The sequence below is a fragment of the Stegostoma tigrinum genome, chromosome 40 (assembly GCF_030684315.1).
Source record: "Stegostoma tigrinum isolate sSteTig4 chromosome 40, sSteTig4.hap1, whole genome shotgun sequence".
Classification (NCBI taxonomy): Eukaryota; Metazoa; Chordata; class Chondrichthyes; order Orectolobiformes; family Stegostomatidae; genus Stegostoma; species Stegostoma tigrinum.
In genome coordinates, this window is record NC_081393.1 from 6,140,258 (window position 1) to 6,390,312 (window position 250,055).

General features: G+C 45.6%; 2 protein-coding genes across 3 annotated transcripts; one reads left to right on the forward strand and one right to left on the reverse strand.

Annotated features, from left to right (window-relative positions):
- Positions 1–3,016: 3,016 nt before the first annotated feature.
- Positions 3,017–152,809, forward strand: LOC125447911 (anthrax toxin receptor 1-like). Its single transcript, XM_048522695.2, has 18 exons — positions 3,017–3,598; positions 34,197–34,268; positions 34,412–34,483; positions 36,086–36,167; positions 37,946–37,979; positions 38,818–38,897; positions 43,986–44,054; positions 51,073–51,153; positions 54,994–55,054; positions 60,943–61,041; positions 68,684–68,753; positions 75,726–75,804; positions 91,306–91,401; positions 93,773–93,811; positions 111,446–111,544; positions 118,216–118,386; positions 124,911–124,991; positions 151,844–152,809. Exons 1-18 carry the CDS (start codon positions 3,459–3,461, stop codon positions 152,093–152,095), a joined length of 1,677 nt encoding a protein of 558 aa, XP_048378652.1. The 5' UTR covers positions 3,017–3,458; the 3' UTR covers positions 152,096–152,809.
- A 17,076-nt stretch (positions 152,810–169,885) lies between these two features.
- On the reverse strand, positions 169,886–241,791 carry gfpt1 (glutamine--fructose-6-phosphate transaminase 1). Of its 2 annotated transcripts, XM_048522952.2 has the most exons (20): positions 241,650–241,791; positions 229,082–229,189; positions 228,148–228,255; positions 225,905–226,030; positions 219,765–219,823; positions 218,652–218,786; positions 216,544–216,605; positions 213,576–213,655; positions 211,748–211,798; positions 209,272–209,377; positions 208,772–208,935; positions 205,181–205,276; positions 199,136–199,233; positions 195,820–195,940; positions 193,664–193,821; positions 189,910–190,024; positions 187,145–187,272; positions 177,640–177,807; positions 174,011–174,172; positions 169,886–172,336 (listed from the first exon to the last, which is right to left on the reverse strand). In XM_048522952.2, the coding sequence occupies exons 1-20, from the start codon at positions 241,654–241,656 to the stop codon at positions 172,292–172,294; spliced, it is 2,097 nt and encodes a 698-aa protein (XP_048378909.1). In that variant the 5' UTR covers positions 241,657–241,791; the 3' UTR covers positions 169,886–172,291. The 2 variants fall into 2 exon arrangements, with proteins under 2 accessions (XP_048378909.1, XP_048378910.1); XM_048522953.2 differs by lacking the exon at positions 211,748–211,798.
- Positions 241,792–250,055: the final 8,264 nt, after the last annotated feature.

Genomic DNA, 250,055 nt, shown 5'->3' on the forward strand with positions numbered 1-250,055 from the left:
GTGTTTATGTGGTGAGTCCAGTTGAATTTCTGGTAAGTGGTAACCTCCAGAATGTTAATAGTACAGGATTCAGTGATGGTAACGCCATTGAATGTCAAGGGGTGGTGATTAGATTGCCTCTTATTGGTGATGGTCATTTCCTGGCATTTGTGTGGCATAAATGTTACTTACCATTCGTCAGCTCCAAGCCTGGATATCGCCCAGGTCTTGTTGCATTTGCACACGGACTGCTTTGGTATCTGAGGAGTTGTGAATGGTGCTGAACATTGTGCATTCATTGGTGACCATCCCCACTTCTGACCTTATGATGGAGGGAAGGCCATTGCTGAAGCAGCTGAAGGTGGTTGGGCCGGGACCACTACCCTGAGGAACTCCTGCAGAGATGTCCTGGAGCTGAGATGATTGACCTCCAATGAATATGGTCATGAGCCTATTGGTCAGGTAAGACTCCAACCACCTGAGCGTTTGCTCCCTGATGCCACACTTGGTCGAATAGATCCTTGATGTCAAGGGCTGTCACTCTCACCTGACCTCTGCAATTCAGCCGTTTTGTCCACGTTTGAACCGAGGCTGTAATGAGGTCAGGAGCTGAGTGGCCCTGGCAGAACCCAAACTGGGCATTACAGAGCAGGTGCTGCTGAATAGCACTGTTAGTGACACTTCCATCACTTGATTCATCGGGCAGTAATTGGCCAGCTTGGGTTTGTCCTGCTTTATGGGTACAGGACAGACCTGGGCAATTTTTCACATTGTTGGATAGTTGCCATTGTTGGAACTGTATTGGAAGAGCTTGGCGAGGGGAACACACAGGTCAGAGGACATACTTACAAGTTTCTCCTGAAACTGACGCAGCCAGATGGATACAAACATGAAGGTAAGGCAGTGTCAGACTTGGATGTGTGAAGGGTATGCAGAGGGTGTAGACAACAATGGTAAGGGAAATTTCTGTGGTTAAACTACTGCCATTTCGTCTCCAGTCTCCAGTCTGTTGCCATAAACTATCCACCAGGTTTTCCCTGAAGAAATTGGTTGTAACCTGGTGTGGCTCTATTCACTGACCATTCAGAGTGTAGGGGAAAGGAGAGCAGCAGATGATTTCTCAGTCTGGCTGTTTTTCTCACTCACCACACTACAGACCAGTACAGTATACAAAAGACGGCACTAAATTAGACAAAACATTTACCAGGCTGTTACCGGGACTGGAGAGTTTGAATTACAATGTGAGGTTGGATAGGCTGGGCCATGTTTCACTGGGACGTTGGAGGATGTGGACTGGCCTTATAAAGGTTTATAAATTCATGAGGTGCAAGGATGCAGTGAATAGCCAAGGTCTTTTTCTTAGGGTGGGGCAGTTCAAAACTAGAGGGAGTTGTTTTAAATTGAGAGGAGTAAGATTTAACAGGGACATGAGGGGAGACTTTTTCACACAGAGGGTGGTGCGTGTATGGAATGAGCTGCCTGAGGAAGTGGTAGGGGCTGGTACAGTTACAATATGTAAAAGGATTTTGGACAGGTACGTGAACAGAAAAGGTTCAGAGGGATATGGGCTAAATGCAGGCACGTGGGAATAGTTGAGTTTAGAAAACCCAGTGGGCATGGATGGGTTGTACCAAAGGGTCTGTTCTTGTGTGAAATGACTCTATGACTGTTATGCTGTTCCAAAAAATACACTTATATAAACCCAAGTTAGAAAACTAACTTAGACTCTCAAAATTATAGCCAGGTTACATTTGCTGGGATGTTCTGTGTGTTCTCTGTTGACCTACTGTGAGGAATATTCACTCAGGCTGTTCTGATGCCTTTATTTAGATGATGCTTTCTCTAAGAGCTGAAGAGCTGATCTCTTGGCAGATGGCAGTTCGCTCTCTTGCTGATTTTGCAACTGTTGCCATCTTCAACAGCCTTGGTGACATTTCAATTTCTTACAGTAGGATTGGTCCGACGTTGTCAAAACCATCAGATTTGAATTTAATTGCTTTTTAGTATACAAGTGCTTGGTTTAAAGTAATTGGCTACATCGGAACTTATTGTCTTGATAACAAAACAAAAATGTGATTTGGCTTGGTAACCATCCAGCCTTTGGGCACAAACGGTACAATTCTGGTGCTCTGTCAACCTGCAAACCCACAAGCTGCCCACTGACATTTTTTTAAAATCGCCAAGCCGAGAAAAAGCACATCATCTTTTAAAGGGACCACACACCACTTTCCTCCACTTTCATTTTATAAACCTCAATATTTTACAAACACTAAATTCTAACTTCCTACACATACACACACAGACAAACAGACACACACAAAAACACACACATACACATACACATACACAGACACACATACAAAGACATACATACATACACACACACACATAAACATACACACACATACACATACACACACACACACAGACACATATACACACACAGACAGACACACACACCCAGACACACACACACAGACACACGCACAGACACACGCACTCACACAGACAGACACACACATACACACACACGCACAGACACACACACACATAGACACACACACACACATACACAGATACACAGACACACACATACATACACAGACACATACACACATAGAGACACACACACAAATACACACAGACGCATGCACATACAAACACAGACATACAGGCACACAGACACACACACACACAAACACAGGCACAACACACACATACAAACACACACAGACACATACACACACAGACACAAACACACATAGACACACACATACAAACACACACAGACACATACACACACACATAGACACACACACAGACACATACACATACACGCATAGACACAAACACACACACATACACAGATACACACAGACACAGAGGCACAGACACATACACATACACACACACAGACACACACATACACACAGACACACATACACACACAGACATTCACACACACTCAGACACACGCACGCACGCACACACACACACACAAAGCCACTTGGTGGCGATGGGAGGAGCGAAGACGCTGAACTTTTTTGAAGTTCGCTCGGAATCAGTGCGGTTTACTTCTGTCTCCACTCGGAGTGACTAAGGCATCAGGATATTTCCTTTCTCTCTGCTCTGTAACCACCATCATCCCCCGTTTCCTCTGTGTGTCTGTGTGTGTGTGTGTGTGTGTGTGTGTCTGTGTGTGTGTGGGGGGGTCTTTGTTCCGGCAAACACTGAGAAGAGCAGCAGCGGGCTTTTTTAGCTGGTTTTCGGGAAAAAGAAGCTGCGAGGAAGCGGCGGTGGGATCACAGACATAGACAGGATTCCTGCTGGATCTCCTGGAAGGGAGAGAGAGGGAAGGAGCGAGGAGGCTTGGGGGTTGCTGACAGTGACAGCTTGCTCCCTGGGGTCGCTCCCCCTCCTCTGTGTGTGTGTGTGTGTGTGTGTGTGTGTGTGCACCTCTTTGTGCCTGTGGCTGAGCGATGGGACGCTGTGAACAGCGGACGATGCTGCGGTACCTAACCGCCCTCACCGTGCTCTCGCTAGGAGCCGGGAGCAGTGACCCAGCCGGGAACAGCCCTGCGTGCTACGGCGGCTTCGACCTCTACTTCGTGCTGGACAAGTGAGTACCAGAGGCCCTTCCCCAGCCCAGGCCGGGGGCAGGGGCTGCGGAGGGGGGTGGAGGGGGCACTTAAAAGCCCGACTTTGGCAACGTTTGTCATCACCATTTGGGGCAAAACTTGGGCATTCGGTCGCAGTTGGAACGGGAATGCAGCCCGAAGATTTTCTTTGTAAGCCTTTCTCTCTCTGTCGCTCTCACTCTATTTGTCTCTGTCTCTCTCAGTCTGTCTCAGCCACTGTCTGTCTCACTCTCTGTGTCTCTCTCTGTGTGTTCCCTCTCTCCCCGCGACTCTCGCTGTCCATCTCTACTCTGTTCCTTTGTGCGTCTCTCTCTCTCTCACACTCTCTCACACACTCTCTCTCTCACACACTGTCTTGCTATCTCTCTCACATTGTTTCTTGCTCGCGCAGTCTCTCTCACACACACACATACTCTGTCTCTCCCTCATACACAGACACACACACACCCTCTCTCTCACACACATACACAATTTCTCCCCCACACACAAACACAAACACACACACACAGACACACACACACAAACACACACAGGCACACAAACACGCACACAGGTGCACACACAAACACACACACACAGGTGCACACACACACGCACACACACACACACACACACAGGCACACAAATACTCACACACGCACAAACACACACACAAATACTCACACACACACAGACACACACACAGACACACACACACAGACACACACACACACACACACAGACACACACACACAGACACACACACACACACAGACACACAGCCTCTCTCGTGATCTTGGTCTAATTCGCTTTGGGCAATCGATCTCTCTGTGCCCAGTAAAGGCTCCAGATGTGGACCCACTCTCTCTCTCTCTCTGTTTTTCTTTTGTGAGCCAAATACAACTGCAGCGCAGCCCTCTGCTTGTCACATCAACCCTTCCCCCTGCAACTTCCCTGGCTACCCCCCCACCCCCACCCCCACCCCCACTTCTATCCCTTGGAACGAACCAGATCCTAAACCATTCGTCTCCAGGCAGACAAAGCTCAAACCAGAATCCAACACAGTGTAGCCAAGAGAAAGCTTGATGCAAATAAGCCCCACTCCATTCGCATTCCCCACTTCTCCCCTCCGTCCCTTCCACCTACTCCCCCAACCCATTTGAGAAACCCAGTGGCAGATTTATGGGGGGGGGGCGCGGATTGACCTTGTTGGTCAATATAACTTTCCCACACACCAATTCCGGAACTTCAAACATTGCAATGGAAAAATTGCCAATTTTCCTGGATTATTCTCTGTCTTGTGTAGATTGTAGGTTGGAATTTAGCATTTTGTGTCCTTAGCTATTTTTTAACCCTCTGTAGAGCAAGCTTTGCCCTCAATATGTGTGTTTGAGGACCATGTGTTATCTTTGAGGCAGTTTCAATCTCATAATTAATGTCTTTTATTTAAACAGCATTGCTTCTTTAAACTCCCTCTGCCTTTGACATCTGTTCGCCACATTAGATCAGCCCTGTTGTGCTCTGTGTCTGAAAAAGTGTTGTCAGTTCATGCTTTCAGCTGTTGAAAATTGTCCAAAAGTTATAATCCTTTCACCTCTCTGTCCTTGCTTTAACTCTAACTGTGCTCTCAGGGGAAAGAGCCCTGAAACAGCCAAAAAAAAACAAGATTTGGGATTGAAAAGGACCGCAGATTGAGAATGAGGCTGAGCTGCATTGTTGGTGAAGAGAGGAAATTTATTTCTGGTTTAAAATGCCCAGTTGGAGCAAGACATAAAGGAAAGATGTTTCTACTTTCACATTAGAGAGAGAGAAGAGAGAGAGGAGAGAGAGAGAGAAAGAGATAACAGAGTGGAGAGAGAGAGAGAAGAGAGAGAGAAGAGAGGAGAGAGAGGAGAGGGAGAAGAGAGAGAGAAGAGAGAGAGAGAGAGAGAGAGAAATATACACAGAAGATTAGTTGCTGCATCTAAACCGAGGGTCACCCTACCTCAGGTGACAGGCTCAGTCAAGAAGACAACTTGACCAGTTGGGATCTGAACCCCCCCCTTGTTTGCACCATCCTGAGCAAAGAAATGTGAGAATGGAATTTTTGCTCTGGCACCTTTCATTTTAATCCTGCATTGATCCACAAATGTGAAACTGGGAGTGATCACAGACTCAAAGTCACAGCAGGAGGCCATTCGGCCCACCACATCTGTGCTGGTTTGCTGAAAGAGCTGTCCAGCTATGGAATCTCTACAGTGTGTAAGTGTGCCCTTTGGCCCATTGAGTGCACACTAACCCTCCCACCTGGACACATCCCCTAACTTATCCCTATAACCCTACATTTCCTGTGGCTAATCCACCTAACTTGCACAGTACAGGTGATTTACCAAGGCCCTTCTACCTAATCTGCACATCTTCAGACTGTGGGAGGAAACTGGAGCACCCGGAGGAAACCCACGCAGACACAGGGAGAATGTGCAAACTCCACCCAGTCGCCTGAGGGTGGAATTGAACCTGGGTCCCTGGCACCGTGAGGCTGCAGTGCTAACCACTGAGCCACCGTGCTGCCAAGTACTTACTGTCCCCACTAAGCAGCAACAACTTGGCATTTTCAAATCTGCGTGGCATTCCTTTGAAACATTCACTGCTTTTCCTGCATTCCAGGCCACAACAAGTGAGTGTGTGAATTCTCCCCATTTCCATTCTGGACTTCTGAAATTTCAGCCCTGGCAGCTTGCTGACCAAGTCAGAACCAGTTCTGTCAATGGTCTATGGTCGCAATGGTCAGAATAACTACCCCCAGATCAGTTCCAACATCACGAGGAAGTCTTCTCCCACTTAGAAACTCCTCTGTTCCTGGGAGAACCATCCCTGCACTTGCAGACTGTACCCTGCTAACATGAAATTGGTCATGGACGTTTTAATGATGAGATGGGCTAGACAACCCAGAATGGAGGGAGGGAGGGAGGGTTAGAGGGGGGGCAGTGGTAGTATCCCAGCCTCTATGCTAGGAGACCCAGGCACCTGTTGTCATTTGGCTCCAATTGACACATACTGGATGTCTGGAAATAGAGTCAGTTTTGAATGGCAGTGTGCAAATCCACGGCTAGCAAGGGGACTCCATTTCTACTGTGCCTTTGCCTTGGCAGGGTGGGATATGTGACCATGGGGGAGGTCAGACTCACCCTGGGGGTCTGCAAAGCCAACGCTCAAACCCATTTCCTTCAGTCCATGAACCTCTCTCAGTCCTTACACAAGAGGCTAAGACTGTCGTGCCTGTCAGGAATTCTAAGCTGCAGGACCATCTCCCAGAGGGAAGGTTGTTGAGTTGATATTTTTGGCGTCCAGGTAGCACCCTCTCCTCAGTGCCTCGGCAGCTTGAGTAGGAGGAGACATGGAGCAAAATGTTGACATCGCTGCCAAGTTCCTGATGTTGGAATGTACTGTTTGTATCGTAAAGCACAACACAGTCCCTGTAATACAGTGACCACCGCTGGTGAGGCTGAGGAATTTCCTCTCAGGGACAGATGGGAATTTTTGACCTGTGCCCCATTGTGTGGGTGAATTTGGGCCAAAGAGTCTGTGATGTGGACTATGGGAATAAGAGTGTGTGAATCTGATCAGTGACAGTCGCCCTTCGTTTGGACACTTCTTGGTCTCATTTTCTTAGCTTGGTCAAGCACAGGGGGCTATATGTGACAGACGTTCACCGGCCTACACTGGCCTCTGATTGTAATCATGCACAGTGCAACTCAGGCAAGGAAGAAGTCATTTCGAAAATGATCCTGCATCTCTCAGCCTTCCTTGCAAATCCACCTGGCTTATCCTATCCCACTTCATGTGATCTCTTCGTGACTCATGTTCCCACATCCCCACCCCTCATCTATCGCTTCCTCCGACGTGGCATTAACATTCAACTATTCAGTTCAATCCTCTGCAATGTTCTAACCTGAAGCTGCCCAGCTGACCAACTCCTGTTTGCTGTTTCAAAAATACTTTCAAGCTCTCATCCAACACTTCCTACTCCTTTACAAAGGTGACCTTTCCTCCCAGTTACAAATGCTCACAAACCAACTAGTACACATGGAATAACAGAAAACACAATATAAATGTGCTCTCAATGTTCCTTTGGTGGGCAGAAAATGAAACGGGCATTCATTTTTAAAGCTGAGAGAGGTTTGTAGGTGTCGGCTTGGTGCCCCGACAGATTTGGTCATCTTCCTAAGAGAAACCCATCAGGTTAGTGTGCAGGGACAGCAAGCAATTAAGAAGGAAGAGGAGAACAGTGGAAAAGGATTGGAGTACAAGAACAAGGAAGCCTAGCTATACCTGTGTAACAGGGACTGTTTTTACCTTATCTAAGAAGGAAATACTGACTTTGGAGATGGTGCAGCAAAGGCTCACCAGATTAATTCCTGGATGAGACAGCTGTCCAGCCCCTGGATGTTGAGTAGAGCGGACCAATGCTCTCTGCAAATTTGGACACTAGGAGATAATTTTAGCGAAAACTGGATGCTCGAACAGGACAGATAGCAAGAGGTTTCTTTCCTCTGTTTGGACAGCCTACAACAAGAGCGTCTTGTCTCAGTTTTAGTGGCTCATCATTTAAGGCTGATGGGAGGAAAGATGTCTTCACTCTGAAAGGGTTCAGGTTCCTTTTAAATCTCTGCCCTAGGAAACTGTGGAAGCTCAGTCGTTGAATATATCCAGGGCAGAGGTCAATGGAACATTCATAGAATGAGAGGATATTTGAATGGGGGGGGGGGCGATAGGGGAGTTTGGTAGGACACAAAGTTGAAATCAAAGACTAGCTGAAAACTCAAAGAGATGGAGAAAATGTTGAAGCTTGTGTGGTTGACAGCTGTCCCTGTTACTCGCACTGTTTCCCCAGCTACGGAGCTCCATTTTAGTTGGGACACAGAGTCGCACTTCATGGAAACAGACCCTTCGGTCCAACCAGTCCATGTCGCCCATAATCCCAAACGAAACTAATCCCACCTGCGTGCACATATCCCTCCAAACCTTTCCCTATCCATGTACTTATCCTTTTAAATGGGGAATTGTACCCACATCCACCACTTCCTCAGGAAGTTCATTCCAAACGTGAACCACGCTCTGTGTAAAATATTTGCTTCTCTTGTCTTTTTCAAATCTCTTTCGTCTCACTTTTAACGTGTGTCCCCTCGTCTTGAAATCCCCCACATGGTCAGGAAGAGACAACTAACCATTAACTCTATCTATACCCCTCATTATTTTGCAAGCTTCTATAAGGTCACCCCCTTAACCTCCCACGTTCTGGGAAACAAAATCCCAGCCGTTCTTTATAATGCAACCCTTCCATAATCTGTGACATTTTCGCTTTCGCTGAGTGTTGTTGTGTGGGTTCATCTGTTTTCTGGTGAAGTTCAGGCCAAGCCTCAAGGTGTTTTGACAAACAATGTTTCTGAACAATGTCATGGCATTGACTGCAGCAAGCAACTCTGTTCTCAGCAGCCTGAACTCTGGCCCTGCAGCACAGTCTCTCTCTCACATTCACTGAGGCCACAGTTCCACTATAGTGTGTCTTGGAGGTGCATCAGAATAATCGTTAAACCCTAACTCTGCATTGACAGCTTTAGTTCTTCTGGTGAGCTAGGATGGGTCAAAACGCTAGCTTTCTGCCTTGTACTCACTCTTAAATAACCGGGCAATTTTAAACTCTCGACCCGCAAGAAATTGACTACAAAAGAAGTGGCTGGGCCTCAGCTAGTTATGATTTTGAAACTGGTCAGAGCATTGCCTGAAAGATCGTTGAGCCACTTTGGATAATTACTGCTGTGGGTTGTGGGTATCAGAGAGCTACCACTTTGTGAAGTTAAGCTTTGCAATCATAGTATTTTTATTGATGTAACTGTGGAGTCCCAAGGATCCTGATTCTAGATTTAAGGACTAAGTTTTGACCACAACAACAGTTACCCCTCACTTCAAGGGCTAGTGATACCTTTTGATCAACCTTCTGTTTGATTCTCATGGGAGTCACATTACAAATGGATCTATAGTCCTCCTCCAAAGTGTCATTCCGCAGACACTTCTTCACAAAGCCAAAGTTCCCTTTGTCCCACTCTTTGGGACCACTTTCCGAAATTCCTCCAGCTCCTCTAGCCTCTCTTCTTCTTACAAACATTTCTGAAAATTCCTCTCTGCAGCCAGAGCTTTGTTTAGCTGCCTCCAGGTTCCTCCGTGTGTGTGGTAGTTTGCATTTCTCTGTTCAGTTCCATTGGTGATAAGCCTTGGGCTGTTTCCAGAAGTCATGACATGAATCCAACTTAGTGCTTCAACTATCTCCAATCAGACACAGTGCAAACCACCTTTCGCCTGTATCTCTGTTTCTTCGGTTTCTCTCATCTGAAAATGCCAAGAGTGTGATGCAATTCTGTTCTCCATGTGGTTGTAAAATGCAGGCAGTTATGAAATGATGGAGCAGGTGAGAAGGTTGCTGTACTTTTTTCTCCCAGTCTGATGTTAATGTTTTGGCTCAAATGTGGAACTACAGCACTGCAATCTCGTTATTTCAGCCGAGGGATCAGTGGAAAATATGATATCGCTGGGAAAGTAACTGAGTGTTTTAACAGCCTGCACTGCTCAGGTCTTTGATGGTCTGTGTTTTCTGCTGAAGTGTGCTGGTGTGGCATGTTGGACAGGTTGTACATAATGTTTAAAGTGCTCCATTAAACTTTACTGGAGGGAGGTGGAAGGCTGGTGCCTGAATCCGAGATTTTGTTTTCTGTAATAATACAGTCCGTGGTCTCTCTGTTGGGGAAAGGGACTGGAATTGAATGAGACATTGGGCTTGAAGGTAGACCTCTCCTTCACTGTGGAGGCCAGTGTATAGAGAGGGTTGAGCGAGGGGTCAGATCTCCAGCTGGTCTGTCAGGGATGGTGGAAGCAGCAGAGCAGGACTGTGCAAGGGGAAGGATACTGGCTAATCATCAGAGTGCATCATCTTATGCTATCAGGGTCAGATAGGACTAGGGCCGAAGGGTGGCGTGTTAAAAATGGAGCCTCGCTGATTCACATCTCTGATGTAGTTTGTCACTTTGCACTCGTGTGGTTTCTAGTCCTCATCTGTCAAACACTCCCACACTGATACAGGCCTCCCTAACTGTACTGTGGGACCATTCTCAACACTGTGGATTCAGTCACGCCTTGGGTGCTGAGGTGAAATACAAATGTTGCATCATGGTTTATGTTCAGCACCGCTGGAAAGCGAATGGCAGTGGTCCGAGAAATCTTTGTAAACCTTGCTTTGTGGTTGCAATTCCAAACCATGCAGATGCATGCCATATGAGGTGAAACAGGGATAAATGTGAGTTAGCAGGAAAGAAACAGGTCGGCAGATGATTACCTGAATGGTGATAGATTGGGGAAAGGGCTGGTGCCAGGAGACCTAGGTGTCCCTATGTTAGCCACTGAAGGTAAGCAGATGGTGGAATTTGAATTCAGTCAGTATCTGGAATTCAGAATCTAATGATGACCATGAATCCGTTGTCGTTTGTCAGGAAAAACCCACCTGCTTCACTAATGTCCTTTAGGGAAGGAAACTGCCGTCCTTACCTGGTCTGGCCTGCAAGTGACAATGTGGTTGACTCTTAGCTGCCCTCTGGGCAATTAGGGATGGGGCAATAAATGCTGCCCCTAGCCAGTAATGCCCTCATCCAATGAATAAATAAAGAAAAAAAAACATATAGGCACAGCAGACAGCGAAGGAGGCAAAATCTGTGTTGACCAGCAGACTGAGAGAATTTGAGTACGGGAACAGGGAAGTCTTGTTGCAGTTATACAGGCTTTAGTGAGATCACGCCGAGAATATTGTATGCAGCTTTATTTCCTCTTTACAGGATGATGTTCTGACGACAGAAGGAGGGGTAGTGAAGGTTTACCAGACTGATTCCTGGGATAGCAGGACTCGCGTATGATGGAAGACCAGGTCCATTAGGACGATATTCACTGGAGTTTGGAAGAATAAGTGGGGTGGGGGTGTGGGTGTGGTGGGGAGGTGGTGGTGATGGTGTGGAATCTCATAGAAACCTATAAAATTCTAACATCCTGCTTCTGGGTAAACACAGGAAGGATCTCCCTGGATGACCAGGGAGCCCTGCATCAAGAGGGCACAGTCTAAGGATCTGGGGTAGACCATTTAGGACTGAGAACAGGAATAATGCTTCACCCCGAGTGTGGGGAGCCCAAGGAAATTCCCTGTCACGGCCGAGGTCAAAATATTGAACGTTTTCAAGGAGCTCAGTAGAGTTCTTGGGGCTAAAGGGATCAAAGGATATGGGGAGAAAGTGGGAACAGGGTGTGCAGTCAGATGATCAACCGCAAACACAGAGAATAGCAGAGCAGCTTCAAAGGGCTGAATGGCCTACTCCTGCTCTTATTTTTTTGTTTCTATGCCCAAATGGTGAATTCGGACTCTCATTTAGGCGTCAGCTGTGACTCAGTTAGTGACAGAACTGTATGGCTCTGAGATTCTAAGGTTCAGTCCGGGATTTGAGTCCTATTCATCCATGATGAAGCTGCCTTGCAGTTTTGAGACAGTGCACTGAAGCAGTTTGGGAGGACGGAGAAGGAATCCCACTGCTTAAGAAAAGAAAGAGGGAGATAAAAATGATAAGTACACATCTGCTGGCCTGATGTCAGCAGCAGAGTTTGTTATAAGCCGGGCGCTTAATTGGCATGAAGTGAAGAACTGCCTGTTTCTGGACAGAGTTGACATGAACAAATGAAGGGGAAATCATGCTTGGCAAACCTGGTGGAGTTGTTGGAGAACGTTTCCAACAGAGTCGATAGGGGGGATCTGGTAGATGTAGTGTATTTGGATTTTCCTGTCTGCTTTTGACAGAAATTCACACAAGCAGACAGCAGGCAAAATACAAGCGCATGGGATTTGGGAATATTATACTGCCAGGTGGAGTACCGTATGCGGACCTGGGCAGTGCACCTCAGGAAGGACGTCCTGGCCTTAGAGAGAGTACAACGTAGGTATGAGAATGATAGCTGGACTGCAAGGGTTAAGTTACAGGGCGACATTACACAAATTGAGCCCATTTTCTCCAGAGTTTAGAAGATTAAGGGGTAATTCGATCAAAGTCACTGTGGCATTAATGGGAAGAGTCAGGGGAGATAAAGATAAATTGTTTCCATTGGTCAGGAATTCTGGAACTAGGGGACACAGTCTGAGAATTAGGGCCAGACCATTCAGGAAAGAGGTTCGGAAGCATTTCAATTCACACAAGGTGGGAGAGGTTTGGAACTCTCTCCCACAAGTGGCAGTGGGTGCTGGATCCATCGTTTTCATCGGAGATAGATGAAATTTTGTTAACCACAAGGTGTTTAGGCGATATGGGCCAAAGGCTGATCAGTCAAGATCTTATTGAATGATGGAACAGGCTCAAGGGGCTGAATGGCCTCTTCCTGTTCCTGTGTTCCTGTGTATAAGCTTGGATCGAGGGTTGATTAACAGGCAGAAAGCAGAGAGCAAAATGAGATAGTGTTAATCTCTGATTGGTTGGTTGCGACTGGCGTGAGGTGGGGGAGTACCTCAAGTTTAGCTTGGGGACGCAGCTCATGACGATCGCAGTTTGTATCAGCTATGGGGACAATGTTTCCAAGTTACAGATGACACCAAACTTGGGGGAAATGTGAGCTGTGAGAAGGATGCAAAGCAGATTATAGACTGGCTGAGTGAATGGGCTAGCGCATGGCAGGGAGGATGGAATATAATGTGAATATGTGTCGGGGGAAGTCACTTGGGGAGGACGAACAGTGCCAAGTGTTTCTTAAAGGCGAAGAAATTAGGAAGTGTTCCTGTTTAGAGGAACCTCGGTTTCCTTGTTCATGGTTCACTGGAAGCTATTTCTAGTAGCAGACGACAGCAATTCAGAAAGCAAATGGTATGTTAACCTTTATAACTAGATGATTAGAGCTCATGGCAAGAGGTTAGGGCAACACGCTGGGACTAGTGATCATCATTCCATTGGCTTTAAAATCGTTATGGAAAAAGATAAACCCTCCAGAAAAGTTAACGATCTGAATTGGCATAAGGCACATTCTAATGGTAGGAGACAAGAACTTTGAAAGGTTGATTAGAGTAGACTGCCGGCAGGATAAGGGACGACTGACAATTGGGAAGCTTTCAGAAGTGTGGTAGCAAGTAGTCAGACGCATTGTGTTCCTGTTAGAGTGAAGGGTAAGGCTGGGAAGAGTAGGGAGCAAGAGATTAACGGTGGACATTGAGATTCTAGTCAAGAACAAGGAAGAATCATATATTTGATATAGACAACTGGAATCAAATGAGTGTCTTAAAGAATATGTGGATTGTGGGGGCATTTTCAGGGGGAATTCAGGATGGCAAAGACAGGATCTGAGATAGCCTTTAGCAGATAAGGTTAAGGATGATCCAAAGAGATTCTACAAGTACTCGAGAGAGAATAGGGCCCCTTAAAGATCAACAAGGTGGTCTATACTTTGAACGTCTGTTGATGGGAGAGATCCTAAATGACATTTGGCATCAGTTTTTCCTAGGTGGAAAGAAATGGAGGCAAGAGAACTCAGGGAAATAAATATGGATGTTTTGGAAACAGTTCCTATTACAGAAGAGGAAGTGCTGGAAGTTTTAGAAAATATAAAGCTGGATAAATCTCCAGGATCTGATCAGGTGTACCCCAGGACATTGTGGGAAATCAGGGAAGAAATTGCTGGATCCCTAGCAGAAATATTTGTACCATCTATAACCACAGGTGAGATGCCAGAGGATTGGAGGATGGCTAATGTTATGCCTATCTTTTAGAAAGGCTGTAAGGAGAAGCATGGGAACTATGGACCCATGAGCCTTACAATGGTGATGAGAAAGCTGTCGGAGGTTGTTCTTAAAGATAGGATTGACATGCATTTGTTGAGGTCAAGAAATGATTAGGGATAGTCAGCATGGTTTCGTACGAGGGAAATTGTATCTCATAAACTCGACTGAGCTTTTTGAGCAATGTAACCAAAAAGATTGATCAGGGCAGAGCAGTGGACATTTTTTATATGGACTTTAGGAAAGCCTCTGACAAGGTGCCGCATGATAGACACATCAGTAAAGTTAGGTCATATGGGATTTGGGGTGAGCTCGCCAACTGGATATGCTACGAGACAGAGGGTAATGGTTGTCTGTTAGCCAGGAGGACTGTGACCAGCAGTGCTCCACAGGGATCATTCCTTCCACTTCTGTTTGTCATGGATATAAATGATTTGGATGAGTGCTTAGTGAGTTTGAGGATGACACTAACACTGATGATATAGTGGACAGTGAAGAAGGTTGTCTAAGACTAGAAAGAGATCTTGATCAAAGTGTAGAGCTGGATGAACACAGCAGGCCGAGCAGCATCAGAGGAGCATCAGAGCTGTGTTCATCCAGCTCTACATCTTGTTATCTCACATTCTCCAGCATCTGCAGTTCCTACTACCTCTGAGATCTTGGTCAGTTGGGTCAATGGGCTAAGGAGTAGCAGATGGAGTTTAATTTGGATAAATGTGAGGTATTGCATTCTAGTAAAACAAACAAGGACAGGACTTACACAACTTATGGTCAGATAGTGTCGTCAAACAGACAGACATAGGGGCTCAGGTCCGTACTTCTTTGAAGTTTGTGTCACAGGCAGGCAGGGTGATTAAGAAGGCCTTTAGTATATTTGCTTTCATTGCTCAGGCCTTCGAGTAGAGGAGTTGGGGCGTTACGTTGACGTTGTACAGGATGTTGGTAAGGCCTCTTCTGGAGTAGTGTGTGCAGTTCTGGTCGCCCTGTCGTAGGAAGGATATTGTACAGTTGGAGAGGGCTCTGAAAGGGAATGGAAGGTTTGAGTTATAAGGGGAGGCTGGATCGAGGTGGGACCTCTTTCACTGGAGGGTAGGAGGTTGGGGAGTGGTGAGCTATCGAGGTTTATTAGATCATGTGGGACATAGATGAGGTGAATGACAAGGCTGCTTTCCCGAGGGTGAGGGAATTCAAAAGTAGCTGGCGTATTTTTAAAGTGAGACGAGCAAATTTGGGCAACTTTTTTTTACACAGAGTGTGGTTTGTGTGTGGAATGAACTGCGAAAGGAAGTAGCAGATACATTTACGACATTTAAAAGACATTTGGATAAGTACATGAATGGCAAAAGTTTGGAGGAAAATACAGGCAAGTGGGAACATGGTTGGCATGGCCTAGTTGAACCGAAGGGCCTGTTTCTGTGATGTTTGACTCTAATACCTTGGGTTTTGCTTCCCTGGTACAGACCGCAGGTGAGGGCACAGCTGGGGCCCTGTGTGCGATTCTGGCCCCTTGCCTGAGCGAAGACATTCTTGTCAAAGAGAGAGTCCAGCAGAGGGTCACCAGACTGGTTCCTGAGTGAGTGGGATTGTCCGATGAGAAAAGGTGAAGCAGACTGAGCCACTATTCACAAGAGTTTAGGAGGATGAGAGGCGATCTCATAGGGATTTACCAAATTACTGCAGCGACACACAAAGCAGAGGCAGGAAGCACGTTGTGCCTGGGCTTTATGGTCCAGAGGCAGGGGAACAGTCTCAGAATAATAAGGCAACTAATTCAGGCCGAGATGAGGATGCAAGTCTTTGCTCGGAGGGTGGAAAATCTTTGGAATTCTTTACACTAGAGGGCTGTGGAAGCTCAGCTGTTGAGTTAGTTCAAGATTGAGACTGAGAGATTTCTGATTGCTGATAGCATCAATAGACAGGGGGATAATGCAAGAATGTTGCACTGAGACAGATGCCATGAACAAAAATGTCAGCAGACCCGAAGGGCTGAATAGCCTTCCTCTGCTTCCTTAAAAACTGAGGCTATACCTCTTCCGACTCCATCACAATGTTAAGAAATGCCTAACACAACATGACAATGGCAACTTTCGAGGCAACTCGAGAAGTTGGTGAGGAGGACGATCTCAAAATAGTTTGAGGCAAGGACAGACAAATGGAAATGCAGTAGGTAACTTCAGTTCAGGAACCAGAACCAATTGATCTTCTGTACAATCATTTATATCTTGCTGTACTCTGACCCCTCCTCATGTAAAATGATCTTTTGCAACAGCAGGCTGAAAGGCACACTGCGATTTTGTTTAGAAAGAGGTTCTTTTGTATTGCATGTGTTGTGTTGTTGCATTTGAAGAATGATGTGTATGGGCAGTGATTCAGTTCCTGTACTGGCTGGGGTTTCACAGATGGACCTCATAAAATCTTGATTATCGCGTGTCCACGGACTCCTGAGGGAGTGCTGCAGTGTCAGAGGCGCTGATCTTGGCTGGATAAAGTAAGCTGATGTCCCCGCTCGCTATAGTGAGATCTGACGGCATTATTTGAAGAATGGTAGAATGATGACAGTATGTGAGGAGGCGATTCGGTTTGTCTTGGCTGTGCTGAGCCTCTGCAACAGTGATTCAGTGCATTTTCCACCATGCTTCAGACGCTTATCCTTTTAGAACCTCACAGTCGTCCGATTCTACCACACTCCTGGCTAGTGCAGTCCAGATCTAAAACATTTTCTGCATAAAGAGGTTTTTGCTGAGTGCCATCTGGTTTTGACCTTTGTATGACTGGGAGCAGCGACTCCAGAGTGGCTGTTTCTAAACCTCCCTCAATTTCAGAGACCTCTGCCAATCTCCTCTGAACTGCCCTGTCTCTGAGGGGGATGGAAGCCGAAAGTTTTCAAATCTGTCTCATCACTGCAACCTGCAACATTCATGTTTTTAGCGCCATCCCCAAAGCCTCGTGCAGAAAAGCAGCAAAGTCCTGCCTGGCATTTAATCCTCGAGCCAAGTCCATCAGGAAGGGTGAAACGAGCCATTTCTTTGGTCCGCTATGCATAATCGAAATAACTCGCAAAAGTAGTTCTTACATCTTCGACAGGTGCCCTCACTGTTTTGCCACTGAAGAGGGCGACCCAGCTCCAGGCCACCTCACAGAATGACCCGATCATTGTGCTCAGCCCTGGTTGTGTAGCCCAAAGATGTATATTCTTGAATTCCCCCTCTCATGACAGGAACTCCTGGCATCTCCTGGCTTGTTCTTGGGCTTTTTTTAAAAAAGGATTTGTCAGATAGCATGGGTGGATGCATGCATCAAGCAAAACACGCACAGAGAGAAATAAGGAACGGGGGAGGCCATTTGGCCCATTGAGCCTGCTGCGCCATTCAATACAATCCTGGCTGATCCTTCAACTCAGTCCCTCGTTCCTGTTATCTCTCCATCCCTTTTGACCCCTGCAAGCCTAAAGTGGAAGCAGACACACCAGCAGCATTCCGGAAACACCTGGATGAATACATGAACAGGAAGGGAATAGAGGGATATGGATCCTGTAAGTGAGGACAGTTTTAGTATGGAAGGGCAAAATGTGTCAGCACAGGCTTAGAGGGCCGAAGGGCCTGTTCCTGCGCTGTTTTGTTCTTTGTTCTAACTCTTTCTTGCTATGGTCTCCGCCTGTTTGTGTGACAGAGAATTCCACAGGCTCCCACTCTCTGTGTTAAGACATTTCTCCTCCTCTCAGTCCTGAATAGTTGCCCAGCCGGTATCACCACACAGTGAGCCTGGGTCTGGTCTCCCTGTGCATAATGAACATCCTTCCTGTCTTTATGTTGTCTAGACCTGCTGTGATGTTATTGGTTTCTATCAGGTCCCACCTCTTATTCATTCAAGCTCAAAGAGTAAATTATGTTCAGACATAATTGAGATCAGTTTTTGACATTACTGTTACAACATACGGCATCTGGTTTACACACATGGTGTGATCTGAGAACTGCACTGTAACAGCAGGATAATCACCGCAGGCGTCAGTACATTGAGACAAAGCTGACTGCTGGACTCCTGCGGGTTTCTATCCACCTACCCAGGAGCTTGGATGGAGAATCAAGATGGACCCCGCCTCTGTGAGACCACACCTTTGACAGTGCAGCACTCCCTCAGCCCTGCATCGGGAATGTCACCCAGATCCCTGGAATGGGATTTGAATCCATTCTCCCGCTGACCCAAGGCTGATGCGTTTTGGAGGCCCCTCTCCTGCCATCAATTGCTGTGGTGGAGTTTGCAGCTGGCTTTGGGTCCCAGCTCATCACGGGACAGTTATTCTTGACCCAAATATTCTCCACAAAAGAGAGAAAACACCAAGAGACAGTGGGAACTGCCGATGTTGGAGTCAGAGATAACACGGTGTGGAGCTGGATGAACACAGCAGGCCAGGCAGCATCAGAGGGGCAGGAAAGCTGACGTTTCGGGTCGGGACCCTTCTTCGGAAGGAAGTGAGGAAGTGAATTTCTGAAGAAGGGTCCAGGCCCGAAACGTCAGCTTTCCTGCCCCTCTGATACTGCCTGGCCTGCTGTGTTCATCCAGGTCCACACCTTATCATATCAGAGAAAACACAAAATTGTTTTACAGTGCAGCTTGGAGGATTGTAAATATGACAGGGGCAATTATTCAGTCTGTTTTACAATGGACCTGCTGTGTTACTCAGCGACAGTCATTTGCATCGATAAAATCACAGAACTCAGGCTGCAAGCCAACCGACTCGGCCCGCTGTGGCCCATTCCAAATTAATGGGGCTCATTCAGCACTGCCATGCCAAAGCGTACGCTGTTCTCAGGAGAGAAACAACCCAATCGCTCCAAATCTCTCAGCAGTGACCAGCATCTTGTCAACAGAAAGCCTTGAAATGAACCACAACTCTTCTCATTGACTGGTGCTGCAGGGTCTCCTCCTATTTCTTCAAGGAGCGTGCGTGTGTGTGCAAGAGTCTGTTTGTCTGTGCGTGTGTTTGAGATAGTGTGTGTGTGGAATGGCTGTCCTATGTGAAGTGTCAGCAACACACATTGTCCCGGGAAATGGCTTCACAATGAGATCTGGTCTTCAATGCAGGTGATGGCAGGGTTCTGAATGGCTCATAGAATCTCACAGTGTGCAAACAGGCCATTCGGCCCAACAAGTCAACACTGCCCTCTGAAGAGCATCCCACCCCAGCTCATTCCCAAACCACTGCCTTTCCCTATGTCTAACCTACGCATCCCTGAACACTACAGGCAATTTAGCACGGCCATTGCAACCTAAGCCACACATCTTTGGACCGTGGGAGGAAACCGGAGCACCCAGAGGAAACCCACGCAGACACAGGGAGAATGTGCAAACTCCACACAGACAGTCGCCCGAGGCTGGAATCGAACCCGGGTCCCTGGCGCTGTGAGGCTGCAGTGCTAACCACGGAGACACTGTGCCAGCACTCCTTCTCGTTCCCCTGTTATCTGTGGTGAATAAAACATTGCTGACAGTGATGGTGGGCTGTAGTTTTAAACATCACTGCACCAGTGATCCTTTAGGGAGGGAAATCTGCCATCATTACCTGGTCTGCCCTAAATGTGACTCCAACTGCCCTCTGGGACACTGGGGATGGGGAATAAAAGATGGCCTGGTCAGCGGTACCCACATCCCGTGAATGAATCAGGTCCCAATCCCAGTCCAGAGATCTGTGGCTGCAGATACGTCACTGAGGGAGTCCTGCCTCTCTCTCAGGGCTGTCATCCAGTCGAGGTGTTGTGCTATGGACGGATGAGGAAGATCTTCACAATACGGTTCAAAGAACAGCAGTGGTCAATATTTATCCCTCAGACCACACTGCTTCACCAACAGGAGAGACCGCTCACTACTCATCCTAATGCCGGTTGCGGGATCTTGCTGTGTACCTCAGCGACATGAGGAGCAGGGCCACTTGCCATTTCTTTGAGTATAAACGCAAGCTCCTGGCTCCACTCTCTTGGGCTGGTTTGTGGTGCAGAGTGACACTAACAGCATGGGTTCAATTCCCATCACTGGTTGATGTTACCTTGAAGGGTTCACTTTCTCCACCTCTCCCCTCGCCTGAGGTGTGCTGACCCTCGGTCCTCTGTCTGTATGCCCCTGGCTGTGATGAGAGGGCAACGCCATGGTCTGGTCAGTCTAGGGCAACTGTAAAGTCAGCTTTGAGATGCAGTCTGCCAGACGGTCTCCTGTCGAACGCAGGATGAGGATTAATGGACATGGACTGGAATACATCTGCTTCCAAAATTAAAGGGAAAACTCCATGCAGGATTTAAGAGAGAGAGAGAGGAAGAGATGCTGTGGAATCACATCAAAGAGCCGCTAAAACAATTTGGAAACCAGGCAAGGATGATGGTGGGAGCCTTCCCTACTGAAGTCTGAGCTGGCTGCAAGTATCTGTGTCATCTTTTAGAATCCAGAGAGTTTGCAACTTGGGGGATGGATTCTTTTGGGCGAAAAAGAGAAGAAAATCTCCTGACACGCGAGAGCAGAGTTGGGAGAATGAGGAAGACACCGTGGGGAATGGTTCTGACAACTGCTTTTGTAAATTTCGGTCCCTTTGCTTGACACACTGGTTCATCGTGGCTTTCTGTGCAGCATCAGTGACTTGCCACTGAAGAAGCCGGTTCCCTGACACCCCTTTATTTACACAGCGGAGAGTGCTTGACACTGGTCCCGCTCCCTTCCAGCCAGCTGGGGACATTAGGAGGGAGGCTGCATAGGCTGGAAGCAGAAGCAAGAGAAAGTAGGGAGGTAGGAATAAGGACAAGGCCTGCGATGAGATGCAAGGGAAGGGACATGGAGAGACAACTAAATGGAAAGGTGCAAGGAAAGAAGGAGGTGGCTGCAGACACGGAATTCTACAGCGAAGAGAAAAGGCCCTTCAGCCCATTGAGTCTGCACCAATCAGACACGACCAGCTCACAATTTGAATCCCATTTACCAGCACGTGGCCTGTCGATGTCTAAGAGATACATGCAGAAGAAGTGGCAACACCCGTTTGGAGAACTGAGCCACCCGGAAAATGGGAGCAGGACTGAAATAGAGAATGGCTATGCAGCTCCCACTCGGAGGAAGAGGGTCTGGCTCCTTCTCCTTGCATCCAGCTTCATTGGAAGAGCGTGGGACAGAGGCTGCGGATCTGCCAGAATGGGGCTGCGCAGGGCAGGTTGTCACTTACCAAGTTAGTGCCCCCTGTCGGGGGGCGCTACTGGAGAACTCCCAGGTCATTCATCAAGTGGGTGAAGGGGTGAGTGTCGGAAATTCCACCAGTAGGGTATCCAGGCAGGAACAGTGCCCGGACATTTTTTCAAAGAGAGCTGAGGAAAGGAAGTTCTTCGCAGTCCCAGCCCTTAACTGACCACAATTCACTTCAGAAAGTTGTAATCTGAGAGAGAGAGAGAGGGAGAGCGTCTCTGTGCCTTCAAAGCATTACTGAAGATTATTTTCATGTATATTCTCTGTGGTTGTGTGGAAGACTGAACACAAGCTGTGCAGGGAGGCAAGGCACGCATTGCAGCACCAGGAATGGGCTATTCAGACCATTGAGTCTGCTCTGCCATTCACTGAGAGCGTGGCTGATCTGATCATCCCCAACTCCACTTTCCTGCCTTTTCCCCATAATCCTTGATTGCCCCTCACACATTAAAAATCTGTCTCTCCCAGCCCCGAATACACCTGATGATCCGGCCTCGAGAGCCCTCTGTGGGACAGAATCCCACTGATTCGTTCCCCTCTGAGAGGGAATATTCCTCCTTATCTCTGTGTGACATGGGTGACCCCTGACTCTGAGATTAGACCCTCTGGTCCCAGACCCTCCCCCACGGGGAAACACCCTCCCCACATTGACCCCATCAAAGCCCCCTCAATATCTTATACGTTGCATAGGTAAGGTCACCACAGATTCCTCGGAAATTTACTCCAAAGCCGGTCCCTCTGTTTCTGTTTGTAATTGTGTGTGTGTGTGTGTGTGTGTGTGTGTGTGTGTGTGTGTGCCTGTGTGTGTGTGAGAGTGTCTGTATGTGTGTGTGTGTATGCGTGTGTGTGTCTGTGTATGTTTTTGCGTGTATGTCTGTGTGTATGTTTTTGCGTGTGTGTCTGTATGTTTTTGCATGTGTGTCTGTGTGTATGTTTTTGTGTGTGTGTCTGTGTGTATGTTTTTGTGTGTGTGTCTGTGTGTATGTTTCTGCATGTGTGTCTGTGTGTATGTTTTTGCGTGTGTCTGTGTGTATGTTTTTGCACGTGTGTGTCTGTGTGTATGTTTTTGCGTGTGTCTGTGTGTATGTTTTTGCGTGTGTCTGTGTGTATGTTTTTGCGTGTGTGTGTCTGTGTGTATGTTTTTGCATGTGTGTGTGTGTCTGTTTTTGCGTGTGTGTCTGTGTGTATGTTTTTGCGCGTGTGTCTGTGTGTATGTTTTTGCGCGCGTGTGTGTATGTTTTTGCCCGTGTGTGTGTATGTTTTTGCGCGCGTGTGTGTATGTTTTTGCGCGTGTGTGTGTATGTTTTTGCGCGTGTGTCTGTATGTTTTTGCGTGAGTGTGTGTATGTTTTTGCGCGTGTGTGTCTGTGTGTGTTTTTGCGTGTGTCTGTGTGTATGTTTTTGCGTGTGTCTGTGTGTATGTTTCTGCGTGTGTGTGTCTGTGTGTATGTTTTTGCATGTGTGTGTGTATGTTTTTGCGCGTGTGTCTGTATGTTTTTGCGTGAGTGTGTGTATGTTTTTGCGCGTGTGTGTCTGTGTGTATGTTTTTGCGTGTGTCTGTGTGTATGTTTTTGCGTGTGTGTGTCTGTGTGTATGTTTTTGCGTGTGTGTGTGTGTCTGTTTTTGCATGTGTGTCTGTGTGTATGGTTTTGCGCGTGTGTCTGTGTGTATGTTTTTGCGCGTGTGTGTATGTTTTTGCCCGTGTGTGTGTATGTTTTTGCGCGCGTGTGTGTATGTTTTTGCGCGTGTGTGTGTATGTTTTTGCGCGTGTGTCTGTATGTTTTTGCGTGAGTGTGTGTATGTTTTTGCGCGTGTGCGTCTGTGTGTTTTTGCATGTGTCTGTGTGTATGTTTTTGCGTGTGTCTGTGTGTATGTTTCTGCGTGTGTGTCTGTGTGTATGTTTTTGCATGTGTGTGTGTATGTTTTTGCATGTGTGTGTGTATGTTTTTGCATGTGTGTGTGTATGTTTTTGCGCGTGTCTGTATGTTTTTGCGTGAGTGTGTGTATGTTTTTGCGCGTGTGTGTCTGTGTGTATGTTTTTGCGTGTGTCTGTGTGTATGTTTTTGTGTGTGTCTGTGTGTATGTTTTTGCGTGTGTGTGTCTGTGTGTATGTTTTTGCGTGTGTGTGTGTCTGTTTTTGCGTGTGTGTCTGTGTGTATGTTTTTGCACATGTGTGTCTGTGTGTATGTTTTTGCGCGTGTGTGTGTATGTTTTTGCGCGTGTGTCTGTATGTTTTTGCGTGAGTGTGTGTATGTTTTTGCGCGTGTGTGTCTGTGTGTATGTTTTTGCGCGTGTGTGTATGTTTTTGCGTGTGTGTGTGTCTGTTTTTGCGTGTGTGTGTCTGTTTTTGCGCATGTGTGTCTGTGTGTATGTTTTTGCACGTGTGCCTGTATGTTTTTGCGCGCGTGTGTGTATGTTTTTGCGCGTGTGTGTCTGTGTGTATGTTTTCGCGCGTGTGTGTCTGTGTGTATGTTTTTGCACGTGTGTGTGTGTATGTTTTTGCGCGTGTGTGTCTGTATGTTTTTGCGCGTGTGTCTGTTTGTATGTTTTTGCGCGTGTGTGTGTCTGTTTTTGCACGTGTGTGTCTGTGTGTATGTTTCTGCGCGTGTGTCTGTGTGTATGTTTCTGCGTGTGTGTGTCTGTGTGTATGTTTTTGCATGTGTGTGTGTATGTTTTTGCATGTGTGCGTGTATGTTTTTGCATGTGTGTGTGTGTATGTTTTTGCGTGTGTGTCTGTGTGTATGTTTTTGCGCTTGTGTGTCTGTGTATGTTTTTGCGCGTGTGTGCGTGTATGTTTTTGCGCGTGTGTGTGTCTGTTTTTGCGTGTGTGTGTCTGTGTGTCTGTTTTTGCGCGTGTGTGTCTGTGCGTATTTTTTGCGCGTGTGTGTGTGCATGTATGTAGCATCTCTATCCATTATGCCCTGACGATACAGGCTATGGGAATTGAAACAGTTACTGTGCACAGAGCACGAGATCAGAGCAGCAGCAATGTCACTCCTTCTCAAGTCAGTCATTCATTTATCCCCAGGCCCTTCCTATACCATACCTTTGATTCAGGTCCCAGTGATATTGCCGGCTGAGGCAGCATTGCCGGTCTGCTCCTCCTTACCCTGCTGAAGCAAACAGTGAGCTGCCTTCTTGATCCACAGCTTCCTCAGTCTGAGACAAAAATTCCACTGCACTCGCTCCATATCAGATACACCCTTCACAACAGGCAGAGACCAAAGTGGTCCATCATAATTTGTGTGCATGAAGTACACACCTGCATCTTCAGTCTTCCACTGGACTCCCAGTGCAAGGAAGGCAAACATTCAAATTTGAATCACATTGAAATCCCTTGGGATGACAATATATTGCGTGCTGAGAGGCTGCTTCCTTCCCTAGGCTGCACTTTCCAAGTCCAGGGGTTGGGATCCTGCATCAAGACCATTTCAGGCAGTGAGAGCTAAGGTGAAATCTCTGGACACAGCAGGCAGTGAGCTGTCAGAATCCTCCACCCACGGCAACTGTAAATATTCTGTAGTGAGTCTGTTCAACACTGTGGCTCAGCAGATTGCTGGGTGAGAAGGAGCCCTGGCTGCGGGAGGCCTGGAGGACAGATTAAAGGCTCTTTTTGGGTGGTACCCAGCCTTGCTCCTGCCTTTCGCTCAGGTATTTAACACTTGTGGGTGGTTTCTTGCTTTGTCTTGCCCTGTCAGCTCAGAAGGTGAGGGACCCTTTCAGACAGTGAGAATGTTGGGTGCAGGCCGGTGGCTTTCTGGGACCACAGAGGAAGTTAATGCCTGTGTATCTAACACAGATGTACCTGAAGATATACCTGTTAATGCTTGTGTAAATGTGGCATCTGCTATCTCATTTATGCTGGGGTTTGGGATAGAACACGGACCGACGAATCACCATTGCATCTTCAAAAAGCGAAGAACAAGAGCAGCCAATGGTCGTGTGTGCAAACAACACTTTGACCAAGTCTGAAAGCTACCTCTCGTTCAACAAAAAGTAGAGATACAACATTTCTGATTGAAGTAACCTCTGCTAACTAGAAGGTCAAGGGCAGCAGATATACGGGAACCCCATCCCCTGCAAGATCCCCTCCAAGCCACTCGCCATCTTGATTTGGAAATGCATCACTGTCCCTTCACTGTCGCTGGATAGAAGTCCTGGAATTCTCTTCCGAACAACACTGAGGGTATGCTAACAGCACGTGGACTGCAGCGATTCGTGAAGGCAGCTCAGAACGAGTTTCTCAAGTGGCAGTTAGGCCTGGTCAGTAAAGCTTGACCAGCCAGCAATGCCCATGTCCCAGGAAAGAGTGACAAAAAGGGAATGTGCTGTGCGAAGCGAACTGCCTTGTTGTTTCAATAACAGCACTGCGGGGAAGTGAAGATTACTCAAATGATGGATCACCTCCACAGCTTTTCACAACGCTGCAATGAGGACACACACTTTGGCCTTTCAGATGGTCATCGGAGAGTACTGCTTCGTATTTCTAAACAAAGGACTTGCTGCCCAGGAGGTTCGGTCCTCAGTTTTCTGGTGGAGCTTGGAGCAGTAACACGGTGGCTCAGAACTCGCCAGAACTGTTCCAAGTTGGATCCACAGAGGGCAAACTATCCCTCCTCTCTTGTGATTTATATGGGCTTGAAAACGATAGCAGTCTATGATTCTCCACAAGCAGACAGCAATGCCTGTAAGCCCCATTCAGAAACAGAAATTGATAGTGTGCCCAGCATGGAACAGTATGATTGCATTGTCCTTGAACAAGGCTCCCATTAATAGCACCATGTCCAGCTGCTGTCATGGAAACTCCCAGAAAAAATAAGTTGCCCCAAACAATGGCCCCCTTTCTTATCCTGGTCAAGAAAGAAAGGCCAGACTGTTCTGAGAGGGATGCATTGAAATGGGGCAAAAGATGGTTTCCTTTAGCTGTGGGAAGACAGATGAAGATTGGTGAATTGAGACAAAGACTAGATAATTAGCCCCATAAATCTATGCTTGACTTTTGTTGAGTGGTGGATTGTAGTGTGAAAAACAAAACTTACAGCCATAATAATTGGTGTGAACTTTGCAATAGTTACTGATTGTATCAGGTCCAGTGAGATGCTTTTGCATTATCAGCTGGACGTGTGGATGGAACAACTGGAATGAAAAGCACCCTTGGTGCCTTTGGAGAGAACTGGCTAAAGCAGGCCCAGGTGGAATTCCATCTTTACCCCTCCGAGCTGACCTGCCTCTCTCCCTGCCTTCCCCTCACTTTTCATGTCATTGCACTGCCTGGGTTTGGCTATACCTGTGAACTGCACCAGCAATGTTTCTGAAGGAGTTGGCAAAAGCTAAAGGCAGAAAGTAACACAGGCAGTCTCACGGCGGCCAAAAAAATCCATGTAACAGCATTCCTTCTTCAACAAAAGAGAGAAAGTCAAAGAAAATGAGAGTACCAGTGTAGTAGTGTGATGTCTACGCATGCAGCGTAACCATTCACAGAGATGTCTGGAGGGGACATCTTACTTGGAGCCCTGCACACCCAGTGAGCTGAAGTCACATGCCCATTAGCTGCCCGTTAAGGAAGGATACAATTCTGCTAACTCTCCAACACTGTCCAATGTTAACTGTTTCTGGGTGCTGATGTTGTGGTAGTCCTTGCTCCTGGGTATATAGCAGATCAAGCAGCTAAGGGGAGAGGACGTGATGACCTCATGTTTTTACCACTCGACTAGATTCTTTTTGTGGAAACTCAGCTAACGTTCTGGGGACCTGGGTTCAAATCCCATCATAGCAGATGGTAGAATTTTAATTCAATTAAAAAATGATCCGGCATGAAGAATCCATTGTTGATTGTCAGCAGGGGGAAACCCATTCGGCTCACTAATTTCCTTCAGGGAAGGAAATTGACCATTCTCATCTAGTCTGGCCTACGTGTGACTGCAGATCCACAGGTGGTTGACTTCTATTCTGCCCTCTGAAATGGTCCAGCAAGCCATTCAGTCCAATGGCTATTAGGGATGGGTAATAATTTCAGTAACGCCCACATCCCACAAGTGAAAAATAGTGGTTGGTATTGTCAGAGAGGGACTAATTTTGAAAATGAGAGCTCTTGATTAACCTTGGATTATTCACTTACTGCCATTGGAAATATCATAGTCAGCACGGTTTTCTATAGTCAGCACGGTTTTTATAGTCAGCATGGTTTTGTATAGTCAGCACGGTTTTGTATAGTCAGCACGGTTTTTATAGTCAGCATGGTTTTGTATAGTCAGCACGGTTTTGTATAGTCAGCACGGTTTTTATAGTCAGCACGGTTTTGTGAAGGGAAGGTCGTGCCTCACAAACCTTATTGAGTTTTTTGAGAAGGAGACCAAACAGGTAGATGACAGTAAACCGGTTGATGTGGTGTATATGGATTTCAGCAAGGCGTTCGATAAGGTTCCCCACAATAGGCTATTGTACAAAATGCGGAGGAATGGAATTGTGGGAGATATAGCAGTTTGGGTCGGAAATTGGCTTGCTGAAAGAAGGCAAAGGGTGGTAGTTGATGGGAAATGTTCATCCTGGAGACCAGTTACTAGTGGTGTACCGCAAGGGTCGGTGTTGGGTCCACTGCTGTTTGTCATTTTTATAAATGACCTGGATGAGGGCGTAGAAGGATGGGTTAGTAAATTTGCAGATGACACTCAGGTCGGTGGAGTTGTGGATAGTGACGAAGGATGCTGTAGGTTGCAGAGAGACATAGATAAGCTGCAGAGCTGGGCTGAGAGGTGGCAAATGGAGTTTAATGCAGACAAGTGTGAGGTGATGCACTTTGGTAGGAGTAACCGGAAGGCAAAGTACAGGGCTAATGGTAACATTCTTAGTACTGTAGATGAGCAGAGAGATCTCGGTGTCCATGTACACAGATCCTTGAAAGTTGCCACCCAGGTTGACAGGGCTGTTAAGAAGGCGTACAGTGTTTTTGCTTTTATTAATAGCGGGATCAAGTTCCGGAACAATGAGGTTATGGTGAAGCTGTACAAAACTCTGGTGCGGCTGCACTTGGAGTATTGTGTACAGTTCTGGTCACTGCATTATAAGAAGGACGTGGAAGCTTTGGGAAGGGTGCAGAGGAGATTTATGAGGATGTTGCCTGGTCTGGAGGGAAGGTCTTACAAGGAACGGCTGAGGGACTTGAGGCTGTTTTCATTAGAACGAAGAAGGTTGAGAGGTGACTTAATTGAAACATATAAAATAATCAGAGGGTTAGATAGGGTGGATAGGGAGAGCCTTTTTCCTAGGATGGTGATGGCGAGCACGAGGGGGCATAGCTTTAAATTGAGGGGCGAAAGATATAGGACAGATGTCAGAGGTAGTTTCTTTACTCAGAGAGTAGTAAGGGAATGGAACGCTTTGCCTGCAACGGTAGTAGATTCGCCAACTTTAGGTACATTTAAGTCGTCATTGGACAAGCATATGGATGTACATGGAATAGTGTAGGTTAGATGGGCTTGAGATCGGTATGACGGGTCGGCACAACATCGAGGGCTGAAGGGCCTGTACTGTGCTGTAATGTTCTATGTTATGTTCAATGTTATCATGCAGTACATATCAAAATTCTGTATGTGAACTTCTACCAAACCAAATGCATTTGAAGCAACATTGCTGGGCATTCAGTCATGCATATTCTCCAATGACCATTGCCAATTCACTTCAAAGAGTCATTCTACTTTTGAATGAAGGTGATGATTGGCCTAGCCATTTGGAGATTTAAAGCAAGAGAGAAAAAAAACCATGTTGTCGGATGAAAACAGCATTTCGTTTGATTTTAGTGCTTTACATTGCAATTATTATTGCTCCTTGTGGAGATATCACTGATAAATTTGACAATGTCAGCTAAAATGCTCTGCAGTTTGACACAAAATACATAATATGAAGCTTCCCTTAGACTTCTGGATAAACTCAGGGCAGCGAGTCACAGTCAGATCAAGGGTGCATTTGAAACAGCTACAGAGGCAAAGTGAGGACATGCCATAGGACATCAGTCCAAAAATATTCCAACTGCACCACACTGCATTGTGAAATTTTCTTTCTTCTTGAATTATTTTCCCGTCTGTGTAGTGACTTCCCAGCTCCTCCAGCACTGCACTTGCCTGTGGCAACAAGGCATAATTTCTGCTTTGGGAAAGGTCTCTGTTAAACTTGAACAGCTTCAATGTCAAAACGAGGCTGGTTTCCTCTCTTGGATTAACCTTGTTGTCTAAGCAAAACACCAGTTCCCATCTTCATCTCCTTTCCCTCTTCCTGGTCACATTCAGACTCACCCACAACACAACCCTGCCACAGGACCAGCTGTTATAAGTTCCCTTGAGTTCAGTTCAACTGGTCCATACCAGACCATGCCCTGCCTCCACCCTCAAACATTGCACAAGGTTACCCATAGTCTTTCTTTGCCTTAAATACTCTTTAACAAGCCAATCAGTAACGATACAAGCAATTTGCTTTACTCAGATTGCATCGCATTTGTTGACAAAGTTGCTTGTTCTGAAAGTAGTTTTCAGTGCATCTCCCAGTGTAACTCTCAACATGACTGAAATGAGACGGCTCTTCAAATGTAGTCGGCATGTTTTTAAGTTTTGGATACCCTAGCACTGTAAAACCTACCTCGTTGAATTTCCAACTATCCAACCATGTTCCGAAATAAGATGAGAGTGAAAGAGGCCACTCGGTCCATCATAACTGCACCAGCTCTCTGCTGAGCATTCCACTCCATGCCATTTGTTATGATCCTGAAGCACTCCCTAAATTTAGAGGTTTTACACAGAAAAAGCCTGGGAACCCACTGAGCAAATAAAGCCACGAGATTCCACAGTTTTGAACAAACAGAAAAACCTCCCTGCGCAACATTGGGACAGGGATGCAATCTGAATTACGAACTCCTAACACTTTTAGGCCCAGAGTTAACATAATGTTACCTGGGTGACAGACTGTGCTTAAACACTATACAGTACGCATTAAGTAGCAAATGAGATCATATTTCTTCACACTCTCCAACAGAGTGGGTCATCAAAACTTTACCGGGGGTTAAAATTCTTCACTTTGCTGTTCTTACCTTGAAGCCCCCTCTCAAGAGGCATGCTGTTGTGGACGACTCAACAGCTGCTTATGTTCCAGTCAATCACATTCTTCCCCTGGATTAATATTCCTCTACTCTGAAACTGCTTTCCAGTACTCATTAACAAGCATTAGTGCAGCTCTTCACCGACAGCGAGCTTCACCAAAACAAGGTGTCCCTGGGTTTTCCCTGAGACTTAATTTTACTCAGTTGTATTAATCAAATATTATTTATGGGTCTTTCAATCACTCAGCTGCACTGATGCATAAACCTCACGATTTCCTCCTAAGCATTTTATAGCTTCCTGGAGCACAGAGTCAGCGACCTTCCCACGTTTTTCAGTTCCCCACAACTCCTGACTCCCACTCTCAGCTGTTTGCTCATTCCTAGAAGTTCTTCCTGAACTCATTCTAACAGTGAACCTGTCCGCTCTTGGTGACTTGGTTCCCCCAGGACAGTGATAAACCAGCACTTCTAACATGGAGTCTTTGCCTCTCAATCTCTCTCGAACCTTCGGCGGCCTTGGAACTGCTTTTTTTGCTGACTCTGAACTGTCCTCAGTGACCCACTGAAACCCTTACATGTGCAACCCTTACAACCCTTGTGCAGGGCAGAACGGCATGTTACTCTTTGGCAGAACGCTGGCTTTCAGTTTCAGTACTGGCAAGGTTTTGGCACACTGTTCTGAGGAAGGGTCACTGGACCCGAAATGTTAACTCGGCTTTCTCTCCACAGCTGCTGCCAGGGCTGGGGCATTTCTCCAACACTTTCTGTTTTTGCTTCTGATTTCCAGCATCCACGGTTCATTGGGTTTTTTTTTACAACACCTTTTCCCACACTCACCCCAAAGCCCTGGACACTGACTCTATGCAATTAATCATTGAAAGCCCACCCTTGAAAAATTATCTCTGACTGCAGATCACTTGGAGGCAGTGGTCTGAACCCTGACTACTCACGGTTTGAAAATTAGTTGCTTCTCACCTCGTATTTTCATTTTTATTTAATGTCATTTCAAACTCGTGTGCTCTGGTTCTCAATCCATTTAAGAGTGGGAACAGTTACTGCCCATCTGCCCTGCCCTGACCTCTCATGCTCTTGGAGCAGATTTCCTCTCAGATTTCTTCTCCCCAGTAGAAATAGTGGAGAACTCTCATAGCTCGGGCTTCTTGTCAGTGCAGGAAATGAAATGGAGAACTGCGAGTACCGCAAATCTGAAACAAAGGTAGATCTTGCTGGAGAAACTCAGCAGGTCTGGCAGCATCTGTGCAGAGACAAAGCGCTTCTCTGCACAGATTTCTCCTGAAATTCCTGTTTTTGTATCCGTACCAGAAATCTCTTCTGTGCACTCGCATCTTCCCAACCTGCTGCCTAAGAGGTGGGCACAGTTGTGCAGCTGAGGTCTCATTGTCTCCGATCTGGGAAATTTCCTCTCCATGCCTTGCTGTCTCTCTATCTCTCTCTGCCTCTGAGGTGACCCTTCTAACACATCTCTCTCTGTCCAAACTCATGGTCAACTGCGCTAGCATCTCTGTCAAATGTGGCTGGGGTTTGATCGGACGTGTATGGAATGCTTTGGGATGTTTGATGAGATTGAAGCTGATATACATTGCTGCCATGTGTTGTAACAACACTCAAGATACTTGACACCACGCAGGGCAAAGCAGTGAACCTAACTGTCCTGGCTACTGAAGGCCCAGGGACCCTGTAGCTGCCCTCAATACCATTGAAAGCACATACACCAGTCATTGGTGAAGGTTACCAATAGAAACTAAGTGGCAATTTGCTTCAAGAGAAAGTCAGATGATGTCGTGTGTACTCTATACTTCCTACCAAACTGCTTAGCCTCACACTTTCCCACATTGTATTCCCTCTGCCACTTCTTTGCCCACTCTCCGAGCCTGTCCAAGTCCTTCTGCAGCCTCCCGGCTTCCTCAAAACTACCCTCCTCGACCTATCTGTGTATCACCCACAAACTTAGCGACAATGCTGTCAGTTCCTTCGTCCAGGTCATTAATGTATAACGTGAAAAGTTGTGGTCCCTACACTGACCCCTGTAGAAATCCACCCACCACCTGCTGCCATCCTGAAAAACACCACTTTATCCCCACTCTCTGCCTTGTCATCTTACCTACAGTGTGGAAAAAGGCTCTTCGGCCCAACAAGTCCGTACTGACCCTTGGCATCCAACCAGACTCATCCCCCTATAACCCACTGAATCTACACATCACTGAACACTACGAGCAATTTAGTATGGCCAATCTACCCAGCCTGCACACCTTGGGCTGTGGGAGGAAACCGGAGCACCCAGAGGAAGCCCACACAGACACGGGGAGAATGTATAAACTCCACACAGACAATCACCCAAGAGTGGAATTGAACGCAGGTCCCTGGCACTGTGACGCAGCAGTGCTAACCACTGAGTCACTGTGCCAGCCTTTAGGCCAATCCTCCATCCATACCAGCACATTTCCCCTAACACCATGGGCCCTTATCTTATTTAGCAGCCTCCTGTGTGGCACCTCGTCAAAGGCCTTCTGGAAATCCAAATCAATCACATCCACTGGCTCCCCCTTGTCTAACTTACTCATCAGCTTCTCAAAGAATTCTAACAGATTGGTCAGGCATGACCTCCCTTTCTCCAAGCCCTGTTGACTCAGCCCCATTATACTGTGCAATAGTACAGCACTGTTGACCATCTTTCAGCCAGTTTCTTGACTATAACTGGGTTTTCACTCCCCACTGCCATTCCAGAAGCTAAACTGGTTAGATTTCGTGAGGGGCTTTGTCAAAAGATTTTTGGTCGGTGTTCTTAGTTCTCAGTTCCTGGAACAGGTCAAGGAAATGTTAATCAGGCAGAAGAGCAATGTTCTATTGGGCCAGTGAGTCCACAAGTGAAGGTTACTGGAGTTCAGTAGGATGATGGGAGAATGTGACAGAAACCTGTGAAATTCTAACAGAGTTGGACAGGGTAAATATAAAGAGATGTACCTGATGACCAGAGAGTCCACAGCCACGGGTCACAATCTAAGGACACTTGGATCTGAGATGAAGAGAATCACCCTGAGGGTGGGGAGCCTGTGGAATTCTCTTCACAGAAAGCAGTTGAGGCCAAAACATGGAATATTTTCAAGATGGAATGTGTATGGTTCTTAGGGCTAAAGGATCAAAGGGCTTTGGGGAAAGCAGGAACAGGGGACCAAGTTAGAGGATCAGACTACATTGAATAGCAGAGCAGGTTCAAAGGGCTGAATGGCCTAGCTTCTATTTTCTGTGTTTACAGATGACATTCAGTCTTCCCCTCGATAATTAATCCCATAACTTGACAGTGAGTGGAAAGAAGATTAATGGATGACAGATGAAGCCTGATGTGCCAAATGTTACTTTTGCGCAGATCACTTTGAAATGTCCTTTAAAGAAAGAAATGATAAATAATGAATTCTTAAAGAATGTGTCTGGAAGACTAATCAGTGAATCTGAATATGTCCTTACAGGTCGGGGAGTGTTCAACATCACTGGAATGAAATATTCTTCTTTGTCGATCATCTAGCTCACAAGTTCATCAGGTAAAATACCTTTGCTGTGTTTCTCCATCATATCCCCCTTTCGAGAGAAATCCACCTCCTCACACACTGCATTGTAACGTGTTTTGTTTGGGGTCCTGCTGAGGTACCAGAAAGAGATGACCGACCGCTTTGTTCTTTTCCAGCCCCCAACTGAGAATGTCTTTTATCGTCTTCTCGACCAGAGGGACCACACTTATGACCTTAACTGAGGACAGGTGAGCTGTATCCACAATATTCTTCTGTAAAGGCTTCCAACAGTCTGCAGAATGTGGGCACTCCCAAACAATGCCATTTGGGCTGGAGTTTCTCTGCTGTCCCTTCCCAATTTTGTCTCTCTCCATCCCCATGCCCCCACTCCCATGTCTTCAACCACAAACCTGCAACCTATTGCCCAACTGAGATTTTTTTAAATTCAACTCCCTTGGGTGACATTATCCAATTCCGTTTCGAGAGTCGGAAGGTGCTGACTGAGGATCCTTGGTGAATTTCTGCAGTGCATATTGTAGATAGTACACACTGCTGCTACTGAGTGTCAGTGGAGGAGCGAGTGGATGTTGAAGATCTGTGCTTATACTTGGCTTCAGCCTCCATCCATATGTTCTCATTTAAGACTGCCTTCTGAACTCCCTAATTCATTCTACCTCACTTTTTTGTCAAGCTTGCTCATCGATGCCAGCTGCCCCATTCCCTTTGAACACTCCCCGATTGTGAGAGGTTGTGCATTGTCATCACTGGTTCTGAATCTGCATTGAATTTCTGGGTGACTGTTTTATTTGCCTGGCCAGAAGTGTTTGCATTCTCTCTGGGCCTATTTGATCACCCCTCCGCTCAGCCTTGCTTTTTTTTAAAGACAAACAGGCTTGGATTTTGATTTGTTTTGATTTATTATCATCACATGTACAGTGAAAAGTATTGTTTTGTGTGCTAACCAGACAAATCATCCCTTATATAAGTACATCGGGGAAATAGAACAGAATGCAGAATATGAGATAATGGCAACAGAAAAGGATCAACTCTAATATGTTATAAGTCTGATAACAGCAGCGAAGAAGCTGTTCTTGAATCTGTTGGTTTGTGTTTTCATACTTATGTAACTTCTGCCTGATGCTTGAGTGCTTGTGCTCAACATTTTTCAACTGCTGGACCCATTTTTTTTGGCAGAAATGCATGAAATCAAATTTAATGTTTTTCAAGCAAATCATAGCAGCCCTACAGTGTGGGAACAGACCATTCAGCCCACATTGACCCTCCAAAGAGCATCCCACCCAGACCCACCACTCCACCCTGTCACTCTAACCCTGCATTTCCATCTAACCTTCACGTCTTTGGACAATGGAAGGAAGCTGGAGCACATCCATGCAGACATGAGGAGTATGTGCAAGCTCCACACTGAGAGTTGCCCAAGGACAGAATCGAACAAGGCCCCGTGGCTTTGGAAGGCAGTGGTGCTAACCGCTAGAGTGTTACCTGGTGTTACTTCACCCTCACCCCATTGTGTGAGATCACGGCCTCAAAATCCAAGCTTTGGGAACATTTGGTTACCACCAAATATCCTTTAGCTGTCCTTCGAACATATTCCCTTCCAGTGAAGTAGGAACAGATTTCAGCCATTAAATGTTAGCCTGTGGAGAGATCATTGCAGCAGAGTGAAATTCGTCGCACCAGTAACCCCCTGGAGAACAAAGTTAAAAGTGTCCAAGAAACACCCCTTTGAAACCCACCCCCTGAGGTGATGTTTCTTCTGAGGTGGTGAGAACAGTCCTGAAACCCCTCACCTCTTTTCAATCCTTATTTTTTTTCTTGTTTTGTTTCAAAAGGGAACGAATTCGCAAAGGACTGGAGGAGCTACAGATGGTGCAGCCTGGCGGTGACACGTACATGCATGAGGGTTTTGAGAGGGTACAGTTACCACGTGTGTTGTTTTATTTCAAACGGGAAAGCTGGTGTGGGCGCTGGGGGAGGTAACATTCCTGGAGAGTGAGCAAACTTCCCGGCGGGTAATTCCAGATGGTTTTGGAAAGGGGATGTGGTCACTGAGAACAGTGCATGTGATGAGCAAAACAAGGCAAAAGAAATCTCTGCTGCACTTTAGTACAGCTCAACACAGTCACCAGACAAATGTGTGGGATGTGGGGGTTCGGTCACCCCAGTCAAAAGCCACCCTGAAAGGCAGGGCTCAGTTTGTGAGCAGCAAGGTCTCAAATACCTGGTTTTGCAGGGACTCTGGTCCGTCTGATCCAGATCTATCTCTGGTCCCATCCTGTGCTCTGAACAGCAGTGTTTTTCTCCACCCTCTATTCATTCAGGGGATGAGGGTGTTGCTGGCCAGGCAGCATCTATTGCCCCATCCCTAATTGCCCAGAGGGAGTTAAGAGTCAACCACATTGCTGTGGGTCTGGGGTCACCTGTAGGCCAGACCACCTAAGGATGGCAGCTTCCTTCCTTAAAGTGCATTAGTGAACCAGAGGGCAATTTTCCTGACAATTGACAATGGATTCGTGGTCATCGTTAGACCCTTAATTTCAGATTTTTTTTACCATTGAATTCAAATTCCACCGTCTGCCACAGTGGGATTGGAACCCTGGTCAACAGACCTTTATCTGGGTCTCTGGATTAACAGTCCAGCCACAATACCACTAAGCCATCGCCTCCCCAAGCTGTGCTACAAGGACCAGAAGAACTGAGAGCATGCGTAAGCCATTCTAGCCTGCTCTGCCATTCGATCACATGGTGGCTAATCGGATATCCTCAAATTCACTTTCCTGCCTTATCCCTTGATCCTGTTCCTAATTAAAAACCTGTCTTTCTCAGCCTTCAGTATATTTTTCCGGGTGAACAGGTCTGAGATCTTACAGTCATGGTGAAGTTTACAGGATGATTGAAGCTGGGAACTAAATATTGCGGACTTTGGGACCTCTTGAAAGGACAGGGGGGAAGCAAAGGGTGGTGATGGGTTGGCGTTGTTGGTATGAGGTAGAATGAGGAGGACTAACACAACTGATCTTGAACTGGAAGACGTAGCGTGTATCCAGGTGGATGTAAGGAAGAGCCCAGGGGTTCAGAAGCGGTCAGTAAACCCGGGAACTGTTTGATGGGACAGAGCACACACACTCATTCCTCTGATGATACAATTTCGCGAGTGGCCAGCTTGTTAGAAACAGGTTTTAAAACAAAAAATCTCAGACGCGCAAGTTTTTGCCCATGGATCTCGGTCGTAGTTGCATTCGTGATTGGTGGCTTTGAGGATTGACTGCAAACCAGGAGTTAATGATGGTGTGTAGCAAAGGCAGTGCAGTGAAACCTGGGTGACTCTAATCTTCAAGATAATAAAATGTGAGGCTGGATGAACACAGCAGGCCAAGCAGCATCTCAGGAGCACAAAAGCTGACGTTTCGGGCCTAGACCCTTCATCAGAGAGGGGGATGAAGGGTCTAGGCCCGAAACGTCAGCTTTTGTGCTCCTGAGATGCTGCTGCACCTGCTGTGTTCATCCAGCCTCACATTTTATTATCTTGGATTCTCCAGCATCTGCAGTTCCCATTATCTCTGACTCTAATCTTCATCCAGATTGCAATTCAGCCTCAGGGCTAACCCTGCAGACAGCCTGCGGAATAAACATCTCCTGATTCTGACTGAGCGTGAGGGCCCCGGGTTTGAACCGTGTTTCATTTCTTACAGGCCAGCGAACAGATCTACTACTCCAGTGCTGAGGGTGAGTTAGATCATCACCGGGCGATACGGACACTGACCTTTACCGGACTGGCGGCTCGCAGTTCCTTCACCACCAGCCGCTTCAGCCAACAACAACTTGCACTGATATGGCACCCTCAGCGTCGCAAAGCATCCCAAACCGCCGCACAGCGCGACGCTGAGCTGCAGAAAGACACCTCCCCGAGCGTCCTCCCGAAGGCGAAATGTAGATTTTAAGGAGCATTTTCTCAAGGGCACAGATAAATCGGTGCAGAAGGAGGCCATTCAGCCCGTCAAACCTGCTCCTGCCATGCGATAGGATCGTGGCTGATCATCCGACTGCTCGGGCAGATCAATCAGGATCTTTTATCCACCAGCAGAGTGGGCCCGAGGGGCCGATCGGCCTACTTCTGCTTGTTACTGGTTTGTTTTGTGAGCAGCGAGGATATTTCGAGCGCAGTCTGGTGCTTATTTGGAGCTGGGGTGGGGGAGAGAGGGAGAGAGAAACACACCAGTGACCCTCCTTCAGAACAGAAGCCGCCGGCAGACCTGCTGAGTTTCTCCAGCGACTTCTGCTTCTGAGCCGGAGCTGAAACTCCGTTCTCCTCCGATGACTGTCACCTTTTGCGGGAATTTCCTGTGCTGTTCGCCCCCGTACGCAGCAGTCTGCCCTTAGCACTGCGGCCGCCAGCCTTCCATTGCAAGGCTGCTGGAGAAACTCACAGCTCGAAGGGCCGCAGAGAAAGACCATTACCAGCAGCTCAAGGGAAGGGGGTGCGGGGGGATGCGGTCACTGGTTTTTATTGTGTTTTTGCTTTGAGAGGGCTCCTGAAGTAATTGAGTCCTGTCTGACCCTGCAGGTTACAGGACTGCTAGTGTCATTATTGCCCTGACCGACGGTGAACTGATGGAGAACCTTTTCTACTACGCAGAGAGAGAGGTGAGATGTCAAATTCTGCTGAGTGGCTAAATCGCTTGTGTTGGGGGGCTCTGGGGAAGCATGTGCTCAAAATGTGCTTCAAGAAACGAGTGGAAAACCCGCAGTCAACCGGTAGGAGCGGGCAGGAATGATTACAACTTCACCCTCCTTTCTCAAATCTTTGTTTGGGCTCTGGATCACTGGAGTTGACTGGGAGTGGCATGGTTTGTGACCTTAGGTTAGTAGCATCCCCGACAGTGCAGGGAGAGGCCGGTTAAGACTGACCCTGTAGCCCTGCATTATCCCCATGGCTAACCCACACACTACGGGCAATTTAGCACAACCTGCACATCTTTGGACTGTGGGAGGAAACTGGAGCACCTGGCAGAGACACGCGGAGAATGTGCAAATTCCCCACACAGACAGTCGCCCGAAGCTGGAATCGAACCCTGGTCCCTGGCGCTGTGAGGCAGCAGTGCTAAACACTGAGCCACTGCACTGCCAGGTTGCCCTGGTCCTACTTTTGTTTGCCAATGACATTTTCTGAGCTGCTGGTTGAGTCCAGCCAGTTGTCCCTGCTGTCAGCAAGGCCTGTCCCAAGGTAAGCTGCGGTTTCTGGCCATCCCCTGCCCCTCTGGAAGGGAATATCTGTCAATGTGAGAGATCTTATCAAGACTGGGAGCATTGAAACTGTGACCTGGCATCTCCTTCTGGTCAGCTGGCTTTGTCTGCACTTTACCCGAGAAACAGGCCACCCCTTTCAGTTGAATCCTGCCCTTTGCGGTTTACCTCACCGTCCCTGAAATGTTTATCGCTGTGATTTGACTGAGCTGCAAGCTGTTGGAACTGTGCCTGGAGATGGGGTATGGGTCTACGACACTGCAGCAGAAGGAGATCCCTGACTGATGACCATGGACTAGGTTCTCCCAGACATGGATCACCATGTGCACTGCGGTGATTTCCTGTCCCTTTGTTAGCCCCTGCCGTTTCCAACAGTGGCCATTGCTTGGACAAATCAGGGAATGATATTCTGTGCGTTCAAAAGGCTCCATCAGGATACATTCCTTTCAGCAGAAGTTGGAATGACTAGGAGATTTCCAGTGCACACTGCGGTGCTGGAGACCTGAAACAAAGAATTAGAAAAGATAGTGACAAGTGAGTGAGCAGGAGAGGGGGCTTCTGTGGAGAGGAGGAATGGGGCAAATGTTTCATTTCCATGAGCTTAACCAGAGGTGGGACAATTTTGGAAAGCTGCAGATGTTTAGAGACTCCAAGAGTGGGAGAATGGAAAACAGGGAAGTCTGTGACTGGGTGAAAGACGAGGCACGTGCGGTGATGAAGGAGATGGTGGGCTAGGGGAAAGAAGTGAAGATGTGTCCGGGGAGGTGTGAACAGTGGAGTGATCAGCGTCTGTCCGAAACCAGAAGCAGGAGAAAGACAAGATGAAGATTAAATCATGCACAGGCAATAAAGATAGGGGCTTGAAATTCTTGAGCCACCTTCAGGTTTGGCTGCCATGTGGAACAGGCCGGGATTATTGGCATCGATCTGTTTGATCCATCCCCAGGTCAGTTCATCTTTGTGCTGTTTTTCTCGACAGTCCCGCTGACAGTGTTATCTATTAGCCTTCCTGCTGAATTGTTATTCCCCACGGCCAATCAGCCAGCCGCACTGTTCTGAACTGCCCCATTGACTGGATGTTCCCCCCATCCCGCTCCTGAGCCATGTGCTTGAAGAAAATAACCTGGTTTGAGTGACACAAGCTGAGCCCAGTCCCAATGCCAGGGACTTTTGTTTTGATGAGCATTGGCACGGCCCAGTAATGCTGGGAGGGGAGGGGGTGGTCACATCATTCCGGAGAAACAGATGCTTGGCACAATGTCACAATGAAGTCATTCAGTCAAAGGTTATCATCCTGCTGTAAATCATCGCAGCTCAGTGCACGGAGGGTTTTCTTTTCGAGAAATATGGTCAGATTCCTTTCTCAGCACTGCGACTCTGTTCTGCTTGGCAACCATTTTCCACTTGTTGCAGCCTCTGTGTCTGCAGCTGCTTCACAGTGGATCAGGTCTGAGGTCCTCAATATTGAGTAGCTTCTCAACATTTTCTCCCCCTTCACCTCTGCCATCTCGGTATGCTTCCGAGAATTAGGGCGATTGTGGTGAAAGATGACAGCTCTGCCTCCACAAGTTCATGACCAACGTCATGAGTGAACTGGGGTCACTTTCCTTCAGCTCTCCTGCTTTCCACTTCTCTCAGCAATTCTCTGGATGGATCCCATTCATTTAGAAACTGAAGTCAGAAAACCCCAGAGATTGCAGCCACAGCTGCCCAGAGGCTGCGAATCCTGAGGCGAGTAACTCTCATCCTGAATCCCCAAAGTCTGTCCACCATCTACAAGGCACAAGTCAGAAGTGTGATGGAATACCCCCCACTTGCCTGGATGGGGACAGCCCCAACAACACGCAAGAAACTCGACACCATCCGGGACAAAGCAGTTCCGCTTGATCGGCACCGCGTCTGCTCCTTCCACCACCGAAGCCGATTAGCAGCAGTGTCCCACCTACAAGGTGCACTGCAGAAATTCACCGATGCTTCTAAGAGAGTACCTTCCAAACCTATGACCACTGACATCAGAAGCAGGTACATGGGAACAGCGTTCCCCCTGCAGGCCACCCACCACCCTGACATGGAAATATATCACTGTTCCTTCACTGTCGCTGGGTCTCAACAACACTGGTGTTCATTAACTCCCCCCATTCAAGGACTCTCACCTCCACAAGGGAAATGAGGAGGTTCCCATAAATGCATGAACAATTAAGAATACATTTTTCATCTTTGTCTCGTTCTTTCCATCTGACTTCCTCACATCTCTTTCACTGGGACGGAGCTTGAGGTTAGTGTTAGTGTTTTCAAAGCTGATCATTTTGATTGGGAAAGGTCTGCCTGATCACCTGATAACCTTGTTTGAGACTCAAAGGCCAAGGAGACTTCTCAACACAATGGCATGTGCAGTGGACATCCAACTGGAGGCCGTCCTGTGACGCTTCAAGTTAAGTCTTTGGGAGATGGGTACAGGAAACAGTTGGTGAAAGGGGCAGACTAGTCAGGATAAATTAAACAGTGGCCAATGTGGGATCTCAAGGTCTGTGTTCAGTCAAGTACAAGTGGGAAGAAAGCCTGCAAAGTGGGGAGATCCTGTTTGATGAGATGCTAATACAGAAAGCACTCAGTCCCAATTCCGACAGGACAAGGATGTATTGAGAAGGAATACTCAACAGGATGCTTGGAGAAAGGGAGCCTCAAGGTGTTTTGAAAGGTCACCAAATAACAGCCAACAGGCATGCAGAAAATCCCAAATAAAAACTGTATCCTCTTCTATATTTTCATGTTTACATTCTGCCTCTTCTTGAAATGGACAATGTTTGCTGGGTTTGTGAAGTAGCTAAGGCTGATCCTATTTCTCAAAGTTTCTAAACCTCTTCGCATTGGGTAGATATTCCAGCTGAAGCTGATGAAAAAGGCACATCCTCTGCTTCCAACATCTTCTGGATGAAGGAAAACACTGTGCCATCCTGTTCAAATGGAACGCTTATACAGTTACCTGGTCACCCCCTGGTGGCAACTCAAAAGGGGAGCTGAAGCTCCAGGTACTTCTGTCAACAATATCAGGCAAAGAACTGCGGATGCTGAAGATCTGAAACGAAAACAGAAATTGCTGGTGAATCTCAACATTCCCTGATGGAGAATCACTGGAGTTGAAATGTTAACTCTGCTTTCTTCCCCCAGATGATGCCTGACCTGCTGAGTTTCACCAGCAATGTCTGTGTGAGGACTTTAATTACCCTGGTCAGAGATGTTGCAACACTCTTCCAGAGCAAGTAGGACTTGAACCTGGCTCCCCTGCCTCAGAGGTCGGAACACTGCCACAGCACTATGAGAGCTCCTCTCACAAATCACTGACATGTCTGCCCAGTTATCCGACTGTGATGGGTCATCAGTACCTGAAAAGCCTGACCTTATCAAATGGCTGAAATTGAAGTGTATAACAAGAGCTTCCAACTCCTCGAAGCAGGAGTTGGCAATCTGCCTCAGCCTCTCCATTTCTGTCTTCAAGTTATTGGCTTGAAACCAGCCCACATTCTGTCTGAGAGAATGAAAAGTATTAGGTCCAACTCACTGAGGAGGCTATGAGAGGACATTGACCTCTGGTAGATGTAACTCTTGTGAGTTCATTTGTAATATCTCTGGACTTACGACACTCATCATTGATAACCCAACTCCTCTCCTGTTCTGTTTCACCTCATTTCCGGTCTGTATGTCCATGTAGCTGGAGTGACATAGCAATTCTCCCAGCCCCACATTTTGGGATGTCTTGTTTAATAAACCCTAATTTTGACCTCACTACAAAGGGTTTTTGCTGTGCATTTGTTTCCAAAATGGGAATCATGAAACTAGGGTTTGGGGAAAACTAAATTAAAAACCAAAGGAACTGCTAATACTGTAAATCAGAAACAAAAACAGAAGTTGCTGGAAAAGCTCTGCAGGTCTGGTAGCAGCTGTGGAGAGAAATCAGAGTTAATGTTTCAGGTTGAGTGACCCTTCCTCAGAACTGGGCAGATTCAGGGTTAGGGTGAGAACTGGGCTGTTCTGAGGAAGGGTCACTCAACCCGAAACATTGACTCTGATTTCTGTCTACAAATTCTGGCAGACCTGCTGAGCTTTTCCAACAATTCCTGTTTTGTTGGGGATATGGTATTTGCCCTAACTCAGTGAAGGACGGAGATAGTAGTAACCGCAGATGCTGGAAAATCTGAGATAACAAGGTGTAGAGCTGGATGAACACAGCAGGTCAAGCAGCTTTCCTGCTCCTCTGATGCTGCTTGACCTGTTGTGTTCACCAGCTCTACACTTTGTTATCTCAGTGAAGGATGGGTTGTGAAAGGGGAGAGGGGTCAATTGAATGATGCCTCACTCTCCTGGCCTTAAGGTGAGGACAGCAGTCACATTATAACTTCAGCCCCATTCCTCCTGGCTCTGTGACAAATGCGTTGATGTATCGATTCTGTTTCGGACTTTCACATAATCGGCCCTTTCTTTTTGACTCAGGCTGACCGGTCACGAAGTCTGGGAGCAACGGTCTACTGTGTTGGTGTCAAAGACTTCAATGAAACTCAGGTGGGTGAGAATCATTTGCTTACCGAACTAGCTCCCAGCAGTGTGCACTGTCACACACAGACAGTGACGATGTGTGTAACTGAAGTGAGACAGAATCAGCAGAGATTTGGGGCCTGGAAGGCTTGGTTAGCCAGCTTAGTTAGCTGGACACCTGTTGAGCAATACCAACAGTTTGGGTTCAATTCCTGTCTCTAGCTGAGATCACCATGACAAACTGTCCTTCTCAACTTGCCCCCTCACCTGGGGCATGGTAGCCCTTGGGTTAGACAGCTATTAGTCATCTCTCTGTTTCCCACAAGAGAGGAGGCCTATGGTCCAGTAAGACTGTGACTTATATTATTATTATCACATGTACCAAGGTACAGTGAAAGGTTATGTTTTGTGTGCAATACAGGCACTTCGTATCAAACAAAGTGCATTAGGGTAACAGAACAGAGTGAGGATTGCAAAGTTACAGCTGCATAGAAGGTGCACAAAGAGCGAGGTCAACATTAAATGTTAAATTTGAGAGGTCCATTCAGAAATCTGTTATCAGAACAGAGGGGAAGAAGCTGCTCTAGAACCTGATGGTCTTGTGTGTTTAAGCTTTTGTATTTTCTGCCTGATGGATGAGGTTGGAAAAGAATATAACCAGGTGGATTTACCTTTCACTGGAGAGTAAGAAGACCCTACATTATGACTCATTTAACTCAAAGGAGGGGACAGTGATGGCCTAGTGGTATTAGCCCTGGACTGTTAACTGAGAGACTCTGATAATATGCTAGCAATTACGGTTCAAATCCTACCATGACAGAATTTGAATTTTAAAAAACCTAGAAGTCTAATGTTAACCATGATCCTGTTGTCAATTGTCAGGAAAAATCCATCTGGTTCACTAATGTCCTTTAGGGAGGGAAACCTGCCGTCCTTACCTGGTCTGGCCTACATGTGACTCCAGGCCCACGGCAATGTGGCTGACTCTTAACTGCCCTCTGGGTAATAAATGCTGCCTCGCCAGGGATGTGTGCGTCCTGTGAATGAATAAAACAGAATGTTGCCACGATGGTTGCAAATCTTCAGTCCATAATAATTGCAGTTCTTTAACTTCAAAGTCTGCACTCTGTAGCAGTTTGTCAATTTGATGGAGAAGCATTCCATTCATAACCACCTGATAATTTGTTCCATTCGACGCTGGCTTGCAACAGACTGTTTCACTTGAACTGAAAACAAACTCAGTGAGATCATCCCCTTTGGAAGCTCAGAGCAATTTTACAGGCAGACCACGTTGTCCTATTGAAGTGTCTGGTGTTATCAACTGGAGTGGACAGATCAAATGATTCACTGGTCGTTCCTCTGCTTTGTCTTTCTAAGCCCCTAAAACAAAAACTGTTCTGTCCCTTGTGTTCGAATAAGGACCCAGTCCAACATAAGACCCTTCCTCACTCCTTTGGCTTCCAGGGCTCCACATTCCCATGTAGTATCCGCTGCCGTTCTAATGTCAGTGTTTAAAAGCAATCGATAATCCCGAGTACTGATCAGAATCCAGATTCAGGGACAGCGGCACCAGGTTTATCCAGCAACACAGCGCTGACCTGTATTTCTGTTTCAAACAACAGGACTGATGTACAAAGCAGATGGGGAGAAACAGGGAATCGAAGCAGGCATTCCAATAATTCTTTGAATTCAAGGAATTGAAACTTGGCCAAATTTCAAGCACGGGGCTCCAACGAAAGCTCCACGAGCGTTCGAACGCATCTCCTTCATTGGCAGAATCAGAGTAGTCGCAGAAATGGTTCCATGAGGCCTTGACGAGTGGGAGGTGGGGCTGGGGAGTGATGTTCAGCCCGCCCACTCCTTTCCCACACCCGCTTCTGTCCTGTGCTGCGCACCTTTCCCTGGCTCTTCAACCACCGTCACTCTGCGGGAGGTTCTGTCCCAAATGGAATGTTCCTGGACTTTCCAGGATAAGCCACAAATCAGGTGTGATCCCTGCCTCCAGTTGTGTGAATTAAAAGCCCGCTATGCTTTCAGTTTGAGCCACTCAGCATTGCTTCCTTGGGTGGCCACTGGAAGAGATGCTGCTGTCTGCTTAATATGGGAAAACATGGGGGAGGCTATATTATTGTCACTGGGCTGGTGATCCAGAGAGCCAGGCTCTTTTCCTGGGACCTGGGTTCGAATCCTGCCACGGCAGAATGTGGAATTTAAATTCAGTAAAGAATCTAGAATTAAGGACCTGACAGTGATGGAATCTGTTGTCAATGGTTGGAAGCCCCGCCAGGGAAGGACATCAGCCATTCTCCCTTCCTATCTCCTGACCTTTGGCGACTGACCAGGTTTCTGGTATATGATATTCAGAGAAACCCCATGCTGATTCCAGCCCAGAGTGGTGGCTTTCCAGGTGAACAAATGCAGTCAGAGTTTCCACTGACCACCACTGAGGAGAGGGCTCTGTTAGCATTGGAAAGGACTGCAGAGGGTTGTGTGCTGAACCCTGGTCACTAGGGAATAGCAGGGCTCCTGGTGTAGCGGCTAACATGCCTACGCACAAACCAGGTTCAAGGCCTCTGCAGGGCTTGATGACCAAGGTAGTCACTTTTGAAATAAGACAGTGTGAAGCTGGGAGAACACAACGGGCCCGGCAGCTTCAGAGGAGCAGGAAAGCTGATGTTTCGGGTCAGGATCCTTCTTCAGAAATGGGCGCTGACTCCAACACCTGCAGTCCTTTCTATCTCTGAGCACTTTTGAAATGCAGCCTTCCATCCTCCTGACAAACTGAAGAGCAGGACAGGTTCCTGGTCTATAACGCAGAGTGGCACCCTCAGACCGTAGCCTCCCAACCTCAGCTCAGGAGAGCTGCTCTAGGAAAACAGTGGTCCCCATTGATTCTTGGAGGCAACTCTCCTCAATCTGAGCAACCCTCAGAATCACAGGATTGTTCCAGTGCAAAACGAGGCCATTTGGCCCAATGCCAACTGCCTGCACCAGTTCTATTCCCTATCTCCCAACCATCTCCCTACACACCATTTCTATCCAAATCACCATCCAGTGCCCCTCTTGAATGCTGCTCCTGAACCTGCCTCCACGACATTTCCAGGCAGTGCATTCCAGGCAGAGGGAGAAAAGGTTTTTCACCTCATTTCAAACCTGTTCTCTTCTCATTCTTGTTCCTTTTCCGAGGGGTAACAGCATCTCCCCGTCTCCTCTGAGCAGCCTGCTCCTGTTTGAATACCTTGCTCGGATTTCCCTCTCAGCTTTCCTGTCTCCAGGGAGAACAGTCCCAATCTCTTCAATCTATCCACATCGCTGAAGTTTCTCATTTCAGGAACTACCTGTGCAAATTGCCTCCTCACGATCTGACTCTCCTCCGGCAACGTAACTTTTCATTTCATAACATAAATTCTCTGAAATAATTGCCCAGAGGCCGGTATCCTGTCACCGAGACACCCTTTATTTACTTGTGCACCTGCCAGAGGCTCCGATTTAGTCCCGGAAGTCAGGAAACTCTCTGACACTCCATTTTATATCTGTCAGCCAGGGCTCCCTGATTGGCCCAGGTTGAAAAATTCAATCACAGATCGCAATGTCAATGAGGTCCATTTGGTTCCAGTCACTGCACTTTCCTTTCAGGAATACAGATCAAGAGAGTCAGTCAAAAGATAGGTCTAGAGGATACTAGAAGAATCAAAGGTTTAAGCTGAGGGCTCTGTATCTGAATAAACACAGCATTTGACACGGACTAGATGAACTGAAAGTTGAAATGTAATGACTGAGTACAATCTGGGAGCCACAACAGTGACATTTAGGGAGGATAAGAAAATGTGGGAGGGTGGTTGTGTTCGCACAAGAATGAAGGATGACCTCAGTTCAGGAAACCAGCCTGTGGAAACAGTTTGTGTTGTGGTGAATCAATGGCAAAGAGTTGCTCCTGGGAGCCCTGAACAGTAACCAATTTGTAGGATGGAGGAGAAATAATCAGAGGGTACAGAAATAATCACGGCAGATTTCAATCTGCTTACAGACTGTAAAGGTCAGAAAGGCACAGATCAATGGATGAAGATGAGTTTCTGGAAAGTTTTGGGGCAGTTTCTAATAAGAATGTATCCTGGAGCCAACTGGTTAGTAGGTGACATGAGACCTGGGATTCAGCAATGAGATAGGATCAATTTGTGACCTCAAAGAGAAAGCACCCTTCGGTAGCAGCAATCACAATTTGTTTAAATTTTGCCTTTGATTCGATGGAGAGAGAGGAGTGGGTCCAAGACATTTTTTAAAAAAAAACTTTCAAAATGGTAAATATGTGGGAACGAGAACAGAGCTGGCTGCAGTGAATTGGCAAATGATGTTAATAGGTAGAATACACCGAACAGATGCATTCTCTGATGAAGATGTAAATTTGGAGAAGGTTTATCAATTTGGGATGAGAGCATGGTTTTCTGTGGAAAAATCAGACAGGCTAGAATTTAAAATAAGTAATGGGCAGCTTGGTTGAAGCAGGTAAAATTTTGAGGGGTCTTGACATGATCGATGTGGAGAGGGTGATTCTTTCCATGGAAGAATCTACAACTAGGAATCGCTCATTAAAAATTGGGAATCATCCTTCATTAAACAAGGTGCTCAGAACTGAACACGACATTCCAAATGTGGCCTGACCAATGATGCGTAGAGGTGCAGCATCACTTCCTCGCTTTTATACTCTATGCCTCTATTTATAAACACAAGGATCCTTATCAACCTTCTTAGCAACTGTTCCAACTTGCCTGGCCACCTTCGGAGAATTACGCATGTGCACCCCAAGCCCCCGTGTCCCCTCAGTGTTGTACCACTCAGCCTGTATTCTCTCTCCAAGTTTCTTCTACCCAGATGCATAACGTCACATTTCTCTGCATTGACTTTCCTCTGCCAGGTGTCTGCCCATTTGGTCAATGCCCCTCTGAAGTCGTTCAGTGTCATCCTCACAATTCACTTTTCTCCCTAGCTTAGGGTAACCTGAAATATTAGTGATTTTGCCCTCAACACCCATCTCCAAATTATTTATATAAAGCAGAAAAAAACGGTGCCAACACCAATCCCGGGGATCACCAATTTCAGCTCGTCTTGAGTCTGAGAGATGTCCACCTAACCCTAACCATCCTTTTAGCCAACTTCCAATCCCTGCTACCGAGGACCCATCAATCCCAAACTTTTCTAATTTGCTAACCGTGGGCACCCTGGCAAATGCTTTTGAACGTCTCTATAAACCTTCGCAGCATGAGCCTCTCTCGTTGTCTATGAGACCTTGTCAAAGAATTCCATTACATTTGTGGGACGTGACCTCCTCCTGACAAAGCCATGTAGACGGTTTATTTGAGAGAGAAGTGCGCAAAGAAGAGAGAGGCACAGTGCTGTGGACAGCTAATGCCCTGAGTTTGGGGTCAAAACACACAACCTCGAGAACCTCCCTCTCCTTATGACCCATCCAATTGGGTCAGAGGTTGACCCCCACAGCCACACACCACCCCCCCGCCACCCCGCTCTTAACTAATGTGCTGTTCAGTAAAATCCCTGCTGGTCTGTTTGCAATTTGAATTCCAGATTCCCATCTAATTTCCTCTCACTCCCCTGCCTCATTGGATTCTTCCTAACTCTGCCTTAATAATATTCAGTGGCCCTGTATCCACCCCCTTTCAGAGGCAGAGAGTCCCAAAGTTGCAGATTGAGAAAAAAAAACTCATCTCCGTCCTGTAAGCACAACCCCTACATTTTACTGCCGTAGCTCCCAACTCTGACTGACAGGCTAATAGCAGCAGCATGTACTATCTACAAGATGCAGTTCAGAAATTCACCAAAGTCCCTCAGACAGCACCTTCCAAACCCACGACCGTTTCCATCCAGAAGGACAAGGGCAGCAGATACATGGGAAGACTGTCCCCTGCAAGTTCCCCTCCGAGACCCTCACCATCCTGACTTGGAAATATATTGCCATTTGTTCAGTGTGGCTGGGTCAAAATCCTGGAATTCCCTCCCCACTGGCATTGTGGGTCAACCCACAGCACATGAACTGCAGCAGTTCGAGAAGGCAGCTCACCCCCACCTTCTCATGGGGCAACTAGGGACAGACGATGTATGGTGGCCTGGCCAGTGATGCCCACATCCCACAAGGGAATGAAAGCCATGAGGAAATATCGCGTGCGTCCCCACTGCGTGTGGATGACTCGGGATCGCACACAGTGCAATCAGGTCGCACAGCCGTCTTTGTAACTCCTGCGGAAACACGCCCAGTCCGACCCATTCCTACAGCACAACATGGAAAATATTCCTGAAGCTCAGCACCTAACGTTGGAGACACCATATCCCCCGTGCTCACTGCTCGCCTCAGCTCTTCAGATCGAAAACGAGAAACAAAGCATTTGCCAAGGCAGAAGAACTCCTGCCAGTGTCTGCCAGGTAGTGACTTGGGCCTCGGAACCCAACCTTCCCTATTTCTGGAGCCGCTAAGGCATCCTGTGAAACATCGATAGTTTCCCAGTTCTAACTGAGAGAAGGCAAATGTGGAATTGAACTGACATTGCTGTCAAAGCCACTGGACTTGAACCATCTTGAGCTCTGGTAGCAGTCTTGGGTAAGTGGTGGGAAACTGACTACAGTTCTTTGTGCAATATTTTGTCGAACCCCTACAGTGTGGAAGCAGACCATTCAGCCTATTGGGTTCATGCTGACCCCACAAAGAGCATCCCACCCTATCCTTGTAACCCTGCATTTCCCATGGCTAATCTCAGTTCCCCAAGGCTGGAATTGAACCTGGGCCTCTGGCAGTGCTAACCACTGAGCCACCGTGCTGCCCTATTTATTCATATTTATTCACTGATAATCGTGAGATAATGATGCAGTTATGTATGATATTACAATATATTTAATATTGATTTGTTAATATTGATTTAAAAGTTGCAAACTAATGGTGTAAATAATGAAATAATTTCTTTGCCTCCCCTGAATCTGACCTCCTATCCCCACCGTAATTGCCCTCCCCTGCCTGTCCCTTCCACCTCCCCGGTTGTAGCTGGCCCGAATTGCAGACAGTAAAGACCATGTTTTCCCGGTGAATGACGGTTTTGAGGCACTCCAAGGCATCATCGACTCGGTGAGTGCTGTACAGTCTCCTAGTGAACGTGGCTGCCCACTGCAGTGAATGACAGCAGGAATTGCAAGCAGCTGCTAGCTATTAAAACAAAAAAAAAGCTGCTTCCCCAGCTCATTTTCAAAAAGCAGCCTGGGAAAAGCTGGATGGAAACGAGGTTTGGGATCAGAGAGCCTTTGTCGAGATGAACTGATTGTGGTGGGAGTGGGGCAGTGGGCAGCGAGAGGAGGTGGGGTCATCGCAGGACAGTGAGAAAGCTGACACTTACTGTGTACTGCACCAGAGGAACAGGTCCGGTGCAGGTAACATTTCCCAGGTATTGCATCGGTTTCCATACCCTGGTTGGGCTCTATTGATTGCTTTTCCTGATTGCTCCACTGATGGTGATTTTGCTGCCCAGAACTTACAGCAGCTTACTTTTTGAGCCAAAAATGAGTTGGCTGCACGCTACCTCGCTCTGCCCGGACAGAAAGTGAATGCTCCTCCCACACACTGTCAGATCTGGCCCCACTGGACGTGAAGCCTCACAGAAATAACACCACCAATTCCAACTGCACCAGTGAGCAAACCCAGTGACCAGCACCTACAGACCTTTTGAACAACATGAACAGAAATGAAAGGCAGGGACTTCAGACAGGGGCGTATATTTGAGGATGGAGGACCATAAGACGTTGAGGTAGAATTCGGCCATTCAGCCCATTCAGAGTTTGTTCCGCCCTTCATCGCTGATCTGATGGGCCCTTGCTCGACTCTCCTGCCTTGTTTCCCCCATGAATTTAAGGCTTGGGAATTTCCGACCGGTGAGGAATTTGTCAGCTGGACAAAGACTGGTATAGTGCTATCACAGGGGATACTCTGGGTCACTGGGGTCACCCTATATTGATCCCATTGGGAGCTGCAGGCTGATTGCTCGACGTTTACATACAGTGAACCTGGAGGTGTGTGGGGAGGAGCCGGTAAGCTGTTGGCAGTAAATCTCACTGTGTATCTTCCGTTGCTGATTGCTTTCCATCTCAAACACCACAAGAAAGTAGAGTGATCCAAGAGAGACCCACATTCCAGAGGGAACACTGTGTGCTCAGGGAAGAGATGTTTTATAGGCAGCAATTAAAACAGTGAAACGCTCCAAACCTTTTTGATCAGAACGGTGAGAACCAACTGATCCTCTTTCAAACTCAGTCTGCACAAGTCTGCTTATTGTAGTCCGTAATGATCATCAGTCACTCCCTGTCACAGGGTCTGAGTGACCTTTGGCCATTCTGTATTACAGGGTCTGAGTGACCCCTGGTCATTCAGTATCACAGGGTCTGAGTGACCCCTGGTCATTCATATCACAGGGTCTGAGTGACCCCTGGTCATTCAGTATCACAGGGTCTGAGTGACCCCTCCTCATTCACCATCACAGGGTCTGAGTGACCCCTGATCATTGTGTATCACAGGGTCTGAGTGTCCCCTGGTCATTCTGTATCACAGGGCCTGAGTGACCCCGGTCGTTCTGTATCACAGGGCCTGAGTGACCCCTGGTCATTCATATCACAGGGTCTGAGTGTCCCCTGGCCATTCAATATTTCAGGTTCTGAGTGACCCCTGGTTATTCAATTTCACAGGGTCTCAGTGACCCCTGGTCATTTAATATCACAGGATCTGAGTGACCCCTGGCCATTCACTATCACAGGGTCTGAGTGACCCCTGGTCATTCTGTATCACAGAGTCTGAGTGACCCTTGGTCATTCTGTATGACAGGGCCTGAGTGACCCCTGGTCATTGTGTATCACAGCGTCTGAGTGACCCCTCCTCATTCTGTATCACAGGGTCTGAGTGACCCCTGATCATTGTGTATCACAGGGTCTGAGTGTCCCCTGGTCATTCTGTATCACAGGGCCTGAGTGACCCCGGTCGTTCTGTCTCACAGGGCCTGAGTGACCCCTGGTCGTTCTGTATCACAGGGCCTGAGTGACCCCTGGTCATTCTGTTTGTTTCTGCTTTATTAGTAGACATATCTCAGTTAGATCTCCACTCATCCTTCGCAACTTTAATGTATCGGTCTGAACTGCTCAATTTGTCTTCGAAAGAGGAACCTCTAATATCTGGAGTTAATCTGGAGTCAACTTTCTTTGAACTAACTCCAATACAATTACATTCTTGCTCAGCTGAGGGCACCGAAGCTGTAAGCAGTACAGAGTTGAGTGAGGCATTTGGGATTTTGTTTGGTATTGATTGTGGGTTATAGAGTGAAACACTTTGTTCTGGTGGCGAGATTTCGGACAAGGTGGGATAGTCTTCACATTGGCTTCAGACCACTCAGGAGACATTGAGTCATAGAGCTGTACGGAACAGAAACACACCCTTCAGTCCAACTCGTCCATACCGACCAGATACCCTAAATTAATCTCGTCCCATTCACCAGCATTTGGCCCATATCCCTCTAAGCCCTTCCTATTCATGTACCCATCCAGATGCCTTTTCAATGCTGTAATTGTACCAGCCTCCACCACATCCTCTGGCAGCTCATTCTGTACACACACCACCCTCTGTGTGAAAAAGTTGACCCTTAGGCCCCTTTTAAATCTTTCCTCTCTCACTTTGAACCTACATCCTCTAGTTTTGGACTCCCCCATCCTGGGGAAAAGACCTTGGGTATTTACTCTGTCCACACCCCTCATGATTAGGTGACTTGGTGTCAAAAGCAGCGTCTCTAGCCTCAGACCATTCATTTTCCACAAGACCAGGGCAGAATCAATCCGGGGATTGGATAGTTGGATAAATTGGGGCAATGGGACCTTGGAGAGGAGAAGACTAAGAGGGGGACTGGGCAGAACCAACAGAGAGAAATTGCTCCAGCCTGGTAAAGAATTGGGAATGAGATGGCAACAGGTCGAAAACATTTTGCGAAAGAAGCTAGTGCGGGGTGTCAAAGAAAAGGTTTTTCTTCAGCAGTGTGTTAGCATTAGTAATGCTTTGCCTGGAAATGCGATGCAGGCAGGTTCAAGATGAGGGTATCGCCTGATTAACTAAATGTGCAGGGTTGTGGGGAAAAGGGCTGACAATGGCACTCATTCGTGGTGCTCATTTGGGCTGTAGGCGGAGACACAATGGGCTGAGTAGCCTCCTGGCTGAATATAACATCTCTGTGATTCTGTAGAATTGTAGTGGGTGGGGACATGGATAAGGTGAGTGGCCAGGGTCTTTTTCCCAGGGTAGGGGAGTCCAAGGGTAGAGGGCATGGGTTTCAGGTGAGCGGGGAAAGATTTGATGGGAACATGAGGGGTGGGTTCTTCACGCGGGGGAGGGTGTATATATGGAATGGGCTGTCAGGGACGTGGCGGAGGTGGGACAGTTCGAACATTTGAGAAGCATTTGTGCAGGTACATGGATGGGAGAGGTTTAGAGGCCAAACACAGGAAAATTGGACTTTGTAAAATTGGAAACTGGGCCAGCATGGGCGAGTTGGGCTGAGGGACCTGTTTCTGTGCTGTGTACCTCTGTGACATTATGTCTGAAGGATGTAGAACCAAGACTGGTGAGAAAGGATTGAGGTCACACCCAGATCGTACGCGATCTCAGGTGAACTCAGTCAAGGGGCTGAGTGGCCTGCACTTGTGTGAGTAAATCTGTCATCCACTTGATCTCCCTCTGTCTGAAACTCCTCAACATTTACTTGGACAATCAGCAATTTGTGTCTTGAACATTGGCTTGCCCTGTATGTTTTGGAACCTGACCATCCTGCAGAAAGATGTGCCATTGTTTGGTCAGTCACATGTTAATGTTTATTCCCAGTTCTGGCAGCACACTGGAAAGCATTGCTGGATTGCTAATTGTTGCTTCTTTCTCCCTGGCAAATAGATCTTGAAGAAATCCTGCATTGAGATCCTAGCTGCTGAGCCATCAAGCATCTGTGCTGGAGGTAAGGATTTGCAGCCAACTCCAAACGCATTGAATATTTATCCTTTGTCAATCTATTCCAGAATGAACCCATTCCAGCAAAAGCACGCATGTCAGTTCATTTCCTCCCTTCGTGCAGTTTCATTCCATCAGAAAGTTTCCATTCTGCAGGAACAGCAGAAATCCCATGCAAGAGAAAGTGAGGGGGAGCGGGATGTGGGGAATGGGAAAAGAAGACGGGATAGACGGTTTTCCGAAAGATCCAGTATGGACTCAAAGGGGTGGGGTTTGGCCCTGCTCACTTTGCGATCGAGGTGCGAGTGTCAACAGGCAACTGTTCACACAATCCACATTCACTGGGCATTGTGACGAGCTGCTGCCCCCCGCCCCCAACTTCCATCCCCATGGCTCTGTCGAAGGTCGAATCAAATGTGGACTTGCATTGGCGTAGCGGCCTCCAGCGTGAGAGCCAGTGGGCCTCAGGCCCCTCTGCATGACCAAGCAGTGGTATTGCAGTGAGCTAGTGAGACGGGGATGTCATGGTCCACCATCAGAGGTAGGTTTTTTGAGGCGTGCCTTCAGGTAGGGGAGTGAGGTGGGGGCTATAGCAGAGAGCTGGTTGCGGGGTATTCTACAGCAAAGGGAGCTGAAGGCTCGTACACTGATTCTGGACTACAGGGAGATGTAAGAGGCCAATGAGCACAGATATCCCGGAGCCTTGACAAGATGGAGATAGTTCCGGAGACAGGGAAGGGTGACGTGATGGAAGGCTTTGTCAGTGCGAACGAGATTTTATAATAGAGGTGTTAGTGAAGCTGGAGTGAGCACAGGGGTGACAGGAGTGCACATGCTTTGGTGTGAGTAAGCTTCAGCGTTCTGGGTGACCCGGATCTCTTAGCCCTTCCCCACTCTGAGCCGGGAAATGATGGTGGTCCCACAGCCGAGTAAGGCCAGAAGTAAAATGAGGAGTTCCTCAGGTCCCAGTGGAAGGCACTGCAGGATCCCAAGAACGGCTGTCGGACACATCAGCTCACGGGATCATGCCCCTCACATTGGTGTGTTGGTTCCAATCCAGCTGAGCTGTTCAGGAGCTGGTATACAACGTGCCCAGGAAGGGAGTCTCCCCTTGACTAGTTACTCTCTGACATTACCTTGGTTATCACTGTAGCCAAGTTACAGAGAGCTGAGGCTAGGCCTGGCATTGATTCATATACTGGTGACGTATGAAATGGACCATGTCCAACTGGAGTCTCGGGATTTTTTCCTGTGAAACATGCTCGTGGCATTGCATTCTTGGAGCGGTCAAATTTTTCTCGAGTGCAGTACTTAAATGGTAGTGAGCGCCCATGTGCTCAGTGTTCAAACAAGTCCTTTCCATTTCTTATCACTGCCTCGAACACCTAACGCCAACCCTCATCCTCATCATCTCCTGCCCCCTTTGCCCCTGGCCTTGCTCAAGATCTATGGTCAAGAAATGTTTCAGCTGATAAAATCTCACCCTTTTTTTAGCAAATCCCTCGGCACCCCTTGTCCCCTTCCCACCTCTGGAGCCTTTCCCATCACACTCCCATCCCTCTGAGATCTCTGCACTTCTCCAATTGAGTTAGTCCAGGGCTTCTGGCCGAATCTTCCTTTGGGAGTTCCTCCATCATGTCTCAGCCTCTGAACTCCCTGGTTAAGGCCCCATTTAAAACCCACCCCCTTGCTCCTTGCATCCTCTGTGGCAGGATCAGCTGGGATCCTTTTACACTGGAGTTTAGGAGGCTGAGGGGGTGACCCTGTTGAGGGTTATAAAAATCATCAGGGGTAGAGGTGAAGTGTATGGCAGGTGACTTTTCCCCAGGGTGGGGTATTTCAAAACTAGGAGGTGAGAGGAGAAAAATTTGAAAAAAAAGGGGGCAATTTATTTTTATACAGAGAGTCATTTGTGTGTGGAATGAACTTCCTGAGGAAGTAACAGATGCAGGTAGAGTATTAACAATTAAAAGGCATTTGGATAAAATCACGAAGAGGAAAAGTTGAGAGGGATATGGGCCAGGAGCAGGCAGGTGGGACTAGTTTCGTTTTGGATTATGTTCAGCGTGGTTTGGTTCGATGGAAGGGTTATTTCTGTGCTGTATGATTGTATGATACTATGGCTTGGTGTCAATGTCAATCCGAGAGATCAAAGCATTACAGATCAAACTGAACAAGCCAGGCTCTTTCGTAAGTAAACAGCCTCGAAACTGGGAAGGGGGAATGCTGGTTTTATTGAAGTTCACAAGGCAATTCTTGCTCCTGTTTGAGAGATCCCAGTGTGAAGAAGGAATTCAGGATGAGGCTGTCCCCAGGTGAAGGAATTGTGCTGTTCCCATGCTTTGATACTGGGGATTGTTGACAGGAGACCACAGTGAGCAGAGCCTTTCCCAGTGTGTGGTCACCATCCATGCGTGGGACGAAAACAAAGGAGCTGGATCCAACAGGAACACTGCCTGGTTTCCAAGCTGTACTCGCCAAAGGACAGTGCCTGGCTTTCTTCCATCTATACCCCCATCCCCCCCACCCCAACGGCCCCCAACATGAGACCCTTCCAACTGAGATATCCTGAGGCAGTCTGGCTGAAACCCCAGTGTTTTCCTCATCCAATTCCCCACTCCAGGAAAAGCAGAGAAATGTCACAGGATTCACTTCCAGGATCCTCAGAAGGATGAGGGAGGAATTTGGATTTGTCTGGCCCTGAATCACATCCCACAGTGCAGTCCTAGAGTTCGCATTGAGGCAATTCCTTTGTTCAGAGCACCAAACCCCAGGGAGCAGTGACATTGACCAACATGTGTCTTTTTTATCCCCTACAATTCAGTTTGAGGGGAAAATGTTGGCTAGGCTGTGCTGAGAACTTGCTTTACCTTTCAGGTGGTGAACCAGGACAGGAACATAGGAACAACAGCAGAGCATTGCTCGAGATTTTACATTGTGGATGATTGCCTTTGCTCCCCACTATTCCTATATCCCTTGATGTCATTGATGTCAAGAAATCCACTGATCTATATCTTGAACCGACTTGAGCTTCCACACTCCAACAGACGTAGACAGTTCCAAAGATTTAGCCTCTCATGAGTGAAGAAATCGCTGCTCATCTCAGATCGCTGAGTCTGAGGCAGTGTCCCCTGCTTCTGGAGTGACCAAACTGCGTGAACAACAATGCAAAAGAGCTCTTTCAGGTCTTTCCAAACCCACCCACTGGAACAGATTGATCTCAAATCTGAGATCTCACCCAGACAGCCCACCGCTCCTGCAGTAACAAGTGAAAAATTCACACAGGGGTCTTCAAAGTATACAAACACCTGAGGAACTTAACCGAATCCTCAGAATGGGAAGGGATCTCAAGTTATTTGCCAAATGAGACCGTTGGAGGGTGAACCAAAAGCTAGGTCCAATAAGTGTCTGACAGAGGATCTTGGAGGAGGACAGAGTTGTCGAGAGAGTGAGGTGTTTGTGGATTATGTATGTTTTATGGATCTTCGTATGGTCCATGCCACCAGAAGGCACATCACTGACACTGGGGGAAAGGAGAACCATTTAGAGGAGGGGAAAGGGTTCGAGAGTTTGGAGGAGGCCAGTTTGGAGGTTTCTGAGACAGGTAGGAAGAAGGTCAGGCATGCACTGCAGTGCAAGGAGGAGAACATTGATTCTGCGTTGGACTCTGGGTGTCTGTCTTGGTCCATGAAGACAGGGGGTAAAGGTAGAATGAGGAGGGGATGGTGTGGAATAGGGTTGGGACAGCAGACCTAACGGATATTATATTGTGGAGCGGTAGAATAGGGGCAAAACCGAGAAATAGTCAGGTATTTCAGCAATAAACTAGTGAAGCGGGGGCAGGAGGCAGGAGCTGACACAAAGGCGGATATTGGTGGTTGGAATAATGAAAGGATATGGATGAGTCCAGCTCGGACTCAGTGACTTGGTCCTCAAGCCAGGTAAAAGCTGGAGTTCCAAGCTTGTACACAGGCTGACAAAGGTGGCCTTTGGTGCTCTTAGTTCAGAAGGAAATTCATAGAATCCCTACAGTGTGGAAACAGGCCCTTCAGCCCAACAAATCCACACCCAGCCATGGAGCTTCCCACACAGGCCCATAGCCCTTGAACCCACATAATCTACACACCCCGAACACTACAGGCAATTTAGCATGGACAATCCACCTAGCCTGCAGATCTTTGGACCATGGGAGGAAACCAGAGCACCCAGAGGAAACTCACACAGACTCGGGGAGAATGTGCAAACTCCACACAGACAGTCACTTGAGGCTGGAATTGAACCCAGGTCCCTGGTACTGTGAGGCTGCAGCGCTAACCACTGAGCCACCGTGTCATCCAGATTGTGCCCCAGCCAGAAGTGGGCGTGAGATAGTCTGACAATACAGAGAGGTGGAAGTGAGTATCATCTGCCAGAGATGACTCTACGTCTGTTGGCAATGTGGGGCAAAGGAAGGGGTTTACAGTACATTCTTGGGAAGCCGTTGGGTACGGGGGAGGAGGTGGCATGGTGGTAATGTCATTGGGTGAATTACCCAGAACTCTTGGTTCATGTCCAGGGGAATTGGGTTCAAATCCCACCACAGTAGATGGTGAAATATAAGTTTGATTAAAAGTCTGGAATAAGTACCTAGCCCAGTGGTAACTCTGTAGTGACTGTTAGTCATCTTGTTTCAAAAGCTGTGTGGTTCATGTACATATGTCAGGGAAGGAAATCTGCCATCCTCACCCAGTCTGGCTGATAGCCTCAGGTGACACATGCAAAGCAGGGGGCTGCAGTTTGCCAGGGCAGACAGGAAGAAGCAATGGCACTGGAAGGAGGGGTTGGGGACAGTGGTGGTCTCACAGAGAGGGAGGCGTTGACAAAATCAGTGGAGTGTTCCCATCTGAGGTGGACTCTCACAGACACTGACCGACCAGAGAATTTTGTCTCACATTTGCATTGTGTGCAGTGACCGTTTTATAACCTTCCCAGTTCAAGTGAGGGCTTGTGACTTGTCGAACAGTTTCTCCTTCATGGACCCCTTCTGCTCCAGGGAAGTGACCCAAAAGTTTTCCAACCAGCATTCTGACTGTGGGAAAACTTTGATCAAACTGCCCCGAAATGACTGGGCGTACCGTTGCCATATATTCTCTTCGGCAGGAACCTTGAGGTTACTTCCACATGGCTGGGTGTGCTATGGATATAATGCAGAGCCTCTTTACGCATGACCCATGAGCCTTAAAACCTGATGGGACACAGTTACACTGAGGCTCCAAATCAGTAACAGTAACTTCCAGTGTGTTAAATACATGAATATTTGATCTCTCCTCATGCAAAGCGAACATTATAAGTCATGATGTCAGGGCCTGGAGCTTACTCCAACTCCTTGTCTTTTGCTAATATGATGAGAGTAATGAGTCAATTGAAAACAGAGAAGGGAGAACAACTTTTGGAAGGCAAGAGTTCCAAAAGCATGCTTTCCATCAGGGATTTAGAACTTTTTTGGAATTTGAATAGAAAACAGCACGGGCTATCTGCCACGTTTGAGGAAATTTAATCCACCAACTCCAACAGGAGATTATCAAACAGGCTGTAGATTCCAAAGAATACACAATGCAATTGCTCCATTTGGGTTGGTTTGAGTGAAATGGCTGAGCGCATGGAGATTCTGGTTTCTGGAACATCCCTGAGCTGGGGCATTAGCATGGATGTCCCCATTCACTGCTGAGGCAAACAGCAGCAATGCGAAGGGTTCCAGGGTAGGTTCAAGGTTCAGAGAACATCGTCCCTACTTCGACCAGATCCGGGGACTGATTGCAACACTGGATAGTGGGGATGCACTGCACTGACTGGTAATCACGTGACTCAATTTGTTGACACCTGGGACTTCTCTAACCTGCATTTTCCCTTCTCCAGAAACGTTCCAGGTTGTTGTGAAGGGGAACGGATTTTCCCATGCGCGCAGTGTGGATAAAGTTCGCTGCAGCTTCAAAATTAATGACACAGTCACCCTCAGTAAGTATCCAGGATGACCTCCAGGATATTTGAATAGACAGGGGTCTTCCTTTTGGCACTGGGATGGGGGGGGGCAGGATTTAGGGTGATTTCGGTCTACTCCCCTCCGATTCAAGTAATAAAAAAACACAAGGTGCAAGAAACTGTCAAGGCTTTGCAAAATCTTCAACATTGTCCAAAGGAGACCAGCTTTTCGGCTTGCACTCATCAAAAATAAAATACGAAAAACAGGCTTAGAGAATGAAGCAGAGACAGAAGGTGCTGGAAAAGCTCAGCGGGTCTGGCAGCATGCGTGGAGAGAAATCAGGGTTAACGGTTCAGGTCCAGTGACCCTTCCTCAGAACGCATTCAACCTGAAATGTTGACTCTGATTTTCTCGCCACAAATGCTGCCAGACCGGCTGATTCTTGTTTCTGATTTACAGCATCCGCAGTTCTTACGGTTTCTATTGAAGAAACAGACACCATTTCACACAGCATGAGAAAAGGTTGCTGATTGGTTGGCTTATCATTGGCATGAATAGGCAGCAAGAGCAGTTAACTGTCAGTCTTCAGTCTCAGAGCAGGCAGGTGGATTCTGATTGGTCAGAGTGTCACTATGGAGACACAGCAGAGTTTGGCTTCCTCCATGTTGGCTTTGAGTTAAAGAAAATGTGCAGTGGCACCTGCAAATCCCTGTCGCCTCCGAATGATAGGGTCCTACACGTTGATGCATGCAACTTTTCAAAATCACAGTGCTCCAATGCTACCTTTGGACTGGAGTTGACCCTGATCATTTCAGTCTTTCTGCCTGAAATGAAGGTGTACAACCTGAAATTCCTTAGTGTCTCTGTGACGTGGGCTCCTGCCAAACACACTCTGAAACAGCAGCCGTGTTGGGAGTGTGGAGTTTCTGCTCCTGGTGCAATGAGCTAAACTTTGTGAAAGGGAAAAAAATTTGTGGCAGATCGGATCTGTTGCTTGGGACCAAATGAAACAGGACCAGTGATAAAGGCTGAAGGAGGAGGAGGCGCTGATGATAGAACACCCTCCTTCACCTTCCCCCAAGGGCAGCCAACTGGACAGGTTTCATCAACAACTGAGACTAAACTCTGATCCCATTCGGCACCCATCTGCTGCATGCAGACATTATCCTCCCAACAACTCCTGCAACACCGCCCCCTTAACTCTTCCTGGCTCTAGTGCAATTGGAGAACAGCAAAAGCGCTGATCCCAGTTGAACCAGAGGCTATGGAATTCAAGGGGTTACACTGATACTCATGATGTGTGTCATTGACGGAGTTACGTTTGTTCTGGAATCCTTCCATTTATGCATCTCTAATTCTAGTCCCCTGAGTGCTCCCTTCTTGTTCTATTATCCACTGCTGGGACTACAGTTGCCTGGGCCCTGAGTTCTGAAATTCCTTCTGTAAACCTTTCCAATTTTATCCACTGTGAAAGCACTGCTGTTTGACTGAATACCTCCTAAGGCAGCCTCATATTTTATCATGTTTTTATAACACTCCTGCATGTGCCTTGGGGCATGTGTGTATGCTGGAGTTGTTGAGGGTTTTAATATGTTAAGTTCACTGGAAGCTATCAAGGGCTCTTCATAGCTGACTATGTTGTGAATTTGGGAAGTTCCATGTTTATTTTGATGAAAGAGATGATGATGTAAATGGTGTTTGTAGTGATTTTGACAATATACTCAATGATTATGGTGAAATACCTTGTGGTTCGTGTGGATGTTATGGATGATTCTGACAAGGTGTGATGACATAAGTATATAAGTATATAAGTATAAGACATAAGTATATAAGTATATAAGTATAGGGGGAGCAGCCCCAAGTCGTGGTCCGCATTGGCACCAACGACATTGGTAGGACGAGAGACGGGGATTTAAGGCAGAAATTCAGGGAGCTAGGATGGAAGCTGAGAGCTAGGACGAACAGAGTTGTTGTCTCTGGTTTGTTGTCCGTGCCACGTGCTAGTGAGGTGAGGAATAGGGAGACAGAGGAGTTGAACACGTGGCTACAGGGATGGTGCAGGAGGGAGGGTTTTGGATTCTTGGATAACTGGGGCTCTTTCTGGGGTGGGTGGGACCTCTACAAGCAAGATGGTCTTCACCTGAACCAGAGGGGTACCGATATCCTGGGGGGGATATTTGCTAAGGCTGTTCGGGTGGGTTTAAACTAATTCAGCAGGGGGATGGGGACGAAAGTTGTAGTTCGACTATAGAAAAGGTTGAGAGTAGGGTGGTCCGAAATAAAGTTTCAGGGAAGCAAGATGGCACCAGCAAGCAAGAAGTTGGATTGAAGTGTGTCTACTTCAATGCCAGGAGCATCGAGATTAAGGTGGGTGAACTTGCAGCATGGGTTAGCACCTGGGACTTCGATGTTGTGGCCATTTCGGAGACATGAATAGAGCAGGGACAGGAATGGTTGTTGCAGGTTCCGGGATTTAGATGTTTCAGTAAGAACAGAGAAGATGGTAAAAGGGGTGGAGGTGTAGCATTGTTGGTCAAGGACAGTATTACAGTTGCAGAAAGGATGTTTGGGGACTCGTCAACTGAGGTAGTATGGGCTGAGGTTAGAAACAGGAAAGGAGGGGTCACCCTGTTGGGAGTTTTCTATAGGCCTCCGAATAGTTCCAGAGATGTAGAAGAAAGGATAGCAAAGATGATTCTCGATAGGAGTGAGAGAGACAGGGTAGTTGTCATGGAGGACTTCAACTTTCCAGATATTGACTGGGAACACTATAGTTCGAGTACTATAGATGGGTCAGTTTTTGTACAGTGTGTGCAGGAGGGCTTCCTGACACAGTATGTAGATAGGCCAACAAGGGGCGAAGCCACATTAGATTTGGTACTGGGTAATGAGCCCGGACAGGTGTTAGATTTGGAAGTAGGTGAGCACTTTGGTGATAGCGATCACAATTCTGTTATGTTTACTTTAGTGATGGAAAGGGATAGGTGTATGCCACTGGGCAAGGGTTACAGCTGGGGGAAAGGCAATTACGATGAGATTAGGCAAGATTTAGGGAGCATAGAATGGGGAAGGAAACTGCAGGGGATGGGCACATTAGAAATGTGGAGCTTATTCAAGGAAGAGCTCCTGTGTGTCCTAGATAAGTATGTACCTGTCAGGCACGGAGGAAGCTGTAGAGTGCAGGAGCCGTGGTTTACGAAGGAGGTAGAATCTCTGGTCAAGAGGAAGAAGAAGGCTTATGTTAGGATGAGATGTGAAGGCTCAGTTAGGGCACTTGAGGGCTACGAGGTTGCCAGGAAAGACCTAAAGAGAGAGCTCAGAAGAACCAGGAGGAGACAAGAGAAGTTGTTGGCGGATAGGATCAGGGTAAACCCTAAGGCTTTCTTTAGGTATTTAAGGAATAAAAGAATGACGAAAGTAACATTAGGGCCAATCAAGGATAGTAGTGGTAAGTTGTGTGTGGAGTCAGAGGAGATAGGGGAAGCGCTAAATGAATATTTTTCGACAGTATTCACTCTAGAAAACGACAATGTTGTCGAGGTGAATACTGAGATATAGGCTACTAGACTAGGTGGGATTGAGGTTCACACGGAAGAGGTATTAGAAATCCTGCAGAGGGTGAAGATAGATAAGTCCCCTGGGCCAGATGGCATTTATCCTCGAATCCTCTGGGAAGCCAGGGAGGAGATTGCCGAGCCTTTGGCATTGATCTTTAACACGTCATTGTCTTCAGGAATAGTGCCAGATGACTGGAGGATAGCAAATGTGGTTCCCCTGTTCAAGAAGGGGAGTAGAGACAACCCTGGTAATTATAGACCAGTGAGCCTTACCTCAGTTGTTGGTAAAGTGTTGGAAAAGGTTACAAGGGATAAGATTTATACTCATCTAGAAAAGAATAAATTGATTAGCGATAGTCAGCACGGTTTTGTGAAGGGAAGGTCGTGCCTCACAAACCTTATTGAGTTCTTTGAGAAGGTGACCAAACAGGTAGATGAGAGTAAACCAGTTGATGTGGTGTATATGGATTTCAGCAAGGCATTCGATAAGGTTCCCCACAATAGGCTATTGTACAAAATGCGGAGGAGTGGAATTGTGGGAGATATAGCAGTTTGGGTCGGAAATTGGCTTGCTGAAAGAAGACAGAGGGTGGTAGTTGATGGGAAATGTTCATCCTGGAGACCAGTTACTAGTGGTGTACTGCAAGGGTCGGTGTTGGGTCCACTGCTGTTTGTCATTTTTATAAATGACCTGGATGAGGGCATAGAAGGATGGGTCAGTAAATTTGCAGACGACACTAAGGTCGGTGGAGTTGTGGATAGTGACGAAGGATGCTGTAGGTTGCAGAGAGACATAGATAAGCTACAGAGCTGGGCTGAGAGGTGGCAAATGGAGTTTAATGCAGACAAGTGTGAGGTGATGCACTTTGGTAGGAGTAACCGGAAGGCAAAGTACAGGGCTAATGGTACGATTCTTAGCAGTGTAGATGAGCAGAGAGATCTTGGTGTCCATGTACACAGATCCTTGAAAGTTGCCACCCAGGTTGACAGGGCTGTTAAGAAGGCATACAGTGTTTTAGCTTTTATTAATAGAGGGATCGAGTTCCGGAACCAAGAGGTTATGGTGAAGCTGTACAAAACTCTGGTGCAGCTGCACTTAGAGTATTGTGTACAGTTCTGGTCACCGCATTATAAGAAGGATGTGGAAGCTTTGGAAAGGGTGCAGAGGAGATTTACGAGGATGTTGCCTGGTATGGAGGGAAGGTCTTACGAGGAAAGGCTGAGGGACTTGAGGCTGTTTTCGTTAGAGAGAAGAAGGTTGAGAGGTGACTTAATTGAAATATATAAGATAATCAGAGGGTTAGATAGGGTGGATAGGGAGAGCCTTTTTCCTAGGATGGTGACGGCGAGCACGAGGGGGCATAGCTTTAAATTGAGGGGTGAAAGATATAGGACAGATGTCAGAGGTAGTTTCTTTACTCAGAGAGTAGTAAGGGAATGGAACGCTTTACCTGCAACGGTAGTAGATTCGCCAACTTTAGGTACATTTAAGTCATCATTGGACAAGCATATGGACGTACATGGCATAGTGTAGGTTAGAAGGGCTTCAGATTGGTATGACAGGTTGGCACAACATCGAGGCCCGAAGGGCCTGTACTGTGCTGTAATGTAATGTTCTTTGTTCTATATATTATATAAGTAATGCAGATGATGAATTTGATGATACTTATGGTGACGCATGTTGTCACTGTAGAGATTTTGATGATACAGATAGTGAGCTGGATCTTATGTATGATAGGGTGATAATTATATATGTGGATATACATTTGACTGGAATCTTGTGGCACTGGGATGACAACTCACAAGGGAGCATGTCTTGATGAATTACAAGTGACCCACTGAGAATCCTGGAGAGGTTCCCTCACCCACAGGTGACATCCTTGACTATCGAGAGCTGGACCTTCACCTTGAGTTGAAAAGCCAATAAAACATTGCACCTCACTGGAGGAAGGGGCTTGTGATGTATCAAACCAAATTCAAGACTCAATGCATGAATAAGGCAGTGACATAGAATGGAGCAGAATCTGAAATGAACTCTCACTCAGATCCCAATGGAATTAGCCTTCCATGAGGTGAACATTTTCTCCCAGAAACTCCTCCAACAATGGAATCATATTGGAATTCTGGGGGAGAATTGTCTGGAAGCTTAAAAAGAAAACCCAATGACTGGTGCCAAAAGGAGCAGTTTTCCTGCTTTGCAGAGGCATTGGGGGGGGCGGGGTGGGGCACGGGTGGGTGTGTTATGCCATCTGGAGTGATTGGGATGAGGTCAGCCAGGCTGACCTCATAGAACCTGAGTTCCCTGATTGGACCAGATTAACAGCCCCAATCAGGGAACCCTGGCTGACAAAGAGAAACAGGGGTGTTTGGGGTTCTGTTTACTCTGAGAGCTGTCTCTGAGTGAGCTGGATTAGTGTCAAGGAGTCTCCATGTGTAAATAAAGGGTGAGTTGGTGATGGGATACCGGCCTGTGTGGAGCGGTATCACTCTCCAGTGATGATATCCTGCTCAGTAGATTACAAGAGGTGCAGGTATCATTGAACAGCTACAGTGAGATACAGTTGAGCCGATGACATTTTCAGACAAGCAGTGACCCTCAGCTGCTTTCCTGTACACGATCCCAGGGATGCAACATGACCTGGGATCCCCATGCCCTATCACCAGCCTCGGATGTTCCCAGCTCAGGTGGGTGCCAAGTAGTTCTTCCTCTGCTCTCATTTTCCATTCCTCCCACGAGCCACACTGTGAACTCCATCCTGATTCTGAAGGGACGCCCGACTTGACACCAAGTAGGAGTGAGATTGAAACTTTATTTAATGTGGAGACACAGATGGGCAGGGAGAGAGAACCTTCTTTCAAGTCTTCACTTTGGCTGAATTCCAACCTGGGTCACAGAAGATGAACAAGGGCCATTGCTGTGACCCTCTGGTAACAGACTGTGCTGTTGGCACCTCCTTTGGCATTACCACCCAGGATTGTGAAGCGAGCCATGATCTTGCAGCATTACCATGCTAACAGATGAAGCTGTGCCCCCAGAACAGAGGTGGAACCTGCGCTTTGGTATCTCTAAAGCGTGGGACATGATCACAAAAGTAGCTGTCTTAACCTCCAGCCCATCTCCAAAGTGTCATTGATGCATCTGGGAAAGGACCACAGTTAAATTCCTGGCTCGCTCATGCCGTGTGTGTGGCAGGAAACGGAACATTAATTGCCGGAGGGAATGGGACTGTCTTAAAACAACATCGGGATCAGAAGGGAAATTTTCAACATTAACGTTCATTTAACTGGTGCTGGAAGCAAAATCAAACATCGAAAATGTGCTTCTCTTCTCCGGAACATAGCACAACAGACACCGAGATATGTGAAGAGATATTTCAGGATTCAATTAAAATCTTGATCAAAGAGGATAATTCGTGTTTCACCAAGAGGAAGGAAAGACACAGAGGTTTAGGGAGAATATTTTAGAGCTTAGAGCCAGCACCTCAAGTCATAGCATCTGATGTTGGGGCAAATAGAAATGAGGTTTCACAGCAAGAGGCTAAGAACTGGAAGAGCGCAGTGATGATGGCTGATTGAAGGAGGTGACTGAGATAGGGAGGGATGTAGATATGGTGGAATATGAAGGCACAGATGAGAATTTGAAATTTGAGACACTAACTTCAGAGCAGAGCTGATCCTGGGCATTCCAGGCAAAGACCAGCAGCTAAGGTTAGTTGTTAGCAGCGATGGCAGGAGAGCATATTGCACCATTTAGATGAGGTCTGAGGACATTCAGTCCCCAGGGTGGAAATGAAATTCTGCGAGAAAAATCAAACTGAAGGCAGCCGACCCAGTGGGCTGCCTAAACGATCTCTCACTAGGAACGTTACGGCCAGTATGTTCAGAGTAAAGGGTCATTTAGGGATGCAATGAATAACTGCAGGAGAGTGGAGAGTTCTTTTTAGCACAGGAAGTGAGCAGCAAAAAGCAGTTACAGTCTTGTGTGTGGAGAGGCACTGACGAAAATATTTTCACCACATAGGTAGCTCATAGCTTGTGTAACAGCAAGAGTGTGTGAATTTCCAAAATGGCCTCAATTGTATCTGTTTCTCTTTTTGCACCCCCTCTCTGTGTCTTGCAGCTAAGAAGCCGTTAGTGGTTGAAGACACCTATTTGCTCTGTCCTGCACCAGTGCTACAGGAAGTCGATGGGTATGTTGAGATTTTCTATTTACGTCCCGAACCGCACCCGCACCTCCAAATGTCTGGCAGCCTGAATTGATGCCAATGGCCAGGCACAGTGTTATGAAGCTGAGCACATCTGAGTGACTGAATGCATCTCTCAGTGAAACACCACTGCCAGAGATATGAAGTCACAGCTTATTGTCTGAAATTTGAACTTCTGTTGTGATGCGGGTGAGACTTCAAGGTTTAGCAGCCTACCTCGATAAGCAACGTTAAATCTTTGTACCGCCAAGTTACTGCTGGAAAGCAGTGCAGAGGCCAAGGTGAAGAGAAACAAAATGGAAGAGAATACAAGATGTCGAGCTGGGGGAACACAGCAGGCCAGGCAGCATCAGAAGAGCAGGAAAAGCTGACGTTTCAGGTCTTCAGAATAATCTTCCTGAAGGTTCGTTTTTCTGAAGAAGGGTCCAGACCCGAAACGTCTACTTTGCTGCTCCTCCGATGCTGCCTGGCCTGCTGTATTCATCCAGCCCCACACCTTGTTATCCCAAACTCCAGCATCAGCTGTTCCTACTATATCCGACAATAAGAAAGACTTTTGTTGCGTATCGTGCTTTGCACGGGGCCTATGCTACATCTAAGGTGGATGTGCAGTAGAGGATAATGGAGGAACAAATGATGGACTGATATGGCCTTAGAAAACCAGTAGTTGGCTGTGGCTGGTATCCAGCCCAAGCCTCTGTGTTTTTTAAACTCTGTATGCTCTAAAGACTGACAAAAGCTGCTCAAGGCCAGTGAGGCAATAAACACAAACTGGAGAAAGCATTTTCCAGAAGCTCTCAACCAGAATATCAATGTTAACTTCGAAACCAGATCTCCCAGAGATCCCATGCAAGGTGACACGGGAGAACCTCTCAGTGTTACTGAAGAAGTGACCACCGAACGCCTCAAGTGGCTTCTAATGTCACTGTTGCTGGGTAAGTGACGTGCCAGGAATTAGTGCACGGCAAGCTTCCACAAGAGTCAGTTCAGTATATTCTCGCAGTGTTGGTCCGTGGAAGGGGGAGAGCTCCAGTGTTCTCCTTCAAAGCACTCCACCAAGACCTTTCACACCCCAGGCCCCACCCCGGGCAGCAAAGCAAGGAACCATGGCTCATAAATGTCTCACTGTGTGGTCGAGACCTCCGACAGTGCAGCACCCCCTCAGCAGTGCAGTGGAGGCTCCCCTGGAACCTCTGGAGTTCAGACACCGGAATGGGACCTACCCCCAGATCCGTGAGATTCAGGTCACAGATTCTACCCCTAAAGTGCTGCGCTCTGCCACCTCAATGGGTGGGTGGGGAGAGACTTGGCGAGTGAACCAATTCAGTTCAAAGCACCAGGAGCTGAAGGACAGCTATGATAGGAAGATGTCGGGTATGCAGGGTAGTCTGGTCGTAGTAGGATAACAGGTTGGCGCAACATTGTGGGCCTGTACTGTGCTGTACTGCTCTATGTTTTTTTGTTCTATGTCCAAACCCTCATGGCAATGAGTGCCCCAGAAAGGTGCAATGTCAGGTGCCCCCTCAAATTCAGAACTCAGCAAGGCATCGAGGTTGGGATAGTGAGGGACATTCAAGGGACAGGAAAGAGCCGGTGGGGCTGAGAATCTTTGCATCAGTTTTTTCGAAAAGCTAATCTGGTGTCAGTCCACGCAGTCAGGAGACTGTACTTGAGTTAAGTTCAACTGAATCCGGGCTTTTTCATCCCCACAATCATGTTTATTTCTTCATTTGGTTCGCGGGGTGTCTGCCCAGGTCAGCATTTATTGCATGCCCCTAACAGCCCTGGAACATGGTAGCTAAGAGACAACCACACCTGGAGTTACATGTAGGCCAGATAAGGGAAGGACAGCAGAACAAGGAAGTGAGCATTTTGACAACAGTCAGTTATCTGGTCACCAGTACGTTCTTTTGTTAATTCCAGATCTTGTTTGTGATTGTTGAATTCAAATTTCACCGTCCAGTGTGGTGCAATTTCCCCAGACTGTGAATTGAGGCTTCGGACATTAGCACTATGTTAGTAACCTTCCCTCCCGTGACTCCCTCCAAAAGCAGATAGATTTCCACGAGAAGTCAGTCAACAAAGTTTCCCCCAATCAGCTGCCTGACCGAGGGGGGTTCGCTGTGAGGACTGTCTGAATGAATCAGGTCAGTATTCTCTGCAATTTAGAAGGATGAGAGGCAATCTCATTGAAATACACATGTTTCTGAAGATAGAAGATAGACCCTGGTGGCAAAAGGCTGCAGATCTGCCAGGGAGAAACAGAGTCCGGAATGACTCCATAAAATCCCTGCAGTGTGGAAGTAGGCCATTCAAGACCACACTGACCATCCAAAGAGCATCCCACCCAGACCTAACCCCCCCTACAAACTGACCTTGATCATGCTTCCCTGGACACTGGGACAATTTAGCACGGCCGATTCACCTAACTGGCACATCTTTGGATTGTGGGAGGAGACTAGAGCACCCAGAGGAAACCCACACAGACACAGAGAACATGCAAACTCCACACAGTTACCTGACGCTGAAATTGAACCTTGGTCCCTGACAGTATGAGGCGGAAGTGCTAACCACAGAGCCACCACGTCTTTAGGGTCCTGCAGAAGAGGCCGACTGCACTTGAAATGTTGTCTGTTTCTGTCTCCCTAGATGATACCAGACTTGTTGAGTTAGACACAGGGTTTAGCGCCCCCTGGCTGGAGAATTGAGGTTTGATGGGCGGGAAAGGGCGAAGAGATGTCAGAGACGAAACAGCAATGGGGATCTGACTCCAGACTTCTCTGCAATATGCTGCCCTCTCAAACAGCCCAAGAGGCACTTTATTGTAGACAAGGAGGCATCTTAAAACCATGCCCACCGAAACGCTCACAGGGGCACTTGTGACAGGCAAGAAATGCTGGCCCTCCCAACGGCTTCTGATGCCAGCATTCCAATGCAATGGAAAACCAATGCAGCTTTCAGGAGGATGTAGATACAGGGCCTGACATCTCTATGCTGAATATCTGGGCACAGTTGTATCGGAATTGGTTCAGTGGCAGGCTGTGACAGGAGCAGAACTGGTGGACTAATTATATCTCAGCCAGTCTCCTTGGTGTACGGCCCAGCAGTGAGGGTCCAGCCTGCTCCTCCATGATGTCTTCCGGATCTAATTTCCCCACCGTACACATCTCATTCAGGAGGTGGAGAAGCCTCGCGTCCCAAGGCAGTGAAGGAAGTTTGGATTTGAAGGCCAGCTGTCAGTCGTCCTGACCTTGAACCCTCTCTCGACTGCCACAGGAAACCTCAGCGTGCCCACGTGGCGAGGGAATCTGTTGGCCCATCCATGTGACTCCAGGCCCAAGTGGTCAACTCTTGACTGCCCCTTTCACTCCATTAAAGGGGCAAATAGAGGAGGCGATGGCCAAGTGGTATTATCATTGAACTGTTAATCTAGAGATCCAGGTAATGTTCTGGGGTTCGAATCCAGGTGGTGGAGTTTGGACTCAGTAAAAAAAATCTGGAATTAAGAGTTTAATGATGACCATGAAGCCATTACCAATTATTAGGTCATTAAAAAAAAACTCATCTGGTCCAGTAGTATCTTTTAAGGAAGAAAGTTTGCTATCCCCACCTGGTCCGGTCTAAATGTGACTCCAGGCCCACAGCGATGTGGCTTACGCCCAACTGCCCTCTGGGTGATTAAGGATGGGCAAGAAATGCTGCGTAGCCAGTGGCAATGCCATCCCACGAATGAATAAGGAAACATTGGGGAGCGGGGGCGCGGGATAGGCAGCAAACACTAACATTGCTGGTGACGACCAGCTCCCGAGAGGGAAAGGAGAAGACCCTGCCTCAAATCACATTGACTAGGACTGTCCTGCTTCTCTCCCGTCTCCACACTCACCCCAAGGTCCTTCCAAAGAGCTTTCAGTTCTGCGTGCCTTGGTGCACGATGAACCGGCCACCCCCCCCACAACCCAACATATCCCTGAAACAGCACCACCCGCGCCACCACCCGCACCCCCCCCCCTCCCAACCCCACACACCCAACCCCGTGGACAATTATCCCCTAAGGGCCGCTCACGAAGCTGCACCCAGACAAGCGAGGGCAATGGGCCGGCTGTTTAGGACCAGGTTTGGGTTGATGGTGGGTCACTGACTCTCCCCCCCACCCCCACCTCAAAGTGACCTCAGTCGGAAGCAGGAGATCTACAGGCTGGGTGTGTGCGTGTGTGCGTGTGTGTGCGCACGCGCGCGTGTGTGTGTACGTGTGTGTACATGGAAATTTGAGAGTGTGTGTGTGTATGCATGTATATATTAGTGTGCATGTGTCTGTATCTGTGTGTATGCATGCGTGTCTCTGTGTGTATGTTTGTACATGTATATATTTGTGTGTGTGTGTGTGTGTGTGTGTGTGTGTGTGTGTGTGTGTGTGTATGTAAGAGAGACAGAGTGTGCACATGTATATGTGCAAATGTGAGTGTGAATGTGTGTGTGTTTCCAGGTTCAGACTTGGCAGAGATTTAACCTTTCCTATATTTCCATATCAATTCCATTGAAATGGAGCCAGGTACAAGCTTCCAAGCTGAGGGTGTGGGTCCCAGTGGAGGGGATTCACAGAACTTGGAGTTCAGGTGGAAGGGATGGTTTTCTGAGTGAGTGAGTAAGTGATACTCTGGCGTTTGGTGTTTTGTGTTTTGTATCGATCAAACGGCTTCAATAATGACCCAAAGATCTGGCATGACTGGAGATGGGCTGCCAGATTTTGTTTTTCCTTTCTGAACTTAAAATGGAACAACTGGCATTTGCAAGAGGAAAGTTCCACTGAGACAACTGTTCACTCGCTGGGAGGCTTAGGGAAAAAATACACGCCTTCTTGATTGAAGGATTTATTTTCTCCCCCCCCAAGTCTCCTCTTGTGAAGGGCTTGCCTTCTCAGACATCCTTCGCCCTGAAGAGGAAGGGTCTGGAAATTTCCTTAGACATATGCAAAAGAAGTTAGTGTTCCGCAAGTGAATCTCTTCACCACTTATTCATGCGATAGGTGCGTCACTGGTAGTTTCTGACCCATCCCTAATTGCCCCCTGGGGCAGTTGGTCACATTGCTGCTAGTTGGTCATACTGACTTGGAAATGTGGGAGAGAGAGTCAGAACTGCGATCACTGGTGCTCTGTGATGCTAACCAGCCCACACCATGCAGAATCAGCATCAAAATGAAAATCTCCCTGCACCCCCCCCCCCCTCCCCGGCCGCACCCCAGAACCAGCCCAGCTAGTACCCGCCTCCCTAACCATTCCTCCCACCTCAAGTCCAACCCCCATCTTCTACCCACTAACCTCATCCCGCCTCTTTGACCTGTCCGTCCTCCCTGGACGGACCTATCCTCTCCCTAACTCCCCCATCTACATTCACTTTTACTGGCTTCAATCCGCCCCTTTGACCTGTCTGTCTCCTATCTTCTCCTTTATCCATCTTATATCCGCTTCCCCCTGTCTCCCTATTTGTTTCATAACCCCCTACCCCTCCCCCATTTCTGAGGAAGAGTCTCGACCTGAAACATCAGCTTTCCTGTTCCTCTGATGCTGCTTGCCCTGCTGTTTTCATACAGCTTCACACGGTGTTATCTCAGGTTCTCCAGCATCGGCAGTTCCTTCTATCTCAGAATCAGTGTGCAGCTGGGTTGGGACAGGGCGTTGGAGGCGGAACACTGGCGAGGAAGTCTGACCCTTTCTGTTCACAAGGTATTGATGCCTTCATGACAGGCTCCTGTCTAATTTCTCGCCCTTCCACCAGCCTTCATCTGTAATTGCAATAAGTTCTCAAGGGATGGCTAAGAAAATTTGACCTCAATTTGTTCAAAACATTCCATCAATTCTAAACTGTCTGCTCCAATTGCACAGACCTTACCACTTAGGAATTTCACTGGAAAGTTGACGACCATGGATTCAGTTACTGTATTGAAACTCTTGGGTTACACTCCAGGCTCTGACTGACTCCCAGGTAGCTATAATTCTATACAGAAACTACCCTAATCCCATCATTTATGTTCCAGTCTGTAATTCACTCTCAGGTATCTGTTATTCTATATATAAACCAACCTGAACCCCTCGATTAGATTCTAGTCTAGTGTGTGTGTGTGACTGCATATGTTCGTGTGCATGTGTTACTGTGTTTGTTACTCTGTGTGTGTGTGTGTGTGTGTGTGTGTGTGTGTGTGTATACATGTTAGTGTGTGTGTATCTGTGTGTGTGTCTGTATATGTTAGTGTGTATGTTACTGTGTATGTTACTGTATGTGTGTGTTACTGCCTGCGTGTTATTGTGTATGTTACTGTGTGTGTGTGTGTGTGTGTGTGTGTGTGTGTGTGTGTGTGTGTGTCTGTATATGTTAGTGTGTATGTATGTTACTGTGTGTGTGCTTGTGTGCGTGTATGTGTGTGTGTATGTGTGTGCACGCGTGTAGGCTTTGCTCTCACAGATCGTGCTGAGAAGATCCCAATAATAGAACAGAGTGCTCTTCCACATTCATTTGAGTCAGCACTCCCATCACAACTTGTTGTACTCTAAGGAAAACATCGGAAAATGACGACTCTCTTGGTTTGTGCTCAGCTCAATGCCAGATTATGATCCTGTGGGGCGACCCTGTGGTGTTTCACCGAAAGCTGGATGCAGTAGTTCAGCTCTTCAATCTGTTAGGAGATAGGAGTGTTTTAATCACTGTCACAATCTGAAGCTCACTCTGAATCGTTATTATCTTTTCAGGCGTGCAAAGAAATCCAGGACTGTTTTACATCTAGTTTCAATTCTTTATGTCCCCACTTTATCTGTAATAATCACAGCAATTGATTGCACATCACAAACTGCGGGGGCTTTTGAAGTGATCTGAATAATTCCAAGAACACTTTCATTTCCTCAGGAATTTGTTTCTCTCTCGGTTAGAGTGAGAGTCTAATGTAAAAATGTGTTTGTCTTTTTGCAGAGCGGTCTTCCTGCAGGTCAGTATGAATGAGGGTCTGAGTTTCATCTCCAGCTTCGTCACCATCACAACAGTCCACTGTGTGAGTAAAAGCAAAATAACCTGTCGGTATTTATTGTCTGTGGAGAGATGAAATCGTGGCATTTTTCTCTTCCTCATCCAATCTATCAGGGGCACAATGATCCAAAATCAATCTGTTCACTGACCTTAACCTTGGCCACGACTTCCAAGTTAAATCCCCCTCCCTCCCAACTCTCCCAAATAACAACCTGTCCCCTTTTGAATCTATGCGACATTGAAGAATTCTCTTGGATTGTTATGATCTCAGCTGAAGCAAATAGTGGACAAGTCAGATTTCAGAGCGCACCCTGGTGAGACAGATCAGCAGTCTGATTTGTGCATTTGGTAACTAGTTGTTCATCACCAAACTTATTCACACGTCTTTTAACACAAGAAAGCAGTTTGCTCCACGAATCATTACAAAAGCTGTATGTATTTCAATTTGGAAAGATCTAAACCAAAGCAGCAAAACAAAATTTTAACCCTTTTCCTAGCATTACCCTTTGATGGATAGTCAAACCCAGAAAAATATCACTCTGTTCTTTCATTGAAGACTCTTCCCACTTCACTGCTGCTGAGATAGCTTTACTGCTTTTTCCCTGTTCTGCTGATCTGTTTCAGTTCTGACAACCTGAAAACTTCAACACAAACCCACACAGGTGTGGTGAGGTCTCAAATCTTTCTAATGAACTGAAAACTTGATTCTCCTACACTCAAGTCAAACTGGTGGCCTGTGATCTGAGATAATGGGAACTGCAGATGCTGGAGAATCCGAGATAACAAAGTGTGGAGCTGGATGAACACAGCAGGCCCAGCAGCATCTCAGGAGCACAAAAGCTGTCGTTTCAGGCCTAGATCCTTCATCAGAAAAGCTTTTGTGCTCCTGAGATGCTGCTTGGCCTGCCGCGTTCATCCAGCTCCACACCTGTTGTTTTTTTCTGTCAAACTCAGCACTCTAAAATATTTATAATTAACACCTCTGGTGTCCTGCAAGGTACTGAATTGTGTCAGATGTTTCTTGGAAATGATGTCTTCAGATGACTATTCCAAATGAATTTGTGACCTCTGAACAAAAAAAGATATCTTTACAGACCCGAAACCAAAATCCATCTGCCTGTATTTTAAAAATCCAAATTCTGAAATGAAAACACATTATTCACTTGAATCACAGGATCAACTTTGTCATTTCTTGGTGTTGATTTATTTATAATTTCTGGATAATGGGGAAACAGTACCTCACTGTTCTGGGAAATTAGTGAGATAGGATTGCGATTTCATCCCATTTGCTTCTTCCCCAGCAGTGTCAGCACTTTCTTTGTGTCTACTGAGGCCATAATAGAGAAAGGAACAACCTATCTGACTTTTCTGCCGCAATATTGCAGAGTGCAATTGCTCTGACATTATTGTGTTTTTCTGAATGAAGGAGGCATGCTTCCTTCTGGTACAATCCCTATGCAGACTGACAATGTTTACGAAGAGATGTGTGTTGCTAGGCAACCAATGGAAATAACCAAAATTCAACTTTTCACATTCCAAGCCTTTAACGAACAAACTAAAATCAGCATTGATGAACATTACCGAAAAGGCGTCAGATACACCAAACACTAGAAAAGGGCCACACATTTAGGAATCTTATTACAAGTTCCACACTTCCGAAAGATTTGAAGCAACACGCAGTTGAGTCAGAATTCAGTCTTAGCTTCCAGCCGGATCACATATCCCTGCTTGTGCCTGGTCAAAGTTTCCACTGTCTTGATAAGATGATCCGAATATTCCAGAATTGAATTTCACCAGAAGGCCCACCTCGGCCTTTAAATGTCCAGGAATTCCACCAGCCTTGCCCTCATTCTTTTGAGCGGATAAGCAACTCTTCCAAGCATTCTGCACAGATATAGTTCACCCTGGTCTTCACAGGCAGCCATCAGCTTTCTTCCTCTCCTGTGTCCCTTTTCCTCTTTCAATTCATGAAAGTAGACTCTTGATTTTCGACAGGGCTTCAGTTTGGCTTATGTTCCTCACGACAAACGGATCCCATAGGCATGTCTCCAGGCACAGGGCTATTACGATTGATGCTGTCCCCTGTTCAGGCCATTCCTCTTCAACTGATAGGAGAGCAGAATTTTAAAATGGGATTTGGGATTATGAGCAATCTCCCAATGGATTTTTATTGTTGCTGAGTGAAACCATCCAGGCCACAACACTTATCAAGGGGAGAAGGGGCATGACTGCATTTCTTTCGAGCCTGTCACTGCTTACTTAGTATGTTCTAAAGTACTTTCCAGCCAATTCATATTTGTGTGGTCACTATTGTAAAGTAGGAAGTGTTAGCAGCCAGTTTCTTCACAAAAAGCTCCCAGAAACAGCAATGTGATATTGATGCCATACTAAGTGCTTCCGTTTAGAGGATAAATATTAACCAGGGGGCATTGGGGAGAATTCCTCAAAGTTCTAGGGTGTAATGGCATGGGATCATTTTTATCCAAGTGAGGGGAGTTGCGGTGGCGGGGTGGGGGGGGGGGGGGGTCCTCCAGCAGGTCAGCACTTCCTTGGGATGCACTGCAGGGTCAGCCTACGTATACAGAGCAGGACTTGAACCCACAACCTTCTGATTTACAGGTTGAATGAGCCAAGGCCAAAGTGGGTGGAAGTGCCTCACTCAAAATAAGCAGCCTCGGTTTTGACGAGCCCAAGCAATGTGGTTCTAGAAATCGGCGAGAAAGACTGTGGAATCATTGAAAGAGTGAGCATGGGCAGAGAGAAGTCGCCCGGCAAGCTGACAAGCAATTGAACCAATAGGGCTAGATGAAATGCATCCTGGGTTCTTGAGAGAGACAAGGGAAGAAATAGAAGGGTTGCATGGAAGCATTTTCAATTGCTGTCTGGCAACCTGAGAAGTGCCTGAGGATTGAGGACTGCCAATGTGGGAGCCATATTCAGGAAGGTAGCAGAGGAAAAACCAGGAAACAACATGTCAGTCAGTTGAACCTCAGTGGTGGGGTAACTGCTGGAAGCAATTCGGAGGGACAGAATTAATCTGCATTTGGAGAGACAGGGATTAATCAAGAACAGCCAGCATGGTTTTGTGAAGGGGAGGCCATGTTTGACCAATTTGATTGATTGAATTTTTCAAAGAGCTGGCCAGGGATGTCTACAAGGGCACTGCTTTTAACGTGGGCAGCATGGACTTCAGCGAGGCTTTTGATGAGGTCCCGACAGCAAAAGTAAGAGCGCACAAGATGCCAGGAAATTTGGCTCATGGCAACCAGAATGGACTGAGTGGCAGGAAGCAGCGGGTGATGGTTTAGGGGTCTTTTTGTGACGGGAGGGCTGTGTCCAGTGGGGATCCACAGCTGGGCCCTTGCTGTTTGTGGTTTATACAAACGAGTTAAACTTGAATGTAGGAGGGTTGGTCAGTTGGATCATGGACAATACAAAAGATGGTAGGGTGGTAAACAGTGAGGAAGACAGCCTTAGGCTACAGGAGGATATAGACAGGCCAGTCAGTGGCAAATAGAATTTGATCCAGATAAATAGGATGTGATGCAGTTGGGCAGGAGACAAAGGTTAAGGTTAAGGTTAAGGTTCGGGCCATAAAGCAAGGGAATACATGATGATTGGTAAGACCCTGGGAAGCGCTGAGGATCAGAGGGACCTTGGTTTGCATGTATACTGGTCTCACAAGGTGTCAGGATAGGCCAATGAAGTGGCTCAGAAGGCACGTGGGATACAGTTTAAGAGCAAGGAGCTAATGCTGGGACGGCATAAAATGTTGTTTGTGCCACAGCTGGAGTACTGTGCGCAGGTTCTGCAATCCACATTATCGGGGGGAAAGTGATAGCACTGGAGAGGGTGCCGAGGGAGGTTTACCAGGGTGGTGCCTGAGCTGGAGGGTTTCAGCGATGTAGAGAGATGGGACAGACTGGGGCTGTTTATCTTAGGAGAGAGGGGATTGAGAGGGAACATGATTGAGATGGATGCAATGATGAGGGACATGGGCTGCACAAGAAGAAAGCTTTCCCGTTGGTGGAGGCATCAAAGACCAGGGGAGGTGGGGCATGGGGTTTGGGGGGGTATAGATTTAAGGGAAGGGACAGGAGGTTTAGAGGGGATGTGATGAAAATCGTTTTCACCCGAGAGAGTGGTGGGGAACCTGGAACTCACTGCCTGTCAGGATGGGAGAGGCACAGACCCTATCACATTGAGGAAGTATTTAGATGTGCACTCGCAATGCCACGTAATAAAGGCCATGAGCCAAGTGCTGGAAAATGGAATTAAACTTATGAGGTAGCTGGTTTTGATAAAAAGGTGGGCCTTTATCTGTGCTGTAGACCTCGAAGAATGTCTGAGCCCCTGATGGAGCAGTGAAGCTGTTTTTCCTGATGAGTTCATGTGATTTCCCTAAAACAATATGTGAAAGAGAAACATTGTTTTCAGAATCCCTTACCAAAAAGCAGAAGAAGTGTACCTCATACAATTATTCTCTGTCAGCTTACAAAGGCAATCGTCTGTGTTCTAGTCATTGCAGTGTATTGGGACAGTGACTCCCTGCACAACAGAACAAGTTCCTGCCCTCAGCAATATGCTTCAAATCCTCAGAAACACTGAAAAGAGTGTCTCCTCAAAAACAAGATCCAGCCCTGCACCTCCCCCACCCCACCCCACTAACAGCTGCCCTTGTCAACTCAGCTTGAATCGAAAGGTTCTGTGGGCAATTAGTCATTTTTGAGAATCTTGTGTTTTGCTAAACAGCAGATTAAACAGTTTATCTCCAACCAGACCTGAAGCATTCTGTGCCAAGTGAAATTTTGTGTCATTTGGTCTAAAAATAGTTGAGGCCTGCACAAAGTGAAGCATATCATTCGTTGTAGGAGTCCGGCTCTGCATTTCCTCAGTGTTGTCCCAAAGGATATAAAGACACAGAAGGACCTCCTGTTAACACCATCTCCCACCATTGTCTGAGGGACTGTCGCACTGCCCTGTCTCCCATGTGCAATGCCCCAACTTACTGGTCACACAAAATTCAGCTCATTTTTGTTTCTCTCGCACTCATTTTGTGGTCAGTACAGTTCATGAGGCTAAGGAAGTACGCCAAAAGTTAGTAAACAGAGTACAGTGTGGGAAAATGTGACGTTCCTTTTGGAAAGGAGAACAAAAGACAGAATCTTATTTAAATGGAGAAAAACTGCAGAAAGTCACTACACAAGGAGATTTGTGGGGTGCGGGTGGGGTGTAGCTCATGCACTGAACACAGGAAGTTAGCACCCAGGGGCAGCAGGTAATCAGGAAGGGCCAATGGAATGTTAGCCCTTATTTGAAGGGGGTTGGAGTGTAAGAGTAGGGTAGTCTTACTGCAACTGGACAAGGAGCTGGGGAGACCACGTCTGGAGCATTGTGAACAATTTTGGTCCTCCTTATTTAAGGAAAGATATTGTTTTGTGGGAGGCAGTTCAGAGAAGGTTCACTAGGATGATCCCTGGGATGGAGGGATTAGCTCATTAGGAAAGGCTATACAGATTGGAACTCGTCCCCAATGGAGTTTGTCACTGAGACATACAGGATTCTTAAGGCCCTTGCCAGGGTAAATACTGAGAGGATATTTCCCCTATCGGGAGAGTCTGGGACCAGACGACATAGTCTCAGTAAAAAGGGGCACCAATTTAAGACTGCGATGAGGAGGAATTTCTTCTCTCAGTAAGTTGAGAGTCATTGGAACTCCTTACAACAGAGTTTGAGGGCAGAGTCCTTGTGTATATCCAAAGCCAGGAGATTCTTGATCAGATGGGCGATGGAGGGTTACGGGGAATGGGCAGGACGGTAGATATGAGGAGTGTGGGATCAGCCATGATCCTACTCAGTGGTGGAGCAGGCTTGAGACGCCACATTAGCCTACTCCTGTTAGTATTACTGATGCTCTCATGGTCGTTGGGTCTCACTTGAACACTTCAGATGTACAGAAAGCTCCATATGCTCACCTAACCAAGCAGAACTGTGCTGTTCTGATTGTTGACGATCTGAGTAAAGTGACTGGGGGCAGGACTGACGATGTATGTTTGGAGGAAGTCTTTACCAAATACTGGGTGGATGGGGGTGGGGGTTGTGATACAAAGCAGGAACTTTCAGGGGGAGAAGGTCCCAGAGTTGGTGTCTCACATGGCTGAGAGGCATGGGAACTATACAGGCTGAGCTGAAAACATGAGTATCACACAGGAGAAACTTGTGAAGCAGAAGACAAGGCAGCGAGAGAGGGGGAGTGGGGGGGGAAGGCAGCGAGAGTGGGGGAGTGGGAAGGCAGCAAGGGGGTGTGGGAAGGCAGTGAGACAAGAGGAAGATAGTTAGGTTGTATAAGGAGGTCTCCGATTGTGAACTCGAGGAGGACCAAACGGATTTCAAGTGAGGGCAAGGTGACGATGTATTGTGCTAAGTTCTGATGATTTTGAGTTTGTGAGGAAATGAAGCCAGGCAGAGGGAGGGCTGGGGGCACCGTGAGCTCTGAGATGTTTGTAAATCCCCTAGTGCCTGGGACACTTCCATACAGTGGTGGGCGAACAAAGCATGCTGAACCTGTCTGTGCTTGCTGTCACCACCCTGCGGGGATCTTCAAGGGACTGCGCACTGCAGGAGATGGCCACACCTGGATTAAGAGGGATTACAAGGCATCACTCCTGGAAGGCTCGGAAAACTGTTGAACACAGAGATGATCTATTTGAACTTCCACTAGATCTTCACTGCACTCAGGAGGTTCTACAAACACCTCAGGAATGAGTAATAGCAGTATCCAGCCCCTCTGAACATGCTTTGCCTTTCAGTTCGAGCCCAGGTGTTAATTCAATAAGCCAGAACATTGAATGATGTGTCAGTAAGTCACCCTTTATTTCTATGTGGAGAGTCATTGACACTTATCCAGCTCCGTCAGGGCTAGCTCTCAGAGTGAACAGGATGTCTGACACTCCTGTTCTTACCTGTCAGCCAGGGCTCCCTGATTGGACCAGATTAACAGCCCCAATCAGGGAACTCAGGGTCTATGAGGTCTTGTTGGTTGACCTCGTTACAAAATCTAAATTGACAATCCCCCATCTTCACCATTATAGAGATTGTCATGTTTCTTGTGTCATTGGTAACACAGATCAAGTAGTGTTGTGGATTTGGTTGACTGGATAATCTCCCACAGGTTTACTTAACAGCTCAGATTCCAACTTGCAGTTATCTATCTCGGTGTGCACATGGGAGCTGGTCATGTGGTATCTTTGGCTTATGAGCATCCTCAACTCTTAAATCAACACAACTCTTAAAGCAATATCAATGAGATTAGAGTTTCACACAGATGAGTGGTTACCAGGAAAGAATTACTAGCCTGCAGCCCTTTTGAATCTTTTAACTGTCCACTTTGGGTCAATCACTATCTGGTTGATACAGTTTCTGGTTTCTTTCTGAAGGAAATGCTCCAGCAATTTTAGGGGAATGCGCAGCCAAGATCCGAAAGGATGATACAAGGAAGTAGTGTACGGAATAGGATAAAGTGAACAGCCGATCAGATGGCACATCTTGACACAAGTCTAAGAGATATTAAAAAGCTTTGATAGGTTATGGTGTTTATGAAAGGTTTCCACTTTGTGTGGGAGATTGGAACTAGGGGGTCATAAATATAATCAATGTAAAACACCATGGGTGTTGAAAATCTTAAACAAAATGTAGCAAGTGCTGGAGAAACTCAGCAGGTTTGGCAGCCTTCATGTAGAGAGGAAGAGAGTAACATTCTGAGTCTATTATGACCCTCACACTCAAGACATTAATTCTGTTTCTCTTTTTATCAATGCTACCAGACCATAGATCCAACACAAACAAAAAAAACAGAAATTGTTGGAAAAGCTCAGCGGGTCTGGCAGCATCTGTGCAGAGAAGTCAGAGTTAATGTTTCAGGTCGAGTGATCCTTCTTCAGAAATGACCATCAGTCATAAATCCAAATGGGAATCCAGAAAGACCCTTTGTACCCAGAGGGTGGTGATAATTTGGAACAGCCTTGACCATGGTATGGTCAAAGTGCTTCGAACAAATGAAAGGAACAGAAACAGAAATTGTTAGAGAAACTCTGCTTTCTTTCCAAAGAGGCTGACAGGCCTGCTGAGTTAACATTTCAAGTCCAGTGACCCTTCTTCACCTACTAGCGAGGGAAAAGTGGTAATTATGCTGAAGAAAGATGGTGTGGTGTAGGGGGGGGAGCAGTGGGTGAGGGGGAAGGAGTGAGGGAAGGCAGAGATGGAGACCAGAGAGAGAAAGCAGCTGTTAGGCAGACAGAGTGATGGACAGTAATAAGCCAGGGAGAAAGGAAAGATATTAATGGGGACTGTGAGTGGGCTGGCTTTGATGAAAGCTGCCCATATCATTGACTGGACCTGTGGTGTGGGGATGGCTAATGGACAGGGAAGACAAAGCATTCAAGTTCTGAAATTATTGAGCTCGATATTACATCCAGAAGGTTGTAGAGTTCCCAAGCAGAAAGTGAGGTGCGGTTCTTCCAGCTTGTGCTGAGCTTCACTGGAGCACTGCAGCAAGCCTGGGACAGAGATGTCGGCCAGGGAACAGGGTGGTGTGTTGAAGTGGCAGGCAACTGGAAGCTCAGGGTGACTGCTGTGGACAGAACATCTACAATGAAGGGAGGCTGGTAAACACATGAAGGAGATAGGGAGATTCAGCTTCTTGCTTGAGCTGAAGAGAGGAGGCTTGGGTGCAGCATAATGACCTGCAGTTGGGCTGAATGGCCTACATCTGTGTTGTCACTCCTCTGAAATCTTATGGAACACCGAGGAAAAGGATAGAGCAGTGAGGTACAGATACAGATCAGACTGATTTAATCCTCTTTGGATTTTGTCCTGCAAGGGCCAGGGTTTGTTTGCCACAGGAAGTGACCCTCAGCCAAAGGGAATGAGTCTTTAGAATTTCACATAAAACTCTTTGCAGCTTTCTCAAAAAATATTGAACAGAGATGGTTGAGAGTTCACAAGAGAGCAGAGTTATCTGTGGGAACGATGTGTCTGGATTGACCGCATCTCTTGCTCTCGTTTCACAGAGCAGAAGATCATTAAATGTCAGTGATACAGCCAGTGAAATCCTCTCCCTGAGCTTCCAAAGTAGAAGACTCCTTGCGAAACAGCCCTTCAGTCAGAATCGGGTTTGTACTCTATCAGAAACGAGGGGCAGCTTTGCACTCGGGTGCCAACCAAGCTGCTGTCCCCTGCCAGCAATTACAGTGTGAATTTCTCATGTTGCCCAAACAGAGAATTGTTTGAGCACAGAGACAGAGAGAAACTGCCTGTGTTCAGTTACACACAGCCACTCTGCCTGGCCCAAAGCTGCTGACTGTACAGCCCCTGCAGTTTCCATCCCTGCTTGATGTTTGAGGTGCAGCATTCCTCTCTCTCTCTTGCTCGGGCATCTTTTGGTGATTGAAATCACATGTGTCTCCTCACTGCAGCATCTCCTGTTTCAGTCCCAGGCAGGAAAGGAATCAGAAGTCACGTGATATCTCTGCTGCAAAAACAAAACATTGTGACTGTAACCCTGTGTGAGTCACTCGCGTGTGCAACGTATGTGCTGCTTGTGCCCTGCCATACAGAGGGACAGGGACAGTGGATTCCCTCCCTTTGTGTGGGTGGGTGGGAGGGGGTGAGGCAGGAGGTGGAGAGTTGCACAGACCTCCTGAAGAGGCTCGATATGAAACAAGAAGGTGGCTTCAATGATACTGGCCTCATTGCTTTGCTTCAGTCAAGGCTCTATTTCCACGCTGATGCCCAGGACAAACTGCTTTTAAACCAGCGACTTGCGGTTTGAAATCTTCTAAGGCTGGCCTTTTACTTCTAACCCTTGCCTTCCCCCTGTCCCTTAGGACAATGAGGGTCACAAATTTAGCCTTTGAGGATACATTGGGCCTTTTGTGAGTGACTGCGGCCTCTGTACCACCCTTGGATGCCAGGGGGAGGTGATAGCCTTATCTCTGGGTCACGCGTGCCCTTCAGGGAGGGAAATTCGCCATCCTTACCTGGTCTGACCTCCAGACCCACTGCCAACGTGGCTGACTCACAGCTGCTTTCTGGGCAATCAGGGATTGTTGACCAAGACAACGATGCCCACATCCCATGAATGAGGAAAAACACATGGTCAGTCGCAGGGATCTTGTGGCACCGCGGTAGCATCCCTACCTCTAAGCCAGGAGGCCTGTGTTCAAGCTCTCCCGACTTGCTCCCGAGGTGTGCAGTAACATCTTTGTCCAGGTTGTTCAGGGAAAAACCTCCAATGCTTGCGAGAGCTGGGAAAGCAGAATGCATGCGAGAAATATTTATACTGGTGAAACTGTTTGAGTCAGGCAGCCACACGATCTGTGGGCCTATAATCCCTGAGCTTCCAAGAAACAACTGGAACTTCTCAATAAAAAAAACACAAATGAACACAATGCTTTTTAAAGGGATTGCCAAAAGGCCAACAAAAATAAACAACGTTAAAATAAGCAGACTGCATTTGCTGGCCATTAAACAGAGGGAGGAAAGCAGTAAGATCTGGAAGTGCATCTGATTGAGAGATGGCAGCTTATGCTTTGGCCAGTCAGCATTTTCATTCACTGTGGATAAGTTGGTCTGGGTGTCAGTGGCCAGGGTCATAGCTGCTGGCTAGCATCTACCATCAAAGCCTATCCTGCCCCATTCCAGCTGAGAAGCTTGGGACGTGGACATCCCTTTCAGGACAAATGATCATGAGGCTAGACTCTAGGTAGAGGCCATCAGAGATAAGGAAGAATTTCTTCTCTTGGAGGGGAGTGAATCAGTGGGATTCTTTACTGCAGAGGGCTGTTGAGGCTGGGTCATTACGTGTGTTCAAGGCTGAGAGAGACTTCTGATCAGTGAGTGGGGGCGGGGGAAATGGAGAGCTATGGGAAAAATAGGACAGCAGGGGGGCTCAGTGTTTAGCAGTGCTGCCTCACAATGCGAGGGACCTAGGTTCGATTCCAGCCTCGCGTGATCACATTGAGTTTGCACGTTCTCCCCGTGTCTGCATGGGTGCCCTCTAGGTGCTCCGGTTTCCTCCCACCAACTCAAGATGGGCAAGCTGGGTGAGTTAGCCATGGGAAATGCAGGGTCACGGGAATAAGGTCGGGGGGATGCTCTTTGGAAGGTCGGTTTGGATGCGATGGGCCGAATAGCCAGTTTTCACACTGTAGCAATTCTATGAGACTGTGAAGGCAGGAAAGTGGAGTTGAGGATGATCAGATCAGCTGCGATCCCATCGAATGGTGGAGCTGAGTCAATGGGTTGAATGGCCTACAACTGCTCTGCTCATTTCTCCATACTTGCTGCATTCCTCTTCACTTTAATAGGAGGTCATCTCAGCTGACGGATCACTCAAGGGCCCAGGCGCTTTACTCTGGTGACAACGCTTTACAGTCCCAGATTGGCAGCTGGTGGAATGTGAAATCAATTAACGCGGAATTGAAAGCTAGGCTCAGGCGTGGGGACCACAGCACCTATAGTTCCAATAACATCTCATCTGGTTCATCAGTGTCCCTGAGGGAAGGGCATCTGCCCTCTTGTCCTGACCCTCTCTCTTGTCTCTGTGCATATCCAGATGGACAGCAATGCTGCTGACTCTGAAATGCCCTGTGAAACAGGAGAGAGTGACTCAGATAGTTAGTTCCAGAGCAAGAAGGGACAGGCAACAGATGCTGACTTTGTTCTTTCATAGAGTGCAGGTCCCAGCTGGCAAAGTCAAAGTTGCTCATAAAAGCCTCCCAATGTTCGATTCAGTCGAACTGTGTGGCTTGGGAAAAGAATACATAAGATGCTTTCCACTTCACTTCTTACCCTTTGCTGGAGGGAGACACTTTATCCTGAAGAACCTCCGATCTGCAGGTTCTAACAGTTCCACCAATGCCACTGAGGGATTTGCTGTTTCCACTGTCAGCTCTGACTCCTAGCCCTGAGCGTAGGATCCTTGCCAGGTCAACTCACAAAATGGTGAGGACAACCATTCCCCTCCCATTCTCAACATGAAACATAGAAAATAGGTGCAGGAGTAGGCCATTCGGCCCTTCGAGCCTGTCCCACCATTCAATACAATCCTGACTGATCTCAGTATTCCATTCCAGCACTCTCCCCATACCTCTTGGTCCCTTTAGCTGCAAGGGCCATGTCCAGCTCCCTCCAGAATATAGTTAACAAAGTGGCCCCAACAGCTTCCTGTGGGAGAGAATTCCACAGGTTCACAGCTCTCTGAGTGAAGGAATTCTTCCTCATCCCATTCCTGAATGGTTATCCCTTTTCTGTCTCTTTTGACTCCGAGTTCTGGATTTCCCTAACATCAGGAACATGCTTCCTGCATCTTGCCTGACCAATCCCAACAGGATTTTGTATGTTTCCAGGAAACCACACTCCCGCCCCCATTCTTCTAAATTCCAGTGAATACAAGCTCAGTTGATCCAGTCCTTCCTCATATGTCAGTTCTGCTATCCTGGGAATCAGTCTGGTGAACCCCGGACTCCCTCAATAACAAGAATGTCCTTCCTCAGACTAGGAGACCAAAACTGCTCACAGTACTCAAGGTGCTTGGCCTCACCAAGGCCCTGTGTAACTGCAGCTAGACATCCTTATTCTTATCCCCAAACCCTCAATTAAATACCAGGCATTTAGCGCTAATGAGACAGAGACGCCAGGCAGATGCTTTTCCAGTCAAACTTCTGTTTCCACGCATCCTCCCCAAACTCCCAACTGCTCTGATACTGAATGTAGACCTCGAGACTGTTACTCAGCCAAATTCTCACCCAATTGGCCCGGTTAGCAGGGAATCAGCACTGTTTCTGTGTCCCCCCCCCCCCCAGACCCTGCCAGACCATGAGCTTCGGTCATCCCCGTGGTATGAGAAGACCCGTTCTTGCAGGGAGTCACGTTGCTGGGGAGGGGGAGTCAAGGATGAGGCTGGGTCGGAGGGTGAACACAAATTTCTTCACTTCATTAAAACAGGGGCGGTTGGGGTTGGGGTGGGGGGGTGGGGGGGGGGTGTTTTGGTGGTGATGTATTCTTCTTGGTCTGCGTTGCATGGGGCACCACTGCTAGGCCCAGACCCTGTCTGCTACTGCTGGCTTCCGCTTGGTTAAAGATTTCATCTTTTGTCTCTGTCTTTCACAATGTTGCGGTGATCTCAAAGACCATCAAGTCCTTTGATGCTGTGAGTTGTTCTCACTTCCTTCCCGGCTGGGAGAGACAGGCCAGTCCCCACAGAAGTTAAAAAAAAAAGACAGCTGGAGAGCAAAGGGAGAAAGGAGAATAAAAAATCCTTGAGGAATGATGAAAAAGGCTCTCTTTTTTGTCACAGCTGCCTGTTCTCCCCATCCTCAAAATAAACAGCAAACAAAAGGTGGACCTTCTGAAGGAATAAGATTTTCAGCCATTCTGTGCAGCCGTGAAACGAGGATGGCCGCTGGAGAAAAGAGGAAAGTTTTTCAGTTTTGGAAACTTCATTCCCTGACATTGTTGCAGATCTTAAATTACCCCAGTGATACTTGGCAAGCACCTTCTGGACGTAGGCCACAGCTCGTTTCTGATTCATTTGCAGTGAGGGTTGAAGAAAGCTAAAATCATGGAAATAAAATGTTTGTTTGCTGGACTCTCTCTTTTTTTAAAAGCAACACAAGTGGTAATTGTGCCGCCCCCTTGAGCTCGATTGAGTTGTTTTACTCCGAATGCTTAATCCTATGCATGTATATTGCAAACTTCCTGTCCCAAAGCCAGCCAACATGTTCATTTTTCAGACCCACACAAAAACCACAAGGATTTCACTGGATGACTTTCCAACACAAGACTTAACTCTCTCCTCCTTTTTCCAAATCTGTTCTCTGGACTTGCTGGTCATGAACCTCATGGCTTTCAGCTGGAGCTGTTTTGCCAATCAGTTGGGCCTGGTTGCCCACACTAGGCAGTCTGGTGGCTCAGTGGTTAGCACTGCAGCTTCACAGCACCAGGGACCCGGGTTCGATTCCACCCTCGGACGACTGTCTGTGTGGAGTTTACACATTCTCTCTGCATCTGCGTGAGTTTCCTCCGAGTGCTTCGGTTTCTTCCCACAGTCCACAGATTTGCAGGTTAGGTAACTGGCCATGCTAAATTAACCACAGTGTTCAGGGGCACCTGGGTTAGCCATGGGAAATGCAGGATTACAGGGATGGGATGGATCTGGGTGGGTTGCTTTTTGGGCAGTCAGTGCGAACTCGTTGGGCCAAATGCCCTGTTTCCACACTGTAGGGATTCTATTGACTGGCAGCGAGCAGGAAAATGGTTCAGCTTCCCAAAGCTGCTCACTTTATACAGTCCATTCCAAAAGAAAAGTCACACACATGGATCTCCATACCGTGAAGTAATGCAGCGACTTGCATTCCTGTAGCACCTTTCTGGAATTAAAGGGAGGCAATAGTATCTTATCACTGGTCTTACTATTCGTACCCCAGGCTAAATTTCTGAGGACGCAAGGCAAATGGGTGGAATTTGAATTCACTGAAATCTGAACGAGAGAGCTGGCCGAATGGTAACCAGTCAATTTTTGGTAAAACGCCCATTGGGTTCACTAATGCCCTTGAGGGAAGGAAATCCACTGTCTTGACCTGCACGTAAATCCAGACCCACAGCAATGCGGTTGACTTGTAACTGCCCTCTGGATTGTTAGGGATGGGCGATAAATGCTAGCCTGGCCAGTGAATGAATTGTGAAGAAACCCACGTGGAGACAGTTTGTCTCTTTGAATCTCTTTCTCTCTCTTCTTCAAACATCTTTTTTGTGGATTGTGGGTGTCATTGTCTAGGCAAGCATGGATTGTCCATCCCAGTTTGTCATTGGCACTTGTCTGTCCCTAGTTGCCCCTTGTGAAGGTTGTGGTGAGCTGTTTTCTTGAAATCACGACAGTCCCTGAGCTGTGATTTGACGCACAATGTTATTAGGGAGGGATTTCCAGGATTTGGACCCAATGACAGTGAAGGAATAGCGATATATTTCCAAGTCTTTTTGGTCATTGGCTTGCAGAGGAACTTGCGTTGGTGGATCAGGGGGTTAGTGTTCGACATAGAAGTGGTCATGGGTTTGGAAGGTGCTGCCAGAGGAGCGTCGCTTCACTTAAATGCTCCAGTTAATCCACTCTCCTGGCTTGCTTCTCACACTCCGCAGCCTGTTTCTCCTCCAGACATGTTTCCCATTCCATTCTGTGGGGGAAGAAACAGGGGAATTGGGATTAGCTGGATAATTGGCCTGAAGGGATGACACAGGCGTGAGGGCTCAGTATATTTACAATGTGCGAAAGAGACAAAAAAAAGGACAAATTTGGGCCAAACAGGGGACTCAACAACAAAATGAGGATGGAAGCCTGAGAAGGCAGGCCCGTAGGATGTGAGAGTGCATCTGCTTTTCATTCTGCCCATGGTAACCAACATGGAACTCTCCTGTGTGTTTTGATGAGGATTTCCCAATCACACTCTTCCTTTTGTGTTTCTCTTTGCAGTCGGATGGAACAATTCTGGCGATAGCGCTCTTAATCCTCTTCCTGCTTCTGGCGCTGGTCCTGCTCTGGTGGTTCTGGCCTTTATGTTGCACTGTGGTAAGTCTAACATCAGTGCAGGCAGAGCCTTGCAATCTCATTGTTTTAAGCCACGCGACAGTCAGCACGGGACTGGGAGGAGGCAAATTAATTAGGCTGAAGTGACAAAACAAATAATATCACGTCATGGGGATGAGTTCAGCTGGACAGCCACACACACACAAAAAAAACAAGCTTTGGACAGCCCTGGGTAGTCCAAGTTACAAACAAAGACCCTGATCTGATGCCCAGAAAAAAGTGCTTTCATCTTGTTTAGAAACATTATGACTGGAGGCACACTTTGTACACTGTGCAGCCAATTTCAATGTCACTTCAGTGCTATGAACAGGTCAGAAACTTTGATTGGCTGAACCCAAGCATCTCAGTGAGTGAGTGAGTCACTCCGTCCAAGATCTTGAGCAATCTTTCATTTCATCTCCCTGCGGCAGGAAGCACACAATATGTGTTCATTCCTAAAAGTGCGAGGAGGGATGGGTGATTAGATTTCTGAATGAATAATTTGGAGGCCTCCGCTCCTGACCCCACGGTCACGAATTCAAACCGCACAAAGATACAGAAAATAGGAACAAAAGGAGGCCATTCAGACCCTCGAATCTGCTCCCCCATTCAGTCTGTCCATGGCTGATCATGCAACTCAATCCCTGGTTCCCATTTTCTCGCCTACCCTCTAATCCCTTTAGCCCTAAGAATTATATCCAAGTTCTTCTTGAAAATATGTTTTGGCTCCAACTTCTTCCTGCAACAGGGATTTCCACAGACTCCTCACTCTGTGGTGGAAGACAGTTCTCCTCCTCTCAGTTCTAAAAGGCTTAACCTCTGACCCCCCTGGTTCTGGACACCTGGTCATCAGGAACATCCTTCCTGTGTTTACCCCTGTCTAGTCCGGTTATCTCAGTCCTCCTTATCTCGGTCGCCTTTCCCATACCCTTACACTGTTAATCCTGGTTCCGAGCTACCAGCTCCTCGGGAACATCCACCCTGCATTTGCGCACTCTAGTCCTGTTAGAAGTTCTTCCCCCTGAAATTCATTGTCAGTTACTGGGGAGAATTTGGAGTGGAGGCCATGGTCACATAATCCATGATTTGATTGGAGGGCAGGACAGGCCAGAGGAGCCAAGCAGCCTTATCCTGCACATAACTAAGTTGAATATAGCAAATGAGGAGGAGGTAACCCTTCAACTCTACAGCCCAATCAACACTGAAGAAGCTCAACGCCATCCAGGACAAAGCAGTCCCCGCTTGATTGGCACCACATCCACAAGCATTCACTCCCTCCACCACCGACGCTCAGTCGCAGCAGTGTGTACCATCTACAAGATGCACTGCAGAAATTCACCAAAGATCCTCAGACAGCACTTTTCAAACCCACGACCACTTCCATCCAGAAGGACAAGGGCAGCAGATACATGGGAACACCGCTCCCTGAAAATTCCCCTCCAAGCCACTCACCATCCTGACTTGGAAATATATCGCCGTTCCTTCAAAGTCGCTGGGACAAAATCCTGGAATTCCATCTCTGATAGCACTGTCAGTGTATCTACACCCCAAGGACAGCAGTGGTTCAAGATGGAAGCTCATCTCCACCTTCTCAAGGGCAACTGCGAACAGGCAATAAATGCCACTCCAGCAAGAGAGTCCCGCATCCTATGAATAAATTTAAAAACTATAACAAGACTCAAGTCCCAAGTGGGGTTTGGGTAGAAGATGTCTCAATAAGCAGTGTCACAGAAAGTCAGACGAGACTGGAAAGTAATTTTTAAAAACAGGGGAATCCATTTACAGCATGGAGAGAGCCCAGTTGGCCCATCATTGCCCTGCTGGCTCGAGGAATGAACCACGCACCCAGCTTGGGGTGATCACAGTCCGTCAGAGATTCTCCTGCTTTAGTGGCCCAGTTCCATTCAGAATGTTTCTGTTCAACCTGCATCTCCTTCTCCTTTCAGGCAGGGAGTTTTCAAGATCAGAACTCACCCAGTCCCAAACAAATCCACACCTTCTCTCTTACTCCCAGTCACCTTAAATCTACATCCCCACAGTCAGTGGGAGCTTTACCTACTGATTTACTGGAATAGAACGCCTTGGTGATTGACAGTATTGTGTGTCACAAAGCCGCTGAAAAAGGCCAGTCAGCCCATTGAGTCCGTGCTGGTCAAAAACAGCTTCCTCATGGGTCTAATCCCATTTTCCAGCACTTAGCCCTTGGCCCTGCACGTCCTGGCATAGCAAGTGCACAGCTCAGTCCTTCCTCAGGGTTTTCTGCCTCTTCCACCCTTACTGTCCGGATTCGGGGTGACCTTGTACAGTTCGAATGGAAATACTTGATCAGTCAGTGAGGTTTCTAATTCCTCTTCTGTCTTCTCTCCTGCTCCAGATCATCAAAGAGCCCCCTCCACCTCCCATGGATGATGAGGTAAGTGCTGTGTTTTCTCAACTACCCCGCTGTGGTGATGTTAAACAGAGAAACCCTGGTGGGGGGGGGGCGGGTTGGGGGGGAAGAGTCCCTGAAGTTTCATTCAGCAGCTGGCTGGGTGTGAGAGGGAGAGAGAGGAGACGCATTGCGGTGCTGAGTTTGGACTTGAAGTGTCTTTTTCTGATGACCTGAGACCTGTAAACCTGGAGGCTTAGGGTGATCAAGGACAGGTGGTGTTGAGCCTTGGGAGGGTGGGGTGACATCCCCTCCCCCACAGTGCAGGGTCGGCTAGGAAATTAGATGCCCATTGCTTGCTCTCTACTCCCTGCCAAGAACCCTGCAATCAATTGAAGTGGATGGGAAAAACGAGCTGTGTGTGTGTGGGGCCAGGGAAATTGCGCTTGGTGTCAACGGAGGGAGGCTGAAAGGATAGCATTTTCAACATTGCTGCAGCACCCAAATTCATGAAGGTAGTAACCGCTGGACATGAAACGAATAGGAACAGCTCCTGCTCAATTTCTAAGCTCTGCAGCAGCCATCACACGTGGGCAAAAGGCAGGGAACTGCTCCGACAGTCTCGAATATCATCTTTGCCTCCCGTTGTCACTGCCTGTTTGAATCTGTTCCCAGTGATGCCTATCCATTCCACCTATTGGTTTGGCAGCTCATTTGTCGAGTACACCATGCACCTACTGCCAGGCTTTACCGTAGACTTACTGATGGTTTTATTCAGAGCCATTACCCCAGACCCTGCACTGTGGGCTATTCTCTCTGCAAACAGCGGGACATGTCACACCTGTGTTGTGCCCACAGTGCCCCGGATGATCAAAACATGCCAGTTTGGGGCAGCTGATGATGGACGCGGATCTTGTTGGTGTGGATAGGCAGTGCAGACACGCAGAATGGCTCCCTTTGTGCGGTGAATCTGAGGTTCTGTAAGATCTTGATTTGCACGTATCCAATTTCTTGTGCTTGAAATGGGGCCCTTCACTTGGTGTGTGGCGACTCATGTTGCATTGCAGTAAACAGCTCATAGATACGTTGGGGATTTTACAGAATAATTTATAGACACACCCCCTTTCATAGAATCTCTCAGAATAGAAAATAACGAGTTGGACCACACAATGTGTTATATAGATTTGATACCAGCCATTGCACTGTAAACCACGCAGTTACAGGTACAGATTACAGAAAGGGAGATCAGCAGTAACAGCAAAGGAGAGTTGTAAGCATGCTGTTTCAATCCGTTGTTGATGCTCCAAGCTGCAAGTTGAGGTCCCAAGCAGCTTTCAGGCCGGCTTCTGATCTCAGTAACATCTTGCTAAAAGTCATGATAAAATCTCAACCCAACTGTCTGTTCTGGTTATTGACAATAGAACGCAACAACCAATCCGAAGTGTTGTGTAGATTTACATACCCCTCTTTAGCTCATCTGCACAACACAACCCTCGTTTCTCCTGTAGCTTGTACTTGATTATCTCATCTTCTCCCAGCTTTCTCAGAAGAAATTCAGACCGGATTTGTGACATTGAACCTGTTCTGCCACTCAATGAAATCGTGACTCAGCACTGTAGCTTGATACACCTGACCTTTCCCCAGATCCATTCATATCTTTGATTTTTGTCAACCACTCTCAAGTTTACAATGTAGCTATTAATTCAGCATCAACTGTTGTAGAACAGAAGACCTAGGGGTTCAGGTACATAGTTCTTTGAAATTTACATCACAGAGTGGTTAAGAAGGCATTTCGGATGCTTGCCTTCATTGTTCAGATCTTTTGAGTACAGGAGTTGGGATGTCATGTTGAGTTTGTACAGGGTGTTGGTGAGGCCTCTTCTGGAATACTGCTCCCCGTTCTGGTTGCCTTGTTAGAGGAAGGGTGTTATTAAATGCTGCAGTCAAAGGCTGAATATGTCTATTGTCTGATAGCTTACTGTTCGGTGCTGCAATAGTATGTAAACACATGATAATCCTGGTTCCTAACCAAGGAGCATTTTCCTTCACAGCTCTGTGTTCAGATTTAGTGGGAACTGCCGATGCTGGAGATTTTTCTGAAGAAGGGTTCAGACCCGAAATGTCAGCTTTCCTGCTCCTCTGATGCTGCTTGGCCTGTTGTGTTCATCCAGCTCCACACCTTGTTATCCCTGTATTCAGATTGTTTTATTTCATACATATATTCTCCCACAGAAAGTGGGTCAGCTAGCATTTATCACCCATCCCTAATTCCTATTGAGGAAGTGTTGGCGGAAATGAGCTGCCTTCCTGAACTGCTGCAGTCCATGTGATGCATGGACACTCAGAGTACCGATGGCCAGGCATTTCCGGGATTGCGACCCTGGGAACACGCAAGGAACAACAGTATGTGCTAAGAAGACAGTGTAGACTCTAACTTTTTCTTATTTTAAAGGTAAATGTCAGGTGTTGCATTCCAGGTGTAATTCGATTGGACAAACTATTCAACAAAAAGTGTGAAGTGGTTCATTTTGGAAGGTCGAATTTGAATGCAGAATACAGGGTTAATGGCAGGATTCTCGGCAGTGAGGAGGAACAGACGGATCTTGGGGGTCCACGTCCATAGATCCCTCAAAATTGCGACCCAAGTTGATAGGGTTGTAAAGATGGCGTATGGTGTGTTGGCTTTCATTGGCAGGGGGATTGAGTTTAACAGCCAAGAGGTTATCCTGCAGCTATAAAACTCTGGTTAGACTGCACTTGGAATATTATGTTCGGTTCTGGTCACCGCATGACAGGAAAGATGTAGAAGCTTTAGAGAGGGTGCAGAGGAGATTTACCAGGATGCTGCCTGGACTGGAGGGCAGGTCTTATGAGGAAATGTTGAGGGAGCTTGGGCTTTTCTCATTGAAGTGAAGAAGGAGGAGAGGTTACTTGATAGAGGTGTACAAGATGATGAGAGGCGTAGATAGAGTAGATAGTCAGAGACTTTTTCCCAGGGTAGAAATGACTGTTACAAGGGGGCATAATTTTAGGGTGATTGGAGGAACGTATAGGGTGATATCAGAGGTAGGTTCTTTACTCAGAGTGGTAGGTGCAGGGAGTATGCTGCCAGAAGTGGTAGTGGAGTCAGATACTTTAGAGACTTTTAAATGACTCTTGGATAGGCACACGGAGGACAGTAAAATGTAGGATATGCAGGGTAGATTGATCTTAGTAGGATAATAGGTCGACACAACATTGTGGGCCAAAGGGCCTGTACTGTTCTGTACTGTTCAATGCTTTTTTTTAAACTTTAAGCCAAAAACAATGCATTTTTATACTGCAGTTAAAATACAGACAAAATAAAAATAAAAGAATCTGCTTAACTATAACTCTATAGAAATGCTTAACAAAATATTGTATTCATATTAACTGCTCCCCTTAACTAACTGTTCCAATACAGTAACATCCCACAAACATACTTGATAAAAACTAAATGAACTGCAGATGCGGTACATAAACACACCCCTGGCAAAGGCAAATTCGGTAAAGCAGATTGTCTCACATGCAATTCTAGCATCAGGAAGTGAATCCCTGTTCCAGGCTGGAACAGAAAGTGGAATAACAGTTTCCACATCAAGCTTCAATACCCCAGTAATTGCAGAAAGCTAAAACTAAACATCCTGGTTCTGTGGGAGCTCAACCCCACCCATTCAGGCTGCTTCTATTGTTCCAACTTAAAAAAAATGAGCTGTTAACTTTACTGGCTTTGAAGCAGACTGCAGCACCTCTGTCTCAACCTTTCTTCATAAAAAAAGGGACAAAATATACCTCTTAAAGCCATTGTATTGTCACATTAGTTACAAGTTAGGATGGTGTATGGCTTAGGGGGAAACTCGCAGGGGATCGTGTTCCCCTGCATCTACTGCCCTTGTTTTCTGCAGGGATTGTGTTCTTGGGCTCAGATGGTGTGCACATCGCTATGACTCTGTGTCATTGACAAACTTTTCATCCAGGCATAAAAACTTAAGCACAGCATCATTAAGATACTACTACAGGACCTCCCACTTCTGTTAGCACACAGTGTGGTTACAAACACCCTGTAATAACAGCCTTCCACGCCAAGGACACAGAACACACTGTGCCAAGAGTTCACAATGTGTATTTATGACAAAAACCACTGGCATCGCATGAGCTGGAAAGACTTCAGCTCGATTTCTTCGCAAGCTACTCACTGTGATGTCTTGCCTCACAGTAGACCTCATCATGAAATGGGTTCCAACACATCTTGAACAACTTGACTTTTCAGGCAGACACTGAGGAAGCTCCATGCATTCTCTTTCCCTCATTTCCCAGCCTACTCATGTCTGCCCACTCCTTGTCGCCTGGGCTGTTACAGCAAAATTTTATAGTCCCTCATTCTATGCAGAATGGGCACGCATTGTGCAACTGAACGCCAACACAGATGGGATGATACGTTTTGTGAGGAAGAGCGAGGAATCTGTGAACTCCGTGGCAAATAAGTGGTCAAGAAGGGATCCTTGTTAGCAAAATGACTCGTGGTGCAGTGGTAAACTCTTTCCTTCTGTCTGCAGCCGGAAGATGAGGGCTCCAGTCCAAGGCTAGGCTCTTTTGACCTTGAAAGGTCTGTCTGTGCTGTGGTCAAACAGGTCGAGTCCCGATGGCATGTGGTGAGATTGACAGAGTGTCCAGGTCAGGTTTCCTTTGGAAAATAGGGGCAGATCCATGTTCTGCCCAACAGCGTGGACCATTCCAGTGAAAGCCTCAGGTCCAGTCCTCAGAAACCAGGATGTGGGAAAAGACAGATGGGTTAATCAGACTGGAAAAGGGGCAAAGAAATAAGCAAACCAGCATGGGCCCTTCCGGGTCAACAGCCACAAAAAAGTGGGGCTGTGCATAATGTACATTGAATTCTAGGCAGATATCACTTGGGGACACCAAGCGGGGGGCAAGAATTATGAAACTCAGTGTGTTCAGGTGTCAAGGAGACAAATAATTCTGAATGATTTCAGGGGACGTTAGCTCAGTAAATGCGCGGGAGAGAGGAATGCAGAAGATGTGGACATAGTAAGGATAATCAAGCAGATTGAGAGACTTGGTGTGGAGAGCTCAGGCAGCTGCATGGGGGCTGAATGGCCTGGTGGTGTGCTGTCAATGTGATGTAATAAAACATCAACTAAGTTCAGATAATTCAAGCCAGCTGACAAGAAAGACAGCACGCTGCATTGCCTTGTTGGATTGACTTGCTTGGTTTGATGTCTCCAGCCCACATCGAGAGTGACAGCTATTGCTGACTTAAACGCCAACTCAGTGATTATCCGTTCCTGTTTCCCCTGAACTCTCAGCACTGGGCTGATCTGCTTCTTAGCTCAATAATCTCATTTCTGACATTCCTGGGTTTGGTGGCAGAGGGGTCATCAGACAAAGGGCTATCAGTGAAATAACCCCACAGAGGCCAGTTTCCCATCACCAAACCAGATTTTATTTACACATGAGCAGTACTTGACAATAGCACAGCGTCATACAGAGTCAGGTCTCAGAATATCAGCATCAGTGTCATTTATCCTTTAATGTCAGCTAGGGCTTCCTGACTGGACCAGTTTAATTACCCAATCAGGAAACTTGGAGTCTATGAGGTCTAGCTGGCTGACACTGTTGCAATCAATACACTTTTGGCCTGGTGCTTCTGCATGTTTGGTCATCACAACTCCCATGTGGTTGTTATCTCAGGCATCTTGGCAGTCAGAGCTTGCTCAGGAAATACAACATTGGGGAAACCTCTCAGTCACTCTTCCTGGAGAATGATCAGGTTTCACACTGAATTCATCACAAAATGTGCTTCAGGAACAGTAAACACACGGGTAGCTTGCTGCATAACAGCTGCCCCCACACCCCTCCTCACCCAGTACCCCACTGCCAGCACCACAACCACACGAGCAGAATATCACAAAATACACCTGAAGTTCCACAAATACTGTTCGAACAAATTAGCCTGAAATCCAGTCGCTAAAGTCGTCTGGTGTTTTCCCTGAGTTTGAGCACGAGGCAATTATCTGGTAGCATGCAGATTCTCAGAACTGCCTTGTATAAAAAAGAACTTGCAATGTGTCTTTTACTGATCTTTGAAAGAGAATCCATGCAGTTCCTCAATCCTTCAAACTCAGGTCCACAAAATGACAAAGCATCGAGTGCCTCTCATGTTTCACTGGATTGATTCCGGAAGTGTGGGCTGAGAGATCGAGCAGTTCGGGTCTAAATTCTGGAGTTTATTAGGAGATCTAATTGAGGTACACAAGATGCAACAGGGAACTGACAAAGTGGGTTGGAGGTCTCCTCATGTGGGGCAATCCAGAGCAAGAGGTCACAGTTTCAGGATAAGGGTCTGGGCAGATTTCAAACAGAGAAGAGGAGCAATTATTTCTGTCAAAGAATTGAGAATTGACTCCCTCAGAGTGTGGCGGATGTTGGGACATTGAGTAAATTTCAGCAGGAGAGATGTTTAATTTGTTACAGGTTGAAGAGTTATGGGGGGTGAGCAGGAAAGCGGATTCGAGGCTGAGATGAGATCAGCCATGTTCGTATTAAATGGCAGAAAAGGCTTGAGGGCCTTAAAGCTTACTCCTGCTCCCAGGTTTATATGTTCTTGGTCACAGTGACCATGAAAACTATCATTGATTGTTACAAAAACCCATGATTCTTGAGGGAAGCAATATGCAGGACTGATCCAGTCTGGTATACGTCTGACTTCAGATCTGCAACAATGTGGCTGACTCCTAACTTCCTGAGCGAGCCATTCAGTTTAAGGGCTTGGGCACCAAATACAAACATGAAGACAGATTTGAAGAAGTGAATAATTTTCTTTTGATTATGCTGAACTTCAGTGTAATTTGATATTCAAAAGTGATGAAGAAGGGGAACAGCGTGGATCCAGACAGGCTGTTGCTTGTGAGTGCTGGGCTCAGGGATAAGTGGATTTAGAAACACCATTAAATCTAAGAGGTTCAGGAGAAGGAGTAGGAGAAACCCTACAGTCTCTAAATTGTGAGACTAAGCAGCAATCGTTAAGACAGCGATCTTGTTACTGTTTTATAGATTAAAGAGGTGTTTGAATGGAAAGAGATTATAAGGGAACAGCTGAGACAGTGCACATGGATGTGAGGCACAGCGTGGACTGTTTGGGGCAAATGCTGTTTAAAACATATGTCCTCTCAGTCAAAGGGCTGGGAAGTAATGACGCAGATATCTCCACATATCTGCAGTTTGTCTACTGCTGGAATACTGTGAGCAGTTTTGCACAGCACAAGTAAGGAAGAATACCAAGATCTTGTATTGAGTGTAGAGATTAACCTGTTTTTATCTTTAGAAGTGACAGGATGGTGTAGACATTATAGTCCAGTTAAGAATTGTTGTGTCTGCATGGACCCACCAAAGATCATCCCATCCAGACCCTCTCCCCATAACCTCACATCTCCCCACAGCCAATCCACCCTAACCTGCGCATCTTTGGACTGTGGGAGGAAAACAAACAGCCATGGGGAGAATGTGCAAACTCCCACATAGAAAGAGAGTCACCCAAGGCTTACCCAAGATTCCACCTTTGGGTGGCTGTCTTTCTGCATGGGTTTCCTCCAGGTGCTCCGGTTTCCTCCTGCAGACTAAAGATGTGTAGGTTAGGTGGATTGGCCATGGTAAATTGCTTACAGCGTCCAGTGATGTGTAGGCTAGGTGGGTTAGCCATGGGAAATGCAGGGTTATAGGGAGAGGGTGGAGGGGAGAGGTTGGGCTGAGGTAGGATGCTCTTCAGAGGGGCCGTGTGGACTCAATGGGCTGAACGGCCTGTTTCCATACTGTGGGGATTCTATGAAATCTGTGCTGACTGTCCCTGATTTGTCCCTGCTGTTCCAAATGTTGATTAGTTTTGTTCTTCAGAATTTTGTTCCCAATAAATTTCCCTAACCCTGATGTCACACTGACATGGTCTGACCCTGCTTGAACAAAGGAAGCATATTACCTATCCTCCAGTCATCTGGCATCTCATCTGTGGCCAGTGCAGTGTAAAATATCTCTACCAGGGCCCCAGCAATCTCCTCCCTTGCCTTCCAGAGCTGCCTGGGATCCATCTGATCAGGCCCTGGAGTGGTATCAGAGAATGAGGGACTTGGATGATGTGGAACCTGGAACAAGTTGGGATTTCCTTTCCCCCTTGAAGCAGTTGAAGGTGAGGTGTTTAAAATCATACATAGTTTTGTAAGGATAGAAAGGAAATGGTTGTTTTTACTGGCACTGTGGTTGGTAACTGGAGAGCAGAGACTGAAGAGGGTTGGCCGTGAGTCAGAGGCTGGTGGAGACGGACCCGGGAGATTAGTTTCTGTGGAGAGACTCCTTGCATTTCATAATGCAATGTGCTGTAGAGTTGGTGGGCAGTGATTGTGCAATGGCTTTCAGATGGGAATTACATTCACCCTGGAAATGGGAAAAAAGAAATTGCACAGTAACAGAAAATGAGCATGGGAGGAGGGGTTCGGGGAGTGGGAGGGTGCAGGGAACGTTTAGACCACATGGGCACTGTGGGTTAACATCTCCGTTGTCCTGTCTGATGGCCCGGGTGTTTTCATTTTGATCATTCAGCAAGCTTTCTTTATCCCTTGGGATAGGAAGGGATTGCATCGCGCTCTGAGGAATGTGGAGAGAGTGAGAGAGAGAGAGAGACAGACAGACAGACAATGTGGGGAGGTGCAGGAGGAGAGAGAGAGAGTCAGAGAGTGAGAGAGAGAGAGAGACAGACAGACAGTGTGGGGAGGTGCAGGAGAGAGAGAGAGAGAGAGAGAGAGGAATGCCTCACCAGAGTGTTTCATCCTCAGCTTGCTTCAGCTGATTCTGACAGGATTTAGGGCAATGACAGATGGACTGAGAGAGGAAGCCCTTTGCAACATCCCCAAAAAGGGAAGTGCTCGGTCCAACCCAGGCTCCAACTTGGCTGATTCTTTCTGCACAGATTGATGTCCATGTTAGCCTGAACTTCAGATGTCTGGGGATGGGGCTTGTAAAACTTCAGGCTCCAGCTCTGACAATCTGTCTGCACCTCTTGAAGTAATTTATGGAGTGTTGTAGGATTGAATGCAAGAAGAAACTCACATGGGATTAGGCTGCTCCAGTTGCAGACAGAAGGGATCTCTCTCTCCCACGTGTTGGCTCCCTGGTGAGTGAATTTCAGCATATCGGTACAGAATGAGATGCAGCCCCCTGGAAATTCGACTGGGAGTTATCCTGACTGGTTGGAAATGCGTTGGAGACTGTGACTATCCTTTCTCCTACTGAATCATGCCATCAGATCATAAGATGTTAGAGCAGAACTAGGCCATTCAGCCCATCAAGTTGGCTCCACCATTCAGTAAGGTCACAGCTAATCTTGCTTTGTGGAAGATATTCATATTCATATTCTGCATGAAATTTCTTCATCAACGTTCCCTCATGTTGCAAAATTCAACTTCTAACCCTGCTCAGATGGCCCCACTTCCTGCAACAGCATTTCCAACGGGCAGTCCCTCAGTTTGAGTGCATGCTCTGGGATTTCTTGTTTGGACATCCTGGACAGGTCAGAGCAGGTGAAAGCGCAGTAAGCCTGGATTTCTCAGAAAGCCAAGTATGTGCGTTGACATAGCACCATTTCAAGAAGTTTCCCAGTGTCTTACACCCAATGAAGAAGCTGCGACATTGCAATGTGGGAATTGCCGCAAGCAACATGCACACAGGAAGATCCCACACACAGCAATGTGCTGGCTTTCCAGGTCAGCCAAGTGATTGCTGCATTTAGGGATGGATACTGGGCAGGATCCCATTGAAGACAGTTGCATGCTGTCTGCAAACCTTCTATTGAAAATGACACCTCTGGCAGTGCGGCACCACCCCAGCACTACACTGTCCAGTCGACTCAGGGTCTGTCCTTGGGGTGGAGCTTGAATCCAGTACTCCTGCTGGCTCCAAGGTGAAGCTGGCCCCCTATTTAAAAGAATGCAGAGGGGAGAAAAGGTGCACAAGATGAGGGGTATGTTGTTTTAGGAAGATGCAGAGGCAGAGCATTGCAGGGTCGAGAAGATCTTGCTGACTAATGTTGAAGGTTTTACTTCCCATGACACTGATGACTGAAATGATCCAACCCCTTGGCCACTGCCTGCTGGCTGATTGGTGGCTTGTAGATAAGACTCATTAACAGTGTTGCAAATATCACTGTCATTTATTCTGAATAAACAAGGGGGTGGGGGCGGAATGGGCAAGGTAACACGTGGCAGGCATTTTCTTGTAATATTTGGGGCGTTTGATTGAAACGATCGGTTTTGGTTTTAATATTGGCGAGCAGCCGGCAGCAGGAAAGCAAAACAGACACAGAATAAAATTAAGCAAACCTCGGGTCATTTGCGACACGAACATCCTGCCAGGTGAACCGAGCAGTCACATGCCAAAGGCATGCTAACACACGGTGCGGGCGCTGAACATTCATTTCCGTTGACATAGCGCCCAGATCTTTCAGTTTCAGACGGACAATTTTAAACAGCAAGGTCCCTCGCCTCAGATAACGTGATAAAAGCCACAAAAATGCAGTCACTTATTTGCACGACCCTGAAAGAAAACTACATATGGGAATTACTGGAAGAAATATGTTACACAACAGACCTGGAATTCTCAGTGTGGTTTACCCGTTTGAAGCATCACCATTCTTGAAATGTGCCTTTTGTCTGCACGTATATGTAGCTTCGCAGATGACCATATATGTCAAGCTCATAAGCTTTGAGTTGAATTTAAAATAAATAAGGAATTCTCAAAGCCAAAGGTTAATGGAGTCACCAACAAGCTCAAACTTCCACGGGGTATTCTTGCTCAATTTCACTCCTGCTCAGGCATTTCACTTCCCATGAAAAGGTCAGGGACCTTCCATGCTAAAGATCCATCAGAAACAAACGCAGCAGGAGGTAGTGGGTTAATCACATTGTTCGGTTGAATAGACTTCTCTCGGAAGCAACTGAAAGAAATCGGAGGATTGTCGGCACATTGTTTGATATTGAGACATCAGATGGCTTAGGGAATGCTGGAGAACCTCTGGTGGTATCTGTGGAGGGAGGAACAGAACTGGTCTGAAGAAGAGGCCCACCAGACTGCAAACTCTTGCTCATGCTGCAGACGCTGATGGTGCTGAGTTTCTTGGGCACTCTCCATGCCTGGTTTGAGATTTCCAGCAGCTGCAGTCATTCTGCTTCGATTCAAATGTTACAGAATGTCTTGTGAATAGAGCAGGGAGGTAGACGGTGTCTCTGCCACAGAACTACTGACGTCCAGGGACCAAGTTTAACTCCAGCCCCGAGCCAGCTGCCCAGTTTGGACAAATGCTGGGCTCCGCAGCTACTCTTAACTCGCCTCCCTTAATCTCCTGCCATCCTGCCACTCTACCCAAACCCCGCTCCAACCCCTGCCATCACCACACACCCCGATTACAGCCTTTGGGGATGGTGGGGGCATGCGGCTCAATAGAAGAACAAAATGGCAAAGCCGTGCTGTCTGTGCACTCCGCAGACACCATGGAACACAGCTGTGCAAAGAGCATTCGGAAGACAAACTATCACTTATTCTGGCGGCAATCAGTGTAACAATTTATCTTGAACACTGGTTGACACTCCTATTCTGCCTATTGGGTCAAGAATTAGAAAGATTTTGATTTGAAATGATTTGTTTTGTGTTTGTCATATGTACCTACGTACAGTGAAAAGTTTTGTTTTACCTGCAGTGCAGGCAGATCATATCATCCAAAGTGTATTAGGGTAATAGAACAGGAGTAAGGAATACAATGTTATGGCTGCAGAGAAAGTGCACAAAGAGTGAGATCAACAGATTTGAAATTTGAGAGGTCCGTTCAGTAGTTTAATAACAGCGGGGAAGAAGCTGTTCTTGAAACTGTTGGTAGCTGTGTTTAAGCTTTTGTACTGTCTGCCCAACCAGAGAGGTTGGAAGAGATTATAACCAGGATGGGAGGGTCTTTGATGTAGGCTGCCATCCCGAGGCAGCGGGAAGTGTAGATAGAGTGAATGGATGGAAGGTTGACTTGCATGATGGATTGGACTGTGTTGACAACTTTCCGTAGCTTCTTATGGTCCCGGGCAGAGCAATTGCCGTACCAAGCTGTGATGCATCCGAATAGAATGCTTTCTAATGGTGCATCTGTCATAGTTGGTTAGAGCCAAATTTCCTTAGACTCCTGAGGAATGATGTGGAGGCGCTGGCGTTGGACTGTGGAGGACAAAGTCGGAAATCACATGAAACCAGGTCATAATACAAGTTCATTTGAAATCTGAAGTTTGGGAACACTGCACTTCACCTGGTGAAGGAGCAGCGCTCCAAAAGCTTGTGATTTCAAATAAACCCATTGGACAATAACTTGGTGTCGTGCGACTTCTGACTTTGTCCACCTGAGGAAGTAGAGGCATTGTCATGTGCTTTCTTGACTGTAGCATCCTGACCAGGACAGATTGTTGGTGATCCCTGAATGGGAAAGCGGCTCTTTGAATGCAAGTTTAATCTTCACTATTCAATTTCACAGTTTGTAAACTTGGATTAGATCCCCAAAAGTTTATTTTTGCGTTTGGCAGGTACAAAATGCAACAGAATTATTCCATTGTTACGTGAAAAGAATGTACTGTTTCACCACTACAGTGTTAATATGGAATAGCTCACTTGGATGAGATGCTTTGGAGATGCTAGACAACAAAATGTGAGGCTGGAAGAACACAGCAGGCCAAGCAGCATCTCAGGAGCACAAAAGCTGGCATTTCGGGCCTAGACCCTTCATCAGAGGGTGCTCCTGTGCTCCTGAGATGCTGCTGTGCCTGCTGTGTTCATCCAGCCTCACATTTTATTATCTTGGATTCTCCAGCATTTGCAGTTCCCATTATCTCTGCTTTGGAGATGCTGCTGGCCAAAGGAATTGGATTCGGGCCTTGATAGCTCACTTAGGGAGAGAAAAAGGCTAAACAGCCGGGGTTTAGCCCTGAACTAACCTCTCTAAAGCAGGTTGTTATCCCGACATTGGCCACACTGCTGTTTCTGAAACTTTCCATTGAGCAAACTGGTGGCTGCTTTTCCACGGACACCAATTCAAACCTGCTTCACTGGCTGGAAAGCACTTTGAGACGTCCTCAGGTTATTTAAGGTGCTACGTAAATGCAAGCTGTTTCTGCCTTGTCTGAATGTGAGTGCACGGTCCACAACACACGCCCTTTTACTGCAGGAGCCGTCCTTCTGTCACACATGAGGTAGTAATTGTGGCTCAGAGAGTCACAAATGTTGATAGCACGGAAAAAGACCTTTCAGCCCACTGGTTAAAAAAAAATCCACCATACGGTTCGTATCCAACTGTCCAGCATTTGTCCCATCGCCTCGTAGGTCTGGGCATAACAAGTGCACATCTAAATGCCTGTTCAATGTGATGAGGATTTCTGCCTCTCCCCCCCCTTACAGGCAATGTGCAGTCTGTTGAACATTAGCATCTCCACCTCTGAGATGGACCGATGTTAAGTGATGTTCTCTGTTGGGCAACATACTTTGAAATGACTCTGGGAGAAGATCCCAATGTAAAACCGTTCCCAGATTTGATACGAATACACACAAAACGCAGCAAGACTGTCAGGAATGATGGAAAAGTGTCACAGAGGCATGTTGTGGCTTGTGTCCAATGTTGAGTGAAGACACTTTGCTGTTAGGGCATAGTGAAGGGCACAAACAGATAGATGGTTGGCATTTCCCAACAGCACCTGTTGGTCTCAAATGGGCACCATTGGAAAACTACTTGTTGTTAAGAGTGTGTCCAAGTTTGAAGCAACTTTATCCAATGCTGTGGGTTCTCTCAAGGCCACGGTGAGAACTTTTTCTTTTTAGTCATGGGCTGTGGGTATCTGTGGTTAGGATATTTATTGTCCCACCCCTAATTGGCCAGAGGGCAATAAAGAGTCGACCACATTGCTTTGGGTCTGGAGTCACGTGTAAGCCAGACCAGGCAAGGATGGCAGATTTCCTTCCTTAAAAGGATATTAGTGAACCAGGTGGGGTCTGACAATTGACTCTGGGTACATGATTACCATTCAAAGTTAGATTTCACCATCTGCCATGCAAGAGTGTGTGCTGTCCAACAGTCAGCAAAGTCTTCACAGTTACCATGAGACCAATAATTCCAGATTCTTTATTGAATTCAACTTCCACCACATGCCATGTCTAGATTCGAACATGGGTCTCCAGCACATGAGCTGAGTTTCGTGGGTTAGTAGTCCAGCAATAATACCACTCAGCCATTACCCCCACATTAGCCATCCATGTTGTCTCTGTCAATGGTGGTGGATCACCTGCAGCTCCTCCTCCTCTGGACATCCTCTGGGAATGTCCACTAATTAGAGTTTATTGCAGATGGCCATCGAAATGCCACCACCAGTGGTCAGTCACCTTCAATATTTTCACAAGGTCTGTGTCACTCAAGTTTGGAATGACGTGTTTCTAGCGATTATTCTTTCTAACCAAGAGCGTGCTTGCATTGTGCTGGCATGACCCCCTCGGATGTTGCTATCCCAGTTCATGGGTCGGGTAGCAGAAGGGGTACTGAGTACAAAAGCAGCCAACAGTGCCATTCCTCAGCTGACCAGATCAGTGAACCTTCAACGAGGCCACAGGCAGCCTTCCCCAGATTAGAACCTCTGTGTTGGGGCTTCATTGACAGGACCCTAATGGTGTCCTCAGAAAGCTCCAAAGTTCAGGTTCACCATGAGTTTCTCCTGCAGTCTGCCTGACTATTTCAAAAGCAGGAAGGTCAGAATGTGGTTTTCAGGGAGAAGGTCAGCATGGACTTTGTGAACAATGGATTTGTCTTGAGGAGCTTGATGGTCCTTCCTTTGTTCATTCCTGGGACGTGGGTGTCACTGGCTGGGTGCAGCATTTATTACCGCGTCCCTAGTTGCCCCTTGAGAAGGTGGTGGTGAGCTGCGTTCCTGAACCCCTGCAGTGCATGTGCTGTATGTCGACCCACAATTCCATTCGGGAGGGAATTCCAGGATTTTGACCCAGCAATAGGTGAAGGAACAGCAATTATTTCCCAGTCAGGATGGTGAGTGGCTCGGAGGGGAACTTGCAGGGGACAGTGTTCCCATGTATCCCCTGCCCTCGTCCTTCTAGATGGAAGTGGTCGTGGGTTTGGAATTTGCTGCCTGAGGAACCTTGATTAATTTCGTTAAATACCTAATCGGTAGTACATACTGCTGCTACTGAGAGTGGCTGGTGGTAGGAGTAGATGCTTGTGGATGTGGTGCCAATCAAGTGGGTTGCTTTGTCCTGGATGGTGTTGAGCTTCATGAGTGTTACTGGAGCTGCACTCATCCAGGCAAGACGGGAGAGTTCTGTCACACTCCTAACTTGTGACTTGGAGATGTGGACAGGCCTCGGGGAGAGAGGAGTTGAGTTTCTTGCTACAGGATTCCTCACCTCTATGCTTGTCCCATGTGATAGGAAATTGCATTTGCCACCTATTGTTCTGTTTGATTCTTTGATCCACAGTGACAGGGTTGAGCTGACAGTGAAATCTTTAATGTGCAGAGTAGCTCAAGGCTCTTACTGCTTGATGTTATCAAACAGTTAAACCCACCAGAGCTAATTTATAGCAGCTGGCTTTTGTTCATCATGTCCAGCTCAGCTCACAAATGATGCAGCTCAGAGTCTTGGTGATCTGAATCGGTCCTGCACCAGGAAAATGGAAGAAAATACTGCACAATTTGGAGTCAACAGAGTGCCAAACATAACTCGGGATGCTTGTCCACACCTGATAGCTTTAACTGGAAACCATGTCCCAAACTTGCTGGGCATCCTTACTGGGTCACTTGCAGAAAGATGGAACAGGAAATGTTTTATAGCAAGAAAGGCAGCCAATCGGCCCGCCGTGCTTGCACCAAATGATGAGGAGCCATCCAGGTTCATGCCAACTCTTGGACAGTAGCCCCGTGTGTTCTAACAATTCATTCCAGATTCATATCCAACTGATGTGGTAGGGGCTTCTCTATTTGCCCACCCTCTGAGGCAGTGAGTTCCAGTGTCCCATGTCCTACCTCTGAAATCCCCTCTATAAACTGTTGCTTTAAATCGCTAAAATGCACCCCTCAAACAATAAGGGAATAGGTTCTTCCTCCCCACTCTTCCTAGACCTCCTTATTGTACCCAGCCTCATTCCCCACTGCTTCAGGAACAAGCATCCCTGACAGAGCCAGCCTTTGGTCGTCACTAACGTCCCAGTTCCCTTGGTCAATCTCTGCTTCACCCCCAGAGCCTGAGAAGCACACTGTGGGTTGGCCGATTGAGCGACATGCACCAGTTTGCAAGTTCCTGGGAGTGGATGTACTGTTTTGTGAGAAGACGTCAAGGAGGGTGGGCCTGTACTCACGGGAGTTCAGAAGAATGAGAGGTGACCTTCTTGAAACATACAAGAGTCTTAGGGTTTTGACCAGGGGTGACGTGGTGACGTTGTTTCCTCTTGTGAGAGAATCTAGGACTGGGTGTGTTACCACTGAGTAAAGGGTTGAACATGTAAGACAGAGATGAGGAGGAATTTATTCTCTCAGAGGGGAGTGAACCTGTGGAATTCTTTACTGCAGAGGGCTGTCGAGACTGGCTCCTTTCGTATATTCAAAGTTGAGACAGACAGATGTTTAAAGGGAATCACGGATTGCGGGGAAAAGACAGGAAAGTGGGGTTCAGAGTTATTATATCAGCCATGATGCTGCTGAGTTGTAGAGCAGGCTCGATGGGCCAAATGGCTTTCTTCTGCCTCTCCACCTTATGGATTTGTAGTATTGGTTCAGCCAGAATGATGTTGGCTGGCTAGGAGGAGTGCAGTGCATGGTTCCATTGTGCCCTAGACCTGAACAGCTAATAGGCAGAGTGTTTGGGCTGGAAAATCAAGACCAAGTTCAGGCCTTTCCTTGTAGCAGAGCTGCTGTTGAATCAAGTGAAATCTCCAAGAGACCAGATGGCGAGAGACAGTGCTCAGAGGGATAAAGAAACCCTGATTAACTATCACGCTCGAAGTCAGAAAAAATTAATTTGATGAAACAACTCTGTTTTTATGTGATTGTCGTCTGTAAACACAGAGAGGGTGATTGCAAAATTGAACAAGTGTTATCAATCTCCTCTGGCCTGCTCGAACATCCATGACGTCAGGATTCTTCCTGTTTTTATATTTTCAGGCAAGCCAGACTGAGACTTAAGCAAAATATATTGTGTACAACTTCAATTCTGTTGGGTCTCTGCTCTGTGTTCTTCTGTCTCTCTCTGAAGCAGCCATGTGCCTGTTAAGCATTGTTTCGTTGTTGCTTTCCAAGTCAGAGGGTTCTGTCAGGGTCAACCTTGAAGGATGTCTATTTTTTCAGGGGCGGGGTGTGTGTGTGGTTTCACTGGGGATGGGGGGGAGGGGGTGTAGGGGGTGGGGGTGGGGGGTGAAGAAAAGCTGTTGGAGCTGAGGCATTTCCTGTTGTGAGACTTCCAGTCAGGATTGAGACGGGGTTTGGCTGAGCATGAGGCAGATCATTTTTGGACATGTTCTCTCACCGCCTGTTCTCTCTCTCTCTCTCTCCCTCTCTCTGTCTCTCTCTCTCTCTTCTCTCGTAGGAAGATTCCGATTCTGAAGGCATGCCCAAGAAGAAATGGCCGACTGTCGATGCCTCCTATTATGGCGGCCGAGGTGTAGGGGGGATCAAAAGAATGGAGGTAGGAAGACACCCCTCATCCACTCCTGAATTGAACGGAATTAGCTTTATTGTCACATGTACTCACGTGAGTAACAGTGAAAAGTTTACAAGTTGCCTCTTACAACACCATCTTAGGGACGAAAGGTACACAGGTACAGCTTCTTCTGTTCCTAGATTAGTCACGGTGTAACAATGTCACCAACACATGGCACCAGCTCAGACCTTACAGCGTACCTAGGGACAGTCTTTGCACTCTTTCTTTAAGAACATGATAACAACAAGCTGTAGAGCTGGATGAACACAGCAGGCCAGGCAGCAAAGGAGCAGGAATGCCAACGTTTCGGGTCTGAAGAAGGGTCCAGATGCAAAATGTCGGCTTTCCTGCTCCTCTGATGCTGCCTGGCCTGCTGTGTTCATCCAGTTCTACACCTTGTCATCTCAAATTCTCCAGCATCGGCAATTCCCACTATCTCTTGGTTAAGAACATGCCTGGTGATTCAGAGGTGGGTGACACTGAACTGAGAAGGAAAGGCCCACTGCAATCGAAAAATGTTGATACCCCATCAGGAAATCATTGGCCTGTTCAGAAAGACCCACAGGTGGCAATTGGTGATGACAACGCAGATGAGACAAGGGATCATCATTCAGGAGATGACAATCATTTTTGTGTTGAGATACAGTATGAAATAAGGAAAGGATTGTTTAGTTATGATACCCATATGTTCCAACAAGCGCGCCCTCCTTAATGCATAGAAAAGTCATACAATCGTACAGTTCAGAAGAGGCCGTTTGGCCCATTGACTCTGTGCCAACAGGCATAAACAAAGCCCACCAGGAAAGGTCTGCCCCCAACATTCTCCCTTAATGTCCAGAGATTGGGAGATTGCTTGGTTAAACTCTCCATTGTGATCACACTGTTCCTGAGTCTTGTACAGTAGGGAATTGTGCTTCCTTCATTAGTATCTTTTCTCAACAATATCTTTCCTCCTTTATTCTATCGTACAGAGTCATGCAGGTATACAGCACAGAAACAGACCCTTCGATCCAATTTTTCCATGACAACCAGACATCCTAAATTATTCTAGTCCCGTGTTTAGCCCATATCCCTCCAAACCCTTCCTATTCATGTACCCGTCCAGATGCCTTTTAAATGTTGTAATTGTACCAGCCTCCGCCACATCGTCTGGCAGCTCATTCCATTCACGTGCCATCTTCTGTGTGAAAACATTGCCCCTTTGGTCCCTTTTAAGTCTTTCCCCTTTTACCTTAAACCTATGCCCTATAGTTCTGGATACCCCTACCCCAGGGAAAAAGACCTTTGCTATTCATCCTATCCATGCCCCTCATGATTTTGTAAACCTCTTTGAGGTCACCCCTCAGCCTCTCATACTCCAGGGAAAATAGCCCCAGCCTATTCAGACTCTTCCGATAGCTCAAACCCTTCAACCCAAGCAATATCCTTGGAAATCTTTTCTGAATCCTTTCAAATTTCACAATATCCTTCCAATAGCAGGGAACCCAGATTGCATTCAGTATTCCAAAAGTGGCCTAACCAATGTCCTGTACAGCCACAAAAAGATGTTCCAAATCCTATACTCAATGCACTGACTAACAGAGGCAAGTAGACCAAATGCCTCCTTCACTATCCTGCATATCTGGGACTCCACTTTCAAGGAACCATGAACCTGCACCCCAACGTATCTTTAGTCGGCAACACTCCCCAGGATCCTACCATTCATTGTATAAGACCTGCCCTGACTTGTCTTTCCAAAATGCATGTGTGGTTTTCCAAGACACTGTGGCGATGGAGTTGGAGGGGGTGTTGGGTGGAATTCAAGCCTTTCCGCATAAAGTTGAAATGGAGCATTTTCTAGCCAGTAGTAGGGAAAAACATCTTGCGGCTCGATTGTGCCCAAGTAGCCTTGCAGCTAGTTACCTCGGATGTGGCAGGTCTTTGGCCTCCATGAAGTCACCTGAAGTCTTGACTTCTAAAGCTGTAGCAGCTGCTCAACACAACACTTCAGCATTAATCCCCAGACAGACTGTGACAAAGATGCACTCCTGCTATTTCAGAGAAGAGGGGTCATCCCAGGTCACCTCAAAGAGATACTCTTGTTAAATGATGTGTTCTCAAGTGCACGCTTCAACCTGATTGCATTAAAGATCATCCTTGTGTCACCAAGCCTTTAAGAACCTGGGGTTATTTTGGGCAAACAAATTTTATAGGATTATAAAGGCATATTCCCTTTAACAGAGCAAAATGTAGAGGATAAAGGGTAAATTTATCATTTCATTGACCAAAGTGGAGTTGTTCCTCACAGACTGTTCAATGTCACTATCACTTGTTGACACTACTCTTATCCAACAGAAGTGGACAGGCAGAGTGGCCAGAGACCAGTCCCATGAATCTCTCAAGACCCCCAGTGGTTTGGAGGCGCGGGGGCAATTGCTTTCCCTAAGCCTAAACCTCACATTATCACCAACTGTAAAACTTAACCCCAACCCTCATCCGACCCTCAGCCTCAATCCAACCCTCACCTTAACCCCAACCCTCACCAAAACCGTCACCCTAACCCTAACTCTAACCCTCACCCTAATCCTCACCGTAACCCTCACCTTAACCCCAACCCTCACTGTAACCCTCACCATAACCATAACTCTAACCCTCACTGTAACCCTCACCCCCAACTCTGACCAACATGAGCACATAGTTACTGAAGGGACAAGGACCCAGTGTTTGACACCCCAGAGTGGCGTTACACATGCGGGTGGGGTGGGGGTGTGCGACAGAGGCTGGTTGCTGCTGAGTGGAAGGAGACAGCTTTGAGAAATAGCAATAGCAAAATGGGTCATCGGAGAGCACTGGGAGTTCGAGGGGGAGCCAGAAATATTAGATTCTCCCTCGCTGCCTGACCTCTGCAAAGGCTGTGAGTTGAGGATGTGTGAGCATTTGGCAAGACCCGAGAGATGATGTTGTTGGCCTGGTAGCCGTAATGGGTGCTACCTTCCTGAGCTAGTCCCGTCTCACCTTCACCAAACCCACCGCCATCATCACTGACTCAGTTGCCTGGAAAGTGCCAAGGGTGGCCTTGAAACAGCTGGGCTGCATCCTAGTGCCACAATCTGACACCCTGACCATGACTGGCAGGAGAAGCGTCCCTGGTACAGGGTAAATCTCCCCAGAGGGGGCACCAATTGAGAATTGTCACGGGCCATATTTGGATGCCAAAGGAATGGGTAAATACCCTGCTTCCATTGCTATGACCCTCGCCACCTCTTTCTATCTCAGTGTTTACAGGGAGCAGGATCACATTTGGGTTTCTCTCAGACCTTACCGTGCTCAATGATGACACTCTTTTGTCGTTGCTACAACCTTCTTCATGCTAAAAGAGAGATCTCCTACACTTGCTTGATCCTTTTCAGCACACCCCGAGAAATTCCCTTCCTTTGTGGGATTGTTAAAACATTCCTGTCTCTCTCCTCCCTCTGGAGAGGAGCCTCAAGACATAGTGACCTTCCACCCACTGACAAACCTGAACATTCTCCCCTGTTCTCTCCACCCTTGTTTCTTGTCTTCCCACTCTCCCTCACTCTTCCCTGACCCTCCAGCCTCGAGTAAAATCCCATAAGATGTCTCTCATCCTGCTATCTAGTGTCCAACCCACTCACCCACCCTGAGAGCATTGTTCTGTGCCTCGGTGGAACAGATGTGAGGGGCTGAATGGTCCACTCGTGTTCCCCCATATCTCATGAAGAGATTCACTGTCATCTCGCCAAATCATTGCGAGCAGAAATGTTCTTCTATGTTAAGAACATGCAGGTCACAGGTAAATCCAAGGGGACCTGATATCTCTCATATAGAACATAGAACATTACAGCACAGTACAGGCCCTTCAGCCCTCGATGTTGTGCCGACCTGTCATACCGATCTGAAGCCCATCTAACCTACACTATTCCATGTACGTCCATATGCTTATCCAATCACGACTCAAATGTACCTAAAGTTGGCAAATCTACTACCGTTGCAGGCAAAGCGTTCCATTCCCTTACTACTCTCTGAGTAAAGAAACTACCTCTGACATCTGTCCTGTATCTTTCACCCCTCAATTTAAAGCTATGCCCCCTTGTGCTCGCCGTCACCATCCTAGGAAAAAGGCTCTCCCTATCCACCCTGTCTAACCCTCTGATTATTTTATATGTTTCAATTAAGTCACCTCTCAACCTTCTTCTCTCTAATGAAAACAGCCTCACGTCCCTCAGCCTTTCCTCGTGAGACCTTCCCTCCATATCAGGCAACATCCTAGTAAATCTCCTCTGCACCCTTTCCAAAGCTTCCACATCCTTCTCATAATGCAGTGACCAGAACTGTACATAATACTCCAAGTGCGGCCACACCAGAGTTTTGTACAGCTACACCATAAGCTCTTGGTTCTGGAACTCGATCCCTCTATTAATAAAAGCTAAAACACTGTATGCCTTCTTAACAGCCCTGTCAACCTGGGTGGCAACTTTCAAGGATCTGTGTACATAGACACCGAGATCTCTCTGCTCATCTACACTGCTAAGAATCGTACCATTAGCCCAGTACTTTGCCTTCTGGTTACTCCTACCAAAGTGCATCACCTCACACTTGCCTGCATTAAACTCCATTTGCCACCTCTCAGCCCAGCTCTGTAGCTTATCTATGTCTCTCTGCAACCTACAGCATCCTTCGTCACTATCCACAACTCCACCAACCTTAGTGTCGTCTGCAAATTTACTGACCCATCCTTCTAAGCCCTCATCCAGGTCATTTATAAAAATGACAAATAGCAGTGGACCCAACACCGACCCTTGCGGTACACCACTAGTAACTGGTCTCCAGGATGAACATTTCCCATCAACTACCACCCTTTGCCTTCTTTCAGCAAGCCAATTTCCGACCCAAACTGCTATATCTCCCACAATTCCACTCCTCCGCATTTTGTACAATAGCCTATTGTGGGGAACCTTATCGAACGCCTTGCTGAAATCCATATACACCACATCAACCGGTTTACTCTCATCTACCTGTTTGGTCACCTTCTCAAAGAACTCAATAAGGTTTGTGAGGCACGACCTTCCCTTCACAAAACCGTGCTGACTATCGCTAATCAATTTATTCTTTTCTAGATGATTATAAATCCTATCCCTTATAACCTTTTCCAACACTTTACCAACAACTGAGGTAAGGCTCACTGGTCTATAATTACCAGGACTGTCTCTACTCCCCTTCTTGAACAGGGGAACCACATTTGCTATCCTCCAGTCGTCTGGCACTATTCCTGTAGACAATGACGAGTTAAAGATCAATGCCAAAGGCTCGGCAAAGTCCTCCCTGGCTTCCCAGAGGATTCGAGGATAAATGCCATCCGGCCCAGGGGACTTATCTATCTTCACCCTCTGTAGGATTTCTAATACCTCTTCCTTGTGAACCTCAATCCCACCTAGTCTAGTAGCCTGTATCTCAGTATTCACCTCGACAACATTGTCGTTTTCTAGAGTGAATACTGTTGAAAAATATTCATTTAGCGCTTCCCCTATCTCATCTGACTCCACACACAATTTACCACTACTATCCTTGATTGGCCCTAATCTTACTCTCGTCATTCTTTTATTCCTTAAGTACCTATAGAAAGCTTTAGGGTTTACCCCGATCCTATCCACCAACAACTTCTCATGTCTCCTCCTGGTTCTTCTGAGCTCTCTCTTTAGGTCTTTCCTGGCTACCTTGTAGCCCTCAAACGGCCTAACTGAGCCTTCACATCTCATCCTAAGATAAGCCTTCTTCTTCCTCTTGACCAGAGATTCTACCTCCTTCGTAAACCACGGCTCCCGCACTCTACAGCTTCCTCCGTGCCTGACAGGTACATACTTATCTAGAACACACAGGAGCTTTTCCTTAAATAAGCTCCACACTTCTAATGTGCCCATCCTCTGCAGTTTCCTTCCCCATTCTATGCTCCCTAAATCTTGCCTAATCTCATTGTAATTGCCTTTCCCCCAGCTATAACTCTTGCCCAGTGGTATACACCTATCCCTTTCCATCACTAAAGTAAACATAACAGAATTGTGATCGCTATCACCAAAGTGCTCACCTACCTCCAAATCTAACACCTGGCTGGGCTCATTACCCAGTACCAAATCTAATGTGGCTTCGCCCCTTGTTGGCCTATCTACATACTGTGTCAGGAAGCCTTCCTGCACACTCTGGACAAACTGCAAGAAATAGCAACAACAGCTGATGCTGGAGTCAGAGATAACACATTGTGGAGCTGGTGGAACACAGCAGGCCAGGCAGCATCAGAGGAGCAGGAAAGCTGACATTTTGGGTTAGGACCCTTCTTCAGAAAGATTTTCTGAAGGAGGGTCCTGACCGTAAACGTCAGCTTTCCTGCTCCTCTGATGCTGCCTGGCCTGCTGTGTTCCACCAGCTCCACAATGTGTTATCGCATTCACTGCAAGTTGCGTCTGACACATCTTTTGCGAAACAATTGCCCACTCACCTTGGATTGGCTGCTGGGATCTTCCTTTGCATGCACCATTCCCCAGCCCGCAGGACCGCACACGACCAGCAGCACCTTGCCTCTCAGCCTGTCCCCACAGAGGGGCCCAGCTGAGACCCCAGTCCCGTAGGCAGCTTCTTAATGGCTGGCATTGCCATCTTTTCAGGTCCGTTGGGGAGAGAAGGGATCGACGGAAGAAGGTGCCAAATTGGAAAAGGCCAAAAATGCGAGGGTGAAAATGCCGGAGCAAGAGTATGAGTTCTCTGAGTTGGGGATTCAGAACAACAACAGAGCTCGGCAGATGAATGCCCCCAGGAAGTGGTACTCACCAATCAAGGTAACCTTGCTTCAAATTCACCCCGCGATCTGCTCAGAACAAAGGCACTGGAGTGGGGGCGGGGGTCTATGGCGGGGGGGGGGAGGGTAGGGGTGGAAGAGGAGAGATTCACGTGGAAGAAGTTCAGAACCAAAGATCGATGGTTATCGAAACTGAAGGGAGTTATTTCCAGTCTGTTGCTGCCGTGGTGGGGTGGCAGACAGTTGGAATCCTTTAGTAAAGTAGAGAGTTCTGGAGGAACTCAGCAGGTCTGGCAGGCTGTGTGTAGGGGCGAGAGAGAGAGAGAGAAACACAGTTCCTGTTTACAGTTGGAAGAAGAATTGAAGAAGAGTCAGTGGGCTCAAAATGTTAACTCTGCCTCTCTGCACAGAGGCTGCCAGACCTGCTGAGTTTCTCCAGTACTATCTGATTTTATTCCAGATGTCCAGCATCCACAGTGTTCCAATTTTACATGGAGTCTGTCGTCATATGTCTTGTATGTTCAGGCTCATCAGATAAATTCTATCAGCTTTAAAAGCAAAGTATTACTGACAATATTCAGCCTAAATGTCACAAAGAGGAGAAATTGGAGATGTTGGGGGCTGTTTTCCTTGGAACACAGAAGGCTGAAAGGTTGACATGATTGATGTGGACAAAATTGTGAGGGATAAAGATACAGGGACAGGAGGAACCTGTTTCCCTTGGCAGTGAGTTCAAAAACCAGAGGTCATAGATCCAAGCTAAGTGGCTGAAGGATCAGTGGGGATGTGAGGAAAAGCGTTTTTACTAAAAGGGTGATGGGTGTCTGGAATTCACTGCTTGAGACAGAGACCCTAAACTTGGATCTGCACCATAAGTGCTGGAAGCTGCAGGGCTATGGGCTATGGGCTATGGGCTGTGTGCTCGAAGATGGGATTAGAAAGGGCATCCGGGTATCTGAGAGTTGAAATGGGTAAGTTGGGCCAAATGGCTGCTTTCAATGCTGTATCACTTCAGTGGCCATATGGTTCGAACTGGCCATTGTGTACAGACAGACAGACAGCGTAACAGTGCAGCTGAAGATGATCTTTGGTCAGAACTGAAGGAGGACGGGAAAAATGCCAAAATTTTTTAAAAATTCATTAACAGAATGAGGACATCCTTAATTGTCCAAGGGGAGTTCAGAGTGAACCACATTGCTGTGGGTCTGGAGTCACATGTAGGCCAGACCATGTAAGAACAGTAGTTTCGTTTCCTAAACGACATTAGTGAACCAGGTGGGTTTTTCCAACAATTGACAATGGATTCATGACCATCATTAGATTCTTAGTTCTAAATATTTATTGAATTAAAATTCCACCATGTGTCATGGCAGGATTCGAACTAGGGTCCCCAGAACATTATCTGAGTCTTTGGATTTTAAGCTAGTGGAATCTGTTGCGCAGGTTAGGCATACAGTACAAGGCAGAGTATTCGGCTTTAGATACTGCAGTGGCAATGTGGACACTGTACTGGAACACCTTTTCTTTGGCTAAGATTCCAACAGGAAGCTTGCCTCGACCGACTCTGATTACAACACTATCCAACTGCACCACAGGCTGATCATTCCCTTTCTTAAAGTGACTCAGATTTTGAAGCTCTAATGTCAGCAAAGATGTATCGAAAACAAATCTATTTGTCCCTGACGATTGCCCAACTGTCTTGGCAAGTAAGCAATCAGGACATCTTTGACTGTGTGCCTCAGAGTCCTGGAGGTTTGACCTTTGAGCTGATGGCATGTTGGGCTGGAATTGTTAAATTCCTCAACAGAGATGACTTCCAGCTTTGACTCTGGCAAACGTCTAGTGTTGACTTTGGAAAATAATAATAATCACAAGCTAAAGCCTTGGAAACAAATTGCTGACTGGCATCTGTCAAATTGTTATTGGAAGCTTGGAAGATCAGGAAGAAAAATAAACCCCAAGTGCAGTTCATCAACAGGAGGGAGTTATTTGAGAATTGAAAGTAATTGTTTGAAAGGTACGTTGTGCATAACACTATATTTCATGCAATCTTTGACTTCATTGCTTTCAGTTTTGTTTCCCCTTGCTCACAAATTACCCAGGTGCTGACATTTCGCAAGCACCTCATTTCTAACGTACATGAATCTCAACAGAAACTCTGAGTATCCCATAACTGCACACATACTCCAGCAGTGATCAGTAAATAGTGAACAGGAGGGAGAACAGCTATGGGTGTGTGTTAACTTACACAAATGTACCAGTCTCCTTGTTGAGCAATGGATTTTAAGCTAGTGGAAGCTCGAAGGGCAGAAATGAACAACCGGTAAGTCCTGAGATAGAGTGGAGGCCAGAAGGGAATAAATTACATCAGGTTTCAGGATGCAATGGCCAGGGAGAGTGGTCATAAAATTGAGAACAAATTCCAGGTCCAGGTGAGATCTTGCGAATGGTTGGTTCGCATGTCAGGAAAGGAAGAAGGAAAAAAGGCAAGAACAAAGCACCAAAACAAAGAAAAGATTCAATAAAATAAGGAAATTGTCACACTGACTATCAAATACAGCAGGCAATAGGATGTCAAAAAAGAAGAACCTGGATTATTTTGTCAATGAGTGTGTTTCTCTGTGTGTGTGTGTGTGTGTGTGTGTGTGTGTGAGACAAAGGGGGGGGTTGGGGGGGGGGAGAGAGAATGTTCTCTGTGTAATTTCCATATTACTTGCTGAGATAATTGTATCATCTCTAGCCACAGGAGAGGTTCTAGAAGACCGGAGGTTTGGCTAATGTGGTGCCATTATTGAAGAAAGGTTGTAAGGAAAAGCCAGGGAACTATAGACCGGTGAGCCTAACATTGTTGGTGGGCACATTGTTGGTGCGATTCTGAAGGAAGGATTTATGTGTATTTGGAAAGGCAAGGACTGATTAGGGATAGTCAACATGGCTTTGCGCGTGGGAAATTGTGTCTCACGAACTTGATTGAGTTTTTTGAATAGGTGACCAAGAAGACTGATAAAGGCAAAGTGGTAGATGTTGCCTATACGGAGTTCAGTAAGGTGTCTGACAAGGTTCTGCATGGGAGACTGATTAGTAAGGTTAGATCACATGGAATCCGGGGAAAGCTAGCCAACTGAATACAAAAATCTGCTCGAAGGTTGGAGACAGACAATGGTGGCAGAGGTTGCTTTTCAGACTGGAAGCTTGTGATGCGGTGTGCCAGAGGATTGGTGCTGGGTCCACGGCTTTTCATCATTTATACAAATGATTTGAATGTGACTGTAGGGAATATGGTGAATAAGTGTGCAGATGACACCAAAATAGGTGATGAAGTGGACAGTGAAGAAGATTATCTCAGAATGCAAACGGGACCTTGATTAGATGGTCAACGGAGAGAGGAGTGGCAGGTGGAGTTTATTTCAAATAAATGTGACGTGTTGCATTTAGGTAAGGCAAGCCAGTGCAGGAGTTAGTGGTAGGGCCTTGGGCAGTGACTGAGGGGTGCAAGTGCATTGTTCTTTGAAAGTGGACTCGCAGGTAGACAGGACAGTGAAGAATGTGTTTGGCACGCTTGCCTTCATTGGACAGAACATTAAGTATACGAGCTGGGAGGTCACGTTGTGGCTGTACAGGACATTGGTGAGGCCACTTTTGGAATACTGTGTATAGCTCTGGTCACCCTTCTACAAAAAAGATGTTCTTAAACTTGAGAGGGTACAGAAAAGATTGACAAGGATGTTACTGGGGTTGGAAGGTTTGAGCTATAGCGAGAGGCTGAATAGGCTGGGGCTATTTACCCAGAGTGTCAGAGACTGAGGGGCGACCTTAAAGAGGTTTGTAAAATCATGAGGGGCATGGATAGGGTAAGTAGCCAAGGTCCTTTTCCCGGTGCGGGGCTGGGGGGGGAGTCCAAAACTATAGAGCATAGGCTTGAGGTGAGAGATGACAGGTATAAAAGGGACCTATGGGGTAACTTTTTCATGCAGAGGGCAGTGATTGCATGGAATGAGCTGCCAGAGGAGGTGGTGGAGGCTGGAAGAATTACAGCATTTAAAATGCATTTGGATGCGTACATGAATAGGAACGGTTTAAAAAGATATGGGCCAAATGCTGGCAAATGGGATGAGGTCAGATTGGGATGTCTGGTCAGTGCAGTTGGACTGAAGGGTCTGTTTCTGTGCTATATGACTGTATGACTAGTAAACTAAATGTAGGCTTGGTTTATTTGAACAGATATTGCAGGGATTTCTCATCAGACAGTATTTGTGATGAAATACCAGCAACCGTTGTTCACTCACACACACAGAGCAGAACATGTTGTAAATTAACCTTTGCCATGGTTGAACATTCAGACTTTCTGCATGCTGGTTGTGTGCTGGTTTGTATGTTCTCTCTTCAAGTGATATCACAACAAGAATCTCTTGAGCCTGCAGACCAACCTCCGTGTAACAGGGCCTGCATGCATACATCAACTGGCAAAGATCATGGGAGAGGGAGGAGGATCAAATCTTCCCAAGCTGGGGAACAAAGGCATGCTTGTGGGCCCTTCATTGTTAGCCCAAGGTCGTGGTGGATCCCTCAACTTTCCTGGGCTCACTGCCACATCAGGCAGGACAGTAGTGACAGCACAGGAACTGAGTTTGGACCTGTTTATGGTGAGTTTATGGTGAACTCTTCCCGATTCATTCTCACTGAAGAAAGCCGTAGTCATTCCTGGAAGCGAACTGGGATTGTTCTCGAAGTAGTCCTGTTACATTGGCAGTGGTGGCAGAAGGAAATGCAAGAGCCTCCAGAGCTGCCTTCCAACTCTGGTGCCGTTCAGAACATTGGTCCTATCAAAAACAAGATGCTTCTCCCCTCCCCGCAGCTACCAGGTGCATAAATACCCCTTTCTGTACCTCTGTCACATCATTCCAACAACAGTTTGCTTTTAGCCAACACCCCTGGTATATTCAGGCATCCTGCTTTGCAGAAACAACTATAATCAACATTGGGCAGGTGACTGACAGCTTGGCAAAGGAAGAAAGTTTCAAAGAGAACAGTTTAAGGAACGAAATTCTAGAGCTCAGGTAGCTGATGGAGTGAACACCAACAGTGAAGCATTTAAAACAGGAATGTGGGAACTGTTCGAATTGGAGGAGGGGATTTCCTAGCAGATTGAACACAGAAATGTTGAGTTCCGTGCCACTTGGCAGCATCACCTCAAAGTGACCTGTCAGGATGAGGTCCGGGGCTATTTGTGAATGCTATGCTGCTGTCACCCTTTTACAGAGATGTTCTCACATAGCTGCAGCACATGAGCAGTCCTGTGTTCCCTGTTTATGCTCCAGTCAAATCTCCTTCCACACTTTCAACTTGTTATGGACCAGACCAGACACCCTCAAAATATTTTAAGATATAGCCTGGACCCTAACGTTTTCTTATTTTAAAGGCAGATGTGAAGCGACGGTCCAACTACTCGACATTAAGCAAAATACAATTTATTTAAACACTGTAGCTAAATTACAAAATGAAAGGGGAATGTAGAATAACCTATTGGAAAATTTGGCAGAATAATAGATACAGTAACTATTACTAACGAACTGTTCCAGTACAGTGACACCCCGTAAACACACCCCTTGGCAAAAAGGCGCAAATTCTCACATGCAGTTCTCCAATCCAGGAGGGAAAAACATCAAGAGAAAATTCAGAGAGAGTAGCAGCTAGAAGACATTACTGAAGCTTCCAACCCTTGTCTTCTGCTGAAAACAAAACCTTAAAATTTTTTTAAAATTTAGAAAGCCAGGTGTGAGAGAGCTGGTCCCACCCAGGCTACTTCTATTGTTTCAACATTTAAAAAAAATCCAAGGCCTCACAAGTTGTTTACTTTCTTAGAGACAGCTATGTATCTCTGCCTTACAACCTCACTTCAAAAGAAAGGGACAAAAAACCTGGTCTTCACAGTGAAAAGAGAGTAGTAAGGCAATGGAACGCTTTGCCTGCAACGGTAGTAGATTCTCCAACTTTAGGTACATGTAAGTCGTCATTGGACAAGCATATGGACGTACATGGCATAGTGTAGGTTAGATGGGCTTGAGATTGGTATGACAGGTCAGCACAACATCGAGGGCCGAAGGGCCTGTACTGTGCTGTAATGTTCTATGTTCTATATATGTTCTATAAAATAACCACTTAAAATGACAGCATCGTCACACCTTCAACATGTTCTGCTCTATTTGACCTCATGTGCTTATTGAAATTCCCTTTCAATCTCTCTATACATTTAGCCTCAGATGCTGGTTGAGAGTTCTCTGGGTAAAGAAGAATCTCCCTAAGCATATTTCCTGTTGGATTTGTTAGTGACTCCCTCAAATCTGTGGTCTGCAATCCTTGCCCCACCCACTAGTGGAAATGTCCCTGCCCTCATTCTCGACAAGAGGGGCTGCCCTCTGGAGTTTGACGTGGGAAAGGAGGCTTCTGGTTCCAGCTCCCAGCTTCACTGAGCAGGAGAAAGTTGGAGCAGGCTGGGGGTGGAGCACTGATGGAAACTGCAGGATTTGGAACTGGTTAAGACCATGGTTTTATTTGTTGTTTCAGGGCAAGTTGGATGCACTGTGGGTTCTCCTGCGGAAAGGCTATGACCGGGTTTCCGTGATGAGACCTCAACCTGGAGACAAGGTACAGTATGCCTCTGACCAGTTGCTGAAGCCGGGATGATGCACTTGCCATGCAATTGTGTTCTATCCTTCCAGGGTGCGGGGAGCATGCTATGCTGACTGTCGGCATGTCTGCTTCATGTTACTGATGCTGCTTCTTGGAGGAGGCAGAGAGGACCCAGCCCCATTTACCAACCACCCCTACCACCCTCCTCACCCTCTTTGGTCATAGGCTTTCAAGGGTCAAGTCCACAACTGGACCCTTTCTGGTGCTGTGGTAATGCACAACAAGAGGGCCAATTCTATAAGACCTCCTGTCTGCAGTTGATTGGAGCAGCATGCCCGGGTGGGTCATGAGTAATTCTCAGCGTAGGCCCAGCCAGGGGGTTGGCAAACCTCTCAGTGTGGCTCCATCAATGAGCTCCCGAATTAGGAGGCAGGAAGTGGCTGTGCTATGTCATCAATCATGTGTTTATGTCTGATGGGGGACTGTGGTCAGTGTTATCTGGAGGAAGATAATGATTTGTGTTTCCAAGTTACCCACAGAACAACCAAAAAAAATTTCGCAAAAAAGAGAAACCAGGAAAAAACAGAAACAAAAGGTTCCATGAAAAGTTGTAAATCAAGGGGAGTTGCATAAATTTGAGAATAGTAGAAGCCAAGCAGTCATGTGAGCCCAGTGTTGACTGATGATGTCAATGGAGAGGGAGAACAGCTGGTTCTCATAAGCTCAGCAAAGCTTTGCACACGGAGAAATCATCAGAAACAGCAACCACTCTCGAGGGCTTTGCTCCACAACACAAAGCAATCACTGCCTTCAGTTGCTCTGAAAAAAGAACTGAAACGCATTTTGCAAGTCCAGGCTGAAAATGGAAAATATGAAGTTAGTCAGCGGTTACCGATATAACTTCAGAGAGGATCTGTCTGCTCTATCAGAGCATTTCCTCTCGACAAGCCTCACCCAGGAATCCTCGATCGCTATGTCCTGAGGTGCTGCCTTTCTTCCTTCTGCCTGCTCCAGCTTTCACAGCACTGTGAACTGCAGCAAGGGGAGGTCACTTATACTTTTGTGGTTTTCAAGTTGTGGTTTGTCTGATTTCCAGCCGGGTACCTGTGGGCACTTTGCAGCTTTGATTGAGTCAACCTCAGCTGTGTCAGAGAAATAGAGAAACCTGCTGCAAGGAGTGGACCATTCAGCCCATCAAGCTTGCTGTACCGTTCAGCAAGACTGGGACTCATTCCCTCTACCTCAGTTCCCATTTATTGACTGTCATGCCTTTAATACGTCAAAATATTTGTCTTTTTCTTGAAAATACTCACTGCCCTGCACTCCACTTCCATCTGTTGGAGCAGATTCCACAGGTTTAAAGAGGAGAGGGGTTTGACTTAAAAGGGGCCTGAGGGGCAACTTTTTCACGCTGAGGGTGGTGCATGTAAGGAAGGAGCTGCCAGAGGAAGTGGTGGAGGCTGGTACAATGATAACATTTAAAAGGCATCTGGATGGGTACATGAATAGGAACGGTTTGGAAGTATATGGGCCAAATGCTGGCAAATAGGACTGGATTAATTTAGGATATCTGATTAGCATGGATGAGTTGGACTGAAGGGCCTGTTTCTGGGGTGTATATCTCTATGACTCAATGGCTGACAACCATCTGAGTTTTTTACATCGCCATCTTCTCCCTATATCCTGAGCCTGTGGCTCCTGGTTCACCCCCATTGGGTGGAGGAGGTGGGGTATGATCACCCTCTCTGTGCATCTCGTCTGTCCCATTCCACACTCCTTTTTTCTGCCCCCCCCAACTTTCTCACACTGCTCTTCTACTTCCATTGATTTACTCTTGCCCCCTCCCTTTCCCTCATTACACCCTTCATTTTGTCTCTCCTTGTTCATTCCTCCCCCCAAAAAAATCACATTTCTCTATTAAAAAAAAACCAAAGCCCTGAATCACTGGACCTGAAATGTTAACTCTGTTTTCTCTCTGCAAATGCTGCCGGACCTGCTGAGTTTCTCCAACAATTTCCATTTTTGTTTCACACTTCTCTCTCTCACAGTCCTCTTTCCAATTCACAATGTGTCAGGTCAACAACTGAGATTGAACTGCTATCTTTTACATTCGTATATTACGAGAAAAGCAGCCGTTCCTATGTGGACCCACTGTCTGTCTCCCTGCAGACTGGAAACCACCATTCACAAGTACTCCGTGTTCCCTGTCAATCCACCAACTTGGTTTCTGGGCTGCCGCTGTCCCTTCTTTCCATGGTCTTTAGTTTTGCTGATGAGCCGAGTTGACATGGCTCTTCATCAAGCACAAAACCTTTTCCGTTACAAGGAACCCTTAACAAATCTGCGTGCAGGCTTTTCTTGGCCAATTCACATTTGTCCGAGTGCGTGTGAACTTTGTTTCAAATTATGGTGTCTCAGAGCTCCCCTATCAGTGAATTCAAGTCCCAGGCTTGCGGTCATACGTTTTCCTTTGGAGCCAAGACGTAGCATTTGCAATTCTCCGGCCATGTAGCTCAGATGCCTCCTGTATCCCAGGAGGACTGGTGAATGAGTAACCTAAACTACTACTTTCAGTTCCTCGATATCTTTCATTCAGAGTGATTAGCTGCATGCTCACTCACTCAGACCTCCGCAGTGTCTTCTTTCTCGGACAAAGACCAATACAAAATACTCCCTTCATGTTTCAGCCATTAACACTGGAATGCATCAGAGGATTCAGTGGGAAGTCAGAATCAAAAAAAAAATTGCAAAGGGACTGGTTAGAGTCACACAGTACAGAAAAGTCCCTTTGGCCCATTAAGTCTGCACATACATATCTAAGCTCATCCCAGTTTCCAGCTAATACCCACTTGGCCCACAGCCTCAAATGTTGGGACATTTCAGGTCCTCGTCCACGTACTGTTTTTAAAAGGTTGAGCGGTTTCCCGCGTCAACTACACATCCCTAGCCAGAGCACTCCAGATTCCCACCACTTTCTGGGTGAAAAAGAATTAGGTCAAAACTCCCTTTCAACCTCGTCCCCTTCATCTTAAAACTGTACCTGCTCATTATTGACTCTTCAACCAAGGGGAACAATCCACCTGTCCATGCTCCTCATAACCTTGTACAGCTCTCTCAGGTTCATCACCCCTCACCCACCCACTCCACCCCATTCAGCCTTCTCTGCTGTAAAGAAAAGAAACCTGAGCCTATCCAGCTTCCCCTGTCTATGAAAATGCTGCATCCCAGACACCGTCTTGGCAAATCCCCTCCCCACAAGACAGAGAGGCATTATACCTTTGAAAGATGAGGTACTGTGCCCCGAGCTTCATTGGAACAACCCAAACAGGGGTGAGAACAGAGAGGGCCGAGTGGCCAAGGCAGCAGAAGAACCCAGTGCCATGTAATGAGAAGCTTAGATTGGAAATAGTACCAGAAGGAACTTCTAGTGTTAGTCCCAAGGAAAACCTGCCCTAAGCTCTTGAAGAATCGAAACACAAAATCTTCCGTGGAACGATTGCATTTGACTCAAATTTGTATCCCCAGCAACCCCCCACCCCATGCAAGATCCAAGCTTGCTGTTTGTTTTTATCCTTGCAGACAGTGACGTTGAATCTGAATTTCTGAGTGATGTCTGGGAATGATTGCATGGCAAGATTGCAGACTGAACTTTTTGTTGTATCAGACAAAAAGTCTATAGGTTAAGCCACAGCAAATTTTCTCCATTTAACATGCAAATGGTCAGAAATCCCCTGCAACAGTGAAGGCAACCTTCTGTCTTGCTACAGCTACCTGAAGCTTCCAATCTTGTTTACAGCCTCACAAGCCTGGTGTCTTCAATGCAAATGTGAACATGCACAGTGGACTAGGCAAGCTGGCTGCTTCTCCGTCTGTGTGTATCGGGTTCTTGCAGATTGACCTGGCTGTGAAGTGTGGAAATATCGTCAGAGAAACCTTTTAACCTTGACACCATTCAGGACAAGCAGCCCACTTCATTGGCACCACATCCATAAATATCCACTTCACCACCAACATTCAGTACACATGCTGCTTCTGTCTACAGAAAGTCACCAAACATCCTTCGACAGCACTTTCCAACCCTTGACCACTTGCATCTAAAAGGACAAGACCAGCAGATACATGAAAACGCCACCCTCTGCAAGTTCTCCTCCAGGCCACTCACTATTCTGACTTGAAAGAAATATCACCATTCCTTCACAGTCACTGGATCAAAAATCCTAGAATTCCCTCCCTAATGGCACTGGATCTACCGAGAGCATGTGAACTACAGCAGTTCATGAGGCAGCTCACCATCACTTTCTCAAGGAGCAAGAAAGGATGGGCCATAAATATTGACGGAGGCTGTGATGCCTACATCCCACAAGTGAATAAAGAGAGAGAGAGTCAGGCTCCCACATGTAGAAGTCTTTGACTTCTGTAACACAAACAGGAAATGTTAGAGAAATCGTCCGAATGAGACAGTTGAGCAATTGTTGACTCTGAAGAGTTTTTGAAGGGATGGAGGTGGCGTGACAGGGTCTGTTGTTGACGGTTAGCGGTGGAGGCAGTGTTCTTTCTGGCTCAAATTAACAGGAGCAGCAGATTCTTGTTGCTGTTGTCATGGCGACATAAAGGTTGCTTGCCAAAGTGAAGTAAGGCTGGATTTTGGCAGCTTTGCACCCCCCCCCCTCCCCCAGCACCATCAGCAAGGGGACACAAGCAGCAAAGAGAGGGGTGTCTGGCCTGGATTGCGTAACATCCATCCAAATGGAATTGTTTTCACTGAAAGAATTTGGGGATTATCATAATGCTCACCGAGACTCAAACTTGTTAAACTATTTGGAACGCAGTGCTGGAAGGCAGAATTATTTTGCGAGGCCACATTTAAAAAGTTATTGAGGCTGCAGTGCAGAATTTCTCCTCTGCTCCCTACCCCCTCTTCCCGTCGTCATTAACCCCAAGGTAGTTTAATTTCCTTTTGTAACTTTCATTGCCTTGCACATGGCAGGCAAATTCTGCAGCACTGTGCCAGATTTATTGCCGTTGCTGACTGATTTATTGTAATACCTCGTGGTTTGAATCCTGGCTGACTATGAGAAGCTTGGCTACCACATTTGTGAAGAGCAAAGGTGGTACCTCATTTCATGTGTGTGTGTGTGTATGAGAGAGAGAGAGAGAGAGAGAGAGAGAGAGTGTGCATGAGATTCTTGCACGTGAGCAGACTGACTGACCCACTTTAAGGCTGAGAATGAGGAGAGATTTCTTCTCTGAGAGGGTCGAGTCTCTTTGGAGCTCCTTGCCCCAGAGAGCTGTGGAAGCAGAGTCCTTCAGTATACTTAAGGTTGAGATAGGTAGGTTCTTCAATCAGGGAAACAAGGCCTGGGGGAAAATGCAGCAAAGCGAGTATGAAGAATACAGGATCAGCCATGATCCTATTGAATGGCAGAGCAGGCTTGAGCAGCCAAATTATCTATTCCCAGTCCTGTTTCTAATGGTGTGAAAAGCTGCATGATAAACTACCAATGAAACCGTTCTCCCTCTGCTGCTACTTCCCTCAGCTCCAAGGAGTCCCTTGAACTGCTCAGCCTATCCTCACACCCACCTTGTTTCAGCCTCAGAATACAGTACCCAGTCCTGGTCTCCTTAGGCAATGGGAAATTGGATGGCTTTCAACTGACAACACCTTCATTTGCCAGATGGCTTCAGCCTCAGGGTTCAAAGTGTCAAACACAGCCACTTCAGGGTAGCATCAACTTAGAAGTGGAGCTCTGAGAATGGGTTAAAGAGAGAGCTTTTCAGCTTTGCATGATCCAGGACAAAGCACCTTCCACATCCACCCTCTCCACCACTGATGCTGATTTGCAGCAGTGTGTACCATCGACAAGGTGCCTTGACACAACTCACGTTGGTACGTTTGAATCAGCCAGTGTAGAAATTTGGAACAATTCTGTGGCACTTAGCGTAGAGAAATTAAATGGAATTGGAAAATCCATTGCAGAGGGGCCCATTGTGGATGTATATTGCTTTGTGGACTGAACAGTCTTTCTTGTTGGAGTGTTGTACAGAGACTGGTTATGGTGGGGCTGGGGGTTATTGATACACGACCTTTGATCAAAAAGGCACATGGGAAAAGGAGGGCAGCAAAGGGGAGACTGACCACAATAATTCCCACATCCCATCAGTCAGAAAACCATAGCCAGTCACCGAGGCTACATAATTTCTTCCCAGAACGGTACTGCACTCAATGCAGGAATCACAGAGAAAGAGGGGAACGAGTTGCTGGGAACTGTTCATATCTGCGCTACATGAAATGATTGGCATCTCCAACCGTCTCTGACTGATTTCTCAAACACACCAGTTACAGACTGCCAATATTTCCCAATCAACCTCATTTGGAGATAAGACGGTCACAAAAAGGGGGTGAATTTAGCCCATCGTGCCTGCTCTGCCATTCCATCACACTGATATGTTTCTCAATCCTGTTTTCCTGCCTTCTCCACATAACCCTTGATCCCCTTACTAATCAGGATCTATCTGTCATAAACACACTCAATGACTTGGCCTCCACAGTCCTCTGTAGCAATTAGTTCCACAGATTGACCACATTTTGGCTGGAGAAGTTCCTCATCTTAGTTCTGAAGGGTCATCACTTCACTGAGGCTGAGCTCTCAGTCCTGACTTTGTTAGTGAAAACATCTTTTCCGCATCCGCTGTATCCAGGACTGCCAGTGCTCTCCAAGTTTCACTCAGAACTCCCTCATTCTTTGAGGCTGCAGAAGGTAGAGACCCAGGCTCCTCAAACATTCCTCATTTAAACAAACCCTTCATCCCTGGGATTATTGTTGTAAGCATCTTCTAGACCCCTCCAATGCCAGTATATCCTCCCTTAGATTTGGGGCCCAAAACATTCCTAGTGCAGTCTGACCACATCCTTACACAGCCTTAGCAGTACATCTCTGCTCTTGCATGCTAGTCCTCTTGATGGTATTATACGCTTCTGGAGCAAGTGGGACTGGAACCCAAGACTCAGGTGTAGGGATGTCACCATTGCACTACAAGAGCAGTCCAGATAAGACAGAAGAGCTTGGCTGCTGCTTCCAATTAGTTTTGTTCACTTTGTAGGACCCCACGGCATTAATTGTTGGACCTTCCTTCACATCAGAAATCTCCACTGCAACTGCATTCCCAAAGTGCATCACTCTGAGCCAATTTCAGTTTTATGGACAAGTAGTGCCATGAATTGGCATCTACTCCAGTGGGATTTCTGGAATCCCCTTCCACTTGCATTCTTATGGAAAAGCCAGAGCCCAAAATATACACTCCTGCTTTTCCACTTTCTCTCCACAGATGCTTCCAGCCTTCAATCTCTCCCTCCAGCAGTTGCTGTTCTTATTTCAACTTTCCCTCCTACATCCACACCATTGTCTTTCTGGAGTGTGTTTGTCTGGTATAGGAACCTCTCTGTGCACTACGAGTAGTGTTCCTCTCTGTGTGCAGCATAGGATACAAAATCAGGTCTAAGATTAATATCTCAAACAAAAAAAGCCCTACCATCAAAACCAGAAAGGGTTAGTTTTGAGCCAGGTTTGGTTGTATCTTTTTCAAGCAGGTTCTTACCAAAGGCAAGATTCACCTTTCATAATAAAAAGTGTGAAGCTGGATGAACACAGCAGGCCAAGCAGCATCTCAGGAGCACAAAAGCTTTTGTGCTCCTGAGATGCTGCTTGGCCTGCTGTGTTCATCCAGCTCCACACTTTGTTATCTTGGATTCTCCAGCATCTGCAGTTCCCATTATCTCTGACACAAGATTCACCCTTGACTTCTACTTGTTCTAAAGCACTGCTTGGACTCATTTTAACTGTAGTGGAGCAAGATGTTTACAACTCCTTCACATTCTTAGTGCCTCAGCCTTCCTCTGCAGTTCAGGAATTTCAATTGTAAGTTTCTACTGCTTATAGATCCCTTCATGTTAAGTTACTAATCATCCATTCATCAAAGCAGGAATCAATCTACCCTCCATAAGTATTCATCCAGATTTCATAGGGCCAACCAAATTTTAGTCTGCTCTTTCACATCCCTCTCAACCAGCCTGCTTTCATCCTCACCCCCCCACCATTATTTGCAATTAACTTGTTCCCAGATCTTACAGCCTAACTGAGGCTTAAACCAAGCTTCCTACCTCCAATACAAGGACACCCTACAAAGCCCTAGCCCTCAGTTCTTTATTTAATTTAAATACCCATCACAGAATCACCCTATCAGAAACCAGCTCTTTAATAATTTTTGAAGAGTTACATGTGTTCTCCCTCACCCTCCATTATCTCGAGAGCATTTCTTGATTCATTCTTAAAGGGGCCACCTTTTACAGTGCTGTCAGTTCACACCCTGATGTCAAGAAGCCACCACAATTCTGCACCCCCCCCCTCCCCATGCCATGTTAACATCATGAGAGACTGTCATACATAGGATTGAATGTGATAACAGAGGAATCAGTCTTGACGGCTAAAGGGTAGGAAAGTATACATGAGGAATGTGGGAGCAGCCTTGAACCTATTGAATGTTGGAGCAGGCTCGAGGGGCCGAACAGCCTACTCATGTTCCTATTTGTCATGGACTTCTGAACTCATGGTCTTATATACCCATGGATAGATTCCTTCTCAACTAAGTAGTTTTGTTGAATCCTTGCTCCTCTAAGGAGCAGCAATGCTTACATCTGCTGTTACAACATTTTAGCCCTCTCTGCACAGTCCTTGTGTCACAGAATGCAAGGTCTGCGGGCACAGGTAAAGCAAAATTTCAATGCAAACCATGCTGTGCAACAGTTGATTAGATATTCCAAAACTTGGTCCAGGAGGCAGATTTCAAGAGGATCAATGGAATTCTTTACCACAGAGGGTCATTATGGATACCCAATGCAGGGATAGACAGATTTTTAATCAGGAAGGGAATCAAGGGGTGTGGAGAAAGGGCAGAAAAATAGCTCTGAGGATCAGCAGGTCAGCCATGACCTTATTGAATGGTGAAGCAGACTTGATGGGCTGAATAGCCATCTTGCTTCTGCTTCTACATCTTACAGTCTTAAGTCATACCTGAAAAGAGAAGATCTCCCATACACAGGAAGTGACATTAGTGAATGCTCCTGGTGGTGAGAACAAAGGTCAGCCACCCTGGGACCCATCCTTGGGACAAGAGCATCACAAATCATGGTGTTCTTGCCCTGAGATACACGGGAATGTCATGCAAGCCCTTGGCAATGACAGCTATTTTGATCGACCTGCTCAGGTACATGTTTGAGAGGGAGGTTGAAAGTGGATCTGGGTCCAGAGAGTACAGAGCCTGTGGAATTTTCTGCCACAGAAAGTGGCTGAAGGCAAAACATTGAATGTTTTCAAGAAGGAGCTAGATATAGTTCTCAGGGCTAAAGGAATCAAAGATGTTTGGTCTCATTGTCTGAGGAAAGATGTTCTGGTAATGCGGGGAATGCAGTGAAGGTTTAACCATGCTGACTCCTGGGATGACAGGACTGACATACGAACAGAAGCATACTGTATTGACTTAGAAGAATGAGGGGGGATATCTCATAGAAAGCTATAAAAATTCGGTCAGAAGTCAGGGCACCATCACCAGCCAGTAGGAACATTAGATCCCCTCAGGGATACTCAGACTGGAGGCCCTCCTGGGTGACCAAGCTCCGAGGAGGGAAGTTGCTTTGGGAGCCTGGTGCCCCCTGCTTGGCAAAGCTGCTGTGGAGTGACCTGTGCCCAGACACCTCGGCAGAGTGGCTCCCACCATTGGGAGGTCTTTTCTAGCCATAAGATTCAGAGGCTTCTGAGCAGGTTGGTCATGCTTACTCCATGCTTGGAGGTGCCAGGAGTAGGTTGTCCAAATAACCCCTGCCAACACGCTGTCCAGTGGCTTTCAGTCCATCTGTCCATGGTGCGCTGTCACCCAATGGACAGGCACCCAGACAGTGGGCACTTGCCCAGGGGACACTCAACACACTTACCCTTGTGATCAAATACAAAATGAGGCTAGTTGCAAGGAGTGAGCTACCACAGAGTAGGCCCTAAGCACACCTAATGGTCATTGAGATGCTGCTGAGTGAGCCACTGCAGCATCACTGGGGGAATAGCCAAGGTCTTTTCCCCTGGGTAGCGGAGGGCATAAGAGGGAAAAACTTAAAAGGGACCTGCGGGGTAACTTTTTCACGCAGAGGGTGGTGCCTGTATGGAATGAGATGCCAAGTAGCTGGTGGAGGTTGGTCAATTGACAACGTTTAAAAGACATCCGGATGGGTGTATGAATAGGAAAAGTTTAGAGGGATATGGACCAAATGCTGGCAAATGGGACTTGATTCATTTAGGATATCTGGTCAGCATGGACCAGTTGGACGGAACGGTCTATTTCCGTACTTACACCTCTTTGAGTCTGTGCTCCATCCCTTTGACGATTGAAACCTTTATTCACCACTGTCACAGCCTCAGCACCAATGTTACATCCCTAGGCCTCTTCTCCGCTGTTTCATATCCCCCTTCCCCCGGTAGGCCCCCACAAAAGATGAAACAAAAATGAAGGATTAGGGAGTGAGGACTGATCCTTTCACCTGGCCCTTCGCCAAAGCAGGTGGCAGGCAGAGCTTTTTATGGACAGGTGGGATTCTCTGTCAGTCCATGAAAGTTGCCGCAGTCAAATGTGACTGGCTGCATTTCCCTGGAATTTATTTATTTTTGTATTGTATAATTTGAACCCCGTGTCCCCAGGAAGCGTCCTGGCCCTTTGCATTATGAATGCGTTGATATTAGCACCGCACCACGATCTTCACTCCTATCCCAGATGAACTGGTTAATTAATTAATGTTAGCCACCACTCGGTTGGCAGGGGGGGGGGGGGGTTCCTCCCATCTCCCTGTTTCTTTGTTCATTGAAAATGTTAATTGGATAAGGCCCATGGGGCAGTGCTTTGAAGAAGTGGCCAATTTGAATGCAGAGACAGGAAAGGGGTTATTGGCCAAGCACAGAGAGAGAACACAGGCTGCCTGCCTTTAATAGAGTCCATCTGGAACACATTAGTTGGTGTGGATTTGCTGTTTGATGTTGTAAGGAATCAACACCTTTGGATTCCCAAATTGTTAAAGGGACCTCTCCCTCTGCAACCAGCTTCAGAGGCGAAGGCGTAAGAGCCCAGGTGTTGTCCTCTACAAGAGCTGCAAATGGTCTACAGCATCCCATTGAGATTTCTGACTGAAATGTGCCCATCACCTTCAACCGCTCAGTGGAATGCACCATTCAGCCTTAATAGCAAGACATTGCTCTGTCAGTGTTAGCCAGGCTCCAGGGTAGGAACTGAAGGTTGGATACTGGGGCCTGAAAGAGGTGTCGCCAAACCAGGTTGGACTTCCCTTAAAGTTGAGAGCAACTCACCAAATCTCACAGAAGCCCTACAGTGCAGAAAGAGGCCATTTGGCCCATCAAGTCCACACTGAACCTCCAAACAACTGCCCACCCAGACCTTGTCTGCGTTCACTGAACACGGGGATGAGCTTGTCACTGGACACTGACGGGGAAATTGACCACCTCCTTGTACTGACCCGGGGGAAAACTTTGGACCTGGCTGACACGGTGGCCTATTGTCATGGCATCCTTTGCTAGTCCTGGGGTGGGGGTAGAGGACCACAATGCACCACTTTCTAATGTCAGGAATCTGGAAAGGCCAGCCATGGCCTCTTAAAGGTGGTGCCACAGGGATACTTGTCCACTCTGGCATATTCCAGCAGTGTCCAGCCATCCCAGGAATGGTGTGTGGTAAGCTGGGGTGAGCAGGACGCCCTTGGGGCTGGCAAGGGTTTGGCAAAGATGTGGCAGGGTCCTGTGGTGAAAATCTCTCTGAGACACTCGATCCACTGAAGCAAAAAAAAAACCTCCACAAGACGTAGCCTCTAGACTTCCTAGAGATTCTAGATTCAAGATGTTCCCAAGGCTGGGATAAACGCTCAGGTTAGGCTTCCAATAAAGAGTGAAGGTGAGCGGTGATGGTGGAATGGTGGAGCACAACCACACAACGAGAAAACCCCATTGACACTCTTCAGATATCTCAAGTAGATCGTTGCCTTTGCGTGCTAGAGAAATGGAGTTTCATGGCCTCAGTAGTGCATAACCTCTTTGTTTCTCATTGTCCTCATGTTACTTCCAAACGTATAAAGCCAACCACCTGACCATTTTCCCATCTCATACTCGGTGCCTTTGCCAAGCATCTTAGATCAGTGTCTGCTGGCACATGGTCCCTTTGCCAGGGGTTGCATTTTCTCCCTGCCTACTGTGCCTGCTTCCCCTTGTGATTTTGAACACCTCCGTCAGACCTCCTCTCATCTTTCTCTTCCCCCAAGGAGAGCAGCTCCGTCTTTGCCAATGTATTGTGATCAGTCAAGCCTCTCATCCCTGGAACCATTCTTGCCACTTTTAGAGTCATACAGCATGAAAACAGGCCCTTTGGCCCACTATGTCTATGCTGACCAACAAACACCAAATTGTAGTCATCCCATTTACTCACACTTAGTCCATAGTCTGCTGTGCCCTGGCCATTATAAGTGCTTGTCCAGATGCTTCTTCAATGTTGGGAGAGCACCTGCCTCCACCACCCTCTCAGGGAGCAGGTCCATATATGCTCTTCTCTGTGTCCTCACTTTGCAATATCTCTGAAGTGCGCTGTCCCACTTTAGACACAGTTCTCCTACTGAGCCTGATCCAGTGTGGTGGACATGTTCATCACAACTTCCTTACTGTTGCACCCTGCTTTGTGCCTTCAAGATTACCTTGCTATTGGTGTAGGAAGCTTAGCCTCTGTCAACCATTGCTCTCTGCCATGCAATCTCCAAGAAAACTATTTAACTCATGTTATAAGACTTGCTCTGCTCTGGTGTCGGACTGTTTTACAATGACCAGCCAATGACACCCTACCGGGAATAGTGCACTTATTCTGCTGCCCCACTCGAACTGAAGCATCTTTTGTTCAAATTAACGTTGGGTTTGAAAACAAAAGACTTGCATACATATCGCACCCTACTTGACCACAGGACACCCCAGAGTTTTTGAAGTGTAGCCACTCTTATAGTGCAGGGAGAAGGTTCAGTAAGCTGGACGGCTGGTTTGTGATACAGACTGATGCTAATAGTCGGAACTGCCAATGCTGGAGAATCCGAGAGAACAAGGTGTAGAGGCCAGGCAGCATCAGAGGAGCTGGAAAGCTGACGTTTCGGGCCTAGACCCTTCTTCACTATGGTGATTTTATCGGTGAGGATTTAGTCTAGAACCGAGTTTGAGATGATTAAAGTTATTGAAGTTAGGAAAATTAAAATTCTCCTCTTCCATTGGCAACATGTCTTTCACACGTGGGGAGGAAAGATTCCACAAACGCCAACATAATCCACACCAGATGTTGTCCCTTAGTGAAGAAATGTTTGTCCAGACACAAAAGATCCCTGAGGAAGACAAAAGCAAGATAGCACGGCTGCTGGGAAATAGTAAAAAGTGAAAACAGAAGATGTTAGAAATACTTAGTAGGTCAGACAGTGTCTATGTAGAGAGAAATCTGGAATAAATTTTTCAGGTCTGTATTCATTCACTGACCTGAGACATGGACCCTGTTTATCTTCCTGCACAACTGCTGTCTGACCAGGGGTGACTACTGTTACCCCTTTTCTGGGTAGTGTCACCTGAAAGTGTCGACAGTCCTTCAGTTTGAGAAGCTGACCCTGGCATCGCTGACAGTACAGCACTCTGACAGCACAGCTGTTGAGTTACGGACTTGAACAGAGAGACTGGAGATTGCCCCCCGACAAACTTCGTTGCCAGTATTGACCAGACGACATCACAGAAATGCAACCTTTTTAAAAATGACATTTGTAGTGTGTGCACAAAGATGTTTGCTGCAGATTTTGAGCAGCTGTTGTTGCATTCAAGTTTTTTAATTGGATTGCTGTCTCTTGCCTTAGCAATGGGTCTTGAGTCCTTTAATGACACTCTGAGATCTTGGCTACGAATGTGACTCTGATTCCTCCCCACTTGCCATTGCAGTCACTACATTTCTCATGAGTAGATGAATGTCAGAGTTTTAAGAGCCTTTCCATTAACCAGATAGAGAACTGATGGCACTTAATTATCCCAGGATCAAGTCAGATCCCAGCTGGAATCCTGTGAACTGTTCTGGGGTCCCTTTGCTGAGGAAAGATAGACTGGCATTGGAGGCAGTTCGGAGAAGGTTCCCTTGGCTGATCCCAGATATGGAGGGACTGTCTTATAAGGGAAGAAATATTTCTTAATAGGGAGAGAAGTAAGGGGATTAAGAATGATGAGCCCAGGAAAAGGATATCATGCAGCTGTCAGAAAACACACGGGCAGTATGTGCATTTTTTTGCTGCTGAACACTGAATATTTTGGACAGAGTGTGGGTAGAAAGTTTGTATATTTGCCAAACTAAACAGTGTTGTTACGTAAGTTCTCTGGTTGACATCTGGTTTTATCCTTTGAGAGGTAAAGTGCACAGCTTTGAATGATGGGTCCTAACTCGAAAACGTTTTACTTCTTTCAAATGTTGTACTCCCCAAATGTCTCCCCTTTCAACAGTCAAAGTGTTACTCCTGGAATGAGAGGGTTGACCCAGTCCGTCACATTTTCAAACGCATGACGTGTGTCCTTGCTTCACCCAGCCTTGGAGATGCAGGATTGAGGCAGGGAGCACTCCCACAGAACAGATGGCTGAGATTAGCAAGCTCTTCCCCTCAGGGAAATGTGGAGGTCGCTTAAGACAAGGTCAGCGGTGGGTGTTTCGCTGGAAGGGCTTGCAGCTGCTGGCCTTCCTGCTTGTAGCTAATTCTGCCTGGACAAGAGCGTGAGAAGGTGAGGAAGGGTGTGGGAAAGTGTGAGGGAAGCTGCAGTGAAGACAAGAGAACAGATCGATTCAGAGACCAGCCTCCAAGGAGGCGGACGGTTGACTGGGTAACAGCTGAACTTAAGAATGAAAGTTCAAGAGAATTAAGGAGGGATCTTCCAGATGACCAAGGGAAAGGCAGTAATGCGGGATACTTTACAGACAACAGAGCTAAAGATGGAGATGAGAAAGATGCAGAATCCAGCTCAGATCATAAGCACAATGACAATAAATTGCATAATATAGGAGCAAATAAATGCTGATGCTGGAATCTGACCTGAGAACAACAAATGCTGGAAATCGCAGCGGGTCAGGCAGCATCCGTGGAAAGGGAGCAAGCTAAAATTTCAAGTCTCGATGGCCCTTCACCCGATCTGGTGATGAACAGCCATGAGACTTGTTAGCTTGCTGTCTCTCCATGGATGCTGCTTGACCCGCTGCGATTTCCAGCATTTGTTCTCGTTCAAGAAATGGCGTCAACCTCATTGAAGCAAATCCGTGGAAATCCTCAAAAATTATCACCTCACGTCTAGTTGGATTTTAACAACAAATGATTTTGTTTTTATCTCCTTTCATTCTCAAAAGATGCTAATCGCTTCCCACTTTCTGTCAATTAACATCTTTCCAATGCTCATGGTCTATCGCTTTGACTTGATCTGCAGCAGTAATCAGTTCAGATCAGGGGAGGTGGTATTGTGGGAAATGGAAAATGTCACTAGAGTAATACTCCAGAACCCCAGCTAACGCTCGGGGGACATGAGACATTGCAGATGGCGATATTTGAATCCAATAAATCCTGAAATAGAGTAGGTCTAATCTGGAGCACTGAAAAAAAATCCATCAGGTTCACTGAAACCCTTTAGGGAAGGAGATCTGCTGTCCTTACCTGGTCTGCCCTAGATGTGACTCCAAACCACACACCTCTTTGATTGACTCCTGTAAGCCCTCTGGGCAACCAGGGATGGTCAATAGATACTGACGCAGCCAGCACCACCCACATCTTATGAATGAGTTTCTAAAGACAATGAGATTTTGAGCTTGATCATTTATCAGAGTTCATCCCGGTTCACCGCTAATTGTTTCTGTGGATTCAGGTTTCTATCAGGTTAAGAATTTTAGAAGCCCTCACGCTCAGTGTGACATTTCAGGCATTCCCCTCTTGAAAGAGATTTCACTTCTCCTGCAGGAATCCATTTTTGTTGTGTATGATTCTGAGGTTTGCAACTTTTCTAAAATCCTGAATGTCTGTCTTGATCCTCCAAAGCATTGACTGGCAGATAATCTTCTGTTTGCTGAAAAGAGACTGCAGTTCTTACTGGCCCCAGAGGTCACACTCCTACTCAAAGGCTTTGTCCTGGGATTGTTCTGAAAATTACAAGCACAGGAACAGTCCCTTCAGCCCTCCAAGCCTGCACCGAACCAGATCCTCTATCTAAACCTGTCACCTATTTTCCAAGTATCTGTATCCCTCTGCTCCCTGCTCATTCATATATTTGTCTAGACACATCTTAAATGATGCTCTCGTTACCACCTCCGCTGGCAACACGTTCCAGATACCCACCACCCTCCGCATAAAGAACTTTCCACGCATATCTCCCTTAAACTTTTCCCCTCTCACCTTGAAATCATGACCCCTAGTAATTGAGCCCCTGACCCTGGGAAAAAGCTTCTTGTTATCCACCCTGTCTATACCTCTCATGATTTTGTAGACCTCAACCAGGTCTCCGCTCAATCTCCATCTTTCTAATGTAAGTTATCCTAATCTACTCAACCTCTCACAGAGTTAGTGCCCTCCACGCCAGGCAACATCCTGGTGAGCCTCCTCTACGCCCTCTCCAAAGCATCCACGTCCTTTTGGTAATATGGCGACCAGAACTGTATGCAGTATTCCAAATGTGGTCAAATGAAAGTCCTATGCAACTGTAACATGACCTGCCATATCTTGTACTCAATACCCCATTTGATGAATGAAAGCATGCCGTATGCCTTCTTGAACACTCTATTGACCTGCGTTACCACCTTCAGGGTTCAATGGACCTGAACGCCCAGATCTCTCTATGCATCAACTTTCCCAGGTCTTTTCCATTTACTGTATAGTTCACTCTTGAATTGGATCTTACAAAATGCATCACCTCGTGTTTGCCTACATTGAACTCCATCTGCCAATTCTCCGCTATCTATCTATATACTGCTGTATTCTCCGACAGTCCCCTAAACTATCTGCTAATCCACTCATCTTCAACTTGTCATCTGCAAACTTGCTAATCAGACCATCTATACCTTCCTCCAGATCATTTATGTATATCACAAACAACAGTGGTCCCAACACGGATCCCTGTGGAACACCACTGGTCACAGTTCTCCATTTTGAGAATTTCCCTTCTACTACATCTCTCTGTCTCCTGTTGCCCAGTCAGGAGGGCTGGTGTCACAAAGACCCTTTGTCACACAATGACGAATTGACTTGTGGTGCCTGAAGGAGTCACCGTGTTTTCACCTCTTCTAAGAGGCTGGAAGAAGAAATGCTGAGCAGAGGTGGATCTGATGACTTCAGGAATTCCACTTGATGCTGGGATGTTGAAGACATGACTTTGCCTCCAGTGACTGCTTGGAGGTCTTGGAGATTCCCTCCTCAGCCATTCCTTCTTCATCCTTCAGAAGTCACCTCTTTATGAAATCGCCTTGAAGCAAGGAGTCAACGATAGCAGGTATATTATCAACTTTCAGTGCTGCATTCAGCGTTGCTATGATCACCAAGTGCCTGCCTGATATCAAGACCCTGATGAATTCCTGGCACTGAAAAAGAAGCCATAGCTCTGAGTCGCAAACAGCAGCAGCCTTCTGTGGGAACAAACAAACTCTCAATCATTGCCTGAGGCACTGATTGAGAGTTTTGGGCTGTTCGCACAGCCTAACAAGGGCTGCTGCAACTCAACCATCTTGTGGTCTCCTCTGCATCTCTCTTTGTCACAGCCCTTCATGCTTGGGCTTGACATTTCATTGCTGACCTGCGAGACTTATTCTGAATGTTACAGTTCGTCTTCCTCTTGATACAAATGTCCTGCATGGTCCGCAGCTCCCCATCAAGATCCCTGAGCTTTACACGCTCTGGATAATAAGATTGTTATAATCTCTTCAATATTCCTTGCCATCTAGTTTTTGCACTCAACTTCCCAGTCTTACATCGGCACAGAACTTCTACAGCACAGTTTAGATTCGTCCTTATTCTCCATGTCTTGGCTGAGCCATCATCGCTTCCTGTCTCATGGAATCATAGAATCCCTACAGTGTGGAAAGAGGCATTTCATCCCATTTAGTCCTCACTGATCCTCCGAACAGCATCCCACCCAGACCCCCACTCTATCCCTATAACCTTACATTTAGTATGACTAACCTACATATCCTTGGACAATATGGATAATTTAGCATGACCAATCCACCTGACCGCATATCCTTGGACTGTGGGAAGAAACCAGAGCACCCGGAGGAAACCCACGCAGACACAGGGAGAATGTGCAAACTCCACAGAAAGTTGCCTAAGGATGGAATCAAACCCGGGTCCTGATCACCATGAGGCTGCAGTGCTAACCACTAAACCAGTGTGCCAACCATGGAAATGGCTACAGTCTGGAATCCTCTCCAATTCCCTCCCAGCCAGTGTTAAAAATGAAGTCCAATCTTGGACTGAGATTCCACCCAGATCTTCCAGAGTTTCAAATACCTTGCTTTTCACTTTTCCTTCTCAAAACACTGCTCTATTTGTCACTGAGATATTGCCCTTAACTTGCGGACTTCTGTGGAAATATGACTGACAGTTTTAGTCAGATTTCCAATGAAGCTAAAGCCTAGTGGCTTCTCTCATTAAGTCCGAACCTCTCCTCCTTCCATAGAGGGGCCACGTCTAAGAAATTGATTGGAAGTTCACAAGGCTGACTAGACTTCATTCCTGCGGGATTCTCTGGCACAATTCCATGTTCCTTGGTCAACAGTGCACCCAGATAGAGATCCTCAATTTGCCACGTCTCCCCAGCACTTCCATTTGATAAAGATTATGTAGGATTCTGGACACATACTTCAGGAAGGATGTGAAGACCTGGGAACAGTGAGGGGTTTCAGTCCTGATGGAAAAAGGACTGTTCTCCCTGGGACAGAGAGCAAGAGATGACTCAGTAGAGGTTCTCAAGATGATCTGAGAGGGTTTCCATTGATTCAAATAAAGGTAGCTCACACTGAATCAGAAGTCACAGAGTTTAAGATCATGAGCAAAAAAAATCCAGGGGAGAGAATGAGAAAAAAAACAGGCACTGGAACACTAAACCTGGGAAAGGTGCTGCCAGTAATATTTTAATGAGAGAAGCAAGCATTTACTGAGGCTGTGCTACTTACAGGGTTATGGACAAAAGGCAGAGATGCGGCACTAAGTGGGACAACATTTGCACAGAACCAGCACAGCCACTTTAGGCTGAATGGCCTCATCCTATCTGCGGAGCCAGGATCGAGGCTTTCATTTACCAAATCTGGAGCAGCTGCTAAGCCTACGAAGGGTTCAGAAAGAATGAAAACAACTGGGTATGTAGCTCAATGAGAAGCAAAAGAGGCCTTGTCTCTGGTAGAGCATCTTGTGCTGAGCAGAGAGAGCCCCCTCAGGCACATTCCTTCATTGGCATCGGGACCTGCACAGCTGTACAGAATCTCAGCAGCTTGGTGGCTGGAAACGCTGGCTGCCTTCCCAGTGGATGATGCTACAACCACTAGCCCTGCTCAATGTGTGAGGTGGTCTCTGGAGGTACAGCCCTCCTATGGCAGCAACAACATCGACACAGTTGTGCCCCTGGGATCAGAAAGGAGACTGCCCGGCGAGAGGAGGAGCTGGGCTCTGTCTTATTTCCTGCTGTGTGGCTGCTGGGTCATTTTTACATGGGTTCAGCATGTGCAGCTGTCTGCAAAGCACTGAACCTTCAGCAGGCTGAGTGGATAGGGCCCCCAGTTACATTCAGACAAAGGAAAAGAGCCTCCGTGTTCTCGCTGACCTGGCAGATTTGTCTCCACTGAGCATCTCGTCAAGCTGCCTGCAGTCAGTCAGCGTCTTGCTTTAATTACTGCCTGACTGTTGCCTACATACACTGCACTGAGTCTCACTGAAAACTCCACTGTAGCACCACACGAAACAAAGCTCCTGGGCATCAGCCAACTGTACTGCACTGTACTGGCTTTAACTCTCATTTGCCCAGATTGGAAGTGTGCTTCAGGCAATGCTGCTTTTCAGACAGCTGGAAGCCTTTACCAGAATATCATTTGTGTTTTCGTCCAATCACGAGATGTTGACATTTGCTGGTATTTATTGTCTATCCCTAGTTGCCCTCTTGAGAAGTTAGTGGTAAGCTGCCTTCTTGAACTGCTGAAGCCCATTTGCTGGATTTTGAAGGAAAGGTGACATATTTCCAAGTCGGGAGAGTGTGTAGCTTGGAGGGTACATTCCAGGGGGTGCTGTTCCCATGTATTTGCTGCCCTCCTCTTTTTGGCTGGTGGTAGTCGTAAATTTGCAAAGGGCAGTCAGAAGAGCCCTGGTGACTTTCTGCAGTGCATCGGACAGATTTTGCAGACATCTGGACACTCTCATGGATTCTGAAGGTCATAGTGCCATACCTACAGAGTTATTCAGCATGGAGACAGGCTGTTAGGCCCATCACATCTATTCTAACCAAAAACACCACCCTGTACTAATCCCATTTACCAGTACTCAGTCCATAGCTCTGGCATTTGAAGTACTCATCCAGACGCTTCTTAAAGATTGCGAGAGTACCTGTCTCCACCATCCTTTTAATCAGCATTTCCATCATTCAGTTCCAAACCCATGTAATCTTCTGTCTTGAATGCTCTGTTGGCATCACATTGGTATCGTAGCTCAGAGTGTTAATGGCAGATGAGCCACAATGGGAGAAGGAAGGTTGGGTGAGGAGTGGATGCAGTGCTAGTAGAGGTAATAACATGGAATCTTTGAGATAATATTTCAAACAGTGCAAGATAAAAGCACCAGTATCCTGAAATAACAGTGCCATGCACAGATATACCCTAAACATAAAGGTCAGTAATGTGGGCATGGTGGCATAATTCAGAAATGGCAACCACCATGTGTGACACTGAGGCAGCCTGTGGCCACATGCAGCAAGACCTTGACAATATCCAGGCTTGGACTGATCTGTGTTGTATCAGATAATGACCATCTCCAACAAGAAAGAATCTGACCATCTCCCTGTGACATTCAATGGAAAGGCTTGCCATTGAACATATCACGATTAGTAACCTAGGGGTCACCAGTAACAAAAACCAAACTGAACTAGGAACATACATACTATGGCTGCAAATGAGGTCAGATATTAGGAATCCTGCATTCGATTGCTCAGCTCCTGTCCCACCATCTACAGGACACTAGTCAAGAATGCGGTGGAATACTCACCACTTGCCTGGATGGTGCAGCTCCAACAACACTCAAGAAGCTCGACACCATCCAGGTCAAAGCCCCCTGCTTGACTGGCACCACCTTTTTTTCGCTCCCTCCAGCACTGATGCACATTGGCAGTAGTGCTTGCTATTTACAAGATGCACTGAAGCAACACACCAAGGGTCTTTTGACAGCACCTTCCAAATCTGCAATCTCTACCGTATTGAAGGACAAGAGTAGAGACTGTGTGGGGACACCACCAGCTGCAATTTCCCCTCCCAGCCACCCTGCATCCTGACTTGGAACCACACCAGCCGTTCCTCCACTGGGTTAAAATCCTGCAACTCTGTCCAAAGCAGCTTTTTGGTCTGCTTGCAACAGATGGGACTGCTGCAGTTGAAGAAAGTGTTGTGACGGTAACAGGGTCAGCCAACTAGATGGCATAGAATCCGAGCTCCCTGAGTAGAGCTCTTAATTGGTCCAATCAGGGAGCCCTGGCTGACAGATAAACCCGGGAGTGTCAAATATCTTGACACTCTGGGAGTTGACTCTGATGATGCTATATCAGAGTGAAGGACTTCCCATATGTCAATAAAGGGTGGCATGGTGACAGAATACCAGCCTCTATGGAGTTATTTCAACCATCACCTTCTCTGGGACAGTTGGAGTTGGGCAACAAATGTTGACCGAGCTAGTGATGTCCCCTTTCCATGAATGTGTGGAAAAAAGAAAAGTGATTATGTGACTGTACAGGTCATGCAGAGGAATCTAATCAACTACTTAAACCTAGCCTATAGAAATCTCACCTCACTGATAATCCATTATGAAACCACTGGGTGATTGTAAACACCCATGTCCCTTGCTCTGTCTGGCCTATCTATCACTTCAGATCTCTGGTTGACTCTCAACTGCCGTCAAAAAAGGCCAGGTAGTGATGCCAAAACTTGTAAATAAAGTAAGCGGAAGCATCACAGGGCAGCAGAGTTCCAAGACCACCTTGTCAAGGGAAGTAGGGATAGGCAATAAGTGCTCACTTCGCCAACATCATCAGTGGTAGATCAAAGTGTGCAGAGGACACTGGATGAATGCCGAGGGATGCAGTGAGTGAGCAAAGTGGAGTACAATGTTGGTTAATGGGAGGTCATCCATTTTGGTAGGAATAACAGCAAAATGGTCTATTACTTAATGGTGAAAAATTGCAGCATGCTGCTGTGCAGAGGGACTTGGGTGTCCTTGTGCATGAATCAGAAAAAGTTGGTTTGCAGGTGCAGCAGAAACTAAGGCAAATGGAATATTGTCCTTCATTGATAGAGGGATGAAGTTTAAAAGCAGGGAGGTTATGTCATAGCTGTATACCAGGAGTACTGTGCACAGTTTTGTTCTCCTTACTTGAGGAAGATGTACTGGCACTGGAGGGAGTGCAGAGGAGGATCACTAGGTCAATTCCAGAGTCAAGAAGGTTGACTTATGAGGAGAGATTGAGTAGACTGGGACTTTACTCCTTTAAATTTAGAAGAATGAGGGGGGATCTTACAGAAACATATGAAATTGTAAAGGGAATAAAATAACTAAGAGCAAAGCAGAGAGGTTGTTTCCACTGGTGGGTAAAACTAGAACTTGGGGACATAGCCTCAAAATAGGGAGGATACAGGACTGAGCTAAGGAGGAACTTCTTCACCCAAAGAGTTGTGAATCTGTGGAATTTCCTGCCCAATGAAGCAGTTGAGGCTTCCTCGTTGAATGTTTTTAAGGCAAAGATGGATTTTTGAATAGTAAAGGAATTAGGGGTTATGGTGAGCAGGTGGGTAAATGGGGCGGAGTTCACAAGATCAGCCCTGATCTCATTGATGGTGGAGCAGGCTGGAGGGACAGATGGCCTCCTCCTGCTTCTATTTCTTATGTCACCTGCATTCTGTGAATGAACATTTGACAAAATCTTCTTTGCCCACCTTGGCACTGGGCTTTCAGTTGAACAATCTTTTCCATGCATCTTCCTGTGCTGTCACTCCCATTTGAACCTCTCACACAGCTCAGTATCTTTTGTTGTGTGCTCTGCCATCGAGTTGATGCTTTTTCTTCGGTCCTGTCAGTCCCAGCCCCTGCATTAGTCTCTCTGTCAGCTGTCTCCTCGTTTTACGGTATGCCTGGTGCTGCTCCCGGCATACTGAACCAGGATTGTCCCCCAGGCTTGATGTAATGGTTGAGTTAGGGATATGCTGGCTCATGAGGTTACAGATCGTGCTGAAGTACAATTCTGCTGCTGTTGATGGCCCACAGTGCCTGATGCATGCCCAGTTTTGAGTTGCTAGACCTGTTCATCGTCTAACCATTCAACTTGGTGACAGTGCCACAAAACACAATGGAGGTTATTCTCAGTGTGAAGGTGGGACTTGTCTCTACTAGGACTGTGTGATGGTCTCTCTTTCTGACACTGTCATAGACAGATGCATCTGCTGTCAACAAATTGGTAAAGATGAGTTCAGGTATCTTTATCCCTCACGATGAGCTGACTAACTGGAGGCCAGTCAGCCTGAGGTCAGTGATGGAAAATCTCCCATTTGGGTATTGTGCACAACCTTAAACACCAGTTGGAAAACTTGTGCAAAGTAAATGGCAGCTCGCAGGGACCTGTAAAAGTCAGATTGTATCTGAGCAACATAGAATTCTTTGATGAAGTAACAGAGAGGGCTGATGAGTGTTGCGCTGCTGACGTTCTTTAATTGAGCCTTCAAAAGCTGTCTAATGAAATGAAGCCAGTAGGGTTAAAGGGACACTGAAGCAAACGGAAACCACAGAGAGAAGTAGTGAGCAGTTATTTTTTAAACTGGAAGCAGTGTTGTCTTTCAGGGAGTTGGTTTGAGAATCAGTGTCTTTTTATGATTTCTTCCATGGCTATGAGTCGGACCTGGATATACAAAGCATCCCTTTGGATGATCTGAAGTGATTAATGTCATAAACAGTGAGGAGTTCATGCAGGAGAAACAACAGCTTCTCATGGACATGTTGAAGTGGGAAGACACCCGGCAGATATATTCCTTTCTGAGATCTCCATAGCCTTCTGTAGCTGTCTGCTGAGCATCTCAAAACTTTGAACTCAGTGCTGACTGCTTAGAGTGCTAATGGCAGTCCCTCTTGTTATTCTCCAGACCAGACTAGACCTCCTCTAAAGATATTTAGAAGGTAGCCTAGACCCTAACTTTTTCTGATGTGAAAGGCTAATGTAAGGTGCTATGTTCCAGATGCAATTTGATTGGTCAAACTACTGGATGTTAAGCAAAACACAATTTATTCAAACTCCACAGTTAAAATAGAACAAAAGAAAGGAGAACTTGCAAAAGCTTAACTCGATGGAAGCTTAAAGAAACATAGATTATTTAATCCCTAACAGCAACTGTTCTAGTATAGTAACATCCGAAAATCACAGTGTTCACAAACAGCAAATTCAGAAAACAGATTTTGTCTCACAAGTAATCTAGCAGCCCAGGCAGAGAACCCCCAGCTTTGGCTGTAATTGAGAGAGGGAAAAACAACTTCCACTTCTTCAAGACACTAACAGTAGCTGCTGTTGAAAACTAAAAATCCATGGTTCTGTGGGTAGGAGTTTGACCACACCCATTCAGATGGCTTCTATTGTTCTAGTTTATAAAATAAAACACCCAAGGCTTCACAAGTTGTTTATCTTCCTATAAACTACGTACCTACACTCTCTCTCTCTCTCTGGAAGAAACAAGGACGAAAATACACCTCTTTAAACCACAGCATCATCACACTCTGCTGTTTGTGATGGCGCACTCTTCCAATCAGGGTAGTGATAGAACTGAAAACCAAACTTCATTTTTCTGATAGTTTATTACCCAAGTTCCCACTAACAATTGTATATGATGAACCGACATCACACCCCATGTCAAGAAGGACTTCACCGGCAAGGAAATTCATTGAGAGGTCCGGAAAGGTGTAGTAGAAATATAACTCTAAATCTGTTCTTTGTTGTGCTTGACTCAACAATCACCCCGGGGCAGTGCTGACCTTACCTTAACTCCATGGGTTTCACTGATCATTGATTGAGTGGCCCCATAATTCTGATTGTTGTATCACCCTTGTTAATTTGGCAATCTTCTGTGTGTTTCTCTGAGTTATTTGGCAGGTCTCCTCTATGACTTGTGACAGACAGTGCCATCACTCTTTTTAAGTAAAGGCATCTCTCTCAGATTCTATTTGTGTCTCTTATCAATTAACCCTCAAGTTTGCCTCTGGAAGGATGACCCCAAGTGTTATCGAGAGGTGTGACGTTAATCACTGCTGATGTGCTTGACAACGACGTAGATGGCACATTTTGCAACCTGTTATGCTGGAGAACTGTGCGATAAGATTGTCCTTGGATTACTGATGCTGTTGTGGCCCAGCTCACACAGTAAGACATGCCTCAACGCAACTCCCCAGAAATCGTAGAGACATGGATGAAAATTTTCCTTTCCTGAGCATTCAATAGGTCACATTGATAGGGAGTACTCACCAGACTGTCCTGTCACCCCGGGGTGATTGTTGAGTCAAGCACAACAAAGAACAGATTTAGAGTTATATTTCTACTACACCTTTTCGGACCTCTCAATGAATTTCCTTGCCAGTGAAGTCCTTCTTGACATGGGGTGTGATGTAGGTTCATCGTATACAATTGTTAGTGGGAACTTGGGTAATAAACTATCAGAAAAATGCCCTTGTGCCCTGTCGAGTGAAATTGCCATGTTCAGTTTACGGTCAGGTTTCTGATTACATTCTGTACATCTCATCCACCTAGTGATGGGAAACAGTTGGTGCAGCTCGGGAGGGAGCTTCAATCCAAGAGGAAGGGCAGAACTTGGGGGGGAGGGGCGGGGGGGAGGCCCGTATTTTCAGATGCTTTAGTTTGGAATTAATCTCCTCCTAGGACGGTTCTGTGAACATCTGGAATACAACTTGTGATACTGGCGCATTCTCAATGCATTTGGGAAGGAGTCAGACCGGTGCACAATCTGAGAGGGTGTTGGGAATTGGGGTAGGAATGCCCAGGGATGCATGGTGCAGAAAGAGGCCACTAGGCCCATCAACTATGCACTGACCCTCTTAAGAGCCCATAACCCTGCATTTTGCGTCGGTGCCAACTTCTGTGCCGCCCCAAATTTAATTTTTTAATTTTGATTCTGGCCTTTTCTGCAAACCCCACAAGAATTGCTGCATGATTAATGGGTGTGCCTTGGGTTGCCTGGAACAGAGCTCCGGAATTGCCTCATATTTCTTCCTTTGAGATGCCTGATGTTGTGGTTCATCTCAGCATGCTTGTGTGCAGCAGCCTGGGCCGGCATGAGCTTTTTGTGACATTAAAGAGGTTGCAGAACCACTCATTGTTCTGTCTCGTAACTTCAGAGGGAGTGATGCTGGCGCAAGTGACGAGATTCCTCCTGCGCGCTGGAGATCGGTGTGAGTCCAGTGGAGCCGCTGAGAGTGACTGCTATGTGTGTTTTTGTGTTTTTCCCTCTCCCCACCACAGGGTCGCTGCATTAACTTCACGCGGGTGAAGAGTGAAGCCAAGCCCACCAGCTACCCGATCTACAACAACATGAGGAATGTGGGGCCTCCTCCCATCTACTGCCCCAACCTCAGCCCTCCTGCCTCTGCCACCCCGTCGCCTGAACCTTCACCTACTCCGTCGCCGACCTCCTCGCTGCCTCCACCGCCCCCAGGACCGCCACCCACCCGGGCCCCACCCCCGTCTCGCCCACCGCCTCGCCCTTCCTTCTGAAGCCACCGGGGGGGGCGCGAGTTGGGTGGCTAACCCTTCGTTTCTGTGGCTGATGGTGAGGGCACCAAAGTGGGACTGTGTTAAGGCTCCCTGCTGGCCCAAAAGAGATTCTTCTTCCCTTTTGTCAGTTTTTTTTATATATTGCAGGGTGCCTGCAGCAAAGCAAGCTCCAAACCACACAGTAATATCCTTCTGAACTTATGCCGGTTAAAGTTGGCATCATTGTCTTAAACTCGATCAATTGTCGCTTTTAAGTTGTGTGATATAGTGATATTCGGCAGTTACCATTTTATATATATCCTTATTACATTTTTAGTATCTTTCTGCAACTAAAAACAAGCGGGAGACCCAACATTGAACGGCATGTTGGGTTTTGAGCAGTCTGTCGAGGAGATTGGTCGTTGAGTTTCGCCCTTCTCTCTGTACATGGACTGATGAGATGGAAGGGGGTTGGGGGTGGGCAGTGATATCTGTTGCTGATTGTGTCACCCTCTTCAGTTTGAATGTTATCAGTAACAAAAGCTCTCGTGCCATCTCCTCACGGGCATCAGCTGTAATGCAGTGTCCTGTTTGTATTGGGGTGGCAGGGGCTACAGATGTACACAGCAGATATGTTGTGGCCTTGAATCCCAGTGGGGTCCTGCTCTCATTTGGGGGCCTGTGTGTGTGTGTGTGTGTGTGTGTGTGTGTGTGTGTGTGTGTGTATGTGTGTGTGTGTGTGTGTGTGTGTGTTGGGGGTTGGGGATGGTAGGGGGCAAGAGGGGGTGTTCCTTTTTCTTCAATCGGGACCCACTTTGGTGGCTCCTCACTGGGGTGGGGCAGGAAGATATTGCCTGGCAGATGAAGGAGTAGCTGCCTGGAGGTAACTTGCCCCATTTAAGGGTTATCCACCGCCACCCCCACCTCTCTTCCTCCTGTTCCCTGCCTTCCCCTTCCTCCCACACCAATCCTAACCCTGAATCAAATAGCAGCTTGGTCTGAGTTGGGAGATTGCGGTCAGCAGGTAAAGATAAGAAACTGCAGGCAAGGTCAGGTAGGCATCAGGTTAGGGGAGTGGGCTCCATTCAGCCAGCTCATGGTACTGACCTCCTCAGAGTGACTGGGTTGGGCGAGGTTGGCATCCAATGGAAGCAGGTCCCTCAAGCTGCTGGGATAATGCTGCTCCCTGACCAGAGACATACGGGAAGCTTGCAGGAACACTGCTATGCGTCATCCCTGGGACAATGGAGGGTGGGTAGGCTACGCAGGCTCGTGCCTCCATCTGACAGACACCCCACTGTGTCTCCAGGCATCACCCATCTGGAAGGGACCTGCCCATTAAATCCCTTACTCATGCTCCCCACCAAGATTGAGGGGAACGGGAGGCCAGAGTGAGATGTTACACTTGTCCTGCACCCCCTTGCAAGCAGCCAGAATCAATCTATGCCCCATCTGTTAACCTCAATGCCAACAAGCAAGCATGGGGCAAGGACGTAACTGTCTGGAAACAGATGAGATTTTTGGAAATGCTCCATTATCCTGAGGAACTGATGGACTTCAGCAGGAATTCTATGGGAATGAGACTACTGAGTTGAAAGCCTGAAGATGCGGACATCTTGAGGAAAAGCTTATTTGCACGGATTGTGGATATCACGCCAATCTATCATGATGTGGAATCAGCAAGGCTGGAAGAAAGAAACAAAAATTGGAGACAAAACGGATTCAATTCAAGAGACCTTCCTGTTGACAAAACGTTTGGGAGCAGGACACATCCTTCTATATGGATTCATCCTCAACATCTCCTTGGGTCCCAAACTGCTTCACCTCTGGAAGAAACAGGAACAAAAACACACAGCCCTGGTCGTTTTGCAACTGCAGCTGTTTCTTCTCATTTTGCCTTCCTTGTCACCCACCACCTGCCAAAGCCTTGGCATCATTGCACCTCTCCTCCATTTGAGGTGAGGCAGGGAAAGTTTTTTGATGAGACACATCAATTCGCTTTAGTGTCACTGTCTTGGTCTGTCCTGAGTAGAAGCGTCTTTGGGCCTTCACGATAAACTGAGCTGAAGGGATTGTCAACCAACATTTTATTTTCTCCTCAACCTGTTTAGCAATATTATGACATATGTCTGAAGCAGATGAGATCTGAGTCCAGGTCTGACGCTATGTGTGCCATGGAGACACCATACCACATTGGAGAGAAAACAGCCAGATCAATAAGATTAACTGGACAGGGCTGGAAAATCTCTTCAAGTTGTTGCATGAAGCAAACGGACTGTACACAGCTAAAATTGAGATCCTGTTTGTTCAGGATTGTGTCTTTGATTGAAAGCACCCTACCTCACAGATTGTATAGAGCTCCTTTTACTGTCAGGCAAAATGTTGGGACCTTCTGGAACAAACAGTGAATTATCTTGTGAAAAGTCCTGAAAACATTTCTGACCAAACCTGGAATCGTTCGAATCTGCAGTGTAGTCATTTTTAAGCATGCATTTTCTCTGTGTCTCTATGAACCACCAGAGCTAGCATAGAGTTCAAGGGGTGCCATGGGTGAACTTCCTTGAACCCATTTATGTTAAAAGTTGATCATCCTCAGCAGATCACAGCTCTTCTCTCCAGAATACTCACTGGTCATGGGGACCTGAAGGGCAAAGGGCTACATTCTGATGGGAAGACGGTATATTGGGAAATGAAATTCAGGGCTTTCTGATGTTGTTCATCGAGGAGGGAAGACGTTCACATTGCAGCATTTTACACTGTTCAGACTGAACCAACATTTATGACTGACTTCAGATCTGTGCCCAAGATTCAGCAATACTGCAAATGGGCAGCACTTGCTGAACTATCCTGACTGCACCTATTGCTGCGAGAACAAATAATTTCAAGTGATCAGTCGATACATGGGGCCTGTTCTCTGCAAGTAACAAGAAGCGGTTCAAGTCTTGCACATTTTTTTTTAATTACACGGGAGCCTGGAAATCCTTTCCATTTCCCCTTTGCAATACTTTGACCAGTCAGAGTCAACTTGCCATCCAATCAGCACCCATCTGCAGCATAAATTGCTGTGATTACAGTCATAGAGATATGCAACACAGAAACAGACCCTTTGATTCAACTCGTCCATGCCAACCAGATATCCTAAATGAATCTAATCCCATTTGCTAGCCCATATCTCTCTAAACTCTTCCTATTCATACACCCATTGTTCGGAATTTGGCATTATTGCATTTGCCTTGACAAGTGAAAAATGAAAAGCTTCCACAATCTATCAGAAAAATTCATGCTTTTAAGATATTTTTGCCCCTTTGTTGGCCTGTCCTTCATGAGCAGTGATCTGAGATGACCTAGTTGCAGATGTTAAGCTCATAATATAAGTTTTCAACAAGAGAAGGTGTGAGAGTCAGAGCAGAATGATCTTTCTGACACCAAGCTGAATTTTGGAAATGTGCAGTTGGCAAAGAGAATTGAGGTCTGAGTAAAGAACTGATCAAACTAGAAGCTGTGCAAAATATTTTGACTGAAAGAGGGTTCACAGACAGGTAGTTGCTGTTCAGGAGCAATGATCAGAGGAACCATGCCAGAGGTTGTATTGACATAGCACAAAGATAAGGGAACTTGGCATAGGAAGAAGGGATGGAGTCTGTATGCGATAGATCATCAATGGTTCATGGCTTCTTTCCGTGTTGGAGGAGGTCACAGATATCCAACATTCATGTTGGATTAATCCAACAATATAGGTCACACATGGAACCCTGACAACATTCTAGCAATACCACTGAAGACTTGTGGTCCAGAACTTGCCTCTCCCTTCCCCAAGTTCTTCCAGTACAACAGCAACACTGGCATCTCCCTAACAGTATGGACAAATCTAACCCGGCCAGTGACCATTAGTCTACTCTCAGTCATCAGTAAAGTGATGGAGGTGTCAAGAACAGTAGCACTGCTCAGCAATAATCTGCTAACTGACTGACACCCAGTTTGGCTTCTGCCAGGGCCACTCTGCTCATTGTGGCCTTGGTTCACGCAAGGACAAAAGAGCTGAGTTCCAGAGCTGAGGTGAAGTGAGAGTGACAGCCTTTGACATCAAGGCTACATCAAGGACCCTAGAAAAACTGGAACCAGTGGTTATCAGGGGGAAGTCCTCTGATGGTTCGAGTCATTCCTATCACACAGGAAGATGGTTGTGGTTGTTGGAGGTCATCTCAGTTCCAGGACATCTCTGCAGGAGTTTCTCAGTGTAGTGTCCTAGGCCCAACCATTTTCAGCTGCTTCATTAGTGACCTTTCCTCCATCATAAGTTCAGAAGTGGGGACGTTCGACAATGTTCAACACCATTCCCAAGTCCTTAGATACTGAAGCAGTCCATGTTCGAATGCAGCGAGATCTGGACAGTATCAAGGCTTAGGCTGACAAGTGGCAAGTAACATTAGCGCCACACAAATGGCATGCTATGATAATCTGCAATAAGAGAAAATCTAACCATCACCACTTGACATTCAATTGTATGACCATCATGAATTCCCCACTATCAACATCCTGAGGTAACCATTGACTTCACAAGACTCATCACATAAACACAGTGGATATAAGATTGGGTCAGAAGCTAGGAATACTGCAGCAGTAAACTCATCTCCTGACATCCCCAAAGCCTGCCCACCAGCTCCAAGGCTCAAGTCAGGAGTGTGATGGAATATCCCCACTTGTCTGAATGGGTGCAGCCCCAACAACACTCATGAAGCTTGACACTATCCGGGACATAGCCACTCACTTGACTGGCACCACATCCACAAGTATCCACTCCCTTGACCAGTGACGGTCAGTAGCAGCAGTGTGCACCATCTGCATGATGCACAACAGAAATTCACCAAAGATCCTTAGACTGTACCTTCCAAATCCACGACTACTTCCATCTAGAAGGACAAGGGCAGCAGACACATGGGAATACCGTTCCCTGCAAGTTCCCCTCCAAGCCATTCACCATCCTGACTTAGAAATAGATTGCCCTTCCTCCAGTGTCACTGGGTCAAAATCCTGGAATTCCCTCCCTAAGGGCAACATACGAGATGGACTGCAGAGGTTCAAGAATGCAGCTCCCAACCACCTTCAGCAGCAATGTCCAGGACCCAGAAATGAACAAAAAAAAGTGATTGGTGCTGCGCAAACAGTAGTATTGTTATTCAGTAAAGGAACCAGAGATATAAAAAAGCACAAGGCTTGACATAATTTCACAAGAAGTCTTTCATTTGGCAATGTAGTACAATGGCACACATCTTGGCCAAATGCATCTCTGCATCTGAAATAACACACTCTCTGTGTGTGTGTGTGTGTGTGTGTGTGTGCGTGTGTGTCTCTAAACTGCAAATGGCTTGCTCAGCATTTCCTTTCTTTCTAAAGTCAGCTCCCTTTTTAGCACAGCTGTGCCTCTCTTGGTCAATTTGGGATGGAGTGTAAGTGAATAGGGGCCTCAGGGCCCACCCCTTGTCAGCTTTGCATTGAAAAGAAACAGTGAAAACCTCGCACATTTACACAGAAACAGAATCTCCCGTGTGGTTTTCTGTCCTCACTGCTAGGTCTCAGAAACTGGAATCAGGAGGCACTTTGAGTTTGCAAGCTGCTAAGTCCCTGTGAAGAGGATACTCATTCCCTTCGCAGTGTCTGCAATTGTGACCCAACAACCCGGCGACATCTCCTGGTTACTGCCAGCACTGCACCAAACGATTCTTGCAGAGTGAGCAGGCAAAACCCACACCTTATGTTTTTTTAAGCTGTGTACCGACCTCCTTGCCCCTTCAATACATCCACTATGGAAGGGTAGGCATGGACCCTCTTCTCTCACCCTACCCCTCCTCGATGACCCGTAAAGGTTTCAGCTGGGGTCATTGTCAGCCAAGTGCAAACTTGGTGCAGGTGAATGAAGTAAGTGTGGTTTGGTGGTTATTGGTTGGTATTGATGTGGTGGGCTGAAGGGCCTGTTTCAATGTCTCTCTGTTTTTAGCACAATCATCCTGGCTGGTGCCAGCAGACGCTTGGCAATTTTCCAATTCAGAGTCATTGGCTGTTAACTGAAGATGGTCTTTCTCCTTAATGTGTGCCTTTCCCAGCCAATGGCCTCTCTTCCAACAAGGGCTGGCACGACCCAAACTTTGGCTCCCTCAGCAAAAGGAATGTTGAGTTGAAACAAAACAAGAAAGTGAAGATTTAGAATGAATGGGTGTGCAGAGCTATGTGGCAGGATCTGGTGGTATCACTGGACTAGCACTTCACAAATTCAGGCAAATATTTTCCTGGAACTTACTGTATGTAAGAGTGGGACAATGCAGAGACCCTCATCACATTGAGGAAGCATGATGTACACTTGTGATGCCAAGGCAGAAGGGTTGAGGAACAGAGATACAGAAAAGGACTGAAAACAATTGTGTCAGAGAGAAATCAGTGTAGTCAGGGATTGAGACCAGGCATTTGAACATGAGAATTGAGGCTTAGAGGATGTTTAGGGGAGTCCAGAAGTAGGAGACACTATTTGCAAATGAAGATTCTCCTATTTCAGATTGACTAAGATCAGGATGGTTTGTTGAAGCTTGTTAGTCTGTGAAATTCTCTTCTCCACAGAGAAATGAAGGCTAATTTGTGTAGATTTTTTGATCAGGGAGGTAAGGTGAGCTGGGCGAGTGGGGAGATTGCACACGAACAGGAGATTGGGGCTGAATGGCCTCTTCTCCTGCTCCTCATTCTCCCATGAGGGAGCCATCCTGGCAAGCTGAAAAATACAGTCCGAGGAATCTCTCACCCCCTTGCTCAGATTCCCCACCCAATGAGCTCCAACCCATGGGGGGTGGAGGGTAATGCTATTCAGGTCTTCTTAATCCACTTTCTTGTGGAACCATATGGATGGAGAGAAAGCCCCACCCTCTGATGCACATCACTCAGTGGAGCCTTTAATTGGAACAATACACACATTTGCTTCAACAGAATTTACAAAAAAATCTCGGTACTCAGTGCAAATCAGAGAGACACATCTTGGCCCGCCATGGAAATTCACAGGCTCAAACTCTGTCCTGTTATCAGATAGTAACTGGTTGTCTCTATTCTTGTGGTGGGTCAATGTTGAGATCACTTCAGTGAGTTCTCAGAGGTCTGTCGTTCTGAACAAAATAAACTACTTTTGTTCCATTCTGATCTTCACGAGGTAGTGTTTGTCAGATGCACACCAATGAACTGGAAGCAAAGTAAGAAATTTGTTAGAGGAAGACTCATCAGGTCTAGCAGCATCTGTGGACAGAGAGAGAAAGCAGAGGTGACGTTTCAGGTCCAATGACCCTTCTTCATAACCAGCTGAAATATTCATTTAAAATTTGATCTGGAAGTAACAGCGCAGATTGACAGGCTGATGTTGGGGTGCAATGACGAGATGCAAAGAGCTGGTATTGATCACTTTTTTTAAGATTAACAGGGCCTGAAGAATCAAAGGGCATGGAAGAAAGGAGGTGATTTGGCCCATCCTGCTTTGGTCTGCTCTGTTTACACAACACTCTGTCTGAACCCAGTCCCACGTTAAGGTTCACCCCACCTTGCAAAGTGTTTCCCCGTTCGCTATTGTGTCATGGACGCTGTTATGGCAATGAGGGTGTTCTCATTAACCCAGTTCAGGGAGCAGTTGGTCCAATTAGCCAACATCAGGTTGATCCAGAAGTGAGCTATTCCCATCGAGAGGCTGTGTTAGTGTGTGTGTGTGTGTGTGTGTGTGTGTGTGCGCGCGCGCGCGTAAGGGGTATGAAGGCAAGAGGAGGCATGGTTTACTATTTGTTCTGAGTTGCCCAGACAGCTGTGTGTGTTACAGAGACTGCTGCCCCAATCTCTCCCCACACCACCAATTGTAACCCAGTGCCATGAGCATTCAGACCACGGTGTGAGATTGCACTCATAGCAGCCAACATCAGGTACAGGGTGCCAAGAACTGACGTGAGTGAGGCCTTGGGGCCTTTTACAACACCTTTGGGTGGCTCTCCATTCATCATCCACTGATAATCAGATGGGTTTCTTTTTAACTCTGGGTCAAAACCTGTGGCAACAGGCTCTTTGGTGCAGGTTGCCGATCTTGTATCGAACCATAGTGGTTTCTCTGGAGATCTGCAGCCACACTGAATCGTACACAGTGTGCAAATTTCTCAGACAAGACTTCACCAGTTTTCTTGGGAAATTGTTCTGGAGTGTGGGTTAATCCATGGCAAGAGTGACACAGCGCCTCCCCACACCCTGCAACTCCAAATGCTGGTTTAGTTAAAGGCCAGAAGCCTGGCTACAATTTCCGTACAGTGTTGTCACAATGTGCTCGGACCTGGGTTTTGTTTATTCTGTGCAGTTTAAATTTGAGCAGAGGTGACAGAGCAAGTTAAAAACTGAATCGTGTCATGAATGATCACCAGGGGAAGGGAAACTGGTGCGTTTTGCATCCACTGAGGTTCATTTCACTCCATGCTCCATATCTACCTGGTTGAAGCATCTCAAATCCACTGTGGGGATTGTTTTTAAGGGATGGATTTGGGGAGTAAATTATTGTACAGAGGCCAAGTTGTTGTTTATAGCATGTTGATCAAGCTGTGCTTGTTAATGATTGTTTTACTGCCTATTTGTTCTGTTTAAATTTTCTTCGAGTTTTGGACGAATGCCTGACTTTCAGAGATGCAAAAAAATCTTCAACAAGAAAAGAATTACAACTCCACAAACTCATTAAGATAGATTGGACCAATACCGGTGAAATGTGTTCTTGTCAACATCTCCATTTGCAAGTCTGACAGCCTCCTGGGCACAACAATCACACGAACGAGTGTCTGAACACAGTGTCTGAATGTGAATGGCTCCTGTGGAACAGGAGTACAAGGACCACCCATTACAGCCTCTGTCCACTCGTCTCATGAGTTGTGTGAACTATTTGTCACTTGTACATGATTTTTTAAGAAAGGATTTTCAGTTCACATTTTGCCTGCATGCTGGTTAACTATTTCTTCTTCCTGGATGCAAGCGATTTCATCAGGTCTCACTCTACACAGGTCACAGAAATATAGAAACAGGAAGAGGCCATTCTGCCCCTTGAAGCTGTTCCACCGCTCATGCCTCATCTGTGACCTAAGTACAAACACCTGTTTTGGGCCTGTACCCCTCAACACCTCCTGTTCACAAAAAAAACTATCAACCTCAGATTTAAAAGCTGACAACTGATCTGTCTCACATCAAACAACCAACTGCAGATGCTGGAAATCTGAAACAGAAACAAATTGCTGGAGAAACTTAGCAGGTCTGGCAGCGTCTGTGGAGGGAGGGAGAGAGAGAGGGAGTTAACATTTGGGTATGGTGCCCCTTCTTCAGAACTGATTTGTCTGTCTGGTTTGCCTACTCTGGTGTCCAGGGGTGTCACTTACACACTTCCCGGGGCCTAGCAGCTCACCGAGCAGTACCATCTCTGGTCGTCTGTAATGAGTATAATTCTGTTGAAAGCAGGCTGAACAAAAAAAAACCTTTAATATTCATTTAACAAACCGTAAATAAGGTGTTGGTCTGCCTGGGGAGTTGACCCTTAACCTGTTCTCAATTCCAACCTGTAGCACATTGCTCATTCTCTCAAGTTGAATGATCTGGCTAGGAACATAGTAACCTGTAACTTTCACATGCACACAACCTCTCCATGATGGTTTGTGGCATCTACATTGAAAAATGCAAGCCAAGAAATTAGTGCTAATAAGATTGGCTTGAGTCTTCCATTTGTGTGATGTCTACATTGTTGTGAGGAGTGAACCTGCTGGTTATGCCAAAATTAAGAGATGGGTACAATGAAAACTATCTGAATCCATTGCTTACTAATCTCAGCCACGGTGATGTCAAAGCTATGGGACAGAGTTGAAACTATCTTGTTGTTCTTCAGCTCTGGGAATGGACTGAGGGAATCTGCTGGAACTCACAGGCTTCACTTTGTGTGTCAGAAATTATAAGGCAAACCTGTCATTTAAATGGGAGAGGGTGGACACTTCTGTGCAGGTTGGTCATTTGACAATGCAAAGATGGCTTCTGGTTTGGGCGGGGGGGGGGGGGGGGAGAGGTGGGAAGATCCCTTTCCTCTCTTCCCTCTTTCATATGAAAATGGGAAACCAGGTGAGGACTTTCAGGCTAGAGAGAGAGGACAGGAATGTGAAAAAACAGGCAAAGCTCTGTTCTGGGACATTGTGAGATATGTGCAAGGATAACAAACCTGAGTGTGAGAACCAAGCAGTCAGCCCACATCCCAGCATGAGCTACAACTAAGGTTGGAAGTAGGGTCATTTCAGGATGACCCAGCCCCAGGCCAAATTGGAGTGAAAATGATCCGAAACTACTCACACCACTGTTAGAGAGAAAAAGTAGATGGCGGGATTTTGTTTTTGTCTATTCTGTTTTTTCCTCAATGTAACTCTTTGTCTAATAAACATGGTGTGCTGGTATGTTTGTGTGAATGTGTCTTTTGCAGTGGGCTGCTTTCCCAGGCAGCACAAATCAGTTAGGCAGTCAAGGAGTTTGAAGATGCTATTTTTACTTTATGTTCATGCCGACTTTAACAGTCATTACTCTTGTAAAATTCATCATCTATTATAAAGCTCTTCAGCATAGTGGGGACGTGTGCATGCTATGTAAATATTTGAACAAAATACACTCATTGCAGACTTCTTACGGTTCAGATGGTGGCTTTCAGGCCCATCATACAAGTCCAAACAAAAAAAGGAACAGGAGTAGGCTACTCAACCTCTCGATAATAAAATGTGAGGCTGGATGAACACAGCAGGCCAAGCAGCATCTCAGGAGCACAAAAGCTGACGTTTCAGGCCCAGAGCCTTCATCAGAGAGGGGGATGGGGTGAGGGTTCTGGAATAAATAGGGAGAGAGGGGGAGGCGGACCGAAGATGGAGAGAAAAGAAGATAGGTGGAGAGTATGGGGGGGGAGGTAGGGAGGGGATAGGTCAGTCCAGGGAAGACGGACAGGTCAAGGAGGTGGGATGAGGTTAGTAGGTAGATGGGGGTGGAGGAAGGGATGGGTGAGAGGAAGAACAGGTTAGGGAGGCAGAGACAGGTTGGACTGGTTTTGGGATGCAGTGGGTGGAGGGGAAGAGCTGGGCTGGTTGTGTGGTGCAGTGGGGGGAGGGGACGAACTGGGCTGGTTTAGGGAATGCGGTGGGGGAAGGGGAGATGTTGAAACTGGTGAAGTCCACATTGATACCATATGGCTGCAGGGTTCCCAAGCGGAATATGAGTTGCTGTTCCTGCAACCTTCGGGTGGCATCATTGTGGCACTGCAGGAGGCCCATGATGGACATGTCTGAGGAATGGGAGGGGGAGTGGAAATGGTTTGAGACTGGGAGGTGCAGTTGTTTGTTGCGAACTGAGCGGAGGTTTTCTGCAAAGCGGTCCCCAAAAATCCGCTTGGTTTCCCCAATGTAGAGGTAGCCACACCGGGTACAGTGGATGCAGTATACCACATTGGCAGATGTGCAGGTGAACCTCTGCTTAATGTGGAAAGTCATCTTGGGGCCTGGGATAGGGGTGAGGGAGGAGGTGTGGGGGCAAGTGTAGCATTTCCTGCGGTTGCAGGGGAAGGTGCCGGGTGTGGTGGGGTTGGAGGGCAGTGTGGAGCGAACAAGGGAGTCACAGAGAGAGTGGTCTCTCCGGAAGGCAGACAGGGGTGGGGATGGAAAAATGTCTTGGGTGGTGGGGTCGTATCGTAGATGGCGGATTTTTGTGTCGGAGGATGATGCGTTGGACTCAACCTCTCGAGCCTACTTTACCATTCAATGGGACCACAACTGACCCAACAATTCTCACATCCACTCTCCAGCTCTTCCCTGTAACCTTCGATATCCCTGACGATCAAGAATCTATCTCAGCCTTAAATACACACATGGTCTTTGCCCCACTGGTGTCTGTGATAAGGAGCTTGACACTCAAAATCCTTTGAGGGAAGAAATTCCTTCTCATCTCATGCTTAAATTGGTGCCAAATTATTCTGAGACTATGCCTTCTGGTCTTCATGTCTGCATCTGTTCTCCAAATGATTAGCTGCATTCTCATACCTTTTCCCTGTCACCTTGCGTATTCTCCGTCTTTGAACAAACATTTCATTCTTATTGCAGATCCTGACCACTCAATGCATGAACAATGCTCTTGTGGAGTCACTTTTACTTCTAAGTACCTCCATCATATCTCCTTTCAGCTTTCCTTTCCCTAAGGAGAATAAAGCAGCTTCTCCATTTTACCTTCATAGTGAAATTCTCATCTGTGCATGCATTCTTGTGAATACCATGTAACTACCCAGTGTCTTCACTTGCATTGTTGAGTCACGGCTTTTGTCTGAAACCATACACCAAATAATAAAATGTTGAATATATTGTATTTAAACCCCTTCTTTCCTCTTGGTGATCACACTCCTGTTACTGAATAACTGCAGGATCAGCCTTAAGTATAACATAGCTTCAGAGTATTTCACATGGGGCCTTTGTATCGAGTAAATATGGGCTAAAAGTTGAATCCACGTCACACAGATTTACAGGCTACAGGCCTGGATCTACCAAGATTCCTGTCAGCTATGTGCTTTTTCCGTATGTAACAACACGTGCCGTAGTTTGGCTGCTTGGTGAAAGGCAGATTAGTGAATATGGAAAAACGAAAATCATTTAATAATTAGTGTATTCAGTGGAGAAAGTCTGCCAATACTCATGAAAGAAACTACTCAGAGTCTTCAAGAATATCTAACTTTTATTAAAAATCATACAAACATGGGCAATTAATGATGCACATTTGCAGTAAATCATTGACACAACAAGTAATCACAAACAAGTAGAGAGAACCAATTCAGACAAAGCAACAAGGATCATGTCAATCGGCTAAAATTTCTTAAATAGCAGCAGGAGTCAAAAAAGTTCCACCCAGTGCCCCCAACATTCCCAATCTTCTGTAAAGTTATTCATCTGCACGTGTTCCAAGTCTTGAGGTTTAAAAATGAGCGACAAGAGGTAGAATGCACACTTGGGACATTGTTGCACTATCACCAGTGCAGTCACAGTCCCAACAAATTAATATCTCAACTGACAGTTTGATATGTTCATTCAGATTCTGTTGATGCTGTCTCAGAATCAGACGAATATCCTACATGAATTATAGTGAACGTAATGACCACTAAATTGTTTTGGAATCATTTCTGCAGTGACAGCCCTCATGAAGATAGGCTCCAGGCCCAAACATCTCTCACTTCAAATTTCATCTTTTTTCAGATGAGGAATGATTTAATACAGACTGTCTAGCATAAAGCATTTGAAGAAAATATCTCTAGATTCACAGCAAAATTAATAGATTTTATTCCAGTCAATGCACTGTGCAGCAAGCTCACAACAGACATTTCAGTCAGCCAAACATCATCTTCAGTACGGTCTAGGTCACAGTTGAAGCCACCCCCACAGGAGTTTAATGAGACGACTGCATGGAACATTTTCAGCTCATCCGGGTGAGTAATGCTCATGGTGCTGAGCAGTGGACATTCTAATCCAGGAACCCAGTATCAAATGTTCACAGTTGAGTTACAGCATAACCGTACGCAGAGAAAAGCTCCTTCTATTCTGTCCCTACAGGCCTGAGCTGAGAATTGCACCTCCAAGTGCACTGGCATCACTGTTCATCACACCACTAAACTGTTTCGGAATCAGAGATAGTGGGAACTGCAGATGCTGGAGAATTCCAAGATAATAAAATGTGAGGCTGGATGAACACAGCAGGCCAAGCAGCATCTCAGGAGCACAAAAGCTGACGTTTCGGGCCTAGACCCTTCATCAGAGAGGTCTAGACCCGAAACGTCAGCTTTTGTGCTCCTGAGATGCTGCTTGGCCTGCTGTGTTCATCCAGCCTCACATTTGATTTGTTTTGGAATCATTTCTGCAGTGGCAGCCCTCATGAAGATAGGCTCAAGGCCCAAACCTCTCACTTCAAATTTCTTCTTTTAAAGATGAGGAACGATTTAATACAGACTGTTTAGCATAAAGCATTTGAAGAAAGCATCTTGTGTCTGCCAATTTAGTGTTCCTGACGAAAATCTGTATTGTGTGCAATGGCTGTATTTGTCCTCACGATTTGAAGTCTTTTTTCAATGTGTAATGTAAAGGGAAGGAATGAACATTGTATACATTTTTGCAATCATCCCCAACACACAACACAATGAGCTATGATCCCATTCCAAAATCCACGTAAAAAAGTTAACAGCCGTTGACATGAAATGCTGTACAGACAAATATCAACCCATTCAGTAACTATCCCCTCAACCCCTACTGCAGCAGAATGGCCTACGTAACTTACAAGTCAAAAACTGTGCCAATGTTGTTGTATTGCTTTATCTCATCAGTCTGAACAGGACAACGTTTGCAAGATGTGGACTGGAGTCACGAAACCAATATGTGCTCATCCAGCATGTTTCCCCCCAGGGACCTGGAAAATGGAGAGGCTGTTGCTTTTACATTCACCTCATTTACACATCGAAGGCAAATCAGCCATGTTGCATTCCTAAGTGTGGCAAAGTGGACTTGAAGTACAAGAACCACCAATGCTGCAGCAACAGGCAGATGTATGTGCACCTACCACACACAGAGCAGCAGATTTTACAGAAAATCCCCAGAGTCCTCACTTTCAGGGCCTGAATCGATCCACAACTCACTGCTGGTGCAGGAAATGCCACATTTAGAAACAGACAGAACTGTTTTGGCAGCATTCATTGGACCAGCAAAGTACAAGAGGAGCAATCAGCTTCGCTCTCTGTGCGCAAGAAATATTTCCTCTGGCTTCTTCCTATTAATGTTGCGGAGGAGTAAACAGGAGGCAGAGATGTCTGAAAATAGGAATGGGATTATCAAAGTCACTCTACAGCCACAATCCACCAGGGATAATGTTTTTGGCCTTTTAGCATGGGTTTCTTGGCGACTGTACATTGCAAAGTGGGGCTTTGTTTCAGTCAGTAAATTGAACTAATGTGCAAACTGAGCTGACAAAAGGCTTTTTGATGACCTCTTTTTTTGTGCAATGCACACGCATTGCAAATCTTCAGAGCTGTCGATTCATGAAGCTTAGTGAGTGTTTTTCTAAAGCAATGGATCACTCTGCCAATTGCGGTCAGAGTTTCATTGTCCTTTCATGCTTTCAGTTGTAATGCATTTTGCACTTCACCAACAGACATTGCAGGGTGGGGCTGGGGTTGAGGAGTGAGTGACTCAGATATCACTGTAGTGGCTGGTTCCACAAGCGGAAGGCACCATTAAAAGCAAGCCTGACTGTTTCAGATGGCCACAAGACCAGCCAGACAACTTTCTGACAGGGTGGCGCGAAGCTCTACCAACCTAGTACACAAAGCAGAATTGCTACAGCAGCTTAAATGGGCAGTGCTGCAACATATTGAGGATGGTGCTGTAGCCTGAAGATTGCTCGATTTCAGACTTTCTCAGGCCATGCCAGGTGGGAGTACAACTTCTTCCTAAGAGTACAAGCAGCCGTCTTCCCAGCAATGTAGGGAAATGAGCAATGATGTGAAACATTCAGTGTTAGGAGTTCAAAGCCCAGCCCAGGAAGCTTCAACACATTCACAAATGATTGCTGAAACGGCTACCCCCGTCCAAAAGTGCTTTTGGACACACATCACGCACAACACCAAATAATTGCACTCACTTCGTGCTTTTGCATCAAGTTACTCCATTGAGAGAAAAATATTTAAAACAACAACAGGAACAGAAATAAAATTTCATCCCTAAATAAACAGCTGGGCTGTTCAAGATAATCCTTATGTTTTCTGCAACATTTTGGCACATTGCTGTAACAGAAAGTTGCAGCCCACTCCACTCTTCCCTCAAGCCCAAATATCACATGATGCAATTCTCCATCATTCTGACAGTCATCAAACTGAAGACCAGTTTCCAGTGACATTGCACCTCACAGAAAACCTCAAAAATACACTTGGACTGGACACCACGGTGGTCTGACTCCACTACTGTACGACAGGAGGTAATCTGGGGATGAATGCAGCAATTCAAGAGTGAGGAATTGTAGCATTCAGTGTGATTCAGCAATTTGCTAACTCCCTGGAGCTGATGCGAAGGCCTTTACCATTAGGACAGTCATGCGGGTACTGGCCTGTCTCTAAAGGTCGCACCCACATTTTAACTTGAACATAGAAAGGCAATGTCCAAAATGCTTGTCTGACCCAAAGGGACCAAGTCATAGAAAGAGGAACACCAGAAACGGTACAGCTTGTGTTTTGTTCCAATTGGAGCAGAAGATGCTGGAAACGGTCAGCAGGTCTCACAGCCTTTAAAGTACTAAATGGCACTAGTGGTACAGGTTGATGACTTGTGATCAGAGAAGCTCAGTAATATTGAATATGTGAAATGTTTTCAGTCTTGTTCCCAGATTGCAACACACGTATTACTCTATTGATTTCATCTTTTTCAATCGAGAAAGTTCATGTCATTTATGAACAATCTTACAAAGGAACCGAGGGCATTTTGCTCAGTTTGCAGATGACACAGAGAGATGGAAGGTAGTGTTGAGGTGGCAGGAGGCTGCAAAAGGAATTCAGCAGGTTAGGAGAGTATGCAATTAAGTGGCAGATGGAAAACAACGTGGCAAAGTGTTACATTATGCACTTGGGTGGTAAGAATAGTGGCACAGGCTGTTTTCTAAACAGGGAAAAGCTTTGGAAATCTGAAGCAAAAAAGGACTTGGGAGTCCTATTTCAGAGTTCTCTTAAGGTTAATGTGCAGGTTTAGGTAGCGATTAGGAAGGCAAATCTAATGTTCCCATATGTTTTGACAGGGTTAGATATAAGGACAGGCTTTAACTGTTGAGGCTGTATAAGGCTCTGGTCATACCACATCTGGAATACAGTAAGCAGTTTTGGGCTGCATATCTAAGGATGTGCTGGCCTTTGAGTGTGGCCAGGGGAGATTTGTAAGAATGATCCCAGGGAAGAAGGGCTTGCCATGTGACAAGCAGTTGAGGTGTCTGGGTCAGCACTGCATTGAGAGTTTGGAAGGATGAGGGAGATCACACTCAAATTTATAGCATGCTGAGGGGCCTGGATTGGATGGACGTGGAAAAGATGTTTCCAGTAGTAGGAAAGACTCGGACCTGAGGGTACATCCTCAGAGTGAAGGAATGCCTCTTTAGAAGTGAGATGACGAGAAATATCTTCAGCCAGAGGGTGGTGAATCTGTGAAACTCAATGCCACAGAGGGCCATGGAGGTCAAGTCATTGAGTTTATTGAAGATAGAGATAGATAGATTCCTGATTGGTAAATGGATCAAGGGTTACAGGGAGATGGCAGGAGAAAGGGTTTGAGAATCATATCAGCCATGATCAAACACCACAGCAAACTCGATGGGTCAAATGGTGTCATTCTGCTCCTATATCGTATGCAAATTCCAATCATGCCCTTCAGTGACATTTCAAAAGGGAAGCCTATTGAACTTACCAGTGCCAGCTGATATTCACTGTCTTTAGCATTAGCTGGGGATAGCTTTGACAGGCACACAATGTCTTGCTGCTCCAAACGGTACTCATCTTGAACCTTTCTGTGAGACATTGTGGAGTTCTGCCCCTTGACTCGGCTGAATATGCTTACGTTATTCAGAAATGGAGTAGAAATTCACTGGGTTGCTCTTTGAGAGCTCTTGAAGGTGTGTCATTCCTCAGAGTGCTTCTAATTAGCTGCTGGAAAGCATTAAATATGGCGAGAGAGAAGCTGGCAAACTCAATTATGTGCACAGTTAGGTTTAACAGCAACACTCGACATTGGCGAGCTCAGCAAAATTTATTTCGTCTTTAAATAGTCCAGTTATCAAAATTCTCCAAGACTATACTTCCAGATACATTGCATTACAATGAGGCTGGAATCAAATTTCAATCTTAACACGAGATGAATAAAAACCTTGGCAGACAGCTACATCAAGGTACAGGGTGGAGGTGGGGAGGGGGGTGATAAGGCGTAGAGAAAAAACACTTGATACCTGACAATTTTGTTCAAATCTTCTGAACGCAGACAGGATAAAAACACACTGTGGTGTTCCAGACCACTTGCAGCACTCTGTTTAGATGTGCTGCATAGCTAGCAAAAGTAGGTCTTAAACTGAGTTACAATCCAGCAGTTGAAAGACCTTGTGTAGTGCGACTCAGTGCATCTAAATATTTGCAGAAAGGAACAGCCTTCAATACTGTATGCAAATTTTCCTTCAATTTGTCCACATTTGGAGTTTTACACTTGTGTGGAGTGACAGGATCCACGGGAAGGCAGGAGTGTTACTCTCCTGCAGACTGCAGCATGTCCAATTAATTTAAGCTGAGAAGGCTGAAATTCTACTTCTTCATGCACCACATGCACACTGCTTTGATACTGTTTGTGCCAGTGACATGCTTGCCCATGACTAATACCAACTCGCCATGTTCACATTCACCTGCTGCTTTCGTCAGGAGCTAAGGAGCAGTATCCTTGAATGAGCAAAGTCAACTTCTTCCATGAAATGATTTTCAAGGTTATTTTTCATTTAATTTCTTGTATTTTGATTTTGCTTTTTTGATTCACATTTCGAAAGGAAATCCATGGATATCCTTTTGTGCCACAACCTTCAACCTCATGCAAGGACCAAGGAAACTAAAAGTCACAGTATAAAGTATTAAGCCAACATAAATAACGAATCATACATACAGCAGGGTTTCAGCCCAAGTTCAAACTATCATTTGTCAGTTTTAAGAGGTTTCATGTTTCTTTCCCCATTTTGGAAGTGGAGATATTTTGGGGTGGAGTGGAGGAATGTGAAGATAAAGTGCAACTTAAGTGAGCTGCTTTTATTCTTCATCAGCTGCTAATGCCATTCCTACTGAAACAGATTTGGGTTAATTACAGAGATAATGGGAACTGCAGATGCTGGAGAATCCAAGATAATAAAGTGTGAAGCTGGATGAACACAGCAGGCCTCTGATGAAGGGTCTAGGCCCGAAACGTCAGCTTTTGTGCTCCTGAGATGCTGCTTGGCCTGCTGTGTTCATCCAGCTCCACACTTTATTATCTTGGGTTAATTATAGGCAACTCAGCAATCTCTGACTTGGAGATAGTAGGAACTGCAGATACTGGAGAATCTGAGATAACAAGGTGTAGAGTTGAATAAATACAGCAGGCAAAGCAGTAGCAGAGGAGAGGGAAGGCTGATGTTTCAGGCCTAGACCCTTCTTCAGAAATCTCTGACTTGCACTGTTTCAGCAGTCATTTTATATTCTCGTGAATTTGCTATTTACAATGTGAATTACTGAGTCAACTCCCAACAGCTGCTCACAATAAACCAATAACCGTGGACACATCACATGATCTGACCAGGCGAAAAAAGAAATTTGAAGCTTTAAACCTGAATTTTGTTTGTGAGAACATGTTAAATTGGAGCACAGATTGCAGGAGGACGGCATGCCTGACAGCAGGGGAGAGTGAAGCAAGTTAGAACTTTCAGATGTTTGGAAACAGAGTGTAGCAACATATCCGTGGGTGAAGTAACTGGCGTGCCTCCTCCAGCTCTTGCCCATGTGGTGTAACTTTCAACACAACAAATTGCAAAATCTCATTTCCGGCTCTCTTTCCGTGACATATTTCTGCTCAAGAACGGGCACAGGGTATAGTTTCTGTCATGCCAGCGGAACCCCTTTCACTCCACTCCAGATTAGTGTTCCCAAATCACAGACTTGATCAGTCATTTATTGGTCCAAAAAACAAGTGACTGATATTACTAACAGAGAGATCAGTGCACTGTGCTCACGAGCCTTTATTCCCTTTCTACACCAAAATTAACATGATTTGGAATGGAAATGGCGAGAAACAGCTGAAACCCTGCTTTGAAATTCAACCTATACAGAAGAAATACTGAACATAGACAAAACCAAAAATAAAAAAATTAAGCTAACAGCCCACTGCGGAGCGATCTTGCCTTCTATTTCCTCTTCGAATGACTCAGAACTGCACAGGCCTACATGTGTAGAACTGCCCCATATAAGTTGCACTATTCTAAAAAGTAAAATACAAAGACTATCCCAGTGGGTTTACAAACTTTCTAAAATATAAAAAACGTTAAGATTTTTCAGGTTAAAAAATAAACATTGGCCCTCTGTCTTTCCTGTGGATTCTGTACAGCGTGTCACTCCACGGTCACTGATTTAGCCAGGTTTCGGGGGCAGTCAACCTTCAGAACGAAATACAAGGTGATTAGTGATTGTTGTTTTGACTGTGATGCTTTGCTACGTTTCTGTTTCACTCCACCTCTCCTGCTCTCTGGCATGATAGTTCTGAACCACATACAATTCCACATGCAACCAGAACCTGTGCAACCTCACCCAGAGAGTTACTCTTCACTTGCAAGTCAATGTCTTGTGCACCAAAAGGATAAGGGATGTTTCAAGTGCCTGTGCTGCATGTTCACACCGATCTTTGTAAGCAGCTGGGGGACAATCTGCAGCAGGAATCCAACTAATTCTCTTCTCATCTAGTGCATGGGAATCTAGGCCAATTACACCTGAGCTACACTTTAGTGACGATGTAATTCTGCTCACTTAAAAGCAGCTCTTCATTTAGCATTTTTGCTGTATTCACAAACCTGTTGTCCAAGAACAGAGGGCTCTAAAATCAGCTGTTGATGTTATTATAAATTGATGAAACATCTCAGAGCACTTCACAAAATGACCAAGCAGAAGTGTACTGACTGATATTACTTCAGTCAACAGGGCAGCTTTTTTCTCCCCATCAGCTTCCTACTCACTGTGATGAGATCAAACACATCCTCTTCTGGTTACTTTGGGGATCGTGGTTGAGGGAGGACGAACAAACCTGTTTTTATGCAAGGGGACTAGGAATACTTTCTTTTGGCAGAAACTGAAAATTTTGGAATTACATATCATTTCACCAGTCTATGAATGTGAAGTTTGGCCATTGCTCTTGGTAGAACTCTCAGATCTCATGAAGGAGAATGGCTCTCTCTGAGGTGATCTCCTTCAAATGCTGAGTGTCTGACTGTACATTGAGAGTTTCCTATTTTCAGTTCACATATGCAATCTTCCTTTTCAATTCAAGACCACGTTGGTGAATCCAACACGCAAATTGGATAGAGGAATGAGGTGGATAAATCTTCGACATGCTTGCCATTCTCCTCACTGACATTTCATCAGGGATTAGCTGATTTGTAACAGCTAATTCAAAATATGTGTGTTAACACATAAAAGCATAAGAATTAGGAGCAGGAGTACGCCATCTGACCCACTGAGCAATTCATTGGCTGATCTTTTCATGGACTCAGCTCCATTTACCCACCTGCTCACTATAACCCTTAATCCTTCAAAGACCTTATCAATTGGAGGTTTATCAGAAATTCCTCTCGGCATTGATCCTTGCATATTGCATGCTGTTAATTTTTTGGTGCAATTTGTTCAAATTGTGTCTGAAAGGATCAAAATTGACCAGTCTCACAAGGGCCATGCACTATGATATCATTCAGACTCCTGGACCAAATATCTTCAATTCTAAAAGAAGTGAGACCTAATCACCTGAAAGACAGTATCATAGGGGCGATCATACCCTTGTAATAAACAACAAGCTGCTGACATGCCATAAATTAGATCTTTTTCATGAGAGGGGTCTCTGTTCTTGCTCCACCCCACTGGACCAAGCAGGCCCTCTTGTTTCCTGCATTTGAACAGGATGGTGGCAGCAACCTCCATCATGAGCAGCAGCTAAAACAGTGTAGTGCGTGGACACGGCCATACAACATAAGCCTGTGCACATGCCTTTTACTTCACATCTATGAGGAAGGAAGTGCGAGCTGCGAGAATAATTAACACTTCTTACGCCAGAAATATCTACTCACATCAAATCCCCGTAGAACAGCCAAGTGGAAGGAAAGAAGCTGGAGTGGGATGACACTGAGGATACCCTGCAGGCAGTCCACGCTGTGAGGCACTTTAATTACCCGGTTTACACTCTTGATAGTCTCGTAATCATCCCTGTCACAAATCACCACCGGACGGCCCTGAAAAAAGTGAAGGTTGAAGGTTAAGTCGCCACTGTTTTGCCAGACCGAACGGCTGCTCTCTTATTAGAGAGAGATAACTGATGATAGTTTAACCTGAGGGTCACTATGCTTCAGGTGAGGGGAGAGCTTAAGAGGGTGAGTCAAGGTCACCTTAGCTGCTGTGGAAATTGAACCTATGCTGATGACATGCTCTGCATCTCAAACTAGCCATCCAGCTAACTGAGCTAAACAGACCCCCCACAAGGTGAACAAACTGCAGATCAATATATTCTCACCTCCACTCTCCAACCAATGCTGCTTTTATTTTGTTGATTCTGCTCACACCAGTCTAGCCAACACTCCCAAGAACTTTCGTCTTTTGTTCCTTGCAGTATCACACATATTGTCCTACATGCTCTGTTGTATCTCCATACATCTTTGCTGTGTCTAAGACTCGTTGCTCTGTCTCGTACTGTTAATTCATTTTCTCTCAGGTTTCCATTTCGTGTGACTTGACACTGCCCTCAGTCTTAAGATTTTGTCTTTAGATTTTGGATTTTCAAAAGAAAACCACTTTAATTTACACAGAATTTATCTCTGAAATTACACAAAACAGCACTACAAGTGGAAGGAATGGCTTTGAAGTGTTGGCTAATGCATTTATTATTTCATTCAAAGTTAACCCACCTCACAATAAAACCAATTGAGATGAGTGGCCACTCTGTACTCTCTTTTCAGAGTTGCACTGGTTGAGGAAATAACGTTGCCAGTACACTGGGACTCCAAACAGCAGCCATCTGATCTCCTTCAAATGCAGGGGTTTACCATCAGGAAAATTTAGGCAGGCCGGAAATCTGGGAGGCTGAGGTGTGACTGGATAGAAGTCTTAAATGTGTTGAAAATGTTTAGCAGAGTAGGTGCAGAGAGAATGGCTTAGCCTTGAGTTATGCTGGCCCCCACAGGTTATCAATATCAGACTGCCACTGAGAAATCAAACAGGGCATACAGGACAAACTTGCTTTGGCTGGCAAAGGGTAAGAATGTGCAACTCAACACCACAAGGAGTGGTGAGAGTGAACTGTCTAGATCCAGTCAAGGGGACGCTCAGGACGAATAAAACACATTCGGGATTAAGTGGTTACAGCGGTCGATATGGACGAAACAAAAATGGGGTGGGAAAGGATTCAAATCTGGAATGGGTGGGTTGGGCAGAGTGGCCTGCTTTCATGCTGTAGATCCTATTTTAAAAGGCAACATCATGCCATTGGACCAATGACCTAACTATGTTTCATTGCCTGAACGTGAGTCCATCTCACAGCACCATGATCTCCCCAATGGGTAAGGCAAAGAGACAGTTCCCAAACACAGCCAGAATGCTCGCATGTAGACCGGGTGGTGAAGGAAGCATTTGTTATGCTTGCCTTTATTGGTTATTGAATATAGGAGTTGGGAGAACATGTTGCAGCTGTACAGGTCATTGGTTAGGTCACTTTTGGAATACTGCATTCAATTCTGATCTCCCTGGTATCGGCATCACTCTGATCCAGTGGCTGTTCAGCCAATCAGCATCTCCTCTGCCCTTCCACCCCAAGGAGTCTGAGTTGCTTTGAAACGAGCATTTTCACACAGATCCTGCAACCTGGGGCTGTAGATCGTGCTGGTAGGGGAGGATCACTCATAACCGGCTGAAACAGGCAGAGGGGGCGACCTACTCATATCTCCACGGCAAGATTAATATTGCCGAATCTCTTGCTCTGCTCTGCTCGTGTCTTACATTAGGTGTACTATGAGGCTAAAAGGCTCCGCAGGGTTTGAAGTAACTCCCCAGAGGCTGATATTCCATCTCAAGTCAGACTTTATTTACACATGAATAGTTTTCGGCTTTAGTACTGCCCCATTCAGAGTCAGATACCAGAGTGACAATATCTCTGACACTTAGCCTTTTTATCCGTCAGGAAACTGATTAGGGATATTCAACATGGCTTTGTGTGTGGAGAATCGTGTCTGACTAACTTGCTTGAATTTTTTGAAGTTACAAGGAAGACTGATGAAGATACAGCAGTGGACATGGTCTACATGGACTTCAGGAAGGCGTTCGACAAAGCTCCGCACGGTAGGCTGGTTAGCAAGCTCAGATCACATGGAAAGCTATCTGTTTGGATACAAAATTGGCTCAAAGAGACAGAGGGTGGTTGTAGAGGGTTACTTTTTGGACTGGAGCCTGTGACCAGTGGTTTGCCACAAGGATTGGTGCTGGGTCCATTGCTTTTTGTCATTTATATAAATGATTTGGATGTGAATTCAGGAGGATTGGTTGGTAAGTTTGCAAATGACACCAAAACAGGTGGTGCCATGGACAATGAAAATGATGATCTAAGAGTACAACAGGACCTTGATCAAATGGGCGGAGGAGTAGGAGATGAAGTTTAATTTAGATAAGTGTAGGAGCTGCACTTTGGAAAGGCAAATCAGGGCAGGACTTATAGACTTAATGGTAAGGTTCTGGGAAGTGTTGCTGAGCAAAGAGACCTTGGGGTGCAAGTTCATAGTTCCTTGAAAGTAACGTCGCATGTAGACCGGGTGGTGAAGAAAGCATTTGTTATGCTTGCCTTTATTGGTCATTGAATATAGGAGTTGGGAGATCATGTTGCAGCTGTACAGGGCATTGGTTAGGTCACTTTTGGAATACTGCATTCAATTCTGATCTCCCTGCTACAGGAAGGATGTTGTGAAACTTGAAAGGGTTTGGAAAAGATTTAGAAGGATGTTGCCAGGTTTGGACGGTTTGAGCTATAGTGAAAGGGTGAATAGGCTGGGGCTATTTTCCCTGGGCTGTCAGAGGCTGGGGGTGACTTATGGAACGTTTATAAAATCATGAGGGGCATGGGTAGAGTGAATAGCCAAGGTATTTTCCCCAGGGTAAGGAGTCCAAAGCTAGAAAGCATAGGTTTAAAGTGAGAGAGGAAAGATTTAAAAGGGACTTCAGGGGCAACTTTTTCACACAGAGGGTGGTGCGTGTGTGGAAGGAGCTGCCAGAGGAAGTGGTGAAGGCTGGTACAAATACAACATTTAAAAGGCATCTGGATGGGTACATAATAGGAAGGGTTTGGAGGGATATTGGCTGAATGCTGGCAAATGGTATGAGATTAATTTCGGATATCTGGTCAACACAGATGAGTTAGACTGAAGGGTCCGTTCCTGTGCTATACATCTCAATGATTCTAAAACTAGGTGGAAACAAAGTCCAGGTGGGCCCCATGTGGACCGCACAGTTTTTGCAGGCTGTTTTTGCAGTATGTCTGTTTTTCTTGTACTTTTCCACTTTAGTTGAACTGCTCACTGTCATGTCCAATCAACTCATAATGATTAACCCTAAGCTGTTTGTTTTTAAACCCAATTTTTGAGCCTGACACTTCACTGGGAAAATACCTCCTCCCGCTCTCACAAGAGACAAGTCAAAGTTTATGAAAATCTGACGTTTGTACCTGACGTGCGACCACTTGCTGTAGAGCATTTTGGCACTTGGTATATGTGTGGTCCCTCATGATCACCATGATAACTGGCATCAGCTTGTCAACCAGGGCCAGGGGACCATGTTTCAGCTCACCAGCCAGGATACCCTCAGAATGCATGTACGTGATCTCTTTGATTTTCTGTGAAAACAATTTAAGACATTAGTATGTGTCTCAAGAGGCTGTGGGCCAATGTGGTGGAACTCCACCAGACAATCACATCACAAAATCAACAGAAACTCTCTGTGAGCAGAATGCTGCAGGTGCTGGAAACTCTAAATAAAAAGAGAATTTGCTGGAAAGAAACGCGGAAGCATTATCGTAGCAAAAGAAAGAGTAATCAAAATGTGATCTGTAACATTTCACCAGAACCAGAACCCACTGAAGGGGTCACTTTGGGCAGCCCTGATTGAACAGAAAATAAAAACCGAAAGAAATACAGATGCTGTAAATCAAAAACTAAAACAGAAATTGCTGGCAAAGCTCAGCAGGTCTGGCAGGATCTGTGGAGAGAAATCAGAGTTAACATTTTGGGACAAGTGACCATTTCTTGAAACCTGATCTCGTAGAGCAAAGATGTGTGTGGGGCATGATTTGTGATAGGCTGGAAAGCATGAGAGATTGAATTACAGATAATTTAGCCCTCCACAGGCAATGGAAATGTACCAAGAGCAGGTGCACTGCTGGCTGAAAGATTAACAAAATATGATAAGAGAAGGAAACAAATCAGGGCACAGAATCTATGATGTGAAATTGCTGAATTCAACACAGAGTCCAGATGGCTGTAATGTGCCAAATGAAAGAGGATGTCATGTCTTTGAAGATGATATTGCTCCTCACTGGAGCAAGCATAGCAGGTTAAGGACAGAGATGTCAGTGTGAGAGCAAGGTGGAGAACTAAAATGACATAAGACCAGAAGGTCAAGGTCACGCTTGCGGGCTGAATGGATGTGATCACCCAATGGGCGTTTTGTCCCCCAAATGCAAAGTAGACCACATTGTAAACAGCGAGAACAACAGATTGAATTGAAAGTAGTGCTTGCAAGTTGCAGCTTAAGGGGATTCGGCTACCTCTATCAGGAATCATCACGTTTCCACGGACTACTCACAGCAATAAAACAGAGATGCAGTTAAAAGCAAATGGAGGGTGAGTAGTGTGCTATTTCAACTCCGAGCCTACTGTTCTACTTTGCTCAGCTCCTGCTCATTTTGGAAGTTTTGCAAGTTGAATTGTTGGCTGATTTTATACAAGACAATTGATGTGTTTTGAACAAACTATGAGAGGTTCAGATAATTCGCTTCCTCAGCACATGGCTCCAATTGATTTTCTCTGCAAGCACAGCCAGACTCCGTGACCTCTGGTGTCTTGATAAAAAGATTCCTTTCAGATGGTGCTTTAGTTAATTAAGGGCAAAGGACATTCAACTGCGCAATGTCTCAACAAGCAAAGAGGTTAATTGTCTGTCTATAAAGCTCACTCCGGAAATAACACTCGGCTTTCATTATGTCCAATTAATTTTCGAGGAATTGCCTATAAATCACAGATACTGCTTTGCAAATAGAACTATTCATCTCCCAAGAGAATAAAAATTAAATGCATTCAGCTGCCAGGGGTTAAGTAATTGAACAAATTGTCGCTGCCAACCCAACATGAGTATGTATTTGTCAGATTTCACATTTGTATGATTGTCCATTCAAACTAATGGTATTTGATGGAGTTGTTAAATGTGTTGTATGTTTCCATGACACAATTTTATTTTGATTCTAAACTTTCTCCCCTCCCTTGCTGAACATGGAAACATCTTTCAGTGCAGTTTTGACATCGTCCTCTATGACCCTATCTAAATAACCTGGGGCTTTACACAATCTTAGGAGGCTGCTCCATATTAAGGCCACAGCTCAGCTTTATTCTATGGTCAACCTTTCCAATGTGGAGCAGGGGTCTCTTGGCTCTAGTGTCTCTACCCCTCAACCAGAAGACTGGGCTCAAGTTTCATCCGTTCCAGACATGTGTCATAACATCTCTGAACAGAGCGATTCTAAAATACCTTCCAATAGAGAGAGAGCTCAAAAGCCTCGCAGGTTTCTCCCTTTTCCCCAGGCCAGGTTTACAAAAATGAGCTGAATTTACTTCACGGTGCATTCTGAAGAGCTAGAACCCATCCGATTAAACAACCAAAAGCCAAATGAGGGATTTGAAAGGGTACAAATTCTTCCATGGGATGAGAAGACTTCATCAACAGCAGGGAACTTAACTTGGAAGATACTGTAATTTCAGCTCACCCATGATAGATGGTCAACTTCACTGCAAAACAATAGTCTTTATGAAGGGGAAGAGTGAAAGAGTTTGAAGTTATTTGCTGTGTGCACAGATGACAGCATCTATGAACACATGCTTCAGTGCACTGAACTTTGTTTTAATTTACAAACCGGAGGTCCTGGAATATTTCAGGCTTCTCTTTTTCAGTGCAAACTCACTGACAGCATATTTGCTTTCATTCTGACACATGCCAGGATTTGTGCACAACTTAAAAACATTCTTTTTGATTTCTGTCAAACATCTGACACTCACTTTTGTACGGACAACCTACTCCACAGGATGGACGGTGTTGCATTTTGTAAAGGTAACGGAGGTCAGAACAACACACCAAGATAGCTGGAGGCTGCAAGATTACATTCGGACAATAAAGTCACTCTCATAGACATGCACAGGACAGAAGGGGCCTTTGGCCCATCAAGTCTGCTCTGATTAAACTGCTCTAAAGTGGCACTAGTTTCACTTTCTAGCACCTGGCCTTGAATGTTCTGACATTTCAATGGCTCACCCAAGTACTTTTAAATGGTGGTCAGGTTTCCAGCCTCAACTACTCTCAAACATAATGCACTGCAGTTCCCACCACCTTTTGCATGAAACATCATTTCTTCAAGTCCCCTCTAAACCTGCTGCCTTTCATCTTAAGAGTATAGTCCTCATTGTTGACCTTTACCAAAGCAAAACAGTTGTCTCCTGGTTAGCAACTGCTTGAATGGAACTGCAAACTTCACAAAGAGCTTCACACTCTGCCTCATTCCCCTCCAGTTTGCACAAAGCACTGCAAGTTTTCCCTTTTCCACCACAGAGGCTGTTTCATAGCTCAACAAAGCAAGTTAGTCACCACTACAGGACTAACGTAGTAGATCAAATTACCTTGCTGGTTTTTAAAACTGAAAGGGCTGACAACTGAATGTGTACCTTCCATTGAGATATTCCCCACACAACAACCAAGAGAATATCTGTCACAGATATTTCTTATGGAGCCATTTCAGGGAAGACTTGCTTTCAACAACTCTCTGCATAGTCAATGCAGTCTTGGAAACCCATTGCTTCCCCTCTCTTTACAGCTCCTTGCACCAGCAAGCTTAATATTGCCTTCCCTGACTTGACAATAACTGTGGTTTGATGTGAATCTCGACAGCATGTTTAACTATGTTGAATGTTCTCCATTAATACAAATTGTTGTTGTAATGTGGTCATGCCAGCATTAGGAAACTGACCCGAAAGTGAACAGCAGATTTTCGATGGGGCCTCCCAGACCAAACTGGCACAAACAAGACAGGATGCTTTAAAAAAAAGGACAGGAATCTGGGCTTTTAGGTCGGGTTAGCTTTTCCAAACAAGTGGTGAGATTTGTGGTTGATGCTGAGGACCAACTTTCCACCCTTGATGACTTGTGATTAATTAAAAATTCCTGGAGTGCAATGGAACTTTCCAATGCAACATGTTTGATGAAGCTTTTTCCTGTTTTCAGATTATTCTCAATTGGCCTTTGTTCCAACTGAGTGTAGCAAGCAACATTAAGATGACTTTATGGCTCAAATTACTCATCTACGTTTTCAAACACACGTCTCAGTAAAATTTATGACACGGCCTGTGAAGACCTCACAGCAGTGGTGGCGTTCTTTGGTTGCTGCTGCTTTAGTGTGGGCCTGCAAATTCACCAGGATATGCATGCATGGTCTTATGGAACTTCATTGCCAACAGGGCTCAAATTGAACTCCTCCCAGCCCCACTACACGAGCTGCCTGCTCTAAACCATTGCCCCCTGCGCCCCCCCCCCCCCCCACACACACACACACACACACCACAATCATACAGCTCAGGCGACCACCATGCAGCCCATCCTGGCTCCACGGGCTTAGTAGGTGGTGTTCAATTAACTTCTCCTCCCTTGCTGTTTGACATGGCCCTGTACCTCTTTCCCTTTTCGTTATTTAGGCAATTCTCTTTGTCCTTGAATTTTCTTTCACAAATCTATTTGGGCAATCCATTCCAGATCATAAAACGCCTGTGTGAAAACAAATTTCTCTTGATCTCATTTGACACTTCTGCTAAATATTACCCTGGCAATGGAAACAATTTCTCCCCAGTTACACTGTCAAACACTTGATCATTAGTAAATGCCCCACTGAATCACCCTTAACTCTTGCTGCTCCAAACAGAACTATTGGTGTCTCTCCAGCTGAGTGAGATATCTTAACTCTGGTACCATGAGACCAAGTCACCTCTCAATAGGCCCTGCCCTCTTCCCACGCAACAAATTGGACATCTTAATCCAGCCTGGGCCTAACAAGCAACTCACAGAGGTTTACCATAATGCCCTTGGCTTGGGATCATATGCCTCTAACTCCAGAGGGACTGAACCTCCTGGTTTCAACAGCTTTCTCAACCAGTCTGTCACGTTCCAACACCAGTATTCTCTGTTGCTAAATTACCTTTCTTTTTAAAAAATTACTCATTTGAGAGATGTTGGCATCGCTGGCCAACCAGCATTTATTGCTCGTCCCTGGTTGTCCTTGAGAAGGTGGCGGTGAGCTGCCTTCTTGAACCACTGCAGTCCACCTGCTGTGGGTTGACCCACAATGCCCTTAAGGGAGCAAATTCCAGGATACACGACCAGCGACAGTGAGGGAATAGTGATATATTTCCAAGATAGGATGGTGAGTGGCTCAGAGGGGAATTTGAAAGTGGTGGTGTTCCCAACCAACTGCTGCCCCTGTCCTTCTGGATGGAAGTGGTCTTGGGTTTGGAAGGTACTAACTGAGGATGTTTGGCATATTTCTGCAGGGCATATTGTAGATAGTACACATTGCAGCTACTGAGAGTCAGCGGCAGAGGGAGTCGATGCTTAGGGATATGGTGCCAATTGGGCTGCTTTTGTCCTTGGTGGTTTTGAGCTTCTTGAGCATTGTTGGAGCTGCCCCCATCCAGGCAAGTGAGGAGTATTCCACCACACTCCCAACTAGTGCCTGGTGCGTAGGCTTTGGAGAATTAGGAGGTGAGTTACAGACCCCAGTTTTCCTAGCCTCTGACCTGCTCTTGTAGCCATTGCGTTGATGTGGCAAGTCCAGTTGAGTTTCTGGTCATATTCTGATGTAATGTCAGAATAGCCACGTAAAACAATTAAGTCTTTAAAACGAAGCCTGCTGGGAAAAATGAAATCAAGCTCAGATCGTCAGCAACAAACCAACAGCAAATTCAGAAGAAACACCTTCACTAAAGGGTGTGAGAAGGTGAACCTTGCTGCCACTGGGAGTGGTCACTGAATGGCACTGCTGCACTTCAGAAGTGGTTTGATAAGTGGATGAGGGAAAAGGGCTATGCTGATTGGGTTAGATGTGGAAGAATGTATGCAATAACCACCATGGATTGGTTGGGCCGAATGGTCCATTTCAATGTTGTATATCTGATGTAGCACTCCACAGAATGGTGGGAGAACAGCAAAGCCTGCAAAATGCATGACCTCATCAAGGGATATTACAAAGCTGATCCTTCTATTAAAGTGGAATTTCAACAGTGTGTCATGTGGCAGGTTTTTGATTTACAAGGGGAGTCCAAGATTTGTAGTGGGGAATAGGCAGGCAAGTGGAGTGATATCCACAGTCAGAACAGTCAATATCTTGTTCAATAGTGAGGCATGCTTGTGGGGCCAAACTGCCATTTCCGACTCTGTTTCTTTCGTTTTTACGTTTGTGGTATTTGGACTTTGAGCTGAAATGTCGTTGAAATAAAGCAGCAAGGTGAGGCAAAGAAGAGGATGAACCATAGCAGTAGCTCAGGCAATGTCTGTGGAGAGAGAAACAGAGTGAATGTTTCGAGTCCAGAATCAAGTCCAGTGTTACTGAAGAACATAGACATAGAACATAGAACATAGAACAGTACAGCACAGAACAGGCCCTTCAGCCCACAATGTTGTGCCGACCATTGATCCTCATGGATGCACCCTCAAATTTCTGTGACCATATGCATGTCCAGCAGTCTCTTAAATGACCCCAATGACCTTGCTTCCACAACTGCTGCTGGCAACGCATTCCATGCTCTCACAACTCTCTGCGTAAAGAACCTGCCTCTGACATCCCCTCTATACTTTCCACCAACCAGCTTAAAACTATGACCCCTCGTGCTAGCCATTTCTGCCCTGGGAAATAGTCTCTGGCTATCGACTCTATCTATGCCTCTCATTATCTTGTATACCTCAATTAGGTCCCCTCTCCTCCTCCTTTTCTCCAATGAAAAGAGACCGAGCTCAGTCAACCTCTCTTCATAAGATAAGCCCTCCAGTCCAGGCAGCATCCTGGTAAACCTCCTCTGAACCCTCTCCAAAGCATCCACATCTTTCCTATAATAGGGCGCCCAGAACTGGACGCAGTATTCCAAGTGCGGTCTAACCAAAGTTTTATAGAGCTGCAACAAGATCTCACGACTCTTAAACTCAATCCCCCTGTTAATGAAAGCCAAAATACCATATGCTTTCTTAACAACCCTGTCCACTTGGGTGGCCATTTTAAGGGATCTATGTATCTGCACACCAAGATCCCTCTGTTCCTCCACGCTGCCAAGAATCCTATCCTTAATCCTGTACTCAGCTTTCAAATTCGACCTTCCAAAATGCATCACCTCGCATTTATCCAGGTTGAACTCCATCTGCCACCTCTCAGCCCATCTCTGCATCCTGTCAATGTCCCGCTGCAGCCTACAACAGCCCTCTACACTGTCAACGACACCTCCGACCTTTGTGTCGTCTGCAAACTTGCTGACCCATCCTTCAATTCCCTCGTCCAAGTCATTAATAAAAATTACAAACAGTAGAGGCCCAAGGACAGAGCCCTGTGGAACTCCACTCACCACTGACTTCCAGGCAGAATATTTTCCTTCTACTACCACACGCTGTCTTCTGTTGGCCAGCCAATTCTGTATCCAAGCAGCTAAGTTCCCCTGTATCCCATTCCTCCTGACCTTACTGAAGACTTACTGAATTTCCCCAGCACTTTCTGCTTTAATTTGCAATTTCCAGCAACTGCAGTATTTGGCTTCTATTTGGATGAACCACTCCACCCTTCTATGCAGCCCCATTTGCGACTTCTTTTTCCATTCATTAATGGGATGAGGGCATCATCGGCTTGGCAGCATTTATTGCCCATTGCTAATTGCCCAAAGGGCAGTTCAGAGTCAACTACATTGCTGGGTCTGGAGTCACGTGTAGGAGACCAGGTAAGGACAGCAGTTCCCTTCCCTAAAGAGCATTAGTGAACCAAATGGGTTTTTCCAACAATCGACAATGGGTTCGAGGTCATCATCAGATTCTTAATTCCAGATATTTTAGTGAATTCAAATTCTACCATCTGCTGGGGTGGGATTGGAACCGGGTCTCAAGAATGTTACCTGGATCTCTGGATTAACAGTCCAGCAATAACACCACTAAGCCATTGTCTCCCCTTAATTGGTTATTGAGCAGCAAAGAGCAAATGGTTGAATGGGGTTTTTGCGTGCAAGTTCAAGGGAAGGATTTGTCATACCCGCACAAGATACAGAATACAGTAGACTAGGCCACAGTTGCCTTCGTGCTCTGTACAGGACAGGACACCCACAGCAATGAAGGCCTGGGCATTATCTGTTCCCAGCTCTGACCTTCCCTCCCCAAAACCACAATCTAGTCAACTGCAAGCCAAGTTTGCTGGAATTGTAACCACTATTTCCTGAGTTAAAACCTCTTCTGTTCTTTTCGAGCTTTGTGACTGTAGAGAGGATCAGAGCACAGAGTAGACCAAAAAAAACTGACAGTCTGCTCAAGACGTGGAGCTTCCAGCAAGTGTCCACCGGGTCATGCTCCACATGTCACCAGCCCATGCAACATCCATCACCACACTGTTCGCTCAATGACAATGGCTGTGCAATTAACACCTTGTATATTCCAAATGACATTTCCACCATTATCATGAGATCCACTCCTCCCGACATCCAAAGGCAAATTTCAAACAATACGCTCTTCCACTTCATTATAGCAGGCACTCTGTCAAAGCTCTGTCCCTCTTCCTCAAACCAAGCAATGAACAGCCACAAAAGTATATTTAACTTGCCCCCCAAGACACATGGAATCAAAGCAACTATCTTTTTGATTCCCAAAAGAGAACACTTTTTTTTCCTCTGCTGTTGACTTCTCGAATTAAACCACAAGCCTTACTGGAGCGAGAACAGCTTTCAATGTGTCTGAGAATATACTGTGTGTTGCCCAACTCTTACCGCAAATGAACCATGGCTTACAGCATTCAAATAATTCCAAGGCATGGTATTAGACACATAAGCCTGAACAAATGACAACAAAGCCTGCCTTCTTTGGAATAAAAAGCACTTCTCTGGCTCAGTCACTGAATGTACTTCATCCTGAAATGACATCAGCTGAAAGGGGAACTGGATAAATCACTAAAAGGGAAGCATATGAAACGGAGACAGGAAAAGGGCAGGCAAAATAGGATCAGAATTGATAATCCCAGTTCAAAAACTAGCACTGACACCACTGAATGGGTTTACGTCCTGCCTGTGCAATCGTTTCTTTCATGCTGTCCAAGTGATGGCTCATGTCTTTGCCCTGCCTCCTCCAACATTTGTTGTTACAGCGCTGTGCTGGGCAACGACAGGGCTAATGGTTCTCACCACAAATTGCAGCCAAAGAGGACGAGGCTTCCTTCATGTTTCCCTGCCCTTTGAATTAAATAACAGCTTACAGTGGCAGAAGCAACATCTGGAATGCCCTGTCAGCTGCACAAAACATAACAGGCGAAAGTTCAATTTGTTTGAAAGGAACAGGGTGTTGTATTCAAAAGGCGATTTTTCAGACATGAGTGCGTTGGGAGGGGTGGAACCTTACTCGATTCTCTCTGGAGTGGCCCAAGTATCCAGCTGCAGATGGGGCTGATTAAGGATACAGGAGTTATTATCCAGCTGTGTTGTCTGGCCTCCGTTTACTGTCATCCACCTTGGAAACTTGTTCATGACAGCAGTGTCAAACTCCAGTATTTGTCAAACACCACTGCACAATTGCAAAGCAACAACATTAAGGGGTACTGCAGTGACAGAACTGCTCTGTGCAAAGCTCATACTCTGACATTCAACCTGACTAGCAGATTCTCCCATAGCCATTCAGGATAAGCACATGCAACTCACCAGCGCCCCCTCCAGGCAAGTGGCATAGTGATAACCACGGCCCATGATAAGAACTGATTTCTGTTGGTACAGTTCTCTGGCCAAATTCTGTATCTCTTCATCCAGAGTTAAGATTTCTTTAATGAGGTCTGACAGAGAGAAAGAGAGATGAAAATCATGGATTAAATCTAGTGACGACTTCTCCCGTCCATTTCCAGCGCCACCTCAGAGTAAGAATAATTCCTTCCTGGAAATATAAAACAAATTGAATTTTCATTCCTTTGAAAATTAGGAGAGAGGGGAAAACATGTGTCTGGCTGAAGCATGCAGTAAATTTAGAGAACTATTCAGCAAAATATTTCCTCAGATCATTGAGACAAGACTTCACAGCCACAATGTTCCTTTACAGAGCGATAGACTGACTGAAGGCAGGCAACCTTAACCGGGGTTGGAGTCCAGAAAGTTGGGGAGGCACATGGGCAGTAGCCACATACATGCACTTATCCGCAGTGCCATTGTATGGGCAGCAGGCTTCAGCCAAGGGCATAATTTCATGGTAAAAACGGAGTGCTCGCAATCTGCAATGAAACTGCCAACATTCTGCAGGCCAGGAAATTTGAAGTTCAGGATAAGGACAAACCTGGCCTTCCAGGCCCATTTAGTCAGATCATTACAGGGTCTCTTGTCTCACACTGACCAGTTCATGTGGAGCACTTCCAACTGAAACGCAAACATATATTTGCTGTTCATAGTCTTACAGTACATTTCAAGCATTTGCTGATTCTGTCTGGGATTTTCCAACTGCTGTTTCTGCATATCTCTCCAAGATCAACATAATGTTTTTCTGACTGCCAGATCTTCTCTTGATGCCTTACCTGGGTCCTGTTGTTCACACAAGACACCGTATAGTAAACAGAATCAAGGATGTAGCAACTAAGCTGGATCCTAGAAATCAGATGTCTATCCAGTCTTCCCTTCATTAAGTCTTCCACAGCTGACTTAACTGATCACAGAAACAACCCTTTATTAATGGTTTTATATTGAGCCACAGAGAAACACATCTCCAGGATGAGGGGGCTGCCTTGTGAAGAGAGACTGAGCAGAATGTCCTGGCATTTCCTGGAGTTGCAAGAATGAGACATGATCTCATTGAAATGTGTGAAATGTTCAAAGGGCTTGACAAGCCAAAAAGCTTATTAACCTGGCTGGAGAGTGTTAAATCTAAATCTGCAGTCTCAGAATAAGGGAGTGGCCAATTCAGGCATAATGAGAACTGAGATGAAGAGAAATTTATTCTGTCCAAAGGTTCAGAACCTTTGCAATTCCTTAACTTGTCTATATTCAGCGTATTGAACACACTGAAGACTTTGCTTCATTCATTCAGCTGGCTTGGGTGCCACTGGCTCGGCCAAGATTTACTGCCCATTCAACATAACTGCTCTGGTGAGCTGCCTTCTCCAATCACTGCTGGCAACCAAGTGCAATGCTCCGCCATTTGGGGGAGCAGCTCAGAATCAACCACATTACTGTGGCAGTGCAATCACTTGTAGGGCTGGCTGTGTTCGGAAGGCAGAAGGGAATCACTGAAACTGAGGGGTTTTGATGACAATTGACAATGATTGCACACTCATTATGATGCTAGTTTTTAATTCCAGACATTTTATTGAATGCACACTTTACTATTTACTGTGGTAGGATTCAAACCTAGTACCCCAGGACATCAGCCTCAGGTTCTATATTCCTCAATCAGTGACGTTGGAGAACACTTTTGGCCACTGAATGAATCAAGGAATACAAAGATGAGCCTGTTATAGAAGTTTAGGCATCATGTTGGAATATGGTCATTACACTGCATAGCTTTTTATTCTTTTTGTTATGCTCACAGGGATCATTTTTCACTGCAGTTGATGTACTTCTCTGATAGAGCACAGGCAGCATGGGTAATTGTAACTCCTGTGTGCATGCAGTTCGGGTGATAGAATGTTGTCTTACTTCAGACACTGTCTTCTTGGATGAAGGGAGCTATTGATCCCTGCTTCTGTGTCAAAGCTTGAAAAGGATACACTTGATTTTGACATGAAAACAAAACATAAACGCACACTGGAAATGACTGACCAGATGGAAAGTTTGCTGATTCAATCAGGTAAAGCAAAACAGGATCTGCAAATTTACATTATTTGTGCCAGCCATGGCTCAGTTGGAAGCACCCTTGCCTTTGTTTCAAAGGCTGTGCCATCCACACACAAATCCACTGAGGTCTCAGGTGAGGAGCAAGAGTTTTCTTGAACTCCATGTATTACAAACACTTGGAATTCCCTAGCTCAAAGGACTGAGGAAGCTTAGTCTTTGAGTATATTTAAGGCAGAGGCTGATCACTTCTGATTACCTGTAGTGTACAGGGTTATGGGATAGGGTGGAAAAGGAAGAGTCTTGAATTGTTCGATCAGCCATGATCACATTGAGTGGCGGGACAGAATCAAAAAACTCAATGGGTTACTCCTGTTTGTAAATCTGGGCAATGCATGATGAAGAAAGGAAAAATGCAAGGCCTCATCTGCGTGCCTGGGTGGACACAAAATGTTTCGTAAAGAGAGAAGGGGAGTCATAGCTTCACTGACTGCAAAACACAAAGGGGTTGTCAAAGGTGCTTTATAAATGCAGATTATTTTCCTTTCTGGTTTTTAAAGATTATTATCCTGTAGTTTGATTTTAGGGTCTGGCAGGAGTAATTTTGGACAAGATTATATCTTAGTTCATTTCGCATGAAAAATGGTGCCAATACTGACCTGGCAATGCCTTCAAACCTCGTATTATTTCCTTTCGCCTCTCCTGCATGGAAATTCTATCTTCACACATCAGGAGTGCAAACATCACGAGAGAAACAAACTGGCTGGTGTATGCCTGGGCGAAAACAAAACAGAGTCAATTACTGGCTAATTTCAGTCAATACCATGGGGTTTAAGAGTGCACATAACATAGCAATTCCACCTTGAGGGTTCTGGAAAATTACAAGACAATTGATAGCAGTCAGGTCACTTCAGTAAGTCGATCATGTTCTAACAGGATTGACGCCCTCAGCAGAAAGCTTTTGACAGCATAGAGGACGCAAACTCTGGGACCACTTGAATTAAAACAAAACACAGCAGGTGCAGCAGAGCTGCAATGGAAACAGAAATTGCCGGAGAAACTCAGCAGGTGTGGCAGCACCTCTGGAGAGAGGAAGAGGGTTCTTGTTTTGAGTCTGGTTATAGTGCAGTGGAAATGCCAGCTCTTGTCCTCTCCCCTTGGATGCTGCTAGACCGACTGAGCCTCTCCAGCACTTGCTGGTTTTATTTCTGGAACTACACACCGGGGGCTTGCCACTGAAGAGAAGCAGAGTGTAGAAATTTGTCAGAATGTGTCGTTCACAGCAGCAGCTCACTGACGAAGCATATCATGTGACCCTCCAGGCTTGGCCCCCTTTCTCAGTAGCGCAGGTTCAGAAGGGAAAATGAGTCACAATAATTTCTGATCGATAGAAAGTCAGGGACCCAAAACATCACTGGTCGGGCAACTTCTAGAAACAATTATTCACTGCTTGGAAAAATGTGGATTGATTCAGAAGAGTCGACATGGAACAGTTAATGGTGAATTGTGCCCTTGCTGGAGTTTCTCAAGAGGTAGCGGAGAGGGTTGCCGAGTGTAATGCTATTTGTGGTGTAGTATTCTTCCAGAAGGTGTCTGATACATTGCCACACAACAGTTGTTAGGAGAAAATTGTGTCCTGGAATACAAGGGACAGCAGCAACATGGATACAAAACAGGCTGAGGGTTAGCAAACACTCCGTTATGGTTAATGACCACTTTTGAGATTGCATGAAAGCTTGTGATGGAGTTCCCCAGGAGTCAAGATTGGGACTCTTGCTTTTCCTGATACAGATATACATATAAGTAAATCATCTTAACCTTGATGTGCACAGCACAATTTCAAACCAACTGAAAACTTGGCTGAACTGTGAGGAGGGCAGGTCAGAGTTTAAAAAATACACTGACAGGTTGGTGGAATGGGCAATTAGGTGGCAGATGAAGTTCAATGCAGCAAAAGTAAGGTGTTGCACCTTGCTGCACAGAACTTGGACAGGCAGTAACAATGACACAAGTCTATATGATGTGTGCGAGCACACAGACATGGGTGGATATGTAAGTCAGTGATGAAAGATGGCAGGGCAGATAGGGACCAGACAGTCAAGCACACCGTATTTTAGGTTTCATAAACAGAAGCACAGATTACAAGAGTAGAGAGGCTGTGGTGAATGTACAAGACACTAGTTAGACATCAGCTTAAATATTATATACAGTTCTGGGTGCTACACTGTACGAAGAATGTAATTGCACTGGAGAGAGTGTAGAAGAGGTTTACCAGGATAGTTCCTGGGATAACATACTTCATGTGCTTCGGAAACATGACAGAAGTGGGGTCATGATGGTCCGGGCCAAGTGCATAGGGAGAAACTGTTCCCTGCTCATGAAAGGATTGAGAGCAGTTTTAATGCGTTTTGCAAAAGAAGGATATATGAGGTGGAACAAAAAACATTTTCATTCAGTGAGTGGTTCAGGTATGGAAAGGACTGCTTGGAGGTATAGTGGAGGCAGGTTCCAATGTGATATTCAAGATAGCATTGGATGCTTATTTGAAAAGAAACAACCAGAAAAATGCAGGAGAGTGGACGTAAGGTAAAATGCTGAGAGCGCAAGTGCAGTCACAATCTGCCAAAAGGACTCCTTCTGCACTGCAAAAATTCAGTGAATCGCTTTTGCTCTGAACAGGCTGCCTGATCTGCTCAGTATCTTCAGCATCTCTTGTTTGAATCACAAAGCACACAAAGTAAACCCTAAAAAAGACAGCCACGTCAGCAGAATGCACGCTAGCCAAGAGGAATCAACAACTGAAGCACAGCGTGTAGGGGAGCTTCAATGAAATCACTGACCACAGTGGAACGGTAATGTCCCAGATGTAGTGGGTTATGGTTGTGATATCAAGTACATCAGCAAATAAGACTCGGACAGGGGGCACGGGCTGTGGATGCTATAAAACCATGTTTACAGACAAGGCTAAGATTGCAGGCTACACGACAGGACTTCATTGCCTTACCCTTGGGATGTAGCTAGCAGCCTCAGAAATTACAGCAATGACAAGTCATTGAATTACAAACCAGTGAACATAATTAACTAAAGAATAAAAGAAAACATGAGTCCTTAAAGTAACACACATCACAGCAGCCAGAGCAGTGCCTCAACCAGAGCTCAAGAATAAATTCAGCCATGGGCCATAAGGGGGCAATAAGGGAACTGCCCAACTTCCCTTATGCACATCTCTAATTGCAGCTACCACAAGGTAGAAGTGATGTGTACCATGTTTATAATAGTGCACAAAAGTGATCAGGCTGCTGTGAACAGAAATGCAGCAAGCAAGCCCCAAATCAACGCTCACTGACATATCCAGCCCCCCTCCCTGTACCGCTAGACCTTGACAGAATCCAGTTGCTTTCCACCATCAATGACTCAGGGGAACAGTCAAGACCTGGAGAGGATTGAGCTAACTAACAAAAGTGTGGCTTGCTGATAACATTGTTCATCATCTGAGCTAAACAGATGCAGATCTCCAGCACAAACAAATGCTCTGTCAGCTCTGAGAGGCAAGAAAATGCCATCTTCTATGACTCACTTGGGGCAACTGTGTGAACATCTGGTGGGGTGGGGGGGGGGGGGGGGGGGGTAGTGCCTGTTAATGGGAAGCAGGGAACCAAGCTGGAACCTTGCTCTCATTCTCATTTGTATTATGTTTAACCAGTTGCTGTCTCTCCAAGACTGGGGCCGCTTAAAATCTGCACATTTAAGCACTGTTTATGGACAAAGTAAATACTTAGAAAGGACAAAGACATGTGGTACGTCAACAAAAACTGAGACTGTGCTTGTACCACAGCTCACCTTGTTGCACAAAAAGAGTGAGTAGTGAAAAGCTCTTGGACTCTCAGAAAGCAGAGAAGACAAACCGAAAATTAGCAGCTAAGCTGCGAGCAGAAAGGTTGGGCAAACCATGATTCAACTTTCCAGAGTCAGACAGTCAAGGTGGATATGACTGCAGAGTTGGCTGAGGAAAGAACCAGGCTCAGCTGGGATGGGCTACACAGACAGATATCATGCCTTGTTGTCAAGTACTGTCTCACTTCATGACTGAAGAATGTTTCTTGGGACAGAGGCACAGAGGGCCCCGACAGAAAGCGGCGGCTTTCACAGAGGGGAAAGAGGAGAAAATCACACAGGGTGGCTCAAAGTGTTTGCGTGTAGACTTCCTGTTGATGATTTCCAGATTTGGGGTGACAAGTCAGAGATGGTGCTGCCTTCCCCGAGGGTAAAAACTCTGATCCAAGAGGCATACCGTGTAACTGGACAAACCAATTTCCCAGTTCAAGGAAAATCAAGAAGCACAGAGAAATCGCAGTTAAAAATCCCAGCCACGGGAATGATGAGAAATGGAGTGTTACGATGGTAACGACTTACCTTTGTGCTGGCAACTCCAATTTCTGGTCCTGCGTTGATGTGGACACCGCAGTCTGTTTCACGAGAGATGGAACTACCAACTGTGTTTGTAATGCCCACAGTCAGGGCCCCCCGCTCCTTGCAGTACCTCAGAGCCATCAGAGTGTCAGCTGTTTCCCCTGGAAATGAACGAAGAAATGAGGTGAGGCTGTCAAAAAACAAGTCACAATGAAACACCATCCATTTTTCACAGAGTGCTTGCAACTATGTGTCATGGCCAAGGCTCATGACCAAGTGACCCAGCAAGTCAAATTCTGATTTAATTACCATACTGGGGCTTGGCAGCAATTCTATCCCCCTTTCCATCTGGAGTGTTATGCTCAGCTTCAAGCGGCAATCTCAGACAAGACAAACTGGCCTCAAAAGGGGTGAATTTATTATAATGATGCCAGGATTCAAGACCAAACTTCAAATATGAGGACAGGTTGCAAATGTTTGGCTTGTGTTGCATTGACTTATGGAAATTGAGGGGCAATTTAAGCTAATGTAAAAGATTTAAGCATCAACATGCAAAGAAATTAATTCCTCTTTCAAGACAACCCAGAGCACTTCGATCCAGCCCATTACATGGGATTAATGGAAGGACTGCTCAATAAAAAGGGTGTGGAAATCTCAAACAGCCTGCCTCCAAAAAACTGGCCGGCTGAGGTTGGAATTGAAAATTTCAAACGTGAGTTTGTGAGAATTTTGTTCAAAGCGTTATGTACAAAGGCAGGTAAATGGAGTCAAAATGCAGATCAGGCACAGGCCAGAATACACAAGAGTAGCTGAATGGCCTATTCAGAGATTGTCAGCTGAGCAACATTTAATGCAATTGATTTTCAACTTGCTCAGTGTGATTAGAACAGAGACATTAGCACATTATTCCACACGGGATGATGCCCAAATTGAGATTCAGCAACAGGGGAATTTTGTAGGAATATGTGAGGCTGTATGCTACGTTTCACACAGTAGAATCCCAAAGCACCACTTCTCACAATGGTACTCTGCCAAGTAAAACAGCAAACCATGCAAGTTATATTTCAAGGGCAGGAACTGTCAGTGCTTTGCAAATTTCAGCCTGCGATCTTTGCCAATAAGATTTACATCACATGCTGCCATCTCTGCTAGCCGCTCTAACAGGTTCATGCCAACGTTCTTGGCCATCTCAAAGCACTGAATCATTGTGATTTGGGCCAAAATACATTGACGGAATCCCTGATGGCAGTGGAAGTATAGATTTCTCCACAGCACAAAAAATTCACCCAGTGGTGGGTGCAGAAGGATTCACAAGCAGAAAAAGATAGGCACAATCAGGAATTACGCCAACCATCTAAAATGTGTATGGCCCCAGCGAGGAAGCAACTAATTCCTGAGTTTCTGTCAATATTGTGAAGACTGGCTGCAGGAGAGAGCTCACAGCAAATTATTCTTCCTGTCCTCTGTTTGAGAAATCAATCAAGGAAAGGAGATGTACAGATATAACTCCAAACTCTATTTTTCAATTGTTTTGGGTGATTTAAGATTTAAATCTTTAAGGGGCAAAGAGGCAATGGCAAGAGGAGGGAAAACATTTTTCAACAGTGACTGGTTCTGATTTGGAGTGCAGTGCCTGAGTGTGCATCCAGGAGGTCCCGAGGTGCAGTCATCATGTCCCTATCTCTGGACCACAAGCTTCGGGTGCAGGACTTGTTCGACATGGAATGCGTATTTGGGATATGGCTCAACGGCTGATGACCAGCCTGGGAATCCCTCCACAAATTTCCCACTAGTCCCCAAAGTGATAAAAATATAAGTTTATGTGAAAATACACTTAAAAAGTTTAGAGACTGAAGAAAAAAAGGAGAGGAATGTTTTACAGGGTTCTGGGATGAGGTGAGTTGCTCTTGCAGTGAGCTAGCCTGGGCACAACAGACCAAATGGCTTTATGATGGCATTCTACAATTTGACGCTGCTCGCAGTGCTTAAAATTCAGTGGAAACAAGGTTTAACGGGGTTTTAAGTGATAGGACAATGTGGAGCACTCACAGCTATTTCTGTCTCACTGAGCTTACATAATAATTTACACGGAAGCCATGTTTCTGAAGTTAGAGAAAAAACACATGCAGGTATTTGCAGCTTTTATCATTATGAAGTACCTGACTGGCTGAGGAAGAAGCAGACATCATCTCTGAAGACTGGGGTGTTTCGGTCCAAAAAATCACTGGCAAGTTCAACCATGACGGGCAGTTCCGTAAGCTCTTCCAGCACCTGTCGAGTCTGCAAACACACAGAAAAATCTAGTAAATGCTCGAGTTCCTGTATTTAGGAAATACTACCCGAGTTGTTCAGAGTCCGGAGGGGACAAAACAAGGTTCAAAACCCTTGGCCAGTCTATCACTCAATTCCACCTCAATCAGCGCTAACCTTTTCCTCAATTCTCAGTCAGTCTTAACCAAAACAGTACAAAATGATAACTGGAGGGCTTTGTTTACATTCTGCTTCATGACACTGGCAACATGAATCATTCTGAGTTGTTTCTTGAGAGAGGTGCAAACAAAAAAATGCAAGAAAAACTCAAATATTTGTAAAGAGTGAAAAACAGAGATAAGATTTCAAGCTAAACACGCCCCAGTTACAGCCATATCTTCTGAGGATTGTCAGCACCTTTACATTTCACATGTGCAGTTCCATTGTGTTTTTTTTGTACAAAGATGAGACATCCCCTGTCTTTATTTAAAGAGATGACAGAAATAACAAACAAATATGTTTTAATTTGTAGGTGAGATCGAATATGCAGATCATAAATATGAGACAGTCACTGATAAGTCCAACAGAGAATTCAGGATAAACTACACCGAGACACAAATGAAAATACAGAACCTACTACTGCAAGGAGGAGGTGGGATTTAAACAAGATATGCACACAAGAAAGAACGCTGAGGAGAATATCACGGATGGGGTGAGATTACTGAGGGTGGAAAGAATCTCAAGGAGAGCAAAAACACATAATGGGCACCTATAATGCACATGGGAGGGACATGAGATGCATCCCAAGGTTTCCAAAGCAACACTCATCAGGACAAGAATACACCGAAGGCATCAACTGGTCTTGCCTACTGATCTCTGAGGGTAATACACTGAAAACAAACTTATTTCACTTCTGCAGATAGTGCAGTAAGAACAAAATGTGTTTCACTGAGCGGAAATCACTGCTGACAGCACCAAAAATGAATTATTTTTGGCACGCAGTGACTGTTTTCCATCAGACAGCTGTTCTGAAGCAGCAGTGGTTCACAGCAGGAGTCAAATAATTAGCTTAATTGGAGAGTCATTTGGTGACGGTCTGAGCACTGACAGAATTTGGTCATCAGAATGACTGACAAGGTTCTTCAATGACCATTTGAATGGGTAGTTTGCAATGAATGGATAGGTTTTGAGCCATTGACCAACTTCTGTTTGATGTTCCGGTCGTGCTCTTGCCTGAGTTCAATGCCACATGATTAGGGAACAGTCACAACATTCCTAGTGGACAAAACAGAGCAATTACTGCTGCAACCAAAGCAAAGGGTCACCAAAAACTTGCGGGGTACCACAATGTTTCAAAAAGAACAGCTCTCTGTCAGAACAGATCGCTGATAACAACTGGCCTTTTTCCTTGATCTCTGGTGTTAACAGACAGGGAATAAAAAACCTTCTGAGTTATTTGGAGATTTGAAGAGCAGCGAGTACAACAGTGTTTCAATGAGAAGGAATCACTTCTCAGCTACTGACAAGGAACCTCTGGTGGGCAGATGAATCAACTACCACAGAACAACTATAGTCAGACGCAAACAGATAAAACCAATTATCTTGTTTTTGCACAGCATTTCGTCAGACCTAGAAGTACATGACGTTGAATTATTTTATGAATTACAGTCATTCTTGTTATGGCAGAAGTGACAGCCAACTTGCACATGTTGAGTCCTGACAAACTACAAGCAAGACAAAAAGAAGACCTCAGCTACGGGCCAGCACAGCCCTTCACCATGCTGAAGGATTTTGATTTTTTTTACCGTCAGCTGGGTCCTCAGGTTAATGACAGGTCTGAAAAAAGGTATCTTTTGATAGCACAATGAAGCATCATCTGAAAAAAAATCTACTCAAGTCCTGACCAGGGCTTCAGCCGTAAACATTTTGACTCAAGGCTATCAGTTCAACACACTAAAATCAAAATCAATCCACTTGAAAATAAGAATACCACTGGGAGGTTATTTTGACTGCAAACCTTACTTTGGACTTTCTACTGCTTCTGTTCCACGTAACACATCAAAAACCAACATATTTTACTGTGGAGCAGAAGTGGTGAGACAGAGGCAGACTCTGGTAACACTGTGTGAATTTGCATCTTTTCTTTAAAAGACATTATTATGGGCAGATAACCCACTGTGCAGGAAGAGTATGAGGTTGCAGGAAATTTCACCAACAGGAAAAGAAACCCCAGCACACACTGAGGTTCACCTGCTTATTCTTCTTGTTCCTGTCTGCATTCCTTCAATGCTGCTCACTTGGACAGGAGTAGGAAACATACCGTCAGGCTGAAGAGATCGTGTCAGGCAATGGAACAAAGCATGGTCAAACTAACAGAATTTTAAAGGAGTACTTTGAAACAAGGGAGTGTGTCACAAGATAGAGTGGATGTGGAATAAAGATCACAGAGCAAATTGCAATAGTGGATCTGAGCAGCAGTTGAGTGGTCATTGAGAGTTGAAGGGTGAGCTGTAGGGCATGTTACTCATGATTTTTTAAATGGATTGAGTTTGGAAAAGCAATCGAACAGGGACCCTGAACTTGCCTTGTTTAGATGGGGTGTGAGACAACAAGAAATCAGGGCAGTGTTGCAAGAAAATGATCAGTGGGTGTGGAGGGCTTTTAGACAAGAAAGCACAACTTGGAATGGTCTCAATTAGCTGGCGTGCGAGTGGCAGAAAAAACCAGCATTTAAGCAGTGAACTGAAATGGAAGGAGAGGTTCAATTAATCAAATACACAATAATGATAAACAGGAAGATGTGACTGTAAAGAAAGGCTACACGTTTGCTCAGGGTTTTGTTCTGTTGTGCCATCACTTTGGACCAATTTGAAGGTTCAGTAAGGGATTACATAATCCCAACTTCTTTATTCCCAGGGACTATGCGGTTTGCACCCCTCTCAAACACCTGAGTTGCAATAAACTGACTGGACAGAATCAGAAACCATGCCCATTTTACTCAAGATGGCTCAGCAGTGGATCACGTTGTCTAATCCCCCACTGAGTGACTGGGAAATGAGATTTTGTGTGATGGATTCCAAACTGCAGAGCATAAAATTAACCTCTTAAATGAGGCAAAGGCAATAGCAGATTTCTCCTTCTCTGTGCTTTTTGAAAAGTGCTATTCCTAAATTGGGACAGTGTCAAACTCTAAATTTGCAATTATGTTCAGTTATATCAACGTACAGCAACACCAGCATGAAAACTTGTCCCACAAGCGATGAGGATTAAACGTCGGCACCTCAGAATCTCCTTGATATGATCCTGTAAACCACCGAGAATCACTGCGAAAAGCAAAACAAAATCATCACTCACTTTCACTTCAACAGTGGGCTCAGCTGTAACTATGATACAAAAAAATCCCAGGCAAAGATAACAGGAAGAAGATTAGTCCATTCAGTCAGCCCCTGATTCTTTCAACTCAATTAGGAAGGCATCCAGCTGCATCATAATCCTCCACAACTTCTTTCAAGCTTTATGCAGAATAAAGCTTATTTCTCTAACATCCATTTGAAAGTTCTAAGGAAATTAAATTTCTGTCTGCTTCAGCCACAAAGATGGTGCTCTGTGCTTACCTTAACCAGTTTACTGAATACTTGAAGTCCATCATGGCCAACACCGTAAACTACATCAACTCCTACCCTTCCTCTCCAATCACTACCGCCACCCCTCTCAACTCACCACCCACACACTTCCTAATTTAGCTTTATTCCACATTGCACAGTTTAAGTCTTTTGAAGTTTTTCTCAATCTTGTTGCTCTTCTCTGCATCTTGTGCAACGCTTGCAATATAGAACATGGAACATTACAGCACAGTGCAGGCCCTTCGGCCCTCGATGTTGTGCCGACCTGTCATACCGATCTGAAGCCCATCTAACCTACACTATTCCATGTACGTCCATATGCTTGTCCAATGACGACTTAAATTACCTAAAGTTGGCGAATCTACTACCGTTGCAGGCAAAGCGTTCCATTCCCTTACTACTCTCTGAGTAAAGAAACTACCTCTGACATCTGTCCTATATCTTTCACCCCTCAATTTAAAGCTATGCCCCCTCGTGCTCACCGTCACCATCCTAGGAAAAAGGCTCTCCCTATCCACCCTATCTAACCCGCTGATTATTTTATATGTTTCAATTAAGTCACCTCTCAACCTTCTTCTCTCGAATGAAAACAGCCTCAAGTCCCTCAGCCTTTCCTCCCAAGACCTTCCCTCCATACCAGGCAACATCCTCGTAAATCTCCTCTGCACCTTTTCCAAAGCTTCCACATCCTTCTTATAATGCGGTGACCAGAACTGTACACAATACTCCAAGTGCGGCCGCACCAGGGTTTTGTACAGCTTCACCATAACCTCTTGGTTCCCGAACTCGATCCCTCTATTAATAAAAGCTAAAACACTGTATGCCTTCTTAACAGCCCTGTCAACCTGGGTGGCAACTTTCAAGGATCTGTGTACATGGACACTGAGATCTCTCTGCTCATCTACACTGCTAAGAATCTTACCATTAGCCCTGTACTTTGCCTTCCGGTTACTCCTACCAAAGTGCATCACCTCACACTTGTCTGCATTAAACTCCACTTGCCACCTCTCAGCCCAGCTCTGCAGCTTATCTATGTCTCTCTGCAACCTACAGCATCCTTCGTCACTATCCACAACTCCACCGACCTTAGTGTCGTCTGCAAATTTACTAACCCATCCTTCTATGCCCTCATCCAGGTCATTTATAAAAATGACAAACAGCAGTGGACCCAAGACCAACCCTTGCGGTACACCACTAGTAACTGGTCTCCAGGATGAACATTTCCCATCAACTACCACCCTCTGTCTTCTTTCAGCAAGCCAATTTCCGATCCAAACTGCTATATCTCCCACAATTCCATTCCTCCGCATTTTGTACAATAGCCTATTGTGGGGAACCTTATCGAATGCGTTGCTGAAATCCATATACACCACATCAACCGGTTTACTCTCATCTACCTGTTTGGTCACCTTCTCAAAGAACTCAATAAGGTTTGTGAGGCACGACCTTCACTTCACAAAACCGTGCTGATTATCCCTGCTCAATTTATTCTTTTCTAGATGATAATAAATCCTATCCCTTATAACCTTTTCCAACACTTTACCAACAACTGAGGTAAGGCTCACTGGTCTATAATTACCAGGGTTGTCTCTACTCCCCTTCTTTAACAGGGGAACCACATTTGCTATCCTCCAGTCATCTGGCACTATTCCTGTAGACAATGACGAGTTAAAGATCAATGCCAAAGGCTCGGCAATCTCCTCCCTGGCTTCCCAGAGGATCCTAGGATAAATCCCACCTGGCCCAGAGGACTTATCTATCTTCACCCCCGTAGGATTTCTAACACCTCTTCCTAGTGAATCTCAATCCCACCTAGTCTAGCAGCCTGTATCTCAGTATTCTCCTCGACAACATTGTCGTTTTCTTGAGTGAATACTGTTGAAAAATATTCATTTAGCGCTTCCCCTATCTCATCTGACTCCACACACAACTTACCACTACTATCCTTGATTGGGCCCAATCTTACTTTCGTCATTCTTTTATTCCTTAAATACCTATAGAAAGCCTTAGGGTTTACCCTGATCCTATCATATCCTTTCATATCTGGCTGGATTATCAATCTCTGAAAGTGGTGTGATATTACTTCAACACATTGGTTTGAAGAGGGGTTGTAAGGCAGAGGTGCTGAACTAGCTACTGAAGACCTCTCGTGTAAACAGCTTGGAAGGCCTCAAGATTGTTTGAACAGCCTGAATGGGTATGGCCACCTCTCACAGATCCAGATTTTTGGGGTTTTTTTTGAGTTTTGGGGTCTCAACGGAGTTGGAAGCTACAGTGAATGTCTCCTGGCTGCTACTTGCTCTGAATTTTCTCGAAGGTTTTTCCTTTTGGATTGGGGAACTGTGTGTGAGAATTTGCCTGTTAGAAGGCAAGGGGTGTATTTATGGGATGTTACCATATTGGCTCAGTTATTGTATCTATTATTTTATTATACAGTTTTCCAATAGATAAGTTATTCTAAATTCCTCTTTGCTTGTATTTTAATTATAATGTTTAAATAAATTGTGCTTTGTTTAATGTCAAGTAGTTTGACCAGTCGCATCACATTTGGAACACGGCACATTAGATCTAATTAAAAATTCAGAAAAAAGTTAGAGTCTAGGTTACCATCTTAAAATGTTTTCAGGGGTCTGGTCTGGTTCATAACAGTGGTGAAAGGAAGCTTGTTCTGTCCACTTTTGCAATGACTGGTCTTTCAAAGAGGTTTTTTTTCCCTTCTTGATGGGAATTGCAACCAAGAATCCCAGCCAAGACATTCATCTTTACTTTTCTCAGGACAGACAAGCTTCACAATTTGTTTTCTGTACCAGCAGTTTTCCCCTTTATCACCCCACAGTGTAGTGAATTCAGACATCAGGATCAAGCAGACATGCTCCAAGTAGCCAGAGGGAAATTTAGGATTGTTATCAGCAAGAACAATCACAAAACAGTTATCAACTTTAGAAATAGAATTTTAAACAAAGACACTTTGCAATGGAAGTAACAAAGCCCAATTTCCTGGAATTTAAAAGACTGGTTTGAATTTGTCATGATATTGAGGGGAATTAATGGGGTTAATGGCGAGAACTAATTTCCACTGGGATGGGGAATGCTGTACCAGGACACATGACCTAAAAAACAGGACCCACAGGAATGAAGTAGGAAGCAATTACACATGTAAAAGTGACAAAAATTTGAAAATCTCTGTTGTAAATGGCAATTAATGTTGGATTATTTGTTTACTTTAAAATGGAGGTTCATAGATTTTGTTCACCTGAGCTACATTGAGAAGGTTCATAATATTATGATTTGAGAAATTCGACAAAGTAAAAAGCAGAGATGAAACAGCTTCCAGTTTTCATTTCTATGAAGATTTGATGTTTTTTAAGGTCATAAAGTTAATTTGAACATTGAGTTCAGCTAAATAATGAGGAAGCCACCTAGAGTGATCAATGCAAAGGTTTTATGACCACCACAGAGAAAGAGAGAGAGAGAGAGAGAGAGAGAAATAGATAGATAGATAGATAGATAGATAGATAGAGAGAGAGAGAGAGAGAGAGAGAGAGAGAGAGAGAGAGAGAGAGAGAGAGAGAGAGAGAGAGAGAGAGAGAGAGAGAGAGAGAGACAGACAGAGAGAGAGAGAGAGAGAGGAGCTCGAAGCAGGTTTATGCAGGGGGAAAGGGCTTGAAACAGCAGTGGTGCTAATATTAGTAGTCTCCAAGCAGTCGGGGTAGGTATAAGCCTTGAAGTGAAAGCAGGATTCAAATCAGTAAAAACAAGCTCCAGAAGCAGTCGGCTCCAGGGATTAGTTAGTGAGGCATCTGGCAAGGCTTTTAAAGAGATTAGTTGAGGAAGCCATATTAAGTAATAACTGAGCTCAGTTTTCAGCTAGTTTTAACAGTCTTGGGGAGAGACATGAATTAATGTAACAGCATCCAGTGAATGCACAACAACTTATTGATAGGAAACCAACTGTAGCCCTGTTAGCTAAGTAAGAAACAAGAGATGGGGATGGTTCTTCACTGAGATTTCAGTACTGAAAGGGTGTTTCAGGGTAAGGGGGTAAGCCATTCAGGACTGAGATGAGGAAGAGTTTCTTCACTCAGAGAGTTGTGAACCTTTGGAATTCTCTCCCACAGGAAGCTGTTGGGGCCAATTCATCAGATACATTCAAGGGGGATCTGGAAATAGCCCTTGTGGCTAGAAAGATCAAGGGATATGGTGACAGCATGGGAGAGGGATACTGAGATTGCATGATCAGTCAGGATTGCATTGAATGGTGGTGCAGGCTTGAAGGGCCAAATCACCTACTCCTGCACCTATTTTCTATGCTGCAGGGAGAAAAGGGATGAATCATTGACTCTTTCTGATGTCCGATCTACAATCACCACCTAAGAGTTCTTGGCTTGTTTGAAACAGTTCCAGTTCTTCTCTTGAGTAATATGTTCAGTGACTGACCTCAACAGTCAGTCAAAAGATGAAAACTAAAACTTAAGCTCTATTGAGCTGGATTTCACTGTAGCTTCTGGCTTGTCAAGTATGGCCATCAGTGGAACCTTAACTTTACCTTGAAATGGCAGCATATTGACTTGATTTTGTTACAGAACAGGCTTGAGGATTTAAATTGGTGCTTTCAAATGGGATATGGTAAAAATGGGATTTTTCTGAGTAGATGAATTAGACTGGACTGTCTTGCTCCTCCATCATGATTTTAAAAGTTACCTCAATGTGTCATGATGAATCTTGCATAGAACATGAACATTATTTTTAAAAAGATATTCTGCACAATCAGAACTTTGTCCACACTGGATTAACATTTTGTGCATCGTCTTACAAAAGGGAAGCAAGGCCAATTTCAGTTCAGTTTGGTTCACAGGAGGCTGGCTTGGCTCAAATCAAAACAATGCGTCCCTGCCCTTGCACATGAACCACAAAACATTAGCATACACAACACCAGGTACTTTTTTTGGCAAATTGCTGCAGGCTGCTCTTGCAAGAGAGCTGGAGCCTAAAAATACTCCATCCTTAAGTGGACACTGGGAGCCTGCACTTGAAGAATAATGTGAAGTCCTGATTGCTTACTGATGGAAGGTTACAACTGCAAGGGGAACAATTTAGGGAAGATTCACTGGGCTGAGTTGTGGAATGGTGGGGTTGTCTTATGACAAAAGGTTCGGCTTACGTGTGTTGGACTTTAGAACAATGAAACATCTGGACTTTAAGGGGACATGACAGGGATGGTGCTGAGAGGATCTCCTGGAGTAATCTAGAACTAGAAGACACAATTTTCAGGCAAAGGGTCTCCTGTTTAAGATGGATATGAGGGGAAAATCCTTCTCTTTGAAGGTTATTAACCTTTGAGATACTTACTCACAGGAGAACAGTGCAGGCTGGATCACTGACATTCCACATTAGGTTAGACTGATTTTTGATCTATAAGGCTGTTAAAATATATGGAGGACAGTCAAGAGAGTTAAGGAAACAATTCAAATCAGCTATGGCCCTGTTGCAAAAGGGAATAGGTTGAATGGGTTGTACGGCTGTTTTTTTGCTCCTTAGATTGACATGGCTTTGAACTTCAGCACATATGAACAATGAGCTCGTGAAAGTGCACAGTAAATCATAAAATTGTAATGGCATCCACAAAACTGCTGCTAAATCATCTGACCTGTATAGTCGTCAAAATTGACTCTTCCTCTCATGGTGTTCAGAACAGACTCGGGTTGTTCAAAGATTTCCTTCTGCATAAAGGAGCTGAAATTGCCTGTAAATAAAATGCAGGGGGAAAATGAAACAGAAATCAGGGCATTACATTATCACCACCTTGCTCAGAGAGATTTGAATGATGAGTTAGTCTTATGGCTCAGTCTGTTTGCAGCCCTTCAGGATCAGCAACCGAAGATGGCAGCATAATATGTACACAATCTAGATATTTCAATATAGAACATAGAACATAGACCATTACAGCACAGTACAGGCCCTTCGGTCCTCGATGTTGTGCCGACCTGTCATACCGATCTCAAGCCCATCTAACCTACACTATGCCATGTACGTCCATATGCTTGTCCAATGACGACTTAAATGTACCTAAAGTTGGCGAATCTACTACCGTTGCAGGCAACGCGTTCCATTCCCTTACTACTCTGAGTAAAGAAACTACCTCTGACATCTGTCCTATATCTTTCACCCCTCAATTTAAAGCTATGCCCCCTCGTGCTCGCCGTCACTGTCCTAGGAAAAAGGCTCTCCCTATCCACCCTATCTAACCCTCTGGTTATTTTATATGTTTCAATTAAGTCACCTCTCAACCTTCTTCTCTCGAATGAAAACAGCCTCAAGTCCCTCAGCCTTTCCTCCCAAGACCTTCCCTCCATACCAGGCAACATCCTCGTAAATCTCCTCTGCACCCTTTCCAAAGCTTCCACATCCTTCTTATAATGCGGTGACCAGAACTGTGCACAATACTCTAAGTATGGCCGCACCAGAGTTTTGTACAGCTTCACCATAACCTCTTGGTTCCCGAACTCGATCCCTCTATTAATAAAAGCTAAAACACTGTACGCATTCTTAACAGCCCTGTCAACCTGGGTGGAAACTTTCAAGGATCTGTGTACATGGACACTGAGATCTCTCTGCTCATCTACACTGCTAAGAATCTTACCATTAGCCCTGTACTTTGCCTTCCGGTTACTCCTACCAAAGTGCATCACCTCACACTTGTCTGCATTAAACTCCATTTGCCACCTCTCAGCCCAGCTCTGCAGCTTATCTATGTCTCTCTGCAACCTACAAAATCCTTTGTCACTATCCACAATTCCACCGACCTTAGTGTCGTCTGCAAATTTACTAACTCATCCTTCTACGCCCTCATCCAGGTCATTTATAAAAATGACAAACAGCAGTGGACCCAACACCGAACCTTGCGGTACACCACTAGTAACTGGTCTCCAGGGTGAACATTTCCCATCAACTACCACCCTCTGTCTTCTTTCAGCAAGCCAATTTCCGATCCAAACTGCTGTATCTCCCACAATTCCATTCCTCCGCATTTTGTACAATAGCCTATTGTGGGGAAACTTATCGAACGCCTTGCTGAAATCCATATACACCACATCAACTGGTTTACTCTCGTATGAGCCAAAGTATCATAAGACAAGTTACTTCTTTTAATGCTAAATTATTGGGAGAATTAGACCTGGAACCGAGTCAGTTTAGATATAATGTGGGCATTTTTCACCCACACAATTTCATTAGCAAGTTGATTTCTTTTAATTTAGTTACCTCCTGCTCTGGTTGAAGTATTTCTCATTCTGGGTTTTTCTAGGACAGGCCACGAACTTGCAACGTACTCCACAGCCCCTTTCTTGATTTGAAATTTTTCTGACCGAAATTAAAAGGCTGAAACCTGCTTGTAGGAAGTGTATATCTAAGTGTGGCCATTCAGGGAAAAATTGCTGGTGTTGCATTTAAATAGTCAGGTTGGCAAGTTCACTGATCCTTGATAGGTATTCTCTACACATAACCTGAGGAAAACTGTACACACTCATTGAAAAGTTATGCAGTCCGCAAAATAGGACACATGAGTAGATTCTATCATGCAGGTACATAGTGTTTGTGCCAACAAACTAGACCAAACAGACACCTAATCAGTGCCAAAGGGAAACAGAACTCTGATGGATGTGAACTTTCTCTATCAGAAAAGTAAATGAAATACAATTTGGCAGAAGCTGTAAATGTTGAAACGGCACAGATGGTATCACTTTCCATCAGGACACATGGAATTTATTACAGCATTGTAGCCCAGAGAGGCAATTCCATGCTTGCTGTTTACCTCTGCACCTGGGACCAACTCCAACACAGCCTGACAAAATAAGAGTTTCTTCTCTGTCAGCTCCAAAAGCTGCATACAAATTCAATCTGAACCTTGCACTGTTTTTCTCATTTACTCAGAGGATGAGTATGGCTGCAGCAACAGCAGCATCTGCTGTCCATCCCTAAGTTTCCTTGACTGGGTGGCAGTGGCAGCCACATTCTTGGAGAGCCGCTGCAGTGCACGTCTTTACTACCATGGGGCATGCAAGTGTGCAATCACACATAGGACTGTCCCAGCTCAGGATGGCAGATCTCCTGCCTGAAAAGACACTCTGATGAAGTGTCTAGGCCCGAGACGTCAGCTTTTGGGCTCCTAAGATGCCGCCTGACCTGCTGTGTTTATCCAGCTCAACACTTTGCTATCTCGGATTTTCCAGCATCCGCAGTTCCCTGAGCCAGTTGGGTTACTCTAAGCAAAGCGCTTGTCCTTTCCAGAGAACCCCCACCACCCACACACATATGGGCGGTGACATCAGCAGCAGAGCAGGCCTCAACAAGTGCTGCTGATGTGGCTCCCCTTTTCAATGGCTGAGAATAAACAGGAGGTTGGAGAGGGATCTGGAAGCGAGGAGGAGCCTCAAATTTAGCTCAAGGGCAGTGAAGGAGGTGCAGGGTGATTCTGACAGAGAGGACAATCCCACCTTGGTAGGGTCTTCTCGACTGCTGCTCTTTCATTGCACTGGGCCCATTGCCCAGAGGCCATGCCTGTCTGCCCTGGCCCCTGGGAACAGCACAGCAAAATGGATTTGCGTTGTTACTTGTTTCTCTCATCACAGTTGCTCCGCAACCTTTTGAGCATTCCCAGCACTCTCTCTGTTTCTGGCTCAAGGCCCTGGTGAAGGAGAGGTTTCCATGAATGGTTTTGGGATTGAGGAATATCAGTTATGAAGATAGAATGGAGAAATTGGGGCTTTGGGTCTGTTTTAACTGGAGAAGACGAGGCTGGGGCGGTTGAAGTGTTCAAAACCACATGAGGTCTACTTGAGGGTAAATATGGAGCAACATGAAGGAAGTGAGAAGGAGATGGCACCAGATTTGAAATAATTAGCAAAAGAAGTAAAAGCGATTGGAGGAAAATCTTTTCCACTCAATGAGAGGCAGGGTCTGAAATGTGCGACTGAACAATGTGGTGGAGGGCACGTTCAAAACAAGAATTCTAAATGTGATTAGACTTGAATCTGAAAAGGAAGAAAGTGCAAGGTTATGGGCAGAAGGGTGAGAGAAGGGAACTGCTCATTCAGAGAGTTAGTAGAGTCATAATGGGCCAAATACCCTCCTTCTGTACTCTCCCACTTGTGTGACTTAACGTCTTCAAGGAATCATGCTTTGAAACAGGAAACACTAATGCTCCAGCATGCAGCTGCTGGAGAGGTGCCCTCTCTCATACCTTTCATGATTTGCTGCAGTTCCAGCTGCAGAGTCTGGATGGCACGGGCTGGGTGATCACCGGCTCTGCGCTTGATCCTGTGGATAGAGAGGTGTCCGTCTACCACAGCTGCCACATCATCATCCTCCAGAAAGATCACTCGGTTTGTGTGCTCAATCACAGCACTGTTGGACGTTAGAAGGACAATACGTTAGGCTGCAGCATGCAACGTGGTTAAAGTCTGCTGCTTTATGTCAGTGGACACCACCGACATCTCACACTCTTACAACCCTCTATTCTTTCCTTGGAAACCGAACAGAGACCACTCACTCACTTTGAAACCCCATGCCACTCAATCTTATTCAGGGTCAAACACAAATTCAGTGAGAACATTGCACCTCAGTCTATTGCACTTCAGATATCCACAGGCCCATCCATAAGGTCATCGATCCTTTGTGTTGCAGCTCTGCTACAAACATCTAAAGAGAGTTTGGCCAGATCGCTGGGACAACATTGCTTACCTGGCATCTGATGCAAAGTAGTACTCAACGGCTTTCTCCTCTACTGGAAACAAGCAGGTGGTGCTGTCAGTACGAGGAAGGCTGCAGTTTCCCTTCTTGTCCTTACCTGTTGAGTGTAGGACATGACAATCAAGGTGCAGAAGAAAAACTTCAGGCCGAAGGGCAGACAGAATAGAAATCCTGATCCTCGCATTTCCCCTGTAATGTTCAGCAGGAAATCTGCAAGTCTTTACAAGAGTGCATTTCTCTATAGTGGAAGTGAAACAGAATGTTTGGCTGGTTTCCACTTCCCTGTGACCATCTTTGTCGCTCATCCCTCTGTAAACACCCTGCTCCAAGGCCCTTGTCAAAAAAGGCTTAAGGCAACGTCCAAACAGGTCACAAGCAACACCCAAACACTTGCAAGTTTCGTTCTTTGTTGACTACAAATGACCTTTTCAACATAAGGAAAAATGTCTGTTTATAATATGTACCTGTGACCAACAGACATCTCAGAAGCTTTACAGCCAAGCTTTTCTGAAGCAAAGCCATGGTTTAAAGCAGGACACATGACAGCCAATTTGCACACAAGTTCCCACTGCTAGCTATGAGATCAAAAAATCTGCTCTTGGTGATGATGACTGAGGGCTAATTTTTGGTTAGGGCAGTGGGAATAACTCTCACATTCTTTGAAACAGTGAATGATCCCCTGGAACAACAGCCTGACTGGGCAGATGAACCCCTGGCGAATATTCTCCCTGGTTGGGAACAAGGGTCATTTGGTCTCTTGAGCCTGCGTCAGCATTCAACTGAACATCTTCTGTCTCAATGCCTTTTTCCCCCCACACAATCTACTTATCTCTCAACACCTCTGACATTCAGAACTCCATTGACCTCTGTATTGAGCATACTCCATCATTGAGCTTCCACCACCCTCTGGGATTAAGAATTCCAAAGAATCACTGCCTGAATGAACAGATTCCTCATCTCAGTCTGAAATGGCTTGCCTTTTGTTCTCAGAGTGTTTCCCTGATTCTAGACCTTCCACTCAGGGCGAATATTTCATACGTTTCAATTAGATCACCTCTCATTCTTCTAAACCTGACAGAATACAGGCCCAGTATCCTGAATTTATCTTCATATATTGATCCCTCCAACCCAGAGATCAGGTTCATGGACCTTCATCGCACTCCTTCCTTCAGGGAGGGAAAAACTACCCCAGGTATGATCTCACCAAATAACAACACAATTTCAGCAAGACATCATTCTTCCCGTCCTCAAATCCTCTTGCAATGAGAGCTGACAAACAACAAACCTTCCTCATGACTTCATACAGATGCATTTTAAGCTCATTATGCCTCCTGACCAAAGGTAGCCATCTTGCTCCAATTCAAAAATATTCTGCATTTCACCGACCTTTTTCCCTGTCATTCCACCAAATACTTAAATATACAGATCGACTTTACAGGGGAAGATGCATTGGATTTAGTCCGGACCAAACAATCGAACAGCCATTTACTGTGAGTAAACAGATTCTCCCCAGATTAGAGAACACAACAGGAGTGTGTGAGGAAATGAGAGTTTCCACCATGGCACGCTGAGATTAAAGCAAAATACATTCGCTCTAAGCATTCTAATTCTAAATCGTGATTGCCCAGATGTTGAAAGGAAGACTGACATGCAAATTCTGCACGCTCAAGGTAAGCCTAATGTTTCCTTTTTATTTAGTGTCAACAGGAGTTGGTGCTGCTTTCCAGGAGATGATGCCCTTTACAAGGTGGGGGTAAACGTGAGGGCACAAGTCTGGTCACTGTGAACCAAATCAAACAACATTTGTGCAGCGGGAGTTAGTTTCAGAAAGACATTTAAGTGTTATGCCGAAGTGTGGCTGACAGGAGTTGTGCGCTGGCCTTGATTTTTTTTAAAATTACACCGTTTACAAAAGGGATGCATACAGTGTACAATGCCACTTACAAAGTCACAAGCTTCAGTAAAGAATCATGTGAGATCTAAATGCCATTCCAAGTTCCACCTCCCAGAGGAAATGGAACATGATTATCTCAACTTGCAACTAACTGCGGGATATCTTTGAATTTCCTGTCAAAAAATACCGAATTGCAATCATCATCTTCGACAGAGCTATATGTCGCAGCACTGGAAAAAAACATGAACACCAAACTTGGGCTCTTCAGCTCCAAGGATGGTCCACTGTCCAAATCAGCCATAGTTAGGACACAAGAGGCTGTGTTCAGGATCCGCAACTGAAACAGAAAATGTCAGCAACACTCAAGAGGTCAGGCAGATTTTGGACAGTCAGGCCTGTTAAGTGTTTGCAACGTTTCTTTTTGTGAGACATAACGCACACAAAAGGCATCAAACAGGGAAACAGCACCAATGCCCCAAGATGCTTGCTGAGCCCTCCATGATGATCGGTAAGTTTCACAGCACCAAGTAACAGGAGAAGATATACGAGGTGTACCAAAGTTTAATACTCGACCTAAACTTTTGTTTTCTGATTCCATTGATAGTCCATCCTTCTTAAAATCAGCTGGAATTGCAAAGTTACAGAATAAAAGTAAAACATGACCAGAAATAAACATCTGACGGATAATTTAAAATGTTGCACACAAGAGCACAGCTAAGGCTGTAGTCACACTCAGACCAACCACGGAGATTCATCGTCATGCTGGAGTATTTTTGCATTGCGGAGGAAGGCTGTGCATTGGCATTTCCAGCAGGAAACGAAACAAAGAGTGAATGTGAACAATTTCTGGTTGCCTTGCCGGATGTGATGAAGCACTTGTACCTCCTGAAGGGTTGTATCAATGTCAGCAGCAAGGACGTGGCTCTGATAAGTGAATAATTCCTCTTTTCATTTTCCCTCTACACTTTTTAAAGATGGCAAATCATCAAAGACTTGCCTGCTACTCTGAGGAAGCTTGCTATTGTGCAAGGCCACTAACCTCAGCTGACCTTCTTCAGTGAAGAATTGTCTCTCAAATTCACATTAACTACCATGGAACACAAAAGCAATGCTGTTCAAGAGTAAGGTGGATATCAACTAAGTCATGTTGACTGATGGGTTGAATGGCCTCCTCCTGTGGTGTAAACCTGTATGACGCATGCCCAAGTCAGTGTGAAAAATTATGCCCTAAATGAAAAAGCAGTATTTGTAATTCAAGTCTTGAAGACAATTAGCAAAGGACTAAACATGAAAAAAAATTTTGTTGCGCAACAAGCAGTCAGATTTTGAACAGCACCACCTCAAAGTGCAATGAATGCAGACTCAACTGTGCTTTTCAAAAGAGAATTGGAGAGTTAACTGAAAAGCAAAACAATATAAATGGAGCAACAGTGAAATATTAGGGGAGTGGGCCAGAATTCCTCTTGAACAGAGCCAGGCCAGATACGACTGTAGCTATGGTCCTGGCATGTACGGCAACAATTCTGAGTTTCTGTTTTGGTGCCTGATTAAAAAAAAACTATCTGAATTTCATTAATGAGACACTAGAATTACTGGATACTTAAACATGGGTCATAAATGCTCACAAGATGTAGGAGCAGAAGTCGGCCTTTCAGCCCTTCAAGTCAGCTCTACCTTTCAATGAGATCATGAATGGTCTGGTAACCTTCAACTCACTTTCCTGCCTTTTTCTTGTAACTCCCGATTCCTTTCCAGATTTAAAATCTGTCTATCTCAGGCTTGAATTTACTTGATGACCTGGCCTTGACAGCCCCCTGCATTAAAATATTCCATGGATTTACTACCCCGTGAGAAACGAGATTCTTCCTTGCCTCTGTTTAAAATGATGATCCCTTAATCTGAGATTGTGCTCTCTGCTCCAAGACACACTCATAAGGGCAAACAACCTCTTTGCACTGATTTCGTTAAACCCCTTAAACATCTTGTATGTTTCAAAACAACAATGATGACTTGCCCAACCCACTATACCTCTCCTCATAGGAAAATCCCACCACACCCAGAGTCAACATCCAATCCTCACACTTGCCAACTTTAGGTAAACAAGTTCTTGAAAATTCTATAAGGGGTCGCTGGACAAACAAGAACTACCCTCATCCAACTTCAAAGTATAATAGGCCGGGAATTTGCTCACATCCAGGATGTAGTGTGAAATATGTTGAAATTAAGGAGGACCCTGAAGAAGAAAATTAAAGCTCTTTAAACTAAAATAAGGATGTGCCACGTACTAAGGGCGAGGGTGGCCTCTGAATTACAACACAGGGAGCCATAAGGAGAATTACTCAACAGGATCCTGGAACAGGATGTAGATTATATCCTGTAAATGTCAATGCAATTCCTTTACCTGATCGGTATAGCACAGGGATGTGATCAGTGGATAATCTATGCACACTTCGCACGCCTATCAGGAGAGGGCCTCCCCGCCTGAAAATAGAAAAGAAATAGGTGAACAATTACTCCTGTGAAAGCCACACAGAACATAAGAACAGGACTAGGCAATTCAGCCACTCCACCATTTGGGTGGTGGTTGGGGAGAACAAGCAAATCAGAAAGTCAGTAACCTACTGACTTCAGACGAGGACTCTGCGACAGCATTGAAATACAGTGACAATCTTCAGGGGTGAAAGAGAGACTGTCTTGGCTTCAGCCATGGGAGAACATATGTCACCATCCAACAAATGCCACTACGATAACTGTGCGTACAATTCGAGATAAGATGAAGCATACCGTTGCATAAGCGAATTGCTTCATATACAAATTGAAATACAGAGGGTATCAATTCATGTGCATCTAAACAGCGGAACTAGCACCACTTTGTATGGGCATTAAACAAGACTGCAAAAATCTGTAGCATTTCCAGTGTTTATGGTGCATTATTTTGAGAAGGTAAAGAAATGGCACGTGAACCAAATTCAACTGAGCAGAGATGAATCAAGTGGCACAAATTCTGCAAAAGGGACTCTCAGGATTTTCAGTGAATGATTTGAGCTTCAAATAGTTGCAGCAACATTTAAATGAATCCTGTAAACTTTGAATTAAATGCAGAGAAAGTTGACTTGAATTTTGCAAGTCTCTAATTGGAATCTTAGCATTGACCGTTGACCCCGAAGAAAATTGAGCACAAAGTTCAGTCAAACAAAGACTCTTTCATGGTTATTCTTATTAATTAAGTACAGATGCATTTCTGAAACTTTAATGGGAACAATATCTTCAAATAAAAAAATGGTGATCAGTTAGAACTGCCTCAAGTAATGCTTTAAAATATTAGGGATTTAAATAGTGGCATTTGTTCTTAAGATAATGGAGCTAAACAATAAAGATGCCCTGCCCAGGACATTGTGCAGAGAAACTCTGGCAAGTTAAAATTGCAACAACTTTCATGGGCTTGTCACAGGATCTATAATTTCAAAACTAAATCAAGCCTCTCACGATCTCACATGACTGCTCTGAAATCTCAGCAATCCATTTTCACTGCCAATCAGATCAGCAGTTCAAGCCAGAGCTCGGGGTAGAGATGGGAGGCCACATTCTCTGAATGAGATACATGAGCTGCACAAATGATCAAAAGTCAGTAATGAGGAGAGGCTGTTTGCCTCCCATTTGATCATTTCCATTCCCAACATCGTACCAACAAGAAAGATTTAACGCAAAAACATTTTCATATTCTTTACGTAAGAGCTCTGACCTGCTCTGAGATTAAATAAGCCGCTAATGAGACTGATATACCAAATGTCAATACATTATTGCAAAAACCGAAAGCTGTGCCTTTTAAGTGTTTGACTTTTGGAGAGTTATCAAAGCTGGCATTACCCAACAGAATGCTGGAATATGAAACAGAACAAGCCAGCAGAAAATGAGCAGATAATGCTCTCAACAACTAACACACAAAAAAAGCTTCCTTCCCTTTGGAAACAATTTCCAAATCCACAACCACATCTATCTAGAAGGACAGGGGAGCAGAAACCCCCTACAAGCCACTCACCATCCTGGCTTGGAAATATATTAATGTTCTTTCAGTGTCACTGGGTCAAAATCATGGAATTCCCTCCCTCAGGGCATTTTGGGTTTGCCTACACCATGTATTTCAGAAGGCAACTCAGCATCTCTCTCTCAACGGGCAACTAAGCATGGGTGACAAAGGCCAGCCCAGCCAGCACTGCCCACTTCCCCTGAATGAATCAATACAACACCTCATTATGCCAGAACATGAACATGTTGAAGTCCACACACAGGTCAGCAGGTTGCTAATGTAGAATGACTGATCCCTCCCACTCATTCATCACATCTCGTCTGAACTGAAAGCGCAAAGGACAACTAGTTGAAACTGCACCAAAACTCTGTATTCTCAAATTGAAGAATTAAACAGGAAGTGTTTAATCACAATCCACTTGCTACACACAGTAAATTGCCATGATATGTTTGCTAGTGACAAATAATACCATGCCTTGTGATGCTGATTCAAGCTTTTAACAAGCCCTGCTTCTGAAACCAAGCTATTTTCTGTGATGTGTAATAAATCATGCTGATGGTCACTTCAGCTTGAAATTAGGCAAGTGCTGTGATATTTTATCCCTTGGTTATCTGGGTGCGCCAAGTACTCATGCAGGCCACTGCTGCTTCAAACCTATACCCTCGATAGTTTTCCCCTGATCATTGTGTTCTCTGCGGCGTTTACCACTGAGCAGATGTTGGACTCATTTTGCACTTCACTGGTTCCCAATGGCCATTCTACAACATAATCACACTTATAATTTGACTCAGGTCTTCTTGGACATCAATGGCACATTATCTCGCATAATAAAACGAGTGACATGAATATGCATGCCAGCCCATTTCCTGACAAGATGAATTATGAACTAAAATATATAAAGAATGCTCTTTGATCTATAAAGTCACACTGTCTGATCAGTGTTTGCGATCACAAAGGGACTGGCAGACTTAAATACCGCAGATGCTGGTACTTTGTTCTGTTGGAATTTTTTTTGCAACTTGTTTTCCACACCAACACAATGCCCACCAAGGAACAGTAGTCCACAGCCGAGTCATTTCAGAAGAAATGGCAAACGTACTGCAAGTTTTCATGGGATTTACCAGCCACCTATCAATTTCATTTCACCAGCCAAACATTCGTCAATGCTTTCCATTTAGTGAGGAAAACGCATCCACACTTCCAAGTCACAATGCCTTCTGCTCCACGCCCCACTGCCACCCCCAGGAGTTAGAATTATAAAAACGTAACATACAGAATCCTGGTTGTCTTATCGGGATGGGGAGAAAATTACATTATGGACACAATGTTCTCATCTACTTACCTAGTACCAACTGCTTCACCTGGATAATGGATACTCTTCAGGACTAGAGCAAATGCACCTTCCTAGATTTAAAAATAGAAGCACATCAGGGTTAGAGCAAGCATCACATCTAACTCAACCAAAATCAAAAACAGCAACTAGCTAATATCATTCTGTTCCTGAACTTTTCCTCTTTGCTCTTACAAATTTTCAAAACATTCCACCCAAAGGGTGAGACCCAAATGATGACACTCTCTCAGAGTTAATTGGGTTCAGCAGGAGGTTTCGGGTGGTGCATCATATGATATAAATAAAACACAAAGTATGCTTTGTATTCATTGCATGACAGACAAAGCAGCACCCAAGTGCATAGGGGACACTGGAAACATCTCTGAACAGTTCGTGGCAGTATCCCAATCAAGGGATTCCAAACTCATCACAGACTTCCCAAGGGAAGTTCAAATAGCTCACAAAGATCAGATGAATGCCAGGCAGAAAATCACAGAAAATGCACTCAAATGACTGTCACTTAAAGCTTGCAATAAAGCAAAAACACAGAATTTACTTCAGATTATGATTTTCTTTCCCCAGCAGTGCAAGTTAGCTACTTTCAAAGTCTTCCAACATCATGTGAACTTTACGCCACATGACAAAAAGAGACAGCAATAACAATACTAATAAACCAAGATGTGGAGGTGCTGGGTATTGAACTAGAGTGGACAAAGTCAGAAGTCACATGACATCAGGTTATGGTACAGCAGGTTTATTGGAAATCACAAGCTCTCCGAGTGTAGACCCTTCATCAGATGGGGTGAATCCTGACTTCAACGGACAAAGGTACTATGGTCTGAAAGTTTGTGATTTCAAATAAACCTGTTGGACTATAACTGGGTGTCTTGTCACTTCTGACTAATAATGCAAGACAGGGGGGCATATTCTATCAAGTGAAATGGCCTGTGTCATTCAATTTTGAAACATGGAACAAGGACTCACTGAGATAACAAGGTGTCAAGCTGGACGAACACAGCAGGCCAAGCAGCATCAGAGGATCTGTTCCTGTTCCTCTGATGCTGCTTGGCCTGCTGTGTTCATCCAGCTCTACACCTTGTTAACTCAGATTCTCCAGCATCTGCAGTTCCCACTATTTCCGAAACAAGGACTCACTACTTTGCATAGGATTAAAAAACCAATTAGCAAACATCTCATAGACTGTAAGTACACACAGATACTGTCTGCATGATAAGTTTAAGGTATGGCAGAGAAACTCACATGGGCACTAAAACAGCTGGTTTGTTGAGTAAATTGCCAACATAAGTGTTCTTTTTATGGCTTGCCAATGATAAAGAGAAAGTTTAGTTACAGCAGTGTTTTATGGTCTGCTCCAAGTGCAGGACAATCAGTGGTCATGTTATCTTGCTTTGCAGTTGCAACAAGTTCAAGACCTCCCCCTGGTCACAGCATAAATGAACACCTCGAAGCAACATTGCTGCATTACAGTCACAAGTGAAGTCAAAAGATATTGATTATCATGAGTGCTGTTCAGTGAGATGATTGGACCCTTGAGTTGTAAGCAAAGCAATAGAGCAAACTGTGAGCCACGATTGTGTTCACCTATTGTTCAACAGCTGGAAAAGAACAGGTTGCATTTCTCAAAAGCCTTATTCATCCTCCGGATTTGTAAAAGCAATTTAGATGTCATGAATTATTTTTATCTGCTATTTTGTCACAAAGCACGGCTGAAATTTAAGCATGGTAAGATTCCTTGGACATCACTGAGAAGAATAACTAATTGATCTGATTGGCTATTTTTGGTTCATGGATGTCAGAATTTCATTCACGTGTTCCGTGATCTTTTAGGTTCACTTGTGCAGGCAGACAGGCTTCAGTTTAATACTTCCTCCAAAACACTGCACTTGGAAGGAAGTAGCTCTCCTCTGGTGTTAAACTTAACGGTGAACTAAGATGATGTACCTGTCTCTGGAGTGAGCCATGCACTTACAATTTTCTGCATCAGAGATGATACTGAGGCTCATACTGAGACAAAGCTGAGATGTGATAATGTACATTATAACATAGATGAAACTTCCTTTTCCCAATTAGAAGGAAAATAATCCAGGGTAAAATATTACCAGTTGCTGAATGACCCTCTCCACCAGGGTGGCAAAGCTGATGTCGTCACTCTCACGATTGTCATACATGTATTTGACTAACTTCGCAATAGATTCTGTGTCAGTATCAGATTCAAATTCGTAGCCTTTACTTTCCTGGAAGAAAAACAGAGTTGTCTGAAGATAAAGTGACACAAAAGCTCACCAGCAATGATCTGGGTCTTGCCATGAATACAGACTGTGCATAATATATGGACATTATGGCTCTGCTGGTTGCTGATGACAAGTTATACTTTTAGTCAATAAACACAGCAACTGGACTGAGTGGTGCAGTTGAACACCAACATAGCCTATCAGCAGGCCAAACAGAACAGGGTAATATCCTCTGCCAAATTCCAAACCTGAGCTCTGTTGCACCAGGAAATGCCAAGTGGCGGGCCAATCTGCAATAAAGATCCAGGGCCACGTTGCTTCCAGGATGTTGTGATAGGACCTTGGGAAGATCACCCATCATATCAACAGAAAGGCAAAGTGTAAATTGGCAAGTTCATCACATCAGCTGCGAAAGTGCGGAACCATTCATACCCTCTTCAGAGGGAATAAAAAGGTCTGTTATGTTGCAGGTGACACCTATGGCAATGACAGCCAGTTAGCATTGTTTGCCCATTACAAGTAGTTACCGCACATTCGGGATGGGAGCTGGAATTATTTTATTTCCGTTTGTTCTTGGGATGCGAGCTTCACTATGAATTTGTTGTACCTGAGCAGGCAACAGTGAGCTGACAGCAACAGTGTCATGTTACAACACAGTTAAGCATTTACCACATTGCTGTGGTTCTTGGATCATATGTTGGCAGGGCTGGGCGAGGATTGCAGATTTCCTCCCTTGAAATTATTAATCAAGCAGATGAGTTTTTAAAAAATATGGCAGTTCAATGATTGTTAATAAAACCAGCATTTAATTCCAGGCCTATTAATTAATTCAGCTTCCCACAGCTGCAATGGTGAGATTTGAACTCATGATGCCTGACTACTTGTCCAGCCCTTTTGATTACAGTTTCCTCAATGCAGTTTTCTCTTTCAATTCATAAATGCAACAAACCAACAGAGATAACTATTTTTATACATACGCACCAAGAATTTCTTCAGGTCCTTGTAGTTTGTAATGATGCCATTGTGGATGACAACAAACTCTGAAAGAAACAATACAGATGTCTCGCAATCATATTTCTTTGAGCTTCTTTGTTTCAACAAATGAAGAGACAAACCAGGAACCAAAAAATTATGATGGAAGGTGGTAAGGCACTTTCTGGAATCTGTAGCACAGGATACGGGGACTCAGTATTTAGAGAACTTTGAGGTAATTATGACAACGTGGGTTATGTTGCGAACTCAAGTAGTTGACAGTGGAAAATTTATGGGTCTATTTTATATGGGCTCACAGAAAACACTGAACATAGTTAAATGTGAGAGAAAGTCAGCTGAAATTTAAGTGGATGGAATTGAAGTAAATTTACTGACTGAGTTGGCAGATTGGTGAGGTAGAAGCTGAGACACAGCAGAGATATGGGTCTAAAAACTAAAGGATTGTGGAAATCAGAAACAAAAACAGAAATTGCTGGAAAGGCCCAGCAGATCTGGCAGCATCTGTGGAGAGAAACTGGAGTGAACATTTCAGATTCAGTGAGCTTCCTCCGCAGATACTGTCAGACCTGCTGAGCCTTTCCAGATGTATGGGTCTGTCCTTCAAAAGGAATGATGTGAGAAGTAATGACTCATCAGGGTCTACAGTGTATCATGGTTTCAACTGTTCACTGTGCTAGTAATTTAGAAAAACATAACAATCGTGTCAAGCTTGCCAATCAGGCTACAGCATGCTATCAGAACATTAATGACAGAATCACCAACTGGGCAAAATTGTGGTAGAAAAATTTTTAAAATGTTTATTTTGGGCCACAAAGGGCACTATATCTTAAATAGTGAAAGAATGAACAGTTGAAAAATATTGAAGGGACCGCGTATACACTCATGAACATGGTCCACTGGTCAGGTACAAAAACGTCCAAACGGCGAATGGCAATGATACGTTACAAATTGAAGGTATGAACAACAAAGCAAGAATCTTTGCTGCAGACAGACAAAGTGCTGACTTAGACCACAAGTGGAGGACTGTGCGCAGTTCCATCCAAGCCACCTCAGCAAGGAGACACAGCTTTGGTAGGGCTGTTGTGTGTCCTGATCTCTGGGCTGGAAGGTCTTGATGAAAGTCCTACCTGCCCTGGAGGTGAGTCACTGCAGCTTCCAACAGGGCGACTAAAAGTAATGATGCTGCCTCAGAATGTTACTTTGGCTTTAAAAGGTTCACCTCTGAGGAAAGGATCACATTTGCATTTCCTCAAATGCATAAATTTAGCTGGTGATTTGGTTCAGGACATTTTTTTGAGCATTTTGAAAGCAAGTAGAAGGGTGAATAAAGAGAAATTTGTTTTTGTTTTGGGGTGCTCACTGCAAGGGGGCAGGTCATTTCGGAGATTCATTTAGAAACGAGTCTTCACACAGACAGTATTCTTAGTTTTGAATTCTTTCATCAAAAAAAACCTATCCCAATTGATCCTTTCTGAGTGCACTTTCTGAAGAAGGGTCCCAAACCAAAATGTCAGCTTTCCTGCTCCTCTGATGCTGCCTGGCCTGCAGTAATCCTCCAGCTCCACACTGTATTAACACCAATCCCAGAGGGTAGGTTAGCCATTTTGTGGGATCTGTCAATTTGCAGATTGGCTATACTGAAATATGCTTCACCATTCCCTGCATCAGAAATGCAGAATGTACTTCAAGCAAGCCCACCAATCATCTGATAAACCTTTAATTACTCTGCAAAGTATTTGCCACGTTAGTGGCAGGATAAACCCATTACAGGAGAAGCTGCAAGGTTCAACGCTATGGGGGAAATATGGAGCTCCCTCACAAGAGCAGCAGTGATCTAAGATGATAGTTCAATTGCAACCAGTTGCAAGGAAAGAGAAATCACTGTGATGGCAGTGCAGCTTTTAAGTAAAGAGAATAAAAAAAGTAGGCCTTTTATTGGCCTCAAGCCAATCTCAAGTAAACCAAATTCAACGCATTCAGTGTACATTTTCACATCAATAAGAATGGGTAGATTGGACACCTGCCACCTCCAACTACTTTGCAGGAGGACATTTAACATTCACACTCTCTAAGAACCCTGCATTTTGAGTTTTGTGTCTTTCAAAACTGCAATGAGAAAATACTGTTTTTAAAAACAGGGATTTGCCAGGATAATTTCACAAGATAATTTTCTGTGTAATTTCACAACAAGGAATTTGACACTTATTGTGAAGTTTTTTTGCAGCTGTGGGTTCCTGTAATGTGCAAATGGTTAGGAGCAAAGGAACTGTTTTCACATGAAGCTGACTAGATTTCAAAGAGTGCAACAGGTTGGAACTGGAAACTAGTTATTGATCTCCCCAGTAAAAGGTGCCTGTCCTCTGCAGGAGAAAACTTACTTTACAGTTTATAGAAGCTACCTTTCCTGCTGCAGTTGCAGTGAGCTATGACTTTTGATTTGACAAATCTGAGATACTGTCCAAGTAGATCATTCAGTCTATACTTTGTAAAACCAGTGGAAGCTTCCGGAGAAAGGCAACTGAATGCCAAGGACCTGGCTTGCTGGAGAAGGATCATCTCAACTTTGGAATCAGAACTGAAAGACAAGTAAACTTTCCCTGTGTGTTATGTTTGTATGTGTCTGTAAGGGTGAGTCTCTAAAAGAATTAGAGAGACTCTTACCTTGTTGAATCTTTTGTATCTTTTTACCTGTAGCTTCAACCTAACTACTTCCAATAAATAATGATTCTTGTTTAGCACAGAAACCTGGTTTGTGATTTCTATCAACTTTAGACTGAAAGGCAGGTCAACTGTGTGTATCTTAAAAAAAAATAACATTTGACACAAATCTGGAAATAGTGGGGCTTGATTTAAAGTGTGCTACCCTGTGGGTCATAATAACTTCATGACTCCGAACAGAATGATGAAAATCAGGTTGGAGGAACCAAGTTATGGAAACCACAAATTTGGAACATTTGAAATAAAACTAATAATTTGTTTTAGAACAGTACCCAAATATAAGCTGTGGAACAAACTGATCAAAGCCACATTCTCCTCAAACATGACTTCATCAGTAATAGGACATTGTTGTGCCAGTATTGCACAGGTAAACAGAGTTTCTGGTTCACAGCAAGATTTCAGATTACTATTAGCGACAGAAGAATGAAGCGAGATTTGAAGAGAATGGGAAACTATTCAATTTCTGTTTTCTATACCTAGGGAGATAAACAATCTGACATGATCTTGGCGTGGCTCTAGACCTCAACTATAAATCAAGCCCCTTAACACATGATTACAGAATTTTGCAAAATTTGCAGGAGAGGGGGTGAGGCCTCTTGGCCCTTCTTGACTGTGCTGTCTAAAATCAAGGCACTCAGCCTATTCCCACTTTCCAGCATTTTATATGTAGCCCTGCAGATTACAGCATTTGAATTGCAAATCCATACACATTTTAATTGAACTTGGGGTCTCTGCTTCTGCTTGCCTGTTCGACTCCAACTACCCTCTGGATGAACATATTATTTTCTGCTCCACGCTAATCTTTCCACTTGGAGAAAGTTCTGCAAAAAAAATGAAACCTCTTCCCCCAAGTCGTCGATCTCGCTATTAAGGTATATAGGTCCTTCCCATTCACTCCATTCAGGCCCTTCACATCTCTGCTCATTTCAATAAAATCTCCCCTCAGCCACCTCTGTTTCAAGGAGAACAACCCCAGCCGGCCAAAATCTTACATGGGCTGTACTTTTTTTCAGTCCAGCAACCTTCTGAAATGTTTCCTCTGTACTGACTAGTGCAATTATATCCTGTCTGTAATGAGAAAACCAGAACTGCACACAGTATTCAAAGCGTGACCTAACTCATGATTTATGCAGTTCCTGCATAATCCCTCTGCTGTTATATACTGTGCCCCAGTTCACAATGGAAAAGATTCCATATGCCACCCTAACCAATGCAGTGATGTGTCGTTCTACCTTCTGAGATATGTGGAAATTCACCTCACGTCCCTTATGTCCTCTAAATCTCTCAGCATTCTATTTCTTGTGGATTCCTTTGCCTGTTTGACTTTTCTCAATGCATCATCGCACACTTCTCCAGGTTGAATTTGTTGCTGTCCTGCTCACTTGACCAGTCTGTTGATATCTTACTGCAGTCTCCAACTACTCTCCTCAAAATCAACCACATGGACAGCTTTTAGTGTCGTCTGCAAACTTCTTCATCATGATTCTTCTGTTTATGTCCAAACTGTCAACGTGTGTAACAAAAAGCAGGGAACATGGTAGTAAGCCCTGCTGAATTCTGCTGGAAACAGCCTTGCAAATGGCAACACCTGGTAACAATTACTCTTTGTTTATTGCCACTGAGACAATTTTGCTTCCAGCTACATTTCATCAGGATCCCATGGGTTTCTGTTTTAAGCTAATCTGCCATGGGAGCCCTCGGCAAAATCCGTGCAACCACTTGAACTGAACCACCCTCGTCAATCCTGTCAATTCTTCAAAAAATTCAATCAAATCAATCACACACGAGCATCCTTTAAAAGATCCATGCTTACACTAACTGGTTAACCATACATACCCACCTGAGGGACAGTCTCTCAGAAGTGGTTTCAATAATTTGTATATTAAAAGGTTTGGCTCAATGATCGATCATTGTTTTGTTTCAAAAAAGGAGCAAGGGATGAGACTAAAGTGGAATATCAGTAGTCCTCCACTCCTTTAGCAGCACACCACTGCCCAGATAGGAAGGGAAAATAATGATAATATGTTACGCAGTTGCCTCCCTGGCTTATTTGAAGAATGAGGCCCTGCATTTCCAATGATACTAATATTACAACTGAAGATACAATCATGATACTTCCTCTCCCTCAGTGGTTCTCATGTCCAACAAGTCACACTTCCTTCCGCAGCAACATAACAGCTTTGCCCCCTCATTTGTGAAGTGCATTCATTAATGACAAAGATGGTAGCACCATGGTTTCTTCACAGATAATCCAGACACCCAGGAAAGTGCTCTGGTGGCACAAAGGTTCAAATCACATTAGAGTGGCTGATGGAATTCTAACTCGGGTCCTCACAAAATGTGGAATACAAAGCCAGCCTCAGGAATGATGACCATGATGATCATCAATTGTCATTAAAAAAACCATCCAGTTCTTTCAAGTCCGTCAGGAAAGGAAATCTGCTGACTTTACCCAGTCTGGCCTACATATGATTCCAAGCCCACCATAACACAGTTGGCTCTTAACCGCCTTCTGAAATGGTCCAACAAGCCACTCGGTTCAGAGACAAATAGGGAGGGGCAACAAATCTGACCTTGTCAACAGCAGAATAAAAGCCGAAGAACCATACCAATTGCTTCCAACTGGGTTATTTTGAATCTGTTATGGATCCTGTTCTTTCCTTAGATAACTGCTAATATACTGATGAAACATCCATGGGTTCACCATGATGTTGTTTGCCAATATTCTTTCTCACTGCTTATGCTCTCTCAGCTTTGCTACTTTCCTTTTTGATTTAACCATCCACTTCCAACACTCATCTCGGCTTTGTGTAGTTCTCAAGATCTGATGGAAAACTTCCCTTGCTGTCTTATTTTAACCCATCAGCTCATTCAAAACTTGACCATCCCACTTTTTTTTTAAACTTGGTGGCAATATGTTTACGCTGAATGTGTTCAGTCTCCCCTTTGAATGTCTCCCTCCCACTGCTTCACATAATTTACCTTCTAACAGCGGTTGTCAGTCCACTTTTGCAAGATCGCTCCTCAGATTAATAAAATTGGCCTTGCCCCACTTGAGACCTCTAACTCCTGTTAACTTTCTGTCCTTTCGTGCAATTATATTAAAAATAAAACTAACTGAATTATGGCCACCACCAATGAAATACGCCTCCACTGTCAATCCCTCAACCTGCACAGCTTCATGGCCTAAAACAAAGTCAAACACCTTGATTTCTCACGTCGGACTTGCTACATACCTTCTTCTCTCACAAAGATGCAGAAACATAACAAGGGTTACCTTCAAAGATATAGTGTAAAAATCATGCCCCGCCCCACCCAGTTTACCAAGACTATCACATTAAGTGTCTACCACGTTAGTGTGCACAGCATTCCCTCAAGATTACTGAATATTCAGATGAAAAAAAACTCACCATTGTTCTTGTCAGACCTTTGTGGATGACTGTTGATGGAGCTCGGAACACCGTGAGTTGCCCATCGTGTGTGGGCAATGCCAAGATGTACTTCAAAATCAATGTCAAAATCAATGGAATCTTGCTCTGCAAAAGATTTGGCATCCGAACAGTCAAGGCCATTGTCAACCATTTATGGCACATAGAACCAATTACTGACTATCACAACATCTTTGTCAATCACCTTCGAACAATAGCCTTAAAGCTTTTGTTCTGACAACTGGAAGATATCAATCATATGGCCCGGCCATGCAATGCTGCACAGATTATTAAGAGTCCAGGGGACTGAAGGAAAGTTCAGATATCAGCAAATGCTGACTAAAACAAACAAAAAAACCTACAGCACAGGAACAGGCCCTTCAGCACTCTAAGTCTGCGCCGATCAAGATCCTCTGTCTAACCTGTCATCTGTTTTCTAAGGGTCTGTGTCCATTTGCTCCCTGCCCATCCATGTACCTGTCCAAATATATCTTAAAAGACGCTAACGTGTCTGCGTCTACCACCTCCGCTGGCAACGCGTTCCAGGTGCCCACCACCCTCTGTGTAAAGAACTTTCTACGCATAAAAGGAAAAAAGTTGAGGTGTGATAGAAAAAAGCTGCAAAAAAAGGGAAAAGTGGCTAGATGTTGGTACCTCAGAGGGTGAGAATGGGGAATGAATGCTGACAGACAAGATCAGAAAGTTTAAACAAATGTTTTGTGTCTGTGATCACTGCAGAAGGAATAGAAACACCCAAGAATCTTTACAATCAAGGGGGAAAAGGGAGGGAGAGAGGAATCCCAATGGAAAATGTAGTTTGAAAACTGCTGGGGCAAAAGGCTGATAACCCCCAACGGTTCTAATGACCTGCATCCTCCGATCTTAAAGGATGTGGCTGCAGATGTATTGGATGCATTCGTTCTAAATATTTTTCAACTTTTTTCACATTTTGGCAATTCACATTTCTAGAACAGGTAGGAAGTCTGCTCAGTCTGCAGCACAGAGTTCCAGTCCCAGAAGCTTAGCCATGCACAGCCCTCAGAATGCGGCTAGAAAAGAAAATTTGTGAGAACATCGCACTTGAACCAAGACCTTCTGGTCTAGCTGTATGGACGCTACTAGTGCGCCACAATGCATTGGCCATAACGTTCCACAGTTTGCTGGATGCTGCAAGGTTCTAAATGAATGGAAAATTGTAAACATAACACCACTAGAAAGCAGGAATCAGTCGCCCAGCTGGTGAAACATACATAAGGGGGAAATTGTCAAAATCCACGACAGAGACAATTCCATGGTTGTCCAGAATCAAACACAGAAAAGAGCTGGAGAACCTCAGCAGTTCTGGCAGCATCTGTGGCAAGAGAAACGGAGTTTCAAATCTTCCAGGTCCACAGTATTTTGCCTCCATTTCTCAATGTCCATGACTTGGATGAAGCTATCGGGTATACTGTGAGCAAGTTTACTGACAATTCTCAGATAGTAAGGGAGCAAGTTGTGAGGAAGATACAAACAGTCTGGTAAGTGGTATAAACAGGTAAACTGAATGAACAAAAAACTGGCAGAAGTAATGTTGTGTGGAAAATTGCAGTCAGTGAAGTACTTCTCAAGTACAGTCACAGTGATACAGCAGGAAATGATGCTGTCATGTATGGGTCAGTACCAGATTGAGCAGAGCATTGTTCTGTCGGTTAGCGACTCTGGAAGCAAACTCAGCTTGGTTCCTTTACAAAAAGTCATCTTTGTTTAATCTCAAACATCTTTGACTCTCACTTGTCATTTTTTTTCCTATGTGATAATATTCAGAAGAACAAGCAGTAATATTCGCAGTTATTGTCTACCTGTTACTTTAAGGTATTGCCTAACTTATAACAGCAAACAGGCTTTTGTCCTTGACTTTAGGCAACGGACGTGAGCTGTTTGAATGGTCCACAAGGCTGGACTGGGGACGGTGACTACTGTCATCGTAAGGAGCAGAGTGGTCCACTTTAGAACAAATAAGAAAACCTCCAACACAGATGAAGCATGGCACCAAGCAAAAGCCACTGGTGATCTTAATTGTTAAAGGATCACACTTGTGGTCCTCTGAAATGTCTGGGTTATGCTTATCATTGAGTGCGATACCCATGCTTCGCTGTGCACCGTTTATAGTTAGAAACCCTTCTATCACTGGCCCTGCCTACACTGTTTGAGAAAATCAGACGCCATCCACATGCTAAAAGACTTACTTTCAATTTCATCCTCCAGGGCTTTGACCTTGCCACTCTTCTTGATCAGGTGGATCTGACGTGCATTTTTCTCCCAGTTCTTGTCATTTCCACCGTCGATTCCAACACCTGACAAAAGAAACAAAAAGTACATCTCAGAATATGGTGGAGAACAAACTCCGAGATAGCTGACCCTGAAGAACTGAACAAGTAGCAAAAAGTGATTCAGGGTGTGAACCATTTGAGAAAATCACTCCTCTCCTGTTTCCCCTGCCTACAGTATTATTGCTCAGGATTTCATTACCCCAGGAAGCTTCCAGTTTGGTATGAAGTTATGCTTCCACTCTCTCTCCTGCCATTGTTTCTCAGGTTCCCCTCAAATATGCGTCAGATCAGCCAGACCACCTAGGCCGCTGAGGTAGAGCAGGATTCAGTTCATTTAAAATTAAAATCAAAACTTTTGACTACTTTATTCTATCAGTTGGGTGGGGAAAGACTGTTGAGAAAACAAAAAACAAAAAAATCTGAAAGGTAAAAAGCATTCACCCTGATGAGCCTTACCACTGATGTGCTCTGATGTGGAAATTTGCAAGTAAATACTTATAACCCAGGAATACTTTGATCAGAGGGTTTGCAGAAATGAAATATCTCAGAAGTGAGATAGCAGGCTGTGCTGATCAGAACAAACGCGAGGGAGTGCCACTGTGAAGTCAGGTGTCACAAGGCAAGCAACAACAACATTTCAAAGCAGCTAGCTCATGTTCAGTTTCATGATTATGGAGTGAACCTAACAATTCCCTCCCTCACAGTACTGAGTATATAGCTTTATCACATAGGTTACAATGGTTTAAGAAAGCAGCCCATCACCACCTTCTCTAAGGCTGACCCAACGAGCAGGGCCTGCATCTGTTGAAGAAAGAAAACAAATCATGCCAATTAAAATCTGTGCACTTGCCAGCAGAATCATATCCTCTGTATTCGAGACGCTGAAGTCCCTTGATGAGCGTTTCCAGAATCTCCCTCCTGGTCCTGGGTACATGGTAATTCAGGTACGCAAAAATTCCTGTCAACACAAACAACCATAAGGGAACGTTTCAGTCTCTCATTTTCAATTGGAAACGGAGTTCTTGCCAAGACAAGAAAATGCACTGTTGAAATCAGAGAATACAAAAACCAACGCAGCTTAACAATGGAGAGAATAACAGTAGGAAATCAAACACCAGTCTGGCTTTCACTGGAGAACTCAAGATTCTGCTCCATAGTACCCCATTAGCCAAACATTCCATTTATCAGAAGTATGGCCCCCACCAGTATATGCCAATTTCCAGTAACAACACAAATATACCTATGTGCAAAAACAGTACCGAACGAAACAAGATCTGGTCTTGAACTAAATCAAGAGCAAATGGAAACTGGACGCCCTCCTTGCTGAATACTCCATTCTGACCTGAAACATGACCCCACACTTCATTTCAGCTCCCACTTCAATTCCCCATTCAGCTCTGGCCTCTGCTTCTGCACTTTACCGATGAAGCTCAACATTGCTCCTTTCATAAGGGATGTGCTTGCATAACACCTATTACACATGCACATTTTGCAGTTCTGATGCAAGGTCAGAAATTTCTCCTGCTGACTCGCTCAGCATTTACAGAGTGGTCTGTCATCAACCAAACTGTTTTTGTTTCATGTTAAGAAGGACGAAGCGGACATTGGTGTGTTTCTTAGACAGTTAATATTCCAGCTGAAAACTCAGTTCAAAAGATCTGTATTTTTTTTTCGCTTATGCCAAAGTTACATAATCACCATTTGACATGTTTTAATTCCAGATTTTTACTGGATTCAAATGACACCATTTATTGTGGTAGATTTGAACCCATCACATCAGTCCGAGGTTTTGGATTAATAATCCAGTGACGTTGCCATTCAACCACCACCTTCCCCAGTATGGCTCGTCAACATGAAGCTGGTTAATGCTGCAGCATTTTCACATCTGATTCAATCAAACGATTGAATACCACAACATGTCAGCATGCAACGCATCTCTGTTAACAGAAACATTGTAAGGTGCTCTGCAAGAAATAACTTAGACTGTAGACTAGAACTTTTGACCACTGTTGACAGCTCCTTAGTGAGGGACAGCTGTGTGGGAACCTATTCGCAGCATTTACGTCTAATGGGTTCCTATACGCCTGAGCTCTAACTGATCCCAACCGGATGTCCACTTATTTGGAAGGTTGCTGACTGGTTTAACAGCTCAGGAGATTTAATACAGGGTTTGCCAACACCAATGGCGGCAGCAGCAGCATGGTTGCTCCAGCTGTCATCTGTCTATACACGTGATGGGCCAATCCCGCTATCTCAAAGGATTGAGTGCGACATCTCAGGCGAGTTGAAAAGGTTCTACAGCTAGTGGTGCAAGCTCATCTCCTCAAATTCTGCCATCAACCTTGGCATCATCCAGGATCCTGGGGATACACAAGGAGCCCCTCACATCCGCTCCACTGTTCAAAAAGATTTGAATGTAGCCTCAGCTCCACTTTCCTGACTGCTAGCCCAACAACCCAACTCTGTTGGAGGTCAAAACCCGAACTCAACCTTGAATATATTGGATGATCCTATTCTCCCCCACCCTCTTGGACAGTGCATGTTCTCAGCAGTTTAGTGAACCAACTCAATTAGATCGTTTCAACTGTTTGGCCATTGAAAATTGGGATTGTTCCACACGTAGGCAGGTACAAGTGAACATTAAACATAACTACATGAACTAAAAACGAAAGGTGAACTGGTCGTTTTGTGGGGTGATGTCATGCTTCTGCCAGAAAGTAAAGAACGGTCACTTGAGAGCCAGGTATACCATTAGATAAGCTCACAGAGACTCAGCAAGGTTGTTCTAAGCAAGCGAGATCGCAAAAATCAACATCAATTCCCATCTTCACCAAAACATCCTTAATGTTGCACCCTGTACACGAGACTCCAATGGACATATAATTATTGCACTGCTGAAGGAGAGTATTTTTGGAATGCACCTCCTCCAACATTGTTTTGTTGCTGTGACGATGCTGTGGCTTTAAGAGGTGTATTTTGTCCTTTTGTTTACGAAGAAAGGTTGAGACAGAAGTACAGAGTGGTCTGCTCAAAGCCCATAAAGAAAACAGACTGTGAGACCTTGTTTTTTTTTCTTACGTTGGAACAACGGAAGCAGCCTCGATGCTTGGGTCAAACTCCCACAGAACTAGGATTTTTAGCTATAGTTTTCTACAGTTGCTGGGTTTTTGAAGCTGGATGTGGAAACTCTTATTCCTCTCTCTGCTATAGCTAAAAGCTGCATTTTCATGTTGCTAGAAGTGAATGTGAGGCAATCTGTTTTCCTGAAGCTGCCTTTACCAACTGTGTTTTTACAGGGATGTTACTATACTGCAACAGCTAATTAGTAGTAGTTAACATATATGTCTTGTTAAGCCAACTCTTCTATGTTATTTTGTCTGTATTTTAAGGGTAGTGTAAAAATAAAGTATATTTTGCTTGGAGTCGAGTAGTTTGACAAATCAAATTGCACCTTACTCTTACCCTTAAAATATGAAAAAATCAGATCTAGGCTATTTTATGAAAATGTTTTGTGGGAGTTTGGTCTGGTCCATAACATTGCTGAATGTCAGGCATGCCGACAACCTGCTATTAAACTGTTGGAGATACTTTGACAAAGAACTCAGGTCACAAGACATATCAAACCCGAAAATAACTGAACCAAACAAAGGCTAGTTGTCAGTTTTGGAGATCATTAAGATCGCATCCAGGAAGTAGCTATGGGAGTGACATGCTCTTGGCTGTGAAAGGTAGAACACTAAGATCTTGGCATCACATCACTTTTAATCATTGTATACATTTACACTTAGCTCAGGTTTGATGTCCTGAGCTGTATTTTCAACAGTATAAATTTAAGTAAAATGAAATGTTTCCTGGTCTGGACTGGTTTTTCAGATTGTTAGCTTACGTTCAAGTGCAGTTTTATTTCCATAACTGGTCCCCAACCCCAGCTGTCAGTGACCTCAGGACAGTGGAGGAAGAAAGGTGCAAATATGAACTGGCAATCAGTGCTCCTGAATGGAGTGTGTTATGTGTTTATATCCACACTTGATTCTCAGGTGTGGTGCAGTCAAGGTGCGCTGAATGTTGACTGGGAGACATGGGACGTAGACTGAAGCTCTCAAAAGGGGAAGCACTGACTGGACATAAATATTCCTTTTGTGAATCAAGTTTTTGAACAGACATGTGAATTTCTGCCTGGTGACGGAGGTGCAACTCGAGAGGGAGTTGGGGGTGACAACATCTTACTCTGAAAGAACAGAAAAAACAATCACTGACAAATTTTCAATTGTTAGAGCTCACTGATCAAAATAACAGCACATTTGTTCAGCTCATAAATTCTGAATGCCAACCTTTTTGCTTAAAGGTCACTTAAGAGTTTCCAATTCTGTAAATAAATAAGAATGTTACTTTTTTCACATCCTCCAATTCCCTCAAAGGATGGCTTTGCAAATCAAGTTAAAATCTGTTGCAGTATTCAGGGAAAAATAAATAATTTAGTCAGTGAAATATGAAGCTAGGTTTTCAACATCGTCAGACCAAAAATATAATTGCCATTTCAGGCGTGCATTTTCATCAGAAAATGGTAAAAACTGCAAGAATGGGACGAACAGTCATGACAGTCATTTAACTCAACTTTACTTGAGTGATCCTCTTCCCACCAGCGTCCCAGCAATCTCCCTTCAAAAAATAATTAATAGAATTAACATTTTGGCAGCGCCCTTAAGAGGAGCATTTCAGGAACAGTGACATTTATTTCCAAATTACATTTTGGTGGCAGATAGCCTGGGGACTCGGATCTTGCTATGGATAAAGGCAGTCAGTCAAAAGGCCAGTTTGTCTCTGCACATAGTTCCTGTGTCCTCTGTCCAACAGTCTGGGAAGCAGTGAGGGGAAATTAAAGGGTCATGGGGAGCAGACAGAAAAGTGGAGTTGAGACCACGACACTTATCAGCCATGATTGCATTAAATGCTGCAGGTTCAAGGGGGCGAGCTGAATAGCCTTACTTGTGCTCCTGGTTCTTAGGAGGTCAGGAGGAATTTCTTCACCCACGGTGTGGTAAGCCTGCCGCAGAAAGCAGGTGAGGCCAAATGTTAAATATTTTCAAGAAGGGGTCAGGTGCAGTTTTTTGGACATCAGAAGGTATTGGGAAGAAAGTGGCAACAGGTTACTGAGTTGGATGATCAGCTATGATCATCCTGAATGCAGGGCAGGGTCATCAGGCTGAGTGACTTATTCTGCTTCTATTTTCTATGTTTCTATGATGCACTCTAGGCCCACAGAAGCACACTGTTTGTGGCAGCTACCAGTGGACATCACAACAAACACGATAACCAAGCATAGATCTGACCATGGAAAAGCCCACTACCTGGAATTTGTATTGGCTACACTCAAGTGATATGGCAAATTGGATACCAAACTGGCTGAGTAGAAGGAAGCAAAGGATGCTGATGGAGGAGTGTTTTTGTGATCGAAAAGCCCGTGTCCAGTGCGGGTCCACCGGAACCAGTGTTGGGAACCTTGCTGTTTATGGTATGAACAATTTAGATTTGAATGTAGGAAGGTTAATCACTAAGTTTGTAGACGATACGAAAATTGTTGGGGTGGTAAATAGTGAGGACAGCCTTAGACCACAAGAGGATATAGTCAACCTGGTCAAATGGGCTGATCAGTGGCAAATAGAATTCAATCCAGGTAAACGTGAGATGATGCACTGAGCGGGACAAATATGGCAAGAGAGTACATGATGAATGGTAGGACCCCAGAAAGTATTGAGGATCAGAGGGACCTTGATGTACGTGTCCACCAGTCCGTTAAGGTAGTGGAACAAGCTGATAAAGTGCTTTCAGAGGATTACAGAATGGCTGCCTTTATTAGCACAGCCATTGAGTTTAAGAACTGGGGGGAGCAGGTGATACACCCGTAGAGTATTGTATGCAGTTCTGGAATCCACATTAAAGTAAGCAAGTGACTGCACTGGAGACAGTGTGGAGCAGATTTACCAGAATGTTGCCTGAGCTGAAAAATTTTAGTCATGAAGACAGATTGAAGTGATTGGAGTTGTTTTCCTTGGAGCAGCGCAGTCTCAGTGCTGACATGATTAAGGACAACGAGGAGCACAGACAGAAGGAATGAAGGAAGGAATGTTTCCCTTTGGTTAATTAATGAACAGGGGGCACAGATTTACGATAAGGGACAGAAGGTTTAGAGGGATAAGAGAAAAAGAGGAATCTGGAATTCTCTGACTTTTAGGGTGATAGAGACAGAAACCCACATAACAGTGAAGTAGTGAGAAGTGCACTTGCGATGTCAAGGCTTACACGGCTATGTGCCAAGTGCTATAAAATGGGATCAGAATAGTTAGATGTTAGTTTTTGACTGGTGAAGATTTGATGGGCCAAAGGGCCTTTTTCCATGTGGTAGATCTCTCAGACATTGAAACAGCTGGAGTGAATGGACTTTTTTTTCAGGTTGGCAAGATGTAATCAGCCATGTGCCACAGGGATGGCTGCTGGGGCCTCAACAATTTCCAATTTATAAAAATGACTGAGGTGAAGAAATGGAATGTATGGTTGCCAAATCTGCTGATGTAATAATGCTGTCAGGAAAATAAATCGTGAAGAGGACACAAGTAGGCGTTAAAGGATAGGGATTGGTTAAGTGAATAGTTTGAGATCTGGCAAATGGAGTACAATATTAGAAAATGTGAAATTGTCCATTTTGGGAGGAAGATTAAAAAAGAAGCATATTACTGACATGTTGAGAGCTCTGAGATGCAGAGGCGTTTAGATGATCTCACGCATAAATCACCAAAGGTTAGGAAGCAGGTACAGTAAATAACTAGGAAAGTTAACAGAATGCAAAAATAGCGGGGAAATGTTTCAGTTAAACAGGGCACTGGTGAAACTGCATCTGGAATTTTGAGCACAGTGTTGCTCACCTTATTTAAGAAAAGATGGGAGTGCATCAGAGATAGTTCAGAAAAGGTTGAAATATACAAGGACGTAGAGAACTGACAGACTGGATGAGGAGAGGATGTTTCCTTTTGAAGGGAAATCTAGAACTCAGCACCATTGTCTAAAAGTAATGAGTTGCCTAGAAATTCAGCACTCTTGTTTTCTTCCAGAGGGACACCTCTGAGAGTCACAAGACCTGGAATTTCCTTGCTGAAAAGCATAGTCCTGAATATTTTTGTAAGGGTGATGTGTATGCATTTTTGTGAAGCAACAGGGTAGACAGGAATGTTGATGTGGTTTTACAATCAGATCAACCTGATCCAAATGAAAAGTGAGCCGGGCACGAGAGGCTGAATGGCCTTCTCCTGTCTGAAATCTGCACGTTTGTATGAATGTTTCTTCTGTCCTTTCAGATCTAAGCCTCAATTCATTTTACCGTTATGTAATTACCTTCACATCTGGCTCTGACCTCAATAATCCACAGTCACACGAGTCCAAATTCTCACCACACTTTGGCAAAGGAATTCCTCCTGAATTCCTTGTTGGATATCGTGGTGATTCACATCTCAGGATGGCCTCTAGTTTAACTCTCTCAGTGGAGGAAAAATCTAGCCTAAAACATTTTGTCATTTGTGCCTCAAATACATCCTTCCTCCAACTTCTCTCCTGATAGGAAGAAATAACTTCAAGGACTGTGAACTAAGATGAAATGAATTTTTTTTTGCCAAAAACAAAAGCTTTTGTTCATCCATTTGTGAACTGATAGTGGAAACGAAGGGTGGATCTGAGAGAAAATGTCACAGCAAACAAAGAGGGATTATAATTAGAATTCTGTTTGATGCAATATTACTGACATGAAAAGGTTGGGTTTTCTACATTGACCTGAACAAAAGATTTACGGCTTCCAAGAAGAATTCAAAAAAGGTGGAAGAAAGAAAAGGATATGCTGCTGCATTTGATAGAGCTCCCTTGCCCAAAATCAAGGTGCTATATTTGGATGGGTGTGTTCGTGAGCAATGTCACTATTCAGTGTAGTATTGCAATGAAATAGCGTGAGAAGTGATAGAACTACACCTGGCTCAATGTGGTAAAACCGCTGTGTTCATTGTGCTAAAATTTAATCCAAGGAGGGAAGAAGAGAACCACAGCAATTTCTTCCATTAAATTTTAACATAGTTGTAAAATCCTGGGAAACACAGTAACTGTGTACATTTTACTGGTTAGTGTTAAATAGCCTGGTCTCGCAGAGATGTAATGTGACATTGTCTGACAATTAATCTGCCTTCCTTTCAGTGAAACCAGGGACTGGTCGATGAAAGAAATTTGCATACGGATTATAATTGTTTTTGTTTTCCTAAATCTTACAACTGATTTAAAATTGAATGTTATGCTTACATGACATCACAGGTGCAATTGTGCATGTGCACATGGGTCACAGCAGTCATTTTAGCATTGGAAACAGACAGCAAACAAGGTCAGACTGAAAATGTTTAGCTGTTCATTGGAACCAAATTAAACTGCCAGGAAGGATTGAATCATACAATGAATTAGTACTCTATGCTCCCACCTCCGGGGTCTTGCTTTCAATGCAGTCCACATGAACAAGATGAAGGTTACTACTGTCTGCTAGCTGGCAAGACAATCTTGACCTGTTTCATAATGGATATGATCCAACAGCACAAGACTACCACTAATTTGGTTGTGAAATTTTGATTTGGTCTACTGGGAGTGACTGGCGCTTTGGAAGAGTTAAAGCACAATTTTGGAGAACATTTGGAAGTTTGGCTCAGCCCTCAATTGAGCATTATTTGATGCTGACATTGGGTTCTTTGACAGCGAGTAGTCACCAAATACCTGATGACTAGTCACCTGACGGCACTCAATGACAACATTAAATAAACAAAACGGAGAAGACTTTCAGTTCTCAATGACTACACAGTGATCAACACAAATCATCATGCAAATTCAGGAGTAAGGGCAGGCTACAGAAGCTCATTTAGAGCTTCTATTCACATTCTGAAGCATCTACCAAATCAGTTTAAGACTGAGAAGTGATTTACCAGTCAATTACAAGGAAGTTGGCTTCGTTGCCAAACCTGATTTGGAATTCAGTGTAAATGTCACGGTAATTTCGTTCACACTCTGACTCCACCTTGTCGGCATCTGACCAGCCTTTGCTAACAGGAAATAGGAACAACTCATTTCGTTCTGAGCTCCAGCTTAACACCTCAATGAGGAAGAAAGCTTTTCACCATTCCAAGTTATGAAACGTGTTTCAAACTTGCCAGATGGACACCCATTTCAATTCTTACACCCAAAACTTGACCGAAAAACAATATACCATAGGAAACCAATCATCACTCAAAGAGATGAATGAGAAACTGCTTCCACTGGTTAATGAATCATTGAAATAGAGACAGATGAATAGCAAAGGGCGTAAAACACACTGAATCAAGAGATATTTATGACATGAGAGGTCTGGCCCATCATTTGTCACTGCTAGCCAACAAGTTGCTGCCCAATCAAATCCCACAGACCCTCCTGCACCTCTTCTGCAGCCTTGTCATGCTTGAAGGAGTCTATCCAAGTTATGAGGTTTCTGTGTCTTCCACCAAATTGCACTGCCTGATAGCTGGAGATACCCAGCTCCTGGAAACACATCCCCTCCAATCTCCTTTAAACCTCCTGGCCGACATTGCTGCCACTGGCTGTGGCTTCCTCAATTGTGTGGAATTGGCACCTTCCTATTCACATCAACTTTATTTCATACATTTCAATCAAGTCACCCTTCAGTCAGCAAATATCAACCGTGAGATAGGGTAGCTGAAGCAAACACTGTGAGCATCTCCTACTCCAAAGATGACAACCCTTGTGTGTCTTAACATCTGTTCCAGCTAAAATTCTGCAGATTAGGTAGCCACTCTCATACATCTTCACTGCACACACTTGGACATACTCACACTATACCAAAGGGCGGTAATCAGAAGTATACACTGTACTCTGTGTCTAACTGACATTCCATACCTCATCGTTTCAGCATAATCTACCTTCTCTTAAAGACAGATTGTGTTCTTGCAAGTGGCTATTGAGGACAAGGCCACATTTGGAAAGAGAATGGATATGTATTTTGAAATACAGCTTATAAAAATGAACAAACGAGGTTGAGAAATCAGATGAAAACAAATTACTCCAACTGAAAACTTAGAATCAATTTCTTTGTGGCCTATCAGCTCTACAGCTTTCTACTCATCACTGTGAACAGTATAGTGGCACAGAAAATAGTTACAGTAGTTGAAAATAAGGTTTTGAAGAACACAGCATTTGAAATATCAATTTTTTTTGTAATATTTCAATGGGACATCACCTACTCAGTTAAGAACATAATGTTCAAAGGACTGACATGACAAACTGAATTATGTTCAGTTCCACTTCCTTGTACTGTGTGTGCATGCACTGTTCTTTAAAAATAACACAATACTGGATCATTGCAAAAAGCCCATGATCTGGAACCTGTTTAGGTGGAGTCTGCATCATGACACAGCCCAGCAAATTGGAAATATACAGTCACGAAAGGATCTAGGCAGGGCCCTAGCCCACATCTCATCAGAAAGAACAATGTTCACATGCTCATATCACAGTGAGTGTTAAAGCCTATGGCGCAACAGGGAAACAGAAGGATGGAGGCTGTGCCAATGGGTCTTGTGATCCAGTGGAGTGCAGACAATCTGGAGACACAAGTTCCAATATCACTACTGCAACTGAGGACTTAAAACACAAGTGAATGAAACTTGGAATAAAGAAGTTCAAGTTAAGAAGCATGAAACTAGCCGAGTGCCATCAAAACACGTTTGATTCAGTGGTGTTCACTTGAAGTCCTGACCCAGACTCTCTTCAGGTGACCCCAGCCACACAGCCAATCTGACTGACTTGAAACTGCCTTTTTGAAATGGTATCGCCACACTCAGTTCTACTCAAAGTGGCAGCTCACCACCAACTGCTTTTGCAAGGATAACCAAGGGATGAGTAACAAAAGTGGTCACTGCCAAACATGACACCATTCTATGAACGCAGTAAAAAGGCCAGATTTACTCTGGTGTTAGGGCAGGCATCACAGCTGGCCACATGGCCACAACTCAGCCACCATCAAGATCAGTCCCACTGTCACAAGGCAAGGCCCTAACTAAATCTGAGAGATTAGCACACACAGCAAAACCAGTGCTGGGCTCGCAGACACCATAACATAATAAGCTGTCGATGGCACCACTAGAAGCATCACTCCAATACTGCCAACGTCTCAACCAGCTTCACTGGATTGGTCAGCAAACCCTCCCATGGCATCACAGCGAGCAATCACAGTGAACGTCACAGTCAGAACGGATGAGGAGATCCTGGCCATCAGCCCACTCGCAGCATCACAGCAAGCATCACTGTACACATGGCAAGTACCACAATTACACTCCTGTGGCAGAGGCAAAGAGAACATCACAGCCAGATCCACTGTGTCATCAGGCCACTGTTACAGCGAGCCCTGTGGCCGATGTAGACCGCCCAGGGGTGGGTGGGGCTGTGAAAATAGGCACTGAACAGGAAGGGAGGGGGCATTAGGACGCATTAGGACAGAGTGAGGCTGGGGATCACACAGACAGGGGTTGCAACGTTGGGGCAATCATCCCAGGCTCGGGTTGGTGTGAGCGCAGTAGGGAGGGATCACCTTGGGATGGGGTCAAGATGCTCAGGGCTAATCGTAGAATGCGGATGGGAAGGTGGGGATCACACCACGACAGGAAACACCATGGGATCGGGTTGTGAAACGGGGACTCACCCGGGGATAGGGGTAACCCTGAGATGGGTTTCTGAGTTTGGGGATCACCCTGGGATCAGGTTGTGAGGCTGGGAATCACTCTGAGACAGAAATTAATCTGGGATGGGTTTGTGAGAATAGGGATCGCCTGGGATAACGATCAGCTCTGGAACGGGATCGGGTGATGCGACGGGGTAAACTGGGGATAGGAATCACCTGAGATAGGGCTGTGAGGCTTTGAATCACCCTGGGATAGGGATTATGCTAGGATGTGAAGCTGGGGATCACCCCGGATCAGATGCTGAGGATGGTGCTCACGTGGGGATAAGGATCACCCTGAGGTGGGGTTGTGAGACTGTGGATCACCCTGGGATAAGGATTAACATGGGACTGGGGAACACCCTGGGATAATGATCACCCTGAATCAGGTTGTGAGCCTGGGGATCGGAATTACCCCATGGTGGCGATGTAGGACAGGGATCGCCCTAGGATCAGGTTGTGAGGTTGGGGATCTCCCTGAGATTGGGTTGTGAACTTGGGGATGACCCCTGGGATAGGGATTAACTTGGGATTGGGTTGCAAGGCTGGGGGGGGTCACCCTGGGATAGGGATCATTCTAAGATCTGGTTATGAGTTGGGGATCAGCTCTGGGATGGGGACTCCTCTGAGATCAGGTTGAGGAGGTTGGGGATCAGCCCTGGGATGGAGAATCCTCTGAGATCAGGTTGAGGAGGTTGGGGATCGGCCCTGGGATGGAGAATCCCTCCGGGATCCAGTTGAGGAGGTTGGGGATCAGCCCTGGGATGGAGAATCCCTCTGGGATCCAGTTGAGGAGGTTGGGGATCAGCCCTGAGATGGGAGATCCGTCTGGGATCGGCCCTGGGATGGGGAATCCCTCTCGGATCGGGTTAAGGAGGTTAGGGATCAGCCCTGGGATCGGGTTGAGGAGGTTGGGGGATCAGCCCTGGGATCGGATTGAGGAGGTTGGGGATCAGCCCTGGGATGGGGAATCCCTCTGGGATCGGGTTGAGGAGGTTGGGGGATCAGCCCTGGGATCGGATTGAGGAGGTTGGGGATCAGCCCTGGGATGGGGAATCCCTCTGGGATCGGGTTGAGGAGGTTGGGGATCAGCCCTGGGATCGGGTTGAGGAGGTTGGGGGATCAGCCCTGGGATCGGATTGAGGAGGTTGGGGATCAGCCCTGGGATGGGGAATCCCTCTGGGATCGGGTTGAGGAGGTTGGGGGATCAGCCCTGGGATCGGATTGAGGAGGTTGGGGATCAGCCCTGGGATGGGGAATCCCTCTGGGATCGGGTTGAGGAGGTTGGGGATCAGCCCTGGGATGGGGAATCACTCTGGGATCGGGTTGAGGAGGTTGGGGATCAGCCCTGGGATGGGGAATCACTCTGGGATCGGGTTGAGGAGGTTGGGGATCAGCCCTGGGATGGGGAATCTGGTGGCGGTGGTGGTACAGCTGGGGCAAGCTATCAGCATCGGGGAGCTTTTTAAGACGAGGAGGCACTTCCCCTCCCCAGGATGGGGGGGAACCGACCCCCTGTAAATACCCCCGGTACCCGGGCTGTGGGGGTGGGGCCGAGGGCCCAGGGCGCCCTGTAACCGTCGCCGGTGGTGATGGTGCTGAGGGGGAACGACAACGCGGCCGATAGCGATCCTTCACTCACCGCACATGGTGTCAGCTCTTCTCTCACACACTCCCCCTTCTCTCTCTCTCTCTCTCTCTCTCCGAATCGCTCCTTCCCTCCCTCCTTCACTCAGCGACGAGAGCGGCCTCGATACGCGACGGACACCCGCCTCCTGAGGGGGCGTGGCCCCCCGACAAATGCAGGCATCTCCCATTGGCTCCCACGTCCACCTTGATCACGCCCACTCGCCCGTCCCCGCCTCGCTATTGGCCGCCGCCACAACCCATCAACGCCCCCGAGGAGAACGCGGCGGTGAAGGAGGCGGGGCCTGTCCCTTGCCCTGCCCACCCGCCTATCTCTGATTGACAGCTACGCCGGAGACGTGGCATCAGGATGTCTCCTAAGAGTTGAGAAAGATTGCATGCACCCAACCCAGCATGCGAACGTGCACCTTCCCCCACGCCGTGCAGACCCCCACGCCTCCCTCGCAATAAAACTACCCCACAGAGTCCAGCATTCGTTGTTCGGAAACAAAAGTCGACAGAAAGCCCATCCTTTCCGCCCACCACCTCAGCTATGACTTCCACTTTTTTTTATTTGCAAATACTACTTTTCATTGTTCACAAATATTGATTCCAAAATAAATGATCATAAATGATAAAACAGTTATTGAGATGCCTCTTGTCTGTTGCAAATATAGTGTAGAGACAGAATTTTACGAATTAGGTCCACTGCGTTTCTTCAGAATGACAACGTATTTAACCACTTCCCATCCAGTAAGAAATCCACTGATTTCAGGCATAAATGACAATTTTAAATGAAATGTAAATTTCATCATATTCATTTTGGTTAGAAAGTCAGTGATTTCAAATTTGGATAAATTTAAAGTTTCACTGTTAATTGATAAAATTTTAAACAAAATTATTGCACAGATCAATTGAAACACACTTAGCAGTAGCTATTTGAAGTGCAGTTTGAAATTTGTTAGGCCGATTTCTCTGTTCTACATCTTTCTATTACTTCCTTAAATTGACCATAGCTGTCACAAGCAAAAACTGATTATTGTGACAACAGAAATTGTATCCGATGTTCATTCCCAGATGACAATACAAAGGCTTGTTCCATACTTTCTCTGACTCGGGGACTGTGACATGAGAAACATGCCTCCTGGAAACAAGTCAACGGTCGCTTTAACAATAAAGCTGGGGCAATAGCCAGGGAGTGGGATCGATTTGGGACAATCCTTTTGTACAGACAAGACATAAAAGGCCCAGTGTTCTTTTCCAGTGCTCCATCATTTACACTAGATGCCGAACTTGACACTTAAATGGCTTTGACTCACTTCTCCATGAAGCTGTTCCTAACTAAACCCTTTGACCACGCTTTTGTGTAACTACCCTAAAAGTACAGGTTCATGGGAAGGTATTAAAAACATTCTACCAACATCAGGCCCAAGAAAGTTTTAATGGTTGATTGTGAAACTGAACAGTTATTGTATGAGGTTGTAGATAGGCTCACCAAGCCTGTGAGTTTGGATGCAAATATTTTGTCACCCTGCTAAGTAACATTGTCAGTGCCCCTCCACTAAAGTCTTGGTGTTATGTCCTGCTTGTTATTGATATGCCTCGGTTTGCTGGGGTTGTTGGTATCACTTCCAGTTCTGTTTCTCCAGCAAAACTGCTGGAAGAAAGTTGACAATACGGCTGCACGAACACTAAACATCAAGAGGCATGACCAATTCTCACTTGTCTCACTCCACATGGACAAGGAGGAACAGGCATTTGACTGGGACAATACATCCACAATCACATGAGCCAAACAGAGACACGCCAGGGAATTCGTGAAGACCTGGTATTCCAACCGGAACTCCATCAACAAAAACACTGAATTAGACCCTGTGTACAAACCACTGAGAAACAGAACCGGAAATGATCCCAACCACCCTGGCAAACCGAGGCCTATAAATAACAAGCAGGACAGAACACCGATGCCTCACTGGAGGAGCACTGACAATGTTACCCAACGGTAACCCAACGAAACATTTGCAACCAAACCCACCGGCTTGGCGAGCATGTCTACAACCTCATCCACAACCCGAGCTTCGAGTCTTCCCGAAAACTTTAAAGTTGCTGGATAATTTTGTCAAAAAGCTATCAAATTGGCCTCTCAAGCATTGTGAAACCTCTTGGCTGTGCACCTTGACTGAGTCTACATCTGACTGCGTGGCAGCAGGCATGTACAGTGCCATTCAGTGTGGATGGAGAGAAACTGTGCATTGGCCATATGAGAGAAGGCCCTTGTGGTCAATAAGATCTAATTCATGGTCACAACTGATAGCAGGTTACATTGTGGTAACTGACAGTATTACATGTGCTATGAGGTCACACTGGACGATCAGTGAGAGTTAACCAAATGTTTCCCAGCCTGATTCCTTGGGTCAAAGGACATTTTTTTTTGTTCACTCATAGGATGTGGGCATTGGTGCCTAGGCCCAGCATTTATTGCCCATGCCAAATTGCCCCTTGAGAAGGTGATGTTGAGCTGCCTCCTTGAACCGCTGAAGTCCATTTGCTGTCCATTGATCTACAATGCCTTTTGGGAGGAAATTCCAGCATTTTGATGCAGCAACAGTGAAGGACTGGAGATATACTGGCAAGTCAAGATGGTATGTGGCTTGGCAGGGAACTTGCAGGGGATGGTGTTCCCATGAGTCTGCTGCCTTCTGAAGAAGGGCTGGAATGGTTCAGACTAAAATCACTAAGATTCCCATTCATTCTTCTAAACTACAAAGAAAACAATAACATTCTAACAGGAATAGACAGGGTCAACAAAGGAAGGATGTTTCCAATGACCAGAGAAACCAGAACATGAGGTCACAGTCAAAGGATACATTTCAGACTGAAATGAATAGAAATTTCTTCAGCCGAAGAGTGAACCAGTAGAATTCACTACCACTGAAAGCAGTCAAGGCCATCTTGAAAACATTCAGTGTGTTGGAGTTAAATAATGTTTCAGGGATAAAAGGATTAAAGGGCATGGGGAGAAAATGGGAAAAGGTGACTGAGCATGATGAGTAACCACATACACTGTGTCACAACGTTGCCGCCTGGAACTAGAGGAGCAGCACCTCGTATTCTGCCTTGGGAGCCTCCAGGTCAATAGCCCAAACATGGAATTCACCAGTTTTAAAATCTCACCCACCCCCATGCCAGCCTCATTCCATGGCCAACCCCAGTCCCACCTCCTCGACCTGACACAACCTGTCCATCTTCTCTCCCACCTCTCTGCTCCTCCCACCTCACTGACCAATCCCCACCAGTGCCTACCTACATTCACCTATCACCACGCCACCTACCCTCCCCAGACCTACGCTCCTCTATCTATTTATTTCCCAGTTCCCTTCAACCTCCCCATTCCTGAAGAAGGGTCCCAACCTGAAACATCAGCTTTCCTCCTCCCCTGATGCTGCCTGGCCGGCTGTGTTCCTCCAGCTCCACACTGTGCTATTTCTGACACCAGCATCTGTAGTTCTTACTATCTCTCGATAGGGTGGGGCATGTTTGAGTCCTTCATTGTTTGTCACTCAAGCGCCAAGAACTAATACAGCAGAGGATAAAAAGGTGCAGCATAAACCTGGCAGACAAACATGGGGCAGAAACGTAGCTGATTCTCAAGAACTGAGTGTGGGCTGTAAGTCATGAAGACTCTGGGCTGAAGTTCATGCCCAACACCAAGGCCACTTTCTGCCCTGGAAATGGCACATTTTTAGCTGGGAATGAGGTCCTTCACACCTGCACAGTTCAGCCTTTCTATCTTCAGCTCCAAAATCCTTTCACTCATAACCCAGACGTTGTACATCCTGAACTTCGAGATTGGTGAAAGACACTGGTGGAGCACGCAAGAATGATTTCTCCCACATTGGAGTGCTGCTGCCATTTGGTTTATCCTCCAGAATGTCTAAGAGTCACCTTTTGCTTTAGAGTGTGTGTACTACAGAGTGTACATCAATGAGTGCCTTCATTTTTATTCACATATTAACTATTCCACACAAATGTGGCCCAGTCTTCCTTCCACTTGTTCTTCTGCTTGTCTGCTACCCAGGTTGAAACCGAAGCGAGCTCCAGCATCAGCTGGAGGATTGTGCATGTCTGAGAAGCTCCTGTAAGCTCTGATGCTGGAGCTTGCTTCGATTTCAACCTGGGTGGCAGACAAGCGGAAGCGCAAGTGGAAGGAAGACTGGGCCACATTTGTGTGGAATAGTTAATATGTGAATAAAAATGAAGGCACTCATTCATGTACACTCTGTAGTACACGCACTCTAAAGCAAAAGGTGATTCTTAGACCTTGTGGGGGATAAACCAGAACAAAGCCCTGATTCTGCAGGAGTTGCTGCTCCTGAGTCAGACAGCTCTGCCAAGCTGAAACAAGTTCAGGTTACTGTGTTGAGGGCCAGCCACCTGTTGGCTCTGTTCTGGGTACTCGAGGACAATGGAAATGAAGGTGGCTGATCTGAGATTGAAGGATTTTGCACAACGACTGCTGGTTGTCTAGTCCAGGGAACAGGGGACTCGACACATTGATTTCCTTTCAATGGTGTTGCTGCTACCAGTCAGGAATAGGCATGGCTTTCCTGGGGACTGAACGGGCCAGACTTTCCTTGATTCTTTCTTGCATCCAATTGCCAGTTCCCACTGGCTGGTGTGGCACTTGTACAAAAGCTTAGGCTTTAAAGCAACCAGTCCAAAACAAAAACACAACCAAAAAGACACAATACCTTGTGACTGTATTTGGCCATGCAACATTTAACACAAACGAAAAAGCATGCCTATCCACTCCCGACCCTGGGGCTGCTGGTTGAAATAACTCTACAGGGGCTGGTATCCTGTCACCATGACACCATCTGTTTACAAGAGTGGAGTCCTCGACACTGATTGGGCTCTCTCAGTGAACAGAACGCTTGCCAATCCCGTTTATACCCATCAGCCAGGGCTCCCCAGTTAACAGCCCATCAGGCAAAACAGGGCAGCACAGTGGCTCAGTGTTTCGCACTGCAGCCTCACAGCACCAGGGACCCGGGTTCGATTCCACCCTCAGGCGACTGTCTGTGTGGAGTTTGCACATTCTCCCCGTGACTGCGTGGGTTTCCTCCGGGTGCTCCGGTTTCCTCCCACAGTCCAAAGATGGGCAGGTTAGGGTGGATTAGCCACGTTAAATTGCCCCTAGTGTCCAGGGATCTGTAGATTTGGGGGGGGGGGGGGGGGGTTGGGTCTGGGAGGGACGTTCTAAGGGTTGGTGTGGACTTGTTGGGCTGAAGGGCCTGTTTCCATACTGTAGGGATGGCTGACCTCATTACAATCACTACATTGAGGGACCTGCAAAATGTAGAGTCACTTCCCACCAATTCCTTGGCAGCCAGCTCACTATTACTTGCAGGCTCACCTGAAACTAGGTGAGGATGTCTTTAACATCACACGCACAGAGCCAGGCCAACCACCAGCTCAGTGGTTTCTGCTCCACAATATCATCACCTGGAATGTAAACTATGACAGCCTCATTAGAACTACTGTAAAAGAATAGTTTCAGCACCAGTCATCAAGTTATTTACAGAAATCAATGAAGTTCAACCCATGGTTTCCACAGTACCAAAGCACAATGTCAAGGTCAAACCAGACAGGGAAAAAATTTGACTTGTGAAACTCCTTATCTTTGTGATGGCTGTAACTTCTCAATGTGATGAGTTGGATTGCATCATAAAATTGAGGAGGAATACCAGGAAGCCACGTATCCAAATGTAATATGATAACAGGGATGGGAGAAGACAGTGAACTATTAACCTCAGTCATACTTGATGTTGCTTGTGCATTCTACCAAAGCAACAATTGTACAAGAAAGAAATTCTCATGATGGTATGATTGTTAAACAGTACTAACTTCTAAACTGCGTGGAATACCAAGCCATGATGTGTAGGATTACAGACAGATCATGATATGCTTCAGTACACATCGATAATTATGTGTAAATCCAATTTTTGACCTCCCTTTGACAGAACAGTCACCTCAGGAAGTGAGTTCTACGACTGTGCGATTAATCTTGACTTCTTTTTCTGTCAATATTCTGTGTTCCCGGATGCCTTTCTCACCCTCTTAGCCTCAAATACATGAGGCAAGGTATGGAACACAAAATGCAAGTTCTTGAATGGTGATGTGTCAATGGCTCACTTGGGGAGTTTGCAAGCAGTTGCCTGGAACATGACTGAGCAGGAGTCTGTGCCATGGCATGTGGTGGTAGTGGGTGGATGAACAAGTTGGCACTCTATTTGTTTGGCAGAATCATGACTATGATTTCCTTGGCCATTGAGTCCTGGAGAATTAATTAAAGCCTTAGAGGTTTTGATTTAAGAGACTGAAACGCAATTTCATTGCTCAGACCTTTGAGTGAAGGAGTTGGGGCATGTTGTAGAGGATGCTGGTGAGGCCTCTTATGGAGCACAGTGTACAGTTCTGGCCCCTGTTATAGGAAGCTGGAGAGGGCTCCGAAGAGATTTATCAGGATATTGCTGGGAATGCAGGGTTTGAGTTATAAGGAGAGCTGGATAGGCTCGGACTTCTTTCACTGGAGTGTCGGAGAGGTAACCTTATAAAGACTTCTAAAGTCATGAGGGGTACAGATAAAGTCAATGTCAAGTGCCTTTTCCCTAGTGTGGGGGACTTCAAGACTAGGGAGTATATTTTTAAGGTGTGAGGAGAAAGCTTTAACAAAGATATGAGGGGCAATTTTTTTGTTTTATACAGAGAGTGGTTCATCTGTGGAGTGAACTTTGAGGGGAAATGGTGGATGTAGGCACAGTTACAGCATTAAACAGGCACTTGGATAAGCTCATGAATACAAAAGGTTTGGTGGGCTGTGGGCCAGGAGCAGGCAGGTGGGACTAGTTTAGTTTGGGATTATGGTCAGCATGGAGTGGTTGCTCCGAAGGGCCTTAGAGTCATTGTGCGGTACAGCACAAAAACAGACACTTTGATCCAACTCGTCCATGCTGACCAGATATCCTAAATTAATCTAGTCCCATTTACCAGCATTTGACCCATATCCCTCCAAACCCTTCCTATTCACATACCCATTCAGATGCCTTTTAAATGCTGTAATTGTACCAGCCTCCACCCACTTCCTCTGGCAGCTCATTCCATACACGGCACCATCGTCTGCGTGAAAAAGTTGCCCCTTAAGCTCCTTTTATATGTTGCCCCTCTCAACTTAACCATTTGCCCTCCCCTATCCCAGAGAAATGGCCTTCAGTATTTACCTCATCCATGCCCCTCATAATTTTATGAACTTCTACAGGGTCACCCCTCAATCTCTGACACTCCAGGGAAATTAGCCCCAGGTTATCCAGTCTCTCCCTACAGCTCAAACCCTCCAATCTTGGCAACACCCTTCTAAATCTTTTCTGAACCCTTTCAAGTTTCACAACATCCTTCCTATAGCAGGGAGACCAGAAACGTGCACAGCATTCCAAATGCAGCCTAACTAATGTCCTGCACAGCTGCAACATGACTTCCCAACTCCTATATTCAATGCACTGTTGAATAAAGGCAAGCGTACTAAATGCAGCCTCCACTGTCCTATCTACCTCTGAGCCTGCTTTCAAGCAACTATGCACCTGCAAAGTCTCTTCATTCAGCAACACTCCCCAGGTCCTTACTATTAAGTGTACAATCCTGCCCCGATTTGCCTTTCCAAAATGCAGCACCCACGCTCATCTCAATTAAACTCCATCTACAACTCCTCGGATCATCTGATCAAGATCTTGTTGTACGCCTACGTAAACTTCACTGTCCACTGCACCATTAATTTTAGTGTCACGTGCAAGCTTGTTAACAGTACCTCCTATCTTCAAATCCAAATCATTTATATAAATGATAAAAAGCAGTGGACCCAGCACACCACTGTTTGCAGGTCTCCAGTCTGAAAGGCAACCCTCCACTACCCTGTCTTCTACCTTCAAGCCAATTTTGCATCCAAATGCCTAGTTCTCCCTGTATTCCATGCGATATAACCTTGCTAACCTGTCTACCATGAGGAACCTTGTCGACACCTTACCGAAGTCCATATGGATAGCTCTGCCCTCATCAGTCCTCTTTGTTATTTCTTCAAAAAACTCAATCAAGTTAGTGAGCTATGATGTCCCACGCACAAAGCCATTTTGCCTCTCCCTAATCAGTCCTGGTCTTTCCAAATACACGTAAATTCTGTCGCTCAGGATTCCCTCCAACAACATGCCCACCACTGATGTCAGGCTCAGCGGTCTATAGTTCCCTGGCTTTTCCTTCCCACCTTTCTTAAATAGTGGCACCACTTTAACCAAACGTCTGGTCTTTTGGTACCTCACCTGTGGATCTCGATGATACAAATATCACAGCAAGGGGCCCAGCATTCGCTGCCCTC

Bases quoted from the DNA above. Each gene is read 5' to 3' on its own strand.
- LOC125447911 (XM_048522695.2), top strand. From the start codon at position 3,459: ATGGGACGCTGTGAACAGCGGACGATGCTGCGGTACCTAACCGCCCTC. The intron at 68,754-75,725 runs GTATGTTGAGAT...GTCTTTTTGCAG, and splicing joins GTGCTACAGGAAGTCGATGG to AGCGGTCTTCCTGCAGGTCA. The intron at 91,402-93,772 runs GTAAGTCTAACA...CTCCTGCTCCAG, and splicing joins GGCCTTTATGTTGCACTGTG to ATCATCAAAGAGCCCCCTCC.
- gfpt1 (XM_048522952.2), bottom strand. The intron at 213,656-216,543 runs GTAAGTAGATGA...TTCTATTTTCAG, and splicing joins GGTGAAGCAGTTGGTACTAG to GCGGGGAGGCCCTCTCCTGA. The intron at 177,808-187,144 runs GTGAGTTGCATG...TTGTTTTCACAG, and splicing joins CTTGCCTGGAGGGGGCGCTG to AAAATCAAAGAGATCACGTA.